This window comes from Mustela putorius, unplaced genomic scaffold (genome assembly GCF_011764305.1).
Source record: "Mustela putorius furo isolate JIRA1106 unplaced genomic scaffold, ASM1176430v1.1 tig00000228_pilon_pilon_pilon, whole genome shotgun sequence".
Lineage (NCBI taxonomy): Eukaryota > Metazoa > Chordata > Mammalia > Carnivora > Mustelidae > Mustela > Mustela putorius.
In genome coordinates, this window is record NW_025421322.1 from 11,426,919 (window position 1) to 11,674,124 (window position 247,206).

The 247,206-nt window shown below is 39.0% G+C and overlaps 1 protein-coding gene across 1 annotated transcript; it reads right to left on the reverse strand.

Annotated features, from left to right (window-relative positions):
* Nucleotides 1-10,625: 10,625 nt before the first annotated feature.
* Nucleotides 10,626-165,981, reverse strand: RSPO2 (R-spondin 2). Its single transcript, XM_045078051.1, has 6 exons — nucleotides 165,455-165,981; nucleotides 164,793-165,070; nucleotides 83,499-83,687; nucleotides 61,822-61,965; nucleotides 59,533-59,721; nucleotides 10,626-12,522 (listed from the first exon to the last, which is right to left on the reverse strand). The coding sequence occupies exons 2-6, from the start codon at nucleotides 164,884-164,886 to the stop codon at nucleotides 12,407-12,409; spliced, it is 732 nt and encodes a 243-aa protein (XP_044933986.1). The 5' UTR covers nucleotides 164,887-165,070; nucleotides 165,455-165,981; the 3' UTR covers nucleotides 10,626-12,406.
* Between the last annotated feature and the right edge of the window lie 81,225 nt (nucleotides 165,982-247,206).

The window sequence follows — 247,206 nt, forward strand, 5'->3', positions numbered from 1 at the left end:
AGGTGTTTCTGTACGTAATAGGTATATAAATATTTATAAATATTATATCCTCTTATTGGATTGACCCTTTTATCATTATATCATGACCTTCTTTGTCTCCTATTACAGACTTTGGTTTAAAGTCTATTTTGTTCTATAAACAACAGTTACTCCTGCTTTCTTTTGGTTTCCATTTACATGGAATATGTTTTTCCATCCCTTCACTTCAGTCTATGTGTGTCCTTAAAGATACACTGAATCTCTTGTAGGCAGAATATAGTGGGTCTTTAAAAACAACAACAACAACAACAACAACAAACTCTTATCCATTTGGTCCTTTTATGTCTTTTGATTGTAAAATTTAGTCCATTCACATTTAAAGCATTGCTGATAGGAATGAACTTTCTATTGCCATTTGTTCATTGTTTTCTGTTTTATAATTCCTTCATTTGTTTCTTTCTCTCTTCCTTTGTGATTTGGTGGTTTTCTGTAGTGTTATGTTTTGATACCATTTTCTATTTTTTGTATATCTACTGTAAATTTTTGCTTTGTCGTTACTAAGGCTTACATAAAATGTCTTGTAACAGTCTGTTTTAAGCTGATAGCTTCATACAGAAACTTTACATTTTTATATTCCCCCCAACATCTTGTGTTTTTAATGTCACAATTTATGTCTTTTTATACTGTGAATCTAGTAACAAATTATTGTAGTTATGGTTATTTTTAATACTTTTCTTTCAAATTTAAAGTAGTTATGTCATTTACATACCCATGTTACTTGATAGTGTTTTGAATTTAACTATATTTACCTTTGCCAGTGAGTTTTATACTTTCATATGTTTTCCTGTTACTAATTAGCATTCTTTTATTTCAGCTTGAAGAAGTCCTTTAAAATTTCTTATAAGGTCAGACTAGTAGTGATGAACTCCTTCAGTTTCTGTTTTTCTGGAAAACTCTCTTCTTTAATTCTGAAGGACAACTTTGCTGGGTAGAGTATTTTTGGTTGGCAGGATTTTTGTTTTAGCTTTTGTTTTTCCTTCAGTACTTTAAATATACCATCCCACTCCCTCCTGGCCTACAAAGTTTATGCTGAAATTCTTCTCATAGTCTTATGGTGGTTCCCTTGTACATAACATGCTGCTTTCTTAATGGTTTTAAGATTCTCTCCTTATCTATAACTTTTGACTGTTTAATTATAATGTTTCTTAGTATGGGTCTGTTTAAATTCATCTTATTTGGTTCTCTCTGGGCTTCCTGGATCTAGATGTCTGTTTTTTTTCCTCCAGGTTATGGAAGTTTTCAGCCATTATTTCACTGAATAAGTGTTTTGCCCTTCCTCTCTCTCTTCTTCTAGGAACTGTATATATTTTTTAAGATTTTTATTTATTTATTTATTTGACAGAAAGAGATCACAAGTAGGCAGAGAGACGGGCAGAGAGAGATGGAGAAGCAGGCTCCCTGCTGAGCAGAGAGCCCGATGGGGGAACTGATCCCAGGATCCTGGGATCATGACCCGAGCCGAAGGCAGAGGCTTTAACCCACTGAGCCACCCAGAAGCCCTTCTAGGAACCTTATAATACATATTTTGCCATACTTGATTGTATCCTATAAGTCTCTCAAGCTATCTTCACTCTTTCATTCTTTTTTTCTTTTTGCTCCTCTCATTAGATAAATTCTACTGCCCTGTCTTTGAGCTTACCTATCATTTCTTCTGTTTGATTTAGTCTTCTATTAAGCCCCTCTATTGAACTTTTGGGTTCAATCATTGTATTTTTTGGCTCTTTGATTTATTTGGTATGTTTTTATATTTTCTATTTGTTGAAATTTCTCACTTTGTTTATTAATTGCACTCCTCAGTGAGCATATTTATACTATTATTTTAAACTATCAGGTAAATCACTTATCTCCATTTTATTAAAATTTGTTTCTGGTGATTTATCTTGCTCTCTTATTTGGAACATAGTCCTGTTTCTTCATTTTCCTTGACTCTTTGTGTTGGCTTCTGTATATTAGATAAAATAGCCACTTCTCCCAGTTTTGATAGAATGGTCTTGTGTAGGACATGAACTTCATCAAATATCCTAGCCCCAAATATTGGTTATCTCTCAAACATTTGTGATTGTCCAAGTTGGCTTCCTTGTTCTTAGTTTCCTTCAGAAGCTAAGAGGTATGCCAAGGCCCATCAGTGTCCCAAAGAGGAGGCTCACATTCATCATCTAAATGCAAGCTGACTGGAAGCTGGACCCTCAGGGAACAGCTGGGAAAGTATGTTGCCTCCAGGAAAAAATTGAAAGAGGGTCATTTTGCCTCCTCCCTCTGTGCTGGGAATTATAGTCATGGTGGGAGAAGGCAGTGTTTCTGCACCCATTCTGCACTGCTTCTTTGCTACATTTCTGTAGGGGTCACAAATACAAGGTCCATTAGCTGTCAGTGCCCAGAGACCTGGGAGGCTCATCCTTCATGCAGCAGCCGTGAAAGCTGTGGTCACAGACATATATATATATAAGCTCCTTCCAAAGAGATACTGGTAACTTGGAGTGGGATGGAGGGAGAAGGTGGAGGTGGTGTCCAAGAGCTTCTCTGGTCTCCCTGAAGGATTGCCAGCCCCTAAATGCATGCTAAATTAGAAGCCTGACCATCAGGCATAAGCTTTTAAAGTATGTAGACAAACCCTTTCCTGGGAAAGACTGTGAGATGGGCATTTTTGCCATTTCCTCTGCACTGAACCCTAGGAGAATAGCCATTTAGGAATTCTTTTTTGGGGTGCCTCAGTGGCTCAGGTAGTTAAGAACTCCTTTCTTGTTTGCCACAGTCCTGTGGGATTTATGAATGGAAGTTCCATTGGTTAGCAAACTCGGACAATCCAGGGACCTGTCCTTCAAGTGTCAGCACAAAACCTGGGGTGCAGACATATATAGAAGTTCTTTCCAGTGGGATACTGTTGACTTGTATCTGGCTACAGGAAGGTGGCAAGGGAGGTGTCCACTGGTTCCTGTGGTCTCCAGATAGGATTACAGGTAGTCCCTAGACATGTGCCAAATTAGAACTTTAACCCTCAGTAAGCAGCTTTTAACATATACAGTGGATGTCTTTCAGGGAGATAAGCAATTTTACCTGCTCTCTCTGCACTGAACCATAGGGACAAAGCCACAGAGAGTATTCACACCAGTTAACAATTGTTTCTTTGCTTGCTAGGGTCTTGTGAACACAAGAGCTAACTGTTTAGAGGTTCTGTTCCTCAATAGAAGTCTTAAAATTTGTATTGGTTGAAACCCTCCCCTTCTCATGGAGAAGCTAAAGTTTGGAATTCCCTCTTGATGATATGGTGTTATGCAGGGAGTGGGATTTATGGTGAATGTGTGTCTCAGTCTTTCCTACCCATTCCAATGTGGGTGTTTTCTCATTTTTCCAATGGGTAGGAGTCACTCATGTAGTTTCTAGATCTCTTTCTTAGGTCATTACTCTCTAGCTGTACATTCAGTGTATCTATGGAAGGAGGAGAGTTCAGGATCCTCCTATTTAACCATCTGGTTGACTGCCCACTAATAGATTTTACAGATTGCCTATTCTTGTTGCATAGAGTAGGTATGTGAAGAAAACCTATAGGGATTACGTGCTACCCTATCTAATGATATTATATGAATCTTTGGAAATTTGACAACAAATTGTTGTACTACCATCATCAGGATGTCAGTCTCTGCCATCAAAATGAGACACTTCATTAGAAGTACATATCAGTGTTCTAATTCTAAATCTAAGCAAGTTGATTATTTAGCTCGAACATTCTTTTGACTTTTTTTGCTTTTCTGTATGTTCTGACAAAGTTTCAACGAATAAATAAGATAGTTTCTTGATCCCAAGAAAAAGTAAGTTGAAAAACTGCATTACAGAGTAATGCCAGTCCATGCTAAGGTCACGAATAACCCCAAATTTCAAGAGCTTAATACAATAAGGGTTTATTTCTTATTCATCCAAAGTCTGAGTTAGATTTAGCAACTACCCAAGAAAACTGTTTTCCATGATGTGACTCAAAGGTCTAGGTTGTTTTCATCTTGTGGCCCTACCTTTACAGTCCCAACCCCAAGAGAAAAGAAATGCAGAACAGAAACGTGCTCATAAATGTCCTTTTAAATGCTGGAAGTGACACAAATAATTTCCAGCCAAAATTCCACTGGTTAAAATCAATGATGAGGCCCCACCCAACTGCAAGAAGATTGAGAAATGGGATACTCCTTATTGATCAGAAAAGAGGGTACTGGTTATGGGTATGCCATCGGTGTTTCTGCCATTTTTATTTTCCAGGTAGTATATGTAGGAAAGAACAAATTTGGGAGAAGTGTGTGTGATGGGAAATAAGGTTAGAAATATACTTATTAAATTTAAAAATGTAATGAAAGTCCTCAAAACTTTATACTAGTTTACACAGTAAACAGTGAAAAAAGTATTTTAAAAATTATTCTGCTTTCCAGTTAAATACCACTATTGTGTATGTGTGTGTAATACCTAACTCTGTTCAAACATGCATGGTCCTACATCAGAGGGCTGTTACAAAAGTGCCTCAATAATTACAAGTTTTAAAAAATCTTCATTGTTGAAAATTACAAACCCAAGGACCTATAATTCACAAAATGCTTGTTTTGTTGTTCACTTGATATAGTTTATTAAATTTGAAAGAAATAAAGGAAAATTCTTTCTTGGGTCATTGAGATAATTATTTCATCATAAATGTAGATGAAATTGGTAGGTGATATGGTAACCTGAAATTAAGTATCATTATCACATTTGTGTAAAGAGTAGTTTCCAAAGTTTTTTGAGCATTGACTTATTTTAAGTTCTTTCTACACTGAAAACGTTTTCAAGGAGATTATAAAGTATTGGTTGGTTTCATTCTTTGAGTGTAGAGTGAGGAAAATAATTTGAGAAGACCAAACTCCTCAATTATTACAAATTTTTTTAAATTATCCTTTACTTCTCTTGAAATTTTTATTCTAAAATGAGGGGGAAGGAAACAATGTAAACTTTAAATGCGAGCTTTTAGTCACTGTTAGCAACTACCTGCTCCTAATTCTTCTAACTGGATACTTTTCCAAGTCTCTTTACTGATTCATGTCTAAGAGTTGGGTGATTTTAAAGCTTTTCTCTCTTCCTTAGACGTTGTCTCTTGGCATTAGCCCATAAACTTGGTGCTCAGTGCCATTTATACAATGATATACACCACAATTGCATCTCTAGAGATGCACTTTTCCCTAAGCTCCAACCACTTCCCTCCTTCTTTACTGCACCTCCCAGCGTAGGTCACATTAATTCTCATCTGATTACTAAAATAACCTGATAATTTATCTTTCTGCTTTTAATCTGAAAACCCACCTTCCACACAGGAGCTCAAGTGAATAGGTTAGAGGACTCAAATCCTATCATCCCCTTGCTTAAATCCTCCAATGATTTCTTAAGCACTTAGAATAAAGCTTTTGCCATAGCTTTCATGACCCTTCCTGACCTAGCTTTTGAATACTCCTGACCTCATGTTAGTCCCATGACTATACTCTAGCAACTCTTCCCTTTTGTTTGTACTTTGATCGCACTGGCTCTGTTTGCACATTAGGGCCTTTGCACTGGCTGTTGCCGGCGTCTGAGCTACTTCCTTCCCAGATCTTCATACACCTAGCATCTAGGCTTCATGCCAAGGTTCCCAGAGATGCCTTTCCTGACACTCCTGCCGTTATCACGTAACCCGTTCTGTTGTCTCTAAAGTGGAGGAGATTGAGAGGACATGCCATGTTAGTCTCAAAATCATCTTTTGTTCAAAGTGAACCAGCCAAGAAAAGAGGCACCGCAATCATTGCCTGCAGTTTTACTCTTTGTAAAGAGTAGGCATTCACTGCATACTCACTTTTCATAAGCTAAGGCAGGAAATGGAAACTAAACTCTAATGGAAAGAAAAAAATACCAAGATAACAGGGAGCACAGTTGAAGAATTATGGATCTCAGAAGTACAGTAAAGACACCAGTAAGTATAAACAAATAACCATTTTTTAAAAAGAGGGTTTTTTGGTTATATTTAAAATGAGTCCACTGCATTAATTCACACATTAGGACAAAGGAAGAGTTCATCACTGACACACACCACAGATAAAGGACAAAAGGTCTTGATATTGGAGAGACAGAGAATAAAGAGAAAGTATAAGATTGTCTAATCAGAACGCAGGGGTTTGGATATGTGAGAGGACAGTGGTGCTACTTATACTGGTAAAAAAGTTAGGTAGGGGAAAACTTGGAAAAATTTTTGTTTTTTGAGTTTTTACTCTTTTACTTCAGTTTTGGGCCTGAAGTACATAGGATATCCTATGGCAAATAGAGAAAGCTAGAATTGGAGTTAGAGATCAAGAGTGGAAACGGAACTTTGAGACTTAGCCACACAGAAGGTCATTTGAAAAATGGTCTATGCTTTCTGTACAGTTACTGGACTCCTGCAGAGGCAGAGGATGCAGAGCTGAGGTAGGCTTGGAGGCAGCCTCTGAGTTTGCCAGGACAGTCCAGCAACTAGCAGGTTACCCACTATGTCCAGGCTGCCCCCTGTTTTTGTGTGACTGGCAAACCACATTTTATGAAAAGGTTGAAAAAAAAAATCAAAAGAATACTATGGTGAAACAAATGAAAAGTGTATGAGATTCCTATTTAAATGTCTGCAAATAAATTTCTATTACAATACAGTCATACCCATTTGTTTACATCCTGTGTATGGTGGCTTTTGTACCACAGTGGCATGGCTGAGTTGCTGTGACCAAGACCACATGTCCTGTAAAGCCTAGAGTGTTTACTCTTGGGCCCTTCATGGAAAAAGTTTGCTAACCCTTCTTCTCAAAAACAGATCTTGGAACTAGATTCGTTCTTGAGTCTTAGAACTAAATTAGCAAGAAGAAAGAAGGAAACCAGTAGGAGAGAATCAAATAAAAAGATGAATGTGCACCTGGGTAGTATGCTGCCACAGAGACTGAGGTGAGAAAACCTGAGGTGTCACTCGGCTAATGAAGGTTACAATCCCAGACTTACAACTTCACTTTTCTGTCTTAAAGCATACCCCTAGGGGGCAAGGTTTGAAAAGTAGTTCATGATACACTCCAGAGTGTTTCTGGGAGAAGACAGAAATCACCCTCTTGGGTATGAAGTTGACCTGGGAATCCAGAAGGCTGTAACTCCCATGTCAACTTCAATCTCTTGGTAGTGTTTCCTTGGAGCACCTTGGTTGGGAAGGATTCTGAGACTTGTGTTTAGCTCAGCAGTGGTTATCAGTGTCTTCTAATGTGGGGAGTGGGAGGGGGAGGTGGCACATGGCAGTTTGTTGTAAATGATTCGTCATAGATTAACATGGGAAATTGTCTAAATCTTTGACACATTTTTCAAACTGCTTGACCTCTCAGATTTTATGTTTATCACTTGCTTTCAAAGTCATAGTTACCCTTACATCTCTGCCTTCGTGATTCAAGGATATTAATCATTATGGTAAGCACATCCAAGTGTATCTGAAAAGAACCCTTGAAAATCTGACAATGATCATCCCAGGGCATTTAATCTTTTCTTGATCCTCACAAGCTATGTGGGTAAAGAGAAAATAAAAGGGTACTGTGTTTCATGTAAACAATTACAGGATCTTATTCAGTAAGAAACAGGAAGCTATTTAAATAATAGATAGCACTACCAATATGTCAACAGGAAAAAGAAATGGTAGAAATATTAATAATCACTGGAGTGAAGCTTTGGCAAGAATATTTAAGATAATGAAGCAGTCTAGAAGAGAGACAATGAGAAACTTAGCACAACCACAGCCCTAAGAAAGTAGAGGTGGGGAGAAATTCAGGAGACACTTTTGATGTAGACTCACTAGAATCTAGGAATTGATTAGATGGAGGGAACAATGGGAGTAAATGATGATTACAAGAGTGTTCATGTAACCAACTATGTGATTTTATTAACTATTATTATTATTTAACTAAGATTTTATTAATTATTGAATGGGGAAGGCAGGAAGAGGAATTATTCTGTGGTGACTACATTATTTGCTTGTTTGCTCCTAGGTCTATGTCCTTCCCTATAGAGGAACTATGTTACTGAGGCTCCCTGGTTTCCTGCCAGGTTTGGGCAATGGCAGGTATGGGCAGAAGAGTAGAGGTTGGAAGGCAGGGAGAAGCCAGGCAACATTTCTCAGGGTGACCCGATCTTTTCCAAGGTTTTAGTTCCCACCAGATAAGCTTTCTGTCTTTGGTTCTGGCTTTCTCTTTGGTCATAGCTCTAGCCTCATATATAATTCTAGCTCTAGCTGGGTGGCTTCTGGATTCCAGAAACTCAACCTCTTCCTGTTATCCCCTTGCCCTAAGGGAGATAGTAGCTTCCTGCTTTTGTTAATCTGAGTGATCTTGTCATCCCCACTTCAGCTTCTTGTCTCCTTTATTACCTGTGTAACTGGTTCTCAGTGTTAAACTCCCCATTTGAAATACCTCAACTGGTTTATTTCTTTGGAGTCCAACTGACACGGTAATAAATTCAGTTTTAAATACATTGAGCTTAAGTGTGTGACTTCCTAGTCAAGAGCTCCAGTAGGCTTGGAAATCATTACCAAAGGCTTGGAGACAGAGAGCTGGGTTGGGAAATCAATAGCATATAGTTTGTATCTGAAGCCATAGGTCATATTTCCCAAGTTGAGGAGATGAAGAGATTAAATCTGAAAGATTAAATAGTCGGCTCACTTATGACAGATCAGTATTTTGAATTTAGTCCAAGGAAGAACTTGAAAAGACCAAGAGAAGTAGGGAAGTAGAAAACCCAGGTTAGGAATGTCATAGAAGATGAGAAATGAGAAATGAAATTTCTGAAGGAAAGAGCACAATAAAATCAAACTTGGTGGAAATAGCAGAGAGGGCACACAAAAAAGGATCAAGGCATGTAAGGCAAATGTTCTCATATTAGCAAGGGGAATGTCATTGCTCCCTTTGTGAGAACAAGGACAATACAATGGTGGTGAAGAAAAAGATAAGGGAAAAAAGTCAAAGCCATCAATGACCATAAATTCCTTTTTCAGGAGAGTGGACAAGGAAGACCTTGAGAGAAATAGCACCTAAGTCAGAGGAGAGGAAGAGCTAAAGAAATGACATAAGTGGATACTGAAGACTCCACAAAAGTAAGCAGGATGAGGCCAGATGCTTAAGTGGAATGGTTATTCCTTTTAAAAGAAGGGAGAGGATAATGTGATTGGTCAAGATATATATTTATAGGGTTACTGATTCTACCTTTTCTAATGATACTATCAAGTAATATCTACCATGCTCAAACTTCTAATATGAACAGAGGTATGCACCTTTTTCTTATTCATAGCTCTCCTCAAAAAAACAAAACAAAACAAACAAAAAAGCGAGAGGAGGAATCACACATTGAGGCTAAATTCTAGCTTTTCTCCCAATATTTCTAGCAAAAGATGAAAATTTAGTGTACACAGTGATTGCTATTAGCATCTTAAAAAACAGAGACATTCACAAAATTGGCTTTTCCTAAATGCTAATCTGTCAAACTTTTGTGATGAGGACATTTGGTATTACATATTTGAAAATTGCTAAGAGAATACTACTAACTATAGTCCCTATTCTGTACCTTGCTTTCCCCATGATATATTTATTGTATAACTAAGTTTGTACCTTTTGACCACCTGCACCCATTTCCCCAACCCACACTTCTTAACTGACAAAGTTGTGACCCCATCACTTACTTCTACAGATGCTAAGCTCCCTGAAAATATTGGGGGAAACCAGTTTCATATATTCTTTATTTATATACACCTGATCTTTTTTGTATTATCCTGAAGCTATAAATTATACTGTAGTAGGTGTGTGTCTCTGTTGTGTATTTGCTTATAATTCAGAGGCTTAGAAATCAAGCAGTTATAAATCAATTCCCACAAGAAAAAAAATTGGGGCAAATAATGTCCAGGCATCAAGCAATAGATTGAAGGGAACTGATGTTTCCATAAATACATTGTTCTGTTAACAAGAAAGGAAGGTCTTCTAAATAATTCAAATGCTAAGAACAGAGGCAATTAATAACAGGTCATTTGCATAACAATTCAAAATATGCCCTGTGATGACCACACTTCACACATTTTACCTAATTTAATCCTTAAAACAGCCCTACGAGTAGACAGTACGGTTACCTCCATTTCACAGAGGAGGAAGAGAGCCCTAGAGAGAGAATTTGTCCCAGGCTACTCTGGAACGCAGGCAGTGTGGCTCTCAAGTCTTTACTCCTGGGTCCCCTGGGTGGCTCCCACAAGTGTCGGGCTCTTGATTTTTGTGCAGATCATGATCTCAGGGTCATGGGATCGAACCCTCCATTAGACTCAGTGTTCATCATGGAGCCTCCCTGAGATTTTCTCTCTCTTCCTCTGCCTCTCCTCTGGCTTGTACATGCCCTCTCTCAAAACAGTCTTAAATTTTTTTTAAAAAAGCCTCCTAACCACTCTAGTGTAATTTATACCTCGCTCATTCCTAGATATATTTACTAAAAATTTCTGCCTTTTTAAAAGGATTATTTAGGGATAGAGTTGTTAAAATATTGCTTTTTTTCCCCCTAAATGTACCTCTAAAGAAAGTTTCCACAATGAATAATTTTGAAGTTTTTTTAATGCACGAAGAGAACATCTCAGAAACAGAACAGGTATTGACTTATTAACGACGAAGCACTCACTATATCAAGAAGCCCCCTCCCCACTTAGTAAATAGGAATATCGTGTAACTAGACGTGAAAGGAGGTGGACACTTTAGGATTAAATGCAAACCCTAAAGTTGTCTACAACACTCATATATGGCTTATTATTTCATAGCAATAATATTCTCATAACGATGTATATGACATTTATACGTACTGGTAGGATGTTTTTGACTCAAAAGTTTAAACAAAAATACTGGAGAGGTAGTTTTGCCAATGCAAGGTGATTAAAAAGAAGGCCTTACCTTGCTTTTTTTCCCTTAAACATCTGTAACCATTTCCCTTTGTTCTGATTTTCTTCTGGATTAGTCAGGAAGATAATGATGCTTATAGAAGACGCCAATTCAAAACCCTCTAAGAATGGATTCCCACCACAACACAATGATGTTTTTGAAACAACTGCTCTGAAATTCCCCGGGGTGTGTGTGTATGTGTGTGTGTGTGTGTGTGTGTTTGGGGTGGTTCTCCATAGTTTTCTTCTGTCTTAGAAAGGATTCTGGCTCCAAGGAGACCTGTTAAGGTTCAACCAGGAGTTACAGGGACTCATCCTGTTTTTCTCCTCAAATTCTGCATCATGGTCTCATGATGGTAATTTCTATAGTGACCCAAGAGTATTGGTAGGTACCCTGTCTCGGTAAGTCAGGGATGGCTTTAAATAAATATAAATGCATATGTATATATATATACTGAAGCTTGAAACAAAAGTTCGAAAAATTCTCTAGCTAGCCAGTAGAACATCATGAGGAGTGCTAGAAAGGACAGCATGTAATTCCTCAGTTGTGTTTCATAAAGGGATCACATCTTAGGTGTAAAGAGTTTTAGCTTCTGCCTGTCACCTGCTGCTCGATTTGCAGGAGACAACATGGAATGAGGAAGGTCTACAGATATTAAAATTCTTTGACACTGGTCATTTGAGCCTATGTACAAACTAGCTTATCCTATTCTTACAGTGAGAAATAAGCCCGAAAAAAAAAAAAAAAAGTCAAGGGGCAACAAAACATTGGTCAATTCTCAAATCTAGAATAGCCATTTACCAGACAATGATTAGGAACCACTAGAAACAATCTGACATAATATTAATCAGGTATGACTTGTTACACTTCAGAAAGCACAAATATACAGTAAGGAAGAGGTTCCTATGTAGCCCACAGAGTTATGTACAAGTTGGAGCTGCTGTGAAGCTGAGCAGGAACTCCTGGGACACCCCCCACTCCCCCCGCCCCAGCTCTAAGCAGATCTCCGCACACAGTTATCCTTGCAAATGCACAATGTGAGAAATCAAGGTCACCAGTGAAATAGCTCTTTGCCAGCTGAGGGTCTTCTTTCCCATAAATATACAAGTCTGGGCTCCAGGGTGGTCCATGGCCTCACAGGTCTTGCCCCTTCATGGTGCCACGATCTCTCAGTGCTCGTGGAGCCGAGGCACGTGCTGGACCCCTAACTCCTGCTTCCGGTGATTCAGGTCAGGAGCTCCTGCCTTCACAGTCTCCAGATGCAAATCAAAGCATAAATAACAGAGACCACGCTCGTGGCTCCTCCGTTCACAACGTTACTGGGAACAGATACTGGTCAAAGCAGCGCAAAAGCTGCACGCCAGGGTCCACGAGTGGAGAGGAGTTTTGTGCACTTTTGCAAAAATAACCCTCTCCCCCAAAATCTACCCTACATGTCTTTTATTTTACTGGTTAGCCCTGTCTGTAGCTAGGAAGACACTGTGTTGCTCCTGGGCTCTTTCTATCAGCTTCCTCTTCTTTTTCTTGTTCTTCTTCTCCTTTGCCTTTGGGGTTCTCTTTCCTACACCAGGGGAAAGAGAAAGAAATGAAGACATGTCAGAAACGGTGCTTTCTCTAAGAAAGAAAACACAAAACATTAAGAGTTTTACACAAAGCCCATCTGGAAAACATCACCTATGGAAAAAGCAGCCTCAAAGAGAAAATTGTTCACATTAATTTTGACGGAATAATAATAATTTACTAAATTGGATATGCTGTCTAAAACAGAGACTGATCTTCCTGTTATAGGGAACTGGCATATTTAAAAACCTCTCAGTGGCCTGATCAGTCTTGCAAATATCATCCTGCCACAAAAATTCCATTTATCCCCTCCGACTTTTAACAATGCTACCCTTTACTAGACATCTTTACATCTTTCTACAGCTCCACATGTCAGTGGGTCAAAAGAAAATAAGCAGCTATCTACAGTAAATATACCAGAAGTTTCCATCTCCCTGCCCCTCCTCTTCCCCAGGCGAAAGAAAGGTCTTGCTTTTAACATTATTCCCTCCCTGTTCTCCGAAGACCAGTATATGAAATGACATAGGTGGAACTCTTCATTTTCTATAAAAATTCATGAGGGCATCGTTCATTATGTGACTTAGGGCTTCTTACCCAAATTCCCTAGACCAGTTATTGTGAGCAAGAAAAATGCTAGTTTGTTCCTGAAGAACTGGGGAGAGGTGTCTTCCTACCAGAAGATCACACCCGCACCTAGTAATCCCATTTCTCCTCTTTGCCGTTGCCACCAGGAAGCCCAGGCCACTAGCTAAATAGTTGAGGTTTGTCTCCATCAGAGTTTTTGAATGTAGTCTCCCCTTTGCCTCTGCTCTATTTCACTTTTTGCATCTCCTGGTTATGGTTCACGGGTTTTACAATGTTTCAACATCTCTTTTTAAGTATATACACGTAAGATCTTGAGAGAAGAGTAACAGGCATTTGCTTTGGGTCCATTGCCCTCTTTGGGTTCTAAACACAGAAGAACTGTGGGATTTTTTAGAACAGAAAGGAGCTCAAAGGTCACTAAAGTTTGCAGAAATTAAGTCATCAACATACACCTTCAAAACAGAAAGATTCTTCCTTTACCAGACTCAAGTCTCCTGCCCACCCTACTTCCATGTTACTCGTGCAGTCCTACAAAACTTTTCTGTGAGGTATAGATAGCTCTTGGACACTGTAGCAATCAGTACCACAAATTAGACATTCTGTTCTAACACATGCTTTCCCATTTTCCAAGACCATTGATTACAGGGATGTATGTGGCCAGCTTTTCATCTGAGATGGGGGGGGGGGCGAGTAGCTGTGTAGGGAATGTGAAAGAAACACACCAGAAGTTAGGGATCTAGCTCTCTGCCTTAGGAAAGTAGAGTCATACTAGATTAGAGGAGCCTGGGAGATTTCTAAACAAGGGAGGGATTTTTCATTTTGTTTGAGGATGGAAAAGAGTCATGTGGTTGGCACATAGCGGACAGTCAACAAATGTTTGCTGAGTAAAATTTTATCACAAGATAAAGAATAATTTATTTTTAATAGGACACGGCAGTAAAATAATCAGAATATGATCGTGCCCTCACATTAAATTATAAAGTTCCCCGAAGTTAATTTCTGGTTCTTATTAAATTCTGGCATTAATGTTATAACGGCATCTTGCCATCTTTAAACATAGTTAAAACTACCCAATGAAACCTTAGTTCAAACCATCATTAATCAAAGAAGCTGTAAAGTTAAAATTATTTGAGTAACATTATATCTAATGATGAGACACACCTAATGAGGGCAGAGAGATGAAAAACTTAACGTAAAATTGCCTATTTAAAAAGAAGTTTCAATTATAAAGTTTTTGAAGATTTCCTTAGTTCTAGATTTTCTTTAAACAAACAACAAAAACCTTAGTTAAAATCATTGCTGACTACATTGCAAAAATGAGCTCATGTTTAATTTGTTTAAAACCCGAAGTTCCTTTTAAAAGCGAACTGAAATGGAGTAAATGGAAAAATAATATTGCTAGATGTTTAAATGTGTTAAGATAAAAATATACTGAGTATTTGTTCAAGAAATCTTTTCCCATTCACCACTTCAATTTTTCAAATGAAAAAGGTGCAGTACATTCCCTAACAGAATATCTATGCTAAGTGACTGGAAATTCTTATTTTAAGAGAGGGTCAATTTCATGCCACTTACCTAATATGTCATTCTGATATAATTGTCAGTATCAAATGGTCTTTGGGTTTGCTGGCTGATATAATATTGTATGATAGGAAAGTTATTCAATATTTGCATAAAATAGTCCATAGTGTGGCCAAAATTTCAGCAATGCTTCTGGAAACTTATATAAGTTTTCAAGTTGTACAATTACTCCACTGGCAATAAGTTATATGGTACTGATTTCAACTAAAGATGTTTGGGAGACCAAATTACAACCCTAAAACTTTCCCTCAGAGGTCTCTTGTTGAATGACATCTCTGTGCTATCAGTTCATTGCTTCGTTTTGTTTCTGGTCAGCCCATTTCTCATGTAGTATATACTGAAAATACTGAGGAATTAAGATAGTTAGCCAAGATTTGACCACAGATAGGCGTAAATTACCTGAAAATATTTTGTGGCCCATTGTAGGCTATTCTGACTTAAAGCCCAACACAAAGTACCAAAAAATATTAAAATATAACCTAACTAAGGTATAAAAAAGGTCTTCTACATATTTTCTTCTGAACTCCACTAAGATTTCCAAACATAAGAAATCAGAAAGATTAAAGCTAACAGAAAATACATATCCCTGTTTTGATCTATATATTTGAAAATAAGTTATATTGGATATACAAGTGTGCTAATTTATGTTTCCATTTCTTTACACCTGTGGCTAGATTAGATTTGGAGAATGCCTTCTAGACTTTCAATTATGTACATTCACCCTGTACAGGAAGCATTTAAAGGCAAGTATGATGCCAGTCACCCAAAGAGAAATTCAAGTCATGGAATTAACTTTCTTTTTAGTTCATGAGCAGCAACCTGGAAAATATACTGCCCAAGATCAGCAGAAAAGGTTTGAGCCTCTAGCCATGTCCAACTGTAATGACACATTTGCGTATCTTTGTCCTGAGTGCTTTAAGAATACAATGGCCTTGACAAATCACGGCTTAATGAGTCTCATCAGCCCCGTTCTACAGATGCAAGAAGACCAGCTCAGGTATTACAGCTGTTAAGGAAAGCAATGGGGCTTAACAGAGAAAGGCAGAAGGAAAGGGAGCCAGTAGGTAAGTGTGGTCTTATAATGCAGATGTTTCGTAATGCGTCATACTTGTGACTCTCAGTTTTTACATTTATGGAATGAAGACACTATGATCCTCTTTCACCAGAAAGTTGTACAAAATATCACAAGCAAGATCATCCAAATGAACAAAGTTAGAAAAATACCATCAAAACCAGACTCTAACCAAAATAATTATATTGATTTGCACACATGTGGAAATGGTCCAACAGGATAACCTATCAATTCCTCTACAGAGAAAGGTGAACAGCCCCTTATGGAAATACTCCTAACCTCCAGCTGTAGATTACCGCTATTAGAATCAGAAATAAAATAGATTCAACTATGTTATCAGGCAGACTCACAAATTACATGAAGCTGTGAAAATACCAACTCCACTGCCAGAAGGCATGAATTTCATTCTTTCCTAAGCCCCAAAGTCTAGGAAAATCTTCAAAAGGTTTTTCCTCTCACTAGGTTTAGGTAAGAGTTTTTTTCATAATTGGAACAACGGTTCCGGTATATCCATTAGTAAGGCACAAAGGTTGTGTAGGATTTCCGTTGAGATTACTAAGTGTTTTGAGGAAGACTTTCTAACGGTAAATGAGATGAAAGAAAATTGAGAAAAAATTCAGTAGCTGTGACTATGAAAAAAAAGTCTCTCTCTACACACACACACACACACACACACACACACAGGAAAGTAATCCACAATTATGACAAATGTAATTTCCACTGTTAGAACCACAACTGTGATGACAAATGTGATCATCTGTAACCAGGACTAATTTCTATCAAATTTCAATGATAAATTTGTGATGTTAACTTGAAACCTGGGCTTCCCTGTATTTATGAAATTCACCAGGGAGATTTGGGGATCATCTCAGAAATCGAGTCATTCTTCAAAGCAGCTAAAACCAAGGGACAAAAAGTCTGACAACCATCAGGCTGGGGAACTTTGTCATACTTCAGAAGACACACTAGAGGTAGAGGGGAGAAAGTTGCTTCCACACCTTCACAAGGACTAAGTTGTAGACAATGAATAGCAATTGAGCTATTTCTTTCTCATATGGGCAACTTGAGTCTGCCCAAGAATGAGTAGAAACAGAGATTTATTTATTTAAGAGTGATTGATGATTCTCTGGAAAAATGCCAGTTGGCTCCTAAATATTTTAAAAGCTCATATAAAAATAGACAAAAGACTTAAATATAATTCATAAGGGAAATAAAAACAACTAGTAAATATATGAAACAATCAAATCTCACAATTAAAAGTGCCAAGTAAAATGAGTTGCCATTGCCAAGATTCTTAAAAGTAAAAAAGTGAGAATGTGGTGAGACAGACATCAGGATGCATTATGAGAATATAAAATTGATACAGTCTTTTTAAAAGCCATCTGGCAATGTGTATAAAAGCATTAAAATATTCATAACTTTCGACTCTGATCTAGGAACCCATCCTAGGAAAATAATCTAAACGTGGACAGAGATTTATGCACAGGGATGTTTACTGTAGAACTCTGAAAAAAATTATAAATTACCAAAATGTCCTCCTACACAATTTTTCATGACCTCTTTTTATGATTACTAAAACAGTAAGTGTCCCTTCAATTATGAAGTATTTGTATCTTAAGGCCCAGGAATTACATTTGGTCCCAAGAGAAATTACATGTCCCTAAAATTTATCATAAATAGGCATAAGGAAAAGACTGTGGTACAAAACATTCCTCTTCTGGTGGTAAGCAGACTTTTGGGTGGAATGGTTGGTCATAATTGGATGTAAGATATAAAAGCTTAAGAACTACTGAACTGCCTGAACACTTCTGCCATTAAGAACAGATGTTAGTTCACAAAACTGCTTTCATCGAGAAAGGCATCCAAGTAGGCAAATATGATGAGTGCAACCAGCATCTACCATAGTATATTCTACCTAGTCTAAGAGAAAACTCTTCCCTTGTCTGTAATAGTTCCAAATAATATATTAATGGTTATTTTACATCAGCTGAGCCTCAAAGGAAAGAGTCTGAGTACCTTAGGCAAGTAAGTCCATTCTATCTCCTTATTTATAGTACAAAGTTCTTTAATTGGTGTTTTTAGTGACATTTATCTGGCTTTTAAGAAATAACATCTTTTCCACTAAAAATATTGCAGAGAGAAAAAAAATATTGTAGAGAGAGAGGTGGACTGGCAAATCCCGACTGTGATCAAATTTTGATTGGTCTTTGAGAACAAAATAATCTAGAGACAAACCAACAAATTTTTGAATGTTGAAAAAATAACAACCATATACTGAGGAGATTTTACTGGGCCATCTTGAACTTCAAGTCATAATGGGAAAGTCTTCCAAGGGACCCCTAGTCATTTCATCTTTATAAAAGAACATGTGCTTCAGAAATTTACACATAACCTGGAGATAGCCTAATAAGCAGAACTACTTGAGAGTTATTAGTGGGGAGTGACAACATCCAAAATAAAAAAAAATAGTTGACAAAATGGGACTTTCTAAATATGCAAACGTGAAAATCACTCAGAATTCCCATGTAAACTTATGATCATTTATAAAGAACTAATTCAATAAGCCAATTATGATTGTGCATTACCGTTCTAATTGTAAAAGTCTGCCACATTTTTACTGTAAAAAGAATAGTATGAAATGGCTGTGTGTGTGTGTGTGTGTGTGTGTGTGTAAGACCTCTCCACTCTTCCTCTATGAAGCATTTTATTAGGCATGAAGTCTATTTTTTTGAAAGGAAGCTCCATTTGGTTTTAAAATCTTGTTTCATGTTTAGTATTATGAAATTGAAAGAAAAGCTAATCCTAAAGCTCACTTGAACTTTTACAAATAAGGATTCCTAGACACAGTAATTCAAAATTTCCCCATTTTATAGCTCTGAAGAAAAAAATCTTCAGATACACACTTCTTTTTTTTTTTTTTAATTTTTTATTTTTTATAAACATATATTTTTATCCCCAGGGGTACAGGTCTGTGAATCACCAGGTTTACACACTTCACAGCACTCACCAAATCACATACCCTCCACACTTCTAAAGGGGCAATAAGACATTCCCAACACCCTACAAACTCAATTGACGTGGCAAGGACTACAGAAAAGTAATATGAATGATATTTAGGTTTCTGCCACATAACTTGGATCATGCCATTTGATTTAAGTTCTTAGATATCTGGTATCTAAAAAAAAAGAAAGAAAGAAAGAAAAGAAAAGAAAAGAAAAGAAAAATCAGTTCAGAGCAAAGATTCTGTGGAGTTTAAGATAGGTGAGAAAAAACAAACAAGAATTGACGGTTTTAAAACGCCCTACCTACAGTTCTTTTCATAATAACTGACTTCACTGTAGGGCAGTTTCAAGGTAGCAGAGACACATTATACTTCACAACTTCACTTGTGTGAGAAACTGAACATGTAACTTGACCACAAGGGGGCAATAATTCACTTTTACTCTACGTATCTCTGGTGTAAAAAGAGAACAGGGGAGCTCTGGAGCTCTCACTTCTTTAATACTGTCTTTTAACCCCACTTAGAGGCCTTATTTCTTTTTCCTTAAAAGCCAAAGGTAAGCTGTTCAGTGGACTACAGAACAGATAGCAAAGTCCAAATGCAGCACAATGAAAAGTAACAATTGCTCTGCTGTTAAAGATGTCCGTGTCTAGGGAGTGAACGAGAGAACAAAAGTCAGATGTATATCTTGCTTTTCAAATAGTGATTTAGGGAAAGAGCATTCTTCATACATCCAGGTTGCCATTTTATGGGGAAGTGAATATAGACTACTGGCCAAGAACAAGATCCTCTTCTTAGATCTCTTATTGGTAAGAAGAGGGCTGTCAAACTAAGCATGATCTTCATTAGCTTCCACAGACCCAGGATCAGGTGGTCATGTTGAGGAGGCTGCAGAGACAAAGAGTATGGTAGGTATTTACTACCCCTGTTTTAGTCCAACTCCCCCAAATGGTGAAGATGTGAAGTGAGGCACAAAAAACCTAGAGCATTCCTAGCAGCTGAGCTGGACGGGCAAGCAGCTTCCGAGGTCTCTTTTTCTCACCTTTAAAGTTTTAAATGTCAACTGGATCAGGACATAGTTTAGTTACTTTTCAAGAGAGGCAGAAAAGTATTAGAAGACAACTAATCTTTCTCTGAGCCTTGTCATAACTGAAAACTTTGATGAATTGCATCAATATCATCTGTAACCCAAGACTTTCCATAAATGTACACAGCATCGATTCAACACTTTTTCTTTTAACAAAGTGCCATCTAGAAGTTTCCTAGGTAGGGTAGTTGATTTGGTGGGCATTCCTAATACGTACCATGCATTGTAAGAGCTTCACATACCTTCTTAGTTAGCTGAATATTGTGAAAAATTTCAGTACTCAAACCATTCTGCTGGAATGTTTCATAGCTACCTACCCTAAACTTACTCAAAATTTGCAGAAAATGATGAAGCTCATTTGGCACTCTTCAGTGACAAAACATCCATTTGTGCAGAGAAAATGATACAATTGATTTCATTCGATTAGGACCAACGGGAAAACCAGAGAAGAATTTCAAGTTCCTTCATAGCTGACTTCATACTATACCAGAAGATAGCTTTTAAGATAATTCCATTAGAGTAAGAGGACTTAATACCCTCTTCTTGGTCTTCAATCAATAACCATTAAATAAAAAAGAAGTTCAAGCTATTATATCTAGGACTAGCATGATATGGCAAGCATTTATTTAATTTGGATTCCACACGATTTCTGTGGAACTTAAAGACATACTTACAAGTGAAATGAATTAGTGATTTCTATATATTAGGTAAATCCGAGAATCAGCTATCAGTCCAAGCCACTCACCTAAGTCGCAAGCCTCACAGGAAGACAGCCAGCATGCGATAACTTAGAGAAATGCACGTTCCGTGGGGGATCGTAAGTGCATCCCCTCCTCTGGCCCTCAGCACTTCAGACCTCCCTCATCAAAACACGTGTTACCTTCTGTTGCAATTTTTTTTTTTTTTTTGGCAAATCATGGCTACTATGCAAATAACTTTACTTTCATGCCTGGTTAAACTCTGGGTCTTTCTAAATATCAAGTTGCAGATATTCATTTCAAGCTTAACTGAAAGAGGAATTGGAGCAGATAAATGGGCTCCATCTAAACACTGAACGTGGTGACAAGCCAAACCCACCTGGACTTTATCATCCATCATAGAATGAACTCTCTTGCTTTTCCTGGATTCCATCCACATGGCTTCGGTCCTCAACTTCAGCTTACACGCCGTCTGCGAAGGTACCCCTGTCCCCCGAGTAAACCCCATGACCTTTCTCTCAGCTTACCTCTCTCTCAGAACCACCTCTGTCTCTTGGCTTGATTGCACATTCCCCAGACAGGGATTCAACATGCCTCGCCCCAGAGTCATGGAAGCCTGGCCAGCCCACAGGATGGATCGCTCCCCAGCTAGACCTGGAGAGGGGGTGAGGGATGGGGCCATGGGACACTAGACCAAGTCATCTGGGAGACATGGTGAGGAACATCACTTTGGGTGTCAGACAGGCCTAGATTCAAAGCAGAGCTCTTCCTCTCAGAAGCTAGTGATCTTGGATGAGTTACTTTTCTCAGGCTTGGTTTACTCCTTTCTAAACAGCTGATATCAAAGTGACCATCTCTGAGGGGGAAAAAAAATGTATATCCATTTCCAGATACTATACCTGACACATGAATGCTAATTAACACCAGAAGGTGCCTCACGTGTATAATTTCTAATCCTTATGACAGCCTGCAAGGTAGGCATTATTTCCATTTTACCAACAAGGAAATAAGTTTAGAGAAGTTAATAGCTCAAAATCACATAGCTCGGCAATGATTCAAACCAACATCTGGCAGGTTCTAAAACCTGTACTCTTTCCACTATACTCTTTGGATCCCTTGTGCCCAGCAAAAGGTCTTTGATCTCATAATCATTTAAATAGCTGCTGAACAAACAAATTAATAAGTAAATACCAGGCTGAAGAAATGGCATCAACCTTCCCAACCAGTCCCCAGCGTTCCCTTGGGCCACATTAAGTTTCCCAATGGGCCTGGCCTACAATGTATATTTCTCATATTAATTATTCCCTGGAGCTAAGGCATTCGAAGCCTCAGTTTCCTGAGGTCAAGCAACACATTTAGCATTCCCAGCTCAGTATCAACAGTGTGCCCATGGCAAAGCCCGAGGGAAGAAAACACAGGATGTTTCTCTTTCAGCTGGGACTTGGAAGTTTAGACCTGTGGTTCCAAAAGCCAGTTCATGGGCCAGACATAGAATCCTCCAAGGAGGGTTGTTTTTTGGTTTGGTTTGGTTTTGTTTTTTAAAATATAGCTTCTCTTGTCATACCCGGACACCCGAGTGAAACGTTCAGGATGGAAAACCCAGAACTGTTGTTAGGCAGCAGAGGTGACTGAGCACGAAATTAAGATTATATGCAGTCTAGAGCATCAAACTCTGCAGAAAAGCATGTGGGCAGGGGAGAGGACCAACTTTGGAAGAGGACGTGAGAGCACTTCAAATATAAATGGCCAAGCTGCCCCCATGTCAAGAGGAAGTTAGGTACCCAGACCCAAGAAAAGGCTCCCTTATCTTTACACTCGAGCGAAGGGGTACATCACTGATGTTCCTGCAGACCCCTTTCTTCTGTGGTTATATTCTAGAAACTTGCTTTATTCTACTGAATGGCTCAATTCATTCAATTAACAAGATTGTATTCTGAAAGACCAACTAGTTCAGCTTATAGAAAATCTAAAGAGTTGGATGAAAAAAGAAAAAAATGTGACTGAAAAAAAAATGTTACCTTTGTCAAGTAGGGATTTCTTCCCAACTAGGATATAGAGGTGGCATTTCAAAAACTGGGAAGAGAAAAGTACCCCTCAGAGCAGGTGACGCAAGTATTGTGTCAAATATTTAATACCAGAGGTATAAAAATATTAGCTGTATAATAGGAAGGAGGCATATTCCATGTCTTTTTTTTTTTCTTTTCAGAAAGGTACTCTGAGATGCTTCCAAACTATTAAATCACCATCATCATGATATGGTGTAGGCTCTGTGCCAGGCACTAAGTGTTTTACGTATAATTCATTTCATACTAAAAATGCTCCTTTGAAATAGATACTATTTCAGTCCTACTTTGCAGAAAAGAAAACTAAAAATCATAGAGGTAAGGTAACCCAAGATGAGAGAGTTAGTATATGGCAGAGTTTTGACTTGGACTCAGATAGTCTGGTCCCTAAGCTTACTGTCCTACTCATCATGCCATTCTCTTTCTCATCACTTCTGTGGTATAAATGTGATGTCCCGTGAGGGAGAAGTTGAGTGTTGCAACACTCTTCCCTCTAATCAGAGACTCCCACATACCCTATGAATAGGTCACTAACAGGGAAATGGCTTGACCATTAAAGTCATAAAAGGAAGGCTGGGCCCATCATTGTTTTGATACAAGACCAGGACGATAAAGGGCATTTTTTTTTCTCTGTTATTTTTGCAGGATACAGAAAGTAAACCAGTATTTGCCAAAATGAATAGTCTCTGTCTACAAGCAAAGACTAAACAAATGGTATAGTCACTGTAGAACCCTTGTCAACCACCCAAGGAGCAGCCATGGAGTTCAATTAGAGGGAAAATACTGGACAAGGAACTCTAAATAACATGTTCAACACACCTAATGATTATTAGACACATCACATTTCTAAGGTTTCACGAAGTCTTAGTCCTTGCTGAGTTATCTTGAATCCTCATATCTTTGTCTCTGATTGCCAAATATTAAGAAAGCAGAACATGGGTAATTATTTTTATAAACATCCTAATGTTTAATAAAAAAAAAAATGGTGTTTTACTCCCCAGGAAATGTATTTTGACTGTGACGTATATAATACAAACTAAAATCAAAGGAAGCTACTGCTCGTGTCCACACACATATGGACCCAATATCCATCTGCAGTATTTCCCGAAGCATTGCGTTCTATCACTATATTCAAATCAGTTTTATTTAACTGAGGTGTCAAAGGAAAATCTGAGAAACCAAAAGTTTATAATTAACATGAAAAATGTAAGACCTAGTGGAAAAAAATTTTAAAGATTTATTTATTTGAGTGGGGCAGAGAGAGAGAGAGAGAGAGAAGGGGAGAGAGTGGGGGACAGTCTTAAGTAGACTTGGAACCGGGCTCGATCTCATGACCCTGAGATCACTGCCAGAGCCGAAACCCAGAATACAATGCTCTTTGACTGTACCGCAAAACATTTTTAAGTGAATCATCACTGAATCAGAGATCCAAGCAGAGATCTACATTCCAAACTTCTATACTTGTAGTGAGGTTATCACCTGGAGCCCCACCATAAAAACCATATAAAGAATATCAGTGAGCAATTATGTTGTAAAGGACAACTTATTCATCTTAGCTGGGCAGCAGGCTCAGAACCTCTGCTGAAACATGAGCTAAACCCATCAGTGCAGCTGAGTTTAAAATGACCATTAAAGGTTGAGGGGCACCTGGGTAGCTCAGTTAGGCCTCAGACTCTTGATTTCAGCTCAGGTCATGATCACTGGGTCCTGGGATCGAGCTCCACCTTTGGCTTCACACTCAACATGAAGTCTGCTGGAGATTGTTCCCTCTCCGTCTGCACCCCCCCCCCCCACTGCTCTTCTTTCTTTCTCTGAATAAAAAATAAAAATCTTTTTTTAAGAGATGCCTGTTAATGGTTGAAAGTCAGGGACACTGAAACTGGAGTAGGGTGGGCAGAGCACGGCACATTTACTATACTCAGATACCACATCCTACCTGGCTTTCAGTAATTTAAGCCAGCATCACCAGATGAGAGGAATACAATGAAAATGTTAAAAAAAAAAAAAAAAAAAAAGGAAGGAGACTTTGAGAAAAGGCTAAGACAAAAAGATGCCGAGGCTCACAGAGCACATAAAAAATCTTTTAAAAAACGGAACTGCATTCTACCTTTCACTGTGTTGCTTATCAAAAATTCGATGAAACCACAGCTACAAAGCTATAATATCATTGTAATAACTCCTTTATTAGGAAAGTCAGAGAGTGAGTTACCCAAAACAGATGTAAAAAATGCTTTCCTGCTTTACCATTTTCAAAGATCAGGTAACCAGTTTTCTGATAGCAGTTCATAAAGAACTCAGAAGATAAGGAAGGAATAATAAATTTCTGGAAATTGCTTCCAATTCAGTATATGATCCTAATATAAAACTGAAAAAAATCTACGAGTGATAAATGTTAAGGGTTCATACTTATATTTTAATATACTTATCATTTCATTAAAAAAATATTTTAATGGCGATTCACAGACCTGCACCCCGGGGCTAATAGTACATTATTATATATTATTATATATTAATACATTAAGTACATTATTATATATTAATAAAAAAATTTAAAATTTTAAAAAAGTATTTAAACTGCCTTCAATAAGTATTTTTAAAGTCTTTCTATAAAAAAACTCTAAACTCCACCAAAATAATGCCCAGGGCTCATCACTTAAATGTTTTATTAAAAGCTAAATTAATTGTAGCATAAATCAAGTCTTTCTTTTTTTTTTTTTTAAAGATTTTATTTATTTATTTGACAGACAGAGATTACAAGTAGGCAGAGAGGCAGGCAGAGAGAGAGGAAGAAGCAGGCTCTCCGAGGAGCAGAGAGCCCGATGCGGGGCTCAATCCCAGGACACTGGGATCATGACCTGAGCTGAAGGCAAGGCTTTAACCCCCTGAGCCACCCAGGCGCCCTCAAGTCTTTCTTTAAAAGACAACTGCATAAAAAAAATAAATTAATTTAAATAAAAAAAGAAAGACAACTGCAGCCATATTTTAGTGAACCTTCAATTTAATCTTAAATTCTAGGTCACTGGCAGTTTCAACAGCAATGAAATAGTCTGTCCTAAAAATGACTGTGCACAGTTTCTCTGAGGCATGTGTGTGTGTGTGTATTCATCAGCACAAGCTTAACTAAAACATATACCTCCATAAACTACACCTAGATATACTGGTTGAGAAGACTGTTTATTTACCCTTAAATATGTATGTGTACATCTCAGAACATAAAATTACATTTTTAAGATTTTTAAGATTATAACCAAATTAAGTATGAGATTAAAAATTCTGGGGAACTACAAATTGCAAACTCAAAAAAAGTAGCAGCATTTCTATGGTAAAAGTTTATGGCTTGGAGTCATAACTAATCAGCATTCTTTTTCTGGCTCTGATAAAAAAAATATTTTGCACTGAACAGCAAATTCTTCTAAGGGTCCAGCTTTTATGCCATAGAATACAGAAAAATAATTCCTATTAATTAAGGACAGAGCATGACTTAATATCTCTTTCCCAGTTCCTATAAGTACAAACAAACAAACAAAAAATGGAAAGAACCAAAAGTCTTGTACGGCAGTGGGGAGGGAGAAATCATTTTTATGACTTCCATTCAACTCAAATACAAATGGGTCTAGGAGACCATTTCACAAGTATCTCATTTAGATATCAATCTCTAAGGTCATCCAAATGACAGGTAAGCATTTTATTCATGATAGGATAGGATTTTCAAAGCCTTACCATGACACTGCTTGTTAGAACTTAGAAGCTGATACAAAGATAACTTTGTCATAGATCCTATTCTAAGGATTTCCACTGTGGAAATACCAGAGACTAATCATAAAGAGTTTCCGAAAACATAATCCTCTAGGGGAAGCCTGCAAATGGAGCTCTTACAAAAACAACACAGCAACATTTGGATCATATGCCGTTTTGTTCTAAGCCTTAAAGTTAAGGTAAGAGACAGTCTAATGACTATAGTTAATATTGCACCGAAATTTGCTAAGAGACTTCAGGAACTCATCACACATACAGAAAGCACAGGAGTGGTCAGAGGGGGCTCAACAACCATATGTCCTTGGTGACTGCTGCAGGGGTGTGCAGAAGCTGCTGAGGACCTGAGGACCAAGACCAAGTTCAGATGCTAGGGACCAACACAGGGGCCAGTGGTGGCCAGAGCTGGTGGCACATATGCGTTTGGCTGCTGGGAACCAGCAGCAGGTGTCTGGTTGGTGGCAGAGGCCAGTTGCGAACACACACACAGTAGTGGGAGCCAGGCCAAGCAGCGAAGGCTAAGGCCAACTGCAGATGCCCTGGAAGCTTTGGGAGCCCCAGCTATCAGTGTTTGCTGCTGTGACTGCTGGTGGAGTACACAGCTGGGGGAGTAAGCTGCAGGTGAGCTAGTGGTATGGGCCAGTGATAGGAGCCAGGACTTGATCTGGGGGTCCACAGCCTGATGCAAGGGCTTAGCTATGTGCAGCCCTCCTGAGGCTGAATGGTCCCTCCAGAGGTGTGCACATGGCAGTGGAGGCCAGTGACAGGATCAGGCTAGAGGCAAGCAGGGATGCAGCTAGAGGTGCTAGCTGCAAATGAACCCAGTGGTGCAGACCAATGACAGGAGACAGGGCCAGATCGGGGGCCACAGACAGCTGGGCGGGCCTTGGCCATGGGTGTACACATGGCAACAGAGGCTGGAGATGGGCATCGGCCCGGCCGCATTGAAACGCACAGGTAGCATGGAGGGACCAGCCCCAAGAGTGCACACAGCAGTGAGGGTCCCCTGGGGATATTCTAAGCTGCTGTCTTATACTCACGTAACTTCAGAGGCTTAGAGTCCCTTTCTGTGTGGGTCCTGGGCTTTGGGCAAGGGTGGAGGCAGGGAGTGGGTAGGGACTCAGGCAGCTGGTATCAGCAAACACCAATACCTGTGGGGCAGAAACTGGCAAAATTTGTGGGGGGGGGTCTTGGTGACCTTTGGTATCTTCAGTGGTGAAAGCTTCTCGTGTCATCAGCAGAGCAGGTCCCTGGGAAGTCTGGTTCCTCCCCCAGTGTGGGGCTGACACTGGTAGCCCCTGCTTTTCTGTCTTATTCTTAACCATCTTTATAATCTCAGCTTTGCTCATCTCTGGGTGCGGTGATGGAAGCGGCTCCTTCATGCAGTGCTCCAAAAAGCTGGGGCCGCTGAGCGGGGAACACTTCTTAGCTGGGTCTTCTTTCTTGGCTCTGAGCAAGGCAGTCATGGGGCATGGAATGCTAAGAGCAAAATAAAATTATTTCCTTCCCCTTTTGGTCATTTACTCTCAAGTTTTTTTTGTTGCATGGGGGTTGCTGAAGTTTCTTAAGTGGGCTCCAGAGCTCTCCCAGAGCTGTTTCTATTTACAGATCCTTATGGAGAACTTAAGACTGGAGTCTCCTTCTCTGCCATCTTGACGATGCCACCAATAATGGTCTATTTTATAAACTGGGTGGTGGGTCCAGGAAATTTTCTTCTATCCTTGTTCTTTAAACTGTACATATAAATTATATGTACTTCTTGGCAGCTGTGATATTTAAAAAATACAAAATCACTAAAAATGTTAAAAAAAAAAAAACCCACAACTCCTAGATAATTTCAGGAAACAAACTGAGTGTTGCTGGAGTGGAGGGGTGTGGGAGGGATGGGGTGGCTGGGTGATGGACCCTGGGGAGGGTATGTGCTATGGTAAGTGCTGTGAATTGTGTAAGACTGATGAGTCACAGACCTGCACCCCTGAAGCAAATAATACATTGTTATTTTTTTTTTAAAGCCCTAGAATTAACCATTGTTAACCAAGACATACCTACGTGTGTGGGAACTCGTGTATTTTTTTTTAAAGATTTTATTTATTTATTTGACAGAAAGAGATCACAAATAGGCAGAAAGACAGGCAGAGAGAGAGGAAGGGAAGCAGGTTCCCCGTTTCACAGAGAGCCCGATGCGGGGCTCAATCCCAGGACCTTGGGATCATGACCTGAGCCAAAGGCAGAGGCTTTAACCCACTCATGTGTATGTTTAAAAAAAAAAATTCCATCATCATGAACGCTAATCAACTACTTGGTTTCTTAGGATATCTTAAGAAGTTTTCTTTTTAAGAAATGAGTACATTGGCATCACCCTTTGTAACTGTTGCATGTCCTTTCACTATAGGAACCCTCAGTATCTGGATCTAATCCATTCCTGAAAACTTACTGAAGAGCAAAATTTTGGATAGTGGAGACTGTCTTCCATTTTGAAATGGAAAAGGTATTTTATCTCCAGTTTATGAAACTATCCCAACTAATTTCCCAGAATAACACAAAAATCCTTAGTAAATATATAATAACAATCCAGCCAAGGATTTCTGAATAAAATTCATTTAAATAGCCAAATTACCTATTTAGTAAAACTGAACAAACTCTTTGTTAGGTGTGTTTGTGTTAACCAAGCAATGACACTCTGTGGTTTTAGAAAACTTCCACACTTCGGAAATAAAGTGAATGGTGCTACTCTGTAGTGGGACCCCATGGCGCCATGTTCCTCCTTCCTTGTACGCATGTGCCACTCCTTCCCTCAGTGGGGAGTCTGTTCCTCTGCTCCCTTTGAATCTGGGCTGGCCTTGACTGCTTACATGACAGAGGTGATATTCTAGGGACTTCTTTCCTGAGAATCCCTGCAGCTTCATTCTGAGTCCACCCAACTGTGAGGAAACCCGAACAAAACACATGGAGGAAGGCGCGGAGAGTGAGGCTCACCCAGTACTGACTCAGCCAGCCATGCCAGCCCAGGAGCCACACAGGAGAGTAAGAAGCCTCCAGAAGGATATCTTCCTTAGCAGTCAAAGGACCCAGCAGAATGAATGCCCCCCAAGTGACAGCCTCTAACTGTAGTGAAAATCTAACCTGTCAGCCCTCAGATCATGAGAAATAATAAAATTTCTTTCATGAGAATTCGTTATTTTAAGCTACTAACTTACTAAATTTAAGCTACTAAGTTTGGAATGTTTGTTATGAGGAAATAAGATGACCAGAAAAGGCATTTTCCTATTATGAAAACCACGGAGGTAACAATGTTCTGCACATCTTTCTTGTCCAGACTCATACCCTGTCGACCCATTATGATTTTATTTTTTTCAAAAATCTGGAGTAAAATTTTTTGCATGTAATTATAGCAAATAGTGCAACAGTGGCAATTCAGGTAGCCTGGTGCATCAGTAAATATAACTTGGCTGGGTTACAAGATTATCTAGTTACAACCTTCATTTTTCAAAAGGTAGATGCTAATTCACTCTCCCCCCTACCCTTTTGACACCAAAACTGTTAAGTCAGCTTGATTTTTATTTTTGTCCTTTGGTGGTAAAGTACTTTCCTATAGATGTTTGTGGAATTTTCTTGTTATCCCTTTTATTCAAATGTTTTTGCCAAGCTGAGATGATCATCTCTGGCTCTATAAACCCGGCTCTTCATTTGTCAACTGAAATTTTTTATTGTTAATTTCTATCAACTTTTCCACCATCATTTTATCTTTGTCTTCCAAAATGTTATTAATTTTTCAAGATTTTCCTTGGTATCATTATTCTATTTTCCAAATGACCAATGCTGGACTGGACGTTCCCCAGTGAACACTGTAATGGGCTGCTCTGGGCTTAGCTTACCATCAGTCCCTCATCTCACCTGACCTCACTTTTCATGGGATCTCATTGTCCCTTGATCTCAAGCTCATGCCCTACTGCTTTCTAACCTAATTTATGAAGAGGTCTTGCCTGCATCCTACTGAGGACAAACTTCTTTCCTAGAAGTTTGTTCTTATGTTCTGTTCTGTTCTTACACAGAAATATCCGGAATTAGAATTTTTTAGTGTTTGAATGATTTTTCTTCCTTCTAAAATAATTATTCCACAAATTCCTTTTTTTTTCCCCCTCAAAAAAGGGAAAGTCTACTCAGAACCAGGAGTTAAATTGTGAGGGCTGCCTTAGGACCCTGTTTCTGTGTCTCTGGGTGTTGATTAAATTCCATTTTCCTCCCAACTTATGAATAGCATTTGATTTGCCCATTCCTCAACCTACCATGTTTTGAAAACTCTTCTCTGTTGTGACATGCTCAACTAGCATGGAACCTTCTCTTACATACTGTCTGGATTTCTAATATGCCAGAGGGAAATAGGTTCACTTATAATCTTTAATAGTCATTCCCATCAGGGTTCTTTCCATCATCCCCCTGATTAAAGCATGTAAAGGAAGCACACCTTCTGGGACACAATGTGCCGCCTACTTCTTACACATTTATTTTTTGGGAGTTGGTGAATATTTGTAGGAAGATGTACGAGAGAGGTTTTAGGGAGAAAGATAGAAGAAAGAGGAGTCTGGCTTCATGGATAGTTTACCCTCATCATTACTACCAGCCCCGAAGCCCGATAGTCTGGATCAAATTCTGGCTTCATGACTGAACTTGCTCAAATCACAGAGCTAATATGGGTCCTCTCTGCCTCTGTTTCCTCATCTGGAAATCAGGAATAACAACAGTATCTAACCTATAAAATAACCACAGTCATTCAATGAGTCAATATGTTAAATACAGTATCTGCACATTGCAAGAATGGACTATTATATATAATTATCATTCTGTTGTTATAGAACAGAGACCATGCAACAAAAGAACAACCTGTCCAGTTCTCTCATCGGTAGAGAACTTTCATTTCTGACCCCGGGGCCGGCTAGTTGGGAGTGGAGTTGTTTTTAGCTCTCAGGGAGACATAATCATTGGTAACATCACATAAATATAACACCTGACTTAGGTTTTTCAATTCAGTCCCTTTGGTTTTTTATTTCTTGGGACTTCCTCCTGGACTCTGGTAACAAGTGACAGTGTTACCCCTTCCATCCCCTAAGTATTTTAGGAACAAGTCCATCTAGACACCATTCAGAGGCCATTGAACGTTAATCCTAAATACTTTCAAATACAAAACCTCGGTTTACATGACTGAGAACAGCTCTGAAGTCCAATTCTGTTTTATTTACACCAATGCTAAGTGTCAAATTCTAAAAATCTCCTACATAATCATTTAAAAGCAGACCAAAAAAAAATATTGCAGTACTGGACAGGACTCTGAGGGCTCATCTACTTCATCTATCTGCCTTAAAATCTGTCTACATCCATTTACCCTGAGCAAAGTATTTTAAAGACCCAAGAGAATACTTAAGTATTTTTAACAACTTTAAGTACCAAGGAGCTCTTAATTATTTGAACCCCAAACCCTCTTCTGCAGTTAAGTACAGTTTCTCAAAGAGGAAAAAAAAAATCATTGGCCACCAGGTTCCATATAATCTTTATGATCTTTTTACCTTATTAGATCATCCTTTACTACCCTTTTTAAAAGTATATAGTTCACAGATGTACTGCTTAGCTGACAAAGTTTGCATAAATAATTGCCTTTATATAAACACATACTGCCTATTCTTCTTTTGAAATGTCATATTTATTTTAAACAAGAAACTAAAAATTTAGTCTTGCCAAATTATATAAAGCTCTCTAGCCTAACCTTTTGATTCCCTTTACTAGAGGTACTTACATTATATAAAAGTAACGGAACCGGGAGAAATGCCATTCCACATTTTTATGTATGGAACATTTAAAAGTGGTGAGTTCCTACCGTGGATACTGTCCAACAATCATCTTAGTTCATGAAAACAATATAGCACAGAGGTTAAGAACATGCTCTTTGGGGACTGACAGCCCCGGACTGACTAAGCCTCTGCCACTTTGTATCCAAAGCCTCCAAGCTGGTCTCTTCCCTAAGCCTCAGTTTCTCATTTGTAATATGTGAGAAAGAGGTCCTACCACATTAAAAACAAACAAACAAACAAACAATGGTGTTATAATTAAACCAGAGAATGAAGTGAAGTTCTAGCCCAGTTTAGAGTACACAGTAACACTGAATGCACGTTGGCGGCATTGGTAGAAAGGATGTCGTCATCTCACCGATGGTAACAGAAGACTATCAATGACACTGAGAGAGAAGAAACAGATCTTCTTAGCCTTCCTTAAAGCAACCACATGAAACAATCTACTGGAGAGCCAGACCACAGAGAAGATGTGAGCACACACCCCGACACTGTCGGAAACTCAGATCCCGGCTGTGCCCTCCGAGCTCCGGCCGCCACACACTGCTCCTTTTCTGACTTCAAGAGCAACTTGAAACTGCTCCTCCCGCCGCTGATGAATGGTAACTGCTGCTTTGGATGGGACTGGCTTTACATCCTCTTATTTAAACAGCTTCGTGAAAGTAATTTTTTGTTGTTTGGAGAGGATAAGTAACACTACAGAAGGATTCCTGTCCAACAAAGTGAAGATAACGCAACAAAAGGAAAACACCCGAAGGAAAACAAATGTGTGGAGGAGTTAAATTCACTTCAGAATGGATGTTTACCAGAAAAGAAATTACACCCACAGTTCTCTCAGTTGGGGACCCGTGGCAAGTTACATGCCCCCTGTTCAGCCGCTGAAAGCCAGCCAAATCCTGTGGCTTGGCTGCCTCACAGGCTTGAAATAGACAAGCTTGCAGAACGGACCCAAGTGAGCAAATACTGTGCAAGCGGCTCTCAGCTAAGAATAGGGAGAGAGAAGACAAATTTTTCAATAACTATAAGCTTGAAGAGATTATGCAGATAAATGAGTTTAGCTTTTTTAAGGTTGAACACATTCATTTAAGATTCCAAAATCTCTGAAGGACACTTAAAACCCCCACTTTCGGTCACGTCACCACGATCTAGGCTAAGTTGTAGAAAACTGTGAGTTTCATCTTTTTGATAGCTGCTTTGCTTCTTCTATTTTTTTTTTCCCCTCCTACCTAAACAGGTTTCCTACTATGAAGAGAAAGGCAAAGCAATTCTGTCTAGACTATTAACTCTTTTGAAAGAAGCTATTGGGCAAAATATCTGCTGGAGAGGAAAAATGTTGCCAGTGGGGATTACAAGGCCCAATTCAGCTACAATAATATTCATAGAAAGAATCCATGTATCTTCTTTCCTATTTTGAGTATTCTGGTGATTTAGCTATTCTCTTTGGCTTGGGAACCACTTCTCTAGTACCATTAGGAGTGCCTCCCCTATATTCTTTAAGTGGACTAATGTTTTCAATGTCATTATCAGTTAACATGTACTCAGGACGGTGCATTTTGAATGGGTTGACCTATTCAGTGTTCATGACAACACTGAAGGTAGATACTATCATTTTACAAATGGGGGAACTAAAAGTCATGAAGGTGAGGAACGGCAAAGGTCACCAAGCTCCTAGGTCAAGGAGCCAGAACATGAACTCCAAGGTTTTTACTCTTAAACCAGTATGTTGCAGTGCCTGGTGATGTAAGAGCTTCAAGAGTTAGAAGTAGGAGCGGAGCATAGGAAACCAAGTTTGAAAGAAGGTTAAGATACAAGAGGAGATTCTCTTGGCCAGACCTCAGTCCCTCTTGCTGTAGACCTTTCCCACTGCCCCCCAGTCCTGGCGTCACAGAGATCCCACAACTCTGAACCTTCTGCTGCTGAACTTGTAAGTCTGCTCAGGTTTCTGATGCAGTCAATTTCCTGCATTACACCAGGCTACCACCGGGGTTTTTCTGGATAGGCAGATGCATTCTGACCCAGAACACTGAATAACAAAACAGCAGGGCACTGAAATTAGACTTGCCAGTGGTAATGATTTCCAAGGATGTTGATTCATCTCTAAGTAAGTCATCTCGCTCACCATGGGTACTCAGTCAAGCCCTATTAAATGTAACAATTCTGATCCCACACTTGGAGAACCTGGATTATTGTCAGAAGGGGACATGCACGATTCCCTGGATCAACTTCAGAGCCAGGGCTAGAGGCTGGCCGGAGTACCAGACACTTGGCTTGACCGCCGTGTGTCGTTTTTCATCTCATGACGGTATGATACGGTTCAAATCCTAACTGAACTAATTGACGTGCTAAACTACCAAGTAGGATTTTATAATCCAATTTGTTTCTCATCATTTAGGCAGCTCTTTTAACCAAACTGTGCTAATTTGTTTCAGGACATACATAAAATCCAGCATTCCTCTACTCAGGCTGGAAACATAATAGCACTTTCCCAGTGAATAAAAAAGTTTAGATGGCTCCCATAAAAACCTGTGACATGAAATTAAGCTAATTACAAGACACAAATTTAAGGTTTAAACCACTCAATAATTCTTATTAATCTTGCACTAAAAAATTGAAACCAACAATGAACAAGAGTTACTTTGTATAAACTAACTCTCTTCAAATTAGTGTTATTTCCTTTATAGTAAAAAAGAAAAGTTAATATAAAGTAGGTCTTTATTCTTCACATATCCTCCAAGTCATAGCTTTACAGTACTTATGGTTCCAAGACACCCAAAGTCTGGTAATGCCCTTGGTAATCTGAGATCTGTAGTACACTTGTGACACAAGACTCCTTTATTTTCCCTTTAAATGCTGTCAAAGCGCATGAATGTTATCACTCCATATTACTTTATGTGTGGATGCTTGGCACTTACAAAATTAATTGGATCATTTGTATCCAGTCGCAGAAATATTGTACTAAAAATAGAAAAGTAAAATACAATAAAATTTGCAGAAGTCCAATTACACAAAACTAGGGACTAACAACCAATATGAAATAAGCAGTTAGCTGAAAATTTAAAGTAACCACACTCAGAATGAATGCAGCATGTGCTTTAAAAACGACTGTATCACTAAATGGTTAACCTAGAAATTTAAATAATACTTCATAAAGTTGCATATTTATTTCAAAGTAATAATAATACCAAAGTGAGTAACAGATTCTAGTCTTGGGGTGCCTGGGTGGTTCAGTCTGACTCTTGATTTCGAGGCAGGTCATGATCTCAGGGTCATGAGATGGAGTCCCGTGTCAAGGTTTTGTCCTCAGTGTGGAGTCTGCTCGATATTCTCTGCCTCTGCCCCTCCCTCCTTTCTCTCTCTCTCTTTCTTTCTCTGGTGAATAAATAAATATTTTAAAAATATTCTAGTCTTATATACTAAAGAGATACTCTTCTAGAGTCAGTCTGAATAAATACATTATTTTTCAAAAAGAAAAAAAAAAAGAGAGAGAGAGAGAGAAAGAGGGGGGGAAAAAAAAAGAAACAAAAGACCAGGCAAGAGACCACTACATGAGTCAAGATGCATTATTACAAGATGCACCCAAAGAGAAGAGCAGCACCAGGTAAGCCGAAGCAGCAGGCAACCAGTTGTGAAGATAGAATCAAGTGGGATTGGCGACCAAATGGCCAGACCAGTAAGAATAGAGGACTTTGCAATGATTTGCAGGTTGTGGCTAAAATGAGCAGGGACGTGATGCCAGCCTCTGAAATAGGGCAGAGCAGGTGGGAAAGCCTGTTTGAGAAGAGAACTAGGAGTCATTTCTGGTGTCTTTAATTTGGAGGATATGTGGGAAAACCAGCTGGAAGTAGGAAGGTCGGTCAGGGGCTGGATCCTAAAGGCAGTTGAGAGGGTGTGGAGAGGGAGGAAAATATAATAAAGAAAAAGTAATAAGAGATCAATAAAGTCCTCCTAGAAAAGTGGTACAACTCAGGAATCCTGGTGTCACCTTGAAAGAAAGAGAGGTGTTCTTCCCATGAGAAAATACGAGTTGAGTAGGTACAGGGTCTGAAGATAAACAGGCAGGAAGAAAGGTGAGGCAGTGACCTCAGCTGTAAGCCACGAGGAGACATTCTCTTCTGGGAGGAACAGTCAAGGTTAGGGCTACCAACTGTGCCAAATGACAGAGAGGTAATGGGACCCTCACGCGAGGCTGGGGAATTAGCTCCTATTATGATGACACCTGTCCCCACCGTCTGTGATTTCCTCAACCTGAGAAGGAAGCAGGTTGGAGATGAGGGGCTGAGTTGCAGCCTCTCTTCCAAAGCCTGTGTATGTTATTCAGTCAGGGAAAGACAAATAGTCATGAAGCAACTGTCTCGTGAACACGGCCTAATGGCGTCATGCAGTTCTGAGCTGATGCAGAGTTTATATGAACCATGTCACTATCAATATGAAAAATCAAACAGCATAGTTTTTCCTGTATTACAACCTACTCCATACACATGTTGGGCCTGCTATAAAAGTAAATATAGGCTCACATAAAATAATCAAATTTTGAAAAGCACTGGCCAAAGAAATTGCATACATACTTATACGAAATATACATGTATTTAACTTATTCATTCTCTTTCATTTACCTCCATGCTCATAAAAATGCTGTTCTCAAATTTATCACCCATGTAAAAGATATATATTTATGTAAAAAATTTAAGTACTACCACATTAACAACTCTTTAAAAAAAATGTTGAATCCCATGAACAGCTTTCTGGAGGAACACATATGCCAAGTTTTACCTCAAAGGAATATTTTAAATTCATTTTCATAAAACATTTTTTCAAAAAAAAAAAAAAAAGCTAGCTTGTCCTTAATTCTATTTGTCTTAGCCGGCGCCACTCAAGACTCAGAAAGTTTAGAACAGAAGCTAAAACTATCATTGTACAATGCAACAGGTTATAAATTCAGCATTTTTAGTGCAACTTTGTACTCATTTCAATCCATCTAAAAATTAAAGACCTCATACTTGGACCTGATAATGTAGTTGTAAGTATCCAACCGTGATAGTTTCAAAACTCTTTGCCATTGTGAAATTCTTGGACCATCATTTTAAAAAATAAAATTACCGCATAATTTTTTATATTCCTTTTTTCTAAGCTTTTAAAGTAATTCACATACTCTTTGCCTATCATAAGCAAAGGTTACAAAGACATTTCAGGAAAGAGGAAAGGACACTGGCAAAGAAATGGAAGAGGGAACCCCTCATTACTAAAGTAAATATAACTGAAAACAGATAAAATATTTTTTAAAACATAATAAAATTATGCTTTAAAATATAAAGCCTAATGGCCTTTCCACCTGGAAAGGTGTGGTAAGGCTGAGACACTTTGCTGATACCAAAGGACACATACAAGTCCTTTGGAAAGCTATTTGGCAATGTAACTTTTGGTCAAAAAATTCATGGTTTTTTATACAGCAATTCTACTCAATCTATTCTAAGAAAATAATCCAAAATACAGATTATAATTACAATGATAATTACAAAAATATTTTCTTACAAAATAACTTCAGAATTTTTTCCTTATTATACTACACAAAATTTAAAAATTTACAAAGGAAACATATTTTCATACATCCACATTCATTCAGATACCAACTACCTACTCCTACGGAAGGAACAATTAAACACTGAAGACTGAACAGTCAGTGTGATAGTTCTTCCTGTCAGAAACCTTAATTCCACCACTAGGAAACAACGACTCTTCAAATCTTGATGATTTCCAGTTTATTTTCCTGTGGTAAAATACATTTACCACATTTTTTAGTTGGCTGATACTTACGACTAGGAATGCTATTGATTTTTTCCAATGTGATCCTTTTTTGCTCAGGAGACTTACTGAGAAAAAGAAACAACTCAAATGCAGAAAAACCTTAAGTGCTCAACTTTATAATTTAGGCATGGTTAAAAAAAAAAAGGCCATAGGCTTATTACATGCAAGGCATCTTCTCATTTCTGTAAAATTATTATACATATAATATATATATTTATTTATATAATATATACATATATGTGTAATATATATGTATATATATAAAAGATTACATGTATATAATTTAATACATATTTTATACAATACTCAGACTTGACTATGCCTAAAAATGTTCAGATATACAAAAATTATGTGTTATGGTAAATCTTTAAGCTAACCATTTTAATGCTCATTTCAGAAAAAATCTACATTAATAATACAAAAGAAATCCATTATCAGATAAGCTCAAAATGGATGTACTCTAAACATTCACCTTTTAAGTTTTACAATCTCATGGCTTCCTATTGGGTCCTGAATTCGTGAAAGGTCCTACCCCTGGGAGGATTATCAAGATTTGTGGAAACCATGACCAGGTCTCCAGAAATGGCACTTACACACAAATGCCCAAGCAAGTGCAGGCAATAACACAGGCACGTGGCAAGAATCAGAAGACAGAAAGGCATGGGACTGATATACCAGGTCCAGAGAGTAACGCTCTACCAAATCAGAATGGGTGTCCTTTGCACCTCATGAATAAAGAACCTAGGATTATCTGTTGAACAGAAAGAGCTGGGAATCTGGAACAATTCTACCACGTTGTGAACCTGAAGAGCTCTAGTGTCCTAGCAAGCCTCCCAGGGTCAGCTGAAGCTGTTGACGCCCTCACACTCCAAGCCCCATACGCCCGCAAGGTCGAGTCTGTCATCTGCCTCACTTCACAGAAAGGAAGAACTGTATCAGAGACGTGGGTAAGAGCCAATAGTTAATGAGGAGCAGCCTTGCAAAGATCATCTCAGGACTGTCCAGCTGGGAAGCACTGGCTCTCTTTACTCTTGCTATTCTGCCTGCCATCATTTGAGGGCTGAGAAAAACGGAAACAGACGGAACAGGTGGCCAGCTATGATGTCCCAGGCTGTGGTGGCATCGAGGTTGGAACAGGTCGACATCAACAGGAGATGCCAAGTCATCCAGGAACTAAAGACAATCCACATGCAAGACACTAAAATATTTACCCCTAGATACCTAAATTTGGCAATTCTACACTGTAACCTTTCTGTTATTCTCACCAAGCCTTTTAGCAACTCAGTATTTCACCAAATGGATTTGACCCATATCACATGGAGCACGCCTCCTCCGTATAGTCAGCAGGTCAGTTAAGAAAACAAATAATATGTCATACGCATGTATACAGAGGGAATATGACTGAGGTATGTGAAGACCGGTATTTCTTGTGCCTGCTTAGAATCCAGGATACTTGAAATGAAACTGCACTACAGTGATATACCGAACACATTCTTATAACATTAAATTTAGTGTCATTTATCATTTAAATTTCAAGTTAGAAGAGAAAAAACATTTAATAGTCTCAGGAGTTTTATTGTCACAGATTAAAAATTTTGGTTTGGCTACATTTCTTGGCATGTTTACTAATTCAAATATTTTGCTTTGGTTTATAGTAAAGCCTTTATGAATTCAGAGCTTAGAAACTAAGAAATTAGCTTAACCCATAAATGTTCAAATAATTTCATTCTTGTGACAGTTTACAACTATCCCCTATTTTTCCTAGGCAAATGCTTCCTTAAAATATATTATCTTAAACGTTTCATTTATAAATTCCTGCAGAATTACTTAACATATTGAAATGAAAGGTTTTCTTTTCAAAATACACAGTCTCTCTGCCCACAACACTATCGGCACAAAAGGTCATTTATTAAAGCTACAATATCCCACCCACTTAGTGAAAATAAATAAATACAATAAAACAGTCCATAACTCCCAAGCCCCTCAACCCAATGGATTAAAAATTGGGTGGCTCACCTGATTGTGGCTATAGAAATGTGAAAAGTATTTGGAAGCTAAGCACAAAGCGTGAGTTCAGGAATAAGGAGTCCTTCCCCAGGGGCACATAACCTCTGAAAAGACAGGTGACAGATGTGCCTACAGACCAAAATAAAATAAAGATCTGGCCAGCCAAGCTGCAAAGGAATTTAAACACCACAAAAGCTCATGTGAGCACATGTTGGTGCCAAACGGAGCCTCAATCCTGGAGGGTAAAGAATTTTGATGATGGGGCGCCTGGGTGTCTCAGTGGGTTAAAGCCTCTGCCTTAGGCTCAGGTCATGATCCCAGGGTCCTGGGATCAAGCCCCGCATCGGGCTCTCTGCGGGGGAGCCTGCTTCCTCCTCTCTCTCTGCCTGCCTCTCTGCCTACTTGTGATCTCTGTCTGTCAAATAAATAAATAAAATCTTAAAAAAAAAAAAAAAGAATTTGGATGAACTGAGGCAGTAAGTCGTAGAATTGAAATGAGCGACTTACTGCATCTACCTCTGCCTACACCTCAGACACTGCTCACATTCTGCCACCATGCAGGCTAACACTGGACTGTGGGCACAGAGTTGAGATTATGCCGGTATTGTGTTCTTAATGACTGGGGGTGGGGGGACCAAGCCTTGAACCAGCACAAAATACGTATTTGAACATCACTCCAAGAGTAAAGGCAGGTCTCGGGAAAGCCCAGTATGTCTACGGAAGATAAGGAGAGGGGTCATGGAGAAAGGAAACATGTTTGCAAGCAAAAATAAGATTGTAATTCTGGCTTATTATTAACTCTGGTCAAGCCTAAACAAACATTTTTTTTTTCTTCCAGTTATGATTGAGTCATATGGCCACCGGCAGGAATTGTTATCACTTCATTTTCTGCAGAATGTCTCAGAAACTTGAAACCTCCCACACTTTCCCCATGTGAATACTCTGGATTTTTAAACAACCATGAAGTGTTTGCTTCCAAAATTGAATACATTTGATGGCCTGGTTGTACAGCTGATCCATCACAAACGGTGGGGAGGGGGGTGGGGCTGAAGAAGTTACTAGACCAAATGCCACAATGATTAAGAAATTCATTATGGGAGAGTTATCCAGAAGAGCAATTCTAATTAAATTAGCATTCATGGTGAGGCTGTCGCTGTGCCTTTGCCTCTGTTTTGGGGTTCAGTCACTCAAAAGGGAGAACGTTTGCAAGAGCATCGCCTGAAAAGTTAAAGGGAGCCTTTCGAGACTTATTGTAATCTTTGTGTTACTGATCCCCATGAAGGAATTGCCCAGTGCTACACAAACATGCAGCAAAAGATGCCAATTAGGTTCATGGCCAAGTATTTTGTCCACATTCTATTAATAAAGCAAGCAAGCAAACAAACAATCAAAACCATCTAGAATCTCAATGTCCAATGCTTGCTACCTGGTTGGTAGTAAAATCAATCCTTGATTTTTCTGTGGCTGTTTTATAAACAAAATGTTGATTTTATGTGCTTTCCCCTAGATCGTATCTGTCCTAAAAAATAGTAATAGTAATTGCTTACTCTCATCGAACCAGAGCCAACTTTGAGAGCTCTCCTGCCAACAGATCCAAACTGGCATCCTATAAGTCAACAGAGAACACAGCTTCCTCAGTGTTTTAGTTTGTAGTCACCTGAGAACTTTTTGATTTCACTTTGTAACATCATCTTCAATGTCATCTACAAACAACTGACAGAAGTCCTGCCTTTTTGCCACTGAAAGGACTAGAGAGGACCTTGTCTTGCATGGACTTCCTCCCGGGCTAGTCTACTCCTTCCTGCATTTGGGGCTGGTTCTTAAATTTTAATAGAGATGGCCATTTCTGCTTAGCATATAAAGTATTGGATTTTGCCTAAAAGGAACCTGAAATAGAACACACAAGGTTTCATAGCTCCATCCAAGTTAAGTACATGTGTTTTGTAACTGAGGCTAGCCAAAAATGCAAATGACTTCTACAAAGTTCTAATCCTGTTATCAATCCCTTGAGACACACCCCCTTACCCTTTCATCTCTCCCCTGGCTGTGGTTTGATATTTTACTGCATGTTTTTAAAAAAGAAAAACACTAGTAAAGATAACCTAGATTCTGGTTTAGGAGCCTCAGGAGATGATACTGAGGTGTGGATTTGAGTGGTTTTCTAATTAAAAAGTCAGATGGTCTATTTCTCTTAGAAAAGCTTTAACTCTCAGTGTCTGCACGCTGGAGGCTTTGGCTCATAGCATCTTGGCCCAAAGCCATTCAGGATTGGCCTCCACAACCCCTTACTGAAGTAGGGTCTAGTGAGCAATGGAGAGCAGGATACCAAATTAAAAGGAGCCTATACACCTTAAGTAGGTGCAATTTTTATTTAAAAAAATACAAGCTCCCAGTTACCAAATGAGTAAGTCACAGGAATAAAAGGCATGGCACAAGGAATATAGTCAATGCTATTGTAACAGCATCTACCAGTATCGTTTGGTGAGAGCTGGTCGCTATGCCTGTGATAAGCAAAGCATAATGCACAGAGTTGTCCACCACTATGTTGTATACCTAAAACTACTAGAACACCATGTGTCAGCCACACTCAAAAGTTAAAAAAAAAAAATTAAAAATTACAGGACTCAGAAAGCTGAAGAAGCCAGCACAATTAAAAAAAAAAATCGTTGTATAGAAAAAGCAATTTGACAAGTTTTGACAAAGAGATGAAATGAGACAGAATCAAATGCACTGAACTGTGTCAGCCATTGATGAAACAAATCAAAACTCCTGAGAAAGTTGTTTTTTAAGCCTTAATATACATCTTGATGAATGTCTTGAGCAACTGGCATCAACACTTTTTTTATGGCGTCTGTGTTCCCTGCCTTTGGCATTTAATTCTGGCTTTAATTTCAGTGGCTTTTGAACTTTTTCAAATCTTGAGTCATTTCATCATCATGGCATCATGGTTTGTAAAATACCTATTATAATGAAAAGCCATGCAGAAAATGTGAATTTTAGGAGTCTCTTTCAGGACTATGGGTCAGGGATTCCTTAGACCAAGAAGACAGCCATTATACCCAGACCCTGGAATCTGCAATTCATCTGGGGTTGTGACAGAGGTCATGGTCAGATTCCAAAAAGGAAGCTGAGAACAGAGCTGCTGGAAGCTACTCTCCTACATTCTTTATCTAGAAATGACCTTCCGGGGTAGGCTTACTCTAAGTCAATCTGCATAAAAGTCTAGAACTTGGGTGTACAAAAAGTCTTGCCAGATCTTTGGTCTGGATTATGACAATGACATATTCTAACAGCTCCAATAGCCTAATGGTGAGCACACACACACACGCACAGACACACACACACCACTATAACAAGTAGATTCTGAAGTAATTTACATAAAGGTAGTTTCTACACTACAAATAATAAATGCAGACCATCTTTATTTTGTGTTTGGGGCTTCATCTATAAAATCCATTAACATAGCCCCTGCCAGATATTTCATAGATTAGTGAAAATACAAGATACACTTATATTTGCATCATCATAGATACTATTCCGACAATGTTCATTTCCAGTGGATATGGGCGTCAGGACACAAATAAACCCAACCAGTGAGGAGTCGGCATTTTGTTGCTCCCCATTCTGCTCTCAGACAAAAACATGCTTGGTTTCACAGTTTGTAGAACTCAGTAATGCTGTAATTGTAAAGCAGTCGTTAACTGAACATACTATAAACAATGTATTAAAGAAGTAAATGCTTTAGAGTTAGTGATTAATGAATATGGTAAATGATGTCCACTGAAAACTGACCAAGGAAAAAACACAAAAAGGAAAAGACATTTGAATTCGGTTATCTAAAGGCACAAAACATGGGATTTTTAAGAACTGTAACATACATAACTTTCTCCCAGGGCCACAGAACTGCCTTCGATGACCTCCCACCAATTATCTGATTTCAATTAAACTGTCACCATCTGTAAGAGTTTTTGGGTAGGGATGTTTTGCGCCAGGCTTTAGAGGTCAGAATTCTATAGCAAGTTTAGGAAACAAGTCAGAGCAAAAAACTGAGATAGAAAATAATCTCTGAGTGCCCCCGGAACAACCCAGTTTCCCCAAGACCCATCCAGAGTGGTTGGGCTCTTCATGGTTACTGAATAAGAGTGGGATGTCTCTTCCAATTCCAGATCCGGTTTTAGAAGTGCTGGTGACAGAAGGTTGCTGGCCTCCTGTTAGGAGGGGAAATGTACTGGCTGAGCAGTTCCGTGTCTTATTTTAGCCTACAGGAACATTCTGAAAACCCTATTGCAATACCCTGACCTACTGCCCAAATTTCTTAAAATTCTGGCATCATAATGATCTCCTAAGAGATACAACGTTATTACTTAATTATATAAAACATCAACCAGTTCAGTGTCCTCTACATCTTAAGTGTCAAAAATTGAGATCTAAATTTCAGAGTCTTTGGATTCTAAAATTCTTTGACTCCTGTGCTGTATCAAATTTGTAGCCTGAAATAACACTAGGAAGTGCAACTTAAACACTCAATTTTTTCCTTTGTTGATAAACACTATTTTGTACCTAAATGACTGAAATCTTTTTTGCCCTACCTTCTTCCTCCCCCACCACCCAAGAAAAATTGAGATAATAGGACACAAAAGTTTTTTTTCTGGTCACCAAGAACTAAAGATTTTCTAGTTCACAGAACTTGGGTAGTTTGGGTTTATAGCTAATTCTGATTCTGTTGTTGTTAAAAGGAACAGATGCTGAAACATAAAAAGTTTGAATGCATGGACAAGCTAGTTTTGAAACAAAGGTATAAAATGAACTTAAATTGTGGTTGCTTTTTGGATTTGAGCTATCTTTGTTTCTCACTGGGCTTCTAGCTCCAGTAGCGGACAAATGCACTGATTTTCTCAATATGGAAAATGCCAGCATTAAAGCCAAATAAAGTCGGGTTTAATATAATTACACTAGATTTCATCAAAGCAACTTGGCACTCATCAAAATTCAATCTCAGTTAGATGATGAGATTTCATCAGGCTGCTTAAGAAGCAGGGAAATAAACAAAAGTGGAGAGACAATGAAAACAATGTGACAACTGTCAAACAAAATGCCGAGCGCAACATTGAACATTTCCCTAAATGCAGTGCTGAAACTGCTAATTCTCATCCCCCTTCCCCCAACACACACACACACACACACCCTCACACACAAATGTATATAAAGAGAACAAATGACCACATATTTTACATTTTCAATCCTCTTTAATTAAGCATTCATTGCATAATACTGATTGTGGAATCATTTGTTACTAAGTACTAAAAGTTGCATGAAAGATAGGCAATTGGAGGGCTGTCTCCTTTTTTAAAAAAAGTTTTAAAATATGGGTACTTAAGAGGTCACCACCCTTGTTTGAACTCCTTTAAGCAAGTTCTTAATAAATGTAAGCTATTATAAAAGGAATGGTTCAAATTAGGCTACTAGCAATGTTACAGTTCTGCAACTAGATACGCTCACATGTCATCCACCTGGTGGAAAGTTTCACGTAGTGCTTCTAGGGATATCCAAGTCTTATGTTTCTGATAAAGGAGAAGCAAACTGGTAACAGCCATCGAGGGCGCGGCTTCAAACAGTGCTACAGGAGCTAGCCAAATCACTCTTAATTCGAAGCATATTTGATGAGTGTATTAGGTCAATCTGTGAGCGCAGAGTTGACGATTATACTGAAATAGAGGAAGATCTGAAATGCAACAGACACTTGACATTTGATGCAGAAATTACGTTAAATTACTCACGCTAGCAATGCCGCGCTCAACATTAAGATACAGGAATACTATAAGAAATCTTTGCATACATGCAAGACAGAGGCATGTGGTTTCCTTCTCCAGGTTCTGACATAAAATGAAAGGCGAGAGAAAGAGACAGACAGAAAGGGACGGAAGTTGACATAATATACCTCTTCCTGGGGTTAGCCTTTAGTTGTTTTTTTACTATTTCATTTCATCAGAGGGTCATTTAATTTTGAATTTTCAGGAAAGAAGGCGTTTAGAAAATACACTCTTCTATCCAAAGGTATTTTGGAAAAGAGACTTCATGTCAGCCAAAGTCTGTTATACATTTTCTATTTGTAGTCTAATTATTACTACTTCAAATTTCTAATTGTGGTTATTATCTCAGACTAGACATTCTAATAACTTTAGTAAGACTATATCAGCGACTAGAAGTGACCATAAGGGGCACCTGGGCAGCTCAGTGGGTTAAGCCTCTGCCTTCAGCTCAGGTCATGATTCCAGGGTCCTGAGATCGAGCCCCACATCGGGCTCTCTACTCAGCAGGGAGCCTGCTTCCCCCTCTCTCTTTGCCTACTTGTGATCTCTGTCAAATAAATAAATAAAATCTTTAAAAAAAAAAAGTGACCATAGAACTTTATCACCAAAATTGAGCAGAAAAAATGTGAGACATGCCAGAATTTTTTCCTCGAAGAGAGTATCTATTGAACAAAATGTTAAACAGGCAGCTCAAGATGCCATAAAGTTGTGCTTGGAGCGTACCATATGCTTACACACCCTGTACCTGTTTTATTTTTATTTTTATTTTTTTTATAAACATATATTTTTATCCCCAGCCACCCTGTACCTGTTTTATTGTATACAGTTTGTAAATCCATATGAAAAATAAAGTGATTGAAGAGAGGCTTTTTGGTTTTATAGGATAATCCCTGGCCTTGCACACTTCCCAGAAAACAGTAGGTATGTTGTTGAACTCAGTCCATGCTAACTGTTATACTACCATTCCGAGAGAAAATATTGCAAAAAAGTGAGGCCAGTCACCATGGAGGATATGTACGTGGTAAAATGAATAATCTTAGCCGTATTACCTCTGAGGAATTCCCAGAGATTATGATGGGCTGAGAGACAGTGAGGCCGTGTGGGAGAAAGAGCTCTAAGTTTGATGTCTAAGCAAGAACTGAGCTTTGACTTTGCCATTTACCATGAGCCTGGGTAATTCTCTGAGCATCTCTGCACCTTGGCTTCAAACACATAAAGGGAGGGATATGAAAGAGTGTGTCTTCAAGTTTTGTTTCACAGGAAGACGTGCTCTATGTCAAAGAAAACCCGTGCTGAACCCCCAAAATGCAACAGAGAAAAAAGTAAAGCGACTCTCACTCAACCAGGGCTGAGAAGCCAGATCCCTGACCTGCCTGGCCTCCGTACAAGCTGTGAGAAACCACGACACATGCTTGACACTTGAACAACACAGATCTGGAACTGCACTAGCCCACTTACGTGGGGACGTTTAAAACTAAGTACGGTACAGCCCTGAGTGTATTTTCTCATTCTTAACAATTTTCTTAACATGTTATTTTCTGGAGCTTACTTTGCTATAAAAATACAGTATATAGTACATTTAACATACAAAATATGTATTAACCAACTATGCTACCAGGAAGGCCTTCAGTCACCAGTAGGCTACTGGTAGTTACATTTTTAGGGAGTTGAAGTTAAACATGGAGTTCTGACTGTGTGGAGGGTCAATGTCCCTAACCCCTGCATTGTTTTTTTTTTTTTTTTTAAGATTTTATTTATTTATTTGACAGAGAGATATCACAAGTAGGCAGAGAGGCAAGGCAGGGAGAGAGGAGGAAGCAGGCTCCCTGCTGAGCAGAGAGCCCGATGTGGGACTCGATCCCAGGACCCTGAGATCATGACCTGAGCCAAAGGCAGCGGCTTAACCCACTGAGCCACCCAGGCGCCCTAACCCCTGCATTGTTAAGGGTCAACCCTCACCACTTCTTCCTGCAAGGATCCGAGTGTGACTACATTTGAATCTAGGTCTAGCCCCTCCATCCCTTCTAGAAGTTTCATCAAGATTAAATCACACTCGAAATGGGTTTAAGAAATTGCATTTCCAAAGCAAAAATGTCTTTAGGTATAGTGAGGCAACACACGTCACTGAACTTGTTAAACATCTGTACCCATGTTCCTAAATTTGGGCTCATTCCTTTCTTATCTCTCTGGTGTCTAGTTGTTATCAACTACGTATCATATGTTTTACATAAGCTTTCATTTTTCTTTGAATACGCGCTTACCCGACTTGCCGTTTCTAAATGAATCACCACAAGTGGGCAGAGATTTCCTCTTCCCTGTGATAATTTTTCAGTCTGAGATTCTTCCGGCACCGGTCAATCCAAGAAGCTTAATTTGGCAACCTACTCTTCCTGATTCTGAAATATCTGCTGAGCTCATGCCTTCTCATTTCTACACTTTTTCCCCCAATTCTTCTCCTTTGCTTCCTAATACACGTGTTGTAGGTTTCAACAGATTCTCCATGTTTATGTAAATGAGAGCCTATACACTTCCCATCTTGTTCTCCTTTTCCTCATCTCCTCCCCTTGTCACCCTTGACTCCTTTTTAATTATTCAAATCCTCCCATGAGTCCAGGTCTATATTGTGAAGTCACACCTCCTCAGTCAGCAGGAACTTAAGTCATTCTGCTACCTTCATCCTTTTCAACAGTGTGGGCTTGCTCTGTACTAGGTCCTGCGCTCATCAGGATACTCATTGGCCGTTCCACCCATTTTTAGAATTCAATGTTTCCATCTCACCATCTAGACTGGATGATAAATGAAAACCAGTTCAGCTTAGAATGTGCTGCCACAGCTGTTGGCTGGAACATAAATTAACCTATACTCTCTCTGCCCACAAAAGGCTATTGCAAGCTTCTACGTAAATAGAAAGGCTTCCAGTGGAGACCACAGAAATAAAGATGAATGGACAATGGAGGAAACAGAGCCGGGTGGGTGGCTATTAACAAAAATAAATAACAATCCACATTTTCTGAGCCTTGACTGCTTTAAATGTTATTTAATCCTCCTGACAATCCTAGGACGCAGGCATCTGCTATTATCCCCATAATATAGATGCTAAAGCTTAGAGAGATTAAGTCAGTTTCTCAAGTTTGCCTACTTTCAGGCGGTTGAGGAAAGATCTGGGTACTAAGCTGTCTGAATGTCAAGAGGAGACACAAACATGGGGCTGAGGGAGGCAAGAAACATGGGAGGCGAGAGATTCCTTTAGGAGGGCTAGCCATTGCAGGAGAAATTAGGTTTTGGAAAGATAGCAAAGAACACTTTAGCTATGCCTGGTTTGACATGCTGGCAAGACAAAGATGAGATGATGCCCATCATCTAGATGATGTCCATCACCTAGAGAAAGATGCCCATCAGTAGCCAAATTGACAGGCTGGAGCACAAAGGGAAGATGATTTCACAGCTGAAGCCACGAGATGGGTGGAAACCAAAGGACAGTGAAGAGGCGAGAGTAATTCAGCTACAGGAAGAAGGGAAGATAAAGAATTAACAGAACTACAGCGAAATGTAGAATAAAACCTATTTGCGCATGTGATTTACGCCTTGCAAAGATCCTGCAACACATTATCCCCATTTCATAGAAGACGAAGCTTTGGGAAATTAATCCATGTCATTCAACTAGTAAGTGATGGAAATCAGGATGTATCAAATGTAAAGCTCTTTCCTTTTTTTGTACGCCGTCCCCCCCAAATCAATATACAATCTCCCGCATCACAACAGGTATAAACAGAAGCTAGATTAATTTTTCTCAAAGACATCCAAGTGTGTGTTGGGGGTTGGAAAGAAGAAAGGAGAAAGCCAAGAGCAGGAATCATCAAAGGATTATAATTAGAGAAAATACACGATACATTGTTTTCTACGCTGCAAACACCACAAACTGATAACTATACAGTTTTCCCCTGACCCCAGAATTTAACTCAGAATCCTTCTCAACCCAATATTCCATGCAGCAGCTAGTAAACAACATACTAGATAAAACCACCTTAGATTACACAACTGAAGTTGGGCCTCGTAGGAACATTTTTGTCTTTGATTTGAATAATATTTAATGGGTATACTTCAAATTTTCAGAGCACTTCAAGCTGGCTTGTAAGGGAAATCCATGAGGAGGTTAACATCGTAAGCTAGAAAATAGAGAATAATACATCCAAGGGTCTTGGTAAATGGCAAACAAAAGTAGCAGAAAGTAAGTATGTTAGGGTGAATGCAAAATGTGCCTAGATTTTATAAAAATAGACTGCACTAATACAAACTGGGGAATAGCTTGGCTTAGAAAGTTGGCGGAAAAAGATAAGAGTCACAGTGGACTGCAAGTCAAGTCAAAATCCTGTACTCTTTAGAAAAGCAAGCAGGACAGAAAAATGCAAAAACCTAAGAACCTATAAGCAGTCTCTGATAATTCTCCCAAATTCAGACTCTGCTGAGGGTCCTGCCCCAAGTTAGGGATGTGAAGACTACTTCCATCCACCATCAACATAACCTTAGCCACTTCCATTTCAACCAGAATTCTGATCAAGTATCTCCATGCTCAAGTGCCCTAGGGCTCTCCTTGGTGGACCAGGTAAGATGAAAGCACATCACAATCAGGACGCATCTGATATTTTTTCTGTGAACTGTTGTAACTGCTGCTGGCAAACTCAGCTACCCTCAGGCTCCTCCGGTTACCCTCTCTGGGGCACAGAAGGCACACTGGCATCTGTGTCTTTCCCCATAATGTTCTCTCAGTCTAAAATGATCTCCTCCCTTGGGGCACCTCAGTGACTCAGTAGATTAAACATCTACCTTCAGCTCAGGTCATGACCTCAGGGTCCTGGAATAGAGCCCCACTTCAGGCTCCCTGCTCAGCACAGAGTCTGTTTTTCCCTCTCCCTCTGTGCTCTCTCTCAAATAAATAAAAAATGTTATTTTTTTTTTTAATGGTTTCCTCCCTTTTTCAAAAAATGTGTTTCTGAGGGAGGCTGCGTGGCTCAGTGGGTTAAAGCCTCTGCCTTCGGTTCAGGTCATGATCCCAGGGTCCTGGGATCGAGCCCTGCATTGGGCTCTCTGCTCGGCGGGGAGCCTGCTTCCTCCTCTCTCTCTCCCTCTCTCTCTGCCTGCCTCTCTGCCTACTTGTGATCTCTGTCTGTCAAATAAATAAAATCTTTAAAAAGTAAATAAATAAAAATTAAAAAAATAAAAATGTGTTTCCCATCCCCCCTTAATATAATGTAAATTTTGCTCTTCAGGAAGCATTTCATGGCCACAACAGCTAAAAATGATAATTTCTATAATATCAGAGCCTATAACCATGCTTACATTTACAAATTCAACTTTGCTTCCTTTGTTATTTCATAATACACATTTTCTTCTTCTTTAAGGAGACTATAAATTCCTGTTTATATCCCTCAGCCTGCCCATTTCTTTAGAACATAGGAGTTAACAGATGCTTCAATAACTGATCTGATGAACTTACAGACATGGCAATGGAAAATTCATGGGTTAATTAAAACTCAACCTCAAACTTAGTACCTGAATTATACTGGGGAAGTTGACATATATTAGAAGGCACCAGGCAACACATTTTAATAAAGTTAATTACACTCCGTAAGCATTCATTCAAAACCTATGAGTTTCTCTCAAATCAAATAGTTTTCACAGGTGAAAGTAACTGAAGGCCAGCCTTGAAGAAACAAAACTCAACAAGTTTATTAAAAATATTAATACAAGCTTTGAGATAATCATAGGAAATAAATAACTCATCTAAATATGCAATTCCTGATTTTTTTTTAAAGATTGATTTTTATATAGAGTGAGAGGGAGAGCAAGTCAGCAAGCCAGCACACACAAGCGAGAATCTCAAGCAGACTCTCCGCTGAGTGAGGAGCCTGAACTGGGGTTTGATCTCAGGAACCCAAGATGACGACCCCTGCTGAAACCAAGTCAGACACTTAAGCAACTGAGCCACCCAGGTGCCCCTACAACTCCTGATCTTACTAAGTACATCTTACTATACAGAGAAGACACCACAGTTATTGTCAAGTTCAAAGGCTAACTGATCCTCAATACAAAATAAACATTTTCTGGATTCTCTCGATTCCATGAAGTTCTAAATGTATTCAATGTTTACTAAAAGAACCTACAGGACAACTGTACTCAGATACAACTGGTAAGTCAACAAATCCTGATTCCATATTGCCCAGGCCAGGAGAGAGTCAACTTTCACAATTATGTCTTCAGCTTCCATTGAAGAACAAACACTCCCAAGCTGCCTTTTCTCTTATGAAAACATATGCTGGGGATGAGGAATTGGTAAAGACACTGTCCACCACACTGCTCATTATCCTGGGTGTGATTTCTCATTAGAGAAAACTGTTTAGTGTTTGTCTTTCTACAGAACAGTAATGTTTCCTGTGAGAATATTAGTTTCCTGAATTCTATGATGCAGGTTCCACCCCTCCTACACGGATGCACACACTTTTGCGTGTTGGAAATTGGAAGGAGACTCATGTGTGTGTACAGATATATGTGCATGTTCATATCCACATATATGTCATATGTAGATGTATATATTAATATATTTATGTATATATGTTATATACATGTGCATATATATGAATACAGATTTTCCCCCAGGAGCTATTATTAAATTATATTGTATTTTATAATTAGTCATTTATTTGAAATTAAGATAGAAAGAGCCATATCTATTTTCTCCTTTGCCTTGGGTAGGAAACCCATGGTCAAAAGTTTGGCTCGATTGTGTCTACCAACATATATTCATATGGTCTCTTGCCTTTATCAGTCCTGAGCTCCTGTTAGAAGTTTTTCCTAGTTCTGATGCTTAAATTTTGTTAAGATAACATGTTATTAAATATCTTTTTACATTGTTATTATTAAATCTTCGACTAATAGACATGAGGGCATAACATCAATCATTAAATGTCTCCTGACTATACAAGTTCAAATATCTTACTCCTAGTTTCCAAAGTCCTCAAATAGAAGAAAATAATACTGACACACAGAAACTGGAAGTCCAAGTACTATGTAAACAGGTCAGTTGTAAAGCAAAACCTACTGCCTTTACATTTTTAGTTTAAATTAATGGTAATAACTTTTGCCACCTGAACCTTTTTGCCCCACTCCATTGCACAGAGTAATTTTATCATCTTAACCACTTCTGTCTGATGACAAATGAGTCATGCTGAGATTTTAGTAAAACTCTGTCATTATTTCCATTAAAATGTTTTCTTTGTGCCTCCTGATCCTGGACGATATCTACAACTACAGCTCTAGGTCCGTCTAGTAGCTGGCTAAGTATTTACAGGAAATCTCCATGAGTAAACCGCCTGCGCCCTCCTTATCAACATCATTTAAAGATTCTAGAGAGGTGTCTGATGAGGAAAGTAAGTTGTTCTAAGAAACCATTAGGGGATTTATACTTCAGGCTTTCTTATCTCATAACGGAAAAAAAAAAAAAAAAAAGTCCCCTGGAAGGCGAGGTGGGGGAAAACTTAACCACTGACACCATGTGTGTCCTATTAAAGTGGTTTTTATTTTAGTGTTGTAAAAATTGCTTTATGTATTTTACATTAAGATCAGAGTAGCTTACTGCTGTGTAAAATTTGTAAGAGAAAGGCCCCTTTGCAATTTTCCTGTCCTTGCCTTGTTATGCGTAGGACATCAGGGCTTTGGTGGCATGTGCAGTTGAAAAATCCTTATTACAAGTACCCATAAAAGAGACGAGGACATGTTGCTCCAGATCTTATTAAATGAGAGCAGTAGAGCTCCCAGATGGGAAGCTGCAGAGAGCCGCACAAAGGTGTGGCTTCTTTCTCTCGCCTGCTCCCAGGGGCCCTCCCCGGCCCCTCTGGCAAGCAAGGCTGGCACTGAGAAGCGCTCAAAATGAAACTGGCAGGAGCGCATTTTCTAGTCCTTCCCTGACTCCAAGTCATTAGGACTTTGCGCACCCTTCGATTTTTAGGTCTACGCCCAAGACCGTAATTAGTTTTGCCCTCGTAAATTCTCATCTTCTCTGGTGCACACTGCTTGAAAGCCCACTTCTCTGTTCTTCCCCCCGCCTTAAGACATGACCCTCTGGAATGGGAGAATGAGTAAATCCTGAAGGAAATCACTGCTAAAAAGGAACAAACACAAAACTACCACCACGGGTACCCAACAGGTCCCCATGGTGACACCCCATCCACCTTCAAGGAAATAAATTTTAAAAATTATAGAAGGATAGGGAAGGAGCAAAGAGGGTGGGAGCACTTCCCAAGACACTGCCTAAAGGCTCATGGGTCAGACCACTGAAGCAGGAATTTTGGACACCGTAGCTACTAAGAGAAACATTTAGAGACTGGTGGATCTTTGTTAAATGTCAATTTTATATAGGTATACATCTACATTTAAAATGGGGCTGTTTCTGCATGACTGTCTCAGTTTATGATCTCCATAAACATTACTATCAGCTGCCATGTATCCAGAGTACCTGGAAAATATAGTACAATTTGCTTAACATGAGTAACACAAATAAGGTATTTAGCATAACAGAGGCCACAAGAATTCCTTCTTTAGATTCTCTCTTCTTCATAGAATAATCCCAGTGCCTACATTCCTGACAGCTCTGAAAGTTTCAAAAGAGATTTTTCTCTTATCCATTCCCTTCCAAACTACTCTTAAGGTTGGCATGTATAAAACAGACCACATAAATTGCAACTCAAATGTAAACAAAATGTAGAGAAATAAAGAACACATGTCTAAAACATATTTTCTTGACCCTATCCTCCTGCAAATATGCTTTATTTCCTGCTCTCAGTTCAATCCATCACGATCCACAACCATCTTTAGTTCTATTATCTAATACCTAGTCCCCATATTGCTGTCAGTTTATATACAGAAAACGAAGATTAGAAGGGTCTTTTAATATTGCTTCTTAAAAAGATGTTTGCAGAGATTAAGTTTCTAAGTTGCTAAATAATATCTTCTTTTGTTTCCTATCACATTAAAAGCCACTTTAAAAAAGAAAGGTAGATGAGGGTCAAGTAACGCCTCATAAGAGAAAGGAGTTATTTTCAAACTGAAATAATTTATAGTAGCACATTCCATGTTTAAATTTCAGCACAGTTCTGAGAAAATCTGATGAGGGCTTAAAGAATTGCATCATAGTATTACTAATAACTGTGGCACGGTGAGTGGGCGTAACCACAAGCAAGAAAGACAGAAAGCTATCTGAGTGTATGTCAAAGCATCACCTAAATTACACTATCAGCCGGACTGCTTGACTGGGTCAGAAAGAGAAAAGCCATGCTGGGCACAGAGCTCGAAATGTGAGGGTGGGACTCAGATCCCCAGAGGGGGGCTGCGTAGGCCAGGAAGTGAGGGGGCAGAGGTGAGTGCTGAGCATGACTCAACACAAGGTAGTCTCAGGTGCTAGCCCAGAGGCTGATTCCAAAACACTAATAATGGAAAGAATAATCTGGAAGTCACACTTCCCACCCCACCCCACAACAAAATGAGGACTAATAACACTAAAGTTAAAGAAGATCTTTGTAGGAACAGCTGAATCAAAGCAAACCAGTGGTTCAATACTTTGGTGTTTATGAAACGACCTTCAGTGTATGTTTTCCTATTTCAAGCTGGAAGATATTAAGAAGAGGGTAGTAATGACAGGGCGCCATGTTTTTTAAAAGTATTTGTAGAGAAAAATTAAGATGATGTGTCTAGTTTCGGGGAGAAACAGTTTAAAGTTGGCTTCTTTAATGGACAACTCTAGCTTTATCTTTTATTTTATAGGAACAAGTAACACTTGGGTTTCCTAGGCAGCAAGTTCTGCTCTTGGCCCTACCACTAGAAACTTGCTCTGTATCACCTTGGACCAGTCAGAACCTCCCAGACTGCAGATCCTTCCTCCTCCCTAATGTAACTTGGGATAATCACAACCAACCACTGGGTCAAGAGCTTAAAAAACGAATCCTTTCTTAGCTCTGCAGAAGGTCTCCTTCATTCAGATCTCTGATCAAATGTGACTCCCTTGATTTCCCTGAATACCCTGTATAAAATAATATACTTCTATCTCAATCGTTTACTTGATTATCCTGCTTTATGTTTGTCACCAGTCTCCATCTCTACATGAAACTGTGAATTCACCCACCCACTTCTTTATTGCCATGATTCCCAGCAGAAAATGTTCTGTAAAGACTCTGAGTACTCTTATGCCTAGACCAGTGATTGCTACATAGCAGTGCTCCATAGTATCTGATAAATTAAAATTAGTTGTCACGGGATCTTAAAATACGACAAAGAATGCCATATACCTGGGACAAAATATTCTAGGCTGAGGTTACGTTGGCCAGTCCTGAAGATTACAGTTACCCAAATGACAATTCCCCCTGCATGGGAACAAACTCCATGTCTCACCTCTAATGCTTTTGTTCTTCCATTTGTCATTTAAATATAATGGCATGTTTATATTTTTCTATTAATAGATTATCTAATATACGACATGGTCCAAACTAGAAATCCCTCCCCTTTGAAGCTCCAGGTTATATAGGAACAGAAAATTTAGTCCCTCCAGAATGAATTTCTTTAAAGCACAGGTCACAGGCAGATTTAAGGAGTCTTGATTCGTCTACAAGGGCTGACTACCTAAGAAGAGGCAGGATGGGGATGAAAAGCTGCCTGAAGCAAAGGCTTGGCAAATGCACGGTATAGCTACTGGAAAAGCATTCAGTTCTTCTCTCATGAACAACACTCTTGGGCTTCTGTGACAACCGCAGAGCTTGCCAGTATCTTTCAGCAATTTGTGGAAGATCCATTGGATTTTAGAGTTGACTGGATCTTAGAAATTCACCACTCCCCACCCATACCCTCAATTTACAAATGAGGAAATAGAGGCCAAGAGAGGTTAAGTGACTTCCCAAGGGTCATAGAATTGATGAGTTGACGGGGTGCAGAGACCCAGATCTTGTGATCTCCACACCAGAATGAGTGTCAGAAAAGCCCAAAAACTCTACAAGTATGTCATCAGAAATAAAAGGAAAAGGTAACTAATCCAGAAGAAAGGTCTGGGAAGGAACAGAGTGACTTCAAGTATAAATCAGTCCATGACTTAAGGTATTGCCAGGTATACTCTTTTTTTTGAAAAGCAGATAAGCAGGCAATAATTAAGAAAAAATAAGCTAAAATATTATACTGGTTTTTACCTTGTAGCCATTTGTTGTCTCACTTTTAATAGATTTCAGTGTAATATCTTAAACACTTAGTGACTATTCCATTTCGCTGACCTCTAACTCATGCCTTCCATAATCAAAAGCAGCTGACTTTAATGTGCCAGCGCTTTAGTGTGAAGGAGGTTAAGGCTGCATTTGTGTGCAATCAGGTTAAGATTGGCTCCAACAGGAGAGAAATCCATACATATGTTGAAAAGATCTGAAAAATGCCTGTATTCCCAACCTGATTACGACTACATTTTTGCATGGTTTGTCAAAGCAGATCACTGAAATCAAGTCAAGATGTAAAATGGGATAAAGTGGTTTTCTTCTCCATTCTTCCATTAATCACCATGACCTATGGAAGAAAGGAAATTTCCCCTCTCTCACCTGAGGCAAGGTGGGATACTCCGCTGAAAGTTATGCCAATTTTATCAACTGGTGCTCAAATTGCAAAATTATTTTTTTTTTACTTTTAATTTCCTACATTTGTAAATAGAAGCTGTTTTTTTTTTTTAATTGGAGAGTAACTTTTCATTTCTATCAACAATTCTATTTTAGTTTTCTTTTTACAAAACATAGAACAAGTTCTGATTCAACTTTCTGAACTTACTAAACTTAAAGGTCATATAAAAATTCAATTTCTTCAACTGAGGATGTTGATACAGGGATTAGAGTGATAGCTGCTCTCGCTCTCCTAATAATATTTGTTACAACCTAAATATGAACTAAATCAGAGTTCATTACTGGTTCACTTTTCAAAAAGATTATTAGCAGATGACACACAAACATTTGTTTTGACATAATTTCAACTGCTGACAGTGTCAGGTTATATTCTGTGAAGACAGTATACTGTTGTTAGAAGCAAAAAAAATATATATATATATATACACACACACACACACTCTCTCTCTCACACACACACACACATACACAAATTCAATAAACATTATAGGTTAACATTGTTGCTGTTATCTACAAAGTTTTCAAGCAAGACTGGGGCTAGGTCAAAATAATTTTGGAGAGGAGGGGAACATGCTGGTTCTTGTTACACACAAGCATGTTCATTATAGGAGCATTTTCAGGTTAATTTTTGTTATTAACGTAAACCACAATTGGGGGACCACATTGCTGGAAGAGGAATGGTGGGGGGTAGTTACATAAACAATATACAACAAAGAAAGTCTTTCTTTCCAATACCTGAATACATCAGGTTTGTTTTTAGGCACAAGGTTGCAGGTTAAATGCTCTCAGCTATCCAAGAAGTGGCTTATTAGTTTTGTAAGAAAATATTTTCTTTTATTTTGACTGAAAAATACTCAGTTTAACTGAACAAAACCATCCTTGTTAGTGAAAAGCAGACCCAAAAAAACTTTGTTTCAAAGACCCAGCAAAGAAAAGCAAAACTAATTCAAGAGGAAAAGCTGCCTTCCTAATAGTAGCTTCTGAATCTGGATCTAATAGTTCTCAAAAGCTGACCGGAGTCTTCGAGTCTTCAAAGTTTTGTCCTCCTCCATGGGCCATAGACATCCCTAGGTGGAAGCATACTAGGGATATAAAACCCATTTAACCAGACATATATTCTCTTTCTGGGCGACAGCCGCAGAGCTAGAAAGCAATGCACCAACAGCGAGAATGAAGGCAAACAAATGTTTTGATTATTTTCAAGCGCGATTTTCCAAACACCACTTTCTTTTTTGCTTTCCTATTTTGCACACTAGAAAAACCCCCACTTCATCTCTGGCAACGTAGTGTCTGCTAGTGTGAAAACGGGAACAAGAGATTATGTTCTCAGAACCACAGCAACAATGCTAAAAACTGCATTTCCCTGTACTGACTGGGCTCCCTCCAGCACCTAAGCTTCTCCTAATTTGTAAATGGGCCGAATCCTGTTATTACAGAATAATTACGGCAAATCAGCACAATTACTCCAAAGACATGAATAAACACACACATACCAGTAGCTGTTTTCTACAAATTATTATCCAAACAAAGGGAACCGGCTAATTGTGGTAACATTAAGACAACATTTATTCTTCCCAGTGTTTGGGCAAGTTTATTTTAAGTTGTCATCTTCAACTAGTAACAACGCAGATGATTTTACAGATTTCATAAACCTTTCTAATCTAAACTCTTCTCAGCTGAAAGTTGGCCACTTCCCTCAGAGTGACATCTGCAAAGGCCTGATTTTCCCGCTTTTATGGTCCATCAGCAACACACACACACACTCACTCTCTCTCTCTCCTAGAAATCGCACTTTAGTAAGCTCATTTGTCATGCACTCTTCTAAATCATTTTGAGGCATTGTGAAAATGAAATACTTTATATTCTTCACAATTCAAGCACTTGTCTTGTAAGTGAGTACATTGGGAAATTCCCCCCCCCCCCATCTCCAATGTTATTACCAAGTTTCCTTTGTGCTGCTCTGGGGGGAGAACTCAGCAAGCACACAGCCCACGCAGGACAGGAATTCTCTGAACTCACCTCCCGGACAATGCCTCAGGGCCATCTTGCACCTCCTGGATTCGGCAATGGTTGGACATGGTATCGTATCCTTTGCTGGCTTTTTAACAATTTGCCGTGTTCTGGTTTCCAGACCCCATTTAAATCCACATGTGCGATTATTTCTGCTACAAGTTCCCCATTCACTCCAATGACCAACTTCACATCCTTCTAATAGAGAAAAAAAAAAAAAAACACAGATAACGACTTGGTATCCATTTGCTCCGCAGTCATCAAATTTATATAGCTGTGTTTCTATACAATCCCCTTCAGATAAATTCAGTTGTACAGTCCACAAAGATCTGTACTCCCCTTTTTGGATGTTTCAATTTTTTGAACCATAGCGTTATTTTCACCTATAAGAAGCAACTACCACATAAGTAATTTAAAAACTATTACTTTGAATCTTAGTTCATTTTTTGAAGGACTATTAGTCCATTCTAAAGACACAGAAATATATACTCTTTAAAAGAGTTAACAGCTAAAATCTACATAAGATCCTCTTTTCAAACCAGGACAGAAGACAAAATATCACATGTTAATTCTGGATGACCCCATAGTAATTCTCAGGTGTGTTAGTTTTTTGTTTTGTTTTGTTTGTTTTGTTTTGTAAGCATGTTAGTTTTATTTGGGAAGTCAGTAGTTCCCAAATAAAGGACAGGGATTTTATTTTGCATTTTCTGGTTATCTGAATTCTTTTAACAGGTATCTAAAAACCACAGTATGTATTTCTTACTTCCTAAATTGGTGCTCTATCTCACTATAATCGGGTACAGTCAGATATGTAAAAATGTTTGTTTATATGTAAAAGCTTTCAGCATCTCCTTTTGTAAACTCATACACTAGAAATGTCCACTACCATCCAAATCCCTGGACTGACTGATAAAGGGATAAAAATACATAAAGTTAAACCTCCTCACCAAATTCACCATTAAAATGCCCCTTCGAACTAGCAGATTAAGGACCCGGGCCTGGAGTCCACACACAGTATTTTAATATTTCAGATCTCAGCAGGCATCATGGTTACTCTGAGATTTTTCAAAGCTGTTTAGGATTTTTATTTAGGGAAGTGCATAGGACTCTATTTATAATTTTTTATATTTAAGGATTTTGTAAGAGTTTCCACTTAACATGTGTAACGGGTGTGGGTCTTCTCTCTCAAAAGCAAACCCAACACTCTAGTTCCATCCCTGTTGTCACAAATGGCAAGATTTCATTTCTTTTGATGGCTGCATAGTATTCTGAATATCCTGTTCTAGTGACTTTTTTAATAGTGTGTCACCTGAACGAATGTATGAATCCACACATAAACAGGAACATAAGTACACATTTCTTCAAAAACCTGTTATTTAAATGTGTTCTCTGCAAACCTTCAAAGATATAATTACAGACTCTTTCAACAGTATTTCTGCAGAAAAGAAGTTCCTATTCTTTTTAAGGCTCCATTTTAAGGGGATGGAAAGTCTCACTTATAATACATAATTCTGTTATAGATCATATCAGATGTATAATATGTCAAATAAAATTTGCGAGTGGGGGGTGCAAGTGGGTATGGGGACAATGCCATTACACCTGAGGATTAGAGTCATTCAATTAGGCATTCACCAAAGTGTAGATACTACAGATCTTTACCTTTTCATCAGCTGTAAAAAATGTCAGTGTTTTTCCAACACTCTAAAAGTATAAAACCTATAAAATGGGTACTACTAATTATTCATGAATTATTCATGAAGGGTGTAGGTGTATATTAAGTTATGCATTCTAGATATCTAAATTTAGTAAAAGTAACATTGTTTTAATGTACTTTTGCAACATGCAATCATCAACAAAATCCATTTTGCACAAAACATTTCTCTCCAGTTTTTTTAAATGGCTAAACAAGAAACTCTATAATTAATCTACAGAACCAAAGTGACAGAACAGCTGACTACATGGTACTACTTGAAAATTATTTTTCTTTTACACAAAATGTTCTTCTCTAACAGTTATTAAGGTAAGAAATATAGGAGTTACAGATGATAAAACCATACCAGCACTTCAACAGTTGAAGTAGCTAACACACAACTAGCAAATTTTATAGTAAGATTTAGCAGGAGACTACCCATGTATTGATGCCTAAAAAATTCAAGTCAGCAAAGACCTTAAGTAATAGTCAGTTCTAATTAACAATAAAAGAGAACCAATTTGTTTTTGAGTTGAATATATCCAGCATGCATTATTTTTTCAAGAATCAGGTGTTAAAAGTCTGAAAGTTACATGAAAACTACTCACCCACACATTCCATGGATTCATCTAATGGTGCAAAACCATCTGGACATTCATCAAAGCAGCGGCCTCTATGCAAATAAAAGCCGACTTTGCACTTGGTACAAAAGTCTTTGCTAAAGCAAGAATCACAGTTTTCTATTCTGCATCCTAAAAAACAATTTTAAAGAGAAAAAGAAAATTTCAGTCAAGTGAAATTGACTGTTTTGCAAATAACACTTGTTTTGCAAATAACATGCACAAACTTACCAGTTAGCTCCATTGAAATTCTAGTGGTCAGAGAAATATGTGTTCAACTCATTTGTTTCCTAATGCCTTTGCATTCTAAATCACTCCTACCTCTTCCAACAGCTCACCACATCAATGGGCTAAGACAGCATTCCAGCCTAGGGCCGGAGACAGCATAAGACCCTTCAGAAAATTTTGCAACTCCAAATGAGATTAAAACAAAGGACTGAAAAGAAAAAGAAAACATACCCACTACAAATTGCATTGCTGCTAGGACTGAAATCTATTCTATTCTTCAAAAGACCTACAATGAAAAACAACGGGAACACTCTAACCAGTATCTTCTGTTTCAGGACAGTAAATTAAAATTCTGTTTAATGCTGGTCAGTGCTGGCATTTATTTCTAGCAGAAGGTACCTTAACTTGGAAGGGTAGTGTAGGTCACTAGTTTGCAAACCTACAAGGTGCCAAAGGCTTTACATTTCCCTTTAGTCTTTATAATAATCCTACAAAGTGGGCAGTAGTAATCCTATTTTGCAAAAAAAGGAACCTGAGATTAAGAGAAGTCACATAGCTAATAGTGGCTGAGCTGGTTCTGAGAGGCCCCCAAATTGATTGCCTTTTAACTCTGTAATCTTTTCTCTGTAACACACTAACAGAATTTTACTAGTTACAGATTGTGAATAAGAAGTGCTTTTTAGGGGGCACCTGGGTGGCTCAGTCATTAAGCATCTGCCTTTGGCTCAGGTCATGATTCCAGGACGCTAGGCTCCAGCCCCACATCGGTGCCCCGCATTGGAGCCCCACATCTGGCTCCCTACTCAGCAGGTAGCCTGCTTCTCCCTCTCCAGTTCCCCCTGCTTGTGTTCCTTCGCTCACTTTCTGTCATAAATAAATAGAATCTTTAAAAAAAGAAAAAGAAAAAGAAGTTTTGTTTTTAAGTCTGCTAGGTCTGGGTTTGAATCCCAGCTCTGCTCTTAGCAGCTCTGTGACTCAGGACAACAGGCCTCTGATTGTCTATTTCCCTCTGTATAGAACAGGGACATCACTGACTTTATGAGGCTGTTGCAAAGATTTGTAATAGCATATGCAAATCAACTGGCTTATAATAGATGCTCTGCACATAGAAACAATAGATTAGAAACACGTGTTTTCCCACTAACCCACACACATTACAACAAAGTGTAAAAAGAAGAACTACTTTATAGGCTAAGTATCCTAGGTCAGATTCCCTGGTAGGCCTGGGACATCTGGACCAGAGATAATTGGCTTGCACATGTAAAAATAAATATACCTGACTCGTCAAGGAGAGGAAAGAAAAGCAGCTTGGAGGATTCATTAAAAGCTCAGATTTTCGACAGATTATAGTACTATAACACTATAGTATTACTTAGAACAGACTTAATGGATGGCAATTAACAATACATAAAGCTCTATCAAAACTCCATGGCATCATGTTTGTTCACTTAAGCTCCCAAATGCCACTACTGGATCTGGTCCCTTAAGGATTCAGAAAAAACTTTAAAATGGACAGTTCCTGTAAGCAAAGAGATAATGCGATAGAAAATATAACTGAAACAGGAAAGCACTGAATAATTTGAAAATCAAGAAAATAAAGTCAAAAAGTAGAATTTAAAGACAAAAAAATTGGTTGAAATAGATTGCATTTTAAATAATGACAAGGCTCTGGACCTATTAAAAAAAAAATGGCAACTCTTCACCTCTCAATTTGGGGTTTAACAGGTCTTCATGGATTAAATGACCGCCGTGAAGCAGCTAACTCAATCTGTAAGATGTTACCAAATTTACAGTTGGAAAACCAACTATGTGTGGGTGAAAGTCTGTAGTCCAATTACACTACTGCTCTTTTCTGGAGGATGATGGATAAAGAAGAAGAGTTTATCACCCCGTAAAATGTGCATTTGTAATCTTAAATGCTGTAGCCTGTATTTTAATGAGACGGTGGTCTACAGCTGGCCAGTAGCTTCTTAACCATGGTCAAAACCCAGGACTTCAGTCCACAAATTGTTAGTTTTCTTGCTTTTTTAAAAAGCAAGCAGCCCTTCCTATCGGCTGAATTATTTTCCAAGAAACGATAAACATTCCGAAGATAAAACAGAACTGAGGGGTGAAGAGAACAAAGCATTTACATTAAGGAAAGAGGACTATACACTTCATAAATCAGCTCTTATCTACAAAGTCTGCATTTACTTTAAAACACGGATTATACCAATAAGCTCTTTGGCCTAAAAGTTGCAGCAATGAGCATTTGGAAATAATGTTACAAGGTTCTCCACTAATTTTGAACTGTTAATTGTAACTCACCTTCCTCATTTCATTCTATGCCCCTAATACAAGTTCAGAGAATGTGGAATTTCTGAAATGCCTATCTGTAAAGTCTCTTAGGACTTCTTCAGGCATAAATCCTGCTTAAAGAAAACTTGATTATTTGTCCTCAAATTTAAGTAGAATAAATATCCAACACATTTAAATTGTAGACTACTTCAGCCATGAAAAAGCATGAGGTATTATGAGCAATGACTGAGAATAAGCTCTAAGATCCACCATTAAGTGAAAAAGGCAAGTTGCAAGATATAGAGAGTGTGGTACAAGAAAAATGTGCTTGCGTGTGCATGCGCACGTGGGGGTGTGTGTGTGTGTGTGTGTGTGTAGGAGCTTTGAGAAATTAATTTGAGAAAGGTGGTGGAATTTTGAAATAGGTTAAAAATTACCATTTCAGAATGAATATTTTATGAATCTTAATACATGTATTACAATTACAAAAAAGTAAAACAGAAGTTATTTCCATGAACACTGTGACTGGCTTAAATTTACAGAAAATAATGCTATATGAATGTTCTGAAATAAAATCTTTTGATTCCAACTGGTAAGAATGAATCAAGGAATAATATTCTATCCCCAATTTCTTCAGAATTAGAAATTCTGAAAAATTATGTGCATCACATTATACCCCTTATAATGCTGAACCTATCTTAGCCTTCGAAACACACAACTCTTTGACCATCTCTGGTCCAGTATTCTTCGTTTCTATATGTTCCAGGGTGCTTTTCCTTCATTCAAGTCATTAGGGGGAAAATCCCTAAATATTACTTGTTCAAAAAAGCATTTAAACAAAAGCTTTGATTGGCACCAAGTTTTAACATCATCCACTGACCTTCGTGGTCTCAGTGACTCGACCACAAACAAAACCAGTGCAGACGGCCCACACACTCAGCAGTCTAAACGGACACAACTCATCTAATCACCAACACCTTTGAACTGAAAGCTTTTTAAAACAACAGCATAAGCCACCTACCCTGACAATCTGTCCCTTGACAGGCTTCCTAGAAACCTTTCCTCACCAGCTCCAGCCCCGTGCACAACCCCCTGTCCTGTTCAGCTACTTCTAGAACTAACTTTTCTGTTTTGGAGAAAATCACTCTGTATGGCCTCACAGTTCTGGGCTTTCCCCTCTAGCCTGTACCCATGCTCAGAAACTTCTTCAACTTGTTATCCTTAAATAAGTGAGATTCACATCAGCTTGATTAATTCCTTTATAGAAAAGTGAAACATTCTCATTATAAATAAAAATTCAAAGCAGGTGAAGATATAGATATACTCTTATTTACCTGAATGGTACATCACACCTGCTTTCCAGAATTAGACATTCTATTAACAGTCTGGGAAAATCTTTCTGCTAATCTTACCAATAAGTGAGTTTTAAAACACCAACAGGATGATTCAGTAGACTGATGAACTTCAGAAAACTCTATACGGCTTAAGAAAACAAGAATACCAAAGTTTGCTAAACATGGGTCTCTGTAAAAATCTGTCCTTTAAGGCCTTATTCAGAAATAAGACCCTGGTTCAGCCAACTTACATGCTTCTAAATTACGGCGCCTCCTCGAAAATGTAATCCAAGCGAACACTGCCAATGTCGGTTTAAGTAAAATTACTGTCCAAGTGAAACTGTGTCCAAATGCAATCTGATGAGGCTGTCATTTGGCAAAGTGAACTTACTGTGGCCAAGAAACAAAATAGGGTAGGTAACCTTCTCCTGTCCTTCCATGGTATCCATACAGGTTCCATTATAGCATTCTTCAAATTATACTGAATGTTCAGTTCAATAGTTCATTCTAAACATTCTCTGAAAATGGAGCATGTGCCAGGTATTGTACCATACCCTGAAAACCTAAAATTATAATCCCCACTCCCTGGGCTAGAGGAGCGAAAGCTATGGGGAGGGGGCCATGAGGCACTCACACAGCATTGCACAGCGTGGTAGATACTAAAGGCATGTGCTGTGTACATTAGAGACAGAAAAAACAGACCCATTTCTCTTCTGCCATTACAGGTTTTTTTTTTTTCTTTCAGTCTGTAAATTCTTTATTTCTAACATAGTGCCAAACACTTGGAGGAGTTTTCATGCTTACCAAGTGAACTAACATAAGTGCCATTTAAAAACTCAATTCCTTTATATTTAAAAACTCATCTGGATGCCTAGTAGGAGATTGCTTGCACATGCCCTGTAAATATCTTTAATACAGAAAGAAAAGCCATGGTTGCTGGAAGGGATTATAAATCTTACTGGAAGAACAAATAACGCAACACCTGAAAACAATCATAATTGAGAACATAAGTACCGAAGCATGGCTGGGAATATATGTTACGGAAGTTGGAACATCAGTGAGCAGGTTTGAGAGAGACAGCGGGAAGAGTCGTGCCGGCCAGAATTCCCCAACAGAGAAAACTCACAGGGCACATGATGGACCCAACGAAAAGGGGCTTCTGTGAGCAGGAGATTAGAATCGGGAATGGCTACTTAGGTGTAGACTGCTGTAGATAGGTAATTCCACTTCTTATTTTACTTCATTTCAAACAAGGAAGTTAAATTATAAATTTGTATGATTTCAAGTATTTAAGTAATAATTAATAAAAATGAAGATTGGTTCAAGCTTAGGGCTTGAAGTGAGAAGTCTTCATAGATTCTTTTTTTTTTTAAATATTTATTTATTTGACAGAGATCAAAAATAGGCAGAGAGATGGTGGGGGAGGGGAGAAGCAGGCTCCCCGCTGAGCAGAGAGCCCTACGTGGGGCTCGATCCCAGGAACCTGGGATTACGACCTGAGCCACCCAGGTGCCCCCTTCATAGATTTTTTTTAAAGAGTTTATTTATTTGATTGACAGACAGAGATCACAAGTAGGCAGAGAGGCAGGCAGAGAGAGAGAGAGAGGGAAGCAGGCTCCTCGCTGAGCAGAGTCCGATTCAAGGCTCGATCCCAGGACCCATGCATCATGACCTGAGCAAAAGAGGCTTTAACCCACTGAGCCACCCAGACACCCCTCTTCATAGATTCTTGAGCAGGAGAGAAACATGACTAAGATGGTACCTGGTTTGTTCCCTGATTTCAACAGATAGATGTGCCAGGAGGCCAAGCATCATGCTGGGGAGCTAAGAGGCACAGATGAAAAAGCAAGGTTCCTACACCTCAGGATCTTCGTCTACTAGAAGCAAAAGTACACAGGGAGGTAATGAGATAGTAATGTGGTTACTCTTTTGTATATACAGAGTAATCGGGGGAGTGCATACTTTCAGGAAATTAAGTTTCCTGAAAGAAGAGAGTGGGGTAAGAAAAACCACCAAGAGGCTCAACACTACGTGGTAAATGTCACGGGAAAGGGAGTTACAATCCATCAATACAACTGACAAACTGTGTGGAAGAGATGAAAAACAAAGAGAAGCCAAAGATCCTGTTACCCACTTCTCCTTTGGTGCCTCTGCCCTCTCCAGGATTTGGCACACCAAGAGAGTTTTATCTTCCCACCAAAATCTAGGTGACAAGAACCATCTGTTAACTGAATAGCTCAGAATGGCCACTAATAGAAACAAAAGAATTAAACCTTAAATTAAAAGCAGAGAAAAACCAGCCTTTGTTAAGCTCAATTGTGATAATAATCTATATTGCGATTAAATACTGGAGAAAGGGAAACAATCAGTGAGGTAGAGAGGACCTCAGACACATACAGATACATCCTCTTCTATTTATTCTTCATAATCAGGGCTGTTGGGTGGGTATAAGCAACCTTAGCACACCATGAAAATCTGACTGCTTACTGTCCATCTGCCCTTTAGTGGGTATCTCCATTCAGCATTCCATTCAGAATGTAACAGACACTGACGCCCACTAGGAGTATTTGGCCTCTGGACTGGAGTTGTAAGTATTAAAGAGCATTAAGCCAGCCCCTGGAAAACCCTAGAGCATCTCTGCTCAGTGTATGCTAAAGCTTTAATAGATATTCACAGGACAGGTTATTCCAAAAGACATTCAAAATTAGAATGTTAATAGTTTTTCACATGGGAAGTACTAAACTGTGTAACTTAATATGGGAGTTTTTAATTGTTTAAATATTTTTAGGCTTCTCTAACAACTTCAAATACTGCTGTTTAACATTCCTTCTCAAAACTTGCATGGCTTATGTATTCCTAACTAAAGTTTTTAAGCTTTATGTTACCAAATCATGTATTTCCAATATATACTATGGCAATAATCCCATTAGACTAGGGACTGTTAAAAACTATGACCTAAAATTTAAAATTATATTTTTTGTAGTATGGTCCAAGTTAGACATAGCTCTTTAGAAGCTCCATTATGTTTCAACCAAAAAATAATAATAATAAAGGACACCTTCAGAGGTTTCAGGACTCAATGTTTCATACTTACAACTGAACAATTTTTGGATGACATAGAAAACCAGCACTACTAAGTTAAAAGAAGACACAGGGTAGAAATCTGTGTAAAACCTACTGGAATGGGGTTAAGTCAAGATTGTCCTTATTAGTTAGGAGAATTAGCAGAGAGTGAAATTCAACTATGTCAAGAGCAGAATAGGAGCCAAAGGCAGAAAATAAGAACTTTGTTGAGAATATAGTGGCCTTTCAAATAGCACAGTGGTTAGCAGATCTGGGGTCAGAATCTTGGCTCATTTACTATTATACGACTGTGGGCAAGTCAGCAAAACTCTCTGCCTCAGTATCATCATCTATAAGAAGAGGTAACATGAGTTCCTATCTCAGAGTTGTTGAGAGAATTCAGAAGAGTTGACAAAGGCAAGGATTTCAACATAGTTTCTACTGTGTAATTAGTGATCAAAGAATGTGAGCTATCATGAGTGTAGACATTTACCAACTAGGACAGTCCAAGATGGTGGATGAAAGGAAGCACAAACAAGATACAATACTCCATGGTAGTGGATATGTAGGTACATATGTGTATATAATCATAATAAATTTTTATGTAGGTACACTACTCAAATGAAAGATATTACCCAAACACCAACACCTGTAGTCAATATAATGGCTTTAGCCTTGTGTAGGTCATGCACCTAAAGAAATGGAATTATTCATCAGTTACCTACATAGAAAGTCATGTACTTCAAACATTAGGAACCAGGACTTAGCAAAACAGAGCTCCAAATGTAACTTTGACCTTCGCAGGGGAAATTACATCCTCTCTGTGCCCTACTCCCTTCAGCAGCAGAGAGGAGGGGTAAAATACTAGACCTAACCATATCAGATGATTGTTTGGAGTACCAAATTTAAGATGAGAACAAAAAGTATAGGTGAAAAGTACCACATAAAAACTGTATTGCTCCCTAAAGCTAAATAAGCCCACCCAAAATATTATTATACTGGGTATCACAAAATATTCAACGGATATTGCTTGAAAAGCGCAGTGCCCCTTTTTAAGTACAATGAAACTGTTCAATTTTGGAAGTACACTAGGGTGGCCTATCATAGCCATTAGGGTAGTGACCACAAGGGCAGTAAAATTCTCACCTTGGTTGTAATTTTAATCAAGTTGCAATTAGATATGATGAATGGAATCCAGCCATAAATTTGCATATTGTTTTTCAAGTAGCTATAAGAGTCCTATCTTATATGTCAAAGTGTCCTTTATTTCAACTTTGGAAGATACATGTACTATCAAAAATACTTTTCTCCCAGCTCATTTTACAGTGTTGCAACAGTTCATTTTTTAAAAATATCCCAAACTCAAATTTGTGAAATATGTTAGTAGATGCACTGAAATATCTGAATGCTTAAGAATTGTATCTTGCCAAGGGGGGGAAAAAAAAAACCACAACTATATCTTGCCCACCCACACACACACACACACACACAAATCTGAAGAAACACTGAGGTTTGTGTATAAAATCATGTGGTCAAACAATGAGGAACTATAAAAATGTTGGCTCCATTTTTCGTATATTCAAGTAATGCATATTTGAAGCCATTCTCAAGATAACTGAAATTAAAACATAGACACATTTGCCTTGAATACAAAACTAGGTGTTTAAAGGGACTTCTTTACCCACTTAAAGCAGATCAGGGGAGGCCAATTACCTCAAAATAAAACAGGGAAGGAATGTGATAACAGTTTAAAAAAAATCATAAAGCAAATGAATGTCTCCTATCAAATTTTATTTTCCTACCAAGCAGCAGATTGCTCATCTTGGTTACTCTTTGTGCTTTTCCCTTTTTTTTTGAAATTTGTCAACCTTTCATATGAAGGTAGAACCAGAGCAGCTTAATAAACTTCAGACCTGGGACTTTGCTGAATTTCTCTAAATACTGGAAAATGCATCTCTCTCCACCCAACGAAACAGGAGAATATATGGAAACTAATATAGGTCTTGCTCGCCACTCAACCCTCATGCAAGGTAGACAAGAACAATCTCTTAATCCCTTCACACTCCCAAATTGGCAAACTTTTCCTCTAAAGGGCCAGGTAGTGAGTATTTTAGGTCTTGTGGGCCATGCCATCTCTGACTAAACTACTCAACTCTGGTAGAGCAAAAACAGACCTACATCTAAAATATGTAGATGATTCAGTGTGGCTGCTTTCCAATAAAACTTTATTTATGAGCACTGAAATTTGAAGTATCACTTTTGTGTACTACGAAAGATCACTCCTCTTTTGATATTTTCCCCAACCACTTAAATGCCTAACAGCTATTCTTAGAAGAGCCCCACAAAAAAGGTGGCACTGGATTTTTGCCCATAGGTCATGGTTTGCTAACCCCTAGGCTATGGAAATGATTCAAAGCCATGGGGCGTATTGCAAGAGAAAGAAAAAAAGAAAAATATTTCATTTCTAAAATCCCAAATGGTAGCTTTTAAGCTTAGGGGGGCATAGTGATGTTTTATTTACATCATCTGACAGTGCAGAGATGACAAATACCAAAGGAGTAAGAGGATGTGGAAATGAGTTACCTCAATGTGGGAACATATTTAGTTTCATGTTTCTCATACCATACTGATAAATCAAGAAAGAGGACTCCTTATGAGTTGCCAATAGGTCAAAATTCTTTGCTGTTTTAATAAGCTTTTAGTTTCTTGATTACATGTGACATTGACTTATCTGTGAAGGGTTGGTTAGAGAGAAAGAAGAGAGAATAACTTTATCAAACTATGCCTTTTGGCTAAAACCTGCATACCATTTATGCCTAGCATCATGGTCTGAAATACCTGCCAACTCTGTTTGTGAAGATGGCTTTGTTAGGTCTGCTTACCCAGCCTGATGACAAAAGTAGGTATTTTCAGCCATGCTATGTATGGGCAGCAAACACTCAGGCTTATCAGTGGACTTCTCAGAACTTGTTACCTGCTCTGTAAATGGGGTTAACTCTGCTTCAGTCCTAAGATTACCAGGAGCAAATGAAAGGATGGACGCAAATGTACTTTATACAGAAAGTGCAAAATAGAAGACTTATTTGCACAAAGGAAAACAGCACAAGATAGCATCTGCCATTAAAACAAGGAGACTATGGACTCTGAAAAACAATCTGAAAGGTTTGAAGTGGCAGGCGGGTGGGAGGTTGGGGTACCAGGTGGTGGGTATTATAGAGGCCACAGATTGCATGGAGCACTGGGTGTGGTGAAAAAATAATGAATACTGTTATGCTGAAAATAAATTTTAAAAAAATAAAATAAAAAGTCTAAAAAAAAAGGATACTGTCAAACTTGGGTCTAGACAGAAATAAGAGGCTCATTCAAAAAATTATGGCTGCATGGATGGAACTAGAGCGTATCATGCTTAGTGAAATAAGTCAAGCAGAGAAAGACAACTATCATATGATCTCCCTGATATGAGGAAGTGGTGATGCAACATGGGGGCTTAAGTGGGTACGAGAAGAATAAATGAAAGAAGATGGGATTGGGGGGGAGACAAACCATAAGTGACTCTTAATCTCACTAAACAAACTGAGGGTTGTTGGGGGGAGGGGGTTTGGGAGAAGGGGGTGGTATTATGGACATTGGGGAGGGTATGCGTTTTGGTGAGTGCTGTGAAGTGTGTAAACCTGGTGATTCACAGACCTGTACCCCTGGGGATAAAAATATATGTTTATAAAAAATAAAAAATTATATTAAAAAAATGACAAAAAAAATTATGAAGCCCACAAGAAAATTAAATGTAAGCTTGAGAACTAAGATTTTGTTAATTAAATAGCAGAGCAGACTTCTTCCTTTTCAACCATTAGGATTCTGATTAAAAATAAAAAATCTTCCTTTACAAATATTTAAAATTATAAAACCATGTTTGCCACAAAGAAGAAAATAGTTATTCCAGCTCTCAGGATATCTATTTGATAGAATTTAGCTTCCAGAATAAATAGAAAGTATGGACCATTAGTTTTCTCCAGAAGGTTATGTACTATCATTTAGACAGAGTGGTTGGCAACAGAGGCTTTGGCTTGGCTGCCATGGACCAGCGTGTCAAACATCCCTGGGGTGAGGGGAATAACCTCTACCACAGTTGTTGGTGGAATCTCTTATGTGGCTTACTTCTTAAACCGTTGATGGCTTAATCACACTGGGGCTACAAGTCACAATGGGCAGAATGAAGATGGTTCTGCTCCAGCCACAGGAAGACCACTGTCATCTTTCAAAGGCTCAAGATAGTCATGTCATTTACCTGCTTTAAAATCCGGCTGGCTTCCCTTCACTTCCAGGATCAGCTTGACTTGACAGCCCAAGATCCTTCTCAAACCCTTGATTTGAGAGCCCAAGATCCTTTTGAGCAGAAGGATCTTCTACTATCCTCTTACTTTCCTTCTACTTCCTTCTATCCTTCTAATTCCTGAGTCTCATCACCAGGGGCACCTGTACACTGGCCAGGGTAAAGTTTCCTCCAAACTCCCCAAGTTCTCCCAGCGTACAGATACCTGAGACAACAAGGGAAAGAAACCAGCTTTCTTTGGGAAAGAAACCAGCTTAAGAGAATGCCTTCTCAAAAAGTGTCAAATTAAAGTGAGGACCTACCCCCCACCCCATTCGAAAAAGAAATTCTGAAGTTTAATAATATGTTTGGTTACTTTATTTTCCACAAGAAGCAGCATGGTATGGTTAAAGAAACCTAACTAAGTGAAATAAATCAGACACAGAAAGGCAAATATTGCATGATCTCACTTATATGTGGCATCTAAGAAGAGAGGAGAGAGAGAGAGAAGGAAAAGAAAGAAAAAAACTCAGGGGGGAAAAAAATCAGTTTTGCGATCCCGAGGCTGAAGGTAGGGTGAGGGGGGGAATGGAAAGAAGGTGGCAAACATAGAAACCTCCAGTTGTAGGATAAGTGAGTACTAGGGATGGAAGTTCCAACAAGATGAACTATCATCAGGACTGTTTCTTGGTGTATTTGAAAGGTGTTAAGAGAGTAAATACCAAAGATTTCACCACATCTCATTTCTTTTATTCTTTGTATTTAAGTGAGATGATGGATATAACAAAATGTACTGTGGTAACTGTCTCATAAAATATGTAAGTATAAATATGCTATACACTTAAACATCTATAGTGCTATATGTCAATTATAGCTCAATAAAAATGGGTTAAAACAAAACAAACAAAAAAAGAAACACAGGTGTTAGCATCAGAGAAAATCCTAGACCTCATTCTTAGGTCTGCTTATGTGCCCTTGGGTAGGTTTCTGAGGCTCTCTGAGCTTGTTTTTTCAGTGATAAATTTGACTATCTACATCACAGGGTTGTTGAGAGAGCATTTGAAGAGCCATTCCCACCAGGAATTTGAGGAGAGGAGCTGGTCTGGACCAGCAAAAAGCAGTCATTTTTGGAGGCGGTTGTAGAATCATAGAATATTAGAGCAATGACCTCACAGCCTCCCTTACTTTTTACATATAAGGGCACCAGTACTCAGAGAATATGAGCTTCACCCAACATCAGAGTACATCAGGACACCTGACTGGTGTCTAGCCCAGGAGCCAGCTGTGGACAGAGAAAGCTGAAGGATCCTCTCAGTCTGTGTAGTCACTATGATCCCTTGTCTCCTGCCCATAAACACTCTCCTGCTCTTCCTGTCAAAACATGGCCCCAGATCATGGTTTACAAAGTTTCAATTCATGTGGAAGCCATATTTCAGTCAGAATCTTTATCAACAAAGTCAAAACAAAAGTGAATTAGACTCTAAGATACCAGACACAATTGGAAATTAGAATATGAAATAGGAAACGCGCCAGGATACACAAAGTAATGGCAATCTCAAAGAAGAGCAAGTCATGAGAAAGTAGAGAAGGCAAAGATGGGAGTTGGGGAGGGGGGACTCGGGATTACTGGAAGCCTCCAGTGTTTTCTATTCTGTTGTGATCAAGTCAGCAGGGCACCCAGACAGATACAGGATTACTGATCACACTGATGATTAATGAGGGATACGGGAAGGCCACATACTTCCTCAAAATATCCTCATATGCTTAGGTGGTACTAAAACTTGACTTTTACTAAATACAAAGTGCCCTATTTGGTAATCAGCGACAGGTGGAGAAACATAATTATTACACTGTAGCAATTCTCAGAGTGGAGTTTTTCTTTTTTTTTTAATTAATTAATTAACTTATTTATTTGACAGACAGAGATCACAAGTAGGCAGAGAGGCAGGCAGAGAGAGAGGAGAGAGGAGGAAGCAGGCTCCCTGCTGAGCAGAGAGCCCGATGCGGGGCTCGATCCCAGGACCCTGGAATCATGACCTGAGCCAAAAGCAGAGGCTTTAACCCACTGAACCACCCAGGCGCCCCCAAAGTGGAGTTTCTGACCCAGCCCCTCAACATTTGCTTGGCACTTGTTGAAAATGATAAGTTCTTGGGCAGCATCTCATATCTACCATATCAGAGACTCGGGGCACAAGGGGTATCCCTTAGTGTTTTCACAGGTGTTAAACACCAAATGTCTCCTAACCCTTTGCTATCTAGCCATCCAGGTGGGGTGAAGACAGGAGAAAATAAAGCTAAGTTACACAATTTCCATAATCTTTCAATTACTGTTCTCACCTAACTGCTAGCATGTCCCTTCTCTGACCCCTTTTATGAATCTGTAATACACCTACCCTAATTTTCTCTTGTGCTTTAGCAGTACTTTGGGTAATAGTTTTAAAACACTATTATCTGTTTTTCTTTCTTTTTTTTTTTTTTAAGAATGCCTATTGCTATATTTTTAATTTAAATTCAATTAGCCAACATATCCATGGTCTGATTCTCATAAGTTTCACCTGCAACCCAATTGGGTCTTCAGTCCATCCATAAGCATCTTCTAAGTAAAGACATTCCTATTTTTTTTATTTCTCATATAATCCCACCAATACAAATACCATAACATCATATTTGTTAGCGGTCTGCATCTGTATAGATCTTTGAACACATCTCATACAGACTTTATAGTTCTCATAGTAATTATATACCTCCCTCTCACAGTTCACAGTTGTTCAGATTTGATTAAAAATATTTTAAACATTTGTTAATTTTAAATACGGAGACCTTTTCCCAAATGCATCATTAAACTTCATGATTCAGAAATGGCAGGTGTTTCTAACAGCACTTGAATTTAACATGTAGCAATTCTTTAAAAACACCTAAACACTGGTCTTGGAGTTTACAAATTAAGGGATGCTTATATTTAACTACGAGTTTTCTCATATGTTCAAAATTACTAGTTTTTAAGCCTATGTCATTTCAAAAACATGTCAACATTCTCTTAGCCTAGAACACATTTTTACAAACTGCCCAAATGAAGCAGAATCATAAAATATGGCAGAAAGAACTAAAAACAAAAGTAGCAAATTCTCTGGATTCTGAGCTCATTTCTGTAATGTTTACAAATGATTTTTGAAAATACACTGCCTCTGGCAACAAAACTATGTATTATTTTCTTATAAAAAATGAGCTGGTTCTTTTTCCATCACTTCAGCTTCTTTCTGACCCTCCTCCTGGTAAATGAATAAAATGAAGCCTTGACTGATGGGAGCCAGATGATACTTCACAGGTTGCTGATTCAATAAGCATTCTGTTCAAGGCTGGTTTTCCCACTTGGGCTTTGGACTTTATGTTCGTCTGTCTCTTCAGTGACCTTGTTTCCTCAAGTGTCCCCCTCTCTTGCTCCACCTCATCTGGCTCTTTTCCAATCCAGTCTTCTTCCATTTCTCTCTCACACATACACACACACACACACACACACTACAACGACACACTAAACACACACACACACACACGCACACGCTGATCTCCTAATCCAAGAGCCTTCTTGCTAGCATTAGAAACTTTTCAACCAGTGCAGCAATGAAGGAAAAGACGATGACTATCTACAATCATGGTGTCTGCTTACCTAAGACTCCACATGCTCCCTCCAACCACAGCTATCAGGATAGTGCTCCAACAGAAACAATGAATTACTCCCATTCAGATCAGCAGTTCTATTGTTTAAACAGTCCAACTCTGACATTGACCCCTTGCTAGTTCTCAAACCTTCCTGCTTCTTTCTTCTGGGATATCAGTCTCTCATTTTCTATTTTCCTGATGACTCTGCCATAGGCTGTTCTTTGCCTGCTCTTAAATGTCAACATTCTTCAGGCTTGAATCCTCAGCACTCCCCAAACCCCTCAGTTAATATCCTCTTCTTCTAGCCAAGGGTTGAAATTAGACCTCCCTTGAGATCTTTGAACACTTACATCTAATTGCTCATTGGGTACCTTCCCTAGGACATCTCATACCACCTTGAGCTCAGCAGGTCCCCAAATCAACCATTCTCCACCATAATAGCCTTTCTCACCACCACATATGCCACTTCTCCTGTATTCTCCACCTGGATAAATTTCACTCCACAGCTCCCAAGCCAAAATCGTTAAGTAAGCCAAATCGTAATCTCAATTTCTCCTTTCATCTTTACCCAACATCAAATGACCAAGTCCTATGGATTCTTCCTCACTCGCTCTCTCCATTTCCCTGCTTCCACTATGACTATGTTCATTCATCCATTTATTCCTTCAACAAATACTTGTTGAGCCCCACGGAGGGTCACACTATTCTGCACTATATCAGCCTAAAGAGGACAGCCCCAAATCCCTTTCCTCTTGGATTTTACCTTCTAGTGGGAGAGAAGAATAAAACAGAGAAGAAAAAATATACAGGATATTAGTTACCCATAGTGCTAAGGAAAGAAGAGAGGGAAGGAGGCAGGGAGAGAAAGAAGAAAGGAAGGAAAGAACTAGTGGGATAAGGAAAGTTCACATTTTAGACAGATCAGCCAGGGAAGGTCTGATGAGGAAAAAGCTCTTCTCATTTCATTTTTTTTTTTAAGATTTTTATTTATTTATTTGAGAGAGTGAGAGAGAGAGAGCATGAGCAAGGGGAGTGGGAGAAGGAGAAGCAGACTCCCCGCTGAGCAGGGAGCCTGATGTGGAGCTCGATTCTGGGACTCTGGGATCATGACCTGAGCTGACGGCAGAGCCACCCAGGCGCCCCTCTTTTTTTTTTAACCCTTGATCCCTCTTGCCACCTTCACTGCTGACCTCTCTTAAACTCTTCTTTAATACTACCAAAAGGAAAGTAGTTGCTGACTTTATCATTCCCTTACTTGAAATCCTTGCTGGACTACTTGTGGCTTCTGCAAGCTGAACCGCCTCAACTGAGCACATAAGGTCTGTTGTGCCTTGGTGGCTGCCACTGGGACTAGCGCCGTTTCTGGTTAAGGAGTGCAACAGGACTAACCCCGGCTTTTGACTTAATGACGGATGACTGTTTCTGTGTCTCCACGCCTTCACATGGGGCTTTTCTTTTCCTACCTATAATGCTTAATCCTAATAATTCTAAAAACACCCATGGGCTTCTAAATACACTTCAGAAAGTGTATATCACCCAGCTTAGGTAACTTCATAGAATAAAAATCCCACAACCCACTTTGCACTCTTCTTTGAAAACTGAGAAAATATATCTCTCACAGAGGATCTGGCACAGGATAGAAGTGAATTATAGCCCCCTTTATCACACACTACACTGAGTTAATTACCTGTCTGCTTCACTCGAGCAGACATTTTGGGTCATTACCGACATTTTGGGCCAGATAGTTCTTGCTTGCAGGGGGCTGTTCTGTGCACTGTACAATGTTTAATAGTATTTATAGCCTCTATCAACTAGATACGAGTAGCAGCCCTCAAGCTTTAATAACCAAAAACGTCTGCAAATTTTACCCAATGTCCCCCAAGGAAGAAATCAGGCCTGACAGAGAATCACTACTGTATACCACAAACAACCCAAGGGCAGAAACTAACTATGACTTCTCATTATTGTATCTCCAGGTATCTAGTACAAAAGCCAGCACATAGTAGGTGTTCAATAAATGTATGTAAGAGCAACAATCCTGACTTTTAGCACCACAGAGTAGTTTTAATTCTTTTTACAATGTATGTAAAAGTATATATATTTTTATGGCTTCCTTCATTCAACATTACATTGTGAGATTTATCTACATTACTATAGGTTGTGGTAGTTCATTTCCACTTTTTTAAATTCATGATGCTTTTTCCAATGTTCTATTATTTGGACATTTGGGTTATTTCCAATTTATAGTTGATATGGGCAATGTCATCATGAATACTCTTTTTTTTTTTTTAAGATTTATTTATTCGACAGAGAGAGAGTAGGCAGAGAGGCAGACAGAGAGAGAGAAGGGGAAGCAGGCTCCCTGCTGAGTAGAGAGCCCAATGCGGGGCTCGATCTTAGGACCCTGAGATCATGACCAGTGCTAAAGGCAGAGGCTTAACCCACTGAGCCACCCAGGTGCCCCATGAATATTCTTTTATATTTGTTTTGGTTACAACTCAAGATGGTAGTTTTGTTGGAGGAGGAGAGAGGGGAGTAACTGGAAAGGGAGAACACGAGTGTCCTTGGGAGGCTAACAGTCCTCTTGACCTATACTAGTGATTGCCAGTGTGTGTCCACTTTGTGATAATTCACTGATCTCTCCATTTATCATCTTGAACATAGAGTTCTTGTGATTTTTCATTTAAAGTTTTTTTTTTTTAATCAATAAGAATGAGACAGTTTTGTGAATAGAGGGGGGAAAAGCCAGCAATTCTGGTAAATACTGTACCATGCCAATATTCGTGAGAAAAATAAATGAACCTACCAAAGAAAAGCATATTAAACAGAAAATGCATTTTCGTACATTTTTGTCAGTAGCACCCATTGTTATTAAGATGCAAGGGAAAAGGTCTACTAGTTAAGATGCGACCTGCTACAACTTTCTAGAAAGCCACTTAACAACATACATATCCAAAGTTTACAAAATATGTAATATGGTTATGTGTCAACCTATCTCAGAAAAGCTGGAAAATGTAATTTGTTTAAAGCTTTGTTTATTATGCAAATAAATCAGGCAATTGTATAAAACTACATGTGTGTATGTGAGAGGGACTGTATGAGGATATTCTTCATATGACTGCTTATATTAGTGGAAAACTAAAAACAAATCATAATGGGTAATTAAATATATTAGGATATATCCATTCAGTAGGATACGTGCAGCCATATTTAATGACATTAACAAAATGTTCATAATCCAGTAAGTTAAAGCAAGTCACAAAACAGAACAATGATACATTTGTATGGGGAGAAAGACCTAAATACATATAGAAACAAATGGTTGGGAATAGAAGCCAAAATGTTAACCCTTGTTATCTTTGAGTGTTTTTTTATTTTTGCCTTTGGCTTTTAAGGTCTATGTGCCAAGTTTTCTACATGGAATATTTATAACAAAGGAACAAAGGAATAAAGCATTTTCATGTAAATGATGTAAATGAGTTTATCAATAAATGAGGAAAAAATATGAGAAATATCACCTAACAGAATCAGAGACTATGGAGGCTTTTACTGTCCATTCATGTATGTATTTTTCATAATATGTTTAAAACGGCTAGTGAATTGGTTTTCACAAGCCTGTCTGATTTTTAAGCTCCACACTATGGGCACCAAGAAGCCAAACCTAGACACTTCCAAGAGCAAGTCTTCCTTCAGAAGAAGGATGTTGTTTTGCAACTGAAATATTACTCCAATGTTTAGAAAACAGATGAGCAAGTTTCATTTCTAGGAATTTTTGTCAAGCTACTGTTGCTTGAGGTATAATTTTCTTCTCTACAATAGAACAAGAATCTCTTAAGAAAGTGAGTAGGATTTCAATTTCCAAGTCTGTGAGAGCTTTTCCAATTTAATTCTGCCTCCTTGCCTCTGAATAGAATACAAACAATGGAATATATATACAGAGTACAGGGGTGGGGGGGAGCAAGTCATTTGTATGAAAGAACCACAGCCATCCAAAGTCATACTGAGAATTAAATAATTTTCCACTTTCACTTTGAGTCACAGGAGTCTTGTTAATAAGCCCTTCCTGCTTGTACTGGAAAAGTTGTGATTTCCTCTAGGTCAGTAAACTGCCCACATTGATTGTGTTCACTTACAGTAAGGATAACCAGAGCAAACCCATTCATTCGTACTTGTAAAGTCACTTTTCAAGGCTGATTTACAGTCACTGCTCTCCTTTCTAAGAAAATGGGTAAACTTAGCCAAGGATGGGTCTGTGAACCCTTGCCTGGACAGATCTCCAAAGACACTCTGCAGTAATCTGGAGGGGACTACCAATACCAGTTTGCCTGGACAGTCCCAATTTATACCAGTGTCCCTGAATAGTTATTAATAGCCACCCCTTTGACTCATCAACATCCTAGGGTTGAGCAATGCATGATATAGCCAGCCTATTATCCATACATAGGCTGTATAATGCTAGGCTTAGAACTTGGAATAACTGCCTGGAGCCATCTACACTCTAACCTCCTCTTGTGCACAGATAGTGTGGAATAAAAAATGCACCAAAGATTCACAGACTCAGATCCCTTAACACATCCCCCTCAACCAGGTGGTCTAAAGCAACCTGAATAGAAATCCATTTCAAGGTAGACCTAGCCTTCCATGAAAGTTAAAAAAAATTTTTTTTAATTAAAAAAAAAAAAGTTAAAAAATTATGGGAGACACTTTCCTAGATAGCTCCCAAATCACACAACTTAAGGATAAGGTACGTATTTGCAAAAATTAGCCAGCCTGTTGATGATACATGTTGGGAGTTCTGTCTCTGTAATTTTTAATCCAAGCAATTCCATGAGGACGAGTAGATCTGAATTTCCTCTAAGCCTATCTATTTCTATCTCTGCTGATGGCAAAACTACTCTTCACCTTGAAACCTTAGGATCAAAGCTGATGCTCTCTTTTCACTCTCTGAAACTGGTTACTAAGACCCACCGATACTATTCTTTAAAGCTCCGGAATTCATTACCCACAAACGTTCATCAGAACACGATTTCTAACCTGCTTCCTTTCCTATCCCTCTCCAATTCACCTCCCCCACTGCTGCTACAATCATCCTGAACAAAGCAACCTCTTCAGTCCTTCCCTGCTCAAAACCTGTAGGTATTATCCAGACTCCTTGGCCTAGCAGTCAAGACCTTTCTCAGTTCTCAGTTCCAACCACCCTTCTTACTAAGCACACGTGACTCAATGGCTCTCATCCAAGGATAGTATTTCTCTTTTAGGAGGTGTTCGAAAATGTTTGAAGACATTTTTACTTGTCTCAGTGACTTGTGGGCACAAAGGACATTTCACAGGCAGGGACTGAGGACCCTAAGTGTTCAACAACATAGATTCAACAACATAGATTTTGTCAAAATACCATTAGCGCCTAGATGAGACTTCTTGCTCCCAAGCAAAGTATTTTTAGATATGTGTGGTTCCTTCTTTCTAGAATCTGTTAGTTTTGCCTCCTTCCAAAATAATATTGTCTTTGGATGATTCCATTCAAACTCTCTTCTTATCTAAAGACTTTGGGTGATTTCATTACCATGTATACAGTAGTAATGGGAGATGATTAACTTACTCCCATAACACACTACTTGCCTGCTGAACTGAATTAAGGTTAAACTTCTTACCTATTCGTCATTTCACTCCATGTCCATTTTTTTCCCTTATACCCTCTATGCCCTAACATTTAAGCTCCTTAAAGAAAGGGATGTTTCATGGCATGTCACTTTTTTTTTTTTAAACTCCAATTACGACTGTTTACCTACAAGTTGAGAATAATTCTAGAAGTGATTTTTTAGATTAAAAGATTAAAAATCATCCCTGCATGCCTATGAACAGAATGCTATTCCTTAATCTTTTTTGTAGTGGTTAAACTTCGAATTCCGAACACTCTAAGGTAAACTAAATATTTTAGTTACATCTTTTATTAGTAATGGTGCTTTACAGAACCCTGAATGTATGAAGTTCTAGATTAGACTAAACAAGGGATTACAAACTCAGATTTAAAAAAAAATAAATAAGGCAAAAGAGGCCACAGACACTGTAGTGAAGTAGCGAGAATGTTCCCAATATAAAGATATTTAAATTCCTTGGGGATTTTGGCTTTACAAAATTCGCTAACAAGCTTGTGTTTGAGATACTTTTTATGTGAAAAACACTTAAATAATATTTTTTTAAAGTGTGTGTGCAATATACTTTTGTTTTTTAAAGATTTTATTTGACAGACAGAGATCACAAGTAGGCAGAGAGGCAGACGGAGAGAAGGGGGAAGCAAGTCTCCCTGCTGAGCAGAGAGCCCGATGTGGGGCTCAATTCTAAGACCCTGAGATCATGACCCAAGCCAAAGGCAGAGGCTTAACCCACTGAGCCACCCAGGTGCCCCTAAAAGTGTGGGTGCAATATAGTTCTAGACAAAAGATAAAAATGTTCTTATCCGGGGCACCTGGGTGGTTCAGTGGGTTGAGCCTCTACCTTCGGCTCGGGTCATGGTCTCGGGGTCCTGGGATCCAGCCCCACATTGGCTCTCTGCTCGGCAGGGAGCCTGCTTCTTCCCTTTCACTCTGCCTGCTTCTCTGCCTACTTGTGATCTCTCTCTGTCAAATAAATAAATAAAATATTCTTAAAAAAATGTTCTTATCCTACCCCACTGAAGTTTAAGCTTAGACTATTTCTGTAGTATATTTAAAAAAAAAACTTTTTTTCACTCAAAATTTGAAACTTAGTTCCCCTAAGTTGTATAAACAGTAAATAATAGATAAAAATCAACTACTCACTTGCACATCTGTTCATATCTGGGGCTCGGTGTCCATAGTACCCGGATGGACAGGAATGCAGGCACTCTCCATACTGGCGCATGCCTTCTCTTCGAAGAAAGAAGAACAACTTCTGTTGACATCGGCTGCACCCATTGTCCTTGGAACAAGACAAACAACCCTTGCAAATGGGATTTGATACATAACTAGCTGTAAGAGAAAAACACAAAACACATGTTCAAATAGGAGTATGATCAAGATGTCAGGTCAATATAACATGGTGAGAAAACAAATGCCTTTTGTCCTACTCAAATTGCATTGAAATGCTAAATATTCCCCCACTCCACCCCCCAAAAAAGTTCATACACAACCAAACTTAGAAACAAAGAGGAAAGTCAGAGTTCGAGCTGAAACTAAATGGCTCACAAAGATGTCAGACCAGACAGAGGCAGACGGCATGGGAGGGTCTTAAATCCAGACCAAGAAATATGCATATGAAGACCAGACCCTTGGGTCTCGTTGTTGAGCAGGTAGAGAGAAAATATAATCCATGAGACACAAGAAACCCAAATTTGCAATACATCCAAGTATGAGATCCAAGTTCAAAGTATCAACGTAGAATCAAATCATTAAATCAAGACTCTAACATAAAAACATCAATCCATGAAAACCCACAAAGAAAATAATATGAAACTACCCTAAAGAAATGTTCTACAATCCTGAGACCTAGAACTTACATGGAAAGCCACCTTCACATCAAAATGAAACAATCACAGGGACAAGCAAACCTCCATGAGGAAGAATCACCAGCCTTAGAGAGAGAGATCTCACACCTAAAGAGTCAGAAATAATAGAACACGTTCCTTAATAAATTGAAGAACTTTTCCCTTCCCCCACCAAAAAAAAGAAAGAAATAATAGAACAATCTGAAAGAGACTTAAAAGTGATTATCTTCAGAATACTTAAAAGAGATAAAGTAAGGACTAGAAATCACAAGGGAAGAGGGGCAGTATCACCTAATGACTGTGCAATTAGAAAGAAATGAAAATTCCAAAACTGAAAAAAAAACCCAATCTATGAAAAATTGAATAGAAGAAAGGTATTTAACTAGAAAACAGGTTTAAATAACTGTAACACCAAACACAAAAAAGATGAAAATGTGGAAAGGTAAGAAACATGTAAAAAGAAAAAGTTTTAATATATGATTATTAAGTGTTACAGAGTAAAAACAAAACAAAACAAAACAAAACAAAAAACTAGCATGAGTAAGACATAATATCCGAAGAAATATTAGAAAAGATATAATAGAGATATAATCAGAAAGAGATGAATTCTTTAGATGAAAACTGCAGAGATCTGTGTAGATCAGTAAAAACAAGTCTGCATCTGAACACAGCATATTTGTACTAAAGAATGAAGACAAACCAGAGAGAAACAGATCATCTAGAAAGGAATTTTTATCTCTAGCAGACATCTCATCAGAAATAATGTCTGTCAGATGGGGGAATATTACCTGCAAACTATAATTCTACAAGTAACTAAACGATAGTTAAAGAAAGAGGGCAAAATAAAGATATTTCCAGTCAAAATAAGGGCAAGGAAATTATTCATCACTCACCAGGGAAAATAAAATGGAACTCAAAGAAGTAGAATGTAATAAGCAACAGTGATCAAATATGAGAAATATGTTGGTATGCCTATGAAAAGCTATCAGTTTTTAAGAATCAATTTCCAAAATTTAAAAATAATACATATTTTATATTTAACAGCAGTAACATGGAAGACTCAAGGAGGGAAAACAAAGGAAAAGCATTCAAAGTTTCTACATTTTGAGTGAGGAAGACCAATATAGATGAAACTTCCTTAAGTTACATGTACTTGTTAAAATTCTCGGTAGCAACCACAGAAACAGTAATGTATCACTTCTAAACCCGTGACAACCACAGATGTAGTAAATGTATAAAATAGGAGGAGGTAAACATCCAAATGTCTGTAACCAAGAGAATAGATAAATTATGGTGTATTTTAATGATAAAAGAATTAAACTACAGGCACATACCTGAAAAGGAGTGAAACTTACAGACATTATATTGAACAAAGGAAACCAGACAGACACAGACACACACACACGCACACACACACTTGGTTTAATTCTATTTAACCGATGTCAAGGACATGTGAAGCTTATCTATGGTGACCGAAATTAGAACATTAAATGCCTCTGAGGGTTTGGGACTGACTGGAAAGGGTACGCAGGAATTTTTGGCAGGTGTATTTGTTGCCTTAACAAATTACCACAACATGGGGGCTTACACACCAGGATTTCATTCTCTCAGTTTTGTGGACTGAAGTCTGAAATCAAGGTGTCTGCAGAGCCATGTGTCCTCTGACAGCCCTAGGGAAGAAACCTTCTGTCTGGCCCCAAGTGTTCCTTACCTTGTGGGAGTCTATCTCCTATCTCACTCTGTTTTCTCTATGCATTTCTGTGTGCCCTTTCTGCCTCTCATAAAGACACAGTCTTTGCATTTAGGGCTCACCTTAATCCTCCTATCCATCCTTACCTTAATTTCATTTGCAAAGCCCCTATTTTCAAACAAGGTCATACTCTGAGGCTCCAAGTGGACATGAGCGGAAACAGGTGCAGGGTGTGCAGACTCTAGTTAACCCACTCTAGAAGGTGACAGAAATGCTCTAACCTTGACTAGATATTGGATATACAACATATATATTCACAAAACTTATCAAGCCATGCATTTTTAAAATAAGTAATCTGCATAATTTACAAGCAAATTGTATTTGAATTAAAAAAAAAAAAACAGGTAGGAAGGCCATATCTAACTTCAGGATAATGTAATTGCTACTTGTAATTACATATCTTTCAAAGATTCCACAAATTATATTGGATGCTCACCCATATGATATGCTTTACTTTTATGGCTTGTGTTTCATTTGAAATAACAGAAATATCCACTGGAAGTACAAGGTGGGATAATACTAAGTAAATGTTGAAACAGGATCTGAAAATAGATATATGAGCCTTATGGAGTTTACTACATCTAATGATAAAAAGAGTAATTTCAAGAAAATACTGTTTCCAGCCCTGGCATAAAATTAATGATATAATCTGACATCCCAATTTAATTTCTAAAGTATGAAAACTCATTTAACTTTTAGTTATATTTATGACCTTGCTTGGTCTACTTATAACAAGATATATTAAGTCACATGGACTTCATTTTATTAAGCTAACCCACAGAAGAAAGAAATTAGAGAATAGAAAACTCAGCAATTTATTGAAACACTTAGCTTTGAGGCCACATCCTATTCGCCCTACATATAATTTTTCTGCATATAAAATCAGTATCAAGCCCTAAGTATTCAGACTAGTAGCTACACAACAAAGAACACTGTATACCACAACTTTCCTTACAATGATTCAACCATCAATATATTTACAGCTACTGTAGCACATCTATATAGGTTTTAGTCCCACAAGATGCTCTCCCTGCTTCTCCTGGGCTCCCACCCACAACTCCGATTGGATCTTACACCTTTTCTCGTAGGGAGATCCCAAAACAGGAGTTTGGATCTTACACCTTTTCTCGTAGGGAGATCCCAAAACAGGAGTTTGGCTCCTTTCAAAAGGTAAAACAAAGAACCGCCAAGGCACTCAGACCCAGGAATTAGAGCCAAGACTGCTCTTTGATTTGGTCTTTAAGGTCCACCTCTTGGGGGCACCTGGGTGGTTCAGTGGGTTAAAGCCTCTGCTTTCGGCTCAGGACATGATCCCAGGGTCCTGAGTTCAAGCCCTGCATGGGGGTCTGTGCTCAGCAGGGAGCCTGCTTCCTCCTCCTCCTCTGCCTCTCTGCCTACTTGTGATCTCTGTCTGTCAAATAAATAAATAAAAATATTTTTAAAAAATATATTAAAAAAAAAAAAAAGATCCACTTCTTCCTGGCTATCCCAGGACTCTGTTCTATCAACTGTTCAATGGTTTTTACCTGCCTGCTGAATCCATTTCATGGACATTCTCCTGCTTGCAAACCTATTGATGCTTCCCCAAACAGTTCCTTATTTACTACCATATTTTCTAAAATCTGAATCTGTGAAGGAAAGAAAGAATCAATACAGATGAAAAATTACTTCCTCACTAAGGCGGTTACGATGCCCCCAGACCTTACCCACCCCTCTCTTTTTCACTCCACACTCTGGTGTTGGGTTGATTTTACGGAGATTATGCTCATTGTAGGAATTTGGTTACACTTTATTCTGACACGATAACAATGATTTATAAAGCATTTTCATTATTGATGAAAATAAGCCTATACTATTTGTAATTGTCCCAGCTGCCTTCTAAAGAGATTCTATGCTGCCATTATTTTTGGTGTCCTGAGCAGGATGTAAGGAATAGGTAAGTTTCAAAAACTGGGATCCAGCTCAACTTCTCTGTTGTAAAAAAGGGGTAAAAATTGGAAAGAGGGTGGGTAGGATGCAAAGACCTGGGTGAGAGGAAAAGAGCTGGAGTCCTTGGAAGCTGTAGGATGGACAAAATGGCTTTGACATGGAGGAGCGGGGACTAGGGAAAACTCTTTTTAATATATTCAGGGTTATCTAAGAGCACAACCCTCCTTAAGCACAAAGACCCTCTGGTGTAATACTTGGGAAGCAACTGATGTCTCTCATGAAAGAGCAAGTCTTAAAGAGGAGCAACCAGGGGCAAAGGTGAGGGCAGAGGTTGTTGGCTGGGGCTGCACCCATGGGAGCCCCACAGGGCAGCACTCCCTGCAGCAGGTCCATGAAGGGTCGGCTGGCTGCCTTCTGCCCTTCAATTTAACTATAGATTTGAAGAATTCTATCGAGGTTATCCAAATCCCAAATTAGCTTCATCAGTAAAGACAGAATCTGGAAGAATTACATACATAGCAGAATGGTTTAAAAAGGCAGTCTGTCATCATAAGCAAAAGCTGACGCTATGTTTTAGTTCCAAAGTTAAACCAAGAGTTCTTTAACACCATAAATCACACCGTGTGGTCACAGGTATGAAGAAAAGAGAATTACAGAACTAAGAGGATCAACATAAGTTAAAGACTTTTTGTTTTGTTTTTATGTATCAGAAGCTAACTTTCATCTTGACCAGGAAGATTTCAGAGTCAACAAATTATGCTCCACATTTGTTTTAAGGTTTTCTTAAAATCATTAAAAGCTAGGTCTTATTTACATGAACCTTGACTGGCTTAATGGAAATGAATCAGGGAATACTTATCTTAGTCCACATCAGATATCTTTATAACCCTAGAAATGAAGAATTCTCTTAAAGCAAAAATGATGGGAGCCACATCCAAACTAAATGCTCTTCCCATCCCCCAAACTTCTCTAGCCATTAATAATTCTTGTCAACACTGAAAGACAAGAGCACATCTAATTTTTTGCAATGTGAAGCTTCATGTCCCAAATCTCAAGTAGACTTTTAATTAACCACTGTCCAGTGTCAACTATTCTAGTGCTAAGTTGTAAATCAATAACTTGATTTAACACGAACTTCTTCATCCATTATATGATGACTATTCCAAGCTCAGTATCTACAGCCAGGCAAAAATGGACTTTTAAACATGACCATAGTAATTTATTTGGTTAGGATCTTAATAAGTTAAATGGCTCTGCCTATTGCTATGAGTTTTAATTCAAGTGTGCAGGTGAATAAACAGATCTTAATTCCCAGCTTTGATGACCATGTTTATTTGCTCTCTCTGTAAGCTTCAACTTTTCCAACTCTAAAGCCTGCTGAGATCCAGAGGCTCATCATTCCAACCAAAACACTTTCTAAATCTAGACCCACCCAAAATTCTAAAGATTAAATATAGCACATAAAACATTAAAAATCTTCAAGAAGGTGTTGGCAGTAGTATCAACACAAATCTACACATACCTCCTTGACACAGAAAGGAACAAGTGGATATAGAGAACAAGAAAAATTATCAGGCAGAACCCAAGTAAGAATACCTATATTACTAACAAGTATATAAAGAGATTACAAACAGCATAAATATTATTTCTTAATTCTAGTTATTTGTGTTCCTCTTAAGTAGCAAGGTCTTTTATGAATCCTGGTATTGTAAGTTTGATCTTTTGTTAAATTAAATCCAGTTAATCACATTTTATCCCATAGTGCCTTTTATGTAGGTGTTGAATGCCCATCTGTTTCTAATATTGTCCTAACACTTTTAAAAAGTGTTCCCCTGTTTCAGGATTTAGCCCTTGCCAAGCAAGAAGAAATCTAAATTCCTTCTTGATGAAGGCATCCATTCCTGACAAAAGGTACAAATTTTGAATTCTAAAATAATGGGACTGAACAATGGACTGTTGGCTCCCTAGTCTCACTCCATATTTGATGGTTAAGAGTTCAAAAGATTTCTAAAGATAAAAAATTACTCTCAACTTCATTGATCAAACTTATGGCACCAATAATGAGAAACCTGCCCTGTTGTATTGTATACAGATCTAGCTGGGCATAGATCCGCCCACTGAAGGCTTGGCAGCATTAGGAGAAAAATCCTTTAATCATGGGTACTATACCAAGCTCAAATCCAACTAAGCACTCAAGGTCATGAATTTAGGAGTTACAGAAGATTTCACCAAGATGAAAAAGGACTATCTCAGGGTACTTCGTTTTATGGTAAGTTGTGAATATTCATAGAAAATAACATCATGGAACATGTAATCTGATCTTTGATGTAAAGACAAGTAATTTTAATACTCTAGATGATTATAGTTCTCATGCCTTGGAAAGAAAACATGTTAGAATTAACAATGTGAATAAAGCTTGGACAGAGATAAATTTCTAAAATGTCCACTTAACATGAATTTATTCTAGAAAATAATTTGAGAATAAAAGGCAAACTTCTACCCAAAATCCCAAAATTCTATAATTTCTAGAATTAAACCATATTTCTCAGAATATCTGTGTCTCTTATGAGTTCTTCAATAGATAACAAAATTTTTAAGTAAAAGGCTTAAAAAATGAACTTCCTGAACTACTAGCTTTGGGAAATCCGTATTAATTGGCTACCTAAAAGTTTGATAATTATTTGATAATTAATAATTCCATTTTACCCACCTAAAATAGGATAATTAAGATGAAACACTCACTAGGATTTTATCTCTACCAGTAATTCTTGGGAAAATAATATTTCTAAAAATTTATAAGGCCACACCCAAATATGGAAATCGCCTTTAGAGACAAGTATTTTAATGATGTTAATGAGATAATCTTGTTTCTCTTACAAAAGTACCTATCTCCACATGAAAAAGTGCTCCATGTCACTCGGCATCAGGGAAATACAAATCAAAACCACAATGAGATATCACCTCACACCAGTCAGAATGGCTAAAATCAACAAGTCAGGAAATGACAGATGCTGGCGAGGATACAGAGAAAGGGGAACCCTCCTACACTGTTGGTGGGAATGCAAGCTGGTGCAACCACTCTGGAAAACAGCATGAAGGTTCCTCAAAATGTTGAAAATAGAACTGCCCTATGACCCAGCAATTGCACTACTGGGTATTTACCCTAAAGATACAAACGTAGTGATCCAAAGGGACACGTGCACCCAAATGTTTATAGCAGCAATGTCCACAATAGCCAAACTATGGAAAGAACCTAGATGTCCATCAACAGATGAATGGATCACGAAGATGTGGTATATATACACAATGGAATACTATGCAGCCATCAAAAGAAATGAAATCTTGCCATTTGCGACAACATGGATGGAACTAGAGCGTATCATGCTTAGCGAAATAAGTCAAGCAGAGAAAGACAACTATCATATGATCTCCCTGATATGAGGAAGTGGTGATGCAACATGGGGGCTTAAGTGGGTAGGAGAAGAATCAATGAAACAAGATGGGATTGGGAGGGAGACAAACCATAAGTGACTCTTAATCTCACAAAACAAACTGAGGGTTGCTGGGGGGAGGGGGGTTGGGAGAAGGGGGGTGGGGTTATAGACATTGGGGAGGGTATGTGCTTTGGTGAGTGCTGTGAAGTGTGTAAACCTGGCGATTCACAGACCTGTGCCCCTGGGGATAAAAATATATGTCTATAAAAAATTAATTAATTAATTAATTAATTAAATTAAGAATTTTAAAAAAATAAAATATCAAAAAAAAAGTACGTATCTCACTGTACCAAAACTCAAGGCCACCAGGAGACTTTAAAATATAGAGGGAGAGAGCTAAATGGAGTCACAGATTTATATTAACACATAAAGTGCTAATAACTTGGAAAACATGAAGAAAATGACCACAGTTATAATCTCATTACTCGCCAGTGCCACTGGAGCCACAATCCTCATAAATTGGAACCTCAGAAGTACATTGACTCCCACAGCTAACTGTGGCCATAGTGTGGTTCACTGGGCAGGAATCTCCTCCCCCCACCCCAATGGAGCAGGGAAGGAGAAAGCCCCAATGAGGTATGTGTCATGCAGGCTTTAAATGGGACAACTAAGATGTCACAGGGAAGCCCAGAACAGTCAGTAAATGTGGGTCAAGGAAAGATGATGAACCAAGACACCGTTGCAAAACACATATGGAGCCTTACCTGGGTGTGTTTGAGAGCACAACAAACCGATCTGGAACTTCATAAGCCACAGACATCACTAGCAGTTAAAACAGCCTACCCAAAAGTGGAGGAGTGAGCTACTCAGGTAGAACAGAAAAATTCCAAAAGAATTAAATAGAATTTAAAAATTCTCCAAAAACATGTTTCCAAAATGGTCATGAATACCCTAAGTAAAAAGACAAGTCATACATATGGGGTGGGGGGAGCAGCTATATGTATATATAGACCTGGATTAAAAAAAAAAAATCATAAGCCCTCGATTTAGCATATGCAATTCCCCAAATGAAATTTTTCCCATAATTGAAGCCAAGCCTATAAGAATTATCCCTTTCTGGGGAATCTGGGTGGCTCAGATGGTTGGGTGTCACCTTCAGCTCAGGTCATGATCTCCGGGTCCTGGGATTAAGCCCAACATGGAGCTCCCAGCTGGCTCACAGGGAGCCTGCTTCTCCCTTTCCCTCTTCCTCTCCCCCTGCTTGTGTGCTCTCTCTCTCTCTCAAATAAATAAAATCTTAAAAAAAGAACTATTCCTTTTCACCCCCTAAAACTCTGACGCAAAAATCATAATGCATATCCCTATACTAGATGGTAATTCTGACAGATAATGGGGGGGGTATTGTACAATTAAGGCGCAGAAGATACTCATCACAAAACTCAGTTACCACAGTGGACAGATACTGCCACCAGAATCCCGTGCTCTTCAGCTTCTCCTACTGCTAACACCAAGAACTTAAATGAGTTGATAAAATCAGAGAAAAAAAATGGAAGATGGCTTGAGATTGCTCATTTTTTGAAAGATACATGATGTTTTTGAAACAAGCGAAGAGTCATATGTTGTATAAAGTAAGCCACCTGCTTGAATCTGTGAGAGGACAAAAAAAAAAAAATACTCTATAAAATGATTCTCAGGCTAAAAGAAAAGCAAGCTTGAAGTTAGAATGTGTGCAATCCTATAAGCTAAAAACTGCTGTGTAGCACAGATTACTCATGCCAAGTGTTGGCTTAGGGTTTCATGACATACTTAAGCAACTCCATGGAAATGTTGACAGACTGTTGGTGCTAATGGTAACCCAACAAGAGATCTAACTATATACATTTATGAAGATTGTGAAACCACCACTCTTACAGGGTTCCATGTTTACATAAGAAGATAATCCAATTATTTAAATAGAGAAAAACAAACTGCTCACAAACAGAGCCAGAATTTTATTCCATAAAGTACTTAAGTATATCTTATACTAACACTATTTCAAAATAGTTTTGCATGCTTCGTAAGTTCTGTAAGTGCCATGGTATCTGACCTAATTGCTTGTAGATAAATCTCCCCCACTCTGACTATACATAAATTAAATTTTTTTTAAAAAGGGGAGGAGAGGTAGGATGAAGTCTATTCAATATATGTTCCCATTCTCATCGTATATGACTAATCCCTCATAGACTATCTGCATCCTAGAATAGAAACTAGTTTGGTAACTTCTGCTTATGCCACTTTTAATTTAAAACAATAATTGGAAAGCAAACTGGATGGTTCATTTGGTGTCATAAACACAGCCCTCAAGAAGAATCTGTGTCATAACTAACCAGATTAAAGACTCCATGTGTTTTAGATGTGGAAACTTCCATGGGTCATACCACTGTGTTTTAAATTTGAGAATGAACACTATTAGCTACACTGTCCTGGAGAAAGGTTTCTTCAAACAAAGATAATAAAATTTTTTTAAGTTGCATTAATGAAAAACACACTAGCAAGCCCTTAGGGTTGACAAACATTATGCAATAATTATTCAAGACTTCACTGTGATGCAAGAAAAAAAAAAAACAGTGAAAGCTTTATTATATTCAATGTAGGTCACTCTCGGTAAAAATCACATTCATGAACAAAAATCTGAATGATTTACTACTTAATCTCCAGACCTATACAAGATATGGTCCTGAATTGTTAAATTGTCTGCATTTAAGATTTTAAAACAGTCTATTTTAAAATACTTTGTAAACATGCCTCACAGCAATCCTTACCTTGGACCCAGTTTGAAATCTATCTGGTTCACCAGTCTTTCATTCTAAGAAAGTTCTGTCTATTCAGAACAAGAAGCAAGCAACGAAAAAGAGGAAAGTCAAAATGGGGGGAAAAAGAGAAAATGGTATATGATAAATTGTAGGCTAAATGCTTTCATTCTTTTTGAAAGTCATGCTTATTACTCATAATTTGTTTATCAAAGCAAATAAATAGATCAGAGAGTTTAAGAAACCTTTTCAAGGTCATAAAGCTTGTTAGTGACAAATCTGAATCCAGCTCTCTCAAAAGCCATGCTTTTTCCCCCATTAAGAGATACATGTACAGCACCTAGGAGAAAAAAAATGCATGATAGCATGATTGAAACAGAGTTCTTTCAAATTAGGCTATACCCTTGTAATTGCTCAATGTGCCTTTGCTCTGTTTTTAGCTCCAGCAAAATAACCAAAGTTTCTTTTGATGATTAGTCACTAAGAGCACTATACTAAGTCTTTCCTAACATATCTAAGAACATATTAAATCTCATAAACCAACAAAATTAAGATGTCATCTACAGAAACATTTCAGAGGAACACTGTTGATACAATGAAAAGGATAACGGGGAAACTGTTTTACAGGTTTCTTCTGGCAGAGGTTAGAGGATCTTCAGAATTACAAATGGAAAGTATTTGTTTGGGCATACAGAAAAAGGCCAGCACTTTTTCAATAGGTATCTCTACTTGACAAGTTCAAAGGAAAAAAAAAACAAAAACAAAAACCTACCCAAACCATACAATTTCCTGCAAATGGGCCACTCCCCTCAATGACTTTGAAGACAGATGCCCTCCTGGCCAGGGGGCCTTTGAAGTAACAGAGAAGGCATACCTGTGTAATTATAAAGGCTGGGGATGCCACTCAAATGATCAAAACTAGACTTTAAAGATGTGCTAAAGTGGAGAGATATGGACTAACATTCTGACACAGAAAAGAAACTTCTGTTCTAGATGGATCTGGAGAACATGTGCCACTGCTCTGACCACAGTTCTCCAAAACTCCAGGCCTTGAAAGCCAAAAGCAAATTGCCTATTAATGTACAACTGTAAAGAATGTTTGGTCACTCTCAAGATGGCAAAACTATATGCATATGTGTTTACAGACATAGATATACATATAGCTCCAGACATGTCTGAGGCTATACGTATATCTATATATCTATATACACACACACAAATATGCATATACATTTTCTGAACCATTTGAGTACAAGTAGCAGATATTATGCTCTTTTATCTCTACATTTTCTCAGCATTCAGTATGTATTTCTAGAAGCAAAGACATTGTCTTGTATCCGCCATATCAATACAATACTATTTTCTAATCCATAGTCTATGCTCAATTATTCTATAATGTCCTTTGTATCTATTTTTCCCCTAGAATAGAATCCCATCCAAGTTTATGCAATACATTAAGTTTTCATCTCTTTAGCCTCCTTTAATCTGGAACAGTTCCTCTTTCATGAGCTTGCATTTTGGAAAATAATAGGTTAGTTATTATAGAATATTTATTTGGGTTTGTCTGATACTCCCTCATGATTGGCCACACAGTCTTGGGATAATGTATAAAGTGGTGTTATGTCCTTTCTTGGGCATGCCAAGTGGTACCTGATGAATTTGGTTGTATTACTCACAACATTAACCTTGATGCCTTAAGATGATGTCTCCCAGGTTTCTACACTGCAAAGTTGCTATTTTCCCTTCTATATTAATTTTCGGAAAAAATACAATAACTTGGATAAATATCCTGTTTTTTTTTTTATCACAAATCGACATACTAGTTATGGTATCAATTTTTTTAAAAAAAGATTTTACTTATTTGACAGAGATCACAAGTAGAGAGGCAGGTGGGGGGTGGGGGGAAAGAAGCAGCCTCCCTACCAAGCAGAGAGCCTGATGCAGGGCTCAATCCCAGGACCCCAAGATCATGACCTGAGCCAAAGGCAGAGGTCCAACCCACTGAGCCATCCAGGTGCCCCCCAGTGTTTTATTCTTGCCTAAATCAACTCTCATTCTGAGGGCTCTCAAAGGTGATTCTCTAACTCCATCATTCCTTCTCCACCAATTAGGGTATATTCACTTGTCAGGAGGAGCTTGCCCTTCTCCTGCAATTGTTTCCCTGCTTGTTTGTATCAGTAGGGAATCATGGATTTTACTCAGTGGACTATCATATTTAATGTTCATCTTATTCTAGAGTTGTTCAATATGAGCTCTTCAAGAAGGTGCTGTTTTTTTTTTTTTGTTTTGTTTTGTTTTGTTTTTTATTCATTTGACAGAGAGAGAGAGAGATCACAAGTAGGTGGAGAGGCAGGCAGAGAGAGAGAGGAGGAAGCAGGCTCCCTGCTGAGCAGACAGCCCAATTCGGGGCTTGATCCCAGGACCCTGGGATTATGACCTGAGCCGAAAGCAGAGGCTTTAACCCACTGAGCCACCCAGGTGCTCCGGTGCTGTGGTTTTTAAATTGAATTTTATTTGCATGACACCAAGTATTTGTCGGTAGAGGGGAAGATTAATTTATTCTGGAAGAGCTAAAAAACAGGTGATAATAGGAGCTGGGTGTTAAAGAGAAAGCAGAAGTTTGCACACCGGAGGAGGAGATCCCAAAAAGATGAAGTCAAGTATGTGCCAGATGTATGCACAGGGTTGGGGAATGCAAGGAAAAAAATGTTTAATAGTTTTGATTAATCTTGGCTTATTTTATTCATAATTTATCTTTCAGCCAACAGCAAAAATAACAAAAGGAGCCACTCAGGACTTAACTTGGACTCAAGGAAAATTGTGTGGAGAACACAGGAAGTATGATGTTACCATGGAGTTTATAACAGCAGAATACAGAAACTGTGACTCTAGAAATATAATTGAAGACTTTAAGAAGGTTGTTTTTGTTTTTTGTTTGTTTTTGTTTTTTAAGTTTGAAAGGAAACAGGTTTAGATTTGCAGCCAATTTTTCTAAATTAAAATAGGTGTTAAGAAGGTATTTTTCAAAAAGAGAAATCTAATGGGGCATCTGGGTGGTTTAGTTGGTTAAGCATCTGGCTCAATTTCAGCTCAGGTCTTGATCTTATGGTCATGAGTTTGAGCCCCACATTGGGTTCCACAGTGCGCATGGAGCCTACTTAAAAAAAAAAAAAAAATCTACTTATATAACTCCAAAGTGGGGGGGGGAAATTACTAACGTTCTATAAATTCAATATGGTTTTATAGCAAGCTCTCTGGTAATTTTAAACATTTTAAGCAACATGTACAAAAGGATACATGGATATATTAAGGAAAAAAAATAAAAAACAAATGTAAAGGCAGCAAAAGTTGGGGCTGTGAAAATTTTTTAAAGCAAAATTAATAAAAAGGAAAAGTTAGCCTAACTATTAAGATATGGGTAATATTACATGAAAGAGACAAGTTTTTATTTTCTGCTTTCATTTTTGTAATAGTTAAAGCCCTTCAAATTGAAGGAAAATCAGGTATGGCTTAAATATTGAAATATAAGGCATGCAGGAAGAGGTTAATGAATTATCATATCCTTAAGTGTTGAGAAAGTGGGGATGCCTGCATGGCTCAGTGGGTTAAGCCTCTGCCTTCGTAAGCCATGATCTCAGGGTCCTGGGATCAAGCCTGACATCGGGCTCTCTGCTCAGCAGGGAGCCTGCTTCCCTCTCTCTCTCTGCCAGCCTCTCTGCTCTACTTGTGATCTCTCTCTGTGTCAAATAAATACATAAAATCTTAAAAATAAAGTATTGAGAAATTGGTTCCTGAATATTGTTGTTTTACTTGTTTTTTAAACAGAGAGAAAGAAAGCATGCAGGCAGGGAGAGGGACAGAGTAAGAGGGAGAGAGAGAATCATAAGCAGGCTTCATGCCCAGGGCAGAGACCAACACAGGGCTCAATCTCATGACCCAGAGCATGACCTGAGCCAAAATTCAACCAACTGAGCTACCCAGGTACCCCCCGAAATAGGAATTTAAAGAAGAGAGATGGGTAAATGTTAGATTTTCAGTAAATTGGAAGACTGAACTTCAAAATCTCCAAATTCTAGAATAGGCTTTAGGACAAAAAGGTTGTAAACACTTATAATTTAAAACAATTATTATAAACATCAATTCTGGTATTTATAAGTCACTGAAAGTAAGTCCTATCAAAACTAACCTCATTATTAAAAATATATATATATTTCCCCTTTCTTTCCTTATTATATCATTACCTCTATGCACACAAAGATCTATGGATAGAGGAAAAAGTATGGAAATGCACACATACATATTTTTGATAAATTATTTGAAAGTTGCAAGCATAACAATACTTCACATGAAATTTAGCATACACCTTCTGAGAATAAGAACATTCTCTTATGTAATCACAATAATACAATAGGTCCATTGTAGGACCTCAGAAATTTAACATGGGTAAAGTAATATTACTAGTATGCTGTCTATATTTGTATTTCCTCAGCTATTCAAAAACTGTTCTGTTTTCCCCCCTCTATCCAGAAAGTAATCGAAGAGGTGGCTCAGTCAGTTGAGCACCTGCCATTGGCTCAGATCATGTTCTCAGGGTCCTGGAATCGAGCCCCCATAGCAGAGAGTCTGCTTCTCCTTCTCCCTCTGTGATCTCTCTCACTTTTGTGCTCTCTCAAATAAAGTCTTGAAAGGAAAAGAAATAAAAAAAAAAAAAAAGAAACCAAAGACCATGAATTTGGTTTCTCTCCTTAGTCCTTTCAATTAGGAATACTTCATTCACTAGTCTTCATCTTTCTAGACATTGAGATCTTTTAGAGTCTAGCCCAGTCATCTCATACAATATCTTACAATCTTGCATTTGAATGACTGTGCCACATAATTAGATTTACCATTTTGCCATCATTAATATAATAATTTAATTCAGGCAAGGATCTTTACCATCCTAACACCATTATGTGAAAGTTTATTAGGAAAAATTTTGCCCAGAAGTTTACTTAATTCCATAGGGGGAAGTATGCTTTTATTTCATAAGCAGACCAGAGCACACCTAGTTAAAACTCGCCACATTCCGGCCAGGGACCAAACACTGCCCACAACAGACAAAGAAAGCTGCTACAGACATATGGCCTGAGGAAAAAAGTGGCCAGGACAAAACAGCAGAGTGCATGCAGCACACACTGGAGATGCTCCCTAAACTGCTGAGCTCTAGGAACAGGACTTCTTTGTAAGTTCATTATCCTCAACAATAAGAGATGCAGCTGACTTTCCTAACACAGAGAAATAGGCATAGAGACTCAGACAAAATAAGATAGAAGAATTTGTCCCAAGTGAAAGAAAAGCACAAGGTCACAGCCAAAGATCTAAGTGAAACAGATATAAATAACATACCAATAGAGAAATTAAAGTGATGATCATAAAGATACTCACTGGACTGGAGAAAAGGATGGAGGACATCAGTGAGACTCTTAACAAATAAGAAGTAACACAGCACAGATAAAGGGTTCAATAACTAAAATGAGAAACACACTGATGGAATGAACAGTAGGCTGAAGAAGAGTAGGAACAAATTGACCTAGAAAACAGAGTAATGGAGAGGAATCAAGCTGAACAAGAAAGAGAAAAAAGAATTAGACAAAACAAAAAGAGACTTAAAGGATCTCAGTGATTCCATCAAGCATAATAACATTCACATTACAGGAGCCCAAGAAGGAGAGAGAGAAAAAGGGGCAGAAAATTTATTTGAAGAAATGATAGCTGAAAACTTCCCTAGTTTGGAAGAAGGAAATACATATCCAAATGCAGGAAGCATAGAGAATCTCCAGAAAAATCAACCAAAGCAGATACACACCAAGATATAATTAAAATGGCAAAATAGAGTGATAAAGAAGAAATATTAATAATAGCCAAATAACAGTTACATATGTGGGAAACCCCATATGTAACACTATCACATAATTTTTAGCAGAAACTTTCCAAGCCAGAAGGGAGTAGTAGGACACATACAAAGTGCTGAATGGGAAATAGGTCAGCCAAGAATACTCTATCCAGTAAAGCTATCATTCAGAATAGAAGGAGAGATAAGGAGTTCTTCAGACAAACAAAAGCTAAAGGAGTTAATGACCCCTAAACCAACCCTACACGAAAAGTTAAAGGGGACTCTTAGAATGAAAAGGGAAAGACAATAAGAGAAAGAAAAGTAGGAAGCACAAAAACCAGTAAATATATCTCTAAAACTCAGTCAAAAGACTCACAAAATTAAAGGATGTAAAGTATGACACCATATAACTAAAATGTGGAGGGGAGAGGAGTAAAAATGGGTTCAAACTTAAGCTTAAGGATAAGAGAAAAGCTATGAAAAAAAAAACACAAAACAAGTAACTAAATGGCAATACACATATACCTATTAATAACTACTTTTAATGTAAATGAACTAAATGTTCCATTCAAAAGAGAAAGGATGACAGAATGGATTAAAAAGCCAAGACCCATCTACATGTTGCCTTCAAGAAACACTGTTGAGACCTAAAGATACTTGTAGATTGAAAGTGAGGGGATGGAGAAACATCTATTAGGCAAATGGAAGTGTAAAGAAAGCCAGGGTAATGATACTTAGTAGCAGACTAGATTTTTTTTTTTTTTTTTTTTGGAGGGGAGCAGGGGCAGAAGGAGAGGGAGAGAGAGAATTTTAAGCAGGCACCACACTGGGCTCGATCATGACCTGAACTGAAATCGGAAATCTGATGCTTAATCAAAGGAGCCACCCAGGCACCCCAACAAAGTAAACTTTAAAACAGAGACTATAACAAGAAACAAAGAAGGATGCTATGAAATAATAATGGGGACAATCCAACAAGCTATAAAAATTACAAATATTTATGGACCCAACATGAGCGCACCCAAATACATACAATAGGTAATAACATAAAGGAACTAATTGGTAATACAATAATAGCAGTGGACTTGAACACCCCACTTATACCAAAAGATCACTGAAACAGAAAAACAAGCAAACAATAGCTCTCATACACAGAACCAGATGGATTCAACAGATATATTCAGAACATTCCATCTTAAGACAGCAGAATACATATTATTTTCAAGTGCACATGAACATGCTCCAGAACAGATCACATATTAGGTCACAAAAAACGCCTTGACAAATTCACAAAGATCTAAGTAATACCGTGCATCTTTTCTGAACACAACATCATGAAACTACAAGTCAACCACAGGAAAAAATTCTGGAAAGACCACAAATACATGGAGGTTAAATAACATGTTACTAAACAACAAATGGGTCAACCAGGAAATAAAATCAGAAAATACATGGAAACAAATAAAAATTTAAAAAAACAATGATTCAAAACCTTTGTAATGCAGCAACAGCTGTTCTAAGAGGGAACTTTATAGCAATACAGGCCTACTTCAAGAAGCAAGAAAAATCTCAAACAACCTAACCTTACTCCTAAAAGAGCTAGAAAAAGAACAAACAAAATGTAAAACCTGCAGAAGGAAGGAAATAAAGATTAGAGCAGAAATGATATAGAAACTAGAAAAATAGAATATGTCATTGAAACAAGGAACTAGTTAAACAAACAAACAAAACAAAATTGATAAACCTCTAGCCAGATTTTTCAAAAGAGGGAGGGAGGGAGAGAGAGAGAGAGAGAGAGAGAGAGACTCAAAATTACAAATGAGATATACACTATGGAGTATTATGCCTCCATCAGAAGGGATGAATACCCAACTTTTGTAGCAACATGGACGGGACTGGAAGAGATTATGTTGAGTGAAATAAATCAAGCAGAGAAAGTCCATTATCATATGGTTTCACTTATTTGTGGAGCATAACAAATAGCATGGAGGACAAGGGGAGTTAGAGAGGAGAAGGGAGTTGAGGGAAATTGGAAGGGGAGGTGAACCATGGGAGACTATGGACTCTAACAATCTGAGAGGTTTGAAGCAGTGGGGTGTGGGAGGTTGGGGGAACCAGGTGGTAGGTATTAGAGAGGGTACAGATTGCATGGAGCACTGGGTGTGGTGCAAAAATAATGAATACTGTTATGCTGAAAATTAAAAAAAAAATTAAAATTAAAAAAAAAATTACAAATGAGAAAGGAGAAATAAGAACCACCACAGAACTACAAACAATTATAAGAGAATATTAAGAACTGTATACCAACAAATTGGAGAACGCAGAACAGATGAGTAAATTCCTAGACCCATTCAACCTACCAAAACTGAGAGGAAGAAACAGAAAATAAGAACAGACCAATTACCATCAAATAAACTCCCCAAAAAGAAAAGTCCAGGCCCAGATGGCACCACAGGTGAATTCTACCCAACATTTAAAGGAGTTAATACCTATTCTATGTGAACTATTCCAAAAACTAGGACAGAAACTTCCAAATTCATTGCATGAGATCAGCATTACCCTGAAAACAAAACCAAATAAAGACTACAAAAAAGAAGAACTAAAGACCAGTATCTCTGATGAATGTAGATGCAAAAATCCTCAACAAAATATTAGCAGATTAAATCCAACAATACCTGAAAAAAATTATTCACCATGATGAAGTGGGATTTATTCCCAGGTTGCAAGGATGATTCTATATTTGCAAGTCAGTCAGTGTGATACACCACATTAATAAAAGAAAGCAGAAGAACAATATGATCATTTCAATAGATGCAGAAAAAGCATTTGACAAAGCACAGCATCCACTCATGATAAAAACACTCAACAAAGTAGGGTTAGAGGGAACATAGCAAAGGCCATATATGAAGAACCCACAGCTAACATCAGATTCAATCGGGAAAAACCAAGAGCTTTTCTCCCAAGGTCAGGAATAAGACAAGGATATTCACTCTCACCACTGTTATTTAGCATACTATTGAAAGTCCCAGCCTCACCAAACAGAAAGAAATAAAAAGCACCCAAATTGACCAAGAAGAAGTCTAACTTTCACTATTTGCAGATGACATGATAATATATATAGAAAACCCAAGGGGCACCTGGGTGGCTCACTGAGTTAACCCTCTGCCTTCAGCTCAGGTCATGATCCCAGAGTCCTGGGATCAAGCCCTGCATTGGGCTCTCTTCTCAGCAAAAGGCCTTCTTCCTCCTACCCCTCTGCCTGCTTCTCTGCCTATTTGTGATCTCTGTCAAATAAATAAAATCTTAAAAAAAGAAAACCAAACCAAACCCAAAAGATCACCCAAAATATTGCTAAAACTGATAAAGTCAGTGAAGTCACAGGATACAAAATCAACATACAGAAATCTGTTGCAATTCTATACACCAATAATGAAGCAGCAGAAAGAGAAATTAAGAAAACAATCCTATTTACAAACTTTGTGTCTTTTTCTAAGATTTTTTCTGTGTGTACATAGAAAGTAGGGTTTTTTTTTAATTTACTTTAAATTCCAGTATAGTTAGCATACAGTGTTATATTTGTTTCAGAAGTTCAAGATAGTGATTCAACAATACTATATATCACCCTTTCTCCACCTCCTCACCAACACCTGTTGTTTCTTGTGTTGTTGAGTTTAGCCATTCTGACAGGTGGTATTTGTCTTTCTCTGACTGACTTACTTAGCTTAACATAACACTCTCTAGCTCCAACCATGTCATTGCAAATGGCTAGATTCCATTCTTTTTATGGCTGAGTAATATTCCATTATGTGTGTGTGTGTGTGTGTGTGTGTGTGTGTGTGTGTAATTTCCTTCACTATGCAGAAGCTTTATTTTGATATAATCTTAATAGTTTCATTTTGCCTCTCCCCCCTTGCCTGAGAGGACATATCTAGAAAAATGTTGCTTTAGCTGATACCAAATAAGTTACTATCGGTATTCTCTTCTAGGATTTTTATGGTTTCAGGTCTCACATTTAGGTATTTAGTCCATGTTGATTTATTTTTGTGTATGGTGTAAGAGCAATCAAGTTTCTTTTGCATGTTGCTGTCCAGTTTTCTCAACACAATTTGTTGAAAAGACTGTATTTTTCCCATTGCAGACTCTTTGATTCTTTCCTGCTTTGTCAAAGATTAACTGGCCATATAGTTGTGGGTTTATTTCTGGATTTTCTGTTCTATGTGTCTATTTTTATGATGGTACCATACTGTTTTGATGACTATAGTTTTGCAATACAGCTTGAAGTCTGGAATTTTGATGCCTCCAACTTTGCTTTTCTTTTTCAAGATTGCTTTGGCTATTTGGGGTCTTCTGTGATTCCACACAAATTTTAGGATTCTTCTTTCTAGTTTTGTGAAAAATGCCGTTGGTATTTTGATAAGGACTGCATTAAATGAGTAGATTTCCTTGGGTAGTAATGTGACATTTTAACAATATTTGTTCTTCCAATCCATGAGCATGGAATGTCTTTCCATGTCTTTGTGTCATCTTCAATTTTTTTCATCTATGTTTTACAGTTTTCAGAATACAGGTCTTTCAGCTCTTTGCTTAGGTTTATTTGGATCTTACTATTTTTTGGTGCAATTTAACAAACAAAACAAATGATCATAGGAGGAAAAAAGAGAGAAAAACCAAGAAACAAACTCTTAATTATAGAGAACAAACTGATAGTTACCAGAGGGGAGGTGAGTGGTGGGACAGGTTAAATAGGTGATGGAGATTAAGGAGTGCACTTGTGAGGAGCACAAGATGCTTTATGGGAAGTGTGGAATGACTACATTATACACCTGAATATTACACCATATATTAAATCAGAATTTAAATAAAAACTTTATTTTATTTATAAAACTACTCAACACCCATAATAACCAATTTAAAAATAGGAAGACATGAAAAAATATTTCTTCAAAGACAGATGACCAACAGATGCATGAAAAGATGCTCAACATCACTCATCATCAGGGAGATACAAATCAGAACTACAATGAGATATCCCCTCACACCTGTTAGAACTGCTATACTCAACAACACAAGAAACAACAGGTGTTGGTGAGGTGGAGAAATGGGAAAACTTCTGCACTGTTGGTGGGAATGTAAACTGGGGCAGCCACTGTGGAAAACAGTATAGAAAGTCCTCAGAAAGTCGAAAACTGAAGTACCCTATCATTCAGCAATCAAACTACTGGATATTTACCCAAATATAAAACACTATCAAAGAGATACATGCACCTCTATGTTCATAGCTGCAATATTTACAATAGTCAAGTTACAGAAGCAGCCCAAGTTTCCCTCAATTGATGAATGGATAAATAAGGGGTGTTTGTGTGTGTAGATCTATAATGGATTATTCAGCCACAAAAAAGAATGAAATTTTGAAATGTGCCATGAATTTTGACATTTGCCATGATGTAGATGGAGCTAGAGAATACAATGCTAAGAGAAATACATCAGAGAAAAACAAATACCCTATGATTTCACTCATATGTGAAATTTAAGAGACAAAAAAAATGAGCAAAGGGAAAAAGAGAGAAAGAGAGAGAGAGACAGTGTGGTACTAGCACAAAACACAGACACATAGATTAATGGAACAGAATAGAGAGCCCAGAAATGGACCCTGAACTCTAAAGCCAACTAATCTTCGACAAAGCAGGAAAGAATGTCCAATGGAAAAAAGGCAGTCTCTTTAACAAATGGCATTGGGGAAAATCGGACAGCCACATGCAGAAGAATGAAACTGGACCATTTCCTTACACCATACATAAAAATAGACTCCAAATGGATGAAAGACCTCAATGTGAGACAGGAATCCATTAAAATCCTTGAGAACACAGGCAGCAACCTCTTCAACCTCAGCTGCAGCAACTTCTTCCTAGAAACATCACCAAAAGCAAGGGAAACAAGGGCAAAAATGAACTATTGGGATTTCATCAAGATCAAAAGCTTTTGCACAGCAAAGGAAACAGTCAACAAAACCAAAAGACAACTGACAGAATGGGTAAAGATATTGCAAATGACAGATCAGATAAAGGACCAGTATCCAAAATCTATAAAGAACTTATCAAACTCAACACCCAAAGAACAGATAATACAACCAAGAAATGGGCAGAAGACATGAACAGACATTTTTGCAAAGAAGACATCCAAATGGCCAATAGACACATGAAAAAGTGCTCAGCATCACTCACCATCGTGGAAATACAAATCAAAACCACAACGAGATACCATCTCATACCAGTCAGAATGGCTAAAATTAAAAAGTCAGGAAACAACTGATGTTGGTGAGGATGCAGAGAAAGGGGAACCCTCCTACATTTTTGGTGGGACTGGAAGCTGGTGCAGCCACTCTGGAAAGCAGAACAGAGATGTCTCAAAAAGTTGAAAATAGAGCTACCCTATGACCCAGCAATCACACTACTGTGTATTTACCCTAAAGATAAAATGTAGTGATCCAAAAGGGTGCATTCACCTGAATGTTTATAGCAGCAATGTCCATAAGAGCTAAACTATGGAAAGAACCTAGACATCCATCAATAGATGAATGGATAAAGAAACTGTGGTTTACACACACACACACACACACACACACACACACAATGGAATACTATACAGCCATCAAAAACATGAAATCTTGCCATTTGCAACCACATGGATATAACTAGAGGGTATTATGCTGAGCGAAATAAGTCAATCAGAGAAAGACAATTATCACATGATCTCTCTGATATGAGGAATTTGAGAGGTAAGGTGGGGGTGTTGTGGAGTAGGGAGGGAAAAAAATGAAACAAGATGGCATCTGGAGGGAGACAAACCATAAGAGACTCTTAATCACACAAACAGAGGGTTGCTGGAGGGTGGGATAGGTAGGGAGAGGGTGGTTGGGTGATGGACACTGGGGAGGGTATGTGCTATGGTGAGTGCAGTGAAATGTATAAGCCTGATGATTCACAGACCTGTATCCCTGGGGCAAATAATTTATTATATGTTAATTTTTTTAAAAGGGGGAAAAATGAAAAATAGACACAAAAATGTTAAAATGTTAACATGGTCGATAAGAATAGGTAAAATAAGTCCATCTTCTTTATATACTTCAGCACTGCTTTTTCAGTGGAAATGATGCTATTTTGGAAGTAAAAGTTAATAGCAATTATTCTGCCTTTAAAGGTTTTTAAAGAATTTAAAGAACTTGGTTTTCAAAATAATTCTGATACCAAATTACAATGGAACCCTTCTCACCATTTCTTAGTTTTTACTTTAATTTATCCAGAGTTTCACATGTGAATTGAGAAAAACCAAATCCCTTACTTAGATCAGCGATTTACATTAAAGAACAAAAGATAAGGAGGGTACGTATTGCGTGGAGCACTGGGTACAGTGCATAAACAATGAATTTTGGAACACTGAAAAAAAAAATGAACAAAGGACATGTACCATTTCAACCACTTGCACTGAATGCGCATGCTCCTCCATGCTGAGGAACTAATTGGGCAGGGAGGAGTTACTGTTTCTTTAAAAGACACATAAAATCCTAATTTGCTTAAAATACACACAGGAACCCAAAGGCCTTAATAACCTTAATTACAATTTCCTCCAAGTAGAACATTTGTAAGCCTTAAATCCCTTCATTGAGTTTATTTCCAATAATTAGGCAAAGTACACAGAACTGAAAGTGTGGGCATGTGTGTGTTTAAATTTAATGGAATCAAGAAATGTTTGTGTCCTTCAGTCACCATTTTCAAAACAGAATGGAAATATTTAAGATGGAAAAGGAAGAGAGTTGGAAGAAATCGGAATAGGTGAAAAAGTAAGTATTTCTGGATTAGTTCAACATCCAAATAGAGTATTTGGTTCCCATTCACACAAATTATTTGTTTTAATTATCCCTTAAACTTCCCAAAAACATATTTCAAGAGAAAGCTAAAACCAATATTGGTTTTGAGAGCTTCAGTGCTCCATTAGCAAGGAATACTTCAAGCTTGTTTGCAAAATGTGCAGCAGCTTTATCACCAGGCAGCAGAATCTCAGACCTCACTCCACATCTAGTGAATCCAAATCCACATTAAAACAAGGTCTCTTGTTGATTCCTACACATTTGCTTTAAGGCATTCAGATCAAGGTTCTGAATATAACATCCCTATGTGGCCCCCAAAGTAATGTGGAAAATAAATCTCTGTACCTGAAAAGACAAATTATTTTTGTGCATCCCTATAGATTAAAATTGATTCGAAGTGGAATTTTATATTTTTTAAAGATTTATTTATTTGGCAAAGAGAGAGAGAGAGAGAGCATGTGCATGTGCATAAGCAAGGAGAGTGGCAGAGGGAGAAGCAGACTCCCCCGAGCAGGGAAAACCCCCCTCAACAGGGAGCTTGATCATAGGACCCCAAGACCATGACCTGAGCTGAAGGCAGATATTTAACTGGCTGAGCCACCCAGGTGTCCCATTTTATATATCCTTCTATCAGAAAAACCAAAAGTCGTAACTGAAGCAGAATCAATTTTATTCTCTCAATCTTAAACTGCAAATTGAAAATGGGTTGGTGTACAAGAGAAATCCCAAGGCCAGAAGATTTATTTCCTAGGATTATTAGTTGACCCTATTCAACCTACACTGTCGGAAACTACTAGTTCATAAAGGGTAATCATAGTCAAGTACAGTCTACATAATAAAAAGATCTTCCAAAGAGCTGAAAAATGTGCTTTAGGAGTACATTAAAGAAGGGAGAATTAATAAAGATTAGGAAATATAAAAGTTAAGGTTTTCAAGTTTTCATTCATTGAAATTTACAACCCTCCTATTGGAATTTACTCTAAATTTACAACCCACACATATCTGGCACCGATCAGCGTCTAATGGGTCTTGCCACATTGGATCAGACTCGCAATCCTTCCTGTCCAGGATTCTGATGATGGCACCAGGGGACATGCTGTGGGGAGAATGGCTGCTCTTTGATGTCAACCTCAAAGGTTAGGAGTGTACCCAAAACATCCCAGTTCCTTGTAATAACCCATTATGAATCTGTAATCCACAAATTTAGTTAAATCATTTTTGAGGTTATTTATATTTTCCACCCCTACTTCCTCTTAAAGTAATCAGTTCCATAAGTTTACAACTAGTTGGGTAAGGTGATAGTTTCTATTCCCAATGCTCACCCAATCTTGGAACAAGACATTGTTCCTACTATTAATACTATCATATCCACAGCATCAAAAAACATGGCCATATCTCTTTCAAGCACTCATGGCTGTAGACTCCATTTGTTTTTCTTTTCTCCCCATGGACATGCACCACCTATCTTGACCCTTTCAGAATCTTTTTTGCATCTCCTCCAATATCAGGATCTATCTTTTGGGGGGATTATCAGTCTATAACAAGGAGTGGGTATGCTATTAATTTGTTTAAAGATAAGAGAATGCTCTCTGCTTGATTCCAAAATTTATTTCCTGATGATTTAAAACCTCAGTCAAAATTCTTGGGGAAACTGTAAACCTTCATCAATACTAGTAACTTCAATATAAGCTAGAAACTTCATTTCCCACACTTATAATTCACCTTTTTTATTAGTTTTGCCTTCTTCCTTATATTTGTCCAGGTCTGTATGCTCAGGTAAGCTTGAGAGCTTGCCCTAAATTTCTCCCCATTGGCTTGGCCTTCTACTATCTGGTAGAGATCAGTATTAACAGCCAAAAGTAGAACCTGTACACTCTTACAAAACATTAAACTAATTTAAAATTACACTGATTAAAATCTTCAGGATGTCCAGCTTGCTACAGGTCTTCTTTGTAGAAAAATGCCCCACATTTCCCCTAAATTAGTTTGTGAACCACAACAGGAACAGCCTAAAGACACTTTAATTATAGTTTCTTGATACAAAGTTGTATCACCCTCTTCTGAAATACATACATATTTAATTGAATTCTTTAGGGAAAAAAAAGTATTCCTCTTAGTAGGTTATTTAGATGTTCTTAGTACTATTCTTTGTTTCACATTCTAAACTTTTACACTTGACCTTATCCCAGAGGCTGAAAAGAGAATACTCTGTCACACACAAAAAACCAAGTGACACTACTCATGAGTATGTTGCAAGGACTAAACTGGACAATTTTTTTTACTCTCCACTATCTGAACCCACATGGTAAAGTCTCAAAAACTTCAACCACAACCAAGATTTTCCCTTGATCAAACTTTAGTCAGGCTCCTTTGAGCCCTCTTTTTGAGTAGGCCTTGACTTCTGACCTGTCCTTGCTGGACCTGCATAGCCCAGTGTGGCAAGAATCCTGCTAAGTCAGCTTAGAGAGAATTCTCATCAATCCTTGATACCTGATCACATTCCTCCAACCTCCACCCTTAATATCTGATCCCCTTGGCCTGCCTTCAGCAAGAATCCTTTAAGTTATCAAGAATATTGCCCTACTCTTATCTCTCTTTTACTAAATTTTTCTCCACTTACCCCTCTCGCCTACCCTACTCCTCAACTGTGAAAACCCACTTCTCCTTGTTGTATGAAGTCAGTTCTATAACAAAGTCTCTTTTCAATTTCAGGGATTCCTGAATACAATGTGCTTTTACAACTATAACTACTGTCCCATTCTAGTTCTCTTTGACAACCACAAACCAACTATCAGCATCCATGATAACTTTTGAAGTGCGGCTGCCAAAAAAGGAAGGTACTCTTCTGAAGAAGCACATTCTTCTAACTTCCCACTTGGGTGTCCAAGAACCAGAGAGGAAATTAACAGAGTTAGATGAGAAGGTTCATCCTCGGGTTGAAATCTGGGAGGGATAAGATGGCTACAGAAGATCTCCAGGAAGTATCCAAGAACATCCAAAATGGTCATCTGCAAAGTAGAATTAAGACATTTTTCTGACATGTAGGTCTCAAAAATATATATCCTTCAGTAACTCAGAAAGAGTACAAAGGATATGATCCACAAAAACAGGAAATTATAGAAGGAAAAAAAAAAATAAAAGATGGAATCCAGGACACAGGGCATCAAACCCAAGTAAGAGACAAAAGGACTACCCAAGAGGATGGTGAAGGGAAATGGCAGGATGAGCCCCAAGGAGGAGGCTGTAAGGCAATCAGTCCAGACTGGAGAAGATCAAACTCTCCCAAGAAGTTTCTTCAAAAGGATATAATTAATAAAATAGTATCTTCTCAGGTACTCGTAAGAGATTTAGGCAAACTGAAGAAAGTTTATAGTTGAATGAGGGATCCTATATAGAGAAAAAAACCATCTCTAGAGAAAACAAGTAATTCAGCATAGAAAATGCAACAGAGGTATAAGCACTATGTAGTTCAGCTGTGTTTGCACAGTTTTAAGAGTATAAACATGAGGACCAAAAACGAAAAAAAAAAAAAAAAGAGTAAAACATGAGGTATCCATCCTTCCAAAATTATACTCTAACTAAGCTGGGAAGATGGCAGTTGGGGGGGCATGACTGTGCGCAGTGAGCAAGAAAAGCAGCATAAGTGGGCTAAATTCTTATCACCCATAGTGAAAACTGAATACATAATGCTCCAAACTAGAAAGTAGAGGAGGAGTAATAAAAGCATGTTATGGAGAATTATGAATATAAACACACCCAAGATTCTAGAAGAGTTCAAAGTCTGGAATACAGTAAGTCACAGGGATAAAAGGCACAACATAGGGAGTATAGCCAATGGTATTGTAACAGGGGTGTGTAGTGACCCCTGGTAGCTATACTTATGGTGAGCATAACCTAAGGTATTGTATTGTTGAATCACCATCTTCTGCACCTAAAGCTAATGTAACATTATGTGTCAACCATACTTCAATTAAAAGAAATGAAAGAGATTAAAGTCACTTGGGGAAGAAGTGGCAGGAGTGTCCTTGTTTTTCAAAAGGACAGTTTTTCAAAACAAGCCCGGTAGAATTCTTTGACTCTAAACCATAGGTGTGTATAACTTTAATTTAAAAATATTTAAAACAAAAAAACTGCCTATTCTTGTATTTGTAGTGATTTACCTACACTTGGGAAATTTTCTTTTATGAGTTGAATTAGAAGAAATTTAAAACTTAAGAACCTATTGCATAGCATTTACAAAGTTAAAGGCAGCCAAATGTTAATTTTCCATGGGCTGTCAGCAGTTAATACCACAGTATGCAAATTCCATATTTTTTCTAATTGCTACCAATTAGAAAAGTAACAAAAAGCCTTTAGAATTGGAAGGCTCATTTGAGAGTATCTTGCTTCATTCAACAATTGAACAAAACTTATTTGATGTAGAGAAAAACAATACATCATTTGCCATAATGGTTTTATTTACTTAATTGTGGATAAAGTCATACTCTGAATTCATATTTATATTTTTCTACTAAAAGGGGACTTTGCTTATATATTAGCAGAAAATCAGAGTCTCAAGGCAGACCACAGCTCACCTTATTTTATGATGAACCCTTTTGGGATAGTGAGGGAGTTCTTGTATTTTCCTCGAGGGGGAAATGAGAGAATCAATCTCAGTTTTCGTGATGCATTCTTATAAAAAATATTGGGTTTACATGGAAAGAATGCCTGTATTAATGATACATGGCATTTGTTATAAATCCTTCTCACACTGTGGCATATTAACCAATACTTCCCAAACTTCTATTAGGTCAACACAAGAGACCTCAAGCAGCCAACCAGATTAACCAGGACCACATCAAGCAAAACCAGGCCACACAGAAGTACTTTCCTACATAAGAGACAAAACAATACATGTATGATTTCGACAGTTTCTCAAGCTGTTCCAGTGTTGGCGGACACATACAACTTTCCAGACTTAGCAAAAATACGGACATTATCCAGGCCTGAAAAGTTTCATGTTCAATAAGAATTAAATCTCTTTGTTCCTCTTTGCCAAGATGTCTCAAAGTCTTAAAAAAGAATGGGAAAGGAGGTAAGGACAGGATAGAAAATCCAGATAAAGCATTAACAATAAGTTCATGTATTACCAAACATGAAGATTTTTTGTTCTGTAAAACATGAAGAATCTACAGTGCCAGTACCCTGTGTCAGACTACTGTGTCACAGACACAGGTTATCAGTGTCAGTACCTTGAATTTCATGCCTGCATGATCATTTAGGGAATTTGGCTTTTATATTTAACAATTCATACTTTAAGAAAACAGGCTTTATGCCAGCCCAAGAATTGCAGATGTGTGTTTAAAATGGTTGTAAAGGGGCACCTGGGTGGCCCAGTGGGTTAAGCCTCTGCCTTCGGCTCAGGTCATGATCCCAGGGTCCTGGGATCGGGCCCCACATTAGGCTCTCTGCTCGGAGGGAAGCCTGCTTTCTCCTCTGTCTCTCTGCCTGCCTCTCTGCCTACTTATGATCGCTCTCTCTGTCAAATAAATAAATTTAAATAAATAAATACAATGGTCCTGAAAACTGATTAGGGTGGTATATTTACACGTAGGCAATGCAATACAGATCATTTTAAATATAAATCCTCCTCCACCTGATCCTTCCTCCACTATACTTCCAGAGGGATATAAAAATTTAACAAAAATATTATTACTCCCCTTCTTTTAAAAATCCACTATAGTCTCCACTACTCCAAAACCAAGCCCAATCTCAACTCTGGTATTTCATCCCCACACAAACCAGCCCTAAACTCATGAGTTTCTGCTTCTACGCTTTACCATTAATCCCTAGAATCAACCTCCATTTGACCTTATTTTCTAGTTACTTTATATTCATAACTCAAGGTTCAACTCAGACTTTATTTCACTCATTCATTTATTCATTCAACAAACAGTTATGAATTCTGTCTCTACTATATAGGACATAGGAAACTGTGTCTGTTACGTATCATCATTCCCTGACTTAAAACGGAACGTGAAATCTCCTCCAGGAAGCTGTTTCTGATACTCTTAATCACTTTGAAAGGTTTAAGGGCTACTATAATATGCCCCCAAGACTTACTGGACTATCTTTTGAGATTTTATCTATTTGAAAGAGAGAGAGAGAGCATGTAGACAAGCAAGGGGAGGGGCAGACAGAGGGAGAAGAAGGCTTCCGCTGAGCAAGGAGCCAGATTCGAGACTTGATCCCAGGATCCTGGAAGCATGACCTGAGCCAAAGACAGACTCTTAACTGACGGAGTCAGCCAGATGTCCCTGGCCTGTCTTTTACTATATTTGTCCCATTATGAAATTAACTAGCTTTTGGCATCTGCCCCAGTAACCTCCTCAAATGCAAGTATCATCACCTCTACATTCTGACATGCCCACAGCCCACCTCAGTGCTTCCATCTAGTATAGATGTTTGCTATTAGGTAGGACTATATTGCTACAATCAGTGCCTCTCAACTAACAAGCTGTAGCCCACACACCTTTTACTTGGCTTGTTAGAAAATAAGGCTCCTAATTTCCCAAAACAGTCTAATTTAACAAGATGTGTATTCATGATATGTCAAATTTAATGTAACATTAAGTATTAAAGGGAAGAAAAATTCTGTAAAGTTTGGTCTATATCTTTTTGAGCAAATTTATGACAATGTTTTATAGATCATGGGTTTGGAAGGCAAATCCATTGTATCCCTTTGCCATACAAATCATTAACCAATCTACTGAGACAGATTGACTCACCTGGACATGTAAATAAACTCCCATCACTCCCAAACCTGCCCCTTCCACTCCTCTGACTCTCTACTCTCTAGCCATGTATCAGCTCTGAAGGAATACTTTACAGATTCTACAAATGAACATCAAAATTTATTATAGTTCTTGCATTCCTCTTTAAAACATCAACTTGAACTGAATATAAAGACTTTTCTCCCCTCCCCACACCCAAGCAGGAAAATTCCCCAACCGCTTGGGGTTGGATCCATTAACTCCCTAGTGTGCTACAAAGGAAAAAGGGCTACATCTTCCATGTAAAAGACACAGTTCTATCCCTCTTCTTTGGTTGGTCTTAATGGTCTCAGGAAGAAAAGTGATGACTTTATCACATCATCAAAAGGAACATTGTTGTGGAAGGGCTAACACCCATATCAATTTCCCCAGGCTTCAGTGCTCCCTGCAGAGATCATACCACGTCTTCCAGCTAACACGGGTTCACACTGCATCCCCCAGTACAACCATCAGCCAGCCCCCTTGCCACCAAGCTGTAAGAGTCCTGTGGACACCATAATCCCTAACCTCATCCACCCTATAATCAAACACAGAGGCTCTGTCTTCAGTACCTTCTAGAGCTGGGCTCCATCTCCGTCTCCTCTCTCTTTAGAGAGCAGACAGAGCAGTGCACTACTTAAGCAAATTTCCCACGATGGCAGGAAAGGCTGTCTCCCCTTTCTGTCTTAGCAACAAAATTGGGAAGTGATTTTCTTGAAGCTCCCACCCCTGCCTTTGAGGAGGAGAAACACTTCCCCTTCATTCCCAAGCTCCCAAACAAGTATGACCATTTGTATGAAGATGTAAACACATATAAAGAATCAGAAATTGATATTAAATAAGAGTGGCTATGCCTGGAGAAGAGTAATGAAAGGGGACAGGCTTTTCTTTTTCTTTCATGAAGATGTATTTGAATATAACAAGTGTAACTAAAATGAGAAGGAAAGTAGAGAAAGATGGAGAGAGGGTGTGAGGGAGGTAGACCGATCCCTTATAACGAAATGACTCAATCATCACGTTTTCAGAGTCTTAGTACTCATATTACCATTTATTAATTTATCCTTCAGAAACAGTGAGAAGAGCTTCTCTTCATGGTCAGTGCCAAAGAATAAAATTATATCCCTTTAATCAAATGCAGCAAATTCAGAATAGAGAAAAACATCATAGTACTTAAACATCCCTGAGGAGCATGCCACATTGCCCCCAGAGCCCATTCTAAAAATGAAGCTTAGAAAACACCAGCTTCTGGTTAAACTCAATCAACCCAGAAACAACAGAGTCTTTGTCAAGGAAACCTGAGTTCAAGTGCATGAGGATCAGATAAAGCACAACACATGGCATCTGAACCAAAATGATATGCTTTGATTTTAGATTAAAAGTTAAGAAACCAGCAGAATGCAAACACTTAAGAGAAAGGATGTACAAATAAAATTAAGATTGGTTTCCTCTCAGGTGGTGACAGCTGAACAGAAGAGTGGTAACATTAAAGGTGTTGCAGAAAAGCCCTATAAACCCCGTTATTTGTAAATTCACAATATGTATGCTTCTATCTGAACAGGACATTGTGTTAAAGTCACAGATAGTAGGTGTTAATAACCAAGTGTTTAGAAAATACATTGTTTAGGAGACTATGGGTATTAAAAGAACTATGAGTCTGGAAAAGCACATGGCCCTGCAAGTGGTCTTGAGGGCCTGTATACTCTATAGGGAGGAGGAAGTGGTGGATGGAAGGAGTTATGCAGACCTGTGTCTCAATTACGGCTATAAAACCAGTTACCCAAATTCTTTTAGAACCTCTCGTTAGAAGCAACTCAGATTACCCAAGATAATAAAAAGCCAGGAAGCATAGGGCTCTTTGACCACACATTAAACATGAATTAAATTACTGAAATTTCATGGTGTATAGCCCCAATATGGTTGGTTTCTGTGCTTAAGAGTAAGAGAACTTAATAATTTTATATACTTAGGATGCTTTTGAAGGAAGAAAACAAGTCGACACATTTAACTAGAGAATTCTCTCCCACTTTGAGGAAAATTCCCACTCCAGAATTTTCTCCAACATTGGGGAAAACTTGGATTAAGTCACTTCGATGAAATAAAATTCATACTGATCTGAAAACATGCACAGAGTTATTCTTTGCAGCACTGTTTGTCCCTGCAAAATACTGGAAGTAACCTAAATGTCAATATGCAGGAGTGCAAGTCAATAAGTTATAATATAACCACACAACAGGCTACAATGCAGCCATAAACAATAATGAGAAAGATCTCTAATCTGATAGATTTCCAGTATATACTGCTAGGTTAAAAAATAAAAAATAAAAAGCAAAGTGCAAAAAGATCTGATGTATTTGGAAGTGATTTTCTTGAAGTTCCCACCCTTGCCTTTGGGGAGGAAAAACACTTCCACTTCATCCCCAGACTCCCAAACAAGTGTAACAGTTTTATACCTTGGTTAAAAAAAGAGAGAGAGAGAGAGAGAGAAATAAGAACATATACGTCTGCTCATTTGTGCAACAAAATACAGAAGATGAATAAACCAGAAACTAGTGAGACTGGTTACCTGCAGTCTACAGGTGAAATGGAATGGAAAAGATAGTGAAACAGTATAGAAAGGACAGGGTGTGCAAGCACATACACTTCTTTTCATACTCAAAAAGGAAGTTGAAAACAAGAAGGATGAGGAAGAGGAAACCACCCCCTCCCACCACCATCCCCTCCAAAAGCCAAAAACAGAAACAAATTAATCTAACTAAATTTCAAATGAATAAAAGAACCACCTTGAAGTGGGAGGGGAACTAACCCAAGTAAATTGTGGACACACAATTTTTACTAGGTATCCTTAAGGTAATGACAAAGAGAACTCTAAACAAATACTGATTCTTAGTATGTGTGTTTTTGCACAGTTGCATGGTTCAGCTTCTCTAAAAGTGTTCGGTTTTAGAACTGAACAAATAGGGTAAGTATATTGTGGATGACAGGTTTCTTGTAGTTAGAAAAGAGACTTAAAAATATGGAAAGAGGGAACACTAGAATGACCCCTCTAGTGTTGGGTTAGAAGACATTATTTTTAATATATATTTTAATATATACACACATGTGTATCCACACACACAAACACACATCTATTTCCTAGCTTTGCTGAGAAACTCTAGAAGTGATGACATCCTAATAGCAATAAGCATATCTAGCATCCAGATTTTGTTTTCTAAACACCATTCTCAATTAAAAGGAGCCACATCTCCTTAGTGAAATTATTAATTCCAAGACTGGGTCAGAGAAAGTGAAAAAATCAGCCTGACACATCTTATGCCAGAAAGCATAGAAGTCTTCAAAAAATGATGGGAACGTGTCAAAAACACCAGAGGAGCTCCAAGTTGCTCAATCTGGGATAATTTGAACAGAATAAATAACAGTAAAAGACCATAATCTGTAGAACAATAAACCATGAATCCGTATGGCTATAAATGAGTAAATGAAAAAGAGAAACTTCTTTGCAGAATTCCAACTAATGAATATAGAATAAGTGAGGAATTGGGAGTCGTCTCTTGAAAATCACCATAGTGATAATCATTTCAGGCACTAGATAAAGCTACTGAGTGAATATACCATAAAAATCAATGTGTATCTAAGTTTTCCCCACAAGATACTTACTAATCTCAAAAAGAAATAATTGAAAGTCAGATCACCAGAACTAGAACATATCATGTGCTTCCTGATAGGATACACTGGAAAAAAAAAAAAAGGAAAAGAAAAACACATTTCTGCCCTATACCTAGGAAAAACACAAAACTTCAATCTAATACAAAGAACTAGACAAATTCAAATTGTGAACATTATACACAGACTAACCAGACTTAAAAAAAAAAAAAAAAAAAGTTAAGATCATGAAAGACAAAGACTGCAAACTTGGTCCAGATTAAAGGACAATAAAGAATCATGAAAACTAAAGCAGTGTATGACCCCATATTAGATCTGAAACATTATTTTTCCCTCTTACTACGTAACACATTAATGAGAACTTTGAGTAAATCATATAGATTACATAACATAAAAGTATTATATCAGTGTTAGTTTTCTTGTTTCAATGAATGTAGTTATAATTAGGTTTTGTTTTTAGGAAGTACATATTGAATTTTTAAGAAGCTTGACACCAATTTACTCACAAAATTTCAAGAAAAATAGGTATTATAACATAGCAAGTGTGATTTGGTAAGATAACACCATTTGAGGAACCTAGGTAAAAGGCATGTAATTCTTTGTACTATTTTGCAACTCATCTGTAAGTCTGAAATTATTTTAAAATAAAAAGTTAAACAATATAAAAACTTAAAGCAGAAGCAATACCCAATCTATTTCAAAATTAACATTGAAATTACCTATAAAAACTATAAGAATTAATAAAGTCGTTTTGTGAAGCTAGTAGTTTTTCTAAAGAACCAAATGTTTTGGTCACTTCTATATTTTCTAGAGCTTTGAAGTAAATCATGAAAATGTCTGATATTTCTTGTAAGTCTGATTACTTGAGAGACCAACATGCTCAAATATATTACATTTTCCTCTTAGATTTCCCAGTAGAGAAAACATCTAATTAAACATCTAGACAATGTTTTTCACCAAATAACTATCTGTTAAACAAATAACATCTATATCTGGCTTATCCAGTTTATTCAGTGCCAACAAAAACCACCATACAAACTTTACCCAATGGGCTTTGCCAAATGAATTACCAATCTTGTCAATTTGCATGGATTCCCACATGCAGGTAGAACATTCAATACCATCAAGGTAATGAAAACCATTCTTGAATAATAATTTCAAAAAACTTTCTGAGTATTCTTCCACTACAAAGGCATTTTTATCTGGGGAAAAAGAGTAGAGAGCTTACATTAAAAAAAAAAAAAAATCCATGAGTTCAGTCATAACAATTCATTACAATCGCTTCTATCCATTGGATTTTTTTAATTGAGATATAATTGGCATAAAGCATTGTAAAAGTTTAAGGTATGTAATTTGATACATTTATGTATTATAATGTGACTATCACTATAGCATCACTAACACCTCCATACAACACACAGACCACTATTCATTAGAAGAGATGGATCAGGATGGGTGTAGTTTTGGGGGAGTGAATTCTAACTAGCTATCCTCAGGGCCGAATAGAAACAAGGAGGGATCATATTTCTTTGGATTACATCCTTCTCAAAAGCAAAACCCTCTTTGATTTTTTGATTCACTCCCTAATATATTCTTACCTGGTTTTGTGTTCAATAGTATATAAGCTCCTTTCTACATATTTATATACTGCAAGTTTCACTGTAACCCTCATATCCTTCAAAAGTACTTCAATGGTTCCCAATGTCTACAACAGCCTCTTAACCCTCTATTTCCATATAGACTCATATAATTATATATGGCTAAAGTCTGGTGATCTGCCATACATGGACCCATTCTGTATAGTCTACCATCAAACAACGTTGAAACTTTGTTTCAAGTTCCTCATTGCACACTCAAGAAACCAACCATCCAGATTGTCCAGGACTGAGGGATTTCACAGGATGCAAGAATTTCAGTGCTGAACCTAATGATGGTTTCAGGCATACTGGGACATTTGTAACCCTAACTCTGTAACCTAGTAACTGACTGCTTGACCTTCCAAATGCACCTGCTTCTGATACTCCTATTCTTTGGCTCATGCTGCCCCCTTTATGTCCATATATCCAAGTGAAAATTATGCAAGGACTTGTCCAAATGTCACCTGCTCAAACATTTCCTTTTCTCCAATCCTGAAAGTAATTTCTCTTTACTGGAAGTTCCAAAGCAACTCAATTATTCTTTCTTTCATGCCAATTGTTCTCTGTTGGGCAGAAAGAGAGATACTTACTCCCCACTCCTGATATTTCCTTCTTCACAGAGACTTATCTATTCACATGATACTATGCACATTCTCCTTCCTCTCACTAAGTCTTCTGCAAGAAAGGGGAAGGGAGTTCTCTATATGAGGATTTAGGGACAAGGAACTCCTCATTGCAGACCAGCACTCTCCTCCCTCTTTTCCTGTCTGGATTTGTTTCCTGTTCCCATTCCTGAAGTGTTACAGAAGCAAGAGTCTTGTGGTCACACACACTGTCTATGCCTGGCTGGCTAGGCATGTCTGAATCCAAGGAATGAAATTAGGAAGCTCATTTTTACTCTCGATCAAAACCATGTTCTCTAGTATCAGCTTTTCCAGTAACAAAAATGATTTGTCATCTAAAAATCCTGACTTCTTGTCACCATTCACAACCTGGGTAGATAAAAGGAATGCTATTGACTACTACCCCCATCTATACTGTAGGGCCCTATAACTGACCTGTGTTGTCCCCACAGCACACTATGTGGTGCTTCGTAATCCAGTGAGTAAATACAAATATTTTACTATTGATATTCTTTTCAATCATAACAGAATGGAGTCTATATTTTTTTTCAACCATAACAGAATGGAGTCTGTTCAAATCCTACAGCCAGTGTTTACAGTCAGGGTCATGTTGGGTAAGTCTCCTAACACCTGAGTCTTGTTTTTTTCCCCCAGATGTGGAGTTGCTACAGAGACCTGGGATCCACAAAGCCCAAAACTCTCTGGCCCTTTATGGACAAAATTTGCCAGTGTCTCTTCTATGGATTCTTGTGAGGATTACAGATCAGATGCTATTTATTGCTAGTGCCTAGCATATTTCTGGCTATTGTCAATTTAATTCCATAATAATATTTAAAGTAGTATTTTTAAGAAGAAAATTTCTGTGGACATACAAAATTAACAGCTCAACTACCCTATACTCAAATATTCCACACCTGGAGTGGAAAAAAAAAATCCCACAAAAATCATCATTTTTAATTTGCTATAAATTTAGAGGAAGCATTACCTACCACAAAACTTTTACAATGCAAAATATCTACAAGTCAACATTCATCAGTCTTCCCTAGAATGATGATGACTCCAGAGAAATAGATTAACACTCAACATTTTTTCCCACTAAAAGGAAACTTGAAATAGAACCTAAGCAACATGAGTGAGTATATTTACATATTTAATATTCTTCAATGGGTAAGAAGCAGAGGGTAGTTATGGGAGCTATTCCAGCTTGAAAGGAGTTATAAAAACTATTAGGTCTCATCAAGACACTACAATAATTTTCTCCACTTAACTACTTTAACATTATGTTAAGTGCCAGGGATCCAAAATAGAGACAGTCCCTGTCCTTGTAGAGTTCAGGGTTCAGTGAGAAACACAAACATGCATTTAACAGGGTTATCTGAACCCTCCCAGCTGAAGTTCAAACCTTTCAGGAGACCCTTCTCTCCTTTACTCGGCTTCAAGTCTGTTTTGCTTGGTAGGTGGGATGGAGGAAGAGTTCTGCAAGGGAGGATTCTAGGACAGATAAAAAGACGAAACAAGGAGGACTGTGATGTTGTCCAGCCCCTTGAACTGGATTTCAGTTCCCCAAGTTCAAAAGGCGAGGGAGCAGAGCTGGGTGAGTTGGGGGAGGATACGGTGGAGACACCCAAGCAGAACTGGCTTGTACAAGCAAGTAGAGCGGAGTAGACTTTGGAAGGGTGCCTTTACCTCTGCGTGGAAGCCAGCCTAGCTCTGATACCCTGACGGTTGGTAACTTGAGAAGTTTCAGAAGTGGTAGACTTTGCTCTCACCTGGTGCTTGCATTGCCATGAGCAGTGGCCATGATGAGATGCCCCCAAATGACTTCATGAGCCGCAGAATCGACTAGTGGCTAAGTGAGGGAGGACAGCCATGCTGGATGCCAGAGGGTAACTGCATCAGAAGTACCCTTGAAATAACGTGCCCAGAAATAACTGGAGAAATTTGACAGAGAGTGGAACCCACAATCCTTTTACCATTCCTCTGCTATTTTAAATATTCTCCATTTACATAGGATATATACAAAATTAAAACCAGTACATTTTGGTAAATGCTATAAGCGTGTACCAGATCCTATGGAAAACCAGAGGAGAAGCTCCAAAACCAGCTGGTAGAGGCAAGTCAAGAAAGAATTCTGAGGAAGATCAGTTCTGTTCTTAGGAATGTAACAAGGAAAGACATCCCTTGTTAGGAAATTGTTCTCTTTTTTTACATTTCTGACAGCTATCCAGTTTTCCTCCTTCTGAAGATATAATAATGGGATGTATTTCAAGTGTATCTAACATTCACTGAAATCATCTTAGGTCATTCCTGAAGAACTGGCAAGCATTCTGCTATGAACATAGCAATATTCTTTAAGGATCAAGATGGCTTTTTCATGCTACCAGAGAAAAATTACTCTCCTATGGACTGAGTTCAGTTTCCTTGTTAAATTATTCTTTTATGTCACAGAATATGCATCCAAGTTACATTTTCAAACTGGAACAGGCATAACTTGAAACAGTCTATTTATAAGTCATGGGGTTATAGTCTTGAATCTACCACCAGCTTAATCTCTCTTCAAATGATGGCTATAAAGAGGGTACTTAAAATAACCCAAAGATCTTGCATCACTAATGGATCATCATTATATGGTGCAGAAAACTTGACTCAGGAAGTTATAAGAATAAACATAAGGAGTCCATTATAAGCTTTCCTTTCTTGTGGTGTAACTAAATGACCTTATTATGCTACCAACTTAAAAAAATTATGTTTGTTACTTATTATTAAAAACACTTTGGAAACTACAGAGTGGATTATCAATACATTTTAAAAGAAGAGGCCAAACTCATTCTGGTTCTGCAAAAGCTCTTTCAGAACAAGATGAATATAAATATTAAGTATCACCTGGTGAGAATAAGAAATGACATATAAATCAGAGAAGGAAAGATCATAACTTTATCTTCAAAATTCAAGATCAGCCATGAATAAAAATGTAAAAACAATCTGTACTGACAGTGGGAATGCTAAAAATTGAAGCTTGGGGTAATAAGTAGACTTTGTTTCCATCTTTCCTCTCTCCCTCTCCACTTCTCCTTCTATCCTGTAAATGGAAAAGGAACCTTGAATCACGAGTGACCTTGAACTTGGAGATCCATTAAGCTGACAAGATTATGTGCAATCTTTTGTAGACAGTGAGCAGCTTCCCTCATTTCTGGCTCAAGTAGAAAAGAAGAGTAAGGAGAGAGAATAAAATAGGATTGGTGCCCTCACACTTTGCTCTTAACAGTGGGTCAGCAACTACAATGGTGGCTTAGATTGGCAGGACTAGTGAAAGAGAGGGAACAGTGGGGAGGTGGTCACCTCTTATACCAACTCACAGCTTGTACTGGATATAGTACTCTCCCAGGAACCAGGCCACACACATACAAGGCAAATATATGTTCTCACTCCAACCCTGCCTCTTTAAGAAACTTCAAGTAAAACACCTAGCAAACCCTTGTCCCAATTCCAAAATTAAGATCCTTAACAAACAAAAAACAAACAAAAAAAAAAGAAAAAAAGAAAAGGAAAAAGAGTAGGAAAGGAGAGAAAGTTACAGAGGGGGAAAGATCTATTGGTTCTACCAAATATAGGCCAAATTGTACATAATCACAAACATGTAATAACATTCATAGAGGAATGGACCAAATGTGAACTGAGAATCTACTTATTTATCTTCATTCCCGCTAAATCATGAACTAATGCCTTGAGGGCAGACAATCTCAAATTTAATCACTGACATCTTAAAGCAGTTTCTAGCATATTAGGGTTGTTGTATTTTATATACAGATGAATAAATGACTTTATCTTCCAAATCAATAGTTCCCCTTTCTACCCTGTATCCTGGCCACATATCCTAGATATTCAGTGAGCTTTTTCCCTTGGCTGCCTAGGATTCCAAAGTGAAGATACTAAAATTAAAACACACATACACACACACACATACACACACACACACAATGAATTTTCCTGTTTCTTTTAAAAAACACAGTATCTTCAATTGTATACTGCAGCACAAGTTCTCGGTCACTGCGTTTTCATTCCCCAGACCCAGTAAGTCACCTAGTTGGGAGGATACTTCTAAATTGCTCGAGCATCTCTTCTTGTCTCCCAATACGAGGACCCTAGTCCAGCTGCTAATTAACTGTGCCAAGATTACTGCAAAAACTTCTAGGTGGCTTCCCTGATTCCAGCCTCCTCCCCTCCAAACCACTCACTTTCCCCAGGCCATACTTCCCTCTCCCTCAGAAGATGGAAGCGTGCCTCCACTGCAGGGGCCAGATCTTACTCAGCTCAGCGTCCATTCACGTGTTTGCGATACAAGCACTCGGTTACCTCAGACTGAGGTGCCAGGAATCTCAATTTATGTTTAAAATTAGATTTCTCTGGCCTTTTCTGCATTATTTTCCTTAAATATAACTTTAGGAATCTTTGTAGTCACAAAGGAATGGAAAACTTACTTACTAAGAACAAGGCCTTGTATGGAGTTTTGCAATTCACTATATTCCAGGCTTTCTAGACCCCTGTTAATCTTTAAAAATAATTTTTAAAAAAAGTAAGGTAACAAAAAGCACTGTACAATGGGGGAAAAAAAAAACAGATGAAAAGGCAGGCGGGTGTAGTTGATGCTGGTAGGGGACGCATGGAAAGGCATAGGGAGCAGAAAGATGCAACACCAAGTTGTACATTCTTTATGCAGTTCTATTATAATTGGAAAGCTAAAAACTACAACCCACTGGCAACAGCCTGCGCTGAGTCACTGTATTCTTTGTGTACATTTTTCTAAGAGCAATCAAAATGGTAATTGTAGGACTAACTTTAGCACATGAAATCACTGTGTCTGCACGGGCGTGGAATGCGAAGTGAAAAGTAATCTCTCATTAAACCAGAAACTGCGGTTTCCGTTGTTTACAACATGCATCACTTTGTTCATTCTCAGGGGCTAGATCATGGTGCTCCTTAAGGACAGAAAACGGAGAGAAAGTGTCAGTTCCTTCCACAAAATATTTAAGAAATCCCATGAGGTTCTGCATTTTTCTCCCCACTTGTTCTAATTATATATGGAATAAAGTGTTTCCTTAAACGTATCTTTAGTACCACCCTTAAAAATGCCCCTTTCCCGGGGCGCCTGGGTGGCTCAGTGAGTTAAAGCCTCTGCCTTTGGCTCAGGTCATGATCCCAGGGTCCTGGGATTGAGCCCCACTTCAGGCTCTCTGCTCTGCAGGGAGCCTGCTTCCTCCCCTCTCTCTCTGCTTGCTTCTCTGCCTACTTGTGATTTCTCTCTCTCTGTCAAATAAATAAAATCTTTAAGGAAAAAAAATGACCTTTTCCCAAAGTAGGATCCCTATTCAAATAAACGATTAAAAGCCATTTTTAGACAATCTGAGAAATTTGGTTATGATAGATATTAAGGGATCTGAAGAATTACTGTTAATTTTGTTAAATGTGCTGATGGCATTGTGATTCTAAACCATATTTATAGGATAATGAAGTAACTTAGTAAAAATAGAACATCTGTGATTTGCTTTAAAATATGTCAGCAGGGGGGCACCTCGGTCGTCACTTAAGTGCGCAACACTTGATTTTGGCTCAGGTCATGATCTCAGAGTCATGAGATCGAGCCTCGCAGGTGGCTCCACACTGGGTATGGATCCTGCTTAAGCTTATGTCCCTCCCTCCCACTGGGGCACACTCTCTAAAAAAATAAATAATTCTTCAGCAGGAACAAAAGATAAAGAATAGAGGGAGCATAATAAATGCTGTCTGAGTGATGGATATGGAGAGATCTTCTATTTTAAATTCTTCATAATAAAAAAGTTTTTTAAAAGAATTTATTTATTTGACAGAGCACAAGCAGGGGGAACAGCAGGCAGGCTCCCCACTGTGCAGAGAGCCCCAACTGGGGCTCAGTCCCAGGACCCTGGGGCCATGACGTGCAGACAGACGCTTAACTGAGCCACCCATGTGCCCTTAAAAAAAGTTCTTAACATCTACATGTTCTTTACGTAGAGCTCTAATAATGGTTGTAGCAGCCTAGCTGAGATGGTATTGGGGCCACAGCAGCATCGAAGTACAGAAAGATTTGCTGCAACCAGACTCTGACCAAAGCTATGTGAAAATCAGTCCAGAAAGCATCCTAAATATAAGGTCTAGAAAATATGTACATTTTATCTTGAGATAACTTCTGACTAGGAGTCTGCTTTGTCTTATCAAGGTTAAGTTTTATTTTCTTCATGTTTTGACTGAAATTATCAACTTTCCCCCCCAAAGGCTGTTTTGCTTCCTCCACCCCCCCTACAAACACTACCCATTTTACATTAAATAATTGAAACCTGCTGAAGATTCCTGCCAGGCAACCAATCCTACCACATGTGTCTTACCCATTACTCAATGGGGCTGGGGGAGGAAGTTGGGGACAAGAACACTGGATTCTTCTCCAAACAAACAATGGAGACAAAGAACAAATGAGTATCCAGCAGTGGAAAGGGAACTTTAATCTGGAGAGCTTTTCTGAGTTACATGGTTAGTTTAGCTTCAAATTACTGCTTCTCATAGCTACTTCTTCAGATAAGTAAGGGACCAGATAAGTACAAGTCAAAGATTTGGGGATACTTCCCATTGAGTTTCAACTCACTTTGTGTTTTCTTGCTGTTTCATCTCACTTTGAGTATTAATTGGTACCACAGACAATTAGTCATTTCCCCATCAACAGCCCAAAGTTCCAGCAAGCACTGGTTTCTCCACAGTTCTTCCACACCTGGGATTCCTAGACACAGAATCCGAGCTCCCCATTCAGACTATCTCAGTTTCATTTCAGTTTCTCTAGACTGGAGCCCAGGCTCCCATGTCATTAAATGCTCCCCAGATAATTCTCACCATTTTCAGATTTCAGAACCACAAAGTCTATCCATGTGCTCACTAGTGTGAACTATACTATACTAGTGTTAAATATGTTAGGAAGACAATGGTATCCTGTGAATCTGTACAAACTGTCCTCCAAGCATTAAAAAGCAACTTTAAGAATTTGTTTTTAATAAAAAATTTGGATTTTAATACAACAACAACAACAAAACACAACACAACTTGGTACAATTAGCATTCCCTTCATACCAAGTAAACCACCACTGGAGCTTTGCTGTCCTCACAGATTGTGCTACGAACAAAACAAATCCACCTCTTATTACTAAAATGTGCTCAAATCCACAGCAAAAGAGATGTTCTGTCCTCTCTGCAAAAGTCCAGCTCTATTTCCAGATGGAGCTGCTAGGATGCCTCCTCTGCCCTTGGCAGTAGGGCCCAGGTCACAGCCTCTGGACCTGGTCAGCAGGGGTTTTATGTTGGTCTGTATTTACCAGTTTATTCTACCAATCTGAGCATCCCCCAAACAAGACCATGTGTTCTTTGTTTTCAATTACCGGTACCTAGTATGTGATAAAATTCTCTGTTCTGTATCTACTGGGTATCACAATAACCATCTCTATTCTATTTTTTTTTAAAGATTTTATTTATTTGACAAAGATCACAGTTGGCAGAGAGGCAGGCAGAGAGAAAGAGGAAGGGAAGCAGGCTCCCCGCTGAGCAGAGAGCCAGACATGGGGCTGGATCCCACGACCCCGAGATCATGACCTGAGCAGGAGGCAGAAGCTTTAACCCACTGAGCCATCCAGGTGTCCCAACCATCTCTATTCTTGGGCAGCTTAATTGAGTTGATGAGCCCATTGGTGTAGATGACAACGAAAGAAACCTGAGACTAGCTTCTGTAACTTTCTGGGACATTTTCCTTCAGTTTCTCTCTCACCAGGTCTCCTGTTTTAAGAGTTTCTCGATGTTTTTTTTTTTCCCAACAGCTCCTAGATCTTCACTTCATGTATTAAAAACATAGCATTTTAACAATCTGGCAAGTAAAAATTGTAAATTCTAATATCTCTAATTGCAGCAATTCCTCATTGCTTAGTAGTAATAACTTTGCATTTGAGAAGGCACTCTATGCCATACTGTTTCATATGCTTTTCATGTATTCACTCAGTTAATGTTTATGAAACCTTATGAGGTACTGTTATTCCGGTTATACTGAGGGTAAAACTGAAGCACAGAGGGGTTTTGTACCTTGTCCAACGTTATTCAGCTCTTAAGTGGCAAAGACAGGATTCAAACCCAAGCAGTCTGACTTTAGTGCTTAGGATAAAATAATGCTTCATAGGTGTTTTCCCTGTGCTTGAGAGGGGGGGAAATGTTTGAAAGATGGTTTCGCATATAGTTCCTTTCAAAAGGAGAACAAAGACCTGGATGGTGAAGAGGCACTGAATTCACCCATCCAGCCTCCACTGGGCTGGCCCCACTCCCGCCCTCAAACCCAAGAGGGTCCCAGGTCCTACTGAGCTGCCAAGCCCATCTACCTTTTCTCACTGTTGGTCAGATATGAAATAGCAGAAATAAGGGATTAATCAAGAAAGTAATACTGAGTGCCTATTGCTGGAAGCTTCTGAAAAATAGAAAAACAGAAGTCATGACTGGCATCCTTAAAAAGAATTCGATTAGAAGGGCTGTATGAACAGGGCTTAAAACACCTACACTAACAGGCAGGGTAAGTATTAGAAAATATACAAATTAAAATTTCCTGCTTTAATCCATTAACCTCTCAACTTGTATGATCACTGAAGGCATCTGAATTGGGTCCAGTGGGCTAGGTTTCAAATGGAAGGAACGTAAGTAGTAAAGGCATTTTAGAAGGGAGGAAACAAAAAACAAAATAAAGAAAAAGCCTTACAAAAGCAAATGCTTTGGAACCATAAACCCTGAAGTTCAGCTGGAGCATAGAGTAAAAAATTGATGGTCTCAGATGGCCGTAAAGGCAGGTTGAGTCCAGATTAAACAGTGCATGAAATATCACACTAAGAAAACTAGTCTCCAGGCATTAGTTCCTAAAATCTGAGCAACATTATGACAGCACCAGAGAGTAACCATAGGAAGACTAATCTGGTTTGAAGTGTAAAACTAATGGAAAGAGGGGGGTAATAAATCAAGAAAGATCACTTAAGAGTAATAATTACAACTAAAATATTGATCTGGGCCAGAACACTGGTGAGGAGAAATTCAACAAAGGGTGGATTTGATTGTGAACCAAAAACTAACAAGTGTTGATAATACAGAGTATACAGGATCTGAACGAGAGACAGTATTTTAAGATGTAGTCAACAACTTCCAACCTGGGGAAGAGAATTGAGTTATCCTTAAAATCAGCATTGAGCAAGAGGACAGTCTGGAGTTGTGGGTCCCACCTGTTTAGCTCTTGCTGGGGGAAGTCCTATAGAATATTCACTTTCAAGCCAAGTTGGCCTAGACAGTGGAACTCTCTAGCATACAAACGAAAATACAGGGCTTGTCGGAAAGATGTTAAAGTTATCAAACAATATTGGAAAGCCCCAAAGCATGAACTGAAATCCGGTTTCTTCTCTTTGCCACGTTTTAGAAGATATTAAAGAATGAATGCATGGGAAAAAAGAACTCTGTGGGGATGGGAATTTTTTTTCCAAAAAGGTGGACAATGAAAGGAATGCCAAGAACCAAAATTGTATTTTAAGGGTTGCAAGGTCAAAGGGTGTTTTTATTTTCTATGTAATAGTGAAGATACTTAAAAACTTCTCAAAGTCAAAGGGGGCAGTGCCAGGGAATAAGCAGCAGAAGATAAAACATGGAACAGATCACTTCTGAACAAAAAGCTAGGAGAGGGGACCAAAAGTACAGGTAAAAACAACAGGCTTCATTTCATGTGAACTAGCAGGAAAAAGTGAATTGAAAAGAATGGGTAACTAAACCAAGAAGTTTTTAAGTAGAACAGCATATGGCAACAGGAAAGTACATGTGTAGTTAAAATGAAAAAAGATTAGTGAGCACTAAGTGTACAGCTTTGTTCCTCTTGGTAAAGTAAGTGTGGCAAGCTTGTCATCTAAGGGATGAGAGTATGGAATAAAGACCAAGACAGCAGAGAACCATATGGAAGGTATGGGAGGAGGACGCAGTAGAGTCCAAAACCAATGATGAAAAGATCTCCAAAGAGTAGTAAATCCCACTTGTGGGCAACACCCCTTAGCAGTTTGAGATTTGCATCACCAAAAGGTCAAAGGGGAAAGCAATAAGATAATAAAGACCTGGGCACCTGTACCCCCAGTGTTTATAGCAGCAATGTCCACAACAGACAAACTATGGAAAGAGTCCCGACATCTATCGACAGATGAAAGGATAAAGAAGATGTTGTGTGTGTGTGTGTGTGTGTGTGTGTGTGTGTGTATAGTGTGTATATATACATACATATACATTCCATTGCATATATGCAATGGAATATTACTTAGTCATCGAAAAATAAAGTCTTGCCATTTGCAATGGTGTGAATGGAACTAGAGGGGAGTATGTTAAGCAAAATAAGTCCATCAGAGAAAGAATTATATGATCTCACTCATATGTGAAATTTAAGAAATAAAACAGGATCATAGGGAAAGAGAAGAAAAAAATAAAATAAGACAATATCAGAGAGGGAGACAAACCAGAAGAGACTCTTAATCATAGGAAACAAACTGAAGGTTGCTGGAGGGGAGGTGGGGGGGGGGGGTAACTGGGTGATGGACGTTAAAGAGGGCATGTGATGTATTGAGCACTGGGTGTTACGTACAATGATCAATCACTGACCTCTACATCTGAAACTAATTATACAGTATAGGTTAATAGAATTTAAATTTTTTAAAAAAAGATAATAAAGAGCACAGCCTGGAAGGTGATTTTAGGGAGCAAATTTGTCACTCCCCTCCAAAATTCATGTTGATGCTCTCTAATCCCAATATGATAATATTTGGAGGTGGGGCCTTTGGGAGGTAATTAAGTCACGAGAGTGAAACCCTTTGTGAATAGGATTGGAGCCCTTCTAAGAAGGGACCACTGACCTGGCTAGCCCTCTCTCTACCACGTAAAGCTACAAGGACATGTGGAAATGGCTGGCTGCCACAGGGAAGGAGATCCTCACTGAAAAGGACCATGCTGGCTTCTAGATCTCAGATTTGCAGCCTCTAGAACTGTGAGAAGTCTGTTTCTATTGCTTATAAGCCACCTATGAGATTCTGTTATAGGAGCCCAAATGGACCAACATAAGGTCTACCAATACAATATGCTGACAGAAAAAAAGAAAAGTAGGGATCTGTGGTTACAAAGAGCTCAACGAAGGAAGTCAATTAAGGAATTGTAAAGAAGGGTTGAGCCATATAAATTGCATTCAGGAGAAGAAGATGCAAATTTGAGAACTGAGAATGAGAAGGGTGTTCAGAGTCATTTCAATAACTAAAGAGATAAGGAGACCAAAGCCAAGTTCTCAAAGGTCACCAACATGGTACCGATGGGCACTGAGTTCAGAGGAACGCTGTGACCCATGAGAAGAGGCTCGCAGAGGATGGTGAAGGGATGCCCTGGAGGTCCGTGCATGGTGCCAACACGCAGAAGGCAGAAGTAGTGGTCATAGACCACAAAGGAGGAGATGGGCCAATAATGGCGGTGGGAAATGTGGCGAAGACAGAGCACAGAGAAAGGAGAAGGAATCTTTCCTTTTCCAAGGAAATCTGGAGAAATGAAGGGAGGAAGGACTTCACGAGGAGAGCATTCCAGAAAAGAGGCATTATGGCCTACAACCCAGATTTCCTGCTGGCTCAGTTCTGGTGCTCCTTACATGTGCGGTTCATGGATGGCGAACAGATGGAGAAAGTCATTATACAGAAATAGGAGGGACTTTGCCACTGACACTGCTTTCTCCTGACACCTAGGGAATGGGAGTGACAAAGCGGGGAGCCTGGGGCAGCAAGGAGCCCTGTTCTTAAAGAGGATTAGTCTGCATCCCGGGCAACAGTGATAGGTAACAGATGAGGGAAGGACCGGCAGCCTGGGAAACAGAACAAAACCGGGCAGCTGGGGGATCAGGGCTTTGCTTGGAGTCAGGCCCACTGGAGATCCTGGTCCCATCACATGTGAGCTCGAAGGACTGACTTCACCCCTTCGCTCCCTTAAAGCGCTGCCTGGGAGCTTCCAAATGCATAGCAAGTGGCTGCTGCCAGGAGCAAGTAAATGACTGAGTACTGGTCAAGCAGGGGCTGGGACACACTAAGTATACACAAACTGCAGGAAAAATAAACGGTAGCTAGCATGACACGGCACGAGGAGGCACAGAGGCGGCTCAGACAGAGGCTGTGGAGAGCGGGGGGCAGTGCAGGGAAGCAGGGGGTGGGGAGATGGGGGGAGTGGGGGGGGGCGGTTGGACAGGAGTGACTACTCCGCAGCAAGTGTCTGATCAACGGGACCTTCAAACCTTAGGAATCTGTACTCACTCTGCAGAGGGAGGTTCGTTTTGATTAAAATCCTTGCACTATTTACATGGAACGGTAATGCTTTGTCACTCTAAGATCCTGTCGAAGCGTCCGAGAGGCAGGGGCTGGGCTGGCTGGTAGACAGAGCCCCGCTGTGGGGTTTCTTGCTTGGACAACCCCATGATCTTGTTTCACTGCCTTGTTTCTCCAATGCTGGCAAACAAGGCATCCTATTTTGTTCCTAATAAGGAACAAAATAAATGGTTTCAAAACTCTATCTAAAATATTGCATTGCTCTTTCTGCTAAAGGACTACAGGGAAATGGTTATTTTAGTTTGATTAGAATTTTTAACCAATGTACTTTGGGGGGGAAAGTACTATCTTGAGGGAAAAAAAAAAAAAAAAACAACCAACGAATAGACTTAGCACCTCTCGCCCTGAAACCTGCCAACATTCTCTCAACCCACGTTTAATAGGAAAGAAAATTAAAGAGCTAACCATGACAACTTGGCTGAACGCTCTCATTGTGACAGCCAGGCACGAAGCAGAGGAACATGAGAGCTGGGGCGTGGTCAGGGCTGTCCATGCAGGGGTAAGAAGAGAGGGGTCTCTGCGTGGTGAGTCAGTGCCAGAGAAAAGTAAACCAAAGAACCACTTGAAGGAAACATTATCGTCATGACCAAAATCTTAAGGGATGTTATATGGATAAAAGCACATTTGAATCATTATCAATAGCAACTTGAGAACATAGAAAAGCTCTGTTTTACACACACAAAAACCCCACACACAATTTTTTTTTTTTAACAGAATTTAAACCCAAGTTTCTCTCTTGATTACAAAGCCCATGTATTAGACCCCTGGATTCAAAATCTGAATGCTCTGAGAATATTAATTCCTTTTTTCCTTTATTATATATATAGAATGATACATTCAAGCTTATAAAGAATATAAAGAAGTAAGTTCATTCACTATTTGCGAATACTGAAACTTACAAATATTAACACTTTAGGGGGTGAGGCATGAGGTACGTGTGTAGAACTGTGTGTTCTACACACAGTTGTCACACAAGCTTAGCTGAAGTATAGTTACCTTTTTTAGACATTAAAAAGATAGCCATCTTGTCTGTGTATGTCACATTGATATATACATCTTAAATGGTAAAAGATTTTTTCCCCCTACATCTACCTAAGTGAGTTGCAGGGGGAAAATATGTGAACAATTTGCTAACTGCTTACTCCATTCAGATTGCCATAGAGTCGGCACCCCAGGAGATAAAACTGTATAATATAAAACAGCTCCATTTTAAACCTCCTTCCTACCTTACCATCTTTATTCATTGACCTCGAGGATCCCTGTATCTCAGGTTCACATCAGTTAACACCCAATAAAAGGTGAAACACCTCTTACCCTGAAGAGGGAAAAAGCCAAGACAGGGAGAGTTAAAGGTGAATAATCCCTGTTCCGGACAGTGGCCACAGCAGCGGCAGCCACTTCTGGGGGAGACTCGCCCGCACACATCTCACGGAGTATGGAAGCCATTTGTGAATGAGTAGCCATAATTTCGGCCCGGGGCCTTGTGCAAAAGAAAACGTTTGTACATTTGCAGAACAGTATAATATGACTTCACAAATGCAAAGATAGAATGTGTTATCCTTTATCTTGGATTATAATATCTGGGGTTTGATTGCCTTGTGAAATGTCCAAATCCAGAACAATTACAGATTTTTCTCACGCCACATATACCATGAAATACTTAACAAATACTTCTTCAGACTGTTCAGAAGATTAGAAAGGAAGAAAATTGTCCATTCAGTGGGAGACAAAACCATTAAGATGTGAACAGGATACAATGTATAGAGGAAAAACAAAGAACTCAGACTGGCAATGAAAATGGTCATGGGTCATTTTTTACACCATTAGTCTAAGAAAGGAACAATCTTCTCTCCTAGTCAGCCATGTCAACTTTTCCTGTGGGTTAAACTTAGCACCTAGGAGACAAAAGCATTGTTGTGAAATACTACACTACTAACCACACGGGCACACCCATATTCTGAAATGGTTCAGACTTCAAATCCATAATTCAAGTCTGACCCAGTGCATTGATGCCGTTCTGCCAAATTATACATGGAACAGGCAAGAATTTAAACACTCATCCTACAAATTCACTTTTCCAATGTAATTGTCAAGGGCAATCTATATTATATACAGGCTTTCTAGAAATAAACCATTTGGGTGTGCAGATAAAACACTACATTTTTACTGAGTCCGCAGTCTTAATTAAAAAAAAAAAAAAATCCGGGTCATTTGCAAGGATACTATTGATTCCAAATGTCTAGAGAGAAAAAAAAGTCAAAGAAGGTAAAGAGAAAAGAAGAGGAAAAGGGCAGGAGTCAGCACCTGGAGAGAGACGTGCATGTTTGGGACACAGGAAGCAGGAAGTTGTTCCTTGGGCAATGGTCACCTTGTGGGAGCAGGACTAGCACTTAGAAATATTTTTATATTTCTATATATTATATTTCTTTATATATTTTATATTTCTATATATTATATTTCTTTATATATTTTATATATATATATTATATTTCTATACTGCGCCTGGGTGACTCAGTGAGTTAAAGCCTCTGCCTTCGGCTCAGGTCATGATCCCAGGGTCCTGGGATCGAGCCCCGCATCGGGCTCTCTGCTTGGTGGGGAGCCTGCTCCACACCCCCCACCCTGCCTACTTGTGATCTCTCCCTCTGTCAAATAAATAAATTAAATTAAATTAAAAGTAAAATAAATAAAATAAATATTTTTATCACCTTCCTGCCCTTCAGTATCATTTAATATAAACTGTGTGCCTTACCCAGGATACAAAATATTATTAATGATTGGGGAGGTTAATCACATGCCAAAAAAACGTATTCAAAACTTTCAATATTAATAAAAATATTTAAATAGCAATCTTTAATCCTGCTTTTGACGGAGGCCGTGCCAAATATATTAAGGGGAATACAGGGCAACCTGTGATCTCATGTGTTGTTGCAGAAGTTCTATCTTCTTAAAACGAGAATTTGCACTCTTCACCATACACGCCCCTCAAAACACCTCAAGGAAAATTCCGAAAAGGCTGCTGGGCAGTGTGCTGCTTCGTAGAGAATAAGTTGGTAAAGCTGATGCAATTTAAGGGGAAGCCCGTGGTCCACTCTATTTATAATATTCACCTAAAGTCATGCAAAAAGTTAAGGGATTAACCCCATCAAGATTTGCCTTTATTGGGACGCCTGGGTGGCTCAGTTGGTTAAGCAGCTGCCTTCAGCTCAGGTCATGATCCCAGCGTCCTGGGATCGAGTCCCACATCGGGCTCCTTGCTCAGCAGGGAGCCTGCTTCTCCCTCTGCCTCTGCCTGCCATTCTGTCTGCCTGTGCTCGCTCCCTCTCTCTCTCTGATAAATAAATAAAATCTTTAAAAAAAAAAAAAGATTTGCCTTTATTAAAAAGAGAAACTATCTACATATAAGGGACATGCTTATGTCCATTTGCTAAATAATTCTGCAGAAAACGAAGGACAGCTAGAATTTTTTTGTTCTTATTATTTGTTAAGTACTATGTTAAACACTCTGGAGGGATCACACTCTAAGCCCTACAACCACCGTAAGGAGGCAGGCACTGTTCACATCCACCTAACAGGAAAACGGAGGCCAGAAAAGGCTGAGTGACTTGCCAAGGACATACAGCTTAGACCTGAGAGGCTACCCCTTCACCAGCCTGCCTCTCTCTATGTGCCCCAAGGCAACTTAGAAGAGAAGTCCTGAGGGACACCTAGGTGGTTCAGTGGGTTAAAGCCTCTGCCTTCAGCTGGGGTCATGATGCTGGGGTTCTGGGGCTGAGCCCCACATCAGGCTCTCTGCTCTGCAGGGAGCCTGCTTCCTCCTCTCTCTCTCTCTCTCTCTCTCTGCCTGCCTCTCTGCCTACTTGTGATCTCTATCTGTCAAATAAATAAATAAAATCTTAAAAAAAAAAAAATCTTGAGGGGCTTCAAGGAAGCAAACTCTAGGGCTGGGACGGGAAGTGGATCTCGCCTTTCAATATCCAACTTTACATCTCCCTCGAGGCGACCCGAGAACTCGATAGTTAAAATTAGAAATATCGAAGTCACAAAGAAACTGAAATTTTAGAAAATCTACTAGAGTCGGGGAAAATATTTTTCTAAGTTCCAACATTTCAAACAATCATTTTCACCTACCTGGAATCTTGACTTTCCAGAAGGACTCATTTTTCAGAGTTAGGGATAGCTTAAACTTGACTGTACCTTTAAATCCCTGACATTTAGAGGAAACACAAGCAGCTCTTTCCATTTCTTTCTTTCTTTTTAGCCCAAGCTGGGAATTACAAAACTTGAAAGAAATTTTCTATCTTGTACATAATTCTATAATCTCAGGAAAACAAATAACAACAAAAACACTAGGCCACCTACTTTTTCCACTATGCTCAGTCAACATTGAGAAATCATTGCACTGTCCAAACCACTTGTGTTTCCAGGATATATTTGTTTTCTACCTAGTGCATTTTCAAATAGAATTTCCAGAGCCAGGAAGCGCCTTCCAAGCGAAAACAAACTGCTTTTTGCTCACATGTATTCAAGTGCTAAAATGTTAGCTTTCATAAGATTTTGAACTTGAGATATAGATCACTTCATTATAATACCGCTTAATTTTAAAAAGAGTTGAATTTTACAGAGCTTCATTTTAAACGGAAGAATAAGATTCATCGTTTTGAATAATTTGTCACTCCTATCACAGGATCCTACTAAGTCGCTGTCGTGTAACTGTTAAAAAATGAGTAGCGAGAGCATGAACATGCAGACCGATGAAGCAAATATTATAAAATATGAAATTTTTATTCTCAGCTGTGAGTATGTGACTGTTTATTTTAGGATGTTTATGTTTCTGATTATTTCCAGTTCAGCAAAATTAGAAGGGGGGAAAAATTTTTTAAACAACAAAAGGAGGCAAGGTGGCATTAATCAAATCCCATTTGGAATGAACCAAGACACAGAGTGCAAGCATGAACACATGAAGCGGTCTCCCGGAAAACGGCTGCCGCTTCCTGGGAAATGGTGAACAGGACCTGACGCCTGACTGGGCTGGATCTTCTGTTCCTAGCTCACAACCTCTGCATGGGGGGAAAAGAAAAAAAGAAAAAAAAAAAAAAGGCAGTGCGCTATGCTTCAGGAGAACAGGAAAAGTTACCCACACCTACAAGGATGGAAGCCCACAAGGATGGCAGAATCGCTTGGGGGAAAGAAAACGTTTCTCCCTTGCTTTCTCCTGGGCTCTCCTTTGCCAGCATGAACTTTCCGATTTCTTCCCAGGAGATGAATTACAGTGATGGCTCCAGCAACATGCCACAAATGAATCAAGAAGTGAGGAACCCTCTTACACCATAAAATCAAAACCACATGTAAGGATGTGTGTAAGAGCTAGAGAACGCTGCAGGGCTTTCAGCAATGGCCAAAGCTGCTCCCCCCCACTGTACCCCGATCCCACCAATAACACATTTGGCAGAGAAAAAGAAAGACTCACGGAAACGTTGAGAGAATAAACACTGGGAGCTAGTATGTTTTGAAAGTGCCCCTGAATCTTAAAAGAGGTTGCCTATGACTATCATCTAGACAGGGTGTCACTGGCAATCGCGGACTTGAGAACTGTCACAGAGGCAGTTTGTGGGGGTAGAAATCAACACTCTAAATTTAGTACAGTTGAAGTTTGGGGTTGGGGGCTCGGGCAGCAAAGAAAAAAAAGGCATGGAAAAATTTGTTTTCTTTTAAACTGGCTGCTGCTTCTGTATGCAAAAAAAATGTGGGTACTAAGAAATGCCCAATGATTGAAAAAGACGTATCTCATATACTACCTATTGTCTAAAAGCCTCATCAGTAAAAATAGTTACTCACAGAGAAAATGCGTGACTGTTTGAAGGGTAGGACAGAGGGCCCAGGCGTATCAGGGCCAGTATGTTGAGAGGACAGGACAAAGTAATTGTGAATTTCCTCCTAGGAAGTGAAGAAGTCACATGGGGACTCTGCTCTGCAGAGACAGACAGAAGGGGAAGTAAAAACCACAGAGTCAAATTTATTCTTTTGACATGAGGCCCAGAAAGATTCAAGGACTATAGTCACAGTGAGAGGTGGAGCCCATCCAGAGGGATCTCGAACCCAGGACTCCTGCCTCAGAAGTCAGCAGTTTCTACTAGATTCTCACCTAAGTACTCAAGTCACATGCACAAAAGTTCTGGAAATCTACTGTTAGCAGCATAATGTCCATAGCAAACAACACGGCATTAAAATTAAGATGTAATTTAATTCGCTCAAAATTTGCTAAGAGGATAGATATTATGCCCACTTTTCTTACTACAAAATAAATAGCAAAGAAAGGCAGGAGAAAACTTGTGCAGGTGATGAATAGGTCTGTGGCCTTGACAAAGGTGATGGTTTCACAGGGGTATACATATCCCCAATTCATCAAATCATATACATTAAACACATACAGATTGTACAAGCAGGGTTAAGTAAATTGAAGTTCAGAAACTTCTACTAAACTAAGCCATGTACATGTTAAAGTAGTAGTTTGTGTAATTTTTATTTTTAATTTTTAAAAATTCTTATTGTGTTATTTTGTCACCATACAACATCATTAGTTTTTGATGTATAATTTTTAAAAAGTAAAAATGCTGTAATTTGTAAAGGAAACTTTTAGATTTTCAGCAGGTGGAATATTTCTAATGTAACTCCTTTTCGCAGGGAAATAAACCTATTTATGTAAAACTGGGTAATAGAGAGAGCTAGGAAACTGAACATATGCTGACTCAGAGTTCTAGATCAACATGTTTCCATGAACTCATTACTTTTTTACTATAAGGTGCATTCTGCACCTTTGCAAGCAGCCTGCTGGTTTCTCTAAGCACACACATTTTCTGTTCTTCCCCCACAAGCAGCTAGTTTGAAGGAAAAAGCTCCTTTGTTTGAGAAATTCAAACTTACCTACGATTTTGAGCAAACTTCTACCAGAGCTGTATTTGTCAGCACCACGCTCAATGATGCCAGATCAATAAAATCGCATGTTTTCTCGAATTCCTAGGTAGTTCAGAAGTACCTTAGGAGCTCGCTGGAATTAGAATTCATTTTTAAAAGACACTATTTCAGGGAATCTTCCAAAATCGTGAATGGACAATTTCTTAGAGGCTTGCTTGTGGTTGCAGCTCTGAGCAAGAAGACATCCAGAGCAAGCAAGTGGAAAATCTAATTAGCAGCAGCTAACGGCCACTGGGCTCCCTTGATGCCTGGCGAAGCGTGTGGGGGTTAATGCAGGCAGGCAGGGGTGGGGTGTTGCCGTGCAGCCTCGGAGTCTCACAACAGAACCTAGCAGGTGAGCACCAACGCCCCCACTACGCCAGAGTGGAACAGAGTCACGGAGATGGGAAATGAACTAACCAGTGTTCCGGAATAATTAAGAGGCGGTAGAATTTTTGGCAAAAAGTTTTGGACCAAATGAATAGAAATATGAATTTACTATTGAAAGGATTCTTGGGGCCATTTAGTCCAACACTTTATTTTTTTTTAAGATTTTATTTATTTGACAGAGTTCACAAGTAGGCAGAGAGACAGGAGGAAGCAGGACTCAATCCCAGGACCCTGAAATCATGACCTGAGCCAAAGGCAGAGGCTTAACCCACTGAGCCACCCAGGCGCCCCTAGTAAACCATTGGCCACACTAATCCAAAAGAAAAGAGAGAAAGCCCAAATTTATAAAATTATGAATGAAAAGGGAGAGATCACAACGAACACCAAAGAAGTAGAAACAATCATCAGAAGTTATTATCAACAGTTATAGGTCAATAAGCTAAGCAACCTAGATGAAATGGATACATTCCTGGAAAACTATAAACTCCCAAAATTGAACCAGGAAGAAATCGACAACCTGAATAGACTGATATCTAGTAATGAGATTGAAGCAGTGATCAAAAACCTCCCAAAAAAACAAGAGCCCAGGACCTGACCGATTCCCTGGGGAATTCTACCGAACTTTCAAAGAAGAAATAACACCTATTCTCCAGAAGCTGTTTCAAAAAATTGAAGCAGAAGAAAAACTTCCAGACTCTTTCTGTGAAGCCAGCATGAACCTGATCCCCAAACCAGGCAAAGACCCTACCAAAAAGGAGAATTTCAGACCAATATCACTGATGAATATGGATGCTAAGATTCTCAACAAGATCCTAACAAACAGGATCCAACAGCACATTAAAAAGATTATCCACCAGGACCAGGTGGGATTCATCCCTGGGTTACAAGGATGGTTCAACATTCACAAATCAATCAATGTGATAGAACAAATTAATGTGAGAAGAGAGAAGAACCACATGGTCCTCTCAATTGATGCAGAAAAAGCATTTGACAAAATCCAGCATCCGTTCCTGATTAAAACGCTTCAAAGTATAGGGATAGGGGGAACATTCCTGAACTTCATCAAATCTATCTATGAAAGACCCACAGCAAATATCATCCTCAATGGGAAAAAGTTCACAGCCTTCCCGTTGAGATCAGGAACACGACAAGGATGCCCACTCTCACCACTCTTGTTCAACATAGTGTTAGAAGTCCTAGCAACAGCCATCAGACAACAAAGAGAAATAAAAGGTATCCAAATTGGTAATGAAGAAGTCAACTTCTCTCTCTTCGCAGAGGACATGATTCTTTATATGGAAAACCCTTTATTTTAAATGGGCTCTCTTTCTCTCCCTATTTCTGTCACTCTGTCCCTCTCCCTGTGTCTGTCCCCGTCCCTCACTCTGTCTATCCCTGTCCATCCCTGTCCTGTCCATCCTTGTGTCCCTGTCCTTGTCTGTCCCCCTCCGGCCCTTTCTCCGCCCCCCTCCCTCTGTGCCTCTCCCTGCCTGTCCCCCGCCCCATCCCTCTCCCATCCACCTCCCTGCCCCTCCCCCATCCCTATCCATCCTCCTCTGTCCCTGCCCAGTCCCCTCTGTCTCTGTCTGTCCCTCTCTGTCCCTGTTCCTCACTCTGTTTGTCCCTCTCCGTCCCATCCATCCCTGTCCTGGCCCATCCCTGTGTCCCTGCCTGTCCCTGCCCATCTCCATCCCTCCTTGTCCCTGTCCCTCACTCTCTCACTCCATCTCTCTCCCCTCCCTCATCTGTCTCTCCCCCATCCCCCATCTGTCGTGTCTCCCTCCATGTATCCATCTCCCTCCCTCTCTGTCCATCTCTCTGTCCATCTCTCTGTCCATCTCTCTGTCCATCTCTCTGTCCATCTCTCAGTCCATCTCTCTGTCCATCTCTCTCTCTCTCTCTCTCTCAATCCAACTCACTCTCTCTTGCTCTCAGTCTCTCTTTCCAGATCCATCTCTCTCTCTTGCTCACTCTTGGTCTCTCTCGGGGTCCATCTCTCACTCTCTCCTCCTCTCTATGGGCCCATCTCTCTCTCTCTCTCGCTATGTCCATCTGTGCGTGTGTGAGAGAGTGTCTCTACGTGTGTGTGCGTGTGTTTGTATGTGTGTGTGTCAACCCGTGTCTGTGTGTGAGTCTGTGACTCTCTGCGTGTGTGCGCGAGAGTCTCTGCGTGTGTGCGCGAGTCTCTGCGTGTGTGCGCGAGTCTCTGCGTGTGTGCGCGAGAGTCTGCGTGTGTGCGCGAGAGTCTGCGTGTGTGCGCGTGAGTCTCTGCGTGTGTGCGCGTGAGTCTCTGCGTGTGTGCGCGTGAGTCTCTGCATATCTGAGTCCAAGTGTCTCTCTGTATGTGAGTCTCTCTGTATGAAAGAGTCTACGTGTGTGTGTGAGAGAGAGTTAGAGAGAGTGAGTCTGTGTGTGTGTCTGAGTCTCCCTGTGTGAGTGTGTTTCTGTGTATGTTTATCTCTGTGTGTCTCTGTCCCTCTGTGATTCTCTCCCTCCGTGTGTGTGTGTGTGTGTGAGACAGAGAGAGACAGAAACAGAGAGAGAGAGTCTGTTTGTCTCTCTGTGTGTGAGTCTGTTTTTCTCTGTGAGTCTATCTCTGAGTCTCTCTTTGATTTTGAGTCTCTCTGAGTCTGTCTCTCTGTAAGTCTTTCTGTGTCTCTGTGTGTATGTGGAGGGGGTCTCTGTGGAGGGGGGTCTCTGAGTGACTGTCTCTGTGTGAGAGACTGTGTGTGTGTGTGTGTGTGTGTGTGTTAAAGAGAGAGAGAGAGTGCGCACCTGTATGTGAGAGAGCGCCTGTGTGTGTGTGAGAGAGCTTGTGTGTGTGTGTGTGTGTGTGTGTAGTGTATAAGAGCCTGTGTGTGTGTGAGAGAGCCTCTGTGAGTCTGTGTGTATCTGTGTGTCTGTGTGTACGTGAGTCTCTGAGTCTGTCTCTCTGTGTAAGTCTCTGTGAGTCTGTGTGTGTGTGTGTCTCTGAGCGTCTGAGTGTCTGTGTGTGAGTCTCTGCGTGTGAGTCTGTGTATGAGTTTCTCTGTGCATGAGAGTGTCCTCTGTGTGAGGGTCTCTGAGAATGTCTGTGTGAGAGTGTCTTTCTGTGCATGTGAGTCTGTGTGCATGAGTCTTCTCCAAGTGTCTCTCTGTGAGTCTCTCTCTGGGTGAGTCTCTATGAATCTGTGTATAAGTGTGAGATAGAACGTATGAGTCTCTTTCTTCACGTGTGTGTGAATGTATGTGTGAGTCTTTCTACCCATGTGTATCTGTGTCTGTGTGTGTGTATGTGAGAGTCTGTGTGTTTGTGTACACATGCATGTGAGATTCTCTCTCCCCAGGTGAGTGTGTATGTGTGTGTGTGTGTATGTATGTCTCTCTCTCTCTGGGTGAGTGTCTCTCTTTCCATGTGTGTTTGTGTATTTGTATATGTGTGTGAGTCTGAGTTTGACTGTGTATCTCTGAGTGTCTGTGTCTGAGTGCGTCTGTATGTGTGTGTCTGTATATGTGTCTCTGTGTATCTGAGTGTATCTCCCTCTGAGGGTGTGGTGAATGTTTCTCTGTCTCTGTGAATGCCTCTGTATGTGTTTGTGTCTGTGCCTCTCTGTCCACAGGTACCTTAGTGCCTCTCTGAGTGCGTATGTGAGAGTGTCTCGTGTACGGTGTGCATGTCTCTGTGTGTGTGTGTGTGTGTGTGTGTGTGGTGTGAGGACGTGTCTCCCACCATGTCTCTTTCTCTCTCACACAGAGAGCTCAGCCAGGAACCTCTTACCCCTCTTTCTCTGCCTGCCTCTCTGCCTACTTGTGGTCTCTGTCTCTCTCCAACAAATAAATAAAGTCTAGGGGAGAAAAAGAAAGAGAGAAAGAAAGAAAGAAAGAGAGAAAGAAAAGGACCACTTTATAAGTAGCCCAGATTTTTTTTCTTTTTCTTTTTTAATTTTAAAGATTTTAGAGAGCACAGGGCACAGCTCAGGAGGGGTAGAAGGAGAGAATCTTCAAGGGGATTCCCTGTTGAGTGCAGAGCCCTATATAATATCCCACAACTCATGAGATCATGACCTGAGCTGAAACCAAGAGTCAGACATTTAACCAACTGAGCTACCAGGTGCCCCAGATTTATTTGAGAGAAGAAGAGAGAAAAGAGAGAGAAAGAAAGGGGCGCCTGGGTGGCTCCGTGGGTTAAGCCTCTGCTTTCGGCTCAGGTCATGGTCTCAGGGTCCTGGGATCGAGCCCCACATCGGGCTCTCTGCTCAGCAGGGAGCCTGCTTCCCCCTCTTCCTGCTTGCCTCTCTGCCTACTTGTGATCTCTGTCAAATAAATAAAACTTAAAAAAAAGAGAGAGAGAGAGATGGGGAGAGAAAGAGATGGAGAGAGAAAGAAAAAAGAAAAAAGGCAGGTAAGAAGAGAAAGAGCAAGAGAAAAAGAGAAAGCAAAAGAGCAAGAGGAAGAGGGAAAGAGTGAGAGCAAGGATGAGAAAGGAGAGAGAAAGAACCTGTGAGCGGGGGGAGGGGGGATCCTTAAGCAGACTCCCTGCTGAGCACAGAGCCCATCAAGGGGTTCAATCTCAAGACCCTGAGATCATGACCGGAGCCAAAAATCAGGAGTGGGATGCTCAGCCGACGGAGCCCCCCACGTAGCCCTCATGTTTAAGTGTTAACTTATGTCCCCATTTTCATACTCTTTTTCTAGATAATCATTCACTTCTCCCCCTCTGAACGCAGAAGACATTTCTCATCTGCATTATTCTTTGGCCATTCTTAGATTTTTTTGGCAGACCGCTATTGATAGCCTGCATTTATTTGTTCAAAATAATAATCAAAATAATTTGTTCAAAATACTAATTTGTTCAATAATAATAATTTGTTCAAAATAGTCTTTCCTAACTGCCACAGGCTAAGTATTGTACTAAGCACTGACGACACGTGGAAAAGTTCCCATGGCTTTGGACCTTCTGTTCTGAAAGCCACATGGGGCTTTGGATTGGATAGAATTGGAGAGGGCCGTGCAAGCTTTCCCCCCAGCTTTACGGAGGTAGAATAGGCAGATAAATGTGTAATATTACTGAAGTGTACACGACTGGATAGACCTCTACATTGTGAAAAGACACTTACCACCACGTTCATTAACACACCCATCGCCTATCGCACTCTTGCTTGGCTGAGAACACATTCTACTCTCTTAACACTATTTTTATAACAGAAATCAGCTATCAACTATAGCCCCATGTTCCACGTTAGATCCTTAGATCTTACTCTTCACTGAAACTTTATGACCTTTTACCAAACTCTCCCTAATTACCCTACACCTCAGCACCCGGGCAACCACTTTTCTACCCTATTTCTCGGACTTTGACATTTCTTTCAGATGCCACATATAAGTGATGCTAGGCAGTATTTGTCTTTCTCTGTCTGGCTTATTTCACTTAGCATAATATCCTCCAGATTCACCCACGCTGATGCAAAGGCCCAAGTCTCCAAGGTTTTACACAAAAGAAGTCTGTTCCTTGCTCAGAGTCTGGTGTGGATGGGAAGCTAGGAGATTTGCACAGGCCATTTGTTTACCTGGTGGTCCTGCCATCCCCTGGGGCAGGGGGTGGGGGATGGGCAGAGAAGTGGGGCGGGAGCCTCTGCACAGAGCTGGCTGACTTAAGAAGAGAGACTTTCCCACAGGAGGCTAACTGGGACCGGGTTTAGAAGTAAATATGTCACTTCTGCACACTTCCCACCACAAACCCCAGGCCCAGAGTCACACCCAGGTGTGAGGGAAATGTACTCTAACTACAAGCTCAAGAAGGAAAAGAAATGGGTTTTGAAATGGATTTTGTTCTCTGCTAGAAGAACACATTCTAGGATGTGATAGAATAGAGGGGGCTGTGACCAGGGGAAATGAGTGAGGGTCCTGCAGTGCAAAATGCAAGGAGTCACTCCTTCTCGGGCTTAGGCGAGCACACCCTGGATCTGTGCTCCTCACAGACCACCCCAGCCTTGCCTCACCCTTTCCTGGCCCCAGTGGGACAGTTTAACTGCAGAAAACAAAGAGGGCAATGTGCTGCTTTAGGAACAGGGACTAGAAAAGGAGCTTGTTACGAAAAGGAGGGAGAAAGATCTTCCTAGACAGAGTAAGCAACAAATGCAAAAGTCCTGAGGCAGGAAAATTGGTTATAGGGGTTTGAGAAACAGAAAGAGACCAAAAGGCCTGAGATGTCAACAGGAGAGTTGGAGGGATAAGCAGAAACCAGGTCACATGGAGCCTTCAGATCTGAGCAGGAGTTTGGATGTTCTTTCAGGTATTAACAAAAGGCAGAATCAAAAGTTCTGACTTCTGTTGTATAAGCAATTCCTCTGAGTTCCCAGTGGAGAAAGGACCACAAGAAAAGCCGCTGGAAGCCTACCGACATGTTTTGGGAGAGAGACAGGGATAAAACAGTCAATAAAATGCCAACAGACTTGGAAGAGGGATTCGAAATATACAGAAGGGGCATAGAGAAATCCAAGGTATTGCACAGAAAGGAGAAATAAAGGTTTAAGCAACCAAGTATATAGAATATTCTTTTCTTGGCTCCACAAAACCTATTTCAACAGTGAGCTCCTTGGGGGGAAAGGAGAGGCTTCTTTCTATTCTCAAAAATAATCCAACAAGGAGTTTTAAAGATGTAGCTGAAAAAGAAAGCAAGCAAGCACACACATACGAACACGGGGAGGGGCACAGAAGAGAGGGGAGAGCCTCTCAGCCACACTCCCTGCTGATCACAGAGCCAGATGTGGGGTTCAATTCCACAACCCTGAGATCATGACCTGAGTTTATTTATATACATATATGTAATTACATATACGTGTATATATACATGTGTATATATACATGTGTGTATATATATATCTATATGCACACACACACACACATATATATGAAAAAAAAAATCTAAAGTTCAAGAAAGTAAGCATCCCATCTCCCACCTAAAAAAATTAGTATCTGTGAAATATTCTGGAGAACTGGCAGTAGCATCAAAAGACTTAGCTTTTGAGGCACCTGGGTGGCTCAGTGGGTGAAAGTGTCTGAGTTTGGCTCAGGTCATGATCCCAGGGTCCTGGGATCTAGCCCCACATCGGGCTCTCTGCTCAGCAGGGGGCCTACTTCCTCCTCTCTGCCTGCCTCTCTGCCTACTTGTGATCTCTGTCAAATAAATAAATAAATAAAATCTTAAAAAAAAAAAAAAAAAAAGACTTAGCTTTCCATCCTCGTGGTGAAGAGCATGGTGGAATCCGAATGCCTAGACTGGAATTCTAGCTCTGACATTTCCTAGTTCTGTGACCTTGTGCATGTTATTTACCCTCGAGGCCTCAGAGCCTTCCTCTGTAAAGGGGCTAGGAAAAAATAGGGCCTACCTTACACGGTCATTTAAGAACTAAATAACATGCAGAATAAAGAACTATGCTTGGTACAAAGAAAGTGCTCAATAAATGTGATGATTATAGTATATTACTGTATCCAGTTCTGTACGTGATTCCTAAGGGAAAAAGGTGTAAAGGATGTTCATATCACCATTAACACTTCAACATTAAAAGTTTTCAGTATTGACTGCCCAAAAGAAATGGAGTTTTAAGTTTCATGGTGGACAACTGACAATACAGATGTTATAAATAAGGTCATTGAAATAGTAAGGAATAAGTAGGTGCTTATGATATAGATTTAAAATGTTATATTTATGTAGATGGGAAGGAAACTTCTAGAAGGATAAAAAAAAACAAAATGTTAATCACTGAGTAGAAGGATTATTGGCCATTTTGTTTTTTCATTGCTCTATTTTCCCAATTTCCAACAATGAACAGACACTGGATTTATAGTCATAAAACAATTCTGCATTTATTGGGGGTGCCTGGGTGGCTCAGTGGGTTGAGCCTCTGCTTTTGACTCAGGTCATGATCCCAGGACCTCGGATCAAGCCCCGAATCAGGCTCTCTGCTCAGCAGGGAGCCTGCTTCCTCCCCTCTCTCTGCCTGCCTCTCTGCCTACTTGTGATCTCTGTCAAACAAATAAATAAAATCTTTTTTAAAAATCTGCATTTATTGTGGGGCTCACTTCATGTTGTATATAAATAGCTACTCACTATGATGGACACCTGAAACTAATAGGACATTTTGTATCGATTATACATAAAAGAGAAATCCTCCCCTGTTAGTGATTGTTCCAGTGTTAAGTCTTTACCATTTGCTTCCAGGACAAAACACTTGAGTGTTCCAACAAGGTGGGCTTTATTACCAAAGTAACTTTCAAAACCAACTGAAAGAAAAATGGGGTCTGAAGGACAGGAACTACTAGCCCTAATGAGCAGATATGGCTCATTGGTTCTCTAGAAAACATACAGGTTGAAGGGGTATTAAAAAAAAAAATCATTCTTAATCTTTCATTAGTAAAAGCAGCAGGTGCATTCCAGTTCTGTTCTCCTGGCTTGCAATACAGTCTGTGCTCTTCAAAGCACCCTAAAGGACTTGACTTGGAAGAGAGGCGGGGATCTACAGTGTTCTCTTTCTCCAGCAACAGGCTTGTTCTTGGGAGCCAAGGTGTTTATGTTCAAGATTTCTAGCAGGCTCTTTTTTTTAAGATTTTATTTATTTAGTTGAAAGAGATCATAAGTAGGCAGAGAGTCAGGCAAAGAGAGAGAGGAGGAAGCAGGCTCCCCACTGATCAGAGAGCCCGATGTGGGGCTTGATCCCAGGACCTTGAAATCATGACCTGAGCCGAAGGCAGAGGCTTTAACCCACTAAGCCACCCAGATGCCCCTCTAGCAGGCTCTTTAATACAATCTTTCTCACAGACATGTGTGAATTAAATTTTCAACTTCACTAAACTGTTAAGTGTACATATTACAGGTATCCTTTTCTGGGTAGTATAAAAGGGACACCAATGTTAACTTGACTGGTAGCAATGAGCTAAGTTTTTAAATGGATATAGGAAAGATTCCATAATTAGAACCAGCTGTAGCTCCTAAATAGGATTTTTTTTTTAACTTTACTGCCACGTACCCATGGAAGACTCTAGACCCTTTCCTGATATGCCTGCAAATTCAAGACTACACAGCCAAAAACACACTGTTTATTGACGGCCTTGGAGAGTGCATTCGAAGTGGCTAGCAGCCATTCAGGTCAAGCTTGGGGGAAACTTTAATCCTTCTCAGGTGACATTACTTGTAGAATACAACATCCAGCTGATCTCCTCAAATATTTTCCTTCCTCCCTTTCTAAGCCTTCCAGAGAGTGTTTAAGTAGCACAAAGTACTGTTTTTCTACCCAATGAGCCTCAGATTACACCAGGCTAAAGCTACTGTATGTTCACTCAGGAGTGTCTCTGAAAGCTGTTAACAGAAAACATTATCAGAAGATGTCTAATAGAATTCAGGTTTGCACAAGGCTTGCATTTCATTCCTGTGAGCAGAAGCCAAAAGGATTGTTTTGATGTCATTTGACCACTAATGTTTCAGTAGGCAGAAACTGCCTCTTCCATCTGACAGGCAATGGCCTGACACAAATCAAAGCCTTTTATTTGCTTGCAGTGATGTTAACCCACTGGCCGAACACACACCCACTCCGCTCTCTGAACTCCAGCAATTCAAGAAGAAGAGCTCAGCCTATTGCCTGCTTTTCCTGTAAGAAATGCTTTGGTGGCGACTGGGTGGCTCAGTCCATTAAACACCTGCCTTTGGCTCAGGTCATGATCCCTGGGTCGTAGGATAGAGACCAGTATCAGGGTCTCTACTTGGTGGGGAATCTGCCTCACACTGCTTCTGTGCCCTCTCGCTCTCGTGCACACACACGCTCTCAAAATCTTAAAATAAATCAAAATGCAAGAATATTAAAAATAATGTTCTGGGGCGCCTGGGTGGCTCAGCGGATTAAGCCTCTGCCTTTGGCTCAGGTCATGATCTCAGGGTCCTGGGATCAAGTCCTGCATCGGGCTCTCTGCTTGGCGGGGAGCCTGCTTGCTTCTCTCTCTCTGCCTGCCTCTCTGCCTACTTGTGATCTCTCTCTCTGTCAAAGAAATAAATAAAATCTTTAAAAAAAAATTGTGTTCTACTAGCCCTTTATATATAGCAAAGGTGTATGAATAAAACAATACTGGATGCCAATCAAAATCAAAGGGAACTAATTTAAAACACCTCTAACACCAAAAGCAATATACCACAGACAATATGGAGATTGTAGTAATGTTCTGTCAAGGACGCTCCCGGCTCTTGGAGTTCAGTCAACTTCAATAGGAAATCAGTAAAATAGATTTTTCAACTTCAGTCTAACAATAAGAAGCCAATATGAGTCATGGTTATTTGAAAAAGCAACACACTGAAGGGATTCTTTGGATTCGTACAATTTCATAGAACTTCAGAGGTGGCAAAGAATTTGAAGTTTCCTAGTCCAACCCTATAAACCATGTCTAAAACAGCTTCACCTTCCAGGGCTCCTTTGTGCCCAAGGCTAGGGATGTCACTACTGTCCTCCTGTATGTACAGGACATGGTCTAGGAGAGGCGGGATGGCCGCACACAATCATCCCACTTCTGCTGCCAAGGATACTATTATTAAGGTATAATTAACAGTACTTATTCCACAGGGCTGTTATGAAAATGAGCACATTAAGAACCTACATGTCTGGCACGGGTTAGGACTTGCTATGCACTGAAATGTGTCCCCCCCCCACCACCAGAAGAGATGAAGTCTTAATCGCCAATACCTAGGAGTGTAGACATATTTGGAAATAAGGCCTTGCAACTCTAATCAAAGTAACACGAGGTCATCTGAGTGGGCCGGAATCCAATGCAACTGGTATTCTTGCAAGAGCAGAGGGGAGACAGCCATGTGAAGATGAAACAGAGACCGGAGTTAGCCACCAGCTAAACAATGTCTGGGGCTTCCAAAGGATGCAAGAGGCCAGAAAGGATTTCCCCCCTCTGCAGTCTCAGATGGTACATGTTGCTGCTGACCCCTTAATGCTGGGCTTCTAACCTCCAGAAATGTGTGGAAATGAAAGTCTGGTCTTTGCAGCCACCTAGTTTGTGGTACTTAGAACAGCCCCGGGAAATCAATAGAGTAATCTAGTGTGTGCTGCCAATGCACTCTTTAAAGTCATGGCATCTAGAACACTGGTGTGGTCTGGGAACCTCCGGCTGCCTCACTCTTCGACCTAGGTAAATATTCCTCTTAATGTAGCACAATCCTTTTTGCAACTCTATTACATCATAACCTCAGGAGGATTCAAAAATCAATGATAACCTCTTGTCTCCAACATCCTAGTCCTCCATTGTGGTTTCTTTGATCTTAACAGAAAAGCTCTTACATTTATTTTCTGTTAAAATTTCATTTATAAATTCATTTTGTTATGCCCAGCCATCAGCATTTTTTTTTTTATAAACCATCAACCAACATTTAAATGTCCTGTACAACTTCCTATCATCAAAAGTGTGGCTGGTAATACCAACCATCTTCAACCTAATCATTAAGAAAATATTGTTCCAGGGATGCCTGGGTGGCTCAGTTCGATAAGCGACTGCCTTTGGCTCAGGTCATGATCCCAGGGGCCTGGGATTGAGTCCTGCATCAGGCTCCTTGTCCAACAGGGAGTCTGCTTCTCTCTCTGCCTCTGCCTGCTACTCTGCCTGCTTGTGCATGCTCTCTCTCTCTCTCTTGCTCTGACAAACAAATAAAAATCTTAAAACAAAAAGAAAGGGGAAAATAAGAAAATATTGTTCTAAAGCTAACAGAGTACTTTATTATACCAGAGATGTTCCTCAAAGTGGGCAATCCATTACTCCCCACTCTGTCAAATAAAATTCCATAAGTAACATTTGAGGATATACTTGCATTTCTCTACCTTCCACAATAGGATTTTTAAAGCCTATTGTGTTTTCCTAAGTATCAGCTATTATTAACAAATTTTCATCAAGCACTTATTTATCTTCCAGTCTAGTAAACCTGTTCAAAAAAGTATGGTACAACCCATGCTGGCTATAGCTGCCATTGAAACCTAGCCTTTTTCATTTTTTAAGATTTTATTTATTTGACAGAGATCACAAGTAGGCAGAGAGGCAGGCAGAGAGAGAGGAAGGGAAGCAGGCTCCCAGGTAAGCAGAAAGCCTGATGCGGGCAGGGCTCAATCCCAGGACCCTGGGATCATGACCTGACCCGAGCCAAAGGCAGAGGCTTTAATCCACTGAGCTAGCCAAGCGCCCCCAAACTGGCTTTCTTATAATGAAGCATTCCAGAAACTGACTTATGTGACATGCTCATGTAGGAATTGAGAAATAGGTCTTCTTTCCTTTGTTAGGAATTCAGATTAAACTTCAGTATATATAGTATTATTTATTACAAACATTTAAAATGACTCAGAGGCATATGATGCAAAATCTAATGAAGTAATTTTGTTTAGTATTCTGCCTACAACCAGTCTTGTAATTTGAGTCAACAGTTGTCGACAAGAATTTCTATTTTAGTATCTAGTAGATGCCAGATGCATTACAGATGTATTCATCGTGGTGTGAATGGTCCTTAGAGGTCCCTCTACAGTCAGTACAGTCCCTGATTTTACAACACTCTTAAGAAACACCCTTTGTAAGAAAGAATAAAAAAGAAAAGAAAACAAGAAAAAAGAAAAGACCCTGTTGTTGGAAAAAGGCCATTTCTATTGATTATCAAGCAAGGATCTCTTCTATTAATAGTTTCCTATATACACCTGGAATTTTCCTATGAGCCTCCTTCGTTTTGCCTCTAATTCCAAAAGTTAATATGATTTATCATATCTTTTTTCCACATGCCAGGCCACAAGTCTTGAACAGGAGTGATCTTGTTCCTGTTCTTTCTTTCCGTAAGTCTAGGCTCTCCCATCTCTTCAAAACTTGGTCTCAATATTCAACTAAAAGGACTACTTGAAGCTTGCAAAAGACTTTACAACAGTTAGCACGGAGACACTTCCAAATCCAAATCATGTTCTTCACCTGCAGCAGTTGCAAAGGACTATTTTATGTCTACATAAGGGAATAACTACACTGCATCTAGTTCATAATTTTGGATGATTTTCAAGGGACAATTTCCAAGCCCTAGGTCACTTTATAGAATAGCATTATTGAAAGGCAGAACAAGAAACATCACTCAAACTGACAGGATTCAGTCAAGAGTCACATATCAGCCACTGCATAATTTATGGACCAGAAGTTGTGGTAAATGGCTTCCCAAACTCCACAACCAACCAACCTCAACCCACTAATCATGCTCCTGGGAACCACAGCTGTCCATTATCAAACAATATTTGAGTTAAGTTACTCTGTCTCCTAACTTTAACAAAGTTTCCCTATTATACTAACCTGATGGAAGGACAGTGACCACAAGATATCTTTCACCAGTAGAAGGAATGCTACAGATAGGACAGCCCTAATTTCTCGCAAAACGTTAATAAGACTCCAGATCCTTAAACAGAAAATTTTAAGCTAGTTTGCTCATTCTGCTCACCCAACCTACAGGTGTTCTCTGCCACTTCCTTTTATCTATTTAGAAGAGCGAAGAACACACAAGAGTTCCTCAAAACTCGCCTATAAACCTGACCTTTAAACACACACACACACACACACACTTCCAAAACCAAAAAAATACCAAAAAACAAAAAACAAAACAAAACAAAAAACCCTCTAGAACAGCAATACTCAAGTATCAAAAATTAGCATTTTAACAAAGTGTTCTTCTACCTTCAAGGACTACCCAGAGGGCTTGAAAAGTCCAAGACCAGAACTGCCTTAATTTGTATTTCCTGATGGTAAACTTGGAGCCCTGGTGTAATTCTTCTCAACCCACTGGGCTGCCAAGTGTTTTTCATTCAGTGCAGTCTCCAAGGACCAGGGATGGTGGTAGAAAAGAACAAAATAAACCAAACCAAACAAAACAAAACATAGTTACTCCAAAAGACTATGGTAGGGGAGGCACAATGGGTACAGAATACATCTCCTGGTCATAGGGATAGTAACTCCACTAAGATTCAACTCAACTGAAAACTGGTCTGGGGGGGCGGTGAGGGGGAGAAAGTGTGATAAATATGCAAGGTCATAACGATCTAGCAAATCCCTCAGCATTTAAAGCCAGATTTTATCTACAGGGAGACATTAGAACACAGCAGATCAAAAGTGAACAATGAGGAGCCAGAGAATTTTTAAAAATCCTCTATCAGACCTCATTACATGAGAAGGAAAGAGAACCTTTTAAGAAAAAAAAACTGGATTTTCAAAATAAGATCAGACAATTTTCATTATTCTCAGACAAAAAGGTGAGAGATTCATTAAAAGAAAAGAATATTCTCCATAAAGATTAAAGAAGTTGACAAACAATTGGCAAGCATCAATTTGCAGTTGTTCTGGACAACTCCAAATTTTACCAGTTGTTTGAATTTTCAGGTGTTCACCTCATGGAAAACATTTTTTCATACAACGTGTTTTCCAAAGTGAACATAGAAGCTGGCATCCACTGGTAAGTAGACACAAACTATCTCTCAGATCTTAAAACTGTGAGGCTGGTTAAGTTTGCCTTTCCTTGAGGCTTTGTCAAAAAGATTAGGGGCCCGAAACAAATTCCCAGTAAGGCCCAAAGCTCTTTATTTGTTCCTTTTTTCTCCTTCTGTGTGGATTTCAAGATGATCGCAGCACCACTCTTACTGGAGAAAGCGCAGTAGTTTTCTCACCTGAACCAAGGGGACAGACAAAGCAAAGTAAGCACACATCCTACAGATCCTGAGAACAAAGCACAAGGAAAAGAATGCAAAGTGTGCCCTCTATCGGTGTCTGAGTTTTAATCACCGTAGGGCTGGATAGCAAGTTGCATCCAGCAATAGGTGAGACACGAAGGCCATCCTGGTAGGAAAATTATGAAATGTGCTGACCCAGCAGCAAACCTAGAAGAAGCCCCCTTGACCTGAACTGAGGAGTGTTCAGCCCGGTTCTGATCAATGTGAGCCAGCGGCACGATCCAAGGGAGTCCCGTCAACACCAGCGGAGGCCATCAGCGGGGACATGGCAATGGCAATTTCTAAAAATTTTATATTCTATTATTAATAAGATAGAATTAGACCATATGAGAAAAGGATTTTAACAAAAACCCACTATTCTGTGTATTTTGTACTTCTACAGACTTTTTAGAGGAGTGGAGAGAATGAAGCACCCATTGTCCTCAAGCAAGGGATCGTTAGTCAAGTAATTATTTACTGAGAGAAGTCTTGAGATTGTGCTTCTTATCTCTTCCCTCATACTGTGTAATATATACAGGGCAAATGTCTAGAAACTGACACCTGGAAAATAAAAATTTTAGAAAACCAATGTGTAAATCAATTTGAAGCAGTCCTTGGGCATCAGGCCAATTAAGAAGGTCTACCTCCTATTACCTTAACCAATGCTGCTTAACCTATTGAAGGAAACTGATGAACCACGGCCATTTTGAGACTTTGGAGAAAGCTTAAGATCCTCTCTCTGTACGAAAAAGACAGGCTTTAGCTTCTAGTTTCAGGGGGCTCACAAAAACCCTGGCTCCATATCTGGACCCTAAGTTAGGAAACCCCCGCTCAAAAGAAATGTGCTAAGAAAGCTAAACTCTGTAAGTGCACCCAAGAGCCTTCAAATGAAGAGAACTGAAAGCTTTTACAAAAATTGTAAGGGTTTTACCCAAGCAACCAGATAAAAAGGAAAGCTACCTATGATTAGTTTCTCTACATTTTCAGAGTAAAGGAATATTTAATAGCTTTTCTCAAATCTTGATTGGTTATTCTTAAGATGGTATAGCATGTGAGTACACACACAAAAATACACACACACACACACACATTGACAGGTGGATATGGGCAAACACCTACAGACACACCTATTCTGGCAATACAGAATTCCAATCCAGGAATACAAGAAATAATCATTGTAAGATTCTTAAAATTCTTACAAAAATAATTATCTTAAAAAAAAACAAAGAATGATAAAAAAATGAACAATACGAGTATGCAAAAAGAATTCTGTAACCAGATCCCCCTTGTGGTCCTATACCTCAGCTATCCCCCTACTCAGCCTTCAGATACTTAATATTATTCTATTAGCATGATTTGGAAGTTGTAGAAGTTCTGAGGCTCAATAAAAGTCTGCATTTCAAAAAACTCCTGAATGGGGACACCTGGGAGGCTCAGTGGGTTAAGCCTCTGCCTTTGGCTCAGGTTATGATCCCAGGGTCCTGGGATCGAGCCCCACATCAGGCTCTCTTCTTTCTCTGCCTGCCTCTCTGCCTACTTGTGATCTTGGTCTGTCAAATAAATAAAAATCTTTAAAAAACAAAACAAAAACAAAAACACTCCTGAATGGGTTCAAAAGTGATTATTTTTTTTTTTTTAATGAGCATTTATGCTGGACATGTCCTGTGTTCAGGAAAAGCCAGGGAACTCAGAACTGTGTTCTAGTTCTAGCTACTTTCCACTTAACTATTAGTTTTTAAAATCAAATTTCACTTTCCAGTTTTGTCAAACTTGTTGCCCCTCATCCAAATAGTGAAGGTCAATGCCGTCCTGGAAGGTACTGTACAAAAACAACTAGGTCCTCTACCGACCCCTACAGAAGAGCTTACTGTCTCATGCACCACGACCCCACCCCCAGGCCCGCATCTCTCACTGATTGGTCTGCATAGTTCTGGTATACTCAAAGTCACAAAAACAGCAATGCAGGTTGAACACGTTTCCTGCACTATGTAGGTTATTAATATCACTGTCTTTTAGGAAGAGAAATACCACTTTCCTTTTCCCCTAAATGGTTATTCCTCTGGAGAAAGAGTTTGGGGTGAAAAAAATATCCCTAGTGGATCTTTTCTGTAGAAGAAATGCTTTTAAAATACAGATTCCCTCACCCCAGTGTTTCCCCTTCCCTGCCCCAAACTCCCCTGCCACGTGGAGGGCTCTATCATTCCAATAATAAACTGGCCTACAGATACACCGATAGGCACTAGGGCACTCTAGAAATTCTGGAGATTGTCAGAAGAGACTTCAAGTGAGAGCTGGGTAAGAGAGGCTTTTATCCCAATCATTTTTTTTTCTTTAAATAATAGATAGTGAGATTATACCTATTATCTAAGAATGCATTCAAACTTCTGCTATGTGCAAAGAACTGAGCAGAATTATTTTCAGGGTGAACAAAATCTCATAGTCCATGGCTTTTTGTTCCGCCACCATTTGTGAAGAAGCACCCTGTTAGGCCTGCTTTGGGGATACATTGATGAGAGGAGTGTGAAGTAGGGGAAGGAGAAGACATTAGGCAAATAACTGGAATAAAGGGAAAAATAAGAGCGTGTCTGGAAAATCACACAGAAAGGAGAGATAGTTGTGAGGGGAAAACTGACTCTGCCTTCAAAAAAAAAAAAAAAAGGCAGAAAATTCCATCAGGGTGGGGGTGGGGTGGGGGTAGGGTGGGGGTCGGGTGGGGGTAGGGTGGGGGTAGGGTGGGGGTGGGTGTTTTCCAAAGGCAGGGACTTCCGCTGGGCATTCAGATGCTCAACAACTTAAAAACCTCAAAACATGGGATGTGTCTGGAAAAGAAGTAACCAGGTCAACTTCAGCGTGTAGCGCTGCCAGTGTGGTGGAAAGTTGGAAATGAGCGGCCATAGATGGTGGGGACAGCCTTGAATGCCGTGTGAAAGAGGCTGGCATGAATTCTGCAGTCAATGTGGAGACCTGGAGGGTTGGGGCTTAGCAACACAAGTCATGTGATCAGATCTGAGGTTGAGAAACCTTCAACATGGCGGCATCATAAAGATAGGAGTAAAGAAGATGGTGCCAGGAGATGAGGAGCTAATAGGGTCTGAGCGAGGAAGCACCTTTGGGAATGGAAAGGACGGGGTGGGGCTAAATCTTTCTGAGATAGACCAAGGCCAAATGAACCAATGAAAGAGGCAATAGGGAAGATGAAGCTACTCAGAGATGTTTAGCCTTGACTCATACAAACCTCATGAATAGAATAAGAAACACAAGCAGAGAACACATTGGGGAGAGGGAACAGAAGGAGTTGTCAATTTGTGCAGGGCAGAGAGTATCTATCCATACAGCAGTAGTTAAGAAGTCAAGAGGGGAAGAGAATCTGAAGTTAAGAAGAAAAAAAAAATTAATTTGAAGCTGGAGTTGAAGGACTTTACATGGAAGTAACAGTTGAAGATACAGGGATGGATAAAATCCCCTGAAGGAAAAAAAAAATAACAGAAAATAACAGCAGTCTATATCTCTGAATGAGGCGACCAAATAAAAATGGGCAGAATATGGGGGGCAAAACTAGAGTATGTCACTAGCCACAGGAAGACTTTCTTTGGAAAGGACAGATCTCTCCAGAGGACGGAGTCCCAGAGGGCTGTCTCAACACTGGTGGCCTCCCAAGGAGGTGAATATAAAGAGGACCGTTAAGAAAATCTTTGGTAAAGTGGTGGCTGCAGAAGGCAGATTGTAGCTGATTAAAGGGTGAATGGAACAGGATTGTTAATCGATAGGAAGGGTACGAGTGAAGAAAAACAGAAGGGATTGGAAAGCAATGTGAGAAAGAAGGAAATTAAGAATTTTAGGATTGGGGGATAGCAGTATGCTCTAAAAGCGGGGGACTGACATGGAGAGGTCCTAGAGAAGAGCAGAACAGGTAGGGGGCAGGCCTTGGGAAAAATAAAAGCACACTTCCCTTACTCATTCCCTCTCCCCTTCCTGGTCCCATCAACCAGTCTGGGAAAGAGGACAAGAGAGTGACTGGGAAAGGGGAGTGAAGATCCTTTTTAGTTTCAAAGATCTGATTTGCATAGTCATACCATCCCCAACCCCTTTCTCTCAACACCCACGAATACACATACACTGATGCTATATATCCCTTCCTGAGCATAGATCTAATTATATGCATTGTGTGTTCCCTTCAGCATTAATGAACACCTTCCATATTTATTCCATAAATTCCCATCTTTACCACCTGCTGTATTTATTCCAGCTAAAATTATAAAAATGTATAAATATGGACATGCAACACTGTACCTTTGATAAATCCTTGACTGCTATAGATAATGCAAAAAATGATGACATTTTGGGCAGAAAAATAGGAAGTTTAAAACTATTTTCATCCCAGGGCTTATCACCCCCTTTTAGCAAAGTGGTTATCAAGCATTATATCAAATGATCTGTCATTTATTTTCTGTACTTAGGAGGGGTAGAAGTGCTTACCCCCAAAAGGTGGGGGGTAGGGCAGAAGGTTTAAAAGGCAGGCAGTTAGAAGGAACGAAGTAAAAAGTATCCTGGATAATCCCTACACTGGCCAGTTAGTCTCTAAGTAAACCAAGAGGAGGTTTTGCATTAAGGAATTAGAAGTGTCATTTCCAACTTGTGATTTCTGCAAATATTGGATTCTTTCCAAGCTGGATTTATAAGCAGATAAAACCAGAATTAAATGGAGGCCTGGAAGAACATCACCTATTCTGAATCACTTCCAAATTTCAGTAGCTTAATAAAAGGTTGGTTGAGACACAGCAGTTTTTTTAACCTTTGTGCCCTGGTAAGATGCTAAGCAGAAAAACTCAAGAATTATGCTAGAAGGACAAAACAGCCTATTAACAGAAGAGAAGAAAAGAGTGTATTTACATGCAAAGTTAAACATCAGACGAGATTTTCAGAAATGCTCTGGAACTTAAAAAATGTAATACACAAGATGTATTTTAAAACTTTCTCATTTAAGTGTAGGTAAATATGTTCCATGTGACGTATCATCTGCATTTTTGAAAGAATACCAATGAGGAATAGGCTATCATTAACAGTACTCAAAAAAGCCAAATACCTCCACATCTCTGCATTAAATTTTAATTTAACCCTATAGCATTTAAGAGAAGACGTTTAGGTTTTTCACCAACCTCGGTTACCAGAAACAAACCACACTGTTTGTGATAAACACTTCAGTTTCATGGAAGAAGCCAAATCTAATCTTAAAGAAAATGAGAGGTTATGGAGGGAGAAGCTGAGGCTTTACTATGGAAAAGGCTAGGCAGGGAACATTTGTCATACTATGCCCCCTACCATCCAAAACCAGAAACACCAATTATGTATCTGGGAGACTTACTGCATCTTAAGGAGTTTTGTCAAGAAGTTTTCAGAGATCCCTGGTTAAACTGTGACTGGGCACATAAACAGAATGAAGATAGAAAAGTAAGTCACTGCATACCAAGCTCAAGAAATACCAAAAACCATAATAAAGTTATGATTTGTCAATCTACCTTTTAGTAATTCAACCTGAAATGTGGCTTACAACTATATTCAAATAAATGAAGCAAATCTACCCAGCGTACCACACAGATAAATCCTAAGTAGTTCCAAGACTAGTAGAGGCGGTGGGAGTGAACAGTAGCTAATAATGACCATGCTCTTTTTCTTTTTTTCTTTTAAGATTTTATTTATTTGAGAGAGAACAATCAGTGAGGAGCAGAGGGAGAGGCAGAGGCAGACTCCCTACTGAGCAGGGAGCCCAAGGCGGGACTCGATCCCAGGACCCTAACCTCGATCCCAGGACCATGACCTAAGCCGAAGACAGACGCTTAACCAACTGAGCCACCCAGGCGTCCCATGACCATACTTTTGAATGACAGGGTGGGATGAAGGAGCCACTGAGTTACGGCTGCACCACGTAGCCAAGATGTGAGTTTTCAAGCAGCTTTTCCAAAGGCTGGCATGTGCCTCCTCTCTACACAATTTTCATTCTCTACTGTGTTTGTGCCGCATTAAAAATTAATGCTACCAGACCCTATTAATTATTACCAAATACATTTTTTAAAAGATTTTTTATTTATTTGACAGAGATCACAAGTAGGCAGAGAGAGAGAGAGAGGAAGGGAAGCAGGTTCCCCGCTGAGCAGAGAGCCTGAAGCGGGGCTTGATCCCAGAACCCTGAGATCATGACCGGAGCCAAAGGCAGAGGTTTTAACCCACTGAGCAACCCAGGCACCCCTACCAAATACTTTTTTTTTTTAAGATTTTATTTATTTGACAGAGATCATAAGTACACAGAGAGGCAGGCAGAGAGGTGGGGGGAAGCAGGCTCCCTGCTGAGCAGAGAGCCCAATGCAGGGCTCGATCCCAGGACTCTGAGATCATGACCTGAGCCAAAGGCAGAGGCTTAACCCATTGAACCACCCAGGCGCCCCTCAAATACATTTTTATTTTAGGATTTTGTTTTCTGAAGAAGGGGAAGAAAGAATGTACGTGTTGTTGTTTAGGTTGGTCTTCCCCATACCAGATTTGCCCAAAATTAGGGAAGGTTGACGTTCTGTTCTCTCAATCCTCTGGCTCTATTTTGAAATAGAACATACAGTTAAATGATATATTTGCTCTCTATTCCAAAATGGATGCAATTGATTTTAACTGACTAAATTATCTAATCTCTGCCAAGAATTTTATTTCATTAAGAAAATGATATTATAGAGCATCTGAGATCATAGAGCAGACTAAACATAATGCCAAAGGAGTTCTGAGAATGTTCCACAGTGAAGGTTTGATTATTTACAGATGGAATATAGAAAAAAAAAAATCAGCTCACAGGCATCAGCCTAACCAATCCTAGTATCACTACTGCCTACACAGTAGCACAAAGCCAAGGAAATAACTGATCTTCGAAGCCACAACACTCTTTTTTTAAGGTCCTAATCACTTTTCTCCCTAGAAAGTAATATTTAACTGCCAGTATCCAAAACAAAGGGAAAAGGGGAAATGTTGGTACCACAATAGGCTCTAGTATGTCAACGGTCACTGCTGACATGATTTGGCTAGTGGTCAAGCATTCACCAAGGAACTAATTTAAATCAATCTCCTTTGGGAAAGTCAATTGTTTGGTATGCGCAACAATTGGTGTAGAATCAATCAGTGGACATGAGATCAATTAAAACCAGCTTAAGTTTGTGAAGAGGGACAATTCACACAACCTGAGTTAGATCTCTATTCATTTCAATACTCTCACAATGCAAGCCTTAAGCTTCCTTGCGAAGCAGAAAAGCTACTATCACCCTCTGCTGTCTAGCCAGGCCTTCAAGGAGTTCCACTTTTAATTAAAAACACAGTACACCCTTTGTTGGCACAGATAGTGTGGTCACTTTTAAAAACCATAGTTATTTTAGCCAGAAACGTGGAATTTGGGAAGGGGTGTCCATTAAAGACGTGGAATTTGGGAAGGGGTGTCCATTAAAGACGGGGAGGGGATGCAAACTTTTGATAAAAATTTTTTTCTTTACACCATTTCTTTACCAATTTACATAGAGCACAAGTAGTTGAATTTTATTACATCAAAAGGTAGGTTTGGCACAAGGGACTACGGCACACTTTAGGACTGGGTTTCTCAGTGTCAGCATTTGGGGCTGTGAAGGGTAATTACTAGGAGATTTTGCCAAAGCAGCTTTGAAATGAATAGGTTTTGTGTCAGATACCTAAGAAGGCCCAGGGCCAACTCTGGAGATGGCACTGCCGGGAAGGGCCTGCAATACCGCTTCTGGCCGCAGGGGTGCTGTCATGTCCTCTATCACACAGCTCTGCGGTGTGAAGTTCTCGGGCCACACTAGGTGAGTTAGATTCCTCCTCGATCCGCCACAATGGGACAGGCAGTGGGGATCAGAAAGACCTCACGGAATTGGTCAGTCCTAATAAAGAACCAGCTGACAAGGCGTCTTAGGAATTTCTCTATTTGCACGAACTTGAAGCATCTCCGTATTTCCCCCAACCAAGTAGGCAGCACCTTGTGCTGGTAAGAGGTGATAAAGCCTTTCCAAAAACTCTCGACTACAGTGTAACCAAAATTTGCCAGATCTGCGAGTAATACCTCAAAGGAAAATACCAGATGGAGAAAGGAGCCAGCGGGGAGGAGGAGTGGAGGAGATGATGGAAACGGACCTTTTCAGGACGACCATTAGCATTAAACTTTCGTGGCCTCTGGAAAGAAATTTCTCTGTAGCATTTTTCTGCGCAACGATTTCCGAAAATAAGAATTTTCCGAATGCCAGGAATGAGAAAAAGAGAAAGGACGGACTGTTTTCTTTAACAAACAGATCCGTAGCGTCAATTGGAGAGCAGAGGTTACGGAAGTCGCACACCACTAGTCATCCGAGCTCGGCCCTCCGGCCCGCCGACCTCCAGCCCTCCGGGTAGTAGCAACAGCTTAAGGACGTCCTAAAAGGCGGCGAAAAGTTAGGGCGAGAAGAGCGTTGTCCAAAATCTGGGTGCAGGACCAGAGATTCCATAAAATGAGTTCGAAACATACCCTATCACAGATCGAGCGCGACATTTATATGGGGCAGGGGGAGAGACAAGTTCTGTTAACTTCCAGACAAATTCTACCGGTGCAGAAGTCCAAATTGCTCAGACGAAACAGTTCTAAGGGGCTGCTGGGCACCTTCCATGCTCCCAGTAATGCAAGGACTGGTCGTGTGTGTGTGTGTGTGTGTGTGTGTTGGGGTTGTGTTCAAATCCCCCTAGAAGACTTCATTGTGTGTAGCAGCCCTTTCCCTAAAAGCAGCTGGATTAGCTGCAGCCCCAGCAGGACTCAGAAATAGGCGCACAGTAAATCTGCCTGAAAGCTAGCTCTCTGGTATCTTGCTGGAGGCTTCCACTTGTCTTCCCCCGAGCTCACACAAGTGATGGAGATTGAGGGAGAGGTTAAAAAGCCGCAAGGGAATTTCATTGAGACCAGAACCAGCTAGTTTTAAGGAAAGTATATAGAGAGCGCAAAGGCAGGCCTGTCCCCAAAACATCACTCCGCACGTCAGCACTCCCCCAGAAAACCCGGGTACAAGTTGCTTCTCAATGCAAAAAGTTCAATAAATCACCCCACATAGTCTTGGATTCCAGAAAAAGAAATCAATGTTGCCCTTTCCCTGTAAATGTAGGTCCCCCGCCTTGACTTAGTACCCCTTCTCAGCTTGCGCGCGCTCTCTCTCTCTGTCTCTCTCTCTCTCTCACACACACACACACACACACACACACACACACACACCCCTAGGCCGTGTTCAAAGCTATCTGGGGCGCACACGGATGGGGAAGGTAGAGATGAGCTGCAGGGGAGACGGTTAAGAGGACTAAAAAGAGAGAAGGACAAAGAGAAGAACAAGAAACAGTGAATGCCCGATAAGCAGGGAGAGCGAAAGAGAGGAGTTCAGGAGTAGAAGCGGGGCAGCGAACCGGGTACAAACCACACCACTGAGCCCCGAGCGCCCGCCGGGCTCACCCGGCTCTCCAGCACATCTCGGTCCGGCTCGCAGCGCCTTCCGAAGACAGAAAAGAGCGTTCGGCCGAGCTCAGGGGCCCAGAAAGTGCAGAGCGGTGGCGCGCGCGAGCGGGGTGGAGGGCACTGCAGGCCCAGCGGAGCCCCGGGGCGCCCCGGCACCAGCGCCGCGACGCGCCCCCACTCCGGCCCCACGCACCTCGGGCAGAGCAGGACTCACCTCGTTTGCTGCGTCTCCATCGGTTGCCTTGGCAGTGGCTGTAATCCATACAATTCAGGATGATGAGGGCAAAGGAGAAGAGGCGAAACTGCATCTGGGCGGTCGGGCGGGGGAGAGGCGCCTCTCAAAGTCGGGGAACGGGATAGCTCCTGCGAGGAGCCGGCGCCCACCGCGCTGCCAGGAGAGACGCCGAGGGCGAGTGGCCACTAGCCCGGGGGTGGGGGGGAACCTCCCGCACTGGTCAGTTCGGCGCGGCCAGCATCTCTCAAACCTTGAACCTGAGAGACGAAGAGGAAAAACAGAGTGGAGAGAGCCCCGAGGAGACAGCCTCTTCGCGCGTCCCAGTTTAAGAGGAGGAGGGAGCGGGGCGTGAACCCACCGCTTAGCGCGAGCCGCGGGGCAGTTTAACCCCGAGCCCACAGCTGCGGGGTTAAAGGAGAGAAAGGTGATTCACAATCAGTGAATTAGCAATCCCTGCCGAACTACAGGCTCGGACCCGGGGGAAAGGGCGTTGGGCGGCCAGTCCAGGGAAAGGAAAGGGTTCCAAAGGCACCAAGGGCGCAGGGTTCAAGGAGCGCCCCTCGGCCCTCAGGACCCACGGCGGGGTTACCCAGCGCCGTGGCCGCGGTGGCCGGACGCGGGTCGCCTACCGTGGCACTTACGTCTCGGACCGTGCGGCGTGCCTAGGCGCGGCGCTCCATCCCGGGCAGGGGAAGCGAGGCGCCTCGCTAGCACGTGGGCCGGGGAAAAGTTTGCCGAGAGGTGCCGGGAGCGCCCGGCAGGTCCGGGATTCCGGCGGCCACCGCGGGTCCGCAGTGCTCTCACGGTCCTCTGGGCCGGCGGTGCCTAGCAGGAGCGCGGCGGGAAGGCGCGTCTGCAGCCTCGGGGATGCTGCGTGCCCGCCGGTGAGTGCGGTCCTCGGGCGACCGGCACCACCGGCTCTCACTCTCTAGGTCCCTGTCCAACTGCGCGGTTTCCCGGGCTCTACTCCACAGCCACTTCACAGCTAGGATTTCTCTCTTTCCAAGCTATGGCAGACAGAACGCTCCCGCGAGGCCGCAGGGATGTGGCGAGCGCACTTTCCGACGGAGATGCAGCCCGGCCGAGGCGAGGCTCGGGATGCTTCTATAAGTAGGTGGTGCTGTGGTCCAAGGCATCAATGTCAGGCTGCCTCGGAGTTCCTGGGTCCTAAAGCCAGAAACTCTCCGGTTTCCCTGAGGTCCTAAAGAGCGCTGACAGCTTCCAGCGAGCCCAACCCCAGGCAAATTCCCTCCGGGCTTTCCTGGAGTGCACGGCTAAACCAAAAGGAAGCTAGGGGTGGGGGTGCCCCTGGACCGCACTGGCAGGGGGAGCCCCGCCGACTTCACCCGCAAGGCGTCTATTTCGGGCGCTCCCCGGTGGGTTCCAACCCTTGCCCTGACCTCGGGGCCAGGAGGATCTGATTGACCCGTCCTAGCCCACCCTTCTGACGGCTGCTTCTGGCGGACTGAGTTTGAACTTGAGCTGCATCCCGAAAGATACTACACCTCAGCCACTTGTTAATTTATGTCTCGGCTTTGTTAGACAGAAGATGTTATCAAGGCTGAAATTAAAATGCGCCCTCAGTGTAGGGAGTGAGCGAGGTTTTCCAATAGCTTTTGCATGTCCTCACTAGCTTGTTTCTTGACTTTGTTTCTTGGTGGTGGTGGTGGGGGGGGGGGGATTGCAAAACCTTGTGGTCCCTTGCTTGCAGGATTCAAGAAATTGGGACCTTGCTTCTTTAAAGAAAAGTTCACTTTCCACTGAAGTATTTCTCAGTCATAATCCTTCCCTCTCCCTCCTCCCTCAAAGACCTCTGACTTAAACTTCTGGGTGCCTGGGTTTGGGGACTACTGTTTAAGGAAGGGTTACATGACATACACTTGATGCTACCTGATTTTTTTTTTTTTTGATGGTACCTAATTTCTTTCTGTTGAAATCTTCTGTCCTGCCCTCACTGCTGTAGGAATGAATGTATTTACTCCTTAGGCAAAAGATTTTTTTTTTTTTTTTACTGCCAACCATGACAGTTTGAATGTTTGTAGATATGACCATATGCTACCATATCATATGGCTTAAATTTCCTTTTCCATGCCTTCAGTTTCAGATGTTCAGAAATTTAGAAACTTGACACAATCGTGTTGAAACAATATGACTATTAGAATAGTGTTTATGAATTGTTCCATTATTGTCTGTCCATAACTATTTTTACAGACATCACTATTACATAACAATATTTATGTGCTAAGAACTTCAGTGTTATTTCCTTTATGCATGCTTGAGAACATCCAAGATAAATCTGAGTTGAGGTCACTGGTCCTATTTCCTAGATAAGAAAATTCAGCCCCTGAGACTGGCCCACAGGGCACAAATAGAGTTGACAAAACACACTGCAGGAACAGTGGATCTGTTTCTGAGTTTTCAGAGTCTTTGATTTTTATCATGGAATTGGAAGCAACTGGAAATTTTCAGCTTAGGGAGTGGCCTAGCATTTAACATGATGGCTGAATATTCCAGTAGATATCCCCCCATCATTTTAAATATATATATAAATACACCACTCACATAATGCACACACCAAATTTATTGCACTTCTAAAGAAGTCAAGTCCATGGTAGCATAAAGACTTCTCTAAATAAGCCCTTGGCCTTTCTATATAGCGCTGAGACCCCTTCAAGATCAGTGGTTATCAGTCTTTTGGAATATTTATTTATTTTAAAATATATAAGGGCAAAACGAGCACAAGATCAAGTAGATCTAACTCTACCATTAATCCCCTTGATCACTTTTGGTAATTTTCTGGATCTCGGTTTCCTTGGCAGTATTTTAGAAAATTTGAACAAGATCTCTTTTAGCCTTGCCATGCTCTGGTTTGCAATCAGTTTTCTATTTCTATCAAGAAGTTTCTGTTTCAGTGGGGTCTAACTAGTGTGAGGACAAACTCATTGATAGAGGTTCAGTGAGGAAAGATGTCAATCATAGTTAAATTACAGACCACTTTCAAGCTTTTGTCTTCAAAGATTACTTTCCATAATTTCAATCATTTAGGTTGCACAGCTGGAATTTTTTTATAAGCCAGAGAGCCTTTTCAGTTTAGTGAACTCCTAGATTAATTTCCTGCTAAAAAGAAGAAGAAGAAGAAGGAGAAGGAGAAGGAGAAGGAGAAGGAGAAGAAGAAGAAGAAGAAGAAGAAGAAGAAGAAGAAGAAGAAGAAGAGGAATTTTAACAGTACAACTTCTGTTGAAGATTGGTTGGTGCTCTTAAGATGAGAATGGGCTCTGAGAGAAAGAAGAGTCTTAATTCCTTTGTCCTTGTACTTGCTCCTGGTCTGTCTCTGCTTTTTAGAGGATACCACTGAACCTCAAAAATCTGTCACACTTAGTTCTTGGGGTACTGAGAGATTTACTCTTAATCTCTTATGGGCTACTTTGTTGATAATGCAGACTTTTTTTTTTTTTGCCAGTCACTGAATATTTTTCCTGATTTCAAGAACCCAGGAATGTTCTTGCTACTAAGAAATACAACCCAAGCAGATCCTAAACTATCATTAACTTTAATCCCATATTTCTGCTTCCTTTCATTTCTAAACTCTGAATGTGTTGTTGTTGAACCTCACAGCTCACAGTTTCTCCATCTTGGAGACTCAGTGGGCTTTTTTTCTTCAAACTGAGTTTAGATGGTGGTTTCATTAAAGTAGCTTTATAAATAGAGATGTGCCTGGTGTCTGTTTACAGAGAAACACACTGGTGAGATTGACTTCATACCACTCATTGGCTATAGAGAAGGTCAAGTGAGGGCAGTTGAGGAATGATGTTATAGATGGAAGGCAACTTGTGTACTTTACTTTCCTGACTTGTAGCTCAATGATACAGCTAAAATTCAATCCTTAATAAAGAAGATAAAGGGAAAAAGCTCTTCCCCAGCCAGTCAATTCTCCTCTGAGACCACCAGTTATTTGGGTATAATCTTCCAGGTTTTGAATGCACTTCCAGAAATATATTGTGCTTATCAAGAAAATGTGTATGTGAATATGTGTTTGTGTGTATATACACATATATATATGTGTATATATGTATGTATATATGTATATGTGTATATATATATATACATATATATGTGTGTGTGTGTATATATATATATTCTCCCCACTTTGATGCAACTAGTGGAATCTAATCTGCATCTTGATTTTGTTTTCATGCATCTTAAAGTTCATTTGGTATCAGCTCATAAAAAACTTTGCTGTTCTTTTTATACAATCGTATATTATTTCACTGCATGGTTGTTTTCAGGCAGCTCCCTACCAAAAACATTTAGGTTGTCTTCATCTTTTCCTGTTATGAGCAATGCTTCAGTTAACCTTTTCATGGCTCATTTTACTTTAGTGTTATAGATTCCTAAAAGTAGCAAAGTTGGATCAAACAGTTGGATATGCATATGTGTGCATTCTTAAAAGTTGCCTCCCACGTAAGTTTGTCAAACCACAGCATAAAAAAGTGCCCATCTCCTTAAATACTGGCCAACATGTTCTCATTCTTAATACTCCTAGGCAAACAGTGATACCTCAACAGTTTCAGTTTTTTATTTCTTTTAAATAAAAAGAAATAAAAATATGTGCTTTAAATATGCTCAAGCTATTTCCTTTCCCATGAACTCTCCAAAGGTATTATTTACCTTTTTCTCTATGTTCTTGGTCACTTACTATTGTTTTATAGAATATATAGATGTAAACATACAGAATATGTATATATGTACATAGGTGCACATACACACACACACAGTATTTTTATTTTTTGCAAATATTTTGTTAACTTCATGATTTTTCTTTGTTTTTAATGTGTATAATTACTGTGCTGCAAATTTTAAAATATTTTTATCTAGTTAAATTTGTCACTATTGTCTTGTATAGACTTGTTTGTGTCATACTTGTAAAAGCTCTTACCCATGCTCTTAGAAATTTGGGAATTTTCTAATACATTTTTTGATGTTAAAAACCATAAGATATTAGCGATTTTATGACTGCATGATATGACTACACTATAATGGATTTAAATTTTTCTGAACCTTTCTTAACTATTTATATTCACAGATTTGGTAGACTTTGGCCACAACTCTCATTTTCATTAGCTAATGGCTTTAGAGTTCCTTATCTTTTATGCTATGAGATATTCATATTCTCAGATTTAAAGTTTCCCACTATTTTGTTACTCTGTTGAAATTTGTTGATGTTGTATCTGCCCTTCCAGTCTAGAATTTATCCATTGTCTCAAAACAAATTATGGCATTTTTGCCATTGTATCAATATGGATAGTATTTTTTTCCTGTTAAATATAAACTGAATATTTATTTTGCTAATTGTATGTGATAGCCTGTGTTCATGTATTATACTGTGTATGAAATAATTAAATTAATTAATATGAAAGATCTTCAGCAAGGTCACTGACCAGTCCTTATCTAAGCTAATTTGTTGTTTTTAAAAGCCACACCATAATCACTTATTTAACATTTGAAAAATGTGTAAATATTTGACTTCTCCGAATGTTAATAATACTATGTTCTGCCACTTGAGAACTCTTCTGTAGACTGATGTGATAAGGCTTCTTTCTCATTTTGTTCTCCATCCTCATGGAAGAGATCCAGGAGGCTCTATTCAAAGGAAATCCAAGTCAGACCAGCTCATAAGAGAAAACTCAAGATTTGACCTGACATTTTACAATTATTTCCTTTATTTAATCTTGTGTGCTCTGAACTCTTTTGAACTAAAGTAGTATGTGTCGATTCCATTCTTTTCTGTGCAAATGTGGTTGCTGGAATGAAGTGTTACTACACTTGATTAATGACTAGAGACATAAAATTATTCCTAGCTATTTTAAGACTTAGACTCAGTTTCATAAATATGAAGAGAATGTTTTATTTGACACTCAATTAGCCATACTAATAGGGATAAACAATAGAACAGGTAATCTCTGAGAGCAGGAAAGACCTTTCCCAGAACTCTTTTCAGAACAAGTATCCAAAACAGATATGTGTCTCCTAGACAATTGGTTTGTCTTTAACTTATAGTTATAATGAAATGCATTACTGTTCAAGAACAAATTTGTGGCTTACCATCAGCCAGTGTATAAGACAGGAAGGCACTTTATGTACTAGTCTCCTTTCTTGCTCCATTTTATGTTTCTAGTCTTATTTTCCTTTTGCTGTGATTTTCTCAATTTAATGTACTTAATTCGTAGTATTATATGCATTTTTATAAGCCACTTTATTTCTTTAAGACTTTATTTATTTATTTGACAGAGAGAGCAAAAGCAAGGGAATCAGTAGGCAGAGGGAGAGGGAGAAACAGGCTTCCCACTGAGCAGGGAGCCCAACAACAACTACGTGGGCCTCCATCCCAGGACACATGATCATGACCTGAGCAGAAGGCAGATGCTTAACCAACCAACTGAGCCAACCAGACTCCCCTTTAATAAGCCACTTAAACTTTGAAACAGTATAGAAAATTTAAAAATAGTAATACATACATTATATACATGATAATAGAAAAATAGATACACAGGTCAGAGAACCTACATGCGGATGCTTCTAGTTGTTGAGTATGTCTGCTCTAACTATTTATTGCAGAACAGGAAATATCCATGTGTAAATTTGGGCATGCACTAGGCCCACTGGGAGATGTACCCAAGCCAAAATGCCATTCATTACCAGTCTTCAAAAACCCCTTCTCTTGATATTTGACTTTTAATTTTATTTTGTTTAAATTCAACTAGTTAACATATCATGTATCATTATCTCTTGACATTTTAGGTGTTAATCATTTAATGTCAGTCCCCCCCAAACTGGGTTATTTCCACTTCCCTAAAACACAGTCATCTGAGTAAATGGCCCCAGGTCCTACTGAGGAAGGAAAAGAGAAAGACTCACAGTGAGGATCCTTGCTCCAGAGTCCCGACCTCCTCTACATTCATGGAGCTCTGGGGCTGTGAGCTGGCTCAAGTCTGGGATTGGTTAAGGGCTGTACCTCTGCATTGGGTGACTCAAGTTCCGTTTCTGTAAGCCAGACCTAAAGGTTCCGCATTATACAAATCAAATAAGACTTTCTTGGGCAACCTATTTATTTCAGTCCTAGGGAAAAATGAAGGTATAAGTGCCAGCTATAATCACGTAACTAGTTGCAGAAATAGATAAGAAGCATTTATTTCTTGATTGGATATGAATGTCAAACATCAACATTTTGTCATCTCTTATTCCTCTGCTATCTAACATGTGTAAGTTATGTCAACCTTCTATCACAGTATTAAACCAAAAAATATGTGTGACTTAGCTAAAAGAATGAATATCACCCCAAGATGAATCAAGGAACATATCAGACTTTGTGTATCCTCTTTTGGGAAGGTCAGTATGTTTCTGTGTGGATAGGTGTGGAAATATGTATTTGCTTCTGTCTTTTTCTGACTTAAATGTGGTCAACAGAAGTGTGTATTGGATGCCGGATTGCGAAGAGGATGCATGCTTGTGGTTTGCTCTGTCTCCTGGTTTAAGTTGGGAACAGTATTTCCCAAATCCCCTGTCATGTAATGATTTTGAGTTAGAGCTGGCTAAAAGAAGAATCTTGTAAGATTTAGGGGACAGAAGTAAAACAATGATCAAGACTTTCAGAAGGTCTTTTTGTAGTAAGATGTGATAATGGACAGAAGCCGAGGTACACAGTGGGTACCAGCGTAAAGCTCACTTTTCTACCTATAGCCGTCTACCCTTCTTCCTGCTGGTGGCCCTGCTGACCCAAAGACCCCAGGACCACGACCAGACAACTAGCTGTAAGACAACAGATTTCCAGAGACCTCTTCTCAAGTACTCCTTTGCCATAGTACTATGGTGGCTAGGCATGCTTGGCTTGTCAGACCCATTACTGACTCCCCTGATCCTCCAATTCCCCTTCCAGATCTTTATTTCCTCAGTTTCTCTCACGATTGTGTGAGACCTAACTTCTGTAATAACTCCATCTGTAACATCCAGTGAATCTGTTCTGTTGACTGAACCATGGACAACATAAATATTATCTATTAATTTTCCACCAAAAAAAAAAAAGAGAGAGAGAGAATGTATTCCCCTTTTCTCTGGTTTCTAACCTATACACCATCACCCCCCCCCACACACACACACACAGCTTTCACCTATGGTTAGATCAGTTGAGTAGTCACATTATTATGACTGGTGTTATTCAGAGCTGTGTCGTGTAGTAAATTTTACTACAGTGACTTCCCTGTGTAACTTCTTGTTTTCTCTGGAATTATCAGTACCTTGTTTTCTCTTCTGTAGAGTTTTCTGTGACTTCCCAGAAATTCTGTGCAAACATTCTTCTGGTGTTCTTAATCACCTCTGAATATGTTTATTCATACCAAGTAGACCACCAATTTCATCTTCTTGAAGTTCCTCTTGAGGGCTCTGGCATGTTTCATCTGAACTGGTTACCCTTGCACCAGATACACAGTTGTCATTCTGGGATGTCCTCTCACTATCTTCCTAGGAATTACTTTCCCTCTCAACTCTGGTGGATTTTGTTTCCTGTGTCCCACATCTTCCTCTTTCCTAGTCAGTCCTTCACTGTGGTGAGGAACATTCTCGAAGAGTTTCTTGAAAATTTATAGGGACTCCTGGGTGGCTCAGTTGGTTAAGCATCTGCCTTCAGCTTAGGTCACCCTAAGATCCTGGGATCTGCATTTAGCTGCATTAGGTCACCCTAAGATCCTGGGATCAACTCCTGCATTGGGCTCCTTGCTCAACATGGACCCTGCTTCTCCCTGTGCATGCAGATCCCCCTGCTTCTGCTCTCTCTCTCTCTCTCTCTCTGACAAATAAATAAATCAAATCTTTAAAAAGAAAAGAAAAGAAAAATTTTGTATAGGAGGACTTTTTTTTGAGACTTTGTGATCTAAAAAGGTCCCTAGTCTACCCTCACAACTGGTTACTTGGGTGAATATAAAATTTTAGATTGAGATTATTTTTCTTTAATAGTTTGAAGACATTACCCTGCTGTCTTTTACCCTCTGATATCACTTTGACAAGGTCAAAACCATTCTAATCACTGATTCTTTTTTATGTTCCTGTCTGTAGTCCCCTCCCAGAAGCTTGGAAGTCTAAAATACCACTGTCAGTACTTCATTGTGATCGTTTTTCATTATTCTTGCTGGAGGTTTAATGGCCCTTTAAACCTGCAAATTCATGTCCTTCATTTCTGTAATTGATCTTTGGTTATTTTGTTGGATGATCTCTCTCCCCCTACACACATTTGCTCCCCTCTTCTTTTTTTGAATACCTGTTGTTCAAATATTGAACGTCTGAGCAGTTTTTTAATTTTCCTGTATTTCTTCTCCTATTTTTCATCATTCTGTCTTTTTTCTCTACTTTTTGTAATATGGCCTCAACTTTACCCTCAAGTCATAATAAAGAATTTTCCATCACCCTTCTCATTTTTATGAATTATAAGAACTCTCTCTTTTTTTTTTTTATTTTCTTTATGGTACCTACTCTTATTTATTTCAGCTGCTTTTCTCTGTGTTTATTTTGGTCTTTTTCATCTTTAAGGATTTTCTTGATAGTTGACCATTCTTGACCATTTGCTTATATTTTAAAATGAGAGATTAAAAAAACCCACATCATTTGGGTGATGCTTGTCAACTTGAGATTTACTATACAGGAAAAATGGGCCATAAATAAATTGACTACAGCATTCTGTGAAAGAAATAAAAATAGAATTTATTTAGTTATTCTCACTAAGTTTCCCAGAGAAACATTCCCTCATATTCTGCCAAGATGGAAGTTTGGGGGTTAGGCAGCAGTCCTCCTACTTTGAGAATTTTTCCCTTTTTTAGAGAAAATATTTTACCTTAGATTTAGTAAGGTTTCTGAAGAGTGAAAAATTAAGATATAGAAGTGTTCTACTGTTATTTGTCTCCAAATATTCTTTTATTCACTCAACAAATAATTATTGAAGTCCTATATACTCACACTACAAAGGATGCTGAGGATACAGTAGTGAGAAAGGAAAACAAGATCACTACACTTATGATGCTTTTATTATATCAAATATGTTATATTATATAGATATTACTGGGAAGGGATAAACAACAAAAAGTAAGTAAACAAACAAGATTGTCCTTGCTTACCAAAGTGTTTACTTGATTTTTGTACTTTTTAATTTTTGATGCAATTTCCAAAAAAACCCAAACACCTTTCCCCAAGTATCACCAATTATTTAAATTTCACTGCATTTATCATTCACTTTATCTCTACAGTTATATACATATATATTTTAAGATCAATACTTAGTAAGTTTTAAATATGGTCTGTTATTCCTAAATACTCCAGTGTATACTCCTGAGAGCTAGAACATCACTTACATAACCTCAACATTATCAAAATTAGGAAAGCTAGCATTGACATAATATCATTATCTCACTCACAGCCCATATATATATATATGTAAATGTTCTTAGCTAACATGCCCTTTGAAGCTAGCTACTTGTTCCCCAGGTAAAGAAAGAATCCAGGATCACATACTACATTTAGCTGTCATGCCTCATTGTCCTCTAACCTGAAACTTCTTTCTTGTCATTACCCACGGTCTAGATATTTTGAAGAACAGTCATTTTTTTTTAACGTCCCTTAGTTTGGATTTGTCTGATTTTCCCTCATAATTAGATTCAGCTTATGCCCTTTTTAGGAGGAAGACTATGAAATTAATGCTGTGGCCTCAGTAGGCCATCATATCAAGAGAACAGGATACTGATCTCTCCCATTACCCATTACTTGGCTAAGATATTGTCTGTCAGGATCTTACATAGGTAAAGTCACAATTTCTCCTTTTGACATTAACAATTAATTTATGAAAAACACTTTGGAACCATATAGCTATTTTCTCCCTCATCCAATGTTCACTCACTATTTTTGTCATCCCTTAATAGTTCTTGTCCAAATCAACAATTACTCTGATAAATCCTATAAATCCTTATAGATACATTATTTCTTCTACATTTATTAGTTGTTTGTCTACTATGAGAAAGCCTCCTCTTCTCCCTGATCAATTAATATTAGTATGGACCCATGGATTCTTATTTTGTTATACTGTATTACTATATTTATTTTGATTCTCAATCTGTCCCAGACTTGGCCTGTGGGAGAATCTTAAGTGTGGTTCTGTGTCCTTTTTACACGTTCCAACATTCTTTAAGTATTTTTTAGATTTTAGGCACAGCCATAACTTTCAGACTTATCTTGTGTTTTCCCTGTTCCAGCCCTGCAATAAACCTTTTCTCCAAAAAGCCCGGGTTCTATTTAGTGGAGAACTATATCTTCAAACTAAGTTCTGGGTGCCAGATTTATGCAATGCAAGTAGTATCCTAGCTTCTAGTTCTTCTCAGCATCAGAGTTAAAACCATGAGTGAGTTCTTTATGAAGACCCCCATTCCAATCCAACACCACATAGTTTGTTCTAGCCTTTTCCCTTTCCTTGTTTGTAACTTGCTCTACAACAGTGGTAAATGTAACTGGAAATAAATATAAAAGCAATTACTGCTATTACACTGTCATGTGAATATCAAGAAAGGCTTTATAGAGATGATTCATATATGATCTTGGTTTTTTTTTTTAAGATTTTATTTATTTATTTGAGAGAATACAGTGAGAGAGAGCATGAGAGGCGAGAAGGTCAGAGGGAGAAGCGGACTCCCCATGGAGCTGGGAGCCCGATGAGGGACTCGATCCCGGGACTCCGGACCATGACCCGAGCTGAAGGCAGTTGCCTAACCAACTGAGCCACCCAGGCGCCCTATGATCTTGGTTTTGAAAGCTGAATAGGATTTTATCAGGGAAGCAAGAAAGGGCGTTTGAGTCAAAAGTGATAGAAAACAGAGACATAAAGGGAAATAGTTGTCTAGTAAACCAGCATGCTACTGGGGTAGGGTATGAAGAGAGGACAAGGTGAACTGCAGACAGACTGTTGGTGTAGGTAACGAAAAGGAATTTTAGTAGTATGAATTGGGGATTTTTTTTTTTTTTAAGGTAGGAGATGTAACATACTCAATTCTACCTTAGGAAGATAATTATTTCAACAACAGTGAAAATGCACTGCAGGAAAACCAGTTCAGAAGACAGTTATTATATATATATTTCATCATATATGCATATAAGTATATTATGTATGATATGTTTATACACACACAGCTGATTTTCATGGTTGTTTTGTTCTATGAAGTTTCCGTGAACATTAAACCATTGTTCCTAGGAAAAATACAGTATTCGGTTCCTGTAAGCCTCTGTTCACGTTTTATCAACCAACCAATACACAACCCTGTTTTATGTTTCTGTTTAAAGACACTTCATTTAATATATATTGTTAATTCATTAACATCAAATTCACAGCAATAGCACTATAACTCACACTTGAAAGAGGTTTAATTGACACATGTATTTTCTTCCTAAGGCATCACCTTCTTGCACCGGGGAACACTACACAGCATTTCAACTCTATGCTTGGTGAAATAACCAATAGAGAATTCCCAAGATATGAAAAATTTGATACTAAATAGATTGCAAAGAGATACTTGCTCACAGTAGGAGAGCTGCAACAAGAAGGCAGAGTATCACCTTGCTCAACCTCAGCTGGAAACATGCACATCAGATGACCCATGAATGTGAAAGTGCCATGAATATTGATTTTGAGGTTACAAATAAATGTCAGTGAGCAGGCAAATTTGCAAATACAGAATCTACATACAGACCTATGTATGAAACCAGCCCAGGTCAATGTTGGTAGAAATGGCAAGGAAGGATTGGCCAGTTAAATGTGGGAACAGGGAGAGGTAGAAGGCAAGGATGATGCTGGAGTTTCTATTTAGGAAACCTGGGTGAATGTTAACTATGTTACCAAAAACTATAACCCCCAAAAAGAGTCTGGAGGAGAAAGAACACAAGTTTAGAAATGGAGACTTTTAGAACTTAGACAACATCCTGGTAGAGCCAGCAGGTGATCTGTGATAACAAGGAACTGGAACACCTTACAAAGGCCAGAGCTAGACATTAAATTTGATTATTGGGTACAACATAGAATATGACTGAAACTAAAGGAATAGGAGAGTCTGCCAGGGTAAGGAGGCAAAAATGCAAAGAGAAAAACCTTGCGGGAAAAATGAAATTTAGGGTATGTAGAGGAAGAGAACCAATGAACAAACCAAGAAAAAAATTCAGAGAGGGAGGGAATCAAGTGGAAGGAGATTACAAGATTAAAAACAGGGGTAGTAAATGTTCCCGAAGGAGGAGAGGAAGTAAAGGAAATATGTATGTAATACAGTTCTAAACAGGTAACATTATCTGAGTATTTCATACCCTTCACCTATATCACTGTAATTCTTATCATGCTTTCAGATGGTAGGAATAATTTAAAAATTGGAAAGATAGATGTCCCAAAAGTACACCAGAGTCCAAATGGACCAAGACGACAGTATCTGAGAGGAATCTGAAGCACCTTATACCATCAACTGCAAGACAGAGCAATAAAGATGTTCATCCAAGATCATGAGAAGTTGATCCATGACATCACATCAAAAAATGTAGGTTTGGTAACCACAGTCTATCCACAAGCCAAGTACAATGAAAGAATAGGACAGAAAACTGGGAGAGAAGACAACAGAAAGAATCAGGAATGATGAAGCACAGACCAGGGTTTTCAGAGAGAAGACTTCCAGTTCCCAGCAACGGCAGGCTACGTTATTTGAACCAACCCTTCTGCGGAAAACAACGAAAAAAATGCTGAATATAATAAATATCTTTCCAACAGCCACAAAGAGCTAATAAGATAGTAAGGAGTAACGGGCCAAAGAACCCAGGATGTTGAGTGAGCACAAAAACCACTTTTCATCCCAAGGCTATTTACCCAACATAAAAATGTGAATTTCCATTTCCTCCGGAAAGGGCAGGTTTCTTGTGGAAAGAGAAATAGAAATTCAAATTGAAGGTAGATATTAACTGAGGAATTAAATAGGAGACCCTCCTCACAGTAATCTGGTACCTCAGCTATACACTCAGGGTTGTTCAGCAGTAAACCAGCCCTCATCACATCTTGCATCCAGATTTCTATCACAACTGGGTGGTCTACAGACTCAAGCACTGAATTTGAATTAAGGTGATCGTGGGCTGATAGTCCCCACAGGTGCTGGCAGAAGCAATTTCAAAACTTGCCTGGGAATAAAGTGTCCTCATCCTAAATTCACATTATTCTTACAAATGATTTTTCAAATAACCAGCACAGAATAAAAGAGAAGCAGACACATACACCCAAAAGAGTCACTTGGACAAGAAACAAGAAACATAGAGAGACCACAAAGACTCCAAATACGGTTATCAGACAAATGATAAAATAGCTATGCTTTAATGTGTTAAAGGCAAAAAACAAGCTTAACAGTATCTGTAGGGTATAGGACTGACAGTGAGTAAGTAGGAAGAAAAGGGTGAAGACAGTAAAGTTTTGGGGAGAAAGGAATAGATTCTCTTTGCCCCCATACATGCCTATATAATGAATAAAATCCATAACTACACCATCATTTTACCAAATGCATTGTTAAACCTCTACTATGTAGCAGATCACTGTTGTTTTTGCAAGGCTATTTTCCATTCTCTCTTCCACTCAAAGAGCAAGTAAATTTTCTTTAGTAACACACAGGCTCTGTCCATTTACAAGGAGGGCCCACCTTCAGTGGTAGGTAACATGATGCCCCTACCCAACCAGTTGAAACATTCCATTTCCCTACTGTTTTCCAAGAAAGACCAATGAAAGAAGTTTTGCTGGAACTTCTGAGGTTGAGAAACTGGTAGGCTGTGAGTCTATGAGGCTATCTCGGAGCCATGAGGAGGAGAGAGATCGCCTGTGAACAAAGCCAACAGCAAGAAAAGAAAAGCCAAGGAAAAGAAACAGATTCTAGAGGACATTTCTTTTTTTCTTTTTTTTTCTTTTTCTCTTTTTTTCTTTAGAGAGAATGCCCAAGAGGGGTTGGTGGAGAAGAGGGGAAAGTTTCAGGAGAGACTCTTAAGCACAGAGACCCACACCGGGCTCCATCACACAACCCTGAGATCACAACCCAAGTTGAAATCAAGAGTTAGCCACTTAACCAACAAAGCCACCTAGGGCGCCCCCAGATGACATCCTTTAATGGGGTATCTTAGTGGGTTAGTGTCTTTGGGGTGGCTTAGTGTGTTAAGCCTCTACCTTCAGCTCAGGTCATGCTCTCAGGGTCTTGGGATCAGAGCCCCACATCAGGCTCTCTTCTCAGCAGGGAGCCTGCTTCACCCTACCCTGCCTGCCTCTCTGCCTACTTGTGATCTCTCTCTTTCTCTGTCAAATAAATAAAATATTTTAAAAGATCAGTAAACACCTAGATTCTATGCCTAGAGGCCTGACACTTCTACATTTTATGAGGCAATACTCTGCCTTTTCCAGCTTGAGCCAGTTTGAGCTGGGCTTCTGTTACTTGCAAACAAGAGGCCTGGTATATAAGAACTAGATTCAGAGCCCTGGTCAAGTCACCAAGAATAAAATATCTCAAAGAGGAAAAAAAGAATCAGTTAATGAAGGGGAACATAAATTTTATAAAGAGGAAAAGATTTAAAAATGAGCCTGGGGCACCTGGGTGGCTCAGTGGGTTAAGCCTCTGCCTTCAGCTCAGGTCATGGTCTCAGGGTCCTGGGATTGAGCCTCACTTCCGGCTCTCTGCTCAGCGGGGAGCCTGCTCCCCCTCCCACCCCTGGCTTGCCTCTCTGCCTACTTGTGATCTCTCTCTCTGTATCTAATAAATAAATAAAATCTTAAAAAAAAAAAAAAAGAGCCTGGTGGCGGGTATTATGGAGGGCACATATTGCATGGAGTACTGGGTGTCGCGTATGTAAACAATGAATCTTGGAACACTACATCAAAAGCTAATAATGTATTTTATGGTAACACAATTAAAAAAAATTTCAGGTAATAAGACTGATCTATTGCCAACCCATCCTAAAAATAATCTTCTCCTACTGAATTTCCATAACACAATAATTATCCTTCTCTGGCACTTAGAACATTTTACCTTATATTGTAGCTGACTTTGCATATCTTTATCTCTCCTGCAAATCTGATACCCCGGGGAACAAATAGTCATAGGATTTCAGAGTTATAAAGTACCTTGGACAGAATTTTCTTATTTCATAAATTGAGGTAGGGACCATGTCTGTTTTTATTTTGGTGTCCTAAGTGTATTTAGGAAGTAATATTAATTAACTGAAGGAATGAGTTAATGAAATTAAAAGAGAAGAGGGAATAGGAGAGAAATGAAATTAAGATGACATGAAAGATATAATAAATAAAATGTATGTATTTCAGAAAGGGAAGAAGAAGAGAGGTTGGAAGACAAAGGAAAAGAGAACAAGAATAAGAGAAGGTAGAAGAAATTAGGAGTATTGAGCAATATTTGTGTGAGTCTCCAGTTGTGAACTGTATTATAATGCTTATCTTTTAGAACGTTGACCTTTCTAAATTTTCTCTGCTTATGCAAATAATACATTAAATTTTTTTTTCTATCCTGAGTGCACAGCAACAACAGGAAGAAGGAAATCCAGATGTATTCTTCAGGGCTGGAAGAGTCCCGATTTGAATCATGGAAGTAGGAATGGATTCTGGAGGCATCCCAGACCCACTGGTAATAGACAAACCATAAGTGACTCTTAATCTCACAAAACAAACTGAGGGTTGCTGGGGGGAGGGGGGTTGGGAGAAAGGGGGTGGGATTATGGACATTGGGGAGGGTATGTGTTTTGGTGAGTGCTGTGAAGTGTGTAAACCTGGTGATTCACAGACCTGTACCCCTGGGGATAAAAATATATGTTTATAAAAAATAAAAAATTTAAAAAAATAGATTTACAGAACTTCGTGATCATCCTGGTAGACTGTATTATGATTTTCAATTATTTGTTTCCTCTTTCCTTTAGAATAATTATTCATCTTACCCATTGCCAAGGAAGCTGCAGGGATTTGTGGAAGAAGTACATCTTCCTGCCTCATTGATGTCACTCTTAGCCACGTGATTTGCTTTAGTCGACAGCATCTATGACTCGTGCGACATCCAAGCAGAAGCTTTAAGAGCCATGGTGAGTATCTCTTCCTCTTTTCCTCTAGGCGTGAAAATGACATGTTTCAAATAAAATCTGCTTCTTTATCCAGAATCCCGGAGTAAGAGGATCACAGGCTGCAAAGCCACGGCAGATCCTCAGACACTTTCGTTATCCTAAGTTACCAAGATGGAAGAATCATTTGTTACCAAAGCAGAGCTGACTTATACACCACTAAATTGCCTCTAATGTACAAACAGCAACATTTTAAAAAATAAATTCCTGAGTTACTTTGTTTCCACTATTATATGCTCTGAGATAAAACTCGTTCAGGAAAAAAAAAAAAAAAGCCATGTTTGAAATACAATTTTGTTTGCTTATAAACCTTTTTAATTTCTCAATACCTATGCAGTACATGAAAGACAGCTATCAAAATTGGTCCATAGTCTGTATAATCACAGATCCACAATGCCTGAGAATGTAATAAAAGAAAATCACTGTAAATTCTCCCAGCAGAGACTTAGATTGCTTTGTTCTCATGTAGGAAAAATGGACTTTACTTTTAAATGTTTAAAAAAAATTATAAGGCAGCCTGTGTGTATAGGGAAGACCACCCTTTTCTTCACCACTACCACCATAAAAATATTTACAGACTATAAATATCTTGGTTTCAGGACCCAACTGGTCATCTGATAGTTCAGTAATAGTCTCAGTGCAGAAAGAAAAATATGTTTCTTGGTTTTAGAGGAAGGAAAAGGAAAACAACTCCAATAGTTGCATTTTTTAATTCCAATCTGCAAAGGAAATGTTTTCTTTCATGAAAAACCAGTGAAGCAAGACTCTCCTGAATTTTTATATAAATCTTAAAAAAAAAAAAAAGTACTATAGGGTAATACCACCTCAGAAAAGATGGCTTTTTCATTTAAAAGGCTAATAATAATGAGCAGGAACACTACCAAAATACAGAATATACATGAGCACATATAGGTTTAGCCAACCTGCAATAGAGCCCTTCTCCTCAAAAATTCAAAATTGCTTTTCCTCTACATCAAAAAAGGAATAAAGTTCATTTTCCCCTTTCAAATCACAGAAAAAGAAAGTAAAAACTGGAGAAAAGATAAAGGGATGGCTTTTATAAGTCACTGGATTTTAAGTTTCAGAAACATTTTGTTATTTTTTTCCCAAAAGGCTAGATACACATAAAAATAAGAGGAAAAATATGCTGTTTGCTGCATCTGAGTCCTCATCTTTCAAACTGGACCTGTTTGCGAGTGTCAGTTAGATCCTGCCAAGTCTAGAAGCTGTATTCCTGCTGGAAAGCCCTAACACGAGAATATCGAATTTCTTCTGGAGCAGGCCTACTGTAATTTGCTAATATTCTTAAGGTGAGAGGTCCAATTCAGCTTGCCAACTGCACCCACCAAGTTGGTTTTGGAAGTTGTAGATGGTTGGGTGTTTAGGAAGAGATTTTTTAGGTTCCCAAATGTTTTCTATTTGTTTGTTGTTTTTTATTTAAAATACTCATCCATCAAATGAGGGGCTAAATTTCCTTTCCTGTTTGGGAAAGAATCTGTTCTTCCCCCCCTTTTCAGTGGCAATTCATTATTTTTACAAGATTAATAACTGGCCATAAATCTCATGTGTCTAAGATACTTGGCCTCCTCTTTGCTGCATCATGGTAAAATATTAGTAAATCTAATAGAACAGATTGTGTCATCCAATGTATGCATTTTTGAAAGTGGAAGCCAAATGTAAGTAAATTGAATTGGCTGACTTCTAAGAACCCGAGAGCTGTATGAGGTAGTTTGGACTGAGGACAATCTCAGCCTACCTCACCATTCTGCTCTCTCTCCTTCAGAAGCAAGTTCTTTCCCTGTAAGCCCCTCACTGCTGGAAGAGTCACCATTGTTGACCACAAAGGATCATTCTGAGCTGAGCTGAGGAACTGGAGTTTGGGATCTTCCATTGAGTCCCCCCCCCTTATTGCACAAACCCCTGTATCAGCTTTGCCCCCCAGTGACACTGCTCTGTAGGTGTGCGTTCTCTCTAACCCCAAGCACAACAGCTCCCCATCAGGTCCAATCAGACTTCTCATAGTATTTTTGGAGGAAGAGAAGGTATCTGCTTCTTCTTTGTGTGCCCCTTTCTACTCAGGTCATCATCTGGTGCAGAGGTCACAAACTCAAGCCACTTTTCAGGATCAAGTAGGGAACATAAATGAGTAACGTGAGTAGGTAGGGACTGTTACAGATTATGTATGTCCCGTCCAGAGAGGGCAGTCACTACTACCGAGTTCTTGGACATATCTTTTCATATGACCATTTGATCTTCGAAGGCCAAATCTTCTTTTTTCAAGAACAATGGTGTACCAGCCAAGACTCAATCAAGAGAACTATGCAAATTTCCCAATTTCCACAGGTAGCTAACTAGCTTAACTTTTTAAATACACACACACATAAGCACATTGTTTACTAAATTAGGACTGTGGGTCTCTACGTTGTGATCGTGAGTGGCATTTCTTCCCCCATGTCAATGGATAGAGTTGACCTCTTAAAGTATTTTGCTGAAGTTACAGTCTCAACTCTGCAGGACTGCAGGACACACTCAGCTCAGTAACCTCAGGCTACTTGACTTTGTGACTAATCATTTATTTACCCATTCATCCATCAAACATTTATGGAGTTCCTCTGCTAGGGGATGGACATATGAAGAGAAACAGGATATAGTATCTGCCTTCCAGGAATTTATGAACTACCTAGGGAGTCCGACATATAAACTAAGTTAACGTGGGTATAGGAGTTTGTTGAATGCAGAAACAAACTGTCATTGGGTTGTTTTCAAAATGAGTTCTCAAAACCACAGTGCCGTGCAATCTTCCTCCAGCCTCCCAAGCCTACCTCCTCCACCCCTTCATGTCACTCTTCATGTCACACATGCTAATTACTGTGCAGCTGAAGGAGCTGGGTGTGTCTACTGACCACCCCACGCTCACTAAACTCCAGGACTCTACAGGATCGTACATGTCAGGAAGTCAGTTATCCAGGCCACCTTCTTAGACATGTGGCACATGTGAACAAACAAACACAACTGAAAACAGAAATAGTGTTTCTTGTTGCTCTCTCTTTTCTCATCCTGATGTCTCCCTTATCCTTTATCCCTCATTCCTCTTACCTGGTATTCACTGCTCATCTGCAGGTAGGACATAGCAAAATGCCTAGCATAACTTCTAGCTACCAGAAAATAATGCAATGAAAGTCAATCTCTCTCTAGAAAGGCAATGCGTGTGTCATTGCCCATTGAGATGTCCCCCCTTAAACCCTAAAATGTAGACAGGTATTCAAATGTACTATTACTGAGGAATGGCATTAAAATAGAAGGGTTTTCAGATGTCTTGGAATTATTCTCTCTCTGTACTTTACAGCTGACTTTTGGGGTCTCTACATAGTTGAAAATCAACAAGTCAAGAGTTTTTACTATCATCTGGAATAAATTATAAGCTATAGTTAAGAAATAGCTGGTGTTCGCTGAGTACCTTTTATGTTTCAGGTACTACATTAGAGGATTTATGCTGTCTAACTTAGTAATTGAATTCTCACAATTTATAGTGTTACCACATTTCCAGATGAGAAAAGGGACTTGGAGAAATCGAGGAACCTATGCAAAATCCCACCCTAGTCAGTAGTCAAGACCTTGGGCCCTTGCTCATTCCCACTAAACCATACTGCTACCTTAAAGCTCACACAGAGCAGATCCTTGGTCACTCAGTTGTGATTTTACATGTTTACATCCCTTTGTTGCCACCTGATCTTTAGACCAAAGAAGTAAAAATGCCAGAGAACAAACAACAACTTCAAGGACAGCTCTATCAGGCCAATGTCTCCTAACCAGGCTGCATGGTCCCAGTAAAGACACAGGGTAAATGCCTGTGAATTGTTTTCCCTGAAAATAAGCAGGGCTTGGTAATAACTATAATCATGAGATTGTCATGGGAATTCTCTTGTAACTCATTGCAAGAGTACACTGGCATCACTAAGACTGAAGATGCATGAATCCAACACATACCCATTTTACAATGAACACAGACAACGGTCATCGGTTATTACAAACATCAACCATCAACACCCCTGTACATGTCAGCCTCTCCATACACCTCCTTGGCCCGGATGTCCACCTACTCCCTGTATACAGGTTACATCCACTGAAGTAGTGCATGTACTGGAGCAGTTACATTTCTGCTGGATGCCTGATACCCAGAAAGCTCCATTACTCTGACAGATCGTGAATGCAAAGAGACCAGGCCTATACCACCTTCTCAGGTCCTCAGTTCTGCACTGAGTAACACAGATTCTACAGACAACCGTAGGGTTGGCTATGGACAGGATTCTCTCCCACCCATTTCCCGTAAGTCCATAGTCTAGAATGCCAATAAGATAGGATGCAGCCACAGAAGGAAGCAGGGGGGGAAATCACTAAGCCTTAATTTTCAGTGTGAAAAGTCTCAGCAGGAAAAAAAAAAAAAACAAAACAAAAACAAACACACACACACACAAGACAAGAGTAGAGCCTGGCGCTTTCCCTATGACTCTGAGCCAGTATCCAACTCAAGCTTTTTAACTGGATCTAAAAACCCTTCTATTCAAGATTTCCTTCACTCTTTCCCCTAGAGCATATCCCCACCAATTTGCATTATTTGGAATAATCTTGCCACATGATGAACTCTTGTCTGGGATTCTCCCTGAAGGATCTACTATGAAGCACACTTCTTCTGCCTAGCATGCCTACGCTTGATGTTGGACATCCTGCTTCCAAACTTTGTGAATCTGTGATGGTGAAAGAGACCTAAATGAAATACTCCCCTGACCAATTATCGGGCCTCTATCCTTTGCTCCCAGCCTAGACCCTCAAAATTAGAGAATGCTGATAGCATTTTTTCCAGAGTATCACCATTTACTTTGTGAAACCATTCTACTTTTTAAAAAGGGACAGTTATAACCCTTTATTATCTTCTTTTAATTTGGTCCATCTGCAATGGCTGTAGAAAAAATTAATGGAAATTCATTAGATACAGTCTTCTTTAAAATTTTTTTTGTATCTAGGGCCCCTGGGTGGCTAAGTCAGTTAAGTGTCTGCCTTCAATTCAGGTCCTGATCTCAGGGTCCTGGGATCTAGCCCCAGGTCAGGCTCCAAGCAGATTCCTTGCTCAGCAGGGAGTCTGCTTCTCCCTCTGCCCCTCCCCCAACTCATACTCTTCCTCTTGCTCTCAAATAAATAAAAAAATTTTTTTTTTACAAATTCAAATTTTATGGCTATCTTCTTTATTCTTTTATTCCTTTGGTCATTTCAGTTGAGGATGGGAGGATTCTATGACACTTGTATTCATGCTACCATTTTCCCCTGAAGCCTTTGAGATTTCTTCTGTTCCCTTGCTTACAAAGCCATACGTAACTGACCTTCCACATTTGGGGAATTTTAATTAAAACATCAATTTCTATTAATTGTAGTTTTTTGATGCTCAAAGAGGGCTTTTGTACCCAGAACATACTATTTGGAATTACAGGGGATTTGGGGTGCCTGGGTGGCTCAGTCAGTTGAGTATCTGCCTTCAGCTCAGGGCATAATCCCAGGGTCTTGGGATACAGTCCCTCATAGAGTTCCGTGCTCAGCAGTGAGTCTGCTTCTCTCCCACCCTCTGCCTCTGTCCTAGGCTTGTGTTCTCTCTCTAAATAAATAAAATCTTAAAAAAAAAAAGAATTACAGAAGATTTAGATATTCAATATAATAAATTCTCCAATTTAAAACCAAAAGTGTCCTGAAGGTTTTAAATCACCTGAATGATTCTTTTATCTAAAAATCCAGTACGGGGTGCCTGGGTGGCTCAGTGGGTTAAAGCCTCTGCCTTCGGCTCAGGTCATGATCTCAGGGTCCTCAGATCAAGCCCAGCTTCGGGCTCTCTGCTCAGCAGGGAGCCTGTTTCTTCCTCTCTCTCTCTCTCTGCCTGCCTCTCTGCCTACTTGTGATCTGTCTGTCAAATAAATAAATAAAATCTTTTTAAATAAATAAATAAATATCTAGTACATTTCATGTAAAATAAGAATGATAATTTTCAGGAGAATCCTTAATTCATGTTTGGTCAAATAATGTAGAATATACCAAATTCTACTTAAATCATGGTGTTTTATCATTCATCCCATAATAAGTACCTCACTGAAATAGTTTAAATAGGTCCTATAAGGTTGCCTGACTCTATCTATCACTACCTAGTTATTATATCTGTTTTAACACCGCGTGCTGAAAGCACAAGTATTTTATTAGCAAAATAAAAAGATACTGAAATGTAACTGAAAATATCTTGATCATTTTTAAAACAAATACATTAAAAACCTGTAAGCAAATAACTGATTTCTAGTATCACAATAAAACTACTTCAAAACACAAACTCCTCCAGCTTCTACAGTCTCTATTAGGCTGGATGCGTAGTTTCCATTATTATATAGTTACTGGCGGATTGATGCAATCAACGTTTGCACATCAGTTACCCTTATTTACTAGATTCTTCTAACAGTGTCTGAAAATAGCTAAAAAAGGGGGGGGGCACCTACTAGCTTAATCATTTAGGTGGTTGACTCTTGATTTTGGCTCAGGTCATGATCTCAGCGTCCTGAGATCAAGGCCCCTGTCGGGCTCCCTGCTTGACAGAGAGTCTGCCTAAGGATTCTCTCCCTCTGCCCCCACCCCTTTCTCTCTCTCTCTCTCTTTCTCTCTTTGTCTCCCTCTCTAAAATAAACAAATAAATCTTTAAGAAAAAAAAAGAATTTTGGTGATAATATTGATAAAGACACGTAAGATCATACCCCTCTATAAGGAGATAACTAATTGGAGAAAAAAGAATAGCAAAGATGAAAAACGAAAGAATAAATAATTGATTTATGGCATGTTGACTTTAAGTACAGGAGGGTTTTAGGTAGAGGCTCTATTAATCTGCACACATCAATCACTAGCTTAATTACCTAGAGGGGGGATTGTTTTTCTTCTATAAGAGCAGAAATATATGTTTATAGCTGGCAAGTGCAGGGCTGATGCAGTGGCCCCATGATGTTGTCAATATCGCAATCTACTTCTCCCTTTAAGCTCTGGATTTAGCTTTCATTCCTTTGATCATTTTATAAACACAGGATGATTGTCTCATCTGCAACTTCTAGTCCAAGTTCTAGAAAGAGGAAAGAGATAAAACTCATAGGATTATATAAAAATGCAGAAAAAAAATTTGATAAAATTCAACATCCTTTCACAATAAAATTCTCAACAAACTGAAGACTGAAGGAATTTAATAAAAGCCATATCTAACAAACCACAGCCAACATCATACTTGATGGTAAAAGGTTGCAAACTTTTTTTTAAGACCAGGAATGAGACACGGATGCCCTTTCTCATTACTACTTTTCAACATAGTACTGGAAGCCCTCGCCAGAGCAATCAGGCAAGAAAAATAAATAAAAGGCACCCAAATCAGAAAGAAAGAAGCAAAATTTTCTGTCCGCAGCTAACATAATTTTATGAGAAAATTCTAAGGATTCTACCGTTTAAAAAAAAAAAAAAAAGACTCTGCCATCAAAACCTGTTGCCATCGCCAGGGAACTGGGGATAAGGAAGATAGATATAGGGAGGTGTTAGTAAAAGGCTACAAGGTGTAATTTGAATAAGGTCTGAGGATCTAAGATACAACCTGGTGACTAGAGCTCTAACACTGTATTGTACAACTGAAATTTTCTAAGAGAATTTCTAAGAGATTAGAACTTAAATGTTCTCATTAAGAAGGAAGAAAAGAGGGGCACCTCGGTGGCTCAGTGTGTTAAAGCCTCTGTTTTGGCTGGGGTCATGGTCCCGGGGTCCTGGGATCGAGCCCCGCATCAGGCTCTCTGCTCAGCGGGGAGCCTGCTTCCCACCCCTTTGTCTCTGCCTGCCTCTCTGCCTACTTGTGATCTCTGCCAAATAAATAAATAAAATCTTTAAAAAGAAAAAAAAGAAGGAAGGAAAGAAGGCAGGAAGGAGGGGAAGGGAAGGGATAAGAAGAAGGAATGAGAGAGGATGAAGGGCAGAAAGGAAGAGAAAGAAGGGTTTGGCTGGAGGAATCCTTTCACACTCTACATGTATTTGTACAGCCTATGTATACATGTATCAAGTCACCATGATGCACACTTTAAATATCTTATAATTTGTTAATTATACTTCAATAAAGCTGGAAAAACTTTTAGTACTGATAAGTGAATTCATTTGCAGGATAGATATAAAGTCAATATACAAAATCGGTTGCATTTCTCTATAGTAACACTGAACTATCTGAAAAAGAATTAAGGAAAACAATCTCATTTACAACAGCACCAAAAACAATAAAATGGTTAGGAATAAATTTAACCAAGGAAGGAGGTGAAAGACAGTACATTGAAAATTGTAAAATCTTGATGAAAGAAATAGAAGATACTTATAAATGGAAAAATTTCCCATGCTTATGAATCAAAAGAACTAATATTGTTAAAATATTCATTCTATCCAAAACCATCTATAGATTCAATGTAATCTTAATGGAAATCCAATGAAGTTTTTCTTTTAAAAAAAATTTTTTTTAAGATTTTATTATTTATTTGACAGACAGAGATCACAAGTAGGCAGAGAGGCAGGCAGAGAGAGAGAGGAGGAAGCAGGCCCCCTGCAGAGGAGAGCGCCTGATGTAGGGTTCCATCCCAGCACCCTGGGATCATGACCTGAGCCGAAGGCAGAGGCTTTAACCCACTGAGCCATCCAGGTGCCCCCAATGACATTTTTCACAGATATACATAAAACAATTCTAAAATTTGTTGGAGGGGCCCCTGGGTGGCTCAGTGGATAAACCTTTGCCTGCGGCTCTGGTCATGGGCTCTGAGCATCGGTCTCTCTGCTCAGCAGGGAGCCTGCTTCCCCCTCGCTCTCTGCCTTCCTCTCTGCCTACTTGTGATCTCTCTTTAAAAAAAATTTTATAAATTACATTTGTTTGGAACCACAGAAAGCCCTACATAGCCAAAGCAATCTTGAGAAAGAAGAAAAGAGCTGGAGGTATCACACTTTTTGATTTCAAACTATACTACAAAGTTATAAGGACTGACACATAGATCAATGAAACAGAATGGAAAGCCCAGAAATAAACCTATGCATATACAACTAATATTTTACAAGGGAACCAAGATTATTCATACAACTCAATAGCAAAATAATTATAATAATCTGATTAAAAATTGGGCAAAGAACTTGAATAGACATTTTTCCAAAGAAAGCACACAAATGGCCAACAGATACATGAAAAGATGCTCAATACCACTCATCATCAGAGAAATGCAAATCAAAACCACATTGAGGTATCACCTTAACCCTATCTAAATGGCTATTATGAAAAGAGATAAGTGCTGATAAGGTTCTGGAGTATGGAAACACTGGTGCACTATTGATAGAAATGTAAATTGTTAGAATCATTATGAAAAACAATATGAGAGTTCCTCAAATTAAAAATAGAACTACCATATGATTCAGCAATTCCACTCCTGGGTATATTGAAAATGAAATTACCATCTCAAAGAGATATGCACACTGCCACATTAGTCACAACACCTGAGACATGGAAACAACCTAAGTGTCTGTCCATCAAGAGAATGAATAGAGAAAATGTGATGTGTGTGTATATAAACAAGGGAGTACTATTCAGCCATGAGAAAGAAGTAAATTCTGTCATTTGCAACAACATGGATGAAGCTTGATGATGATATGTTAAGTGAAATAAAGAAGACAGAGAAAGAAATATACTGTATGATAACGCTTACATATGGAATCTAAAAAAGCCAAACACACAGACACAGAGAATTGATTGGTGGTGGTCCGGGAGTGGGGTTGAGGTGGGGAGATGGGGTAATGTTTGTCAAAGAAACAAACTTTGAGTTATAAAATGAATAAGCACTGGGGATTTAATGTATAGCATGCTGTTTATAGTTTGACTATTATTGTATACCTGAAAGTTGCTAAAAAAGTGGATTGTAATTGTTCTCACTACACACACACACACACACACACACACAATGATACATATGTGAGGTGATGGATGTGTTAAGTAACCTTATGTGGTAATCATTTTGCAATACATATATGTAATTATCACATTGTACATCTACTTGCAAGATGTGATGTATCAATTATAGATCCATTTTATCTCCATGAAACAGGGAAAATTAGGAAAGAAGCACCTACGATGAAAAGATGATGTTGTATCTGTATCACAAAATTCTAGAAATTCTTTCTTTTCTGACTGGCAAGAATATTATCACTTCTTGCTCCAAAAGAGCTGCTGAGAAAAAATTTTATTTTGATTGGGATTCTATAAAAGAAAAAGATAGGAAGAACAGATGTTGGTAGATGACTACTGCTTTCTGTAATATTGAGAGTAGAAAGAGAAAGAAAATTCTTGGAAAGGATCTTATGGAGAAAACGAAAAAAGAGCTTGATCTATAAAAATGGCAGGAGCTGAGTATCCATACGAAGACCGAAAAAGTTTACCCCAGTGTCTTGAATAGTATGAACAGAAGTGGAAGACAGATTTGAATGATTAGCCTGACATATTCGGAGAACAGATTAAGGCAAAGACTATGCCGGGAGCAATGAGAGAAGGCTGAATTGGTGGAAGAAATTCAAGTCGTGGAGATCTTTGACAGAAAGGTTTTTGACTTGACGTGAATCATATTAAGGATCTACTGGAAGTTTTAAAGCAAGAGGAAGAACGATTTAACTAATAGTTTAAGAAAACTTTCTGTGGTCACAGAATGTGGTACAGATTAAAGAGGAAAGAGATTGGATCTACTTGCTTATGAAGTCACTGAATAACATCCAAGTGCTTTCACTGCAACAATTATGGTTGTTGTCCAGCTGAAGGTCTTAGAGTTACCCTAACACAAGTGCTTCCTGACTAATGGCTCACAAACCGGCAATCGCCCACAGCGAGCTCGCTAACCCTCCCAGAAAAAAAGCTATTCATTCTTAAGTCTTTACTAACAGTAATTACCGGAACAAGACTGTCACTAATATTTTTCAACTATGAGACTCCTCTACTTGGACTGTAGCAATCAAGTTTTTGAGCAGGAAATATAAATGGTGTGTTTTTTGTTTTGTTTTTTTTTTTTAAAAGCAAGCCAGGGACACCTGGGTGGCTCCGTCGGTTAAGCGTCTGCCTTTAGCTCAGGTCATGATCCCAGGGTTCTAGGATGGAGCCCCATATCCCTCTCCCTGCTCAGCTTGGAGCCTGCTTCTCCTCTCCTCTCTGATCATGCTCTAGCTCTCTCTCTCAAATGAATTTAAAAAAAAAATCTTTAAAAATGAATAAATAACCAGGGTGGGAAATTTCAGGCCATGGTTAGTATTTGAAAAACAAAACAAAACAAAAATAAAGCAGGCCATTTTTATTTAGGTCAACATGCTCAAAGTTAAGTGTTGACATTATCCATGTGTACAGAAGTGTGTGAAAACTAATTTTTATGCCAGTGTCCTTTTCAAACACTGTGCCATGAAACTCTGGGTTAATAGCTTGCCTGGCTCACTCTTCTCTTCCATCCCTTGGCAAAGCAGAGCTCCACAGTAGGCTGGAGTTCAGCCCCACCCCCAGCTTGGGAACTGATCTTCCTTCCCACTATTAGAGGATTCTGGAATCATCATCAAGCAGCTCAGTGACTCAGCAAACCAGCATGAATTCAGCCTTGCTTCAGGACACAGTTAACCTTGGATCCCTTTCTAATGAGTAGGTCCTTATCATGCTTCTTGTTGTTGAACACTCCATTGTGATGCTTGACCCAATGCTCCTCTCTCCAGAACTGAGGTCTTCCTTGGGTCCCATCAGTTCTCCTGACAGCCAGTGTCCTAACCCTGAGTACCAGTGCCCCCCACCTTCTGCTAAGCCTTCCTGATGCTTCTCTTCTTGTTGACATGTCTAGCTACTGCTAATTGCCAAATCTCCAGCAGCTCACCTCCTAGTACTTACTTCCTCCTGTTTCCCATTGCTTAGAGTGCTCTGGTCTCCTGAGTTGAGATCCTGACTACAATCCTGATACAGGCATGTCCTTTATTTTTATAAAGGTTCATATCTCATCAGCAGTCTTTCAGCCTTTTGCTTGTGGAAGGGTTTTTCCCCAAAAATGTTAATTCATTTTTATCCTTTTTATTTTTTCTCTTCCCTTACCATTCCCAGTAGGTAACCAGGCTCATAGGATTTCCTCGATACAGAGAATTTTGCTAAGAACTCAGAAGCCATCTGAAAAGATAGTTTTGTTGTTATGGTTGTTGTTGTTGTTGCCTTTTGGAAAAAATTACTAAAGAGCTTATTTTAAGTATCCTGAATGGGCAGAACAGAGAAATGTATATTCTATGGGAAGTAAGAGGAGTGGGGGCCTAGGCCCATCCCAGGGGAATACACTTGGGAGTTGACAAAGACCTCAGAGTTTTGGCTATATGAATTACCAAGAAACTTGGGCCTGGGAACCCCCAGTGCCTAAGGTCTCCACACCCCACCCAACTATGGTATAGATGTGGCACAGACTCAGAAAAGTAGAAGGACCATTCCAGGTGGGATAAAGACATCCTAATGGTAACACCTTTAGTAACAGTGATAGGAGGGGAAGCAATAGGAATGAGACTGATCATTCCTCCAGCCTATGTGATAGGGGTTCAGAGAGCAATTCAAGTTGGCTTTTTAAGTGATCCCAAATAACATTAACTATAAATATGACACAAACCCTGCCTTTAAGGAATTTTAAGATAAATGTGGAAAATCAGACAAGTTTGTCTATGTAGTATGTATACATATCACAGTGTATATAATATGTCACAGTACATAATGCAACATAACATCTGTACCTTTAAAGATATTAAAAAACTTACTCCTGATTAGAAGATTCCAAAACACCTTTATAGACACCTAATGAGACTGGTAAAATTTAACGTAAGCAAACCCCCTCAAGTTGGGAAAGAATAAAGAAATTAAAACAATATTTAGTGGGAAGTCCATTTGGCTGGAACTTATGGTGCCTAAAGTGTCATAGGAGGCAATACAGTTGGAGATGAAGCAGGACATGCTGACACTCTGTTCTGCCAACAGAGAGAAGAGAATATGCAAGTGATCAGAAGAACCGTGTTAACCAGGCAGGAGACTAATTCCGGCCAGTAGAGCCATCCCGCACTATGTCAAGAATTAGCTAGAACAGGGCACCTGAGTGGCTCAGTCGTTTGGGCATCTGCCTTCTGCCTTCAACTCAGGTCATGATCCAGGGGTCTTGGCTCCCAGCCCTGCATCAGACTCTCTGCTCAGGGAGGTGGTCATCTTCTCTCTCTCTCCTCTCTCTCCGCTGCTTCCCCTGCTTGTGTGCATTCTCTCTCTGTCAAATAAATAAATAAAATCTTTTAAAAAGAAAAAAAGAATTAGCTAGAACATAAGTACACACTAGTAATATTATTATTATTAAGATTTTACTTATTTATTTGACAGACAGAGATCACAAGTAGGCAAAGAGGCAGGCAGAGAGAGAGAGAAGAGGAAGCAGGCCCTGCTGAGCTGAGAGCCTGATGTGGAAGCTCGATCCCAGGACCCTGAAATCAGGGCCCAAGCCGAAGGCAGAGGCTTAACCCACTGAGCCACCCAGGTGCCACAACACACTAGTGATCTTTAACTCATTTATAACCAAAGGTAGAATCAATCGACATAAAATAAGATGGGCAACAGCCAAATTGTGAGATCTTCAATCTGACCTGGGAAAGCTAGGCTCAGTGAAAATAGAGATCAGAAGGGGACCCAAAAACTACAAATAGAGAAAGCTAAATTGGCATACTCAATATAAACCCCAACAAACAAACAAACAAAAACCCTAAACCCTAGTTAATGAATCATATTTTAACCATTAACTCCAAACTGTCCAAGATACCTGTGTTTATGTCACAGGGACTCTGGCTTCCTCCCGATCTCCGCGTGAAATCGCACCTATTGGACATATTATCTTGAATCCTCACCCCACCCCTGTCTTTGACCTCCTTTCCTGGGGGGGACACTGAACCTTCCATCTCCACGAATGATGCCACCTGCACAGGCGGTACCTGGCTTCCCCCATCTTTCCCCCTTCTGGACTGTGGAAAATTCTGCGGCAAACTTGGGTATCACAGTGGATGGCATAGGTACTCATGACTGGTTCTTCCTTACTGAAGAGTTACCTTTCTGTGCTGTCATGCACACGACAGCCTGTGATAACTGCATTCCTTTTCAACTACAATAGTATATGAACCACATCTTCACAGGAACGGGTCAGATAAGGACAGTAAAATATCAAATATTCATCATTTCTGCTGGGGTTGGGGGTAAAATCAAATTGGGAAAAAAGGTACCCTAAGCCTAACATTCCTGTTTGTTCCCATCTTTCGGTACAACCCAACTAAACATCATTCATATTCTTGTGCTCTGAGGGCTGAGGCAGGGATCCCGGTCAACCTAGCTAGGACTTGGTTGGAGATTCTGCCTTAGAACACATTACTAACCCTCTGGCCGGCACTAAGAGCAGATTATCTCACGCACTTCTCAGAGCATCCATTATACTCGTCCTGCCCTGGCCATGGCAGCTACTAGAGCCTTTTTTTTTTTTTTCAATTTATTTATTTTCAGAAAAACAGTATTCATTATTTTTTTCATCACACCCAGTGCTCCATGCAATCCGTGCCCTCTATAATACCCACCACCTGGTACCCCAACCCCCCACCCCCCCCCGCCACTTCAAACCCCTCAGATTGTTTTTCAGAGTCCATAGTCTCTCATGATTCACCTCCCCTTCCAATTTACCCCAACTCCCTTGTCCTCTCTAACACCCCTTGTCTTCCATGATATTTGTTATGCTCCACAAATAAGTGAAACCATATAATAATTGACTCTCTCTGCTTGACTTATTTCACTCAGCATAATCTCTTCCAGTCCCGTCCATGTTGCTACAAAAGTTGGGTATTCATCCTTTCTGATGGAGGCATAAAACTCCATAGTGTATATGGACCACATCTTCCTTATCCATTCGTCCGTTGAAGGGCATCTTGGTTCTTTCCATAGTTTGGCGACTGTGGCCATTACTGCTATAAACATTGGGGTACAGATGGCCCTTCTTTTCACGACATCTGTATCCTTGGGGTAAATACCCAGGAGTGCAATGGCAGGGTCATAGGTAAGCTCTATTTTTAATTTTTTGAGGAATCTCCACACTGTTCTCCAAAGAGGCTGCACCAACTTGCATTCCCACCAACAGTGTAAGAGGGTTCCCCTTTCTCCACATCCTCTCCCACACATGTTGTTTCCCATTTTGTTAATTTTGGCCATTCTAACTGGTGTAAGATGATATCTCAATGTGGTTTTAATTTGAATCTCCCTGAGGGCTAATGATGATGAACATTTTTTCATGTGTCTGATAGCCATTTGTATGTCTTGATTGGAGAAGTATCTGTTCATATCTTCTGCCCATTTTTTGATATGTTTGCATGTTTCGTGTGTGTTGAGTTTGAGGAGCTCATTATAGATCCTGGATATCAACCTTTGTCTGTACTGTCATTTGCAAATATCTTCTCCCATTCCGTGGGTTGTCTCTTTGTTTTTTTGATTGTTTCCTTTGCTGTGCAGAAGCTTTTGATTTTGATGAAGTCCCAAAAGTTTATTTTCGCTTTTGTTTCCTTTGCCTTTGGAGACATATCTTGAAAGAAGTTGCTGTGGCTGATATCGAAGAGATTACTGCCTATGTTCTCCTCTAGGATTCTGATGGATTCCTGTCTCATGTTGAGGTCTTTTATCCATTTTGAGTTTATCTTTGTGTATGGTGTAAGAGAATGGTCGAGTTTCATTCTTCTACATATAGCTGTCCAGTTTTCCCAGCACCATTTATTGAAGAGACTGTCTTTTTTCCACTGTATATTTTTTCCTGTTTTGTCGAAGATTAATTGACCATAGAGTTGAGGGTCTATATCTGGGCTCTCTACTCTGTTCCACTGGTCTATGTGTCTGTTTTTATGCCAGTACCATGCTGTCTTGGTGATCACAGCTTTGTAATAAAGCTTGAAATCAGGTAACGTGAAGCCCAGCTTTATTTTTGTTTTTCAACATTTCCTTAGCGATTCGGGGTCTCTTCTGAATCCATACAAATTTTAGGATTATTTGCTCTAGCTCTTTGAAGAATACCGGTGGAATTTTGATTAGAATGGCATTAAAAGTATATATTGCTCTAGGCAGTATAGACATTTTAACAATGTTTATTCTTCCAATCCAAGAGCATGGAATGGTCTTCCATCTATTTTTGTCTTCTTCAACTTCTTTCCTGAGTGTTCTGTAGTTCCTCGAGTACAGATCCTTTACCTCTTTGGTTAGGTTTATTCCCAGGTATCTTATGGTTCTTGGTAGCTACTAGAGCTTTAACAGTCGCTTTTTCCCATTCTGTTCAACAGCCCATCACATGAATATTTACCTACAAAATGCAACCTCTGAAGTGATCCCTCAGACCACAATGAATCAGGAAATCCTCCAACACCTGGATGCATTGGAAGCAGTGGTCTCCTGGCTGGGGGAACACCAACACACCCTTTGACCCTTTGGGTCAGGACATTCTCTACCTTCAAGGTCAGTTACATGAACAAATAGTTCAATCAAGTGAAGAGGCACAAAATGCCATGCTTGTCCACTGTGAAATGGCTCATTGGCTCAACCCTCAAAATTAGATTTCAGGACTAGACCTCAAATATGGATTCTCATAGGTCTATTGTGTTTTCTCACAGCGCTGAAGGCCCTTGGCCACGTGTTTCATACAACTCTTGGCGCCAAAGCCAGGATGACCCTCCCGCAGCAGTCTCACTATCTGCCAATCCCCGAAACCACCCCCTCGTAACCTGCCCTTCTAATTTGAACTTACCTAAGCCAAAACAGAGACACATGGGACAGCAGGACCTCTATGGGTAAAAGACACAAGAAGAAGAGGAACACGCGGAAATGGCAACAGTTCCAAGAGTGTGGCAAAAGCCAATTATTCCTGTCATGGGTCGGTGCAAGAAACCAGTACATACTTGAAACAGCCATAATGGTGGATAAGATCGCGGGGCCTGCTGAGGTCAGTGCCCCCACACCCTGCAGCCCCTCAGATAATGCCTCATAGGACCCGTGCTAATAGTCATGTACGTGGCTCCCTGCTGCCCCTCACGTGTTTGCTTTCCCGAGTTGTTTTTCCCTCCGTGCTTCAGCATGCTTTGCATTTTACGCTATGATAATAGGTAACAAAACCAAGAGTCCGCCGGACTCCAGGCTTCAGCTAGGTTCTTGCGTCTCTTGCCCAGGCCAGGCAGTGCAGCCCCTTTGGGCCTCTCTTTGTTCCAAATTGTTGGACAGTGAGGAATCATTCATCTCTGGATGAGCGTGCTATTATCCTATCTGCATTTCGCAAACCAGGACTGTACAGGGTTTTGAGGGGTGGAGAAAACAAAGGAGGCGATGACAGCAGCTTTGTTCTCTCTCTCTCTCTCTCTCTCAGCCCTTTGCTCCCATCTCCACCATCACCAACTCTCCCACATCCCAGCTCGCCCATATAACACACATCCGCAGAGCACTAAGGATGTTTGCCGCTGAAGACAAAACACAGCTATTCCTCTTCTTTCTCTTTGTCAAGGGCATCTTGCCACTGTGTGTGTTGGGGGTAGTTAGGAGATGGAGGTGTGCTCCAGGGCTCCGGGGAGGACCCGTGAGACAGCCTGGAACCTCAGAGTTGGTGATCAGGGTAGTAGTTAAGGGTGCACCAGCAAAGCAATTTAACAATGATCCCCTCCTTCTCTGTTCTCTTTAATGAACTGCCACATCACAGTGCTTGGCAGGGCCAGAATATACCCTTTATTAATCCCATTACCAAGACTCAGTCCCTTTAGAGCAAGACTTAAATCCCATCCCAGTTCTGACACAATAGAATTCTCAGAAGCAAAAACTTCTCAGGGAAAGAGCGATAAATCAGGATGCAGCTCCTCCCGGGGTCCTTGCCAGCAAATGTATTTTCCAGGCAAATAGGAGCTGGCGGCAAAAAACAAGCGAGCTCGGGTTTCCCTGTGATGCGATTACTACCTTGGGGGAGGGAGAGAGGAGTGGATGGAGAGAAAATCTGACCCTACCTTGGACTTTAAAAAAAAAAAAAAAAAAAAAAAATCTGGCATTTTGGCAGTCCCTCTACAAGCGCTTTCTGAATGCCAAGTGCGTGGTAGGACCCAGCCAGAAACAGAGACCTCCGGTGCCTCATGATAAGCCACTGTTTCGCTCGCTCGGCTTCTCAATAGTGTCAGGTGAACGGAGTCTCGCGCTGCAACCTTAGACCGGGCGAGCAGCCGCGGCAGGGCAACCGAACACCGGCCAGACCGCAGAGCCGCACGGCCAGGCTGGGGGAGGAGGAGGCCGGCCTTTCTTCTCTTTAAGGAAAGATCTTGCTCCTGTGCCCTTTTTCTTAACCTTTCCTTTTCTGCTGTGTCCTCCAGTCAGGTTTATCAGTCCCTGGGCCAAGCTGGACCAGAGAACGCCACACCTCTGCCTGGACGATTGCGCCCTGGGGGGTTTCCCAGACGAGGAGCTCGTCTGCCCAGCCACTCACCATCTCTTTATCCTCACGGAGTGTCAGGAGAGCCCCTCTGGAGTCAACGTCCCCGGCCTCCGACCCTGGCTGTGTGTTCTGGAACACCGCACGTCACGTCTCTGGGCCTCAGTTTCCTTATCTATAGACGAGGATCCTTATCTATAGACGAAGTACTTGCCCTTCAGTGCTTTATTAGAAATCAGTAAGACAAGACATAAAACACCGACAATGGGGTCTAGCACATCCAAAGCCCTTGAACGGCAGATGTTTAATGTAGGAATGTGCGAAACAGATGTGGGAAAACACGGCTTTTATTTTACCTGGAATATGCTTTAAATACCTTTTTGCTCATTTCGTCCTCGCATGGATCCATCAGGGGTCAATCCCTCTGCCTCTAAAAAAATCGTGCCCAACTTCATGGAGGGCAAGGCTTCTTGCTCTGTGTTCCCAGAGCAAATTGAGCTACACTGCAGCAATTGCTACACTGGTGAAGGTAGTCATTGCCTTGTCTGTCCCCCTATCGTGTCACACCCTTAATGACTGAAAGGGGAAGGAGACACTCTTCAGTGACAAGAGGGTTACCAGCCCTTCTGTAACCAGACTGCTTGTCTGGACTGGAGGTCTACTGATGGCTGAATGGATAAGGAAAATGTGGTATAGACACACGATAGAATACTATTCAGCCTTAAAAATGAGGGAAATTCTGTCATTTGCTACAATATGGATGAAACCCGAGGACGTTATACTGAGTAAAATAAGGCAGTCACAAAAGGACACATTTTGTATGATTCCACTCATCTGATGTATCCAACATAATTAAACTCACAGAATGAGAAAGTAGAGGGGTTGGGGGAGGGGGAAGCGGGAAGTTGCTCTTTGATGGGTATAGAGTTTCAGTCAGGCAAGACTTTGAAAAAGTTCTAGAACTTTGCTGTATAACAATGGGTATTGAGTTAACAATACTGTTCTGCCCACTCAGAAATTGTTAAAAGGGTAACAAAGCAAATATAAGTCATGTATTCCGTACCACAATAAAAAATATATAGATTTAAAGCCAAAAAATGATAAAAAGAAGAAGAAGAAGAAGAAGAAGAAGAAGAAGAAGAAGAAGAAGAAGAAGAAGAAGAAATACTGAATTGGATGTATCAAGCTCAGCACTACAAGCCTCTCTGTGCCCAGCCCCACTCTGAGGTAAGGGCTGGTAAGGGCTGGTAAGGGCTGGTCTGCCCGGAGCAGTCAAACCTGACACAGTCATGGCTCCTTCTTTATGAAGTGCACCACTGTCTCCATGTCTGCACAAAGGTAAACACCTTTGTGTTTTCTGATGAATGCCCACTAACATCATTTAAGAATGCCTCAGGCATTTGAGTAGAAGGCTGTACAGAATAAGGGACGCCTGGAATAATAGGATAATGTTCTACTTTCTGCCTACTCAAGTAGTTTGCTTTCCAAACTAGGCTTCTGCTAAATAGCCCATCTTCCCCCCCCCCCTCATAGCGCTTATCTCCACTGGCGTTATATAATATAGTCATTGGTTATTGGTGTATGGCCTGCTAGTAGAATATAACTCCATGAGAGCATAAAGTTGGTTTTGTTCACTACTATAACCGGGGCATATAGTGATGCTCAATAAACATTTGTTGAATGACTGAATGAATGAGTCCCTTGTTAGGGAAGCAACAGGAAAAAGATAGAGCATCTTTAGTTTGGCTGTCAAGGTTAATATGCCTATGTTAAATAGGAAATTGTCTTTGGAAGGACAGAATCCCTTTATCTGTTTGCATTGTATCATTTTGCCCCCTTTAGTCAGACCTCAGCGCCACTCTGCAATACAGTAAATATGAATGTAGCTGTGGTTTTTTAACTAGATATGTCCAGGACACACTGAACTTTATAGACTTTCATGAGCTAGATAATTACAAAAATTGAACTGAGGGACAAGAACTCATTAGACATAGGAGATGGGAGGGGGAGAATCACTTAGGAAGGGCCAAGAAGACAAACATAATTATACTGTCACCATTTCAACAAACTCGCAGCATCACTTGAAACTGGGTTCGGGAGCCAAACAAGGGAGGTGTCTAAAACATACGGACTCAGAGCAAGCCGGTATTCCTCCAGTCAGCCTTCCAAAACTCAGTCCTCACCCTGAGTTAAAACTCTTTCTCTTTATTTCTTTTCAGAGTAAACCAAAAATGTTCTACCACAGACATCTGCTAAGTTTAGAAGGCTTAAAATCCTGAGGTTTCAGTCATTCTCCAGCCTGAAGCCTGCTTCCCATGCTAATTAAGAGGATGAACCACATCTTCCTCATTCTGACCTGTGGACAGCCATCAAGAGGGTACTGTCCATCCCAAAGCTCCATTCCTCTGAGCCTGCATTTCCTTCTGGAGCCCTAATGACATCCCTCTCCCTGGCCCACCAAGGATTATTTTTACATGCTTCATTTGGGCCTTCTTAGGAAATTCTGGGCCAGAGCCTTTTCCAGAATGATCACTGGAGAAGCTACCAAAGCTCCTGAGGTAGAAGGTACCTATGGCATTTTTTCTCTTTATTTTTCTTTGGAACGACAGTCCTGCAGAGAAGATTTGGGGGAACCTTGGTTGGGCTTAGGATCCTCCTGCATCAACAAACAGCAAACTAAACTGTCAGTAGCTGACTTTGCAGAGCAGTTTCAAAACCAGAAACCAAAATAACTGCCATTGAGAACCTCCGGACAGCAAGATTTCACGGCATTTTTCCCTGTTGTGTAACCCAGCCGCCTTTCCACCTTCCCTCTCAGAGATCATGCTGTGGCGGGGGGATTGTTTCTCTTCTCCTCCCCCGAGCAAGTGCCCCATGAGTGCATCTGTCGTTTATAAGATTCCTCAGTCATATTGGATGTGGCAGGAAAAAACTGGAAGAATGAGGGAAGAAGACGAGATCCGAGACTGGGAGTTCCCTCCTAACCTCACTCCCGATCAGAGAGGCTCAAGGAGAGTCCAGGGTCCAGGAACTACCACAAAGAAGAAATGGGTATATACAAGTAAAACCCAGATCAAATGCAAAAATTTGTTGCAGTGCTCAGAGTACAGAGTCAGGAAAGGTCGGCAGAAAGCTGCCAGCAGATGTGAATGAAGAAAGGAAAAAGATTTTGTCTTTTTTAGGTAGCAGTGGGGAGACCCACGAAAGAATGGTGTCTATGTGACACTAATGTTAATGATGATAATGACAGTGATACCTGCTCCCATTCATTAAGCACCTGTGCTGCAGCACCGTGGTGACTTCCTTCTAGGCATTAACTCACTCAGGTACAAGGTAAAGTGCGCAACTACCTTTAATTCCATTTCTCAGAACTGGATCCGGAGGGTTAGAGAAATTAGTGACTTGAGCCCAGTCATTTGGTTGCAGAGAAGAGGCAAGATTTCAGCTCAAGGGGCATCTGAAGCCCACATAGCTATCCCAGCTCCTGGGCAGGGCTGCTGTCCTGGGAACCTTTGGAAGGAACTCCAGATGGAATATTCAAGTTCTGGACTTGGGCCCTCCTCCTTCCAGCTACCTGCTTATTAAGCATGCGCAGGGAGAAAGGTGCATAAACCCAGGAAGCCATTCCAGAGGTAGCTCTCTGCTGCAATTCCTAGAGATGGTGTAGACGGACCCCTGTAAGGGGGTGACAGGTGACAGCAACACGAGGTTTACAGAGGGTCAAGGTGCCTATCCCACACTCCTGCACAGTATTTCTGCCTCAAGATTGCTAGGCCTGTCGGTGCCCACCTGTACTCAGTCTTGATTGCTTCTTTAACTTCCCATCTGAAAGCTCAATTTGTCAGTATTCTTCTGTTTCTAATAACCCTCTAGCCCCCCTCGGCTCTTGCTGACTCTCACATGCCCTCCCATGAACACTGCTCCTTCACCCCCAATGTGGAGAACAGCTGAGTGGGAACGCTCAGGCGAAGCCAGCGAGCCCCCAAGCAATGCTTTCTTGGCAGCAGACTCTGATTTGGCAACAGGCATGTAAGGGCTCCAAAGAACACAAATATCCCCCCCCCCCTTTGTTTTTTGGCAGCATTAGTGGATAAGTGCTTTAACAAAGACAAGGATGGAATGGAGACCAGGAAGAAAGAAGTAAAAAGAGGAGAGACTTCTGACTAGGGAAGAACACCACGTTGGAGCTCATCCTCTGTGAGACTGTGAGGATGACTTGTAACTTGGTCCTTTCAACTCGCCCAAGCAAGGGTCTTACCCCTACGTTCTCAGCAGCTGCTCTCACGTGGTCAGAGCTCCACACATTTTGGTTCTGTAGTGAGAAAAGAAACCATTTGTCTTCCCAAAGCTACCTATAATCATGATGATGGTGATGAGGGCTATCAGGTATCCAAGTCCCCGTGCTAAACACTTTACATGGGGATGATGATGAATGATGAGGGGAACTCAGTTTCATAGTTTACTAGGTACTAGGCAATGTTCTAAGTCATATATATATATATATATATATATATATATACCGATATACTAATATATCAGTTAAATTATAAATCCTTACAGCAATATTATGATGTAGGAACTATTATTATCATCCCATTTTACAGATGGAGACATTGTAGAGGGAAGAGTTTAAGTGATTTGCTCAAGGTCATGGCTGTGAAAGGTAGATAGTTATCTCTCAAGAAACTAGGGTTCAGAGGCGTTTAGTAATCTGTTCAAGGTCACACAGTGAGAAAGTGGTGAAGATGAGTTGCCAACCAAATCTGCTAGACCCCAAAGCATATACTATTAGCCACTATGCTTGATTAACTCTAATTCTTTCTATAGATATAAAGATGTAGATCTAGATACACATACATGTATACATATGTGAATGGGTATGCACACACATATCCACACAACCTAGAAAACTAGAGGTTTGATGAGGCCAAACATAAAATCTGTTTCCATCGAAGAATTTGGGTGGAAGACAGTATATGACAATATCTCTTACTGCCTTCAAAAATTTCACATCTGGGTCTATATAGAAAGGAATTATATTTGGAAGTGGTTTGGGCTACATGCAGCTAAAGCCTCCTCTGACCCTGCCCTGCCACCTAAGAGCTGAAAAGATCAGCGTTTTTGGCACACATGAAATCCACCCGACTTAGAAAGCTCTGCCCTAGGAAGTTTTCTAGGCAGGTAAGCAGGAAGTGAATTGAGAACCTACCTTATCTTCTGTCTTCTCCCCTTCTTACCTCTTTCACGTCCCGGCTACTTCACCTGCTCCAAATTTCTGGGTCCCCAGGAAGAAAAAGAAATGTGTTGAATAAAGTCAGAAAAACAAAGATGGCTGACCACCTGAAAGACCCCAGTCATAATTTTCCTTATTCTTGCTTCTTCCCTGAGGAAAACAGAACAATAGTAATTAAAATGGAAACATCAGGAGGCCCAGAGCATATTGCAAGTACCATTTGCCTCAAAGACTGCCAAACTGGGAAGTCACACTCCTCCACACCCTCACCCCCGCAACACACACACACACACACACACAGAGAGAGAGAGAGAGAGAGAGAGAGAACAGAACTCCTGTCTTCCAGGGCTGTGGACAAAACCTGTCTAGGGAGCTCTGCGCAGGCGCGTCAGGCGTGCCCCCCCACCCTTGGAGCCAGAGTGGTGTGAGCTGCACACTTGGGGTATTATTTTTTCCAGAACAGAATAAACACTGGCGTGCATATCATCATCGGGAGCAGGCGTGCCCTGGCAGAAGGGCACGCTGTGTGACTGGCAGCCAGTCCTCTCTGGCTTCCAGTTTTATGTTTCTCAAATTCTAACTGACTTGCAACCACACCAGGAGCAGTTCTGCTTCGTTTCTGGGTTACATAAGGCTGCCGGCCCTGGGGCACATGGTCGCGGAGCTGTCTGGAGCTCAGGCTGGGAGCGAGTGCACGCAGACCCCAAAGGGGCTCCGTGCACCAGAACGGGAGGAAAGAGGACAGAGATGGTGAGCTTTCGCCTGCCTGCGTTTTCTACTCCCAGGCCACGTGGCGAGAGATGCCCGGAAACCCTGCTGCTGCTCATGCCAGATGCAACGTACATGTGTTGTCAAACTAGGATTAGTTTGTTATTTCTCCTTTAAGTAGGTTAAGCTTTTTTAAGCAGGGGTAATTAAGATTAGGACTAGACGAGCAATGAAAGAAGTCACGGGGCTTAATGAGGGTACGGTAGTTACCCTCCAATGCGAAGGAGAGTATGTACGTTTGCTTTTATTGGTATAAAGGAAGGAAAAAGAAAAGAGGGCAATAGAAGATACCCAGAGAGACATCGCCATCCACCATCCCCCGGCAGGACGGAGAGCACACGCGAGCACTAAGGTAACTCGACGGTCATGTTTGGAACAATTTTGAAAAGGGTCTTCCCGCTGCTCATTGGCTCCTTCAATCCTCTGTCATTACTGATTTCAGAATACTAAAAGCATAAAGCTTTACCCTCAAAGACCAAGTTGGCACAGACACCTTCTGCTCACCGGTGCCAGCTACCTGCTCAAGAGAACATGGTGGGAACTAGAAAGCCCAGGGACATGGGGGGGAGGGGCGGGTGGTTAAGCCACCAGACTGATGGCTCTCGAAGGCCCACTTGCTCCTTGTGCCCTTCCCCCCGTGTGACATTCCTTCCCCGGGGCACAGAAATGCCGCCCCAAGGGGTATCTCCTGTAAGTAATACTTGCACGTTTCCAAAGATGAGAATCTTCAAATCAGCACTGGGTACTGACTGGCAACAACACTGAATGTCTATCATTAGTGGATTGGTTAAATAAACCATGGTTCAACCACATAATTGGAAAACATGGTGCTGTAGAAAAGAATGAGACAGACCTGAATGTGCCAAATGTGCTTATAGGGAACAATCTCAAGACGTAAGTTTGTATTGTAGGTCCCTGTGTGTTCCACAAAGGAAGAAGAAGATACTCAGACATAGAATATTTCTACGAAGATACCTGAGAAGTTGGTGATCATGGTTATTTCCTGACAGAGGGGTTGCGGAACTGAGGATCTGTGGTCCCAGAGTTTCTTTTCACTGTATGCTGTTTGCAGATCTTAAAAGTGTGTGTAGGGGCGCCTGGGTGGCTCAGTGGGTTAAGCTGCTGCTTTCGGCTCTGGTCATGATCCCAGCGTCCTGGGATCGAGCCCCGCATCGGGCTCTCTGCTCAGCAGGGAGACTGCTTCCTCCTCTCTCTCTCTCTCTGCCTGCCTCTCTGCCTACTTGTGATCTTTCTCTGTCAAATAAATAAAATCTTAAAAAAAAAAAGTGTGTGTAGACATTACTTGTGTGATAGGAAACACTAACTGAAACAGGAACAAAGCCCTCACGTACAGCACTCCCTCACCATCTAATGATGGTCCTTTATCACCTGGCCCAGCCTCCCTGTGATGCCTTCTCTGCTGGCTCAGGTCACAGCATGCGCTTTGCCTCTGCCTGCCATGTGCCTACAACCCCGGGATGGTCCGCACATCGGCCCACAGCTGTGTCTCCTCATCTCCGTGTGGAGAACAGTAACAGCATCCATCACATAAAGTTTTTCGAGAATTAAGTAAAACATAAGTGCTTATAACAGTGTCTTGCAAATAAGTTCTCCGTAAATGTTATTTGTCATTATTTTGTTTTATCCTAAGGCAGTTCTCTATAGAAAGGCCTTTGTTCTTTTCTCTGTCTGGTGAAAGGCTGCTTATAGTCTCTGGCCTAGCTCGACTGTCATCTCTGTTCTTTACAATGTCTGAGCGCTTTGTTCATACCCTTTGTGTGGTGCTTTTCATCATCGATCATATTAATAACATACATGTCTGCTTCAATTCATACCTTATGGGCTAAACAGAGCGAGGTCTGTGACATACATCATTTTATATAGTCTCATGTAGTTTCTCTGCAATTACTTAGAGAATTTAGTGTAACGAAAGCAATACGAAAATCCCCAGAAGATCTAGCATGTGTGTATTGCAGCAATCAAAATCCTCTCAGAGCGTGTCTGCTAAGGGTTTCCCCACCGTGGGACATTAGAGGAACCTTCCGAGAAATGAGGATCGACGTTAGTGCCAGGAGTCCCCCCAAGGCGATCTGAGCACTTCACACCATTTTGGTTGTCAGGCCTCACTGTTCACAGCGCATTCCTTCTTGCCAGAATGCTGGGCCAGATTTTTGTACTTAGTAATATAGATTGCAAGCTAACGCTTGGCTGATGTTTAATTTAAAAGACTGACTGTGCATTAAAAGCCATAGAAGAAAAAAAAAAAAGACTTAAATAAATCATTACAAGAGAAATCTCTTGGCCGGTGATCATCTTGGAGTTGTGTTTCTAATATTAACACAATAACATATTCAATTATCTTCCCTGCTCATGTGAAAAAGAATATATTATTCAGAAATATAATACACATTTCCAAGGTAAAACACCAGGTGGGGAAAGATGTCTTGGACTTATATATCTCCATGGATAATGTGTTATCATAATTATCATAATCATCCGGAGTACGTGTCTTTTTTTTTTTAAGATTTTATTTTTTTATTTGACAGACAGAGATCACAAGTAGGCAGAGAGGCAGGCAGAGAGAGAGGAGGAAGCAGGCTCCCTGCTGAGCAGAGAGTCCGATGCGGGGCTCGATCCCAGGACCTTGAGATCATGACCTGAGCCGAAGGCAGAGGCTTTAACCCACTGAGCCACCCAGGGACCCTGGAGTATATGTCTTAAGTCTCCGGCTCCCAAGTCCCACCAAAGGTGGAATCTCTGTCAGGGAGGACCTTAGAATCTGCTTTTTCACACAGGACACCTTGTTAATTCTTAAGCATATTAAACCTTGGAGAGCCAGCGATTTATAATAGCATGAAGACAATTCAGCTTAAATTAGAAAGTTTAGCAAACGTGAAGTTCTCATGAAAAGTCAAGCTTCACCAAGTCCCCAAATACCTATTGTATGTGGGTCCCCATCTTACCTACTCCTTAGGAGTTCTGTATCATTGGTTCTGCCAGGCACCTTGTATGACGTCATGCTTGCTAAGATGTCAGGTGTGTTGTCTGGTTCGGACAACCGTGGGGAGCTGGAATGTGGCCAGCTCGCCGCTGCTTGTCTATCTCTTAGGCTCCATATTGAGTTTCCCAATTCTAATTAGAGCTTCTCTTTTCTGGACTTCAGGCCTGACTGAGGATAATGGCCATGAGAAGGAAAAGGGAAAGCAATGTCATGTGGCTTGGGTCTCAAGTAATATGGGATACAAATCATAAGAATTAAGTGACAATTGTACTGACCTTTGCACCTGTTTGTTTTGCATTTTTAAATGTCTTTCTCTTGAGAGTCCTTCTTTCCATAATCCTGCAAGCACACAGCATACAGATAATGATCAAAAGCAGCACACTCCACTCTGCTCATTCTTCCTCCCCCACAGTAAATAAGTCATCTCAGTAGGATTTGAGAGTCATCGTACTTTCTGATTGAATCTATATGTTAACAGAGATTGACTATGAAACTATGGTCTCTAGTGGAAAGAGCATTTGTTTTAAAGTCTGTATCTATGTTTAAGACCTACTTCACCTCTTCTTAGGTGTACACCTTAATAAACCAAGTCACCTCTACTTTCTGAACCATAGTTCTCTTGTCTGTGAAATGAGAGTAAGAATCCCCACTCCAGATTGTTGTCCTAAGGATAAAAGAAATAATATTGCTAAAGCACCAAGAATATTGTGTAGTACCTAGTAGGTATTTAATAATATCTCATTAATTCAATCATCAAATGACAAAGCATCCATGATTTCCTACTACATGGTATTAAGGGACAGTGTTGCTATGAGAAATACTAAGAGTAATATATAGATCATGCTTAAGCTACCTTGGTGCTTATCCACAAGATACAAACTGAAACCCACAAACTATAGCAATATTGTATAAAAGTTATTTAAGGAATACAAAGTACATCATAAGGCAGCATGTGATCAGTTGTTAGAATAGGGGGTTAGCTTAAAAATCCAACAAATAAGAGCAGTGAAGAAATAATTCAGAGACCAGAAAATCAATTTGCTAAGATCACCTTGAATGTTACTGAGACATTTGTGAAAGTATATCTTTAGTCACTCAACAAATATTTCCTGAGTGTCTACTACACCAGGCACTGTAGGCTCTGGAAAACAGTGATAGATAAGAAAGAAAGATCCCTGTCACCATGGAGGCTATATTTTAATGGCAGGGAAAAGATTTAAAAAGAGAGAGAGAGAGAGAATGAGAATAAATTCATGTTCAAAACTAACATAAGAGGCACCTGGGTGGCTCAGTGGGTTCAAGCCTCTGCCTTCCGCTCAGGTCATGATCTCAAGGTCCTGGGATTGAGCCCCACATTGGGATCTCTGTTCAGCAGGAAACCTGCTTCCTCTCCTCTCTCTGCCTGCCTCTCTGCCTACTTGTGACCTCTGTCTCTATCAAATAAATAAATAAACAACAACAACAAAAACTAACATAAGTCTAGGTAGTGAATGATAAATTCTAGGGTAGGGCATTACAGAGATTGAGTCAAGGAAGACCTTTCTCCTCAGGGAATATTTGATGAATGAAGTCAGAAAGTGAACAAAGAAAAGACCAGAGGAAAGACAAAGGAGTGGCAAGTGCAACAGCAAGGATGAACCTTGCATACAAGAGCCTAAAGACATCCAGTGGTGCTCAAATGAGATGAGTCTGGGGAGCAGCAACAGGAGACATGGTGAAGGAAAGTGGAGGCCAAATCACATGACACTCTGTTAGCCATCAAGAGGGGATTTGACTCTCAGTTGTGAGGTGAGCCCATCATGGGATTTTGAGCAACTGCATGGTATAGTTTAATGATTTCCTTTACAGAGGAGGGAAATTATTTCCTTTACACAATCATGTGTGGAGCACAGACTTATGAGGGTAAAAGAATAAATATGAGACCAGTTAGGGCACTAATACATGGCTCTAGGAAAGAGGACAGGGACTTATGCTGTTGGAGGTGAGAAAGGGAATGAAAACCACAATAATTAAAGGAAGAATTGAAGGAGATTGTCACAAGGAGAAATGAGGAAGAACATGGCAAGCATGTTCTTGGCAAGCAAGAACATGGTGGACAATATAGGGAAAGTAAAGAGGATACAGAAGAAATGAATTAAAGTGGGATGAGAAGTAGGAAGTTCAGAAAGAGATTATTATTTGGGTAATAGGGTATGATAATATGGGTAATAGGGTATAAACACCTGGAATCTGGAGCCCGTGCTCTTGAATTTGAATCCCAAGTCTACCCCTTACTATCCATGAGCCTTTGAAAAGGTTACTTAGCACCACTAAGCTAGTTTCTTCATCTGTAGAATAAGAATAATGGTGTCAACATCATAGAGTTGTGAGGGTCAAATGAGAAAACTTCTATTTCCTACATTCTCCAAAAATCTTTGTTCATTCCCTTATACCTCAAGTGAAATTTAAACTTTATTCGTCTCCTTCTAATAGCAAGAAATCTCTAAATACTGTTTAACTTCTTCATGGAAACGTAATTGCAGTGGATCAACGATTACATGTTGTTACTTACTCTATTCACCAATAATCCAAGGAGAGTTCTAAAAACTGGCTCGCTTGATGGCAGGATGGGAGGTTTCCAGGCAAACTGTGTGGTGGTGTCAGATCCCCTAAGGGGAATCTCTGTGCCAAGTCCGATTTACCAGATGGCTCAGTCTTGGGCCCACTGAAATTGTGAACTGTTAGCAAGCGCACTGCGGGGGTAATTTTGATTGTCTCAGACACTGTATAGAGGGAGGCAGGCTTTCAGAAAATCAAAGCATAAACTCTATAGGGCTTTATGGATTAAGGTCACAGCCCCTCAGCGAATACATAATGCCCTAAAGATGATTCCCATTTGCTCATCCAAAAGGAGAAATGGACCAACAGAAGGGAGGTGGCTTTTATTTATTTCCATTGTGCTGTACTTAGTGAATCCAGGACTCAACTGCAATTTCCTGGTGGGGTCTCCCGTGTAGTACAGCTTCCTATTCATGCAGCATGTAGGAAAATGGAACCGTTTTCTAAAAATGAGAATGGACCCCATTAAGCAGTTGAAGATGAGATGTTGATTCAGTCTCCCAGTACCAGATACAGCCCACAGTTTGGTCCTTCGTACTGCTGGAAGCACTTTATTTAATCCTGAACACACGGCCAAACCAAAACAGAGAGTACTGTTGGTATAATATTGGTGTGAGAGGCAAAAAAGAATTTGGGATGGGGCATCTTGGAGACGGGAAGGTGAAACCACATATGGAAGCTCTCACAAGTTAGCGATGAAGCAAGCAATCATTTCTAAATCCATCAATAGTTTTTTCATTATACTATGAAATATACTAATGCGTAACTGAAAATAGTGGCCATTGAATCAGACTGAGAAAGGATCACCACAATGTGTCTAGTTACCATTTCATACCTATCTACAAAAATTTTTATTCTTGTTATGAGGACTCTTAAGATTACTCTCAGCATCTGTCAAATATACAATACGGTATTATTAAGTATAGTCATATTGCTGTACATTATAGTTATATTGCTGTACATTATAATGCTGTACATTACATCCCCATGACCTTAATAACTGGAGGTTTGTTGACTTTCTATCCTTCACCCATTTCACCCAACCCCTCCCCTCTCTGGCAACCAGCAATCAGATTCTGTCAGATCTTACCAAGGATCATACTTTCTATAGTACAAGTGATAGACTGAATCATGGCAAGAAGCAAAAAATTTTCTCCCTGACCCTTAGGTATTTTGATTTAAACAGTGGAGTTTCAAACCATGTTCTTGATTCCTATGATTTTAATGAAACGATGGAAAATACAAAAGACTGTTAATATCTTATTCAAATAGAACTAGATTTTGCTTATCTCCTGCATAGTCAGCAGATATATTGCACAAATGTAAATTTTGAAAAATTCTACTCAGCCTATAAACTTATCAAAGAACATGATAAAATCTTACCTGCTAAATGTTCTATACACCTTGCACATAACACGACTTAATAAAAAAAGAGTAAGGTCTGCTTACCTGAAATATTGAGACTTTCATATGAAAACATTGGTCACTTTTCAAAATACAAAATGTGTAAAATACATAAATGTATGAAAGCACTTAATGAGATTATTGACTTTATAGAAATGGAAGAAGATTGTTTCCTTAGACATGTGCCTACAAGTTAGGTATCACTATTGCCAGCCATAGATAAGATGTTAAAATATTAGCTTGCCATAAAATCACATTTTCAAAGTGTGGCACAAGGAGAATGTCCCCCAGGGGCACCAGAGTGGCTTAGTCAGTTAAGCATCTGACTCTTGGTTTAGGCTCAGGTCATGATCTCAGGGTCCTTGGTTTGAGCCCAGCCTCTGTTCCACTCAGGGAGGGAGGAATCTGTTCCTCCCTCTCTCTTTCTCTGCCCCTCCCCCACTCATGCACACTCTCTCTCAAAAATAAATACATACATTTTAAACAGAGTGTCCTCTAATTTGTAAATGCTTTGAGGGTGAGAATGGAAAAAAGACTACAGTCAAACAGAAATGTATATTCTGTTCCTTCAAAACTCTTGGATGATCTTTGGAGAGACTGTAAGGAACCTAGGAAAAACTGAAGTGGAATTGTTCAATGTTACATGTAGATTGTGATGAAATTCATACAATGAAAAAAAAGGACTTTTTTTTTTTTTAAATAAGACTGCTTTAGAACTCAGAAGATGGCAGCCAAGTTAAATAGGACTTTCATATTTCTTCATTAAAACTGTACCTTATTTGGAATCCAAATTTATTTCACAATTTCAAACTACGTCTATACTTTTAAAATAATTTTCCTTGAGAAATAGAGGTTTCAGTTATGGTGACATGACTGAGTGTTTTAAAATGATAGACAATTTAGATATGGACAGCCAAATGATTAACTTCTAAGTGGTTATCTGATTAATAAGCAGCTGGTCTATCAAAACATGTCTGTAGATTCAAACTGAATGGATGTTTTGGGAGAGCTAGAAACTAATTCTTACAAGTCTAAAATCCTGGTGTTACTAGTGAGTAAAATCCCAAGTATTCAATGCTCAGATTCTTTTGCTGAAAATATTTAGATCATCATATTGGACTGACCTCAGGAATCAATGTCATGTGGGTTTAGTAAGAGCAGAGCTGCAAGTCAAAGTGAATTTTACGTTTGACTATTTTTATTTTTGCTGCTACATAAAAGAGGAAAAAAAAGAATGCCCTAAAGAAAAGCTTGCAGGCAGTTCAGAGAAGTATTACTGGAATAGGAAACTAGAAAGAGTAAAAATACCCTACTGGATCATGAGACAGAAAGAAACATCTCATTGTTATTTTTTATTAGGTATAGGTAACATCTGTTTAATTAGTATAGATCTTACAAATACACACTAATATAGCCTGAAATTGTCTAATAATTAAATAATTAATTAATAATTAATTAATAATTAATAATTAATAAATTAATAATAATTAAATCATAGTATCAGGCAAAGAAATATTGTCAAAATACTCTGAACTTTTCCTCACACCTATCGTTTTTCAACTCGCCCTATCATTAGTTGTTAGTTACTTTAACTAGTTCTGTTGCTTTGGTTTAAATAATAGCATTTATATAAAAGAAAAGTAAATAACACAGAATTAAACATAATTTCAAATCAACACATATATTCATATCTTTATGTTAAAGTAATAACTAATTATTTATTATATACTAAATATGACTATAAAAAGTTGCTCACTATCTCTCTCCCAGCTAAGCAGTTGTCCAGGCAGCGCCCCCCAGGTGCCCCAGAAGCACTCTCCAGTCATCCTTCACACAACTCCCCGTCAGCCCGTCAGATTTCAGACAGCCTGGTGATCCACACAGAAATGGTCCCCCCCTTCCATGAACTTACAGACTAGAAGGAAAGAAAAGCATCAGACATGTAATTACACAGAAAGGGTGTGGAGAGGAAGAATGGGGCAACCCAGAGGACGAGACAAAGCGCAACTGCCAGGGAAGGCTCCCCCGAGGAAGCCACAGCTAGTCAGGTCCCTGGAGGCTGAAGGGAAACCCATTTGCAAGCCCAGATCTCCAGCATTGGAATGCGACTAGGATTGCAAACCAGTTACCTGCAGCACAGATTTAGGCTGACGGCATTCTGGGACCATAATACTGTTTTCAAAAAACTCAGAAGGAAAAAAAAAAAATATATATATATATATATATATATATATATATATATATATATATCAGGAGATTTTTACTTAAATGCCTGATTTCTAGCCTCTTTTGAAAAAAAAATAAAAAATTTAGCAACAGAGGACCTAAATATCCCACATGACAGTGAGCAGCTGGACATGGGCAGCCTCTGTCTGCTTTGGATGACTTGTCCAGTTCACAGGCTCCTCTTCACTCCTGACTGCTGCCCTGCACGGAGACTGAGTGGTTCAGGTCCCATCCCTTCCTGAATGCCGTTACTTACAGTAGGAACATATTTCTTATCACGATGAGAAAACAGAAACACTGAGTGTCCATGTGTATGGGGTTCACTTCATTTATTGAGGTCACTTGAGGCATTTGAGTTTACCATGTCCATCATAAGCCACATCAAACAGAACAAAGATCTCTTTATAGTTCAAAGTTAGAGGGCATTTTTGGAGGTGAGCTGTAGTTCAGAACCCACATGGCATCTCCTTCTCCTAACTACTATCTACCCCTAAACCGTATCTAACTAAATTCCTTTCTTGATGTGTGTAAGCTGGCTGACCTTGAGCCAAAGTGGAGGTCTCCAGCTGGAACTCCCTTTCTCCTAGCCTTATCCCGTGTTCCATTCAGCTTATGTCCTTGACCCTAGACTCAGAATCACTCTGCCATCTTCTGGGAAGCATCTCCTGGTGCAGGGACCCCAGGTATCTTGAATGTGTGGTTAGGTTACCGAGATAATCCAACAAGGTGTAGAAGGACAACGTTAGCTCTTTCATGTATATTTATTTTTATCTTAAGAGGAAGAAAGAAATGAAGATATGTAAACATTAATCATACAGCTTGATGCTGGTATCTTCACTCCTTCCATATACCAGGCTATTAGGGGTCTAGGTATCCTCTTGCATTTTTTCAACTTCAGTACCTTATGATATGTTGCAGGTGGTGAAGTATTGCCCAAATTTCAATGACAATTGTAGAGGCAAAAATAGTACCCTCACTGATGTCTTAGGTGGCTAAGTCCAAACTATGCTGAGTCTCTGATCTGGGGACCCACGGTCACCTTTCTCGTTGGTTACAATGGCACTGTCTTTCCCTTTCCCTTACGAAGCTGCCACCCTCTTATACTCACTAGTAAACAGCCTTACCTCCCAATCTTGCATTAGTTTAGAAAGAATTATATATAGATATACCAGTCCTAGATATACCAGTCCGGTGGAAACTACCCTCCTGCCTCTCTGAACAGCTTTGATAACATTCCTGTTAAAGTCCTTTCCTTCTTAAGCAACTAATTTAATCACCTATCACTTTTGCTTTATGTTCAGTTAGAACTGAGTTGGTATCCTAGCTTCAGTCTATATTCCTTGTCAAATTATTTAACCTCACAGAGTCTCGGTTATCTTATCTAGAAAAAATACCATTTTTTCAAGGTTGTTGAGAAATGATGTGAAGTGTCTAGCACTTTACATATAACAATAAAATAATTATTATAGCAAAGTAAGATTTATCTGCTGTAGTATCCTACTACTCCTCTTATTTAAGCCTTGGACACCTAACTTGTTCTAGAATAATTTCAGAGAGAGAGAGAGAGAGAGAGAGAGAGAGAAAGAGAGAGATTGATTTCCATTGAACCCAAATAGCACAGAAATACTTCCAAATATCCAGGTCTTAGCTGGCTTACCATTAGAAGATAATAAGGGTCTTGGAATGACTTTTTCCTTGCTGGCTAAAGTCTAGAGACATTCCAAAACCGTGTTAAACTTATTGATTTTAGTTCCCACCCACTCAGCTTGCATCTTATTTCCTTGACAGGGGGATTAAAAGAAAAAGAGCAGTGAGTAATGGAATGTCTGGGGCAGATTTCGGACATGGGAGATAAACCCCAAGTGTCTAAACTTGCACATATATTAGCCTATATCTCTTTCTGATCTTCCTAGTAGAAGTACATTCCTTTGGTTTATCCTCACTTGATCTCTTCCATTTTCCTGCTGAGGACTTACCAGACTCTACTTTAGTCATACCCTTGATAACAGAATTAATTCCATCATCTCTCTTGGTGGGGTGTCATCTGTCAACTGGAATAAGGGCCTCAATTGTGCAGAGGAAACCCTGAATATCGGTAGACAACCCCTTGCTATCAACGCCTAACTTTTGCCTTGCGCCTGATACCCCCGTCCGGCTAGCTAGGTGTCAGAGGTAACATTCCTCTTGGAGGTTTCAATACCTTCTGGTGTGACCCCTTGACTCTGCTTGATGACTTCCATGACTTGTTTCGATATATTCAGGAAGGTGAGATTTTTAAGCTTACAGACGGGAAAAAGCAACCAACTGGATACCGGTTAGCACTCAAAAAGAAGTGGATTGAGTATCAGTTAATTTGTTTTAATTCCCACTGTTCCACAATTTACAATATCCTCTGGTTGGGCTGGCTGACTTCCTGACTCCATTCACTCTTACTTTCACTTTTTATTGTGAAATACGTCAGCCATAAAAAGGGTATGTAAAGCATGCATGTACTTAAAAAAAAAATCTTTTGTATAAAGCACATACCAAGCTCCCTCATTCTCTCTCTCTCTCTCTCTCACACACACACACACACCCATTAACAAATGATACAACATGAATATCTCAGGGGACCTTCCTTTCTCTTCCCTGTATATAACTACTGTCTATATAACTTTTGTCATAACCATTATTAATAGTTTCATCAGTTACGTATATTATCCCTTAACGAGGAAATTTAGATTTGCCTGTGTTCAAATTTTATATAAATCGAGTTAACAGTGGCTTTTATCTTGTGATTTGCTTATTCCATGCCATATTCTGTTTGTGAGATTCATAAACGTTGATAGTGAGGTATAATGAGTTAATTTTCTCTGCTGTGTTTTAATTTACTGTATTACTTTAGTATGTTGAAGTTTCTTTTATCTATTCTACTGCTGGTGGAAATTTGATTTGCCAAGGGTACCTTGCTCCACTTCTGCCTCTGTGTCATTGTCCCAGCCTAGGAGACATGTCTTCTCTCCATGTATTTAATTCTCTCAAAATATGAATATTGTTCTTCCTAATTCTTCCTCACCAGTTCACTGTACATTCAGACAGATCATAGATGTTGAGGCCAGACATATTTAGTTACTGAATTACCAATGGACACCTTCATTAATTAATCAAATATTTTGGGTATTTAGTGTTATGAATTTAGACTCAAGACTATGCAATTTAATATTCAGTAGAACTTATAAATATTTTCTTTTACCAACACTGTTGGACCCTTAGTAGTTCTCAGTTAGTACATGTAAATCACTGGTTGACAATAATAACAATAGCATAAAGTAGTAATGATAGTAGCAGCTAACATTTATTGTGTACCTACTATGTGTAAGGCACTGTTCTAAGAGTTTTGGAAGTATTAAATTATTTAATCCTCACAACAATTCTATGAAATAGCTACTACTCTGCTAATCCTCGTTCTATAGATGAGAAAACTAAGACCAGAAAAATCATGTAATATGCCCAAAGTCATACACTAATGGGTATTAGAATAGAAGGAATAATAGAAACTTTAAGATAGTCAGTTTAGTGATTCCATGCTGATTTACAGAGGTATAATCGTGATAATAACAACAAATAGTAACAGCTATTACTTAGTATCTTCACTATGCAAAATACTAAATTGAGCCCCCACATGATTTCATTAATTCTCATAGTAATTTATTGTGATAAGTACTGTATTTCCAATTTAAAAGCAAAGAAACTGAAGCTCATAAATGTTAACTGATTTGCCTAAATATCTAGTAAGTGGCACGCTGGGATTTGAACCTAAATACATCTTACCTGCACATTTAGGATATGCCCCAACACCCTGCTGTCTCTCTGTAGATTTTTTTTTCTCAGCCTTTGACATTGATTCTTTTCTGTTTTAAATCATAGTTTCTTTTTCTTTTTCATTTTTCTTTTTTTACTGTCTCTCACCATAGAGAGTGATGGAAATAAAACATAAAATTCAACATTCAACTTGCACTGGTGTCTAGGGAAGAGAGGTCATCACTGGTTGGGGTCACAGTATTGGACACTCCATGGATATTTTTTATCCATTCTCTTCTGCTCTCTATCTCACCATAAGTGACTGGATGTAGTCCAGAAAGAAAAAGTGAGTGTGACCATCAGTTCTGTTCAGTAAGACTCTGAAGAATATCAAGACATTCTCTTGTCCCATTATAACCTCTTAGATGATTCACTTCTTGCTTGTTTCCTGAGAATGGAAGTTACCAGTTGGATCCCTCTCTCTTCTCTACTACATTGATGGCTTTGATTTGTGAAAGCTATACATGACAGACTGCTTTTAAAAGCATTGTACAGAAAATACAATTATAATAATAAATCTTGTTTATTATGTTCAGTTAGCCAGCATATAGTACGTAAGTTTTTGTTGTAGTGCTCAATATTTCATTAGTTGCATATAATATCTCATCCCAAGAGATGCCCTCCTCAGTACCCATCACCTGGTTATCCCATTCCCCTACTCCCTCCCTACTGTAACATTCAGTTTGTTTCCCTAAAGTCCAGAGTCTCACATGGTTTTGTCTCCTTCTCTGATTTCTTCCCATTCAGTTTTCCCTCCTTCCCCTGTGGTCCTCCACACTATTCCTTATGTTCCTCATATGAGTGAAACCATATGATAATTGTCTTTCTCTGCTTGGCTTATTTCACTTAGCATAATCCCCTCTAGTTCTGTCCATGTGGATGCAAATGGTGGGTATTCATCCTTTCTGGTGGCTGAGTAATATTCCATTGTATATACAGACCACATCTTCTTTATCCATTCATCTGTTGAAGGGCATCTCAGTTCCTTCCACATTTGGCTATTGGGGATATTGCTGCTATGAATATTGGGGTGCATGTGCCCCTTCTTTTCACTACATCTGTATCTTTGGGGTAAATACCTAGTAGTGCAATCACTGGGCTGGAGGGTAGGTCAAATTTTAATAAATCTATATTATTTTTATAGTTTATAACATAGATTAATTAACAGTTCAAACTTTGTATTTTTATTAAGACTTACTATATGCAGCTAAATCTTGGCCCCCAAAGTGGCATATAGTTTTCCTTTTGCTTATTTAACTACAAAGCAATTTGTAAACTGAAAGGGTAGATGGGACTTTGAGAAACTCCCTTTCTGAATCAGCCAGAGAGAAGCTAAACAAGTTAGTGTGCACAGAAATGACCAGGGGATGGTACAAGTTAAAAAATGCATTTTTTTCTTCTTACTTTAATTTACAAGCAGTAAAATTCACTCCTTTCAGTGCACAGTCCTATAAGTTTTGACAAATGCACAGAGTTGTGTAATCATCCCCCCAAACAAAATACAAAACAGTTCTATCACTGTTAGATAGTGATATCTATTCCCACGACTCCCCTCCCCAACTAAATCCTGTGAGTTACCTCTGGAGTCAAGCTTTCCCCTAACCTTAGTAGGGGAAAACCACTGATAGTTTTACCTATAGTTTTACTTTTTCAGAATATCACTTAAATGGAATCAAATGATACATAGCCTTTGAATCTGGCTTCTTTCAGTTAGCATAATGCATTTGAGATTAAACCATGCTGTTGCATGTACCAATAATATATTCTTTTATATTGATGAGTATCATTTCATTGTATAGGCGTACCATAGTTTATCCATTCCCCAGTTGAGGGACATTTGGATTATTTGCAGGATTCGGTACTGGGAATAAAGCTGCTATAACATTCTTACACAGGCTTTTATGTAACATAAATTTTTGTTTGTTTGTTTTTAAAATATTTATTTAATTTTTAAAATTCTGAGTTTATTTTTTTTAATCTTGTAACATAAATTTTTTATATTTCACTCAGTTCAATGTCTGCGAGTGTGGTTTCAGGGTTGTAATGTGTGTGTTAAACTTTGTTATAACTGCCAAACTGTTTTCCAAAGTACCAGTTTGCCTTCTCACCAGCAAACTACAAGAGTTCCAGGTGTTCCACACAATCCTATACACGTGGAATGGTCAGTCTTTAATTTTAGTCATTCTAATCAATGAGTAATGTACCAATATCATGTATCATGTTGTAACTGTAACTTGTATGTCCCTAATAATCAGTGGTATTGAGCATATTTTCATGTGCATATTTCCCATCTGTAAATGAACTGTCTGTTCAAATCCTTGGTCTATTTTTTAATTGGATTGTTTGTTTTCTTATTTTTGAGTTTTCATTATATAGTTTGAATGCAAGGTCTTTTTCAGATATGAGATTTTCTCGAACACTATGGCTACTGTTTTCATTTTCTTAACAGTGTCATTTGCAGAGTAAAATGTTTTTATGAAGTCCAATTTGTCAATATTTTTCTTTTATGGATTGTGATTTTAATTTGTATCTAAGAATTCTTGCCCTAACTCAAGGTCACAAAGATTTCTCTATGTTTTCTTCCAAAATTTTTATAGTGTTACCATTTACATTTATGCCTATGATACATTTTAAGGTAAAATTGGTGTAAGGTTTGAGGTATTAAGTCAAGGTACATTATTTTTATGTGTTGATGTTTAATTGTTACAGCATTATTTTTTGAAAAGAATGTCCTTTCCCCATTGAGTTGTCTTCATACCTTTGTAAAAAATCACTCTACTATATATGTAGGGGCTTATTTCTAGACTCTCTATTTTGTTGCATTAATCTGTGTACCTGTCCTTTCATGAATACTGCACTGTCTTGATCATGGTAGCTTTAAAGTTAACCTTGAAATCAGTCTCGGTTCTTCAACTTTGTTTTTTTGTTTGTTTGTTTTAATTTACTTTAATTTTTTCAGTGTTCCAAGACTCATTGTTTCTGTACCACACCCAATGCTTCTACTCTCTTTTCTTTTTTCATCCAAAAGCATTCTGCTCTTCTAACTTCTCTGCCTTTCTATATATATCTTAGAATTGACTTGCCAATATATACAAAATATCCTGTTGGGGTTTAAACTGGAAATTGCTATAAATAAGCTTAGAAAAAAATTAACACCTTGATAATATTGAATTTTTCAATCTATAAACACAGTATATATATCTCCATTTATTTAGGTCTTCTTTGACTTCTTTAACCAATAATTTGTAGCATTCTGCATACAGGTCCTGCATATATTTTGCCAAGTCTGTAACTAAATATTTCATTGTTTTTAGTGTGATTCTACAGCATGTGGTTTTTGTGGATTTTTTGTAAAATCTACAGTTTTTTTAAAACTTCAATTTCCAATGGCTCATTGTTATTATATAAAAGTAAAATTGATTTTTGTACATCAAACTTGTATCGGCAACCTTGATCAATTCATTTAAATAAAGACAATTTGTTTCTTCCTTTCTAGTCTGTGTGCATTTGATCTATTTTTCTTATCTTACTGCACGGGCAAGGACTTCCAGAGCAGTGTTAAACAGGATTGATGAGAGGAGACATCCTTACTTGTTGCTAAGCATTTGTTTTTTACTATTATGTCTTTAAGTATTATGATGTTAGCTGTAGTTTTTTGTATATACTCTTTATCAAGTTAAGGAAGTTTTCTTCCAATCCTAGTTTGCTGTGAATTTTTATCATAAATGATTGTTGAATTTTTTCAAGTGATTTTTCTGCATCTGCTAAGATGATTGTATGTTTTTTCTTCGATCTGTTAATATCATGAACTATATTGATTGGTTATGGGATATTGAACTGGCCTTATATTACTGGAATAATCTCACTTGGTCATGATACATAATCATTTTATATGTTGCTGCATTTAATCTAATAACATGCTATTGAGGATTTTTATAATTGTGTTCATGAGATATATTGGTCTATTGTGTTTTTTTCTTATATGCCTTTGTCCACTTTTGGTATCTGAATAATGCTGACCTCATAAAAAGAGTTAGGAAGTGTTTTTCTCCTTGTCCATCTTCTAAAACACTTTGTGAAGTTGTCATATGACTTCCTTCTTAAATGTTTCATAGAATTTGCTAATGGAAACAGTTTTCTTTGTTGAAAGGCAATTTAACATATAATTTTAGTTTCTTTAACAGATACAAGACAATTTAGGTTATCTATTGCTTTCTGAGTGAGTTTTGGTAATTAGTGTCTTTTGAGGAATTTGTCAGTTTAATCTGTTATAGAATTTATAACCAGAGAGATATTCATAGTATTCTTTTCCTCTTAATTTCGTTAGGGTCTGTAGAGATACCCCACCTTTCATTCCTGATACTAGTAATTTGAGTTTTTGCTCTTTCTTTTCTTGGTCAGTTTTGCTAAAGATTAGTCAATTAGAATGATTTGTTCTAACTGGATGCATTTCTCAAGAATTCTCAAAGACTCTGATCTTAATTATTATAGATGGGTCGATAAGAAACCCCAATCTATGACTTACAACATACTCACTATTAGTAAGACTTAGCCAGCTCAAAGTAAGATTTATATTTGAATAGAGCTCTTATGATTCTCTTAGTTCTAACCTATTTCATCATCTCTCACATCATTTCACTTTGATAATTTAAAAAATCATTTAATTATCAGAACAAACTTTACCTGGAAAACACAATAGCCACTTGAAATCAGTAATCGTATGTTTTCATATTCCCCAAACAAAAATTTGTAAATCTCACTTTATATTTCAAATAGTTATTTACATATCATATTTATGTATTAAATATTTTAATTATCAACCTTTCTTAATCAAAAGAAGTTACTATGGTTCATGTGATCTTGAATTTAAAATAAAATTATTTCAGGAGATAACAAATGCTTTCCAGATATCCTTTAAAATTTATGATTGATTTATATACTCATGTTGACTTAAGAAAAATAAAACAGGGTTTAGGAAATGATTCAAACATCTAAGCTATTAAAAGATGACAAGGGACGCCTGGGTGGCTCAGTCAGTTAAGCCGTGGCCTTCAGCTCAGGTCATGATCCCAGGGTCCTGGGATTGAGTCTCACATTGGGCTCCTTGTCCAGCAGGGAGCCTGCTTCTCTCTCTGCCTCTGCCTGCCACTCTGCCTGCTTGTGCTCTCTCTCTGACAAATAAATAAATAAAATCTTAAAAAATAAAAAAAAAGTCAGATGTCAAGATAAAGGAGTTGAAAATGCACAATTCTCATCTTCTTTCTGGAGGCCCTAAAATTTACGGCTAAGTTATTTCTATAAGTCTAGGACCAATTACTGCTGTTTCCATAATGTTTAAAACAATCCTACCACAGTACTGGATTCATATGGATTAATCTGTATTTTAAGCAATGGCTGTAATTATCAAAATCTAGCTTACTAAAATACAGATGGTGGAATAAAGGAGATTTTAAGAAATAGTTATTACTTTTTCACTTTTTATTTTAATAAAAAATAGTTTTCACAAATAGAAATTTCCCTTGAAGTCCTCCTAAAATCAGTTTAATTTTTCTATCCTCTTATCCCATTTCAAATATTTTCAAAGTATCTACATGCTGCCCTATAAAACTACTTCTCTAATACACCATGTAAAGTTAGGGCAATCATATATTCCAGCTAAGATAATAAATTATAATGTCAGCCTATCTAAAATGACTTTGAGTCAAAGCTATCAATTTAAAATTAAATGTTCATTAGAGTAAGCACTAATTTACCAACACGAAATGCAAAGCAATTTAAAGATAAAAACAATTAATGCCTTTTACTTTTAATGAAATGACACATAATAAGTTGGTCTATATAGGCACTCTTGAATAACAAGATAGAGGGTTTTTTAAAGTACTATTACTAATATGTTTAAAGGATTATAACTGAAAGAAGAAAGTCAAGCATAAGCTACACTCCATAGCATAAGAACCAAAAGATGTCTGTTTTGGTCCTTACTCTATTTTTGGCACCTAGCATGGCACCCAGAATAACTTTTGTCTGCTGACGTTAAGTCTGGTTTTTAAGTACGTGGGTTTGGAGGTCAGACAGATAGAGGTTGAAATCCTACCTTATCTAAGTAGATATATACTAAAACTTTCATTAAAGTCAGTATTATTCAGTTTATATTTCTTTCTAAGTCTTGAGACATGAATTTGAAAGACCCTAGTTCTAAAAATCAAATCTGTTCTCAAAAGTTAGGATTACCACATGAAAACCTCTAAAAAGTCATGCTTTAGGCTTTAGCAGAAACTCATAAAGAAGAGTTTCAGTATTTGTAGCATGTTATATAAGCAATTATCTGTGCAGAATGTTCACCCCAAGGAGGATGGTACTTTGGGATATATAAACTCTCATATATTTGTTTAAATTCAGTCTCAGACACTGATTGGAGAATAAATTTAATAAAAAGGGGAATTATATATCAAAAGCCTTATTATTACTGTCTGTGTACTTTGGCTCATTAATTCCACTTCTGAGAATCTACCCTAAATCAAAATATAGAGAAGTTCATCGAAACATTACTTAAAACAATTGTGACAAAAGGAACAACATAATACCCAACAATAGAAATATGGAACCAACATTAATAATTATGAAAAGATTTTTGACAATGAAAACTGTTTTGTTACATTGCAAAATCAGAAGTGTATAATAAAAATTATGTATCTAGTATACATTCAACTACATAAAAATATACACAGAACTAGCATTAAAACTATCTCAATTTGGGGATGCCTGGGTGGCTCAGTTGGTTAAGCAGCTGCCTTCGGCTCAGGTCATGATCCCAGTGTCCTGGGATCAAGTCCCACATCGGGCTCTTTGCTCGGCAGGGAGCCTGCTTCTCCCTCTGCCTCTAGCCTGCCACTCTGTCTGCCTGTGCTTGCGCTCTGTATCTCTCTCTTTCTTTCCCTCTCTAACAAATAAATTAAAAAAAAAAAACTATCTCAATTTAAATATAAAAACTGTCAGATCAGGTTAAAATAAAAGGCAAATACTTCAGATAAGAGGAGCAACTAAAAAATAACAGACTGGTTTAAAAGTAAAAGACACCTTAGAATGTATTACATAAACACAAATAAAACAGGTGTCAAACATTAATTTCATATAAAGGTCAATTCAAGGACCAAAGCATTAAGTGGAATTAAAAATACAAATACATGTGTACAATAATATATTATAAATACCCATAACAACTGTATAAAAATCTGTGTATCAAATAACCCAGTTCTAAAATATAGTTATTAGAGTATAAGCGAAATACTTGGAAATATACTTTACATAGAAATTTCAACATGCTACTATAAATTCTGACAGATCAGATATAAAAAACAAATAAGGGGCGCCTGGGTGGCTCAGTTGGTTAAGCCACTGCCTTTGGCTCAGGTCATGATCCTAGGGTCCTGGGATCGAGTCCCATATTGGGTTCTCTGCTCAGCGGGGAGCCTGCTTCTCCCCTTCTCTCTCTCTCTCTGCCTGCCTCTCGGCCTACTTGTGATCTCTGTCTGTCAAATAAATAAGCAAAATCTTTTTAAAAAAAATAAGAACGGAGATTTGAATAATTAATGATTAAAGTAGTGATTAAAATAATTAATGATTAAGTGTTTGCACTCTGCAAACACTTTATATAATTTGAAAAGCACCTAGGTAAAATTAATATACTGACCTCTGATAAGCCAAAAAGAAAATAGAAATAAGTTCTACAAAAATAAATTATAAAAGGCTAATTTTAAAATTGCAAAGCAATCAATTCAAAAAATAATGGAAATTTAAACAAAAACACTTCAACTTCAAAATTAACAGTGTTTCTCCTATTTGGATCACAGTCTGTGGAATATAGTCAAAGTTGTCCAAAGGGGCAATTTCACAAGCCTATTTAAAAAAATGAATAGAGGTAAATGAACATTTTAATTCAAGAATCTGTAAAAATAAATACCTATTAAATTTTGGACTTTCCCAAGGCTAGACTCTGTTCTCATTCTGTTGCAAGGCAATTTCATCCATTCTTAAAGTTTAATTTTTCATTTATATGGCAATCAAAATAAAATTTAAAAAACCCAGAATAGGAATTAACCTTCAAAAAGAAAGACAAAGAGTAAAAGAAAACTTTAGAAAGAAGAAAATACTTAAAAACAACGTGGTCAGAAGGAAAAGAGAAAGGTAAGAAAAGTCACTACACTTAGGAAACAATTATTGTATGCTACTAAAGACGATAAAAGAAAAGAACAGATCTTAAAATCCAAAACAGGATAGACAGAATAAAAATTTTAAACAGTAGTTTAAAAGACAGACAGCACTTCCAATCTCTGTTCTGACATGCAAAAAAGCTTGGAAGTCATGTGCTCCACTCTCATACCTTCATAAGAAGAAAAAATCTGAACAAATGTGGCTGCCATGCCATGAAGATACTCAAACAGCCCCATGGAGTAATCCATGTAGAGAAGAACGAAGGTCCCTAGCCTACAGCAAGTACCAATTTGCCACCTTGGAAATGTATCCTCCAGCACCCTGCAAGTTCTCAGATAACTACACTCTCAGACAACATAAAACTTTAATCTCATGAATGACCTAGAATAAGAACTAAGTAACTAAGCTCATTTTGAATGGGACCTACAGAGGCTATGAGAGAGAAATGATTTTGTTATTTTAAGCCATAAAGTAATGGGTTTATTACACAGCATTGGGTTATTAATGCACTATTTTGATAGGTGTGTGACAGAAACATAGGAACATTTAGGGGGGATAATCAAATTATGTATAGGGAAAAACAGAGATATTGGCATATAATTTTTTCAAAACTGCTGAATGTCATCTTCTATTATCTTCTATGGCTCAAATATTTCAATGAATTTTAAGTAGGGTTAAAAGAAAAAAATCACTTCTAGACATCATAATTACACTACAGAACATCAAAGATAAGGATATCTCCAGGAAAGCCTAAGAGAGAAAGAAAAATGATCTTCAAAAGATCAAAACTTAGACTGATAGTAGACTTTTCCATAGCAACAATGGGTCCCAGAAGTCTATGAAATGATGTGTTCAATTTTGCTAAGAGAAGGGAACTATCAGAATCTATACCCAGAAAGACTATAACCAAAAAGTCACTAAAAATGGAGGTAAAATAAAAATGTCTTCAGAGAAGAAAAAAACAGTGAGTTTGCCACCAATAAAATATTACTAACTGGCACAAAAATAAGCACATAAAATAGAGAGCCCAGAAATAAACCCACGTTCATATGATCAAGTAATCTATGACAAAGGAGGCAATAATGCATAATGGGGAAAAGATAGTCTCTTTAACAATGGTTTTGGGAAAACTGGACAGTTACATACAAAAGAATGAAACTGGACCACTTTTTTACACTGTACACAAAAATAAATTCAAATTGGATTAAAGCCCTATATGTGAGAGCTGAAACCATAAAACTCCTAGAAGAAAACATAGGCAGTAATTCTTTGATATTGGCCATAGCAATAGTTTTCAATCTATGTCACTTTAGGCAAAGGAAAGAAAAGTAAAAATAAGTTATTGCGATGACACTAAAATAAAACAGCTTTTGGTGCAGTGAAGCAAACTATTGACAAGAGTGAGTGAGAGAACATATTTGCAAATGATATATACAATAAGGGATTAATATCTAAAATGTATAAAGAACTCATACAACTCAACACCAAAAAATCAAACAATCCAATTTAACAATGGGCAGAGGACCTGAATAGACAATTTTCTGAAGAAGACATACAGATGGCCAACAGACACATGAAAAGATGCTGAACATCACTCATCATCAGGGAAATACAATCAAAACCATAGTGAGCTATCACCTTACACATATCAGAATAACTGAAATTAAAAACACAAAGCAGAACAAGTGTTGGTGGGGATAAGAAAACGGAAGCCTCATGTACTATTGATGGGAATTCAGATTTATACAACCATTGTGGAAAAATAGTAGGGAAGTTCCTCAAAATATTAAAAATTTTAAGATTTAAAATTAAAATTAAAAATAATAATTACCATATGATCCAGTAATTCCACTACTAGGTATGTGCTCAAAGAATACAAAAACACTAATTCAAAAAGCTATATGCACCCCTATGTTTATTGCATCATTGCTTACAAGAGCCAAGATATAGAAGCAAACTATGTTCATCCACAGATGAATGGATAAAGAAGATGTTTTATATATGGATATATATATGTATGTGTGTGTGTATATATATATATATATATATATATAATGTAATGTGTATATAAGTATATGGGTGTGTGTGTATGTGTGTGTGTGTGTGGTAGAATATTATTCAGTCATAAAAAAGAATAAGATCTTGTCATTTGCAACAACATGGATAGACTTAGAGAATATTAGGCTAAGTTAAATAAGTCAGAGAAAGACAAATACCATATGATTTCACTTATATAAAATTCAAGAAACAAAACATATGAACAAAGAAAAAAAAGAGACAAACCAAAAAAACAGACTCTTAAATACAGAGAACTGGTGGTTGTGAGAGGGGAAGTGGGCAGGAGGATGGGCAAAACAGATGAAGGGGATTAAGTGTACACTTACCATAATGGAGAGTGAAAAATGTATAGAATTGTTGGAGAGTGAAAAATGTATAGAATTGTTAAATCATTTTATTGTACACCTAAAATGAATATAACACTGTATATGTTAATTATAATTCACTAGAAAAAGATTACTAAGTAAATTCCAAAATATGTCCTTTAGTCACATGGGATAGAAAGTGAGGTGGAATGTTTGAAGTACAAGAAGGAGAGGGTTATGTGGACGAATTCAATCAAATCTTGACGGTATAAAATGACAAAACTAATGTCTTCCTGGATTGAAATAAAAGCAGGAATAAGTTAGAATTAAAATGCATGACAATAATAGGACATAAATGGGAAGCAGGTGATTGGAATCAACTGTGCTAAGGTTTGTGTATTATTCAGAAGGGGTGTAAAGATTTTTTATTAAACTTAGATCTTGATAAGGCAACATTCATGCTACAATTTCTATGAAAATCCTTGGAATAATGCCTCTTTTATTGTTTGATAGATATGGCATCTACTAGTAAGACAAATGCAAAATAACAGAAAAATATCACTTGGGAGAAAAGACAAGAGAGAAAGAAACAGGAAAATAGAATAAGGAAACAAAATAAATGTTAGAAAAAATATCCAAATATGTATGTGCAGTAATTTAAAACATACATATTTATGTGAGCAGATATTTATATATAAAACATACACTTATATATCATACATACTTATATACACATTTATGGTAATTATATTTACATATAGTAATTAAAATAAATTTAGATGGACTAAATACACCCATAAAAGACAAAGATCATCAGAATACATTTAAGAAAAGAAAAATCTACATCTAAAACATGACTACAAAAAGTTTAAAAGGGAAAGGTTGGAAAAAATACTAGGAAATAATGACCAAAAGAAAACTGTGATCATTATATTATTGTATTAACAACAGACACAAAAGATTTTGTAATTAAAAAACACTATTATAATAAAGAGGTTCACTACATGCTCATTAATGGAAAGTTAGCAGTTCTAGACTTCTACGTACCAAATATTATGGCCTCAAAACATACAAAGCAACTATTAACAGACTTCAAGGAGAGAGAGGAAAATCTGCCATAACAGTGGAAGATTTTAATATAACTATTTCAGTAAGTGGAATATTTAGTAGAAAAAATAAGGATATAGACAATTTGAATAACACAAGTAATAAGATTCATCTTATGTTAGTCTAGAAAATTCACCCAACAACTGCAGAAGGCATTTTTTCATCAGGTACACATGAAGCATTTACCGAGAGTGACCACATCCATAAAACAATTCTCAACCAACTTGAAAGGATTATACTCATGGAACTTTTTCTCTGACTATAATGTCAGTAAGTTAGAAATCAATACTAGAGTGATAAGGGAATAAAGACCTTAGAAAGAAATATCTTTCTATGGTCATTTGCTCTATGATAGGGGTGTTGCTGCAGAGCATCCATTCCTCACAACATACACAAAACCCATCCCAGATGGATTTCACAGCCACATGTGAAAAGCAATACTATAAACTTTTTAGAAAACAGTATAGAAGAATATTTTTATGATCTCATAACACAAAAGGACTTCTTGAACAAAACACAGAAAGCACAAATCAGAGGAACAGATTAATTAATAGGAAGGCTAAAATTAATAACTTGTGTGTATCAAAAGACTCCAGACAGAAAGTGAAAGGTAGATATCTACAAAATATATAACCAACAAAGGATGATATATCAAGAATATATAATGAACATTGTACTTCAATTTTAAAAAGAACCTAATGGGAAACTGGAGGGGAAAAATAAATTTCACAGAAGCAGAATTGAAAATACACATACAACAGAAGATGTCAATCTAATTGGTAAATTGGAGAAATGCAAACTAAAATCACAGTGAGATAGTATTGATACTAGACTGGCAGAAATTTAAATGTCTGATAATACCAAGTACTAATGAGAATCCAGAACAAAAGGAACTCTCATCCACTGCTGGTAGAATTAAAAATAAATAAAATCACTTAGGGAAAATTTTGGTATTATCTACTAAAAAAGAACATACACAGAGACTATATGCCCCCCAGAGGCCCTATAAGGAGCACAAGAAGACATGTATAAAAATATTTATAGTGACATTGTAGTAATAATAAAAACCTGAAAATAATTTAAATATCTATCAGTGGTGAAATCAAGTAAGTTGTGGGATATTTACAAAAGGGATCACTGTAGAGACTGAAATGAGGCACAGCTATATTACAGATGTGGACATAATCTCAAAAATAGTGTCAAGAAAAAGGAAAGCAGCCATAGAAAAATGCACATGGAATGATTCATTCATATGAATTTCACTGAAGGGAACAACCTAACAGTGTCTTCTTTAGTGGTGCACGTGCTGGTATAAAAACATAAAAGAAATGCAAGGGGATGGGGTCGACATCAATGTCTGAACAAGGAGAAGCTCAAACAGCAGGAGCATGGGAAATACCTGGTCTATTTCTTGGCCTGGGTGGTGAGTCCATAGAACTCTGTTTTATTATTCTTGTAAATCCTCACACTTGCAATCTTTTTGTACTTTTTTCTTGTTTAGATATGTGCTATATTTTACAAACATACACAAAAATCCTTCCTTCTTTTTCTTTTCTTCCTACTCTCCCTCCTTCCTTCCTTAACTTTCCTTTCCTTAACTTTCATTTTCTTTCTAAAAAGCAAAAACCCTGAATAAATCAAAGTATCCATGAGCACGCTTAGATGGAAACAAAAGAATTCACTCCAAAGAAATCAAGCAAAAAAACAATTTGTTAGTTATATTATGTGGTCACTGAATTTCTTAGATGAGCAACTATCCCAACTTAGAGACTATGCAGACAGACACGATGCCCATGTTATTCTGCTAGATGGTCCCTATGGAGCTACTACTTTAGCAGCCACAGCAGGGTAGAGACTGTAGCTGGTCACACTGGGCAGTGGACTTTGTCACAATATTCTGTCTCTGGGAGTTGCATAGTTCTGTTCCTATGAGCACTGGAATGAATTTCTGCAACAGCTGCCTCTTTGTGATGGTAGTTTCAAAGTGATGGGAAATAATGAACCTAAGTCATATGCCGGTTGTTGAACCAAGCAAAACTCTGCAAGGAATAATTCACATCATGGTTTATGTGAATGTTATCTTCCAAAGCTGTATGGCACAACCGTAGGAGTCTGTAGAGTTTCTGGTGCATGTTTGCAAGTGAGTTTCTGGATTCTAGCATTTAAAGGTGTGAACTCCGGAAGTGCTAAATTCCCCCAAATACAAGAAAGGTGTTAGAAATTGTCAGGAGACTTCTAGGGACAGAATTGTGTTCCCCATAGAATTCATATGTTGAAGTCTTAACTCCTAATACTTCAGAATGTAGAGGTGATCATGTGCACTGAGTGTTATACTCAACCGATGAATCACTGAACATTATATCAAAAAGCAATGATGTACTATACCTTGGTTAACTGAATTTAAATAAAAATTTAAAAAAATAAAGAAATAAAGAGGTGACCAAGTTGAAAAAAAGCCCTTAGGGCAGACCCTAATCCAATGTGACTTGGTCTCCATGTAAGAAGAAGAGATTTTTGACACACAGGAGCCGCCAGGGATGTATAGCCATGGTGGAGAGACCATGTGAAGACAGTCATTTTAAGCCCAAGAGAGAAGCCTCCAAAGAAACTAAGACTGCCCATATCTTGATTCCAGCCTCCAGAGCAGTGAGAAAATAAATTTTTGTTGTTTAAACCATCTTTGGTGTTTTGTTATGACAGTCATAGCAAACTAAAACAGTGGCCAAAGAAGGCTAAATGTTCACTGAGACCACTCCCAACAGAATAAAAAGGAAATAAAAATCATTTTCAAGTCAAAATAGTGATTTTCTTTGGGATATTGCAACTATTTATATCTTGATTTGGGTAGTGAACGCAGAGATGTGTATGCATGTGTTTGTAAATGCATAAAATTTCATTGGGCTACATGCTTTAGGTTTGTGTATTTCACCATTTGTATCATTTACCTCAAATAAAATTTAATTTAAAAAAATGACCACAAAAATGCTTGGCACCAGTTTTTCTGGTAAGGTCTTTCCTAGTTTTTAAAAACCAGGTATTTCTCAGACTATACCAACTGAGGAATTTGTGAGTAAATTTGTCACAGATTTTGTGACAGAATTTGTAAGTAAAGCTATTGAATTAATATTATGAAATTAGCATAACTCTGAGACTGAGACCAAATAAAAAACTGGACCAATTTCCTAAGAAATGAAGATTTTTAAAAGAGTAAATTCATAGCAATACATTTCACCAGCACCTTAAAAAGTAACTCTTCCCTGGGACAATGCAGAATTTATTCCAGGACTGCAGATAGTTCACTTTCAAGAAATTTATTAATGTATTCTACCACATGTCGGTAGATGTCAAATGGCATTCCACACAGCTTCCTGATTTTAGAAATGAACAAACTAGCACAACTAAAAGTAGCTGTTCAAGATTAAAAATAGATACAGTAAATTAAGAGACTGAAATGATACCCACGTCATTACTACTGGTTAACATAGCATCAATCAGGGATTCCGGAACAATCAGAGAGCAAACAAAAACTGAGTTAGCAGAAGTCAATACTATTGTTTGTAGATAATACAATTAGATGTTTAGAAAACTAGCAAAAATCAACTTTACAAAGTTCTAAAATTGGTAGGTTTTCAGCAAAGCAGCAGAGAAGGAAATAAATATGCTAAAATAACTTTTTTTTAAAAGATTTTATTTATTTATTTGACAGAGAGAGATCACAAGTAGGCAGAGAGAGGGAGGAAGCAGGCTCCCTGCTGAGCAGAGAGCCCGATGTGGGACTCGATCCCAGGACCCTGAGATCATGACCTGAGCCGAAGGCAGCGGCTTAACCCACTGAGCCACCCAGGTGCCCCTAAAATAACTTTCTTTTCAATTAGCTAAAAAATAATTGACAGGCATGATTCCATTTGCACTAGGAACAAGAAACTACAAAAATTCTAGTAGGAATTATATAGGGCTCTCATGACAATTTGTTACACTTTCCTTATGTAAAATTAGATTTAAATGTAGAAATATACCATGATCCTGAATGGACAGAATAATTTTGAAAAGTTATCATTTCTTCCCAAGTTAACTTAAACTGGAAAGAATATTGGCGTGTGGTAGTTTCATAATGAGTCAACTTTCCTTTCTATTTCTCACAGGAGTGGAAAAGAGAGATTTTTGGGGGGAGACTTGGAGTAGAAGTGAAGCAGCAGCCATTTTGTAGGGTGAACAGGTTGTCACTGACCCTGTTTTATCTCTCGGTGTGATAGAGTGGCTGGGCAGGCAGCATTCCGCCTTACCCTGTATCCTTCAGCTGCTCTGACTCCTTCTGGGAAAGATATGTGTTTGGCCCTGGGACTGCAGGCAGACATCTACACCACAACACCAAGGGCAGAGGCAATTTGAACAGGCACTGGTAATGCTCAGTGCCCAAGGGGCTCAACTCACGATTGTGGCTGCACCTAGTCCTTGCTCTTCCCATCATATCCCCATCTTGTCTTCCCACCTGCTTGCCCTCTGGACCTCAAGCTTCAGAATCAGTTGCAAAGAGAACACAACTAGCATTTGAATAAATAATAAATAATACATAAAGATGTTCACTTCAGTGTGAACATCTTCGTTCATACTGCTAACAAACCACTGCATACAAATTTATTAGGAAATTGGTCAAATATACCATGGTACACTCATAAGATGGAGTCACAAATCTTCATTAAAAACTATATACTTGAGAGGTGCCTGGGTGTCTCAGTGGGTTAAGGCCTCTGCCTTCGGCTCAGGTCATGATCCCAGGGTCTTGAGATAGAGCCCCCAACTGGGCTCTCTGCTCAGCGGGGAGCCTGCTTCCCCCTCTATCTCTGCCTGCTGTTCGGCCTACTTGTGATCTCTCTCTCTCTGTTAAATAAATAAATTTTTAAAAATCTTAAAAAAAACCCTATGTACTTGAAATATTAAAAATATAATATCCATATACAATGCAATGTGAGAAGAATGGTCTATAAAACATTGTAAAGTAGAAGTTTTGTTATAAATTATAAATTAAGTTAGATGTCAAAATAAAGGGCCAGAAGAAAAATACATCAAAATATAAGGGGTGATTATGTAGAAATTTATGGTGATTATGTAGAAAATTGTGGAATTTTTTAACTTTGTCTTTTACTTATCTTATATTTTTCTCTTTATACTTATATTTTTCTGTATTTAAATCTTTCATAATCATAAAAATAGATGTTACTAATACATCAAATTATTGTCTCTGGTGGGATTAGAAGCAGCTGCCTGGTTTTATGGAATCCCATTTTTTTATCTATTAAGTTTATAATCTGACTTTTTATAAAAATTATCCTTTTCACATCAACTCAGAGGTCAAGTGAGCCCAATTAAAGGTCTCACATATCAGTTTTTGCAAAAAAAATGAGCTACCTTTCCTTTCCCTGAAGGTGTGAGGTCTCTGAGTTAGCAGCTGGGTACAAACAGTTAAACTGTAATTGGTAAAAGTCTTGCCATTATTTTTCAGAACATGATTTTCCATGGCGCGACAGTTCTAATTGTTAGAAAGCACTCATCTCATTGAGTCCAACAAATGGTTCTAATTCTATCCTCTTGGGCCACACAGAGTATATCTAATCCTTCCTTCATATGCAAGCCCTTCAAATATTTGAAAAGTTTTCATTCCCCCTGGGTCTTCTCAAGGCTAAATATCTCCAGATTCTTCAACTATTTTTCATAGGTCATGATTTTGTCTTTTCAACTCAGATGTCATCCTTCAGACACATTTCCTTTTTTCAGACAATTAACAAATGGGAAAACCTTATTGATTAGTCACGTAAAAAGATAAAATGTCAAATGTAAGATTTATTTTCAGATTATTTATTTTATTACTGTTTATTAGAAAATAATTTATTTTCCCTCTTAAAAGTTGAGTTTCCAGACACTGTTCATTTTAACTCAAATACTCAGAAAATTCCATGTTAAGGACATACTTTACTAAGTTATTTAATTACTTTTATGTTTTTTTTTTTTTTTTTTAAGATTTTACCCATCCACTTGAGAGAGAGAGAGCATGAGCGAGGAGAAGGTCAGAGAGCGAAGCAGACTCCCCATGGAGCTGGGAGCCCGATGTGGGACTCGATCCCGGAACTCCGGGACCATGACCTGAGCCGAAGGCAGTCGTCCAACCAACTGAGCCACCCAGGCGTAATTACTTTTAGAAGCAGGGGGCAGTATAGACTAGTTTTATGGGTACAGGCTTTGGAATCAGGTCATCTGGGTTCAAATCCTTCTCTACTATTGATAGCTGTATGACCTGAGCATAACTGTTTGAGTCCTTCTCCATAAAATAGATAGTAATAATAGTAAACATCTCATAAGTTACTGAGAATTACATAGGATATTGTATGAAAGCACTTAAGTCACAGTGCCTGGCACACAGTAAAGTCTTTAAGTAAAACAGTTTATAAATATTCTCAAAGAAATGTTAAAGCCTTCAAAACAAGTCTATATGAAGACAGAGACTATAGGAAGCATCTATAACGAAGAGAAAACACAGTCAGAAAGCAAAAGCATAATAGTTATTAACAGGAGTTTTTGCAATATTTCACTTGCCAATCCTAAATGCATGATTTCATTAAAAATTGTACTTTCACAAATTTGAATCAAGGATATAGACCTTTACTGTGAAGGACATAGATAAACAGGGCATGAGGACTAGTTAACTCAATTGTTTCCCAGGGGAGAAATGATGAGGGCTTGATTCGTGAGGACAATAATGAAGACTCTCATTTTGTTGAGGGCTAACCCTGGGCTGAGCACTCACCTCAAAGAGAAGGCAGGCAGGCGGAGGGAGGAGGGGGAGCAGAAGAAAGGAGAGGAGGCAAGGAAGGGGAAGGAAGGAAGGGCCGAGAGAAGAGTGAGTGGTAACTAGCGGGCATTCAGTGGGCTAATAGTTTCACAGGAATTATTTCACTTCATCCCCAAGCCTCCAAAATAGGTACTAGAAACAATCTTTAGAGATGTTAACTAGCTTGCCTGAGGCCATATAAATTTATTAACTGGCAAAGGAGTCAAACCTAGTTATTAACCACTAAGTTATTATTAAGGGGGTAAGTGTTTAGGTTAGGGCAGCAAAGGACAGGGAAGACATTCCGAAGGTCTGTTGTCTAAATGACAGAATCAGTAGTGATAAGAGGTATGGATTTGAGTGGAGATCGTAGGTGAATAAAAGGAGTAGACAGTAAATCTTTGGTTTTTGCATTCTGGGGCAATATTCAAGATACTCTAAGCAAAGAAAATTGGAATATTTCAATCATACTAAATCAATTTCACATGGTAAAGGATCAAACACTAAAGGTCAATAACAACATTTAAAAGACTAGCTAACATTCCTTTTACTTAAATCTGATTTCTGGGAAAGTAAAATGAAACATGAAAGATTAAAAAAAAAAAACACTTTCCTTTTTTTCCCCCATCAAGTTGGTTTTTTAAGTTTGGTAACTTTAGAAAGGTCCATGTTTGCCTCAATTTGATAAAACAAAGTTTAGCAATGGGGAATGGCTTTAACCACTATCTTTTTAAATCCTTACACCAAAGGAGACCTTTCAGGACCCAGCAGCATGTTTCAGTCATGCTATGGTCACTCTCAAAGAGATGTGGAGAGTCTGGCTGGTGACATCCCTATGCCAGTGCTTTTTTCTTCTAGACACACACCTGATTAAAGGCTACAGGATCAAAGAGCAAACCACTTACAGCAAAGTGCTACAGACCCAAAAGCTCATCTGTGAATGGAATCACTTAAAACTATTTTAAAGGGTCATCACAAAGAGGGTGCTTATTTTTAGAAATGAGTTTTCTTTTGATACAAAGAAAAATGTTGGCCATTTCCCTTATGTTTATAACAACATTCCAATTTAATCTTCAGTTTAAAAATTCTTTAATTATTGCACAACAGTGTTTTGTTGATTGCATAACATTCACATCTCTATTTGATACTAAAATCTAGACTCTTCTACATGTGTGAGCATGTGCACATGCACATTCTTTTCCTTTATGGTAATGGTATATGTTAAAGCTATGGTTTATAAATTTAATTCTGCTCTCAGGGGAAAGCTATAAACATGAATGATGGAAAAATATCTGTTATAAAAACATTGTATTTCAACTTATTTCATTATGACTTACCCAAATCTTTTTCTGGTAACAGCACTGGGGCTAGAAAAGAGCATGGTATTGTGTAGGTATCTATTTCAAAACTTTATTTCTCTGAATTCCACATCCCTATTCTCTACCACTTAAAGTCATCGACGCATATATCGACATAAGGTCTTCAAGCAAAAGTAACCAATTGGTGTTAGAATTATTCTTACAGTGATGATTAGAATCTGGTATAGAAAAAGGACTTCCAATCTAAATTTCATTTGTTGGTTATCATAACTATCACTGAAAAAGCTGGAAGAACATATGCCAAAATACACAACCACATGTTTTTTTTGTCCAGTCATACATAAAAATCCAACATAATTATTCTTGAATTAAAATCAAAAGCAAGTTTATAAGATCTATGTCCTTTCAAATACTGAGATTTCATCTCACATTCAGTTGATAACAATCATTGTATTTATTTCACTTTTGTTTATAGTGAAACTAAAAGTTGAAATATAAAAAGAAGTCCTACTCAACTGAATAAATTATGTGAAAGAAAACATTGCAAACCACTGTATACCTTTATGAGCTTTTGGCATTTCTATTCTGAGCAAATATATTATTCTAATGTAGTATAACTTTTTAATTTTCCTTATCTTATACTGTTTTATAAAATTGGAGTGACCTTTTTAAAACAAACAAGCAAACAAACAAGAAACAAAAGAAGTTTGTCTGCTCCTAGAAGACAGAACCAAAAAAACATTGGGCAAATTTAAACACACACACACACATTAGCTTTGCTTCTCTACAATTTAGTCATTATAGTAGAATATAAGTTTCAAACACACAAAACCTCGAGTCTCCTGGTGCATCTTGTGTTACCATCTCTTATTCCACTGGCATTCTTATGTTGGAGCAGAGTGTTCTTAGGATAATTTAGCTTAAAAAAAAAAAGCTACAGTTCTTCCTTGTCTATTCAAATATCTAGAGATGCCAAAGAGAGTTCTTCCCCCTGCCTTTTTCTCCTTTGAATGCTCTAGAAGAGAGCAAACTATTTCAATAATTTTTTTCTAAATTTGTTGAGTGATGATTCACCTAAATGTTCACTCTGTTTTCTGATAAGAGAATGCAGCATCTTATAAATGTGATAATTTGGTCACCATGGGATTATACTTTTTGTTTTTTTACTTTAGAGTCAATTATTCTTTCCAAAGTTCCCTCAGTCACTCATGTCAGATAAGAAAAGTTTACCAGATGATCAAATGGTAAACCTGAAGAATAATGCTCAACTTACAAAGTCCTTTTGAAACTCACTTGAAATAATGTGCATGACTGTTAAGTAAAAGTGAAAATATGAAGCAAAAAAGAGGCATTTTTATTGATAGTTGGTGAAATTTCATTTGAGTCCTACAAATCTTCAAAGAACAGGCCCCAAGTCCCATGGCAAGGGAGTTCTTACTAGATAACCAAGAATGTTTTCTAATCACATCATCTATTAAAACAAGGCATAATGGTTGTGTAGCTTTCTGGACGATTTCTGAATCAATGAGACCACATTCTACCTGATATTTTCTAGGACTAGTTATACTAACTTGTCAGTAGAAATTTAATTTTTTAAGTAAAATTGATATAAAAAGTTCTAATACTTGTTTGTCACAGCTTCTTAAGTTTTGTCCCTATCACGTAGTGTTTACTCTGATAGCAGCACATATGGCAGCAATGTACTGACCTTTGACTATACCAAGATAAAACCTCTGATCTACCATTATGGGATTCATGCTTTATGCTTTGTTTGTTTTGTTTTTAAAAGCTGTGATGATTTTAAGCTGATATATCTGCACTCTTTTCAGGTCTCCCTCACATCCAATGGCATGCACTTAGGAAACAGCTGGCAAAGGTTCAAGGTGCAATCTGTGGCTAAGAATGGAGAAACACGAACTGGCTTATGGACAAATGGACCAACAGCTCTGGCCTGATTAGCTAACTGAACAAAGATACAAAGCTAAACATGTGCTTCCTCTCTATACAAATCATTTGTCTTTAAAACCAAGTGAAAAGTTGCATACCCCGTAAGGAAACCAACCAGAGAAGACTCACAGCAATGCCCCATCTACTAGGCTGCTGCTTTAGTACTTCCCAAGCATTACTTGTGTACCAAGATGAATGAATGGGTGGTGAAGGAGTAAATATCTACAGTATCTATTATCATGCCTACTGTTTGGGGAGTACAAAGATGAACATATTTCATGGCTACTGTGCTTAAAGGGCAATAGAGAAGGCAAGAAAAAATGGCCACAAATAAATGTAATTCAACAGTATTCTATTCTCCGAGGAGAACTGCCAGGTTTCAAGACCTGATTAAATAGGACTGTCTTTCTGTGATCCAATTTTTTCTCCATGCTGCTCTGAGTAAGCTTGCCTCTGATCCTCCAACAGCTGGGTTTTAGCACTGATCAACATGGAATCTTAGATATATACCTTTAAGCAATCAGACACAATTGTACACACACACCTGGAGTTGTGCCTAAGTGCCCATGCTGTTTCCCAGTTCAAAAGAGCAACTTCTCCTTGCCCCTCAATTGTCCTCATAACACTTAAAAACAAATGAATCAATCTGGCATTGTTCTCCCGATCCTATCAGACTAAATGGAAGCCAGCACAAAAACCAGAGTTTCAGAACCAAAATAGGAGATGCAGATTAATGTTATTTCTTGCAGATTCTAAGAGTCAAACAGTTTATTAAATACATGAGATGGAAAATTAACAAAGCATAACAGTGTTTGTGCTACCTCTCCAGAAAGTTAACACTTTTCCAGATGATGGCTTGATCTCTAAGGGAACTTAAAAGACACGGGAGTAAATTATGCATGGAAAACACAAACAACAGTTTAAAGCAGGCTATTTTGTAGGAATCTAATAAAAGCCTCATTGAAATTTTTAAACATTTCAGCCTAGCAGATAGTTTGACCTTGGCCTTGATTACTTTTCTTACTGATGGTCTTTATAGTTCACTATTTTACTTCTGACCTTTTTACTGTGGAGGTAAATCTGATTTGGGTTTTCAATTGCTGTTAGTGGTGGTACTAGAACCAGAAGTATTTAGCTTCCAAGTGACCTCTTCGGGATCCTTGAGGGTATTTGAGGATACCTGTATCCTTTTTCCACACATCTACCAGCTGGAAAAGAAAACAGGGGTCATATGTGAGGATCAACAGTAGGCTGGAAAACCTGAGTTCATAATATTGTGAATTTGGAAGTCAACAGTTTTGTATGTCGTCCAGCTATTTTCCTGACCACCGGGAAGTAGAGAGGAAGGGAAACATCTGAGGTCATTGGTGTATCTGTCTCTTTTTTCATTTCCATCAGTACTAAGAAAGGGCCAAGATCAAGAGAGAGATGTTTTGAAACATTTCATAAATTATAGCTAATGATGATTTTTGCAGGTCTTCAATTGACCTTAACTATTAAAAAAGTATCTTTCCTTAGTCTAAGTGTTTTCACATAGAATAGCTCTTACCGTATAGTATTATGTTTGTGTGTCTGTCTCAGACATCCACTGAATATTCATGAAAACAGGTGGGAACAGGGGGTCAGGAATAGTTATAGGGAGAGTAATTCAGAAAATATTATACTCATTAAGGGATGAATAGCCTGGGTAAGAATGGTGCACAGAATTAGATGGACTCAAAACACAGAATGTATAATAAATTCACAGAATATAAGTTGGCATTGAAAAATGGTAATAATAATAAGAAGAAGAATAATAATAAGAAGAAGAAACTACCAAAGATGAAATCATTGAAATAAATTCCATGGAGGCTTAAGAGCAAATCAGATACAGCTTATGAGATCATTAACAAACTGGAAGAAAGAACTAAAGAAATTATGCAAAAATGCAATGCAGCACAGGTGGCAGATATATAAAGTATGAAAGAGAGGGAGGTTTTTGGGGGCAACTCAAAAACAAACAAAAACCTGATGAACCAGGGAGAATTATCCAAAGAAGTAACTTTCCAGAACTAATGTAAGACAAAAGCTGTTTTCAGAATCAGAAGACAAATGAATCCTAACCAGTATAAATAAAATTCACATTTAGACACATCATAGTGAAACTTCAGAACGCTAATGAAAAGATCGCAAAAGCAACCTAAAAGGAACCTGAGGAACGTTGCATTACAAAAGGAATGAATAAGAAAAAAGGCATTATTGTACAATGTCTAACTTAAGACGTTACAGTAAAAACAGAATGGACACAAATAACTGAGGAGGAAGATTACTGCAGTAAAAATTTTCCTTATATTGTTAGAGAGGGGCAGAGATATTAATTTTAGGATATTAAGTTAAAAAACACATATTAAAATTTCTAGGATGATCATTAAATAGAAAGAGAACATTTAATTGCCCAGCTAGAAGAGAGTAAAATCAAACCATAAGAAAGTCAAGAAATAGGTGGTCGGGTTAAAAAAAAAAAAAAAAAAAGCCAAAGTGGAACAAACAGAAAGCTTGCAATGAGATGGTAGAAATAAACTCATATAGGTTAGTAATCATAATAAAAGCAAATTAATTTAACTCACCAATTCATAACACAATTGTCAGACTGGTTCCAAAAACTCTAAAGGAGAACATGGAAACATGTTTCGCCAATATTTGGCTGAATTAAGTATGGCATATTCAGGCAATGGAATACCACAAGGCAGTGAAAAAGAATCAACTGCAGCTGAATACACTGATGCCAATATACCAACGTGGATGAATCTGTGTTGGGAAAAGCAAGCAATAGATTACTAAGCATAATTTCAATTAAACACGTGTCAAAAATATGTTAAGCATATATGTGTGTCCACAAAACCATACAAAAAAGCAAAGGAATTATTAATATAGAGGTCATGGTAGTGGTCACTTCTCAAGGGCAAATAAGAAAATACTATCAACAAAGGGCCCACAAGCTTGTCCAAGTTTCTAGAACCATTCTATTTCTTAAGCTGAGTAGCAAGGAGGAGTATTGGGTAAATGAGCATTGGTTTTTCTTTTATGTATTTCATATTTTAAAAAGCATGAACATATATGCTTGGGAATGCATAGAAACTTTTTAAAAAACACACAAGAAACTATTTACTTAATGTAAGCCTCAAGAGCTCTTGCTCTTCAATGTGTTCCCAGTGCCTGTAAATGTTATTGACACATACGACGGTCTATTTATTGAATGGAAACAAGAGAACACAAAAAAGAAAATTAATCACTACATCACTTGTGCTCAGTATCTTACTGGGACAGTTTACCTGTAATCAAAAGTTATGAGTAAATCCAGAACGAGGTAATTTGTTTCCATGCAAATTTCAAGAATACATTTTACCAATAAACAAGTATAGACAATGTGTAAAAATAGCCATTATGTATTTCTCATTGATAAATTAGGAATCTATAGTGGTATCATCTTTCAAGTTCAAAGGGCAGCAATATGTGAAAAGCAAAAAGTGGTAGAAAAGTGAACATTAATTATTCATATAATGGATAACCCTGACGGAGTAAACCATAAATAGAAAAAAATCAAAGAGATGTTTATCAAAGTTTTGTCAGTTCCAAATAGATTTTTTTTTTGGTGGAATCACTAGTATCCAATGATTATACTGGTGGAAAAACAATACAACATCTTTTACTCTCATTTGAAGATAATGGTGCCAAGAGACTTGAATAGTTTTATGGATCAAGATCCTCCTTTACAACCCACTTAAACCTTTGTAAATTTAAGGCAATAATGATTTAAGAAGGGGCAGTGTGCTATAACTGAAAAAGCCTATATTCAATTCATTGCTTTAACATTTAGTAGGTGGGGCACAGAGTAACCATCTGTTTCTTCATCAATAATATACAAATATTAACACCCAAATTTCAGTGTTTCCAGGCAAATTTGAGGCACTCAAGTGTTAGCTTTCATTCTTAAAATTTTCCAGATATATAGGGCTGCCTGGGTGGCTCAGTGGGTTAGGCCTCTGCCTTCAGCTCAGGTCATGATCTCAGGGTCCTGGGATTGAGTACCATATCAGGCTCTTTGCTAGGCAGGGAGCCTGCTTCCTTCTCCCTCCCTCCCTCTCTGCCTACTTGTGATCTCTGTCAAATAAATAAAATCCTTTAAAAGAAAAATTTCCAGATATATAAATGTGAAAATGCCTGACACATAGTAAATGCGTATTAGCTTCCTATCTTTCCTCCCTGGGTTTTTCCCTACTGGTCCACTAAAGCACATCAAACAACTGTTAGGCTTGCTTTTTTTTTTTTTTAATTTTATTTATTTATTTGTTTGACAGAGATCACAAGTAGGCAGAGAGGTAGGCAGAGAGAGAGAGGAGGAAACAGGTTCCCTGGCGAGCAGAGAGAGCCTGATGCGGGGCTCGATCCCAGGACCCTGGGATCATGACGTGAACCAAAGGCAGAGGCTTTAACCCACTGAGCCACCCAGGTGCCCCTGTTAGACTTGCTTTTAACCGCCATGTAATCACCTAGAAATCTTTGCCATTAACGTGGTTTGGTTGAGCTATAGTCTTAAGATAAAGTTATTAATGATGCCTCTAAGAACTTTTTGTCTTTGGATCACTGGTGAAGAAGGAAACAAGCAGCTTAACATACTTACTATTTATTTCTGTATAGCTCGAATAACATGTAATTTTATCTAGTTTTGTGTAACTATTTCTTACAGATCTATACTTCTGATTCATGTTGTTAGCTATTGTACTCAAGATAAGATGGGCCTGTTTTGATCTAGTTACGAATACACTCCTTTTTGGTACTTGCTCTATGAACCTTGACCATTTTGTATTATAGATGATCCTTTGAAACTGGCATTTTCACAACACTGGCTAGGTATGAATAAAAAAAATCAGCATTTGGCTTACCCTAACCAGCAATCCTCCCCCTTACTTCAGCACCTTTGGGCTAGTTTAGTAGGACCAATACCATAAACCAGGGATCTGAAACCACAGCACATGGACCAAATCCTGTCCATATTCTCGAAACTTAACTGCAGGGTGAAGGTGACCTGATCAGATGCCAAATACAAACCCAGTATGCATGCATCTCCTACCCTTGTACCACTTTTTGAGTGCAGAAACAGAAATGTCTGTTGTCTGACTAGGTTTTAGTTCAACAACCAAAGTGAAAATCAAACCACTTTTGTGTAAAGGAAACCCAACCACAGCTTTATATATTTAAAGATCTTGGGTATCCAGCAAAACGTGTTCAAGTGTGTGCATGTGTGCATGCGCGCGCATGCATCTGCAAGATTCAATAAGTCATTTATACAGTTTAGCTTACACTCCTTTTGAGTCCTTGTAGCTGCCCACTTTAAGAAATTAAGAAACAGCAGCTTTATTTGTGCTAGCCCCAAACTGGAAACGACCATAATCTCCTTAAAGGTTCATGGTTAAACAATGTGGTACCTCAATATCACGGATAAAGACTTAGCAATAAATGGGAAAAAACTACTGATATATTTAACACTTGGATAGATCTCAAGGTCATTATGAGTAGAAAAAGTTAAACTCAAAAAATCATATGTTGTATAATTCCACTTCTAAAATATTTTACTGATGACAAATTATAGAAATGTAAGACAGATTAGTGGTTGCTAGGGGTGAAAGCTAGTACAGGTAGGTATGACCACAGAGGGAGAGGTCCATGATGATGACGGTTCTTTATCTTTTTTTTTTCCTGAACAAAATATCTCACATATTTACTGTTGAACCAACCTACTGGTGCGGAAGTAGTAACAGAGAAATTA

Coding starts and splice junctions, on each gene's coding strand:
- RSPO2 (XM_045078051.1), bottom strand. CDS start 164,886: ATGCAGTTTCGCCTCTTCTCCTTTGCCCTCATCATCCTGAATTGTATG. Junction 83,688..164,792: donor ATGGAGACGCAGCAAACGAG/GTGAGTCCTGCT, acceptor TTTCTCTTACAG/CTAGTTATGTATCAAATCCC. Junction 59,722..61,821: donor TGAATCCATGGAATGTGTGG/GTGAGTAGTTTT, acceptor TTTCTCTATTAG/AAGGATGTGAAGTTGGTCAT.